The following is a 275,913-nucleotide window of genomic DNA, read 5'->3' as shown; positions in this document are numbered from 1 at the left end:
TCCAGATAAGGACTTGGCAGCAGCAAAAATGTGTATCTTTCAATCTTGCGTTCTGACTTTCTGCAATTTGGATTACAGCCCCTTGATAAATCTTACTCTCCACTCTTTACCAAAGAAAAGAATCCCTGACAAATGCATTTGGAGTTGAGGGGTGGAGGGAAGCACATATATATGTATTACTATATATATATATATATATATATACACACATATATACATTCTTTTTTTCAAAATACTGTGATTACTGAAGTCTGAAAGTATTAAAGGATAAAAATGCACAGACTATGCTTCAAAAAATAATGATATCCCTGATGCATGAATGCACACACACAGAAAAACCTACACTAAGAGGAAAGAGGCTTGTAAATCAACAAAATAATTACAGATGCAGAGAACCTTTGCTTGTCATTCATTTGCATATTGGTGGGCAGCAAATTGCTAATTAACCACTAGATTGTTGGAAACATTAAAATAGAGATTAAGGATGCACATACCACATCATTTACTTGTTTCTGCAAATGCTAGCAGCACATTTCTGTGCTGGCACAGGGAGAGGGGATTCCAGTCCTCAGACTGCAAACCTGTCCTTGCTCCCCAGAACAGGGCTGGTGGGGGGACAGGAGGCTGCTGGTTCTTGAAGAAAGATTCCTTAGCAGTTCTTGAAGGACTTTGGGTTTTTCGGGACTAGCTCTGATGGTTTAGTTTTTGCAGCTAAAGCAGGGCAGTTGAGTGTATTGTGTTTTCCCTCTTCACTGGCTGTTTCTCTGTTGAGAAGTCAGGCCAGATCCAGTGCTGCCTGGAGCAGGATCAGCCCCCACTGTGAACTGCACCCTGTGAGCGTGAGCCCATTGCCCCCTCCTGCATGGCTCTTGTTCTGCTCTGGCTACAATGCTTGGGTTGTATTGTATGCAAAACATATGCACACGTGGAATCCCTAGGTCTGTGACTTGGTCAGGCAATTAAACTAACAACAGAATAACATACAGGATAAAAATAATGCACAAGTTTATTGATGCCAGGACAGAGCCCAGGTTGTTCATTTTAACTTGCATTTAACTTAAAACCAAACCAATGTTTTAAGAGACAAACTGAGCACCAATTAAAAATGGAAACTTTGCACTTTTAAAATAACTACACTGGCACCAAACTAGAAGATGACAACATTTGAACTGATTAGAACCTCATCAATGTAATATTTTTATAGGACATGAGTCCCTGGAGCCACCTGTTACATGGCACCTAATAAGGGCTGCTGACCCACAAAACCAGAAGCTTTCTAAAGTTTGTATTGTCCAGCAAATAAGCTTTCAGCAGTTCACTGGGAAAACATTTAATATCCTTTCATTGGCTTACTTGTTTTAAAAACTGAAAGTGTGCAGGTACTCTCATAGATTCCTTAAAGATATATTCATAATTCAGAAACGTTCAAATTATTTTTACATCTTTGGCTGTAGTGGAACGATTGTGTTGATTTTTTTGTTTTGTTTTTCTTTACTTTTTAAAAATGTATTGTTTCTGTCATCCATCCTGCTAGAAGTAAGTTCCATGAGAATGGGAATTTCTGATTTTTTTTTTGAAAAGGTATTTTTTTAATGTAATATTCTTCCTATTTCTTTTTATTATTATTATTATACTTTAAGTTCTAGGGTACATGTGCACAATGTGCAGGTTTGTTACATATGTATACATGTGCCATGTTGGTGTGCTGCACCCATTAACTCGTCATTTACATGAGGTATATCTCCTAATGCTATTTCTCTCCCCTCCCCCCACCCCATGATAGGCCCTGGTGTGTGATGTTCCCCTTCCTGTGTCCAAGTGTTCTCATTGTTCAATTCCCACCTATGAGTGAGAACATGTGGTGTTTGGTTTTCTGTCCCTGCAATAGTTTGCTCAGAATGATTTCCAGCTTTATCCCTGTCCCTACAAAGGACATGAACTCATCCTTTTTATGGCTGCATAGTATTCCATGGTGTATATGTGTCACATTTTCTTAATCCAGTCTATCACTGATGAACATTTGGGTTGGTTCCAAGTCTTTGCTATTGTGAATAGTGCTGCAATAAACATACATGTGCATGTGTCTTTATAGCAGCATGATTTATAATCTTTTGGGTATATACCCAGTAATGGGATGGCTGGGTCAAATGGTATTTCTAGTTCTAGATCCTTGAGGAGTTGCCACACTGTCTTCCACAATGGCTGAACCAGTTTATAGTCCCACCAAAGGTATAAAAAGTGTTCCTATTTCTCCACATCCTCTCCAGCACCTGTTGTTTCCTGACTTTTTAATGATCGCCATTCTAACTGGCATGAGATGGTATTTAACTGTAGTTTTGATTTGCATTTCTCTGATGGCCAGTGATGATGAGCATTTTTTCATGTGTCTGTTGGCTGCATAAATGTCTTCTGTTGAGAAGTGTCTGTTCATATCCTTTGCCCACTTTTTGATGGGGTTGTTTTTTTCTTGTAAATTTGTTTGAGTTCTTTGTAGATTCTGGATATTAGCCCTTTGTAGATGAGTAGATTGCAAAACTTTTCTCCCATTCTGTAGGTTGCCTCTTCACTCTGATGGTAGTTTTTTTTTTTTTTTTTTTTTTGCTGTACAGAAGCTCTTTAGTTTAATTAGATCCCATTTATCAATTTTCGCTTTTGTTGCCATTGCTTTTGGTGTTTTAGATATGAAGTCCTTGCCCATGCCTATGTCCTGAATGGTATTGCCTAGGTTTTCTTCTAGGGTTTTTATGGTTTTAGGTCTAACATTTAAGTCTTTAATCCATCTTGAATTAATTTTTGTATAAGATGTAAGGAAGGGATCCAGTTTCAGCTTTCTACATATGGCTAGCCAGTTTTCCCAGCACCATTTATTAAATAGGCAATCCTTTTCCCATTTCTTGTTTTTGTCAGGTTGGTCAAAGATCAGATGGTTGTAGATGTGTGGTATTATTTCTGAGGGATCTATTCTGTTCCATTTGTCTATATCTCTGTTTTGGTACCAGTACCATGCTGTTTTGGTTACTATAGCCTTGCAGTATAGTTTGAAGTCAGGTAGCATGATGCTTCCAGCTTTGTTCTTTTGGCTTAGGATTGTCTTGGCAATGCGGGTTCTTTTTTGGTTCCACACGAACTTTAAAGTAGTTTTTTCCAATTCTGTGAAGAAAGTCATTGGTAGCTTGATGGGGATGGCCTTAAATCTGTAAATTACCTTGGGCAGTATGGCCATTTTCACAATATCAATTCTTCCTATCCATGAGCATGGAATGTTCTTCCATTTATTTGTGTCCTCTTTTATTTCACTGAGCAGTGGTTTGTAGTTCTTCTTGAAAAGGTCCTTCACATCCCTTGTAAGTTGGATTCCTAGGTATTTTATTCTCTTTGAAGCAATTGTGAATGGGAGTTCACTCATGATTTGGCTCTCTGTTTGTCTGTTATTGATGTATAAGAATGCCTGTGATTTTTGCACATTGATTTTGTATCCTGAGACTTTGCTGAAGTTGCTTATCAGCTTAAGGAGATTTTGGGCTGAGACAATGGGGTTTTCTAAATATACAGTCATGTCATCTGCAAACAGGGACAATTTGACTTCCTCTTTTCCTAATCGAATATCCTTTATTTCTTTCTCCTACCTGATTGTCCTGGCCAGAACTTCCAACACTATGTTGAATAGGATTGGTGAGAGAGGGCATCCCTATCTTGTGCCAGTTTTCAAAGGGAATGCTTCCAGTTTTTGCCCATTCAGTATGATACTGGCTGTGCGTTTGTCATAAGTAGCTCTTATTATTCTGATATACGTCCTATCAATACCTAATTTATTGAGAGTTTTTAGCATGAAAGGCTGTTGAATTTTGTCAAAGGCCTTGAAAAGGTATTTTTAAAATAAAACGATTGTACACAAAATGAGGATGCCATCCAATAGGTCAAAGATCTAAAACTTTGTGTTGATAATCTCATGCTTGTGCTTAAAATATAAAAATCAATGCTCCTTTAATTTTATCTTGAGTTTTAAGAAATTAAAGACCTAATGTTTTTAGAGTAGTTTTAGGTTCACAGCAAAATTGAGAGAAAAGTACAGAAATACCTCATTTCCCCCCACCCCCACACCTGCACCGCCTCCCCTATTATCAACACCCCCCACTACAGGGGTGCATTTGCTACAATTAATGAACCCACACTGACTCATCACCACCATCCAGAGTTCATAGCTTATACTAGGATTCACTCTTGGTGTTGTACATTCTACGGGTCTGAACAAATGCAAAATGACCCAAATCCATTGTTAGAGTATCATAGAGAGTATTTTCATTGCTCTAAATATCCTCTGTGCTCTGTTTATTCATCCCTTCCCACCCACCTCCTCCAGCTCTTGGCAACCACTGATCTTTATGCTGTCTATGCCATAGTTTTGCCTTTTTCAAAATGTCATGTAATTGGAACCATATAGTATGTAGTCTTTTTGAATTGGCTTCTTTCACTTAGTAACATACATTTAATATCCATGTCTATTCATGACTTGATAGCTCATATGTTTTTAACACTGAGTAATGTCCCATTGGGTGACCACAGTTTGTTTATCTGTTCATCTACTGAAAGATATCTTGGTTACGTTCAAGTTTTAAGCTAATTTTTGTGAATTGTGTAAGATCTGTGTCTAGATTCCTTTTTTAAATCTGCATACAGATGTCCAGTTTCAGCACCATTTGTTGAAAAATTGTTAGATTTACAACTATGTCTTCTTGGGTGCTAATGTAAATAGTATTGTGTTTTTAATTTCAAATTCTACTTGGTCATTATTTACTTATAGGAAATAAATTGACTTTTATGTATTAATGTTGTATTCTACACCTTTGTTATGATCATTTATTAGTTTGAAGATTTTGTTGATTCTTTTGAGTTTTCTACATAAATAATCATGTCATCTGTAAAGAAAGGTAGTTTTATTTCTTTTTTCTCAATCTGTATACATTTTATTTCCTTTCCTTGTCTTATTGCATTAGCTAGAACTTCCAGTACAATATTGAAAAGAGATGGTGAGAGAGGACATCCTTGCCTTGTTCTTGATCTTAGTGGGAAACCTTCTATTTTCTCACCATTAAATATGATGTTGGCTGTAGGTTTATTGTAGTTATTATTTATCAAGTTGAAGAAGTTTCCTTCTGCTCCTAGTTTACTGAGAGTTTGTATTATGAATGGGTGTTGGATTTTGTCAAATGCTTTTTCTACATCTATTAATATGATCATGTGATTTTAATTCTTTAGCCTGTTGATGTAATGAATTACATTAATTGACTTTTAAATGTTGAACTAGCCTTGTGTACCTGGAGCAAACCCATTATTATATTGCTTTCTTCCTTTATTATAACCTCAGCCAGTTATCTTAACTTCACCGAGGCTCAATTCCCACAACTATGACATAGGAATAACAGACATTTATTTCTTTTTCAGGGTCATTGTGAAGACTAAGATGATATATTTGGAAGTACCAGCATACTGCCTGATTTGAAGCAGCCTCCCAATACTTGCTTCTACTGAGTATCTTTGGCAGATGGGTGATTATTTGGCAATATGTTTTTTTTTTTTTTCCTGTACCCTGAAATATTTTTTCCCTACTGATATCTACCCTACCACCCAGAGTCAAGCAAGCAGAGGGCATGATAAAAGAGGGCATGATAAAAGCATTTTGTCAAATACTTTTTCTACATCTATTAATATGATCATGTGATTTTATTTCTTTAGCCTGTTGATGTAATTAATTACATTAATTGACTTTTAAATGTTGAACCAGCCTTGTGTACCTGGAGGAAACCCATTATTATACTGCCTTTTTCCTTTACTGTATCCTCACCCAGTTATCTTAACCTCACCAAGGCTCAATTCCCACAACTATGACATGGGAATAATTGACATTTATTTCTATTATAATAGAAATAAACTTTTTCTAAGTACAATATACTAAGGGCAAATGTTCCTGATATTACCCAGAGACCAGGACTGGGAAGGTGAAGCCTGAAGGGCTACAGAGTGCCGATCCATATCAGTCATGAGACTAGCAGCACACACCTGCTACTACTAATTCTTTCCCTGGCTTCAGACTTGAGCCCTAGCTCTAACTCTATACCCCAAAACTGGCTTCTGTCACTCTATTTTAGAATATGAACTATATCAATCTGTTCCTAGAGATAGTCTTAAAAATAATCATTCATTGGGCAATGTTTAGATCTTACCCTAATAATAAATGTTCATGATTAATGTCCCAGAATAGGATGGCACAAACTAGCCTTGAGGTGGAGATTTGGAGCTATGTTCACTTCTTACTACCAAGCTGGCTCCTTTGCAAGAGACACACCAATCCCCTCATGCTACCCATGAAGGCTAGAATGTCCCCTTCTTTTTTATGGCAACCAAATTTACATTTTATCTGTACTAGAAAGTGTCTGGGATTAATAATCAGACAAATCTGGATTCAAACCCTGAATTGTTACTTACTGTTACTTTGGGCAAATTAGTTAACCTCATTTATGTTTAGTTTTGTTGTCTGTAAAATAAAGCTATTAGTTTCATTAAAGTGTAGTTTAAAAGATTAAATGAGTAACTAGAGATAAAATGACCAGCCAAATGCCTAGTTTTTATGATAAAAGTAGCAATGAGAAGCTATCATCATCATCATCATCATCATCATCACCTTCTTCTTATCAAAAACATATTTGTGTAAATAACACAAAGTACCAGTGAGGTTGTGGAACACCAAAACTCTCCTATATTGTTAGAAGCCACTTTGGAAAACCATTAGGTATCATCTACTAACATTAAACATATATATATATATATTCTATGACCCAGAAATTCTACTCTCCATACGCAAACAACAGAGATGTGAGCATGTCCTCACCAAAAGATATGCACTAGGATTTTCATAGCAACATATTCATAAGAGTTAAAAACTGGAAATAACCTGAATGTCTATCAGCAATAACACGAATACATTACATTATTTTTCCTCTGTTAAATACTACATAGAAATGAAAAAGAATGAACTATTGCTACATGCAACAATGTAATAACACAAATGGATCTCATAGAAATAAGTTTCAGGTAGAAAAGTCAGACACAAAAGAATATGTACATGTGATTCCATTTATGGGAAGTTCAAGGACAAGGTGACCTATAGTGTGAGAAATCAGGAGAGTGGTAACCTAGGCAAGGAGGGACAGCTGAAGGGCATGTGAGAGGGGTTTGTAGACAGCTGGCACTATTCTGTCTTGATCTATGTCCTAGTTTCATGAATGTTATGGATTGTATTGTTTCTCCCCAAAAATTCATGCTGAAGCCCTAACCCCCAGTACCTCGGAATGTGACTTTATTTGGAAATAGGGTCTTTACAGAGATAATCAAATTGAGATGAGGTAATTAGGGTGGGACATAATCCAATATGACTGGTGTCTTTATATAAAGGAAAAATGTGGGCAGAGGCATGCATATAAGAGAGCACGACCTGTGAACATGAAGGCACAGACTGGGGCAACACATCCACAAGCCAAAGAGGGCCAGCGATCACCAGCAAACTACTAGCAGGTGGGAGAGAGGCATGAAAAGGACCCTTGTAACCCTCAGAAGAAACTAACCCTCCTGACACCTTGATCTTGGACTTCTGGCCTCCAGAACTGTGAAACAATAAATTTCTGTTACCCAAGCCATACAGTTTGTGGCACTTTGTTATGGAAGCCTTAGCAAACGGATACAATGAGTATGTCCATTTCATGGAAATTCATCAGGCTGTGAACAAATGATCAGTGCACTTTTCTGTACATAAGATCAATGCCCTCGATAACACTAAAATAACCAGTGAATGAGCAAATAATTGAATATTGAAATAGTGAATTATTTCATAAAGGTTTTTAAAAATCTATTGAAGTAATCACAAAGGGAAATACTTGATTATATAAAATATTAAACTCTGTATGTCAAAATAATGTCTAACAAATAAAATGGAAAAGTAACATATTGAGGATATAGATGCAACAAGTATGAGAAAAGATTTACATTTCTAATGAAGAACGCTTGTACATGCATAGACAAAGAATATAAACAGAGTAGAGATTGGGAGGCCGAGACAGGCGGATCACGAGGTCAGGAGATCAAGACCATCCTGGCTAACCCGGTGAAACCCTGTCTCTACTAAAATATACAAAAAAACTAGCCGGGCGAGGTGGTGGGCGCCTGTAGTCCCAGTTACTCGGGAGGCTGAGGCAGGAGATTGGCATGAACCCGGGAGGTGGAGCTTGCAGTAAGCTGAGATCCGGCCACTGCACTCCAGCCTGGGCGACACAGGGAGACTCCGTCTCAAAGAAAAAAATAAAAAAATAAAAAATAAAATAAACAGAGTACAGAGAAGAAGTAATAAAAAGATGAGTAAGTAGGGAGTGATGAGGTCGACAAGATGGTAAAACTAGGAGGTCCCCGCCCTCCATCCGCTTCCAACCGAACCACCATCCACAGATAAAAATAGCTATAGGAGAGCTCCAGAATCCAGGTGTACATGTTAAGTATGTACAGACTTTTGTATCTCAATCATACCTCAATAAAGTGGCCTTAAAAATAAAAATTAATCCAGAATCCAGCTGTACACATTAAATATGTACAGATTTTTGTATCTCAATCATATCTCAATAAAGTGGTCTTAGAAATAAAAATTAATATGAAAATAAAAAAGTTCACTAGAACAAGAAATCAAAGAAATGAAAATTAAAACAAGACAACATTCTACCTTTTAAGTCAGCACTTTATATTTTTACTATTATTAAATATATGAAAGCATATTTTAATATTAAAATTATTAAAATGATATAATTATTAAAATATTATATTATATATAATATATATGTGGTATATATTATGTTATATATCCAAGGGCAAGTCTATAGCGGTTATCCTATGATCATACTAACATTGTATTAAGTATATGTTGGAGAAGCATGTATATATCCAGTGCTGATGAATCTGCTATGAGGCTGACATTCTCTTCTGCTAGTGGCAAGAATAATAAAAACAAACATTTAAATACTCGTCATATGTCAAGAACTATACTAAATACTTGGCCTATGTATTCAAGTACATAGGTAGTCAAATATCTAATTTTTTAATTTACACAATACCATAAGTAATATTTGTCTCATTTCCAGACGAGGAAGCTATGGCTCAGGAAAATTAAGTAACTTGCCCAGGGTCACTCAATTAGTAATTTGTAAACGTAGGATTTGAGCCCAGACCTTGCTGATGACAGATACCAAGTAGTACTACCTCTGAGACTATAAACTTATTGCACCTTTTCCTTTAAAACAATTTGACAATATGCACAAACAGCCTAAAATGGTTCCGAATTTTTTTTTTTTTTTTTTTTTTTTTTTTTGAGACAGAGTCTCACTCTGGTGCCCAGGCTGGGGTGCAGCAGCATGATCTTGGCTCACTGCAGCTTCTGCCTCCCGGGTTCAAGTGATTCTCCTGCCTCAGCCTCCTGAGTAGCTGGGACTATAGGTGTGTGCCACCATGGCTGGCTAAATTTTGTATTCTTTTGAGAGATGGGATTTCACCATGTTGGTCAGGTTTGTTTAAAATTCCTGACCTCAAGTTATCTGCCCACCTCAGTCTCCCAAAGTGCTGGGATTACAGACTTGAGTCACTGTGCCTGGCTGGTTCATAAACTTTGACCTACTAAGTAAATTTCTAGAAATCTGTTCTTATGATATAATCAGAAATTTCAACAAAGATTTAAGTACAAGGGTGTTTGCTGTTGTATCATTTATACTACTGGGGAAAAAAAAAAAAAAACAGAAAGAGACTATATGTCCACAATAGAAGTAGACTTAAAGTATTTAAGGTGTATCTATCCACAATACAGAAAAAATGATAGCTATAAAAATATGTTTCTGTAAAAAATGTAGAAAGACATATACATAACACTATTCACTGAAACACTATTTGTAATGATAAAAGACTAGGAACCTCCAGAATATTCCTCCATAGGGGACTGGTTGAATAACTATATACATCTCCACAATGGTGACCATTAGCCATAGAAGAAACAATTATCTCCAAATACTACTATGGAATGAATTCAGGTTATACTGGTAGATAAAGAAAGAAATATGAAGAATAGTGTGGATAATGTGCAAATGTTTATCTTCGAATGAGGAATACATGTTTATTTGAATAGCTATTTATGTATTTAGAAAAGAAGAATAAATAAAAAACTGGAAACAAAGTTAATATACAGGAGGGAAAGGAAGAGGGCAGAAGGTGCAGAAATGAAGCCAGACTTCTCTGAATATACGTTGTTCTATAGTTTGGCTTTGAAACCTTGAAATTATTTTACAAAATTTCAAAACAAGAAATTCCTCAAAATTGCTCTTGACAAAACCTCATCAAAAACAAAATAAATCAACTGTTTTTCAGGTTGGTGGCATATGCACATAGAGACAACAATTTTAACTGAATTTAGACATAGCAATTTGACTAGAAGTCCTTAGTAAGATACTGTCTAGGGACAAAAACAAACGCAAAAATTTTAACTACTTTCAGCAATTATATTGTTGGTAGTAGTGTTTGGGTAGTTTAAAAATATATCTTCACCTTCAAAAAGTAAAACCAAATTCCCCTTTCCTTGAAACTGAGCCAGACATAGGGACTTCCTTCTAATAAAAAGTATGAAAATGATGTTTGACTTCTGAGGCTAGATTGTCAAAGGAATTGCAGTTTCCCTCTTGTTCTCCAGGATGGCTTACTCTGAGACCAGCCCTCGTGCCATGAGAACATTCCATTAACCCTCTGGAGAGGCCTATTTGGAAAGGAACTAATATCTCCCTACCAACAGCCAGTACCAACTTGTCAGCCACATAATGAGACACCTTGGAAACAGACCCCAAAGTCTTGGTCAAGCCTTACATAACTGTAGTCCTGGCCAAATCTTTTAGTGCAACTTTATGAGAGCTGCCCAGCTGAGCTGCTGTCAAATTTCTAACCTACAGAAACTGTGACAGAATAAATGTTTAGTGTTGCTTTAAACCACTAAGTTTCAGGGTAACTTTTCTCCAAGGGTAATTTGTCATGCATCAATAGATAACTAATAAAGAGTTTGCACCAGAAATAGAGTGTTTCCATAACTAAACCTAAGATTTAGTAGTGGCTTTGGAATTGGGTAGTGGGTAGGAGTTGGGAATATTAATGAAAACATAAAGGACCTTGAAAAGGCTTTTAGTGGAAGCCCAAGGTTGAGAGGAGTTTATTCTGGAGAGGTTTGTGGTTGTGTTTAATCTGAGTAGGCTACAATAAGAATCATAGGAGATCTGCAGCCATAAAAAAGAATGAGTTCATGTCCTTGCAGGGACATGGATGAAGCTGGAAACTATCCTTCTCAGCAAACTAACACAGGAACAAAAAAACCAACACCACATGTTCTCACTCATAAGTGGGAGTCGAGCAATGAGAACACATGGACACAGGGAGGGGAACATTACACACTGGGGCCTGTCAAGGGTTGGGGGGCAAGGAGAGGGAGAGCATTAGGACAAATACCTAATGCATGTGTGGTTTAAAACCTAGATGACAGGTGGATAGGTGCAGCAAACCACCATGGGACATGTATACCTATGTAACAAACCTGCACATTCTGCACGTGTATCCCAGAACTTAAAGTAAAATAAAAATAATTTTTTTAAAAGGAAAATAAAGACTTCAAAAAATTAAAATAAAAAAGAATAACAGGAGATCCATGAAGTTTTTAAGAGAAGTAAATTGGCAGAAACGTCAGGAGCTTGGACTGAAAGCTTGCATAATCCACATAAAATTGAAAGAGGCCTTTGAACCCTCAACTTTCTACTGGCAAGAAGCAAGATCAGAAAACTATTCAGCAGAGAACATAGGCTACCTTTCATGGAAAAGAATGAATGACCTAATGGGTAGAACCAAGGGCTCAGATATGGGAGCTGGGAGCTATGGAAACTCATTCTCGGGTCTTGTGTTCTAATCAAGGAACTTCCAACATTTGCCCTGATGGATTTCAGAATTGCTGTGGGTCAGGGACTCCTGTAGCCTCTGCCTCCTGGGTTCAAGTGATTCTCCTGCCTCCTGTGTCTCCTGGTCTCTCCTGTTTTGAAAGAGGTGAGTCTATAGCAGTTATCCTGTGTTTGTGCTACCATTGTATTAAGTGTATGTTGGAGAGCAGGTGGCAGATAACTTTTCTCTTTAGATCACAGGTCCTCAGATTGTGAGCAACTGTACTCAAAGAGCTGAACTCAAGGAAGTTGAGGAGTCTCTGCCATGCTTGGATCTGACTTAGATAACAAGATCCTAGACTGTGAGTTGGTGCTGTAAAGGAATAAGATTTTTGGGATCTTTGGAAGTGGTGTGTGTATATTGCATGTGGGAGAAATGTAAGTAAGTTGCAGCCAGAGGGTAGGAAGAAATAGGTCTGCAAATTCTTTAACATTCCCCTTTCAACAGGAAGAGATGAATTCCTTCCCTTTGAAAGTAAGCCAGACATAATGACTCACTTATAACAACAGAAAGTGATAGACACAAAAATGTGTGATTTCTGAAGCTAGACAATCAAAGGCACTGCCACTTACATCTTGCTCCCTAGGATCACTCACTCTGGGGGAAGCCAGACATCATGCTATAAGGACCCTTTTGCAGCTGTGTAAGAGGCCATCTGAAGGGCAGCCGAGGTCTTCTGTCAATGCCAGCATCAACTCAGCATCAACTCACCAGCCATGTGAATATGCGCCGGTGGGAGCAGATCTCCCAGCACCAGTCAAGCTTTCAAATGACTGCAGCTCTGGCCAATATTTTATCTGCAGTCTTATGAGAGACCTTGTTCCAGAGTCATGCAGCCTTATGACTTAGGGATGTATGGAAACTGTAATATAATTAGTGTTTGTCCTTGTGGCAAGTCATCAAGTTTTGGAGTAATTTGATGTGTGTGTATTGTTGATGAAGCAAATGAGTAATTACATTGGTGTCATTGAAAGAAAGAAGTTATAGGTATAAGATGCATGAAGTGAAAAATACATATATTGTAGTCTTGAATTTGAATTGCAATGATTGCAGTGATGTATTTTATGTTAAGGAGGTGGAGGAGGTGGAGCAGAGGTAAAGGAGATGGAGGAGAAGGAGAAGAGAAAGAGGGAGGGAAAGGGGAAGCAAAAAGGGAAAGAGGAGAAGGAGAAGAAGGTATGTTACTTAGTTCTGTCTACTGAAAAGACCTTTAAAAATGAGTACTGTAGGGCCAGGCATGGTGTCTCACACCTGTAATCCCAGCTCACACCTGTAATCTGGGAGGCTGAGGTGGGGTGGATCCTAGAGCTCAGGAGTTTGAGACCAGCCTGGGCAGCACGGCGAAACCCCATCTCTACCAAAAATAAAATTAAGATGGGCGTGGTGGTGTATGACTGTAGTCCCAGGTACTCAGGAGGCTGAGGTAGGAGGATCACTTGAGCCTGGAAGGTGGAGGTTGCAGTGAGTGGAGACCGTGTCATTGCACACTGCACTCATACCTGGGTGACAGAGTGAGACCCTGTCTCAAAAAAAAAAAGAACACAGATTGTGGTTTCCATGTAAATTTTCCCAACAACAAACAAACTAGTTATCTTCGAAGAAGTGGTTAGTTCTAGGTGTCTGGAGCAGAACATGTATTAGATGAGCCTGGAGCATCCCATCACCACAGAAAGTAAGGAAGCAATTTAAAAAGACAAGGAAAAAAATACTAGGGTCTTGTTAAAGACTCAGAAGTGATCATGAAGAGGTTCTTACTTGCTGAAGATGGGACAATTTTGGAGTATCATTAAAATGACAGCTGCAATGGATTAAAACACATCAAACATGTTTAAGTCCTTGCATTCATAATGATACTTAAAACCTAGCTTGCTTTGGATTATATTTGGCACTTAATTCATTCATTGTTTTGATAACTGGCAAACAAAGGGAATAAATTGAGCATTTATCCTGCCTTTCTTGTATGAACTGCACCTTAGTATAATCAAATCATCAGTGAGAAGTTTTTTCTTGCAGCAGTATTCCAGTTAATAAATGAAGAAATAATGGTCAGATGAGAATATTACTTTTTTGAGATTCCTAATGAAATAATGGTTCTGGGCAGTGACCCTCAATGGCTGCTGACCACACAGAGACAGACAACCAGGTACCGTGTCTCTCCCGGGAAGCTTATCATCCCACTTATGAAGTATGCTTGCCAAAGTACCCAATGTGAATCTGATCAAACCTTTAGATTTAGCTACCATTTTTTAGCAAGTATAGGGGACAGAGGAACATTAGCAATGACAGCATGAAAATCCAACTAGCAAAATCCAGATTGTAAGGAACCCTACGGGAAAACTGACCCACTTTTTTAACAAATAAGGAACACATTGCAAAGAGAGAGAGATGGGGAGGGAAGAGAAAGAGAAAGAAATCATGTTTACATGATCTTTATAATGTGCAAAAAAGTCCAACATATATTAAGTTAGGAAAATTAGGATATAAAATTGTATTTATAAAAAAGTTCATCTTTTTTAAAAAAGAAGTATGCTGTACAGTATGACAGAAAAAATGCAAATGTAGTAACAGTCACTGTCTTCAGGTAGCAGGATTATTGGCAATTTAAAAAAATTATTTTTAAAATCTGTTTTAAGAAGCAAATATTATTTTTGTAATCACTGTATTATATCCCTTTTGGAAAAAGGAGAAATAGATAACTCGATTTAAAAAATCAGTAAGAATCATACAATTTTAAAACACTCTTTTTTTCACATGATGGCCCCATCTATGCTTTCATCCATTGAGATTCTATTTTCTACAAGAAAATTGACTAATCCCATTGGATTGTCATGTGTCAATGGGTCCCGTCTCCCTGGTAACAGGCATGTATTTTACCAGGGGTCTTGTGGGAAAGATCTGAATCCGATGGAATGAATCAGGGCTCACCTTCCGGCTCTGAGATGGGAATGAGAAGTTCAGTTAGCCCTCATAGAACTGTTCAGGACGGTCAGCAGCTGAACTAGGAAGTCTGATTTTTGGTAGATAACAAGCAAAGGAGGCAAACAGCCTCCACACAGCCCGGCTGGGTACAGATGGTCCACGAGCAACAAGTTTATTCTGTAACGTTGCCAAGGCAACAGCAGCTGCTTCTGGCAACAAGGAAGACGGTGGGAGGGGGAAACTGTGGGAATAAAGAGGCAGATGATTCTGTAAATTTTTCCTAGGGAAATGGGAAAGAATATGATAAAACAGCAAACACTTTCAGGGTGAGCCTACTCCCCAGCGCTTGATGTGTCAACAATGAAAGGCAAATGGTGTTTTTCATATTATAATCCTCCTAGAACCCAATGGGCGCCTAGGGGCTCTTGTCATGTTGTCATTTTCCCTTCCACGTCTCCAAACAGTGGTGGACAGGCTTTCTTACAGCGTTATCCCCTTGAGTGCTAAAACACATTGATGTTTTCCTGTGACAGTTGCCGTGGCATCTATTCACATGGTTGAAAGATGCTTATTATGCTTTTACTTTGCCTGGACTTGAGAGGGAAGAAGAGAGGAAAGAAATAGCATTGGTCTTCCTCCTCCTCCTCCTCCTCCTCCTCCTTCTCCTCCTCCCCCTCCTCCTCCTCCTCCTCCTTCTCCTCCTCCCCCTCCTCCTTCTCTCCTCCCCTTGGCTCTTGCCTACAAATCTTTCTACCTGCAAAGGAAGAGGATGAAGTCAGAAGAATGCAGCAGCAAGGAGGGAGCGAGAGATTATGAGAGGGTGCTAAAGAAATTTCACCCAAAGGAGAGAGTGGCCAACAGGATCCCCTCCAGAAGGCAGCCCTGAGACGGCCACTGGGAACCTGTGAAGCTAGGTCAGGGGCTCTCTAGGCAGGGCAGAGGCCAGTTCTACCTGTAACAGGCCCTAGAGAAGGATCAGAGCTGGGCAAGAAGAGAGAGACATGGAAACAATCAGTGTGGAGAGGCTGAGCATCTAAATATTCCTACACTGGAGAAACAGAGTCCTACACAGATACTGAGGTTGCATGCAGCTTTTCATAATTAAAAGAATACCCTAATGAGAATCCTTGTATATATATTTTGCTTTCTTGTCTGTAATTTTTTAAGATAAATTTCTTAGAGTAGAATTGCTAGGTACATACACATTTTTGAAGCACTTGCTATATATTTTCAAAGTGTATTCCAGGAATATTGTTCTGAGTCTCCCTCGGAACCTCATTTAGTGTGTTCAGAACCTGAAAGAGTCTTTGAGTGGTTTTCACTCACTCACAAGTAAGAGCATTTAGAGTCCTGCTGGTGCCCAGTTGGGACTGAATATGTTTTCAAATGCCAAACCACTTTAGAGCAAGGCAGGATGGCATAGAGAACAAAACCTGAACTTGGGAATCAGGCAAGTCAAGGGAACCTGAATCTGAACCCTGGGCTCAGAGCTGTTCATAGTCACACATATGAGGCTAGAGGCAGGGAGCCCACCCTCTGGGATCTTTCCTTTTCTATAGACAGGGGAGCTGAGGCCATCCTCCTGGTTTTGGGCAGTGACTTAGGTGCGGTGTCTGGGACATTGCTAGGATTATTATTCTCACTGGAGCGGGGGAAGGAATGGAATTCACCTGTGCTTGCTTCCTGGACTTAAAAGTAAGATTAGGTGAGGTAGAAGCCCTGACCAGGAAGCTCTGATACAAATTGGCACTGGGCCTGTGTTAGGGATCTCCAGAGAAACAGAACCAGCAGATAGATGGATAGAGAGGGGTTTGTGGGGAGAAAGAGAGAGTTAAGGAATTGGCTCATGCCATTGTGGAGGCTGGCAAGTGCAAAATCTGCAGATGGGACTGGCAGGCTGGAGACCTAGGGACCAGTCAATTATGTGGTTCAAGTCCGAAGGCTGTCTGCAGGCCGAATTCCCTCTTCTTCAAGGGAGATTAGTCTTTTTCTACTACGGCCTTCAACCGACTGGATGAGTCCCATCCACATTAAAGAGGATAATCTGCTTTACTCAAAGTCTACTGATGTTAATCTCATAAAGAAAAATACTTTCACAGAAACATCTAGACTGGTGTTTGACCAAATATCTGGGTAATGGCCAGGTTGATACTTAAAAATAACCATCACAGGGCCCCATAGAGCACTGTCTAAACATCAATAATTTTCATCTCACATAAACCCTCTGTGAAGTCAGTAACCATGACCCTAATAAGTCACTCACACAATGAATAGGGTCCTATTGATGTCATTAATGGCATACAGTAGTTGGGACTAGACCTTAGATTTTCTTTATTTGTGCTTCCTTAGGAGAAAATAAAACAAAAGACAACAAAAGTTTGATACCGAGAATAATGTCAAAAAGACAAATTCTTTCACAGATTTGGGGGTTCATAGATATTTATGCCAATATCTTACATATTAAATGAAAAAGGAAAATATCTAAAGGGACCACTGGACTCGGGACCAGAGTCTCCCCCTCCACTCTGCCATTAGGCCAGCCGTAGTGAAGTAGATCATCAGACCTACGCTGAATACAGTAGCAGGAAGATTTGCTTCAGTCATCTACATAAAAGTGCATGAGTTTTGATTGTACTTGAATCTGGAAAAGGATTGAAAGCCGAGACCTTGCTGGGGTGATTTAATTTTCTTAGAAGGGTGATACTCTGTAAACTCAAGGTATTGCTTCCTTTTAAAACAGAAAAAAAGGAAAGAGAACTGAGCCCTGTATCTCTGAGGATGACACCTTGCTCTTTTCTCTCTTTGTTTCTCTGGAGCAAAATTTCACCAGCTCCTGACAGCCCATCTCAGTTATTTCCCCAGTTTATGGCTGCTTGTCCATCTTTCTTTCTTTGGTGCACATGAGAGGTGCAGAGCGCTTTCTGTAACCTGCTGTCAGAAAAGCCACATGTCCTGGTTGGAAGTCCAAGGGCAAAGATGATACCCAGCATTTTAAAAGGTGCCTCTCGTGGGTCTAGGGAAAGAGGTTCTCTTAGATTCTGTTGCTAAAAGTATAAATGAGAACAATATTCCTGGAATATACTTTGAAAATATATAGCAAGTGCTTCAAAAATGTATATGTACCTAGCAATTCTACTCTAAGAAATTTATCCTAAAAAAAAATGATGGACAAGAAAGCAAAATATATATACAAGGATACTCATCAGAGTGTTCTTTTAATTGCGAAAAGCTGCAAGCAACCTAAATGCCCAACAATATGCAGGATTGAATAAATGAATGACAATTTATCTTGAGAATAGAATATTATGTAACCATTAAAAATGACAAAATGATGATATACAAGTGTGTATCTGCTTGCAGGCAGAATTCCTGCAGACAGGAATATAATGAATGTATGTATATATACATTAAATCAAGTTTAGCCTAAATCTGCCTCCTTACATATTTTAAATTCAGCCTAAAGATTTTTCTCTACATAGTGAACTATAACCTATATGGAGTTGTAAACAGACTGCAACTTACTTTTGTGTCAATCACCAACTTTTAGCCAATCAAAAAAGGGGGTCAACTATTCAAACCATGTTCAAATAAGGCAAACACCAAGCCATAAGCAGTCTGACTGTTTCTGTACATCACTTCAATTTTCTGTCTGTCACTTTTCTTTTTCCATCCATAAATCTTCCACCATGGGGCTGCACTGGAGTCTCCCTGAGCTCACTTTGGCTCAGGAGGCTGCCCAATTCATGAATTGTTCTGTGCTCAATTAAACTTTGTTGAATTTAATTTGGCTAAGGTTTTTCTGTTAACATTTATATGCAAAGATATTTATGACATATTAAAGAGGAAATTAGGTCTTAAAATACTATATATAAAAATAATTTCATTAAAACCCACACACAAGTTTCGATTGATATACACCAAAATATTTAGAATGACTTTCTCTGGCTAGTAGAAATTTGGCTGGTTGTTTTTATCTTTTTACTTATCTGTATTTTTAATTTTTCTCCATTGAATTTATTCTTACATGTATGTTTTAAAAAATAGGGGAAAGTGCTTTTCTTTTCTTCTTTTTTTTTTTTTTTTTTTTTTTGAGACAGAGTCTCACTCTGTCACCCAGGCTAGAGTGCAGTGGCGTGATCTCGGCTCACTGCAACCTCCGCTTCCCGGGTTCAAGCGATTCTCCTGCCTCAGCCTCCTGAGTAGCTGGGACTACAGGTGCATGCCACCACACCAAGCTAATTTTTGTATTTTTAGTAGAGACGGAGTTTCACCGTGTTGGTCAGGCTGGTGTCAAACTCCTGACCTCGCGATCCGGCTACCTCGGCCTCCCAAAGTGAAAGTGCTTTTCTTAGGTATTAATTGCTTGCTGTCCTATGACCTCCTTTCTCTGGTTAGAAGGGCAGATGCTAGGTTTCCTTGAGGTCCATGAGGGCATCCAGGTAGGAAAACTGTTCTCAGCATTATCTGTTATTTTTCACCTCCCGCTGGCATTTTAGCATCAAACGTTGATGGTAACCTCTCAGATTGGTTTTCCTTGTCTTTTGTAAAAAAGAAATTGCTCACGGATACCAGCAGCTCCTTGTAAAGAGTCTGGATCACATACTATAGTGAGTGAAGGCAGCCAGTTAATTCTAGGAGAGGCCCTGCCACCATGTTGTCATAAAAACAGCATCTCTTTGAGATTTGTTAACCTAAATTCATCAAGAAGATTCTGGGGCTAATGACAAAAGAAAAAAAAAAAAGTCAGTAATATAAACAAAGGTAGTACTGAGAAACCGTGTGTGTGCGTGCGTGCGCGTGCCCACGCTGGCATGTGTGCATGTTTCAGTGAGGACAGTTGATTTCTTTTCCTCCTCTTTGCAGACCCTGAGACCTGATATTTTTAGTGTATGTAATGGCAGGGCTTGAAATGATGCTATTTCTTGATAATGCTGGGACATTTCACCTTGAGTGCTCATAGAACAGATAAGCTAGAAAAGAGCCAGCACTTTTTCAGATTGGACACTGCAGAAATGTCAGCATATAATCGCGTTACCCTGTTCCTTTCTTGGACTGCCGACTTGTAATCAGAGATTTAGTCTCCTGACTGCACAAATGTTAAGAGTACTTGAAGCAGTGTCAGACTTTTAGAAACTGAAACACAAAGCAGAGGGCCAAAAGTCACTGTTTCTTAAAGAGTGAGTTCAGGTGGGGGCAGGAGGGGGTTGAGGTGGAGGGCAACACATTGGCCGTACACCTGCAGTGTCAGATCAGCTTCAGGACCTGGTGGTCAGCATTCTCATGGGCCCCTTCCTTCTCCCATCCTCACACAACAATGGAGATGGTAGGTTTCTTCTCTCGCCACATCTCTTATCACCGTGGAGCACCTGCTAGCTTTCCCATGTAACTCTCTCAGGGCATTGACCTTATCCTGCCTTGTGCTGAAGTGATATATAAATTCTTTTAAAACTCTTACTAGATTGAAAGTTCTCTGAGGGCACCAACAATTTCTAAATTGGCTTGGCATGAATGATATACAGCACCTAGCAGATATCTAGTTACACAGAGAATCACTGCATGAATGAATGAGCATTCATTCATTCATGAGTGCTTATTTATGAGCAGAATGAGCAGGCGCTCAAAATCCACTCACTTCCATCAACAGAGAGAACAAGAAGTTGGACCTCTCTAAGAGAAACAAAAGCTAACTTTTCACGCTCCTAATGGTTTGGCAGTAGTGTGTGATTCTCCCTTGTTAAGGAAGGCGTTGCCTCTGACATCATAGCTTTGATGCTTTCTTACTCTTCCCCTCACAGCAGAAAAGGTAGACTTAGCAATGGAATCAAAAAAGCTCAGTATTCAAGGACAGGTTCTCCATCTGGGATCCTGCCTAATCAATTTCTCTTTGCACACCACTGCTAACAAGCTGCCTGGAGGTGGAGCAGGCTTAGTTTTTCCACTCACATTCCATTAAATAGATTCATAAAATCAGTTAATAGGTATTTATTATTCAATGATTATAGGCTCAACACCGAGAGGTAAAATACTAGTATTTCCAGAATTTGGGACCAGCATGAAAGTAAAGTAGTTTGTCATAGGCTACAAGGAATAGTATAGATCATTTAATTTACCCCTTTCTGCAGAAAAGACTACACCAAGTATTCCAAGGCCTCATCACCAACCTCTCCTCCTCCCTGTGCTTCTCTTCCTTCTCCTCCTCTACTTCCTTCTCTCCCTCAGTTCTTCTTGATCCTTTTCTCCTTTTCTTTCTTCTTCTCCTCCTCCTCCTCCCTCCTCCCCCTCCTTTTCTCCCCCTCCCTTTCTCCTTCAATCATCAGCCACAACCTTTGCCAGAGGCCCTGTGTACAGGGTACTATGCTAAGTATATAAAATGAATACAGAGAACTGTTAGATTAATTGATGTGTGACCTTGGAACTGTTTTACACTGTGGACTGAAATAGAGACTGTGTCTTCCATGTCTAAATGACACTCTAGTACCTTGTTGCTACTCTGAAGGTCAAGCTAACAATAGTAATAGAATGCACCACAATTTACCGGCCCCAAGCCCGTTTTCCTCTCCCAGGACCCAAAGGAACATGGCCAAAGGCCAGCTCTGAGTGTTTCTATTAAAAGTGGCCATGGCATTCCTGGTAGAGGCTCCTGGGAGAGGGACTACTCCTCTAACTATATAGTGCCTCCTCCTTGCATTCCTTCAAGAAGTGTGAGCTCTGCAAGTCCTCACATGCATCCGCCGTCCCTCTCTACTCGCCCTTGCGCCATAGTTCTTTCTCCAGTAAAGGAACTCCATCCTCCCTGCTTCAGATTTAAATGCAGCCTCACACATTGTACAAATCACTGGGCCAAACCCTCCAGGAGTCATAAGGAAAAAAAAAACGCTTCAAAAAATGAGTTATACATGGCAATGGATTCATACGCTTTATGTAGCTCCTAGTTCCCTTCCGTTATGTTAATTCTTCCAACTCAATAACCAAATTTCCTTCCCCTCCCACCACACACATTTTCTTTTTTTCCTGGTGAAGAAGCTGATTAATGCTGAAGTCAGAATCCATCTAATTTTGCCATGATCTAAGTACTCAAGGCGATTGGCCTGAAGCTGCCAGGGACTATCTTAAGCCCACGTGAAAACCACCACCATGGTTTCAGTAGACTCTATCAGGGCTCCAAGGAGGCTGGTGGTTATGTGCTAGTTCTGTATTTAGGAGTTTTCTTGTGGCTGCACATCCTGGACAAATGCCAAGGTCAGGAAATCTATAATGGGTTATCCTAATATTTCCTCTTTGATCTGTGGCAACCTGCCTTTGCCCTGCCCCACGGAGGTGCTGCCTCAGCCTGTTGGCGTCACTCTCTCACAGTGTGTCCTGATTGCATGCTTATTTATTATTCGATTATTAGAGTTATTGGATGTGCACAGGGCTTATGACCCTCCAGGTACATTTACAGGTAGGACAGGAGAAAGCCACAGCAGCTTCATCTCCACGTTTATCAAGATGTGTGCTCCTATGGTAAAACATTGTCTTTGTTTAATAAAGCTTTGATGGTGTACTTCTCAGACTTGGGTTTTCCTTTTAGGGGGCTACCTAAAATGTATATTTCAGCCCTCTCTATCCAGTAGGTTAGAAACAGGCATTACTATTCAGGGGACTGGGCTAAGAGCCAATAGCCATGGCTGTTGGGGAGAAGGCCCCGAGAGCTAAAAGCCCCACCCTGAAAAGGAATATCTGGTTCCTGATTATGCCAACATTTGTGTTTCCTTTAGTTTCTGGTCTTTCTCTCTGAAACTTGTTCTTTAATTTATGAAAAAACATGTGCGCGTGCGCGCCCACACACACACACACACACACACACACACACACACACACACACACACACACACACCCCTGCAATATTGCAGTCCTATCCACAACACAAAGAAAGCATTAAACAGTTTTCCGGGGTGAAGGGAATGTGTCTCGTGTCATCTCAGCAGATCCTCCTCCGTGAACACTTTTGGAGGACAGAATGCTCCTAATTTTCTGCATTACTTGTACCCTGATGCAAAACTAAGGCTCTGAGTATATTCAGGCCAACTGCCCCTGGGGACTGTCTTCTCCTCTACATAAAAGGTGACAAAAGATTTGTAGTTTTGACTTGGTTACCCCTGTAAGAATTTTTTTTTTTTTTTTTTTTTTTTGCTTTAAAAAGATTTGTAGAGAGCCAATAATGTTGCAGAACGCCTCCTTCCTACTTAGGAAGAGAAATACTGCAGTGAAAGGAATTTGAGAACCCAGATTTTATGACTCTGGCTAGAAATTTTCAGCGACTATGGAGAAAATAGGGGAGTGTGAGAGTGCTGCCATTTCTTCTTCCTCATTTTCTCCCATTGCTGCCCTTGTCTTACCAAAACCCACTCATACAATGAGGCCGGACTCTGGCAGCCCTGCCCTCGCTGCAGAGACCATCTGGAGCCCAGATGATCTCCTTGCCTCCTGGCAGCTCACACCAAAGGTTTTGACCCTCTCCACCAGCCGGGATTTGTCAGAATGACATGTGGTACTCTACCTCCTTCCGGTTGAGCGTGGGAACTGGGTAGCAGTTAACTCTGACCCTTCCTGGAGGGTAACACCTGGATGCTCCATCTGCTTACCTTCTCAAAGCTTGAATAGAGTGTGTCCCAAAGTACTCAGAAGCAGCCAGAGCCTCCCCTCCTCCAGCCACACCCTGAAGAAGGGTTTGAGACCAACCCAGGGCGAGGCCATCTGATATAGCCCATATGGGGCTTTGCTAGATGAGCCAGGGCCTGGAAATAGCACCCCACAGGCTCTCACCTGGCCTAGCTGGGTTCTGGAGGCTGTGTAGAAGTCATCATTTGCCGAACTTGCCCCTTCACCCCAGAAAACTGTTAATGCCTCTTTGCTTGTATTGTCCTATTGAATAGGACGTATATTCAGTTCTGAACTTGGGAGTGTCCAGGAAAGCCAGAGAGCAGCAAGGCTTTTACTCCAGGGATCCTGAAAGGCATGAGACCATCCAAGCAGGTACCTGGTCTTTCTGTTGTGGCTGGCTTGTTCTACCTTGGATCATTCTCAACCTTAAAAGCAATGCTAGGCCAGGCTCAGTGGCTCATGCCTGTAATCTCAACACTTCGGGAGGCCGAGGCAGGAGAATCTCTTGAGGCTAAGAGTTCAAGACCAGCCTGGGCAACAAATTGAGATCCCATCACTGCCAAAAAAAAAAACAAGCCAATAAGCCAAGCATGGTGGTACATGCCTATAGTCCCAACTGCTTGGAAGGTTGAGGCAGGAAGATTCTTGATCCCAGGAGGTTGAAGCTATTGTGAACCAAGATAATGCCACTGCCCTCCAGCCTGGGCAACAGAGTGAGACATCGCTTTTAAAAAAATGCTAAAGCTGAATCACTGGAGAGGAACGTTCTGAGTAATCTAGGCACTGAAGGATTGTCTATTGTTCGCCCGTTGTCTATTGACTGTTTCTATTGCCACCCTGTTATCTGGCCAGCGAGCAGCCCTTCCATCCACAAGCCGTACCTTGGACATACTTTGCCAACCACAACAGGACAGCACTGAACAAAGTGCTCTTCATGGGATGCACTCTCCCAGCTCCATTTGCATCTCAACATTCCTTGTCTTTTGGGTGCGCCTGCTACAGTTCTCACTCCTGCTGCCTCTGCAAATAGTTTCTGTTGCTTATTTCCTGATGATATACTTTGTCTCTTGGCAATACTGTTATTCCACCCCAGAAACACAGCACCTAAACCATTGCATAGGGTCTTTTTTTCTTCTTCTTCAACTGTTTGAAAAAGATGATAAGGGCATCTGAATCTGCAATACAATAACCAGCAGCCACTTATTGGATGAGCTTCCCAGGGGAAAAGCTCTGCTGTTGAAATGCAAATGCCAGATCAAAACAGGTGAATCCCTTCTGAGAATAAGGGCTGCCCATGGTACACTGGGCTTTACCAAGTATTTCAAATTGCCTTTCTGAGCTAAGCAAGGAGGAATAGTGGTATTTATCATTAGTCTAAAGCAGTGTTCTTAAATTATACTTTATAATCCATTAGTGGATTCTGAAATCAGCTTAGTAGTTTACAACTAGCATTTTAAAAGGGGAACAAATAGAATAGGATTAAAATATGAGTGTACTTCTTATAATAAAGGTACTTTACTTTGTGAAATTTTCATTTTAGTGTATCCACATACACACAGATATATGAATGTGTGTATTAGAGTAAGACATACTATGTATTTCTGTTTATTTTTTAACCTTTTTTTTTTTTTTTTGAGACAGAACCTGTTCTGTCACCCAGGCTGGAGTGCAGTGGTGCAATCTCGGCTCCCTGCAACCTCCCACTCCTGGGTTCAAGTGATTCTCATGCCTCAGCTTCCTGAGTAGCTGGGATTACAGTAGTTCACCACCACACCCAGTTAATTTTTGTATTTTTAGTAGAGACAGGGTTTCACCTTATTGGCCAGGCTGGTCTCAAACTCTTGACCTTAAGTGATTCTCCCCCCTCAGCCTCCCAAAGTGCTGGGATTACAGGCATGAGCCACTGCACCCAGCCTAACCTTCATGTTTATTGTGAAATAAACATCCAGCAGCATATATACGATTTCTCTATTTTAGAGTCTAAGGAAGCAGGAACCTGAATTCCTACTGCTATGATTGAGAACCAGAACAGAGCTGGTGCCTTAGAAGCCATCTCTGGACTCTCCTTCCCTCCCTTGCCTCCATCCCCTCAGAGGCAGCCATCATCCTAACTTTTATAATTCCCTGCTTTTCTTTATGATTTTACCACCCATGTATACATCAGGAAAAAGAGAGTTTTGTCTGGCCTTTGAGGTCTGTGTAACTTGTTCTTCTGAGATTTGCTTCCTCTGCTCATGGTAATTTGTGAGATCTATCTCTGTTGATGTGTGCAGCTGGAGTTTATTCATTTTCACTACGGTACAGCATTCCTTCCCATAATTGCACCACGATGTATGTGTCACTCCATGGGTGATGGACATGGAGCGTGCTCCAGATTGGGGGTTTACAAACAGTGCTGCTCTGAACCTTCTCCCTCATTTCCTTGGCATGCCTTTGAAGGAGTTTCTCTGGTTACACATGAGACAGATGTTGGGTTTGTGGACATAGACCATCCACACTTGTTACTCTCTGATTCATCACTGGGTTGCTTAATTTCCATGTATTTACACACATACAAAGTTCCTCCTGTTATTGATTTCTAGTTTTATTCTAGTATGGTCAGAAAAGATACTTGATATGATTTTTAGTTTTTTAAATTTATTAAGACTTGGTTTGTGGCCTCACCTGTTACCTATTCTGGAGACTGTTCTGTGCGCTGTTGAGAAGAATGTGTATTCTGAAGCTATTGGATGGAATGTTCTGTCAACAAGGACAACAGACGACAAGTACTTATATCAGAAGAGAGAAATGTTTTGAGTCCTTATTTTTATGTATCTAACTTCTCTGAAAGATCTAAGGTGGCTACATGTAGCCAAGGTACTATTTCCCTTCATTGAAAACAAAATCCAAGATGGAGTGGAAGCCAGTTGTTATAAAGTTTCAGTGCCACAAAAGAAATAGCACTTGAATATAAGATTTTCTTTTTAATTCTCAGCAAGGTAAGTTACTTCTATAGAAGGGTGAGATGGAGCAATGGTGAGCGCACACCTGGACAAGGGAGGGAAAGGGGTTCTTATCCCTGACGCACGTGGGTCCTGCTGCTGTGTCCTTCCCCTACTGGCTAGGGTAAGACCGCACAGGCTAAACTAATTCCGATTGGCTAATTTAAAGAGAGTGACGGCGTGAGTGGTTTGGCGGGAAAGAAATGGTTCTGCAGGGTGGAGAATGAGTCAGGGTGGAGCAAGTAGCAGGTAATAGGAATGAGTCAGGATGGGGCAGGTGATCAGAATGAGTCAGGATGGAGCAGGTGACCGGAATGAATCAGGGTGGAGCAGGTGATTGAAATGAGTCAGGGTGGAGCAGGTAATCGAAAAAGGTTGCTTTATGAAGAAGTTTAAAAGTAGAAGGCAAAGAATTGAACATACTGACACTGATTCTTTGAAAAGAAATTTAGAACTCATATCTAACACAGTGAAATAACATTCATTTATTCATTAGTCAAACATTTAATGGTCACCTAACCTAATTCTAATTTTTTGAGTTCTTATTTCAATGTGTCTAACACAGAAAGAGGTTTCCTTTGGTGTGAGACATTCTCCCGGTCATGAAAAGAACAGTCATGGGGAAGATGTTTCTTTACCAAGGTATCCTTAAAATGGTCTTAGAGTGTTCTACAAGCTTTAGCAGTTCATGCAATAATTAATATATTCAGACAGATTAGTCACTTGCCAACATAACACTTGATTTCTTTAGCCCTGTTAGAGGCAAAAAATCCTCAGTGTTCAACAGACTTAATTAGTAGCCCGGAGTCACAGTTGAGATCGTTTATAAGGCCAATGGACAAGATCAAGTGGCAAGGAGCACTGACTACCAAAGCCTGAGAAAATGTGTTATCTAGTGAAATAAAATGAGTTTCCATTTTACCAAAAGGGGTTCACGTTCAAAAGGCCAGTCCCTATTGAATAAAATGTATATTCAGTGAGCTACTCTCACTGACATTCCCACCACTTTTCTCTTCAACCTGGCTCCGCTCACAGAGCATGCCCTGACTCCCCAGCTGTGGTGCCCGCAGCCTCCGGGGAGCACTACCTGCAGAGCCCCAGGCAAGAGGCCAGAAGAGAGGTGTGCATGGCGCTGCCCTCTCTGGCTCTGTAACCTCTGAGAGTCACCAAGTCATTTTGACATGCTGAACCTGTTTCCTCAACTGAAAATAAGGGGTAATACATTTCCCCTTCTTCCCTCACAGGGTTCTTCAAAGAGAAACTAAGATAACTGCCAAGTGTATCAGTCCAGGTTCTCTAGAGAAAATCCAGCTATATATGTTCAAGTATACAACTAATATGATATAGATATTCTATTAGATATATACCATATGTATTTAAAATATACCTATAAAACATATATCACATATAAAATATACATATGATAGACATAAAGAGATTTGATTTAAAGAGTGAGGTTCTGGCTGGGTATGGTGGCTCACGCTTGTAATCCCTGCACTTTGGGAGGCCGAGGCAGGTGGATCACGAGGTCAGAAGTTTGAGACCAGCCTGGCCAACATGGGGTAACCCTGTCTTTACTAGAAATACAAAAATTAGCTGGGTGTGGTGGTGGGTGCTTGTGATCCTAGCTCTTCGGGAGGCTGAAGCAGGAGAATTGCTTAAACCTGAGAGGCTGAGGTTATGGTGAGCCAAGATCGTGCCACTGCACTCTAGCCCGGGTGACAGAGCAAGACTCCACCTCAAAAACCAAACAAACAAAAACAGTGAGGTTCACATGATAGCGGAGGCTGGCAAGTCTAAACTTTGTGTAAGACAGGCTGGGAACTCAGGCAGGATTTCCATGTTTCAGTCCGGAGGCAGAATTCCTTCCTTAGGAAACCTGCTTTTGCTCTTAAGGCCTTCAGTTTATTGGATGAGGCTTCTATGGACTGAAATGTGTCTTCCCAAAATTCGTGTGTTAAAGCCCTCATCCCCGAAATGACTACATTTAGAGACAGGGCTTTTTTTTTTTCCTTTTTTTTGAGACAGAGTCTTGCTCTGTCGCCGAGGCTGGAGCGCAGTGTCGTAATCTCGGCTCACTGCAACCTCCACTTCCTGGATTCAAGAGATTCTCCTATCTCAGCCTTCCAAGTAGCTAGGACTACAGGTGTGCACCACCACACCCGGCTAATTTTTGTATTTTAAGTAGAGACGGGGTTTCACCATATTGGCCAGGCTGGTCTCAAACTCCTGATCTCGTGATCCGCCTGCCTTGGCCTCCCAAAGTGCTGGGATTACAGGCATGAGCCACTGTGCCAGGCCTAGACAGGGCTTTTAAAGAGGTGAAGAAGGTTAAATGAGGTGAGAGGGTGGGGTAATGGGAAGAGACACCAGAAAACAGGCCATGTGAAGACGCAGGGAGAAGGCAGCCATCTGCAAGCCGAGAAGAGGCCTCAGGAGAAACCAACCCTGCCACCATCTTGATTTGGACTTCCAGCTTCCAAAACTGTGAGAAAGGCATTTCTGTTGTTTAAGCCACCCAGTCTGTATTACTTGGTTATGGCAGCCCTAGCAAACCAATACAGGAGTCCACCCGCAAAGTTAATGATTATCTCCTTTACTTAAAGTCAACTGATTGTAGATGTCAATCACACCTTCAAAATACCTTCACAACTTCTAAACTAGTATTTGTTGAAATCCTAGGCACCACAGCCTAACTCCCCATTAGCAAACGCATGAACACTTCAACAGCAAAATGTGTCTTCACACTAAGTAAGATAAAGCCTATCATTAGCCTTCCTGACTTTGGGTCAGGTTTGGCACCAAATGAGTTACAAAATAATCATTGGTCTTTGGAGCTTGGAAGATGAGAATTAGATTAATTAAGTAAAAGATTAATTTTACTTACTTCATAGTTTTGACTCTAGTCAGACCTGCCTGCCCAAGTATACTGAAAGAGCAAAGTACTTTTATCCATTTCTAATAGTGATATAATGGCTGCCATTCATAAATATGTAATACTCTGCTACATATTAAATAATCTTTTTCTCAGATATCTTTCAGAATAATCCTGTGAGGTGCATGTTATGATGCCATTTTGTAGAAGAGGAACCTAAGCACAGAGAGGGAAAGTAGTTTGCCCTAAATTACACAGCTATAAAAAGGCAGAGCGGGGTAGTGCATATGACCAGCTCACTGTGCTGCCTCCTCCCATGAGAGGATGTGTACGGAAAGAAAGTCTTGCTGTTCAGAAAACATCACCACGTGTTCTCTGGTGTCTCTTCCTAGTGCCCCACTCTTGTCTGACACTCTCTTAAAGCCCTTGCATTTTAGTTTGTCCTCAGATAGCTGTGGGAAGAGACTCCCTAAAGATCTGGTGTGGACGCTGCCTTCCTCACAGCTCCTCAGCGGCTCCCCGTTAATTATTCCACACAGGCAGTAAGCCTCATCGTAGCACTCAAAGCCCCTAGGACTTGGCCTTAACTGTTTGTTTGGTTTAGCAGCACCATATTTTATTGCTGCTTTCCAACTTTCATGTGTTCCACTGAACTGGAAAAACCTCCTCTCCCAAGAGCTGCTGCGGCTTTTCCTCTGAGGTTGCTGAATGAAGCTTGTGGTATGGCAGAAGCAGGGAGGGTTCCAGAGTCCTGTCCTACTGGCCCCCTGTTTCACCATCTGCATTAACTTCAGGAGTTATTTGCTCATTCTGAGCCGTTTTGCACTTGGAGGAGATGGGCAGAGTTGTATCTACTGCACAGGGTTGATGTGAGGACTCAGAAGGATACGGAACATAAAGCACCAATGGTCCTGTGTTAATATAAGAAGGTTGAGAAATACTGTTCTTTCTCCCTGACAGGGAGCCTGTGAGCCAGGCAGGAACAGGCTCATCCATGTCATGTAGGGTCAGTGTTTAGTGCCTCTGTCTTTGGCCGATGAGTGGCTTCACACCTCTGGCACATGGCCTCATTCACTCCCAGAATAGAAGAAGCCACCTGGTGGTTGCTGGCGCTGGTCCTCACGCCTTGAATCAGAGCTCCCCTGGAAAGGTCTTCCTTCTTTCGGCTCCTTTCAGTTACATGACTGACATGCTTTTCTCTGGCAGTAAAGCTGGGAATGAAATTCCACAGGCTTGAAAAACATTGAACAGTGTCTTGCTGAAATTGCTTTTTTTTTTCCTTTTTTAATTTGAAGAAAACAAAAGCCCAAACCTTGCAGTGGAAAAGTCATTAAATAATTTACTGCATTTGCCATTTTAAGTGGTAATTTATTACAAACATCCTTGAAGCCTCCTTTATGACAAAAATTTTGAGATAGAAACAAAAAATGGCAGAGTAGCTATACTTATATCAGATAAAATAGATTTTAAGCCAAAATCTATAAAAAGAAACAAGGGCATCCTATAGTAACAAAGAGGTCAATACAGCAAGAGGATATAACAATTGAAAAAAATAATAGCTATATTCAACATTGAAGCACCTAAGCATGTAAAGCAGTGAACAGATCGAAAGAGGGAGATAGACTGCAATACACTTGTAGTCGGGTATTTTAACACCCCGTTTTCAGCAATGGACAGATCATCCAGACAGAAAATCAACAAAGAAACATCAGAATTAAACTGGACTCTAGACCAAATGAACCTATCAGATATTTACAGAAAATTCCATCCAACAGTTTCAGAATACACATTCTTCTCAACAGCACACAGAACATTCTCCAGGATAGATTATAAGTTAGGCCACAAAACAAATCTTATCAAATTTTTAAAAATCATAATCAGAATTACATCAGGTATGTTTTCTGACCACACTGGAATAAAACTAGAAATCAATAACAGGAGAAACTTTAGAGAGTGTATAATTACATGGAAATTAAACAACATGCTCCTAAACAACCAATGGGTCAACAAAAAAATTTTAAAGGAAATTAAAAAAATTATCGAGACAAATGAAAATGGAAACACAGCATACCAAAACCTATACAACAAAAGCAGTTCTAGGAGGGAAGTTCACAGCGATAGACACTTACATCAAAGGAGAAAGATCTCAAACAACCTAATGTTGCTCCTCAAGGAACTAGAAAAACAAGAACAAATTAAACCCAAGATTAGTATAAGGAAAGAAATAATTAAGATCAGAGCAGAAATGAGCAAAGTAGAGACTAAGTAAACATTATAAAAGATAGATAAAATGAAGAATTGGTGTTTTGAAAAGATAAACAGAATAGACAAACTGTAAGCTAGACTAACAAAGAAAAAAGACGACTCAAAATCAGAGATGAAAAAGGAGACATTACAACTGATACCACAGAAATACAAAGGATCATAAAAGACTAGTATGAACAACTATATGCTAACAAATTGGAAAGCCTGGAAGAAATTAATAAATTCCTGGACACATACAACCTACCAAGATTGAATCATGAAGAAACAGAAAGCCTGAACAGACCAACAACAAGTAATGAGGTTGAATCAGTAACATTTAAAAAGTTTCCTATCAAAGAGAAGGCCGGGACCTAGTGCCTCCCTAGGGCCCATTCCATAAATGAGAAGTAGCCTTCCTCTAGGAGGAGGCCATGTTTTCTGGAATCAGGAATCTGGGTAGTATGAGAAGCCAGAAGCTCTCACATATTTTCTGGCAAAACGCAGTTGTCTAATGACTTTGCAATTCATGCAGTTGCCTAATGACTTTGCAATTCCATGGAGATTAATTTACCTTCAGGGGTAAAATATGGAGACATTTAGAGAGAAAACCAAATGCTGATGTTTTAAAGGTAGCCTGAAGCTTTATCGGTGTTGTGTATGCATAAGATCCTGGTTCAAGGAGATTTGAAAAGACATTTGTGATTTGTGGGATTTGATGATTTTTCATTCTCTCCCTGGCTTTTCAAAATGTACAGCAACTTTTTTCTTTGCAGAGCTCCAGTGAAGCATGTCGCTGTTGTTATTAATGAAAAACCTAAATGGATTTATTTCTTAGTTTAATGCATTAATTTCATTCTACATTATTATTATTCCATCTGGTACAAAATCCTCAAGAAACCACTTGTGATCCTTTTTAAAAAAATTGCAGTAAATACATATAACATGAAATGTACCATCTTAACCATTTTTAAGTATACAGTTCACTGGCATTAAGTACATTCATATTGTGGTATTTGTTACAATTTTGCCCTTCCTCCTACCCCCACCCTTATCAGTCTGGACTCACATAATGGTCACAGAAGACTTTGTTGACTAATTGCTATTTCTACTCGTCCCATTCTAACTCTATTGGAGGATATCACACCTTTGTCCTGTGAGGGTCTCTCCTCCATTTGAACAGTAATACTACCAAACGCTTTAATTTCAGCCAACCTCCCACAGAACTATGGTGAATAACATGGTTATCTCTAATTTGTAATCATTCTTCTTTACACAAAGACTACATAAGAAAAGTTATAAGAGGGGAAGGAGCCAGTGTTTATTGGATAGCACTGTGTTCCTTTTGTGCTAAGTCATTTACAGATCTCATCTATTTACTGTTTTCAAGTATCCTTTACCATAAGTGGTATCTCCTTTTAACAGATGAGAAAATCGAGACCCAGAAAGGTTAGGTAACAAGGTCACACAACTGGGATTGAGCTCCATGTTCAAATGAATCCAAAATCCAACATGGTACACGGGCTAAGAGAAAAAGCACTCAGAAAGACAGGAAGATTCTGGGAGAGAGATGGGAACAGTGAATGAGTGAGGAAGTGAGTAAAAGAAAGAGAATGCTGGTCTCCCTTTCTAAAATCGGCATCATTAACTCTGCTCTTGACAGCACTAACAGGGTCTTTAGCTGACTGGACTGCTTTCTTAAGAAGAGTCCTCCCACAAAGGGCTTTGGGCCCTCCTCTCCCCCACTGGGAATCTGATTACAGACATCACAGGTTACTTTGATCACTGACATTCTTCTGCTCAAAGGATCACTCAGAGATGCAGGGAGAGTTTCTGACTCTGCCCCAAATTAGAACACCAACTATTTGTCAAGATAGACTTTTCTTAACCAACGATCTCCAAGTATTGGAATGTCTCTGTCTAGTTGAAAATGCCCCCCCAGAGAGTTACCATGGCAACCCCTGTCTGCAGAATAGCAGGATCAAATCCTTAAAAGAGACTTCCAAATTGGTGTGGCCACTTGCAGCCAGAGGCCCACACTGGGTTTTGCTATGGGTATCTATCTGATGATCCTAGCCTAAGGCATGAAAATCCAGGAGTCAAACTCAAAGTTACTGAAGACATATGAAGCATCTCCCCCAGCCTCAGGGTCTTTATCAGGCTGTGCTTATTTTCCTCTGTCTTTGCCCCATCTTCCAAATTCAAAGTCAAACACTTAAAAGATTTATCTGTTATAGAAATGAACTGACATGCAAACCAGTGAAGAGGTAGCTTGCTCAATGAAGGTAGATAAAAGAAGATAAAAACATTTGAAGATTTGAAAATTGGAATTTGTTTTTGATAAAGGATTAAAATAATTTTCAAGAGATCTCAATAATTGTGCCTGTGGCTTTAAAAAATGGAATAGAAATGTAAAAAGCAAAGAGGTTTGGAATGCATAGTTTGACACAGGCAAGTTTCAAAATTATACACCCTCCAGCAAGTCAGTCTTGTGCCAGGTTTTGATAAGTGCTGTGAGCCACCTAAAGAGGACAAACAACATACTTTAGCATTTAAAAGATGCACAAGGTCAGTGAGTGTACGGTTTGTAGATATGTGTAGAAAGATCTGTAAGTGTTACAGAAGCGTTAGGCTTTCCAATCCTCTCTTTGTAATATCTTGTTTCATTGTTATTTTCCTTGGCTCTAACCACCCAGGAAGATTCCAGAAAAATCCATTCATCTCTTTCTTCCATCCCCTCTGCCTGATCTCTCTGGCCATCATAGTCTGACGCCACAGCAGGAACAATGTAGACCCCTGCTATAAGGGACTCGGGAGCCCCAGACTCTTGGAAAATTCAGAATAATGAAATACTTTTGTCATAGGATGGTGTATTCGTTTCCCAGGGTGGCTTAAAAAAAAAAACCAAGAATATATTCTTTCATAGTTCTTGAAGCCAGAAGTCCAAAATCCAGATGTCGGCAGGATTGGCTCCTTCCAGAGGTTTGAGGGACATTCCTTCCTGTACGTCTCTCCTAGCTTCCAGTGGCATCTGGCACTCATTGGTGTTCTTTGTCTTGCGAATGGGTCATCCCAATCTCTGCCTCCATCTTCATATAGTGTTCTCCCCGTGTGTGTCTGTTTCTCTTCTCTTCTTCTTACATGGACTCCGGTCATATTGGATTAGGGTCTCCCCTAATCCAGGATGATCTCATCTTAACTTGATTGGTTACAGTTGCAAAGATCTTATTTCCAAATAAGGTAACGTGCACAAGTAGGGGGTGAGCTTAGGATTCCTACCTATCTTTCTGTGAGGCACAATTCAAACCACAGCAGTTGGATTCCTCCTAAAATGGACCCTGAGACAAATATTTGAATGCAAATAGCTTACTGGTGAGGAGGTCTCAGAAAGCACTGGGAAGTAAGTGGGGAAATGAGAAAGGGAAGAGGAGGAATTCAACCAGTACAGAGTGCAACAACAAGCATCTGAGCACACAGCAAGACACCCAGCACCTGAGCACAGGGGCAGAGTCACAGGAGTCCTGTCGGCAGTAGACAGTCATCATGCCTGGGGGTAGTGAGGGCCGTGGACTACCAAGAACGTCCACTCCAACTTCAGGTGTTCAGAAGAGAAATCTTTTTTGTTGAGAATAAGGAGTTTTTATTGTAAATCACCTCAATTCCTTTTTAAATGTTGGCAGGGAACCATTGTTTAATAAATTACAAGATATTTTTCTCCAAAATCGTTTTCTTTGAATATTGCCCAGCTATAGAGCATCACAAATAATTTAAAATTAATAATTGCGTTATCTGCGGTTTTAAATATCCCTATGTCATATCTTTCCATCCTCCCTGAGTTTGATTTTCAGTCCTACGCCTTCCTCTCCCCAGTCCATGCCCATCCAGGTAAATTTCTATTCTGTCTTCAAGACCAAATTGTATGTCACCACTGACCATGAGCTCCACTCAGTCATCCATACTACAGAGCCTTGCACATGGTAATTACTCTATAAGTGTTTGATGAATGAATGAATAAGTGAATCAATGTGGGATCACTGACTGCTTCAAACTCTCCATCCCACACAACTTTAGAGTGGCACTCTAACGATATAACTGTGCAATTCATTATACTTCAAAATGTGTCATAAACTAGGACATACTTTATATTCACATGAATACCTTGAAAATACTTACTAACAATTTGTTCAGGTGTCACTGAAAGGCCATTGCATGACTGATTTTTCTTCCTACAATGTGATTTGCTTGATATGCCACCGCGTGGCTCTTTCCTCAGGGTCTGTCAGTATTCTGTTCATAGCTTCTTCTCTTCGACTCGAGGTCTGCTTGCTGCCTTTCCTCCAAAGAGCCAGGCTGTCACCCATCATCTCTCAGTAGGCTGGAATCTTGGTGGTTCCAGAGCCCCAGTGTGCAGCAGCCCTGCTCTGTGCGCTGCAGTTCTAATGCTGTCTTACGCAGGAGTGGGGATGATGTGAAGCTCTTTTCCAATATCATAATTCTTATTTGGATTCTAATCCACACAAGATTAGCCTTTTCTGGATTTCTGTAGGAGCTGAGAACATCTAAAACACAGGCTATTTGTCTTTAAATTATCCAATTTTATGATCATAAATTCACCTATGATTCTATGAATTGCAACGTTACTACCAGAACCAGTTCTAGAATAAACATCATTCCTGGTTTCAGCACCAATAACAATTTGTCAAGCACCAAAACAGTGTGAGCTGTTTTCCTTGGAGCTAGAGGAGAAGAGGCAACATCACCTTTTAAACTCGGAGCTTAAAATCTATTGCATTGGCATTTTTTACAGACATATTTTGAACATCCACCCAACTATTTAATAAATAGTGATTGCAGGCCTACTGCCCTGAGAATACAATAGTGAACAAGACCCAGGTCCCCAAGAATGTCTATAATGACAGTATTCATCATAGCCAAAAGCTGGAAACAATCCAAGTGACCATCAGCAAATGAATCAATAAACAAAGCACACACACACACAATGGAATATTACTCAGATATAAAAAAGGATGATGTCCTGATATACATTACAACATGAATGAAGCTAGAAAACATATGCTAAATGAAAGAAGTCAATCACAAGGTCACTATATTAGTCTGTTTTGTGTTGCTATAATAGAATACTTGAGACTGGGTAATTTACAAAGAAAAGAGGTTTAGGCTGGGCACCTGTAATCCCAGCACATAGTGTGGATCACTTGAGGCCAGGAGTTTGAGACCAACCTAGCCTACATGGCAAAACCCCACTGCTACTAACAAATACAAAAATTAGCCAGGCATGGTGGCATGCGCCTGCAGTCTCAGCTACTTGGGAGGCTGAGGCAGGAGAATCACTTGAACCCAGGAGGAGGAGATTGCCATGAGCTGAGATTACGCCACTGCACTCCAGCCTGGGTGACGGAGTGAGACTCTCTCAAAACAAAAAAAAAAAAAAACAGAAAGGAGGTTTTATTTAGCTCACAGTTCTGCAAACTGGGAAGTTCCCAGGCATGATGCTGGCATCTGCCGAGGGCTTCTGTGCTGTCATAACATGGTGGAGAAGGTTAAAAGGAAGCAGACACATGCAAAGAGGGACAAGATGGGAGGAGGAATCTCACTTTATAACAACCCACTCTTACAGGACGAATTCATTCCCAGAGAACAAATCCAGTCCCGTGAGAATGAGAACTAAGTACTCGAGAATGGCACCAAGCCATTCCTAAGGGATCTACCCGCATGACCCAAACACCTCCTACTAGGCCCTACTTCCCAACACTGTCACATTGGGGATCCAATTTCAATATGCGTTTTGGTGGAAACAAACCATATCCAAACCAAAGCAGTTACATATTAAAGACTCCCCTTATATCCAAAATAGGTAAATCTGTAGAGACAGAACAAAGGGGCTGGGAGGAGGGCAGTACAGATAATGACTGCTTAATAGGTACGGAATTTCTTTTTGGGGTGATGAAATTGGAGCTGGCTAGCAGTGGTCGTTGCACAGCAATATGAATGTACTAAGTGCCACTGAATTGTGCAATTTAAAATGGTTAATTTTATGTTGTGTGAATTTCACCAAAATAAACATAATTTTTTTAAGATCTAATTTTTATTCCTCACAGTGCATTATTTTCAGTTTTATGTCTGGAGTTGTATGGGCATCCAAAGAATCTATGATGTAATGGAGGAGACAGACAACAATCTAGAAATGGAGGCAATAATTTCAATATCATTGAGAGCTTTAAAGCAGAAAAGTACATGAAAACTATTCATGGATAAAAGCTGGAAGAGGAATAATAGAGAATTTAGGTACTATGGTGTTCATGCCTCATGCCTTAGCCCTTAATTAACAGAGAGTTTTCTTTGTTTGTTTGTTTGTTTGTTTGTTTTTTTTTTTTTTTTTTTGGCACTTTGGGTTTTTTGGCATCCACCAACCAAGTTGATGGAGGAAGAGAGAAATAAAATGATGACTGAGGCACAGATTCTGCCTGCCCTCAATCCCACCTGCTGTCCACTGACATTCTAATAAGGGAAAGAGACCTGCCCACAGGCAACTGGAAAATCAGGTAGAATAGTCAATGCTCTGGGAGGAAGGAGATATCAAGCTCGGTGCAAGCCCAGGAGGAGGAAGGGAAGTCATCTCCATCCAAAAGAAGGAATCACTGTCTACTCATGCAGGGCTGATGGTACATGCCAGGGCTCCGTGCCCCCAATCTGTTCTGAAAAGAAATTCATCCCATCAGTAAAGGAGGCCAGTTACACGTGTGGCAAATGATTTTCTAGTTAGATCAGCAGCCTGCTGAGAATTTAGGACATGCTCAAAGTGCCGGCTTATTCTGGTCTCCTTCTTAGTTTTCTCTCCCCAAGAGTTGCCCATCTGGCTTCCCATATTCTTTGGGGTTGTATGTTGAAGGTGGGAAGCATCAAGGACAAGGAAACCCTATTTCTGGGTTTTGCTCTCTGCCAGGACAGGTGCTCAGTGCTTCACTTACAGTATCTCTCACAGTCATCCTTTGAAATAGGGATTATGACCATGCCTGTTTTGCAGATGAGGCCCAGAAAAGTTCAGTGATTTGCTCAGATTCCACAGTCAAAAAGTAATGAAATCAGGGTTGGAATGAAGGCCTGTCTGATGGTCCAAGCTCTGCTCTGTGTACCTCACCCTACAGCCTCCCAGTTTGGCTAAGAATCAACACTATTGGGCATACATCTTAATTAGGACAAGCTTTCCAGTTGAAAACATGAAAGGAAAAATTAGTGTGAAGCTGGAAATGTTAAAGACCAGTAGTTTAAAACATCATGCACAGCACAGACACCGTCCCCACCTGGTTGACTGAGGCTGACTCCCTTGAGACCTTGGCTCTCCTTCCCATGATAGGGTCCAACTTGACATTAGGGTCAGGTTGCAGTAGATCAGAAGCCAGGAGCCTGGGGGAGGGGAGGGAGAGCTAGATCATGTCTGACCTCTTAGTGTTTTTATTTTGTTTTTTTGTTCTGTTTTGTTTCGGTTTTTTTGAGACAATGTTTCACGCCCATTGCCTAGGCTGGAGTGCAGCGGCTCAGATCATGGCTCACTGCAGCCTAGACTTCCTGGGCTCAGATGATTCTTCCACCTCAGCCTCCTGAGTAGCTGGGACTACAGGAGCATGCCACCACACCTGGCTAACTTTTTGTATTTTTAGTAGAGACGGGGTTTCGCCATGTTGCTCAGGTCGGTCTCGAACTCCTGGGCTCAAGGAATTAGCCTGCCTTGGCCTCCGTGCTGGGATTACAGGCATGAGTCATTGCATCTAGCCTTATTTTTTTCTTCAGAAGTTTTTTTTAGCATTGTTGAACTTGAACTCAGTGTTTACAATTCAGGAGATTTTACATAAAATGCCGATTTCTACCTCCTTTTGACAAGCCACACTGGACCTATGCTCCTAAGCATTCCCCAGGAGTTGGGCAGCAGTGCTCCAGGTGGGTGTGCTCCCTTCCCCGCGGAACCTGCCTAGCTCCCTGTGCATCTGTGACCTTGGTTGCCACCTGAACTCATGCCCTCAGCCCAGAGCTGAGGCCTCAGGGGAGGAGTGTGATGAAGAAGCAGCAAATTGTATGCAGACCTGAGTTCACTCTTCTGTAAAGGCCAGAATTGACATTTTTAAAATTCAGTATCGTCTAATAATAAAACTCTGTATTTACTGAGAGCTGTGCTTGTGAGAGCACCAGGCTTTGTACAAACATCACTCTGGAATGACAACAGAGGCTCAGGGAAGTGAGAAGGTGACTTGGACTAGGACCTCCATAGTTAAAAGAAACAGGCATAAAGGAAAAGTGGCCTGCTCCAGGCAGGATATAGAGAGGCCAAAGCATCATGACATGAATTCAAAGAACAAATCTTTGCTGAGCACAGACAAGTAACAGGAACTGCAGCAGGCAACAAACAAGACAGTCTCTGCCCTGCTGTGCCTCTGTCTCCCAGGTTTTGCGCTCAGTTCTGTATTCCTTGACCACAGAAGAGATGGGGGAGGAAGGCCGTCTCTGTCCCTTCCCACAGGTCCACACTCCTCTCATGTTCACCCTCTTGGTCTCAGGCTCTTGCATCTGTGATCCTTGGTGCACCCTAGTCCTCCTGCAACTTGTCCAGCAACTGGGGCCCTGCTCAACCCCTGGCCTTAGTCCAGAGACTACCTGCTCTGTAAAGCAATGACTGTATTGTTTTATATAAGTATTTCTCTCTCTTCCCACTGGGCTGTTCCCTTCATGGGAGAAGGGAGCATATTTGATAGGGAGGCATCTCTATTTTCCTGGCCATGTTTCCAGGTGGAAGGGCTTCCACCAGAACATTCCTGCCTCCCCCCGCTCAATATTAATTCCTTCTTTGCAGAAGAGTAACTGGCATATCTAGCTGATGAGCTGAAATGCCTGGTACACTGGGCTCTGCCTCTTCTCTCTGTCTCTAATCTGGCTGCCCGTGGAGGAGCCAGCACATGCCCATCAGCCCTCAGCCTCACAGCAAGCTCCCTGGACGCACTCAGCCCTTCTGGGGAGGACACTCAAGTGGCCTGGCTCTGCAGTAACGGATTGGACAAGCTTGTGAAGTAATAGGAGGTGGAACATCTAAGCCGCATCCTTCAATCCATTTTTTACCAGTAATAAAGCTGGTATTTCAATCTCCCTCCTTCAGACTCCTGAATATCTCTCCATTGGTTTCAAACTCAGAGGACGAAGACAGGAATGTGATTTCTTTCTCCCTTAGAACCCTACTAGGTTCTCCTTATCACTTCTATCCTCATGACCAGCGCAGGGCCTGGTACATAATATATGTGCTCGCAATCTGTTGCATAATAAATTACTCAAAGATTCTGGGATGGGAGGCCCCTACTTTCCTTCCCCACTGTAGGACAAGTGCAAAGCACACCCACTGTCATGCAACACTGGGTACGTGGGATTTCCAGGCAGGGGTAGGGCAAGGGTGGGGGAGGAGACACCTCCAAGTTTGATTGGCTGAGGCTGAAGTATGAGGGTCTTCTAGCTTTGTTAAGATTATCTATGAAATGGAATTGTTCCAGCCCAGGGCAAAGACCAGTAAGGAACTTTCTGTTGGAACAATAAAATTTACGTGAATTTGATTACGTTTAATTCTTTTTTAATTTTTTTATTTTTTTTGAGACAGGGTCTCGCTCTGTTGCCCAGGCTGGGGTGCAGTGGTGCGATCTCGGCTCACTGCAAGCTCCCTGTCCTGGGTTCATGCCATTCTCCAGCCTCAGCCTCCCCCCCGAGTAGCTGGGACTACAGGCGCCCGCTACCATGCCCGGCTAATTTTTTGTATTTTTAGTAGAGACAGGGTTTCACCGTGTTAGCCAAGATGGTCTCGATCTCCTGACCTTGAGATCCGCCCGCCTCGGCCTCTCAAAGTGCTGGGGGATTACAGGCCTGAGCCACCGTGCCCTGCCGAAGTTTAATTCTTTTGAGGGAAATGGAAATAAAAGTTCAAGTTTTTCTTTAAAAAACGCTCATCTGTCTAACTCAAAAGCAGCAAATGTTGAACACAGGATGCGGCCAGACTTCAAAAGATAACTCTCCTCACCTTTGTCTTCCTCCATCAACAGAGTCAGAACAAGAGAAGCCCTGGCTGTAAGGAGATGAGAAACTTCATGTGAGATGCCAGTGGCCAGAAGTCAGGTGTGAATTTCAATGTGGCCCCGGGAGAGGAGATCACTGAAAGTAGGAGAGTTTACATAACCCATTTTTTACTTTTGTAAAAAGTAAAAAAATGTTTGCTTGTTTGTTTGTTTAAACCATGAAAATAACAAGGGAACATAATAGAGATCTGAAGACCTCCACCCACAGCACAGAGGGGCAGAATGTGGAATTTTCGCCAAGAAAGTAAACAGAAAATAATGTGAAATTAAAAATGAATTGACAAAATAAGTAGCCCATAATCATCATATATTTCTGTCGTCTTGGTGTTAGAGCGGCATTGACTCCTAGATCTAAATCTTCTGTGGGGCAGGGGCTGCCAAGGTTAGGGAGCGGGAGGTGGCAGGGCTGCTGGATGGAAAACAGGCCACGCAGACAGGGACCCACTGATGAAACTCAGGTCTCTTCCAGATACGTTCCTATGGCTTTCTGCTCTTTTGGTTGTGGCAACTTTGTGTGGTAAGAGGTGGGGTTGCTGCTGATTCATGCCCAGTTCTAAATATTGGCTTTGCCACTCACCCAGTTGTGATGTTAGGCAAGTCCCTCAGTTTCCCCACTTGTAAAATGAGGATAATTGCATCTATTATCTCAGAAATTGTCATGCAAATTATGTAACCTAAACTAATACTACGTGCCACAACCTAAGAACATTTTGTCACCTTGTGGATCCAGAAGTTCCATCTTGTCAAAAAAAGATTCCCTCTTGTCAAAGACTTGTAGGTCTCTTAGGAAGGGTCAATTCAGGAAGTCCTAATCATCAGCAGTTCAGATTGCTTCCTCTCTGTCGCTCTGTCTACCTTGTGGCTATTTTCAGTTTTTATTTCCCGGCTATCTTAGTCCATTCAGGAAGCAAGACCTTTCAGGGATTGGCCACAGCATAGCCCTAAAGTGAAGTACGATAACGTGATAGTAATGCTTTCATTAATTGAGCTGTTCATCTGTTTCAGGCAGGAGTTAACCCTCTCAACAATGAGAGAGACACTGTTATTATTCTCCTTTTGCACATGAGGAAACTGAGGTCCAGAGAGGTTTTGTAGCTTGCTTCAGGTCCCACAGCTAGCAAGTTCTGTCAAGTCCAGCCCTGCTGGGCGTATGCCTTGCCTTCATCTCCCTGTGCCCTCCTCCCCCTCTCCCTCAACTGCATTCCTAGCTGGGACTGGGAGGAGAGTATAAAAGATACAAAGAGAAGCCAGTGGAAAGACCCAGGAACTCTGGGGTGGCCTCCCTGGGTCTCATCCTCCCACCACAAATGTGATCTTTGGCACATTACCTAACTACTCTCTGCTTCGTGGTCCCCTCTGCAAAACAGAGATATGGGCCTCCTAGGACTGTCATGAGAATTAAATGAGGTAATTACAGAATGTGCTTGCCAGGGTGCGTGGCATGTATTCAGCATTCAATAGATGTTGCCTCTTATGATCATTATTGCCTTTGTCCTCTCAACCAGAGCAGGCCTAAAGGGAGAAAGAGAGAAAGAAGCAACAGGAGGAAGGAGGAGGGGAATAGGAGGAAAAGGGAGTAGGGGAGGGAGGAGGGAGGAGGCACAGGAGGGCACTAGGCTACCCTTGATCGTTAGCACCCTGTAATCAGATCTTAGCAGACTCTTCTCTCAGAGATACATGAGGGTGATTGCTTGAAACTGCTAAAAGAAATAACTAGTGCTTGCGGTCACCAGATTAAACAGCTAATCATGGCTCTCCATCTGTGATTATAAAGGAGCGAGAGCTGCTCAGAATGGAAGGCTTGTTAAGTAAGAATTGAATGAGAATTAGTCACTTCTAGAGGCAAAACTTGCAATGAACATCAGAAGCTGTTGTGTCTTGGGCATGAATCAAGCAATGTCTTACGAGGTTTTATTCTTTTTGAGTATCCAAGGCCAAACCTCAAATGTCTTAAAAATGAGGACCCAGGATAGAAAATGAATCTAAAATATAGCTGGTTATTATTCAGTTCAAAAGACTAGCCTCTGGCTTCAGCTACTAATTAATTTAAAATACTTTTTTCCTCTCTCTTTCTCTCCCTTGTGTATGTTTTTAGTTTTTATTTCACAACTGTCTTAGTCAGTTCAGGCAGCTATAATAAAATACCTTAGACTGGGTAATTTATAAACAATGAAATTTACTTCTCATAGTTCCAAAGGCTGGGAAGTTCAAGATCAAGGTACCAGTGGATTCAATGTCTAGTGAGGGCCTACTCCTCGTAGATGGCACCTTCGATGTGTCCTCACATGGTGGAAGGGTCAAAAAGACTTCCTCAAGCCTCTTTTATAAGGTCACTAATCCCATCCACAAGGGCTGCACTCTCATGACCTAGTCCACCTCCCAAAGGCCTCATCTCTTACTACGAACTCACTGGGGATTAGATTTCAGCATATGAATTTGGGGACCACACCAATAGCAGATTATAGCACCAGTAACTCTGAGCTCACCTGTAGTAATTTCATTTCTCCCCAGGTCTCATCTGCAGTGTGTCAGAGCTTTGACATCTGAGGAAATGAGCTGCCATATCTTCTGATCACCAGGTTTCTCTTGCTGCTCCGACTAGGGAGCAGAGTGACTTTCTTCCTCATCCTTCCCTAGTTGCAAGGTCATGGCGGAGGGAGGCATTGATACTATTGGACATGTCTGCTGTGGTGCCTGCCTGACCAAGCTCCCACTGCTCACACCCATGGTGCACACCTGCCCCTGCTTCCTGGTCTCTGCTAACTGATTCAAAGGAAGGCACCTGTCCCAGGGGCTGAGATCATCCGGCTTACAGAGATGGGCAGGACCCATCCCAATTTTTTTTTTTTTTTTGCTCAAAAATTCAAACCAAGAAAGATACAGTGCATTTGCCCACTGGTTGCAGGAATTACAGCCCAAAGGTCATGCAGCAGAGTCAGACCTTATTTAGGTGAAGAGCCCTGCTGGTGGCTCCACAGAGGAAAAACAGATGTGAAGTGTGTGGCTGCGTCCCGTCAAGATGGAACACCAGAATAAAATTTCAGCCCTGTGGCAGAGTCCTGTGGACCTAGAAAGATACTAAGGCATGGCTTGGGCAACAGTGAATTTATGTGAGCCAAATTTGAGTGACCACAGCCCGGGAAACATTTCCAAGTTACTTTGGGAAGTGCTCCTGAGAACAAAAACGAAGTTCAAACTTTTACAGAAGAAAAGTCAAACAAGAAGACAGGGCAATTACAAGAGTTGTTTTTCAAATATTACAATTGGTGTGCTTGTATCTAAAGCAGGCTTGGAGTCAAGGGGTTGGTTGTAACAGTCTAAAAGGGCACCCACCTGTGGTCAGGAACCGCCCAGCTCAGCAGGAAATAATGAAGGTAACAGCAGGTGTTTCGGCAGTTGCTCAACCAGGGGCTGTGATCTCCAGGGTCTAGTGTTCTCTACTTAAGATGTGCCTGAGGCGCAAGCTAAAATTGCCTCCTGGCTTCATTTTAGGTCCTTGACTAAACTTTTGCCCTCTTCCGCCCTCTTCCGCCCTCTTCCGCCCTCTTCCGCCCTCTTCCGCCCTCTTCCGCGCCCTCTTCCGCCCTCTCTTCCTCTGTCAGTCCCCAGATCCGGGTGAGTCCTCCAGTGGCTTGGCCTGATTGGATGGCACTACTCCTGTGGCTAGGATACTCCTCCGGAGATGGGGAGGATTTCGTTCTGATGCCACTCTTCTCTTGTCTGGCCGAATCACTTCTACAAGACGTCATGGAATGCAGATCCCTGGCCTCGGAGGAAATCAGCCTGGCGTGGCCCTGGGTGTGGAGCAGGCTGATCAGTGGGAGCATGAGGCCATGGGGCAGACTCATGTGATCACCCGTCTACTGTGGGGTGGGGTGTGCGAGTAGCTGCAACAGTGGAAACAGCCTCTAAAACAATCACTTTAGCCCCACTTACAGATAAATGGCAAATGTTTCTTATTTCTGAACTTTCTTATTGGTGCCAGCATACAGATAGCGAACAGGTACTTTCTGAGTCCTTTGATGTTCGAGTCACTGGGCTAGGTGGTAAGTGGGATTCAAAGATAAAATATTCAGGCAACTACTGCTCTAGACTTATAATTTGGAAAACAAAGGGCGTGTATTGCAGACATCAAGACAGAACGTGTTAATTGTCATAAGAAGAACAAATAAAACGCAATAGGCATTCACAGTGGGGCCCAACTACTTCCTTCTGAAAGGATTAAGGGAAATATGGGGGCTGACCTGACACTTCGGCTGGCTTCGACCATGGAGTAGGATTTGAAGGCTGCTGCAGGAGACATAAACAGGAAGCACTTCATGTTTAGCTGGAGAGTAAAAAGCAAGAGAAGGAAAGAACTTCATCAAGTGGTAGGGGCAGATTGAGGGAAAATCCTAGGTGATGAAAAATACCGCAGTGTGGAATTTGGGCTTTATTCTGAAGATAAATTTTGTCATGGAAGGTTTTTGAACAGAACAATGGAGGGCAGAGCCAGCCCTTAGAAAAATACCAAAAGTTGTAGGAAGGAGAGAGGCTCCAGCTGAGCATGAGGAATTTTCCACGTCTCACTTAGTTGAGGGGAGGGTTGGCGCACTTCCCCACCCTCGGGTGCCTCCATTTCTCTTCCCCATGCTGGGGTCTAAGTCACCTGACCACGTGTGCTTTTCCTCCATGACAAATGCCTTTTTTCTTCCTGATGGACCCCTGCCTGGCCTCCCTCCACTGTAAAACATTGCCAAATGGATTTAATTCCAATTCTGGGTAATAAAAACTTAAAGTAAGGCAAAATAAATGGGAATGTTTTAAGTAACATGCTCTGGCATCTCATAAAAGCCTCTTAAATTGATTACAAAGAGAGCATGGTGTAGACTACAGAAAAAGGAGGGTTTTATGGGAACTCTGGCAGAGCCCCAAAGTGGAGCTGCGCTGTGGTTGCTGCAATCATAATTCTTCCTCATATCAGGTTTTGTGCTTGAAATGCAGGGCTCTGCACAATGAGTTTTCCTTCCATAACCAGGGCATACATTTAAAAACAAAATCCCACAGTGGTTAGCGATTCCAGACAGCTCTGACCAGGCACATATCGGGCATCTAGGCTGCTGAAATCTTGAGGTCTGTTTTCCAATGATTGGGAAAACCAGGAGTGTAAAAGCATTATCCCACTAGTTGGGAAAGATCTGTTTTTGCACCAGTCTGGCAGCCCTGGTGGGGCTGATTTTGCATGGTGCTTAGCCTTAAGCCTGGTATTCAGTACAGAGCAAAATGATGGCACTATGCCTGCCACTGGAAAGCTCCTCCAGAGATTGAAAAGACCCCCACTCTGGAATCTTCTCTTGTCTGCCCGATCCTATTCTACAAGATGCCAGTCCTGAGCAGACCCTTGACATCAGAGTAAATCAGCCCGGCCATGGCTCTGGGCTTGGGGCAGGACTGACAAATGGAGCCATGAGGAGGATCCCTGTGTTCTGCGGTGACATAAGGACCACCTGATGGCCACACGATTGCTCTGGGAGTGGGGATACTTGGTGAGGCTTCTACTTACAGAAGCGGAAACTGGGTGTCAGACTACCAGAGAAGGTGATGTACTGCAGGTCAAACTGAAGAGGCCGATTGAGGTGTTTTCCATGGATGGTTCAGATTGGTGCTTACACAATAACTAGAAGAAGAGGAACAACTCCCATGGCTGGACTGTGCCCACACATTCAGCAGATACCAGTACACTTTTCTAAGTGTATCTATCTTCTGGTTTCTGTCTTCTTGGGAGATAGATCTGGTCCTTATAGCTAAACCAGGGGACACCTTTTCACAAAACTCCCTGTATTAATTTGCAGTATTTTTCCCCCAAAGGGTAAGATTCTTCCAATAAGTCTAGAACTCCTCTGCTTTCTCTCTCTTTCTCTTTCTCTCTCTCTTTCTCATTTGCTCTCACTCTCTCTTGCTTCCTTCCTCTTTCCTTCCTTCCTCCTTCCTTTTTCTCTTTTTCTCCCTCCCTCCTCTTTCCCTCCCTCCCTCCTTCCCTTTCCTTCCTTCCTTCCTTCCTTTTTCTCTTTCTTTCTGCTTTCCACATCACCTGGGAGTCTACTAAGTGCCACTCTTTTAAGGGCAGGAGGAACAAAAATGAGCAAGGTCCAGTCCTGGCCTGCACAGAGTTCCCAGTTCTGTGTAATGATTCTCAACCAGATGTGCACCTGGTCAGAGTCACCTGCTACACTTAAGAAAAAAAAAAAAGAAAAGAAAAGATTCCTGAGCTCTACCCCAGTCCTACTACATTGGAATCTTTAAGATTGCCGCCTAAGAACAGGTATTTCGAAAAAGTCTTCCTGTGTGTCTTTGTTATGTAACCAAGGAAAGAACTACTAGCCTGTCATAGAAAAGTAGTTACAACATTATATGGTAAGTGCTGGAATAGAGGTATGAACACAGAGATGTGTCAGCAAGGAGAGGACTATTAATTCAGTTAGGAGAGGAATGTGGTCAGGGAAAACTTCAGAGGTAATACTACAACTGGGTCTTGCAGGATGAATAGGAGTTTGCTAAGGGGTTATAGGGGCAGAGAAGGGAGAGTTCTTTAGATGCACACACGAAGGGAAAACTGATTCATTGCAGGGGCTCCATGCAGTGCTGTGTGGCTGCAGTGGAATGAGCAAATGGGGAAGGCTTTGGGGCATAGCCAGATGGGTGACTTGGGGCCAACTCATGCTAGTTTTAGAGGTCTTGCCAACTCATGTGTATTTTCCCCTTATAAACCATAGAACAACTTTGAAGAGTTTTACAGAGGGCATAATTGAATCACATTTACATTTGGAAAGGATAAACTAGGGGCAGTGTGATGAGGCTGAAGTAGGCAAGATCAACTAGGAAATTCTTTTTTTTTTTTTTTTTGAGGCAGAGTCTCTCTCTGTTGCCCAGGCTGGAGTGCAGTGGCGCAACCTCGGCTCACTGCAAGCTCCGCCTCCCAGGCTCTCGCCATTCTCCTGCCTCAACTTCGCGAGTAGCTGGGACTACAGGCGCCCGCCACCACATCTGGCTAAATTTTTTTGTATTTTTAGTAGAGATGGAGTTTCACCATGTTAGCCAGGATGGTCTCGATCTCCTGACCTTGTGATCCGCCTGCCTCGGCCTCCTGGAAATTCTTAACATGAATCCAAAAGACAAATTCAGCATCTCATATGACCCAAACCCATAAGGACAAGATGAATTCATCAGAACCTTTACAAATGTGTCCAGGTTCTTCAGTTTTCACTTATTCTCATGAAAATTTAATTAACAGTCAATTTTGTATCTCTCCATTACTCCATCAACTACACACACTTGGTGAGAGAAAAGAGTTTACAAGCCTCAACCAATACACTCACTGCTCTTCCAGTCCTAGGTCCTCAAGATTGCAGCAAAGATGATGCCACTGTTCCTGAGCCAGTCAGCCACTCTACTTCCTGCTCAATATTCACCGAGTGTTTGTCGATCAACTATGGCAGGTAATAGCCATAGAAATAATCAATGCCTTCGTTTCGTGCAAAAGATGTTTTCAAGAAAGTACAAGCTTTCATTTCATGGTTAAATCAAGAACAGCTTGTTACATTTATTGTCTTGTGAACACATCCCCTATTTTATGTTTTTTCTTTTTTTTTTTTTTTTACCCAAAATGTACAGAATTGATAAAGAAAATGCCAGTGAATGAAAAACTCAGAGGAATTCCCATAGAGCACACAATATTCATAAGAAGTTATTAAACAGCTCAAAGATCACTTTTAAATCAAATGCTTATCTAGATCCAAGAAGTTTGCTTGAATGTGCTTCAAAAAGCTGTATGACCTAAAATTAAAGCAAATATAAAAAGAACAAGTTAAAAACTTCAAATGAATGAGGTTAAAACCATCTCCAAGAAGAAAATTTTAAATGGAAGAGCAGATTTGTTTATGGGCCAACTACTGAATAAAACAACTAAAAATCTAAGGATTACACGTTGTGACTGAATGTTACAAAAGAATGCTTTAGAGATGGCAATAGATACAGTGATGTTGATAATATATGCCAGGTTTGTTAATTGGGGTCTGTTATTTTGTACCCAGGTTGCTTATTAAATGGCTTTTTCTATGGTGAAGAACATGAAAAAGCAGCAAAAATGGATTGAAAATTGCCTGGAGACTTAAATTAGACTCATCAGCCTGAATTGTGATTTTTATATGCCTAAACAATGACGAGATCATCAGAGGTCAAAGCAAGCTGCAAAGCCCTAGAGAAGCTATTAACAATTTAGCGTTTTCAGATCATGTAGAAATTTTAATTCCGTTTACCAAAGATACGTGCAGAAATGGTTTTCATGATGATTAAGACCTGTAACTGTAAAAAATGTGAAATTTATAGCATCATAAAATGGTTTGTATAAAATGCAAATATCCCAGCTGGGTGGGTTGGCCATGGAGGTCACAGTTGGGTTCCTGCCTGAGCTCATTACCATTCCAAGTTCAGCATGGGGATTGTTTGTTTTTTATTTTTAAAAAGGGCATGTTATTCTTAAGTAGCTTCTTTGATTATCTTTTCAGCATTGTGATGACCTCTTCAAATGGTGAACAGCTGTGCAAAGCAAACACATAAGCAAAAAGTATGTTAATTCAGGGAGTAAATTAGGGCATTTTCATATATTCTTGTGATTATAAAGTAGTATGTTCAAGTTTTAGTAAATTAGTATTATGTTATCTGGTATGCAAGAGGAGTGAGAACCACTAAGGTCACATGTTTGTGGACATAAAAGTTGATGGGGGCATAGAAAAATGCAAAATGAGGGAAAGTGGAAATAGAGAAAATGAAAGATAGGGTTAAGGTTGAGATTCAAAGGGAAAGAGAAGGGAAAATAGATGACTTGGAGTTATTGGTTCCAAAAGTGTGGCAAGAGACAGCACAGAAACAGGGCCTCCTGAGCAAACATGACTATCATTGTTGTAGGACCATCTCCTTAGTTCAGCTAAAAACGGGGTCCTTGTCACACAACCATGAGAGATTATGCTTGCAGACACTTTGAAGGGTGAGAAAAATGGGATTTTTTAGGCAAAAAGGGCAAAAAGGGAAACAGGAACTCTCAACAAAGCAAAAGTCCTGCTAGCTAGCTGGCTTCCCACCTCACAGATTGAATCCCAGGTGCTGCACTGAAACAAGAGAGGCCAGCCTCCCCCAACCCCCTTCTACAAACCTCGTAAATTTCAACAGGCGCCAGTGAGCACTCCTCCCAGTGTGCAGGCTGGCTGGAGGTTCTCCAGTAACCCCTTTATACTTGACAGTCTCATTATCCCTTAGCTTCCATTAGCCCCATCCTTCAGTCAGTCAACAATTAATACATATTTATAGACACTTACCAAAAGCTAGATGTCCAGGAGCAAGGAGGGAAAAAATTGGTTAATTACCTGGGATTAACTGCCTGGTCACAGACCCCTCTCTGGGAATAATCCCTCTCTGAGGTCCTGTGGAAGGGGCAGGAATTGGCAGCCTTCCAGTCATGGCTCAGTGGACCAGGGTCCAATTTAGTGGTTGCAGGATCATCAGTCAGTTTCTCTCTGGAAAATATGAACCAAAGACACTGAAACTCTGTTGGAAGTGGATGCTGTACCCATCTTATCACAGAGTTGGGGTCATTTGGAAAGGCATTGAGGTAGTTCATTTTGTTACAATGAACAAGTGAGGAGATGTCACTGACATTCATTGGGGGATGCAAAATATACACCAGCACATCAGACAATCAACTCAACAAAGAATTGTCCCACCAGAGCTACCAATGGCACTTCCATTGGAAAAACACAAAGTCAAGGAAAGATGGGGTTTTTTTTTGTTTTGTTTTTTGTTTTTTGTTTTTTTGTGGGGAGCACAGGCCTGGAGAGAAAGTGGGCTCCGAGAAAAGAGACAGTGAAACAAAGATGAGGGAGACCTCAAGGCTCTGAAGGGTGGTGAGACAGCTCTGTTCCAGGCACTGTTCCTGTTGTCTGCAGGTCGGCTACTCCTCATGCTCTCCATTCTGTGGTGGTATGAGATGTTACTATTACCTTCCGATAAGACATTAAAAAAAAATTGGCCTAATTTGAATTGAATTAGTTTTTTGCAACTAAATGAGTCTAGACTTAGAAAAAAGATATGCCACAATCCCTTCCCCAACAAGCTTAGAATTCAGTGGAGAGATAGGACAGCGTAGGTGAACATCACATACCCTTACACAGCACCTCCAGTAATGACGCTGGTGCGTCCCAGTGACAGAATTCGTTGTCAGTCTTTGCTTTACTGAAGGTAGCATAATAACGGTGTCTCTCCCTCGATATATGGTTCAATACTCATGAAAAAAATATCAAATATTTCCCCACTCCTGCAAAAAAAAAAAAAGATAAATAGAATAATATGTATATATATTTGGGTTGTGTGACAGAAAGGAGGAAAAGTAGATTTTGGGGAGGGAGTCGTTTGTTTTGTTGTTTTGGTTTGGTTTTCGTTTTGAGAAAGAGGTCCAAGCCCTGTTAGGTCAAGAAGCAGAGGGGAGAAGACCCAGCCAAACCCAAACTCTGAAACTCTGCAGGGTCCTGCTTCCCACCACCCCAACCCCCAACCCCCAAGTTCTTGCACTTGCTGTTTCCTCTGCTTGGCACTGGGATAGGCAACACTGTCTGCATACAAGCCAATTCTGGAAGAATAAGTATGTTTGCATTTCCCTCTTTCCAATGAAAATAGCGATACCGTGCACCATAAAAACAAAAATACAAATGTACAACCTAGATGATCTCACTTTATGTCATAAAGGTATGTCAGGGGAAAACTTGCACTATTTTGCTACACACATTTTTAAATCTGAGTTTGTATCAGAAGAACTAACACAGAAGCAACTTTCAGATCCATCCTCCAGGAACTGGACTGTAGACTAACAGAACTCAATGGGTCCCGTAAGTAACGGCATAGTTGCTTGAAATGGTCCCCATTTGTACCTGTTGTAGAACTATTAATAATTCCTCACCACCACCCACCCCAGCAATCTCAAAGTGTGTCCCAATCCAGATAATATAGTCACACTAGCCATGGGGCCTGCAAGACTCAGACCAAGGAGACATGCCAAAAACCCAGGGAAGGAAGGGTCTTTGGGCTCTGGAAGCAGCCAGGCATATCTTCATCTGAGTTGTTGCTGTTGTTGTTTTTTAGATGGAGACTCACTCTGTTGCCCAGGCTGGAGTGCAGTGACACGATCTTGGCTCACTGCAACCTCCGCTTCCTGGATTCAAGAGATTCTCCTGCTTCAGCCTCCTGAGTAGCTGGGATTACAGGTGCATGCCACCATGCCCGGCTAATTTTCATAGTTTTAGTAGAGATGGGGTTTCACCATGTTGGCCAGGCTGGTCTCAAACTCCTGACCTCAAGTGATCTGCCTGCCTCAGTCTCCTAAAGTGCTGGGATTACAGGTGTGAGCCATCGCGCCCAGCTCCATCTGATTATTAAGAAAGATTTTTTTTCCTCACTTAGAAAGCCTCTGACTGTGCTGGGGGCTGGAGAAACATCAGAAGTATCTGGCCCTTGAAGAGCTCCAATCTGTAATTCTTGGGATGTATCAGTGAGCAAAATGGACAGAGACCCCTCTTCCTGTGGGCCTAAATTCTAGCAGGGGGAGACAGAGTGAACCACATGTACAATAACTATGTAGTATATAATATGTGAGAAGGTGATAAATATCATAAAAAAAACATAGAGCAGAGAAAGGAGATTATAAGGGTGGTGAGCTGGGGAGATTCAGGTTGCAGGAGCAAATCAAGTAGTCAGGGTAGGTAAGCCCTTTTGAGATTTTATATCATTCAGCAATTAGCTCATTTGACGGTCCTATATTGCCCACAGGATGATCATGGTTAACACGGTGCTTCTCAAATTGTAATGGCCATGCAAATCTTCTGGGGATGTGGCTAAACTGGAGACTCTGATTTAGTAGGTCAGAGAGCCTGCATTTCTAACAAGCTCCCAAGGGATGCTGAGGCGGCCGGCTGTGAGACCACACGTGGGGCCACGAGGAGCTACAGGGCAGGACCACGCCTTCCATCTCTGTTGTGTTTTTCTAAGCACCCCGTCCCCTGCGTGGTTGGAACGGGTGCTCCGTAAATACGTATTGACTAAACGAACTGAGAAGAGTGACGTAGCATCAATGTCAAGTAGTAGTAATGAATAGCAAAACTACGATGATTGACTCTGTTAATGGATTCCTTTTCAGAAGCAAGACCTCATCACAATTATGTTCGTTTGCACTTCACTATAATAACGTTTAAACCATACAGAATTAATTTAGTTTTAAATGGGGATGTCATTAGTGCTCCTAAAAGATTTCTTGTCCTGGAATTTTAAATGAATTCATCATGAATTTAAATGTGTTCTCTCTACAGCCTGAGGGCTGGCCCTGTGTTTAGAAAATGACCCATCTAGTATAATTTGATGAGTGGTGGAATAGGCTATCTGCTCAAAAATACTTCCTCGTCTGACTCCAGAAAACTCAACATTCTAGTTTCACTTAATAAATCACAAATAATTTGATTGATAATCAGGTCAGTAAATATTTACACAATACTTACAACTTGCCAAGAACCATGGGTTGTAGAAAGACGAATAAGACCGTTCCTGCCTGCAAGGATTTCTCAGCCTGATGTGAAGAAAAGAAATAGCTATTTAAAGATGTGTGCGTGATACAAAGCTATTTGTTAGAACTTATGCAAAGGGGTAACTTTCTAGTTCCCTAGGCGTGGCAATCAATCACCAGGAAGTTTCTTGGAGAAGGAGATAGAGGGATGATACAGTCTGCCCCTGTGGGGGTTTTGGAGTTAGCTATGGGTGCTAACTATGTGCAAATTGGGTACATTCCAGGGAACTATTTCCCTCTCTAAGCCTGTTTCCTCATCTGCAAAAGAGTAATAATAACCTTCGCCTCCCTGTGTTATCTGAGACTTATTGCAATAGCATATTCAAAGCACTTAGGATACTACACTTTGTATAATGCCTGAGTAGACAGAAGACAAATGTTGGTTCCTTCCCCTCATCATTTCCTTGAATGGAATAAGCTGTGCACATCACTCCTTCCTTCATCAAAACTCACCAAGAATTTCCTGAGTCCCAGGTATCGGGTCAGATGTTAAGGTTAAGATGACAGATAGAAGCATGGCCCCATCTTCACACCCTCCTATGGGGTATCCAGAGAAGTAAAGGCACAGGGCGCAGCCTGCTCAATGCCAGGACAAACATCAGGGAACGATCCTCCGGACAGGCTGGAGCTGAGTGAGAGAGTCAGAGAGGCCTCCCTGGGAAGGGACACTGGAGCTGAGTCTGGAGGATGACCAGGAATTGGCCCAGAGAAGATAGTGGGAAGATTTTAAGAGCAGGAAACAGCATAGCCAAAGACCCCCAAGCCAGGGAAAGCAAGCACAATGGGGGTGGAGGCAGCGGGTACAGTTGGAGGCAGAGGTCAAAGGGCAGGGACTTTGGTCATCCCTTGGAGACATTAGGATCTGAGGCTAACAGTGGGAGTGAGAATAAGAAGAAAAAGATGGGCACAGGAGACACCCAAAGAAGAGTAGACAGGATCCTTGAGGAAGGCGTCAAAGATGACTCTGTTTTGCAGCTCTGCACCTGCAGATGAAAGCCTTTAACAGAAGAGGACTTGGGAGGGCAGCTGGCTTGGGCAGCGGCGATGGCCCCAGCTTCAGACACTCTTCCCTCCCAGACCAGCCTCTCCTGGTTGCTGAGCTGACTTTGTGAGAACCCCTTGAAGTCAGGGCCATTCTCGTGAATGACTGCCATCCTTTTGAGTCTTCAGTTTCACCCTCTCTGTTGCATTCTCCTTTGCCAAAAAGGATGGTCTATAGCATCCTGTCTTAAAAAATAAACCCAAGTTGAACTGGGCGTGGTGGTGCAAGCCTGTAATCCCAGCACTTTTGGAGGTCAAGGCTGGGGAGGATTTGACATCAAGAGTTGGAGACCAGGCTGGGCAACATAGCAAGACCCCATCTCTAAAAAAATAAAATAAAATAATCCAAAGCCAAGTCTTCGCAAACCAGCTACCCCTTGAGTTACTGCTTTCTTTCTGCTTGCCACTTCACTGCAGGACTTTTTACAAGACAATCTTCATGCCTTGCTTCTACCTTCACCACAGGTAGAAGTTGCTTTTCATTTTAAAAGCAACTTTTTCTGTTTCCCTGTTTATAGGCATGACTCATAACTACTACAGAAATTTGGAAAATACAGAAAAATATAAAGGAGCAAGTAAAAGTCACTCATAAGCCACAGTACAGACATAACCACTGACTACTAATGTACAGGTTTCCTCTTCAGTCTTTTTCTCTATAGAGCTAGAGAAATAGATGGTAGGTGGATAGATTGACAGACAGACTTTTTGCCTATTTTTTATTTTACAGATTTCTGAATATAGTGTTTTATACCCTGAAGTTTGGTTTAACATAATATTGTAATCCTAGGTGATTAAATATTTATAATAATGGTAACAGTTAACTGATATTTCATCTTTGATATTCAAGTTGGATACTTGGGCAGTTTTCATTTTCTCACAGTTATAGTGTTGAGGTAACTAACCTGATGTCTCCATCTTTGTCTATATTCTAGGCCCAGAAATAAAATTTTGAGCCAAAGGATATGAGTTTTTTTATGTTTGTTTTGTTTTGTTTGACAAGGTCTTGCTCTGTCACCCAGGCTGGAGTGCAGTGGTCCCATCTCAGCTCACTGTAGCCTTGACCTCCTGGGCTCAAGCAATCCTCCCACCTCCTCCTCCCAAGTAGCTGGGACTACAGGAGTGTGCCACCACACCCACGTCTGGCTAATTTTGTTCTTTTTTTTTTTTCTTTTGTATAGACAAGGTCTTACTGTGTTACCCAGGCTGGTCTCAAACTCCTGGACTTGGTATCCCGAAGTGCTGGGATTACAGACACGAACCACCATGTTCTCCTGTGGACATGTGCATTTTTGCAGGTCTCAATTACATTGGCACATCAATGAATACTCTGTGAGCTCTCTGAAGGGGCATCTTACCGGCACAGGTAACCATCCTGCACTCACTTGTTAACTCTTCCATCTAGCTTTTCCCTTTGTGATGGTGACAAAATTGCCACCTCTCCAAGTTCTCTGCTGATTTTCTAATTCTTGAATCCCGAAACCTCTTTTGGTGCCTTCTCCCTCTCTCGATCTCTCTTGCTCTGTCTCTGTAGGACTCCACAGCCTTATCTTCCCCTTGAAGTCCTCTCCTCCCTCAGCACCCATGACTCTCCACTGCTCTGCATCCCCAACCATCTCTCTGGTTGCTTCTCTCTGTCCTTGCCTCCTAGGCTACAGCTCCTCATGGGTGTCCCCAGCCTCTACCCCCCCGCCTTTTTTTTTTTTTGAGATGGAGTCTCGCTTCGTTGCCCAGGCTGGAGTGCAGTGGCGCAATCTCAGCTCACTGCAACCTCCTCTGCCTCCCGGATTCAAGCCATTCTCCTGTCTCAGCACCTCAGCTGGGACTACAGGTGCCTGCCACCACACCCAGCTAATTTTTGTATTTTTAGTGGAGATGGGGTTTCACCTTGTTGATCAGGCTGGTCTTGAACTCCTGACCTTAGTTGATCTACCCGTCTCGGCCTCCCAACATTTGTTTCATTAAATACATGAACAGGCCGTGAAGAAGCAGATGCTGCCCTCAAAGAAGTCAGGCCCGTCATAAATACACATGAGGTCAGTGGGGTCACAGGGGGTTCAGCGACCTAAGTCAGGTGGAGAGAGTCTTTCACAGGAGCTGGCCGAGGGGAGGAAGGAGTATGGCTTGGTGAGGAGGAGGAGGAGGAGGAAGAAGTAGAGGAGGAGGAAGAGGGAAGTGACACAGCACACTGAGAAAGGAGATGTGACTTTCCCCGCTAGTCCCCCAGGGCTATCCCCAACCCAGCAGTCACCTGGGCAGGACCACCAACAGGCCACACCCTGGATGACTCCCTCTGGGCTGGGTCACTTGCTCTGCTTCTTCCCTCCCAATCCCACCGCCACTGCAGGGAACGTGGACAGCTTAGCCTGCCCAGGGACAAGCGGCTCAGCCTTAGCAGAACCACAGCAACTAAGAGAGAGGCCAGGACAGAACCCTGTGAGGATGGCAAGGGGAGGCAGAGGGGAGCACTAAGCCACAAGCAGAAATCCCCAGGTCCTGAGCAAGTTGTGTGGCTTATGGCGGTCTCACCTCCCTGCCCCCCAGTTAGCTGTAGTTCAGGCTCAGGACAAAGTCTCACCATGCTCTGTTCAGTGTTCAATCAGAAATAAAAATAGTAAAACCACATCTGCCATTCCTGGCAATTCTGCCACGATCCATGATGAGTCCTGTTAAAACATCAGGAGCAGAAACAGCACCATCGATTGAATACAGAGATGGGGTGAGAGGCCACGTCCCTCTCTCTCCTCCCTTCCTTCCCATTACCTACAGCATTTTTACGCCAAAAGAGACCATTACTTAGAAAACCGTTTCTGTCATCCTTAGAACAGCCAAAAGGCTTCAACATCTTAATGGAAAGAAAATTATCGGTGTGATCATAATCAAAGACCTCAGCTCCCTGGGGGAACGTTAACCCTTCCGTATCCAGCCCAGCCTGCAGAGACAGCAGAGGTCTGGGATTCGCAGAGTTAACATTGAGCTTTAGACTCATTGCAAGGACTGAGGAGCTGCTGTCAGTCACTTAGCGAGCATCTCAGAGTGGATTTGTCTGTCTTTTAAAAACTGGCTGTTCATTTTTATGGGAAAGATTTTATGCTTGCGAGAATTGTGAAGGTCTCAGTGTATCTCTCTTGCAAACATTAAAGCTGTGTATACATTTTAGTAAGGCATTCATATTTCATTCATTTCTGTAAAACTACTCTAGTGCTTACAGCCTGCCAGGCACAGTTCCAGAGGCTGGGGGTGGGTCCCAAGTAGGGCAGATAAGGTACCAGTTCCCCCAACTGACATCTATGTGAGGATACAGAGAAAAAACAAGGAGATAAATGAGTAAGAAAATTTTAGACTGTAACGCACAGAAAACAAAACAAGGCTAGCGAGTGATTGAGGGTGGAAGGACTACATTAGACAGGGTAACCAGGGTCTCTGAGGAGGTGGCATTTGGATTGAGGCCTGGGCAGATAAGAAGCCAGCCAAAGATGTGTGGCATCTTCACCTCTCTGAGCTCCCATCTTCTCATTCTGTAAAGTGAGGGCATTGGGTGCCAGGTCCTCGGAGGGTCCCCTGCAGTGCCATCTTTCCACCTATAGAGGTGAGGAGGTTAGTTAAGCCTCTTCTGACCCTGACTTTGAGCTGTAAGTCCCTTGGCAAAGGCCTGCCTTAAGTCTTTTTTGGAAGATACTGGTGAAGTTTTCAGGAGATCCTTGTTTCTTGTGAACAATTCCTAGGTGAGTGATCAGATTCAATGTCTGTGGGAAACAATATGTCAACTCCTCAAAAAAAGAAAAAATAATAACCATAGAATTACCCTATGCTCCAGCAATTCCGCTTCTCGGTATATGCCCAAGATAACTGAAAGCAGGGACCACACCTTGCACCTCAAGGATCATATCAGCATTTTTCACAATAGCACACACGTGGAAACAATGGAAGTGTCCGCCAGCTGGTCAGTCTGTGAATGAAATGTGGTGTGCCTGTCTACAGTGGAATATTCATCACCCTTCAAATGAATGAAACTATGACACGTGCTACAATGTGCAAGAACCTTGAAGACGTGCTAAGTGAAATTAAGTCTGACACAAAAAGATAAATATTTTATGATTCCATTTATATGAGGAACCTAGAATAGAGGTAACTAGGGGCTGAGGGGTGGGAAGAATAGAGCATTATTGTTTAATGGGTAATGAGTTTCTACTTGGGGCACAGAAAAATTTTGGAGATGGATGGTGGTGATGGTTGCACAGCAATATGAATGTGCTGAATACCACTGAGTTGTGCACTTAAAAAAATCACTAGAATGGGTGAAATGATGAGTTTTGTGTTATATGTATTTTATCATTGGGGAAAAAAAAAAAGCCAGTAGGAGATAGATCAAGCAGAAACACTGACAAGCTCACTCTTAGATGTTAACTAAGATGTTAGATGTTTAAAATAGACTGGGTGGTATGTGGAGGCCAAGGATCGTGACAGGTTTCTGAGGCACCTGCAGGCCCTCTAATTCCACATGCCTGGCAGTCACCTCCTGGGCAGACCTAGCAGGCACTGTCAGAGGAGGAAATGGCTGGAACCTCTGAGTTGGGCAGGGCTGGGAGGAAGATGAAATCCGCACCGAGTCCCTGCTGCTCCAGCACACCAGCCACACAGGCTGGGAAAAGAAACACTTCTGGGGACTGGTGTGGCTCTCAGGGAGAGGAGGTCAGCCAGGCCAGTGAGCCTAGAAAGTATGGTGAGGGTGGCAGAATCCCTGGCTGCAGAAGCAGATCCTCCAAGGTGAGGTAGATGTGCAGATCGATGTAAGGTAGGTGTGGCCCTCTGGGAATGTGTTAAAAATGCCAATTCTCAAGTCCCATCCCAGATTTTCTCTAGTCATTTCACTTGTAAAATGGAGACACTCTACTCAGTTTGGTAGTTCTGTGTTTTTAGCTAAACTGTAGTCTGCCTTTGCCAGTCTTGCTCAGATGTCAACCCTCTGTTTGGGCTGATTTGCTTATGCTGGGCAGAATCACATAAACCCTGCCCCACTTTGTCTTCAAAGGATTTAGTGCAGCTTTTAAATTTATTCTTTCAACAGTACCAAGAGCTCTGGTAGCAGGCACGGTGCTGGGCTCTGCAGATATTATGGTGAATAAGAAACGCATATTTCCTACCCTCATGGAGCTAATGGCTTGGCAAATGAGTCAGACTCTAAGCAAGTCATCACACAAACAATATATTAATGAGCATGGTAATAACTGCTGAAAAGGAGTTATTCCAGGGATATGAGGTTCTGTAATAGGAATCCTAACCACTTGGATTTTCTTTTTTTGCTTTTCTCCAAATTCCAAAGCTGTCCATCTTTTCTGTGAGTTCTCCAGACAGTTATTACTGCTATCATTACCATTATTCCAGACACATAGACATTCTCATTCACTCTATCAACTGCCCTCCCCAGAGGGCCAGTGTGTACCATCTTCAAGCTATACTTCCAGTACTAGCCACGTGTATAGATCATGTGAAATATAGCTGGTTCAACTGAGGATCTGATGTTTTAATACAACTTAATTTAGCATAAATTTAAAAACGGAGGCAGTAGAACATATTTTTCCATTAAACACACTTTATTATTTTGTTAGGGCCACATTTCACTTTATCTGTTGAAAATTTAGTGTCCACCTGCACTAGGACGTTTTTGCAGCACCATTCATAGCAGCAAAGACATGGAATCAACCCAGATACCCAAAAACAGTGGATTGTATAGAGAAAATGTGGTACATGTACATCATAGAATACGATGCAGCCATAAAAAAGAACAAAATTATGTCCTTTGCAGCAACGTAGATGCAGCTGGAGGCTATTATCCTAAGCAAACTAACGCAGGAACAGAAAACCAAATACCACATGTTCTTACTTATAAGTTGGAGCTTAAACATCGGGTATACATGGGCTGGGCGCAGTGGCTCACGCATGCAATCCCAGCACTTTGGGAGGCTGAGGCGGGCGGATCACGAGGTCAAGAGATCGAGACCATCCTGGCTAACACAGTGAAACCCCGTCTCTACTAAAAACACAAAAAAATTAGCCAGGCACGGTGGCGGGCGCCTGTAGTCCCAGCTATTAGGGAGGCTGAGGCAGGAGAATGGCGTGAACCCGAGAGGCGGAGCTTGCAGTGAGCTGAGATCCGGCCACTGCACTCCAGCCTGGGCGACAGAGCGAGACTCCGTCTCAAAAAAATAAAATAAAATAAAATAAAATTGGGTATACACGGACACAAAGATGGGAACAATAAACACTGGGGATTCCAAGAGGTGGGAGCAGAGGAGGGGAAGGGTTGAAAAACTACCTACGGGGTACTGTGTTCACTATTTGGGCTATGGAATCATTAGAAGCCCAAACGTCAGCATCACGCAATATACCCACGTAACAAATCCGCACATGGGTATCCTAAAAATACTAAAATTAAAAATAGAAATTAAAAAATACTAATGGTAATTCTAATGAGTAAAACCAGAAAAATGACAACGAGCATCTTTAATATATTTATTTGCCATCCGTGTATCTTCTTTGATGTCTATTAAAATATTTTGTCCATTTCTTAATTGGGCTGTTTAGTTTCTCACTATTGATTGTAACAGTTCTCTGCATATTTGGTCACAAGTAGTTTATCAACTGGGTGTTTTAAAAACATTTTCTTCCAGTCTGTAGTTTATCTTTTCATTATTTTATTTTACTTTTGGATAGAGACTGCTCTGTCACCCAAGCTGGAGTGCAGTGGTGTAATCTCGGCTAACTGCAACCTCCACCTCCTGGGAGCGATTCTCGTGCCTCAGCCTCCTGAGTAGCTGGGATTACAGGCATGTGCCACCATGCCTGGCTAATTTTTGAATTTTTAATAGAGACAGAGTTTCACCATGTTGCCCAGGCTCGTCTCGAACACCTGGCCCTCCAGGTGATCCTCCCACTTTGGCCTCCAAAGTGCTGGGATTACAGGTACAAGCCACTATACCCGGCCTCTTTTCATTATTTTAACATTGTATTTCACAGAGCAGATAATTCTCTCTTTTTTTGTATTAATTTTTAATTTTTATTAAATGTCTTTGTATATTCACAGATATTTATAACAGTTTTGTGAGGCAGGCATTAATATTCCAGTTTTACAGATGAAGAAACCCAAATCACATATAGAATATGTGGTAGAACTGAAATTAGAACACAGGTTATAACATCTAGTCTAGTGCTGCTTCCATTAGACCTCAGCTGTTTCTAGAGATATCACACATTCATTTAGAAGAGCAAGATCATCATCTCAGGGTAAAATAACACAATACAAATTTATATATGAGAGAAATACATGAGCAAATTATAAGAAGATATTGGTATCACCATCATCATTCTGTTAAAATGAAAAAGGAGTTAAAAACCAAATTTACCCATTTGAATTTAAGTCACAATCCCTGACTTAATTGACTTGTAGTTTGAATGTAAATAAGAAGTACTAGCAATGACAGTGTGAGGAGATGGCTGTAGAAAAGGTAGGAAGAAAAATAGAAGTCATATTTGAATGCCTACTTAATACATATTACATAGATGATATATATATTTAAATACATTTTTATTACAGTCATCATTGTAAGAGGACATAATTTAATCTAACTGGTTTTAAAATCTAGATTGTGGTGCTCACGACTAAATCTGACAATAAGTGAAGAAAGGACATGCACATATGTAATAAGTATGGCAAAATTTCACTCCATCTCTCTTTTAAAACTGTTCTTATTCCTTTTATTTCTAGGCACTTGGGATCCAAACTTAGCAATTGCTCCTATGTCTAATTCTTACTTACTATCTGCTTTTTAAATCGTTTGTAAGGCCATCCTAACGGGCATTTTTGATAGGAAATTTTTTTTTCTTTTTTTAAGCAAAACTATACTGACTATATCCTCTATTTAAGTTTCACTGGTAGTTGTAGAGGGTTTATAAAAAGATACACAAGTGCCCTCAAGTATGTAGTTTTTTTTCTTTTTTAATTGAGATGGGAGGTTAAATTTTTGTATGTGGAATATATAGTACATAAAACAAACATGCATAGCATCATATCATGTATAGTTTATTATATAAGATATAGAACAGGAAAATGAGTGCTTTATAGATTCAAATCAGGTATTGATGGCAGTGGCGGCCTGTCTGGGATGGCCACTACCATGACACCAGCTGTAGTAGGGGAGGTGCTGCTGGGACTGTCACTGCACAGAGCCTATGGGGGCCAGGAGCAGGCAGGAGTCCCACCTTCCTGGCACAGCTGCAGCCGCCCAAGTTGGTATTGCAGACCCGGGCCTCCCTGTGCTCTTGGGGGCTGGAAGCAGGCAGGAGCCCTGCTCTTCCGGGTGTAGCTGTAGGCTTAGAAATGTCTGTTCCCACTGCCTGGCCTCTCCCTGCTCCCTGTACCCACTCTGATCTTGGAGCGAGGTTGGGGCCAAGCCCAGGTGCTGTTGGAGCCCAGCTGGATGTGTGCACACCATGGCAGCACTGACACCCCAGCCCCCTGCCACCTTGACTCCCTCACAGAGCAGATAATTCTAATTTTAATGAAGTCTAGCTTACGAAATAAAGACAGGAAAGAAAATTTAGTGTGCAGACTGAGATGTGCCGCAATGCAAAGTCACACTGGATTTCAAAGACTTACTGTGAAAAAACTGTAAAATATCTTATTAATCATTTTTATATTGATTATATGCTGATGTGATAATATTTTTAATATGTTGGATTACATCTATTTTTAAAATAATTTGTTTCTGCCCCTTTTAATTCCATTTATGGCTCCAGTAGTATTTCAATTATATGTTGGACAGGAGACAAGAAAATCTCTTAAACAACATATGATGCCAGGGTACTGTGACTTTGTGCTTGCGGTGTGGTAGGAATGGCGTGGGGGGATCTTCAGCCTCCAAGTCACTGTAGAAAGGTCAGGTGTTTATTTCCCTCCTTCCTCTTCTTCCTGTTCACAGTCCTGTGTGATGGTGTTGAGCTCTTGCCAGGTGGAAGGTTTGAAACCACCCGTCCTGAAGAGCATCCACTCCCTCCATTGCCATGTGGCTGCAAGTTCTCTTCCCAGAATAAAGAAAGGGGTTTCCTCGCTGCCACCGCGAGTAGCCTGAGGCTGGCCTCCCAGGTCCAGGCATAAGAAAGAGCCTCTCTGTCTCCCTATCCTTCCTACAAAGGGTGTTGGTGACACCACTTGAGATCTCAAATCAGATTCAGGCTAGGATATCCTGACAGCTGAGGTGATCCCTTTAATACATTAAGCTACTTTAGTCCCATCTTGATCTGAAACCTGCAGACAGATTGTGTCAGTAGATATAGCCAGACTTAAGAACCTCATGAAATCCTAGTGTGCTGGGGAGGGAGGTAGCTATGGCTCATGGGCCTGGATTTTGTAATGTGAGCTGGCTCTGAGATAAAAACAAGAGAACCATAACTGAAGGAAGACACCAGGGTCTGGGCAGATCAGGCTTTGGGGGACTCAAAACTTAAACAATTTGAAGGATCTGCTTTAAGAAAATAATACACAAGTGTCTTTTATATATATATAAAATATAATATATATTATATATATTACATATAAAATATATAATAGATTATATAGATAACATATAGATATAGATAATATATAGATAGATAATATATATTATATGTATTTTTTATATATATATATTATCTTGCTCTGTAGCCCAGGCTAGAGTGCACTGGCACCATCATAGCTCACCGTAACCTCAAACTCCTGGGCTCAAGTGATCCTCCTGCCTCAGCCTCCCCAGTAGCTAGGACTAGAGGTTCCCACCACCACGCCTAGCTAATTTTTTGTTTTTGTAGAGACAAGGCCTCGCTATGTTGCCCAGGCTGATCTTGAACTCCTGGCCTCAAACAATCCACTGTGCTTGGCCTCCCAAAGCACTGGGTTACCATGCTCTGTCTATATTTTTTAATTTTACAAAAATATCTGATCAAATGAACACATTTTTAGCTTCCCTTCAGTGCTGTGGAAGGAGCCTGTGCAAGGAGGGGCTGATTAGCTTCACCACAGCAGCAGCAGCAGCAGCTGAGCTTGTTAGAAATGCCAGTTGTTAGGCCTCACTCTCCAGACCTATTTAATCAGAAACTCCAGAAGCCCAGAAATCTGAGTTTTCACAAGCCTTCCAGGTTGCTTCAATATCACTCAAGTTTGTGAACCAGTGACATAGTGGTTAAATGTGTGGACTCTGAAATAAGGCTACCTGAGCTGGAAGCCTCATTTTGCTTTTTATTATATGGGAGACCTTGGCAAGTTAATCAACTGCTGTAAACCTCAGTTTCACCATCAGTAGAATGGGGCAATAATAGCATTGATCTTCAAAGGTGGTTATATGGATTAAGTAAGATACTGTATGTAGTGCTAAGCCTAGTGCTTGCCATGTTGCATGTGCTTAATAAATTATATACAAATTGAGTATTCCCTTATCTGAAAAGCGTGGAACCAGAAGTGTTTTAGATTTCAGGTTTTTTAAGATTTTGCAATATTTACATATATATGATGAGATGTCTTAGGGATGGGACCGAAGTCTAAACATGAAATTTGGTCAGCCGCTGTGGCTCAAGCCTGTAAATCCAGCACTTTGGGAGGCCAAGGTGGGCCAATCACTTGAGGTCAGGATTTTGAGACCAGCTTGGCCAACACGGTGTATTTCTTTACCAAAAAATACAAAAATTAACTGGGCATGGTGGTGCATGCCTGTAGTAATCCCAGCTACTCGAGAGGCTGAGGCAGAGGAATCTCTTGAACCTGGGAGATGGAGGCTGCAGTGAGCTGAGACTGCACCTCTGTACTCCAGTCTGGGCGACAGAGCGAGACTCCATCTAAAAAAATAAGTAAATAAACATGAAATTCATGTATATTTCATATGCACCTCATACGTGTAGCCTAGAGGTAATTTTACACAATATTTAAAATAATTTTGTGCTTGAAACAGTTTGTACACATTGAGCCATCAGAAAGCAAATGTGTCACTATCTCAGTCACCCATGTAGACAATCTGGTTGTTTGGCATCACCATCATTCCTGACTCTGAATTTATTGTTACCAATAAGCAATCATTTTCTTACACTTATTCACACATAGGCACTTAACAGTGAAAAGAATGACACACCATTAACACAGTGAATGCACAATGTGTTCGGGGTAACTCAGCCGCACAGTAGCATTACCAGAACACCTGCATCAACTGTTACACCACAGCAACAGCAAGTAGCTGGCTTTCGGTCTCCACCTATGATGCTGTATTTTGATTAAAAGGCAATTGCAAACTGTATGTTTTTTTTCAGGTGAGAAGAAACATCAGAAGCAGCTGAGGGACCAGGAAGTGGGTCCTCTAGGAAAGACAAGGCATTCTGCTGGACGGCTTCTTTAAATGTTGCCTCCAGAGCCATCAGCCTCATTAACAATGATTTTTGTCTTAAAAGTGTCTCTTTGATTTTATAAACTGATGTGATTTTCTGTTCTGTTACAAATGCACGCTGCTCTAGTCCTGCAATAAACTCACCGCACATGGTCACCCTGTTGTCTGTCGGCACTTTTCCTGCAGTATTAACGACTTCATCATCACTACTGTCATGATCTCCTTGATTCAGAACCGTTTAGACTATTTCACCATTGGTGAATGAATGAACAACTGGACCCCGATGATCGAGATTAAAAACTTCTTCAATATTCACTTCCTCCGGCTAACTGACAGGTTCTAAAGGAAGCTTTTTCGCGTATATAAGGAAGGCAGACATCGTTTTTCTCTCACATGACATATGGAATCCTTCAAAGTCGCCACCTTATTCATCACCATCACTGAACACAGTCGCAGATCTGAGACTGTACCAGGTATGCACGACCGTGTCTTTAGTCACTGTGTTCCAAGCACTGGCAACAGGATATAGGCATCTTTCATGCTAAACTCCTTTTGAAAAAGCTTCCACACCCATACCTCTGTTCACTGCTGCTAGTGTGCTGCTCAAGAAAGAGTTCTTACATTTACTCTTCATAGATCTAAGGTTACCCTGGTCACATGGCTGAATAAATGAAGTCACATTTAGTGGAAAGTACATGGCATCAACATTATTTTTGATGAGAATTTTCAGCTGGAGAATGAGCAGAACAGTTGTCAAGGAATAACACAATCTTGCCATTGCCATCTAATCTAGCTTCCCTGTAGTTGAGCATGAGCCATTGGTACAAAATGTTTGTGAAATTAACCAGAAAAGATGTCCCTGGTGATGCAGGTCTTTTTTATTGCGTTATATTGGACTGGCAAGAAATTCAGTCCGTGAAAACAGTGAGGATGCAAACTCGCCTACCACAGCAAGATGACACTTAATGTGTGCCTGCTGCATTAGCACATCCCAGCTCAGAATACTGTCCTTGGCATCTGAATTCCTATAAGGACTGTCTCATCAGCTGTAGTCAGTGTCTTTATGGGGCTATATATGCCAAAACAGTGATATTTCATCAGCAGTGTTGTGATGTGATAGAGTTGTGCTGGCATCAGGTTTTCATCAGCGATGACCTTGGCAACCTTGTCAATGAATTTCTCCACTGCTTTGTGATCAGTAGATGCTTTAGCACTATGACTCCTTAAAAACTTAATGCTGTATCTTTTCTCAAATTTCTGCAACCAGCCTGTTAAATACTCACAGTTCCCTTCAACTTTTAATTTACTGTGATAGATCTTTACTTGCTTCACGATCGGTGTACCATCATGTTATGTGTGTTCACTGCAACACTGATGAATGCATTCCTTTGATACATAATCAAGTTCTCCATTTTCAGCTTTATGCATTATTTTTCTGTTTTAATTAACATCTGTTTGTCACTTTCAGCATAGAACTTCGTTTATCCTTCTGTTTCATGATGGTCATTCCAACACTGTAATCTTCTGTAAGATATTTTACACTTACACTGCTGTCCAATTTCTCCAACAGCTTGACTTTCTGTGCTATGGATAAACATAGATGCGTCCTTTTTTTCTTATCTGTGTTCCCCATAGGGATATATGCAGGCCTTTTTAGCATTTTCAACAATATCTTTATTCCACAGAGCAGAGAATAAGCAAAACAGCACAGTGTGCAATGCACGTAGGTCTTTGCCCTATGTAGGGCATCATGGGCTGCATGCTATCGTTGCATCTGGCCTGCACACATGCCATTTTATTACACTTGGCGGGTGAGCTTGCATGGGGAATCTGGGCATGCGTGGAAAAGATACATCCAGACTAAAGGGAGCTGGGGGGTCTTTTTCCCCTTGGGGATGCTGAATAAACTGTTGGTTGTACACCTGTGTTTTGACTGTGACCTGTCACATGAGGTCAGGTGTGGACTTTCCCACTTGCGGCATCGTGTTGGTGTTCAAAAAGTTTCAGATTTTGGAGCATTTAGGGTTTCAGATATTCAGATTAGAGATGCTCATCCTGTATTATTATCCTGCAGAGAGTGTATACGTAGTGTTGGAGGGAGGATAAAGGAGGGCAGATGTGGAAGTAAGAGGGGATCTTTGGGCATGATCAAAAAGTCGCTCAAATGTGATCAAGGTCTGCTGTGAAGCCCTCCAAACTCCCTCTTTTTTATGGTCCTGGGCCAACCTTCTAAATTGACAACATTAGTACAGCTAATTTGATGAAACTTACACAGTGGGGACTCAGGGACCCGCTTGAAAATGCAGTGAAAATTAGGGACGCCCCTCTAGAGGAGTACGTGCATATAACACACACACTAAATGACAGGCCACATCGTGGAAGCACTGCAGCCCCAGTCTGGAGCCCTTGGTTAAGAAGTTTGAGGTAAGCTGGGCACGGTGGCTCAAGCCTGTAATCCCAGCACTTTGGGAGGCCGAGGTGGGTGGATCGCGAGGTCAGGAGATTGAGGTCATCCTGGCTAACACGATGAAACTCCATCTCTACTAAAAATACAAAAAACTAGCCGGGCATGGTGGCGGGTACCTGTAGTCCCAGCTACTGGGGAGGCTGAGGCAGGAGAATGGCGTGAACCCAGGAGGCGGAGCTTGCAGCGAGCCAAGATGGTGTCACTGCACTCCAGCCTGGGGACAGAGGCAGACTCTGTCTCAAAAAAAAAAAAAAAAAAAAAGCAAAAAAACCACAAATAAAAAGAAGTCTGAGGTAGTACGTGGTGGTCCCTTATAGTATTGAAGAAGGAAGAAAGGGAAAGATAGACGGAGGGAGAGTTGTTTGCTAACTGTTCAACCTGCTGCCTCTTGAGGGTAAATGTATCTGACATTAGCAGATGCCTTCTGAACTCCCAGATAAGGGCCTTTGATTGGGGGAATGTCAAGCATGGTGGCAAGGAAGAAGATTTGGGACAGGGGTGCATTTTAGCATCTTTCAAATCACCTCCCAAAGCATTTTCCAACTCTTCTTATCTGTAAGGGAAACTATGTGCAGAAATGTTCATTTTAAAGACATTCAAAATCCCAAGAAGACCATTTAGTGGCTGGAGATTATCAGTGCTGATAGAAGCATAAATGTGGTTAAATCAGACAGACAGACAAGCCAAGGATGTGTGTATGACATATTAATTTTCAGCCTGTTTCTGTCACTCTCCCTGAGCTTATGAGGTCTGCGACACGCTTGTGTTGTATTTAGCTGTCACCCAGCTGCAATTTGCACCGTTCCTTGGGGTCACACTCTGGGTTGACTGGTTCAGAAAGAAATTCACCGTGACAGCTTTTGTGGCTGTGGGCATTTCAAGTCCCTCTGATGATGTTACTTGGTTTGAAATCAGATTGGAAAGAAAACAGGAGCAAGTAAACAACACCTTTCCCTGAACAGAAAGAGAGATAATTAGAACATACTGGATAGCAGGTATCTGTGAACACAGGAACTTTCAAAGGGCTTTCTCCAATATTCTGAACGTTATCCCCTCCGAGGATACCGAGCAAAAGAGGTGGTAGGGGAGCGTGCCCAGGAACAGGGCAGCCCAGCCTGTCTGACCTCCAGCGTGTTGTGCACCAGGGCTGCCCTCAGGCTAGTTCATGGGAGGAAAGCTCAAATGTCAGGTGGTCACTGGTCTAGGCAATGAAAAAACAGGGAGAAAGGAGACAAATGGAGATGAGAACCATCACCTCCCTGCCCCTTACACACGCTGGGCAGGCTTCCACGTCCTAATGATGAACCTGAAATAGTCACTCCAGCCTTCCTGACCCCGCAGCTGCCACTCTCCCTGACCCTTCATCTTTCCTGACACTGACTGTGAGCCTCAGCCCCACTGCCCTTGCTCCTGTGTGCACTAAGTGCTCTCAGGTTAGCCCTGCATCTGTTCCTTCAGCACTTTGTGGGCAGACCCACCCCAGACCACACAGCACCAACACTTTGGGAGGCTGGGGCAGGAGGATCCTTTGAGGCCAGGAGTTTGAGACCAACCTGGACAGCACAGTGAGACTCCATCTCTACCAAAAAATTTTTTAAAAAACTTAGCCGGGCATGGTGGCATGCACCTGTAGTCCTAGGTACTCATGAGTTTGAGGCAGGAAGAGTCACTTAAGCCCAGGAGTCCAAGGTTACAGTGAGCTATGAACACATCACTGCGCTCCAGTCTAGACAACAGCCAGAGACCCTGGCTCTAAAAATAAAAATAAGTAAAAATGATTTTTAAAAGGTAATGGCCAGGCATAGTGGCTCACACCTGTAATCTCAATACTTTGGGAGGCCAAGACAGGAAGATTTTTTGAGCTTTCTTCATATTCTCCCAGGCGGTGGGAATGCAGCCACTCAGCTGCCAGTGGGCAGTTTGTGAGTGGGCCATGGGGTGAGAGTCAGGGCAGCCCACAGCCCCCGCATGCAGACACAAGCCTGAGGGGTCCCTGGCCACCACCCCCCCTGCCTGTCTGCCCACTTTTCCCTCCACTTGTTTTGCTGCTCCCTCTTCATCCTTCCGCATTTTTCAGTGAGGAGCGGGGAGCAATGTATTACTTACTGCATTCTATGGATTGTGCTCTGTGAGTTTCATTAACTAATTTAGTCTCAGTAAAATCACCATTTTATAGATGATGAAAAGGGAGCGGAGTTTCAGTAACTTGCTCCAAGCCCCAGGGATAGCAGGGGTGGGACCAGGCTTTACACTCTGGCAGGCTGACTCCAAATTCTCTGCTGTTAAACTTACTATTCTATCATTCAGAAGTTCTCAGAGTGTGGTCCCGGGACCAACAGTATCAGGATGACCTAGGAAATTTTTTGAAATGCAGATTCCTGGGCCCCTCCACCAGACTTACAGAAACTGAAGCTCTGGGATGTGACCCAGTCATCAGTGTGTCCCCAGGCCCTCCAGAGGATTCTGAGCACACTGAAGTTTGAGAACCTCTCTCCACTGTGTCTCCCAGCAAGCCCAGTGTCCCGTTGTTTTCTAAGTTGAAAAACTTAAAAAATGAAATTGGCTACGAATGATAACATCTTGTTTTTAAGGGTATTGGTGGCAAATTGATGGAAAATATTGATGTGGAGGTAAAGAGTGAGGCTGGCTGGGAAAATACAGGACTGTCTCCAGGTCCTTGTTGAGAAGGGAAAAGAACCACAGGCGCCAGGGAGAAACCTGGGTCTCAAATGAGTCTCTTTCCTATTCCATACCTTTGACCTGCTCATGCAAATGTTTTCTTAAACCCTCTATTAGATTGCTGTCTCCCAGGCAAGGCCTTGATCATTAATAATGCAGTTCAGCACAAAAAGCCTGGCGATGCTCATTTTATTTTATGTTTATTCTGCTTCTTTCATTCCTCTTGACACAAAAGCTCACGCATATATATATATATATACACTTATTACCCTTGATTCAACCTTATATTTACAAAATCCATTTCTAAAAATTTTTGAGCATTGGTGTTTCTCAGAGCTGTCATGTATGGATGCACAGGCTGTGCACTGCACAACTAGGAGGAGCCATTTACAGATGCAACCATGCACCTGGTCCCTGGAGTTGTGTGATGCTGTGGCTCTGCTGCTAGTGCTGTTGCCTCTCACCACTCTGACAGCTGACTTTCACTGGCAGTCTTCTCCCTTCCTGGTTGGCCTCACCTTCTCGTCTAGGCCTTGGCCTTCTTTTTCTCTTCCAAGATTCTCCTGCTTCAAATTCCGGTCTCAGGACTGAGGGCTACCCGCACCCCAAACCCACTGTCCCCAGGGACCTCTCAGTCTATACAACGTTGAACTTGTCTGCTCAGGGCTCCACAGGCTCTGGATTTCCAAGACACAGCAAAGTCTCCTGTGGGCTCTCCGGTCTTCACCATTCTCAACTCCCCAGGGCAAGTAGGAAAAGCGAGACTGTCCCAGATGAAGCCACCAGGAGGTGATGTCTGGCTGCTACTAAATATTGTTAGTAAATGACAAGTTCTATTTATTTATTTAGAGCCTGGAGTGCAGTGGCGTGATTATGGCTCACTCTACCCTCAACCTCCTGTGTTCAAGCGATCCTCCCACCTCAGCCTCCAAAGTATCTGGGACCACAGGCATGCACCACCATGCCTGGCTTATTTTCTTATTTTTTGTAGAGATGGGGTCTCACTATGTTGCCCTGGTTGGTTTTGAACTCCTGGGCTCAAGCCATCCTCCTGTCTTGGCCTTCCAAAGTGTTGGGATTACAGGTGTGGGTCACCACACCTGGTCAGAGTTCTTATGAGAAGCAAAAGCCTCCATGTGTCTGTGCTATAAACATGAATGGACACGTGAGCAGCCCATGAGAAGCATGTTTGGTCCTAGACAGTGTGAGGAAATGACATTCGTGCCTGCAGTGCCTTTGCTAATCCCATTCTGTGTGTGTGGTGAGGGGCTGGGCAGGAGAGGGGAGATGATCTTACATGAGAACAGCCGCGCCTTGGAAGTTTGCTTCCCTGGCTTCACCTGGGAGCTCACGGCTCCCTTATGCGTCTGTTTCACGTTTATTTCTTGCGTATCTAGGAATTGTCCGAGTGTTTGCTTTTGGAATTAGAAGAGAGAAAGTAAATAAAATATCAACTCTGGATATTATAGATCCTTTTGATTGGCATTTAAAACCCTTCAGCCATGTGCTCAGGGCTGATTCCCTCTATCCAGAGGCTGAGAAGTGCTGGCCATTCACCATGTTTTAAAAAGCAGGAAACAGCCAGGCAGAGTGTCTCATGCCTGTAATCCCAGCACTTTGGGAGGCGAGAGGATCACTTGAGGCCAGGAGTTTGAGACCAGCCTGGGCAACATAACTAGACTGCAACCCTACAAAAAAATAATTTAAAATTAGCCAGATGTGGTGGTGTGCACCTGTAATAGCAGCTACTCAGGAGGCTAAAGATGAGGAATCTTTTGAGCCGGGGAAGTGGAGCCATGAGCCATGATTGTACCACTGCGTTCCAACCTGGGTAACAGAGACCTGTTTCTAAAAATAGTAATAATGGTAAATAAATAAAGTAAAGTGAAAAGCAGAGACTTGCTTCTGTTATTTTCTCTGAGACAAGGTCACTGGTTCTAAAAGGCATTCTCAAAGAACCACTCTCTGGGGCCCACCCCTCCCTATGTTTCTGTCTCTTCAATATAAATTCTTCCATGGACAGAAAAGCATTTGGCTTTCAGTTTGGCTCACTGACCAGTTCTGCATCCTTAAGAAAACATTTCGAGTCTCTGAACCACTTGGTTTCATCCATTTATTTTCTACTTATAACATGGAAATAATGAAAACAATTGCGTTTGCCTCATGGGGTTGTTTAGAGGAAGCCAGCAGAGGAAGCCAGCAGACTTTCTCTGCCAGGTGCCAGATAGTAAATATTCTAAGCTTTGCAGGCCATAATAGTCTTTGTAGCAACTACTCAACTGTGCCATATTAGGGAAAGCTGCCATAGACAATACGTCAAAGAACAGAGTCGGTTGTGTTCCAATAACAAAAACAGGCAGCGAGCAGAAATTGGTCCACTGGTGGTAGCTAAATCAAGCAGATGATGCAAGGAATGTATATGAAAGTAAACTGTAAAGTGCCATCTAAATGTGAGGGTGATGAGGTAAAGAGGCCATGCAACAGGCTCAGTGATATGGACTTAGTACAGACTGGACCTGTTAGCAGAAGGCTTGGCCTTTGTGCAGACCTGGCTCTCCTGAGAGCCTGGGAGAGGTGCGCTTGGGCCCAGGGGAGCTGGACATGCTGGCCGGCAGGGGGACCTTCTTGTCCAGTGGTTTCCTTGTTTATGGAATAAGCATAAGAATGAACTTGAAGCTCAGGGCAAAAAGTGTCTAAATGAAGGTACCAAATGATCTATCTGAGCTTTGGCACCAGCTGCTTACAGCCATGGTTAGGAAAGGCAGTGCCCACATCTGGAGACCTTGGGGGAGGGTGGATCGGTCCATCATGCTGTGGAAAGAGGAGCTGCTAGTACCAGCCAGGGGAGGCAACCAGGGAGGAGTCCTCAGGCCCTTTCCAGACAATCCTGCTAATTTCCACAGAAGATGACAGGACAATTTCATCACCCCAGGCAGCATGAAGTCATGGAAAGATCAGGAGCTGTGGGGTGAGGTGGGCTCAGATCCCAGCCCCATTCCCAATTACCGTATCATAAAGGTACAATCTTCAATGGCATGTAACCACTGAGTAGAGCAGATTGCTTTTATGATAGGAATGGGCCTAGTCTGATCCGTTGAAGGCCTAAAGAGACCAAAAGGTGGAGAAAGAGAATTTGCTGTCTCTGCTTGAGTGTCTTTGAGCTGGGACATCAATCTTCTCCTGCCTTTAGACTTGAACTCAGACTAAGACTTATATACCACTGGCTCTCCTGCTTCTCAGGCCTTCGGGCTTGGACTGGAACTTACACCACTGGATCTCCTGGGCCTTCATCTTGTTGACTGCAGATCCTGGGACTTGCAAGCCTCCAAAGCCATGCAAACCAATGCCTTATGATAAATCCCTTTGTATAAAGGCTCCATCGCCTGTTTCTGTTTCTCTGGAGAACCCAGACTGATATAAGCAGCTAATGTTCCTTGAGCTCTGATTTGCCAGATGCTGTGTTAAGTGCTTTCCAAGCAATTCTCAGATAACCCCTACCTCCACCAGATGAGAGAAGCACCATTATTATTCTTCCCTCAGAGATGGTAATGACCTTTCCTAAAATCACCAAGGTAGTGACTAGTAGGACTGGAATTCAACACTAAATCTGCCTGACTCCAAAGTACATTATTCCATACCACTCTGGGCTCTCCATTTTACCAAAGCCCAAGGCGCTGATCTGTCTTGAAACTGTCAACAACCTCTACCCAGCTGCTGGCCTACAGTCCCACCTGCCCTTACAGCTCTCTGTAATTCATTGACTCACCAAGTGTTGAGCATGGACTAGTGTGCTCCACCACGTGCAGGGCCCTGAGTGTATAGTAATGAGCAGTTGCATGTAGCTCCTGCTCTCTCAGAGCCCACAGGAAGGAGTCCTTCCTTCCAGGGAAGAAAATGAGAGTTGCACAGGCAATTACAGCCCATATGATAAGGGATGGAGTGATGTGTAAATACAGAGCATAGGAAGCACAGAGCTATTTGGAGGAAGAGCAGCTGCAGCTGAAACCTGAAGAAGGAGAAGGTAGTTAAGAGTCAAAGAATAGACTATTTGGAGTCAAGAGTTGTATGAATGTGTTCAAGTGATGGCTTGTAATTCTATTAGATACAACGTGCCCTTCTCTGTGATATATATATATATATATATTTGTAGTTGATGCTGCTATGTAAAAATATTTTGTTAAGGCTCCTTCTCAGTAGTATAATTTACCTATATATATAATTTTAAAAAACCAGTATAAAGTCCCAATTGCAATATAAAGGGGAAACAAAAGGAAAGTAGTTTCAATAAAATGATCTGCATCTCCATATGCAATCGCTCAAGCACAACCACACTAGTACAGTGAAGTAGGCAGAAGTTAGCACCTCTCAGTGGAATTATAGTGAATGTGATGGTCACGTGTTATGTTGGCAACTCAAATACCATAAGCAGCATTGCCAACATTGCTGTGAATTTCATAATCATTAACAACCTTGGTGATGATCCAAGTAAAACAAACTATAAATCTTGCTTTGATTTACATAGTTGTTGCATCCCTGGAAATCTTAGCTTGTGCAAAAAGCACAAAAACCAAAAAACTTTGTGTTTGTATGTCCAATGGAGTTTGCACCCCTGTTTTACAGCCACCTGGGGCCCAGACAGGGACTGTGAGATTCAGATTATTATAACCAATTTTTCACCTATCTAATGTCCCATGGGACATTCAAAATGATGCAGGTCATGGGATATGCTTTGCTTTGACCAATGTGGGACATCCACATTCTTCATGCCCAATGCACTGTATGTGGTAGCACCTCCTCCAATCAATGTGACAAAGAGTCCCTCAGATTTTCCAGAGGGTCTTTTAGGAGTGGTAACTGCCCCTCTTTGAGATACACCAAGCTAAAGAAACTCTGAAGCAAAGTTGTCTAAAAAAGAAATAGAATAAAATAAATGAAACCATTGAAATTAACTTTTATAACATAATTTATGTAACCCAATATATCCAAAATTCTTTCATTTCATCAGCATAATCAATGTAAAACATTATTAAAGATATTTTACATTTGCTGTACTGTCTTTGAAATCTAGTGTCTATTTTTTGGAGGGGAAGGGGTCAGGGTCTCTCTCTGTTGCCCAGGCTGGAGTGCATTCATAGTTCACTGTAGCCTCAACCTCCTGGGCTCAAGAGATCCTCCCACCTCAGCCTCCTGAGTAGCTGGGACTACAGGCACCTGCCATACTATACTGGCTAATTTTTTATTTTTTGTAGAAACAGAGTCTTGTTATATAGTCCAGGCTGGCCTCAAACTCCTGGCCTCATGCAATTCTCCCACCTTGGCCTCCCAAAGTGCTGGAATTACAGGTGCGAGCCATCGCAACTGGCTTCAATATGTGTGGCTGGACATGTGTGTCACATCTCAGAGGAACCTGTTTCAGACACTCAGCAGCCGCAGGTGCTGGAGGCTGCCACATTGGATAGTGCCACTCTAGAAAGTGTCTGACCCCTTTCTTCAGCACAGGGCTTCTTTTTGAACACTGAGTTTCTCAGAACTTTTACACTTAGGAAAATACAAACTCAGGTTTTCTAGACAGGTACTTGGAAACCAGCCCACAGACTGTGATCCCAAAATGCAGCAGACACACTTTTCAGAGCCAGCCACAAAGCCTGCAAATGCAGGGCTACATCAGACTGCCAGCTCCCTGCTCCCAGTCACAGAGCTGTGCCGAGTCACAGTTAACTGCTGATAACCACACACGGCTGAGTGCTGGCTGCAAATTGAAGGCCCCCTTGAAAATGCTGGAAACAGATGTTCTGTAGACTCTGACCTCTCATCATTAATTTTAGAATTTAAGTGCCTGTTAATTTCCCCCCTTTTATTACTGAGCTCCACACAGCGGCATGCTCAATGTCAATGGGAGCATCCGTTGGGGACATTCCGTCTATCAAATCTGAAGGTCACTGGAAATCTGGGCGCTGAGAGGAGGAAAGAAGGACCAGGAGCAAGGGGAGGAGGCGCTTGGGCACACAGGGTGAGGCTGAGAAGAGCCGCCTCTAGCTGCAGCTGAAGCCTGAGCAGAGGTGATGAGCACCCACTTACCTGCCCTTGTCCAGGGCATAGAGAAAAGAAGGGGTTTGGGGAGGAAACATAGGTGAGTGTGAGAAAAATCAAAAGCAGTGATCTGAGGGGGTCTCACTCACTCCCCACATCTGACACCTTCCTTTTCCCATCTGATGACCTAAAGTGGCTTATCAGGAGCTAGTACCCAGCGAGAGACAACACGCAGACTTTGGAGTCAGAAAGACCAGGTTCAAGTTCTATTCCTCTTACCTTCTAGCTGAGAGACGTTGGGCACGCACATTCACTGAGCCTCTGGCGGCTTGGGTCAGGAATGGGGATAAGGTCTCTCATTTGGCTTTATAGAAGGTCACAGTACGATAGTTATATTGCCTAGCAACAGTGCTTGGTACACAGCAGGGACTTAATAAATACCCATTCATTCTCCCTTTATCACCTATTGTCAATGCCGCAGTTGATGAGGATGATGGAATTTACAGTAGCTGGTGATGATGACTTTAAGGGTTTCCCAGAACCATCCTCCAGGAAGTGGAAGATGTTTTGAGCCCAAAACTTTTAGGGGAAGAATTAAAGCAACCTCCTAATTAGACCGGAGACTCCAGCACTCCATCACCAGGCCCAGCCTGCTGGCCAGCTCAGGAACCTTTCATGCCAGCCCCTGCTAGGTGGCCCTAAGGGAGATGAGTTCTTGATCATTCAGTTCCTCCAAGCCCCCGAGTCACGAGCTCACCCCTTCCCACAATGAAATCACTTCTCATTTCAGGCCTCCAGGGCTTTCTTTTCTTTAAATGGTTTGCTAAAGTGCCCTAGATTGGGGTTGAGATTTCAGCCAATTTTTGTGAAGAAACGTGATTACACTTTGTCAGTAATTGGGAGAAAACAGTTTCCTTCACAAAAGGAGGACCTCTAGGGCTTTTAACTTTCCTTCTATAAGAAAGAAAAAAAAGCCCTCAGCAGCCTATGGAGTCTCAGGCAAAGCTCCAGAGAGCACCTCAACTTTTACATTGTCATTTTTACCCTTGGAATTTGACCCACTTCCTGGGGAGGACAATCACTGCGTCAGAGAGAGTCCACCGAATCCCAGTCAGCCCTGAGAGTCCACCGAATCCCAGTCAGCCCTGCTCCCCAGCCCGGGTGAGCTGGGGAGGGCCTGCCAGTGCTGCTGGCAAGAGGACCTGACTGCATGGACCTTCGGTCACCTTTCCTGCCTTCTCCATTATTGATGAGGTCACTTTCCTCTACAGAACTGAAGCCAGAGTAATAGCAGTTGTTAGAACCCATGCCCTACACCCTTGCCCTGCAACTGTGGTCCTGCTTTTAGTATTTGCACCCCTGTTTATAGCCACCTTGGGCCCAGACAGGGACATGAGGCCAGCACCTCCAGGATTTGTAGGAAATGATCTGCCTTCCTCCACTACCAATTACTAAGTCTCCTCACATTCCTTACTGGCCAGGAGGCTGATAGACAGATGGATAGGAACCCAGTCTTTTTCCTCTGTTTGCTGAGATCTGTTTTAAGATTGACAACCCATTCAAAAATATCTCATCACTACTCTGTGTCCTGATTAGTACTCTGTATACACATGTGCAAATTCACTCCCACACACGTGCACACACACACACTCATACATGCATTCCCACACGCATGAACACATATGCACATGCATATGCACATGTGTACATACATATTAAAACCAGTAAAAGTCAAATAAGAGCTATAGTTTAATCATTAGTATTGTACCAACGTCAATTTCTTGGTTTTGAAAGAGTTGGGTGAAGGGTACATGGAAACCCTTTACACTTTTCAGCAACTTCTCAAATGATTTCAGAATAAAAAGTCTCTCCCAGAAGTTCCCTCAGGTCCTTACAAAAATTAAGCAACTTAGCCTAGGGTCCTGTTCCAACAGCTAGAGTTCCCTCTATGGAGCTGCATGTCCCTTTTGAGCATTTACTAAGAGGCATTTTCCTCCCTGGGCACCAGAAGATGTCCATATTCATTGTGACTTTGGTTCTCGGCTTTGTGCCCTGTTTCTTTACGTATTTGGGGAAATGTTCATTACAAAATTGTTTTATAACGGCTTCTCTTTTTTTCACCCTTGACAAGGAAGCATTGGGGGAAATAGGATCCCCAATGCACTTTGCCACAGCTACTTGGTTTCCCTGAGTTTCACATACAAGCTTGTGACAGCAAATTATCCCCTCCCCACACCATCCTGAGATCACTGAGCTTCTTCCCTTTGCTCTCCCTATGGCTGTAGCCTCTGCCTGGCACAGGACAGGCACTCAAGAAATGCTTTTTGAAAGATGAGTCCTAAACAGAATCAGGTAAGAACCAGAGATGCTGGGGAAATAACTTAAATCAGTTTCCTCCTCCTTTTGACTGTTCAATGACAATTGTGCCCTACATGTGATTTATGAACTTCAGGGGAGAGGTTTGTTTTTTTTGTGGGGGATGGCTAAGTTCAGTGTGAGCCCAGGGATTCTGAAGGCAGCCCTCCTGCCACTGGAAAGAGGCTACTCGCAGAACGAAGACAGAGAAAAGCAAGACCACAGATAGCCAGGGCTGGGGTGAAAAGATGGCGACAGAGAGAGAGAGAGAGAGAGAACTCTGAGGGCACAGCCCGAGCTGCTGGATTCAACTGTGCTGAACTTTCCAAGTCATATAAGCAGAGCTGCCACCTCTTCCTCTAGCAGATGCACCCAGAGCAGCTCCTGCTTCCAGGACAGCCTGCGCAGCGCTGCCACTCTACAAGCTCCCTCTTCGAACTGATCAGAATGTGTATCATCACCCAGCACACCGGCTCTCCATGCTGCATTGCTCATCCTCACACATCGAAACTAAACATGTCGAAAATGTCACAGATGCTCCAACAGCAAAGGAAATTGGCATCTAAAAAATCAAGCAGGGGAAGTGATCCACAGAAAGCTTCGTGGATATGCTACATTTTAAAGACGAAGCATCGGGGAAGCGGTGCCAGGAAGTACACAGAGCCGTGAGAGAGGCAGAGCGAGGCATGTGGGGGATAAGCAGAGGAAGGGCTGGAGGAAAGGCATATTGAGGAGTGTAAGGAGGACGAGGGCCAGAACTTGAGGGCTGAGGATGTGAAGTCCTGAGAGTTGCAGGGAGCTGCCGGGGAGTGTTAGGCAGGACGTCATGTCATCAGAATTGAGTGTGGAAAGCGTTATTCTGGCAGCCGGGTGGGGGTTGTTGGGGAACATTGTAGACAAGGACATCACCATGCAATTCTGGGAAAACAGAGATGATGCCTGTGGCAGATGCTGGTAGGGAGAGCTTTCCTAGAGCTCCTGCTTTCTCAATAAAATGGGAGACAAGCTTATCAGCTGAGTGTAAGATGTAGGAGGTGTGGAAGGTTTGAGGAGAGAGGAGGCAGGGTAATTGAACCATGCCAGACTCCTGAGAAGGCATGAAGGGATGGAATTCAAGTCACAGGCAGGAGACTGCAAGCAGATGGCTGAAGGGCCTCCTGTCCTGGCACAGAAGGGTGCAGGAGGGCAGGTGCAAAGGGAGGCTCGTGTGTGTAGAAGGAGTGGGAGACACTTCTTCTTTGGGGTCTTGGGTCCTGTCCTCACTAGTGTCTTGAGTTTGCACAATGTCAAGGCACTCCCTTGGTGGGGCAATGCTGATGGCCACAGAGCATGGCCTGCCCTGCTTGGTTTTATGCCGGAGGGTTTTTCCCAACTTCCAGTATCAGGAAGAAGAGGCTAGAGATTCTGTTCCTGGGCTCCCAGGAGGCCCTGGGTTTTCCTCTGCAGGTTCCCCGTCAACCCCAGCCCAGAGGTCTGCGTACCAAGGAAGGCCATCTCTACTACACCAATAGAAAACAAAACAGGCCGGGCACGGTGGCTCAAGCCTGTAATCCCAGCACTTTGGGAGGCCGAGACGGGCGGATCACGAGTTCAGGAGATCGAGACCATCCTGGCTAACCCGGTGAAACCCCATCTCTACTAAAAAATACAAAAAACTAGCCGGGCAAGGTGGCGGGCGCCTGTAGTCCCAGCTACTCGGGAGGCTGAGGCAGAAGAATGGCGTGAACCCGGGAGGCGGAGCTTGCAGTGAGCTGAGATCCGGCCAGCCTGGGTGGCAGAGCGAGACTCCATCTCAAAAAAAAAAGAAAAGAAAAAAGAAAACAAAACAATGACAATGACAGTGAAAACCCCCTTTAGGCTTATGAAGGGAAGCAACTAAGGTGATTCATCAAACAGGGTAACCTGCTATCTCCACCTCCAGATATAAAGAGGTTGGTTTGACTGCATATTCCACCCCAGCAGGCTCTCAGCTGAGACTTCGGCAGAAGCTTGGGTTGAAGGGCCTCTCCTGGCACTGACCTAGATGGTGGAGTCTGGATTCCAGCGTCCCTTGCACAGAGTTTCTATTGTGTTTTAATATAGTAAATGACAATTTTTTGGCTTATTTTGTACCCTAAAATGGAATTCAATGGCCTTGCTGATTTGAATCCATCAGTTTGCCTTGCTTTCCAAAGCCCCATTCTCCCCCATCTCTCCCCATCCCACAGGTAGTGTGTCTCCTCCTTCCTAGCGCCCTTCACTGTTGGCTCTTTGTTCCTTTCCCTTCATTTCCTGTCCAGTCTGTTCAGCTTCCTCCTCTCTTCCCAGTTCCCCAACTCCCAACCAAGGCCCCCTGCTCACCCCATTTTCTTCTCTCATTTTTTTGCTTGAAAAAGACTGAGGTCCAAGCACACAAGATTTTCACGATGTATTTTGTGTACAGATACAAATACAATTGAAATGAAAGGCCAGCTCACCTGTGTCTTAGTCAGCTCGTGCTGCTGCAGGGAAATACCATAGACTGGGTGGCTTGGACAACAAGTGTTTACTTCTCACGGTTCTGGAAGCTGGAAGTCTGAGATCAGGGTGCCAGTATGGTTGGGCTCTGGTAGTAATGTGAGGCCGTGTAAGGCCATAACCTCTCCCTGGCCTTCTTCGGTGCGTGCACACAGAAAGGCCTCTGTCTCCTCACTTTATATGGGCATTAACCCCATCACGAGGCTCTGCCCTTGAATGCAACCTAATTACCTCCCAAAGACCCCATCTCCAAATAGCATCACATTGGAGATTAGGGTTTCAACATCTGAATTTTGGGGAGACACAAGCATTCTGCCCATAGCATCTTGATTCTGGAGGTGTTGTCTGGAGGCAGTGGGGCTGGGAGAAGGGCTGGTCCTGGAAAGTTGAAAAAGACATTTTCCCAGGTCTGCAGCCCAGACCCACCAACCCATGACTGCCACAGTCAGGGGCAGGGTTTTTGTTTTGATGACACTGACGGTGTTCAGAAATCCCCGAAATATCAGTCAGGCCCTGGCATGAGAATTGATAAATGATTCCATAAAGGATTAGGCAAAAGCTGGAGGTGAGAGAAAACGCCAAAATCACATTTCTCGGCCTCTCTGGAGGTGAAGGAGCTGGAGTCTCATTTGGGGGAAGTGCGAGGCTGACGGGTGTTGTGTCCACAGGTTCATTCCATTCATGAAGGGGAGGGGGGATCCCTTGCTGAGGCCTCTTCATGTCAGAAGCTTCAGTTGACAAGCAAAGAAAACACACACAGGATGTCTCTGTAACCTGTAAATGTGCGTATAAAACACAGGGCAATGGCTGTTTGAAGAGGGAGCAGAAAATCCAGTGTGGCTCTTTGGAAAACTGAAGAAACAAGTGTGCAAAAATTTCTTTCCCCAAAACCAGGACCATTCCCAGAAATGTGAGGCTCACATATGGGCTACAGCAGGTATGTGAATTTATTTATGAAAGTATATAAAAAAGGCAATTGACACAATCTCTCTGCAACCCACGTGCCAAGTCAGTGTTCTGCTTGTTTGAAAGGCTAGTCTCAGGGAGAACTTTAAAAAGGTTATTTGGAGAAACAAAGAGAAATGTGGTGGTGGGAGGGGCTGCCGACATCCATCAGAGTTTAAGCAATTTCTCTCCTTTTCCGGCATTGCCCTCGGAAAAGCCAACACTGGACATCAGGCTACTTTGTGCAGAATCTCTGAGGCTATGTTGAGCTGTCAGTGACTGCTAATCAGATCCTAGGATGTGCTTTCTCTTTTCTATGCAAGGTAAACCCTACATGCCAGCAACACAACTTGAGATTATTCTTGCTCTGAATTATAGAAATGCATGCTTAGGGTACATCCAGCAGAGTGCTTTGATTAGAAATTTAGATAACTGGTAAGAAATCACCAGAGGGAGACAGAATCTAGCCAACAAATTTCTCCTGGATGTTGAGTCACTCCTTATGCTAACAAGGTATCTTCATTAGTTAATGGGTCTGTCCAAAGAACTGATAAAGCTGGTTAAATATTGATCATTTGATCAGTCTTATTTAAAGAACTCAAGGGACTGGGCTAATTGAGATGTCTTTTCTGAATGTGGAGAAGGACAGTTAAAAGTAGCAATGCCAAAAAAAAAAAAAAAGTATAGTAAAAACAAGGACCATAAAAAAACAGGGAGGTTTGCCATTTTTCTTCAGATTGTAACTAGACGCTTTTTGAAATTGCTTCTAGTCACAAAATCATTTTATAAAGTTATTGAAATGTGAGTCACTAAGGCTGATTTTTATTTATCTGTGGCTCCTAAAACTTCAGACTTAATTTTTTTCTCTCTACAGAAAAATAAATACGATTGCAAAACAATCTGTTGTTATAGCTGACTTCATTAGAAAATAGGAGTTCTTTAGAAACATTACCTAACCCAAGCCTCTCAATGATCTTGTTTGATATTTGTATCTTTTTACAGCTGAGGCATGAAAGGGTTAGTTTGCCCCACACATAGCTCTAATCCAAAAAGCAAGGATGTAACCCCAGTCTCTCAAGCTTGCCCAGGCAAAATGTTATTTCTAAAAGTATACACTGACCAGAGCCTGGCAACCAAGTCCCTTTTAAAGGAAGGAACGTTAAGACTAATATCAGACTTTTGAATGGCAATGTTTTATGCCAGAAGTTTAGGGGTAGCAAATTTAAAACACCCGAGGAAAGAAAATGTGGGCCAAAGACTATGAATGTAGACAAACTGATCTTCAAGTATAAAGGCCACAGACAAATTGTTATGAACATGTTAGAATTCAGGGAATATTGTACCCCCTGATCCCTTCCTAAGGAATTGACTTGAGAACACACTTGGACCAACCAAAATGACTGGTGAGACTTACTTGCCTACAGAGCTAATATTAAATGGGAGAATGTGGGAGACGGTGTAGTAATAATTGCACACTCTGATTATGTTTCTGCAGCCTAACCATTAAACCGTGGAGAGAGAAGGTGGAGAGTGCCTGTATATGGAAAGAAGAAAAGCTAACTTCATGGCTTTCTGGTATTAACTGTAAGTAAGTAAAACAATATTATAGTACTTCAAATTAGATGCTAGAGAACAGGGAAGAGAGGGGAAAGAAAAGATGACTTGCTATGATCAGATTACTCAAAGGAGGGAATTGATAAGATCCAAAAAGAGGGACTGAGAGTGTTACATAAAATCAGTCATATAGGCTGGGTGCGATGGCTCATGCTTGTAATCCCAGCACTTTGGGAGGCCGAGGCGGGTGGATCACCGGAGGTCAGCAGTTCGAGCTTAGCCTGGCCAACATGGTGAAACCCCATTTCTACTAAAACTACAGTAGAAACTCCATTTCTACCAACTAGCTGGATGTGGTGATGGGCACCTATAATCCCAGCTACTCCTGAGGCTGAGGCAGGGAGAATTGCTTGAACCTGAGAGGCAGAGGTTGCAGTGAGCCAGGATGGTGCCATTGCAGCAACCTGGGCGATAGAGCAAGCAAGACTCCATCTCAGGAAAAAAAAAAAAAAAAAAAAAGGCAGTCATATGAAGGTCAATTTTGGACTAAAACACAAACCCTCCTGTTGTCCCTACCTAAATCTCATGTTGAAATGTAATCCCTGATGTTGGAGGTGGGGCCTGATGGGAGGTGGTTGGATGATAGGGAGCAGATTTCTCATGAATGGTTTAGCTCCGTCCTCTTGGTGCCATCCTCATGCCGGTGAATGAGTTCTTGTGATATCCGGTCGTTTAAACGTGTGTGGCACCTCCCCCTCCCCCTCACCCTTCTCTTTCTTGCCCTTGCTTTCACCATGTGATGTGTCTGCTTCCCCTTCACATTCTGCCATGTAAGCTTCCTGAGGCTTCCCCAGAAGCCAAACTGATGTCAGCACCAGGCTTCCTGTACAACATGCAGAACCATGAGCCAATTCAAACTCCTTTTTTCTAAATAGCCCACTCTCAGGTATTTCTTCATAGCAACACAAGAGTGGACTAATACATTCCCTAAGCATGAAAGATGTATGAGAAAGAATAAATAAAACAGGAGGCCACATAATACAAAATAGAAGTGAACTATATTAATCATATCAGTGCAAGTAAAGAGACTTCACTATGAAAACAGTTTCAGATTGGCTAACAAAGCCAAATAGAAAATTATGCTGTATTTAAGAAGATCATCTGAAACAAAGAGATTCACATAGGTTAAGAAATAAATGGCTGACTGCTAAAAAAAAAATCAAATCATTTTTAGTAATCATATTGTTGGCAGCAGTGTGTGTTGCTATCACGATTCTGAGGTTGTTATGTGAGTTGCTGCGAGGTAAAGGAAACGAGCAGTTACAGTGATGCTGCTGGGAAGCAGAATTTTTTTTTTTGAGATGGAGTCTCACTCTATTGCCCAGGCTGGAGTGGAGTGGCACAATCTCGACTCACTGAAACCTCTGCCTCCTGGGTTCAGGTGATTCTTGTGCCTCAGCCTCCCAAGTAGCTGGGATAACAGGCATGTGCCACCACATCTGGCTAATTTTTGTATTTTTAGTAGAGATTGGGTTTCACCATGTTGGTCAGACCGGTCTCGAACTCCTGATCTCAAGTGATTCTCCTGCCTCGGTCTCCCAAAGTGCTGAGATTACAGGCATCAGCCACCGCGCCTGGCTGGAAGCAGAATTTTTAATGTGAAAGAAGGAAGGTACTGGTGTAAGATAGAAGATTTGAAGTAAAAACCTTATAGCTCTGAATTACATTATACCAGCTGTATGGGTATGAGCGAAGACTCTCTTCTAACCAAGGCTTTAGTCAGGCTCCGAGTTCTTTCTGACTAGGCCTGACCTTGGGTTTCCCTCTCTGTCCTTGTAGAAACTGATTTAAGCAAGAATCCTGCTGAGTCTGTGTACAAAAATCCCCCACCCTTCGTATCTGACCACCCTCGATATCTAATCATCCTGTCTCTTATGGAGACAGTTGGGCCAGAAGCCCCTTGTCCATGATGTTTGCTCTTAGTTATTTTCCATCCACTGAGCCCCGCTCTGCTCCTTGGTTAAATCCCACTTGTTCATGTTGGAGTCGGAGTTGAGTCCAATCTGAAGACTCTGTTGCAGTGGTCCTTCTACTTATCACCATGGCCACCTGGAATAAAGTCTTTATCCATCTTTAGCAAGCATCAGGAATGAATTTTTTCTTTAGCAGAATTCATAGTGTATTTTATTTATCCAGAGAAGTATTATGTATTTTGTAGTTCAGTTCATTGAATAGGCCCACAAATATGACCGTAGTCTCTAAAAAAGAAACAAGGATCTTTGCAGAAATGACTAATTCCACATCTTAGGCAAGAAATGTGCAAAACGATTCTGAAACATCTTCTAATAATAGGAAATAGGGAAGCTATTTTTTTTTAAAGCTGGATTGTGTCAATATGTTTAAGAGTCCATTTGAAAAGGTTCTTATTGGCCAGAGATGATATAACTGGAGCATCTGTACGAATAATAATGGCAGTGGATTGAAGTAAATCAAAAGTGTGTAAATCTGCGAGTTTTTAATTACATATATTTTAAAAACTCAACTAACTTCAGGGGTGACTGGTAAGTAGAGGTATGAACTGTGACTGGTAAGTTCCGGTATGAACTGTGTCACAACAACCAAGCTACTGATGAGAAAAGTTTCTGTTTTTAGGAGGCTTCCAGTTTATAAATGGAGAAAGAATGATGGAATCAGACTATTATCATTTTGCAACAGCTAATAAAATAATGGGTGCAGACAGTAATAGTCAATGGCTACTGACATCACAAAGAGACAATCACATTATAGGCTCCCTTTTGGAATATATAACACCAGCATGAAATATTTCTGCCAAATAATCCAACCTCATTGTATTCAAGTCTCTGCTCCTTACAGAAGCTCTCTCTTTATCAGAAGCTCTCTCTTTATCTAAATTGGGAGGCAGCTGGGAATTTGGATTGAAGAGGAGGACTGGGAGGGCCAGTTAGGGGTAAGAGAGGAAACAAGACTAACTTCAGAATTTGAAGGACAATTTCACAAAATAAATCCTTTAAAAATCTGGATTTCTCTTTGCAACACTGGTTTTGCTTTGATGAGAACATATTGATGCATGAAGACTTCATGTCATCTTGGTTGAAAGCACGCTTTAAAGTTCAATAGTCACAGCCGTTTGACCTTGAGCAAATCACGTTATTGTTGTGAACTCCTGTTTCTTCGTGAGAAAATGAAGGCTGATAATATCTTCCTTACAGGTTTATGAGAAGCTGATGAGATACAGAATGGGAAAGTGCTGGCACATAGTCACTCAACCAACAGCTCCTGTGCTCATTTCTCAAGTGGCTGAGGGTAGTATCCCTTGACAATGTTGCCACATTCAATTTGCAGAGTGCTTCAGAGTGAAAGTGCCATTAGTAAACTTGAATTTTGTTGTGGATATTTGTCCTTTTTTCAGTTAAGCATCTTTGAACATCCTTCCTATGCTTCAGGGGATTCTCCACCTAATGGATCTGTGCTTCCCAGAGTTTCTTCCCAGGAAGAAACTCACGTTCCCAACCTCCCTCTGTAGCTGGGGCCATGTGATCAGGCTCCACCAATCAGAGCTGCTACAAGGGACTTTGAATCCAGCAGCCAGAGAAGGAAGAGGCAGCTGCCACAGTCTCCATTCTGCTGAGGGAGGGAGCAGTACCAGGGCTCCTCATGGGAAAATCTGGGCTCTGTATATAAAGGGTGAGATGCAGAACCTTTGCCCAGAGGCATAGTGGTGCCCACCACATGGGACCAATCCTGCAGTGGGGTTTGGGCCCTACTCCTGGCTGCATAAATTCAAGCCTGGTTCTCCAGCCCTCTAATGTCCTTTCATAATTTTTTTTCAGCTTAAACCAGAAAGAGTAGTAGTTTTGCTGACCCTTATTTATTTATTTATATATAGCCCCTCTTTATTAGCCAGGATAGGTGTACTGTTGTAGCAACCCCACATCTCAGGGATTTAACACACCAACCAGGTGACTCTCCTCTGAGCGTGTGATTTGAGGTTCAATCCCTTCCACCTTGTGAAGCCACTGCTCTGGAAAGTCTTGGGGTTTTCTGCTGCATTCTTGGTTGGGTCTAGACAGTTTATAAACAGAGAGAAAAAGTGTAAAGGCTTTCATGGGAGTCAGTAGGTGCTGGACCTGGAAAATTGCATCCATCTTTTCACAAGGCAAGTGGGTGAAAGGCGTAGGCTAGCTGTGTGCCCGAGAAGAAGAAATGGCCAGGCCCATCACTGTGGCCTTGGCTAAGTCCATCCAAGCACTCCTTTCCTTGTATCAGGAAGGATCTCCCTCATGGTTCACTCCAGTTCATAATAAGGACTAAAATCTGATAATGTGGGCACAAGAGCTTTGTGAAATGTAAAGAGCTACACTGATATAAGAGATTATCACGCAAACGTGGATATCACTTGCAGACATGCTTCATCTTACAGCAATTGTTGGTCAAAGTCTCTGGATAATCATCACCTGAATTATATTTTTAAATCCTAAACCATGTCAATTAAAGCAAATCCAGGCCTAAGTAAGGGGAGACTTTTTTTTTTTTTCAAAAAGAAGGGGATTTTTGCTATGAGGGAAGGAACTATTGCAATAGGAAGAACACTCTGACCATATGACTTGAAGCATCAAAAGTCAAGCAAAAGAGGGCTTTTCTTTCACAAGAAAGAGCAAACAAAGCAAGAGAGGAGAGATGTGGGAACTTAGAATGGATGGTGTGATGGGACAGTTGGTTAGGAAGTATCTTGTCTTGTAATCAGCTGATTCTCAGGAGGGGAAGCCAAGGAGGGGTTGTTCCTTGTTCTTTAGGCTCATGGGTGGGTCAAGATCCAGGAGCTTGTGGGGAGTGATTAAATTTTTCCTGACTTGATTAAATTTTTATCACATCAAGTCAATGGGTATTTAATCCATATTGGTCAGTGGGGACAAACAGTTCAGCAAATCATTTGTGAGAAAATAGAGCATTCCATGGTTTGTGTCCCCCAAAGTTCATGTGTTGGAAACTTAATCTTCAATGCAACAGTGTTGAGAGGTAGGACCTGTAAGAAGTGATTAAATCATAAGGGCTTAGTCCTTGTAAACAGATTAATCCTGTTACTGAAGAATAGGTCATTGAAGGAGTGAATTCTTGAAGAAAAAATAAAAGGATGACTTGAGTCCTTTTCTTCTCTTGCTCACTCTTATGCTCTCTTGCCCTTCCACCTTCTGCCATGGGATGGCACAGCATGAAGACCCTTGCTAGATGCTGGAGGCATGCTCCTGGACTTCCCAGCTTCCAGAACTCGGAGTCAAATACATTTCCGTTCATTATAAATTACCCAGTCTGTATTAACTTTGTTATAGCAACATAAAGTGGACTAAGACAAAATGGGAATTTGGAGGATCGACGTCTGGCCTTATCACAGGTAAATGAAGTCGTAAGTCTGTATATCTTATCTAAGTCATATAGGGAAGGGTGGTTCTTTGCAGTAAGCCACTTTTGCAACACAAAAGTGTGAGACTCAGGGAAAGTTCAACATCATTAGCTGAATACTGATAATTATATAATGACTATAATAATAGGAATGTAAGACAGAATGATATCCCTAGCTAACCAACTGATACCAGTACTTAATTTTCATTTATCCAATCTATTTTAATATACCATAGTGCTAAGTATTAGACAGGGTATGCCTCTAAGACAAACTGCAACATGTGTAGGACAATAATATCTGAGCTATGAAATAAGCTAATGAATTACATTTCAGTATTATTTAAAAAGCCCTGGGCATTTGGGATTTTCATTCAAATAAAATATTTCAGCCTACTTATGGATAAGATTAGGTTGAAGTCTTTTTGATTCAATAGAGATGTTTTTAATTCACAATTTTCAATGTTTAAAACTGTGTCCCATACACACGTATGCTTATTGCAGCACTATTCATAATAGCAAAGACTTGGAACCAACCCAAATGTCCATCAATGACAGACTGGATTAAGAAAATGTGGCACTTATACACCATGGAGTACTACGCAGCCATAAAAAAGGATGAGTTCATGTCCTTTGTAGGGATACGGATGAAGCTGGAAACCATCATTCTGAGCAAACTATCGCAAGGACAGAAAACCAAACACCACATGTTCTCAGTCATAGGTGGGAATTGAACAATGAGAACACTTGGACACAGGGTGAGGAACATCACACACCAGAGCCTGTCGTGGGGTGGTGGGAAGGGGGTGGGATAGCATTAGGAGATATACCTAATGTAAATGATGAGTTAATAGGTGCAGCACACCAACATAGCACATGTATACATATGTAACAAACCTGCACGTTGTGCACATGTACCCTAGAACTTAAAGTATAATTTAAAAAAAGTAAAAAATAAAACTGTCCAACTGAATAAGTCTTAAAGCAGCTCATCTACCATGTAAATATGTATGTACTTAGATTTCAGAGAGTTCATTATTTAAACTTATCTTTTAATGTGTTTTATGAACCTGTTGTTAAAGTCATTAAAGTCAGTTATTACTTACACTCAGCAGGTTCATTTCAATTCTTAGTATTTAAGCTGTTCTCACAGTTAAAATACCAAAAAGACTTACTCAACATTATGCATCAACAGCAGGAAAAAACGTTTTCATAAATGAAAAAACTTTCAATTTATGCATACAAAACACTTTCAAGATCAAGAAAATGCTTCCTACTCATCCAATGTATCATAAACAAAGGAATTTTTTCTTCCCACACAGAGAGATAAAGCGGAAAGAAGTAAATTTCCACACAGTTTTTGGAGTGGGGATCGGAGAGACAGAATAATGGTATCCATGGCCCGTAGTTATCAGTCACTCTGAAAACAGACATCTCTGCCTAACCTGGGCCTAAGTAATGGAAGGAAGCCCAGACTCAGTTTGTCAAAGAGCAGAAAAATCCACTCTTCCTTTTCACCAAGTGAATTGAATCATACAGTTTCCTTCCTTGCGTGTACCCCCACCCAAGCAACAGAGTCCCTTTATGTTTTTGTAAATATTTGGTCTGTCTGATATTTCATGGGGAGAGGAAGATGGTAAAGAGGCCCAGGGACACACGCTAGGGATCAGTTACCAGTATCCACGCAATGCCAGTGCAAGCCATAATCAACTGAGGTCTGGGTTATGCTCTCTCCCTGAATGTCACATGATAGGCCACTGCAAAGTAAACAGAACTTCCCTAACTTTAAACACACACATGCAACTCCCCCCTCCGACATGATCTTCCTCTAGTTTAATTACATTGCATTTTGGATGAATGTATTTACTTATTTTAGAGACAAAGTCTTGTTCTGTCACTTAGGCTGGAGTGCAGTGGCACCATCATAACTCATTGTAGCCTGGAATTCCTGGGCTCAAGTGATCCTCCCGCCCCAGCCTTCCAAATAGCTGGGACTACAGGCATGCACAACCATGCCCAGCCTGTATATGTAATGTTTTTTAACATAATGGATTCTTGACAGAATGATGATGCTATTGGCATCTGCTATTTCCCATCCCCTCCAAAGTCTGCCTGTGAAAGATAAGTGCCACAAGTTTAATTTATGCTGCACCCTGAGGAGTCTTGATCGAAAATAAAAGTCGGTATCTATTTAAGAAATGTAATATAAAATTCTTTCCCAAAGGAACTGGCAAAGAGTTTCAGGAGATATGGTAATAATATGTCACATGTGGCCACTAGAAATGTCATGAAGTTATTTTGAAATTATCAGCTACCCTTTTAAACTTCAAAATGACTAAAAGAGCTTCTTGGTTGGATGGTTCATTTTAATAGGAAGCCTGTCTATATTTGCCCTTTAGGGAATTCACATTCTTTGTGAACAATCAAATTCAGGGATGAACCCATTTAACATCCTCATTAGCACAATACACAGATTAATTAAGCAATCATCTCTCTAACACAGCTTATCAGTGGTTAACAGGTTTGCCAGTTAACTTTCTGAATCTCAGCCTGTGTTTGTGAATGTCCCAGGCAGCTGGTTAACCATAGTAAGCATTTTGACAAAGCTGATTGCTGTCTTCAATTGGCCTTGATTTGTAACGGTTGTAATAAATTCATAAATATTGTGCTGGAGACAGCAGTGCACAGGAAAGCAATTGGTGTATATCTGTGGAGGATATGAAACAGAGCAAGAAAGCAGCTAACAGTTGAGCTGTGATCACAGCCACATATGTAAAAACTATATTATAGTTTTAATTTAAAAATAATTTTTTTGTTTTTAATTATTTTATTCTTTTTCTCCCCATCACTACAGATGAAACTTAATTGTCAAGGAAAATGATGCAGAGAACTGAAGTCTAGGAATAAGAAAGTAAAAATTAATGAGGCCTAAGAAACTTTTAATAGCTATATTTACATCTTAATATGAAAAAATAGCTATCCTGAAAGAATGAAAGCTTGAAGTGGATTCAGCTAGAACCTGATCAATTTTAATAATTCCATCACAAACTTCCTCTGCCCTTAGTTAAAGGAATAAATCCAAAGAAAAAAATATGCCGTAAATTTTATGACATAGTAGACAAATTTTCCTTCATTCACAACTTGATTTAGGGAACATTTGAGCGTTCCCCATTTTCAAGTGAAAAAGCTGTTCACTGGAACAGCGTAGGAGAGGGGACTAAAAGGATCAGTTAGAAATGGCCCCTGAATTCAAGTGGATTATCCTGTTCAAATAACTACATGGGAGGCTGTTAGATTAAGGTGGCTCCAGTGCCCTGGGTTCCTAAGTGAGCAAACTGAAACCTAACAGATTTTTTTTTTTTTGAGACAGAGTTTTGCTCTGTCTTCCAGGCTGGAGTGCCGTGGCACAGTCTCGGCTCACTACAACCCACCCCTCCTGGGTTCAAGCAATTCTCCGGCCTCAGCCTCTCAAGTAGCTGGGATTACAGGCACCTGCCGCCATGCCCAACTAATTTTATGTATTTTTAGTAGAGACGGGGGTTTAGCTATGTTGGCCAGGCTGGTCTCGAACTCTTGACCTCAGGTGATCCACCTGCCTTGGTCTCCCAAAGTGCTGGGATTACAGGCATAAGCCACCACGCCCAGCCTCTAATTCAGAATTTAAAAGGAGATGAAATATAGGTTCCGCCAATCACAGACAGCTAACTGGCATTTAGTTACATTGTCTTGAACTTCCCACTGGGATAGTTCCAACAAGGTGATTGCTCAAACTTAACCAATCAAAATGTGTCTTTGCTCAGCGTCTGGCCCTCTAGAAGCTTTCATTGCAACCACCTCAGGTGGTGCCCCAACCACTTCTGGTTTGGAACTGCCTGATTCAGGAATCACTGTTTGCTCAAATAAACTCTAAATTTTAATATGCCAATGCTTATCTTTTACCAATAATATGGAAAATGAGCTGACACCTATACAACCAACTGAAGTCCTAATTTAGGAGATGTGATGTCATAGAGACTGTAATAGTTCGATGTACTGTAGGGGCATGTTATAACAGACAAAAACAAAGTGTGGAGAGAACAGTTAATTTGGAATGGGAAGAGAAAGGTTTCATTGAAAAAGTGCCAAGAATGTATCTTGAGAGGAGTGACAGAGAAAGTCATGGAAACTTAAGATACAACCCAACCACCTTACTTTATAAATTGGGAAAGTGACACTCACAGACGTTGATTGCCTTAAGTGTATATAACTTGATAGTGGCAGGGCCGCAGCCAGAAACCAGGTTGATCCTATCTGTATTTTCGGATAATTTACAGATATTATTCTAGGTGCAGGGTAGAAAACAAATTAGGAAGAAGGGGCTGAAATTGTCCAAGTAGTAAGCAACAGCTAAGAGGCTGCTGAATGGTCCAAATGAAGAAATGACGAGCTCTATCTATCTGTCTATCTGTCTATCTATCTATCTATCTATCTATCTATCTATCTATCTATCTTTATCTATCTATCTACAATCATCTATCTATCCATCTATCAATCATCATCTATTCTTCCATATCTTTAGTATTAACTGATTTTTTTTATCATTTTGATGCCTTTTATTAGTTTCCAAACTCAATTTACTTTACAATTAGAATTATTATTCATATTCGCTTCATACAATTCTGAGGCTTTTTATCACACTTTAGGGATCAGAAATAAGGTGTAATTCCCTGCTTCCTGCCTGCATGTGCTAAGGAGGTATCCTGTAAAAATGGAAGGGCGTTTTGCCCTAACTCTTTTGTCATGCTAGAATGAACTAGTGCTGGGTTAAATTAATTGTAGATAGATTGTGGTCATATAGTTAAAGGCAACTGAATGCAATTTATAATGCTTAATGAAAATCTCATTTTGGGAATGTTTAAAAGAAAATGATGCAAACCTATACTTGAACTGTGGCTGTGGGAATATACAAATTGGTGAAGTGACAGCACTGGAAGCTGACTGGATTAGTTTGCTAGAGCTTCCCTAACAAGATACCACAGACCAAGTGGCTTAAACAACAGACATTTATTTTCTCACAGTTCTGGAGGCTGGAAGTCCAAGATCAAGGTCTCAGCAGGGTTGGTTTCTTCTGAGGACTCTCTTCTTGATTTGCAGGTAGCAGCCATCTTGCTGCTGCTTCTTCATGTGCTCATCCCTTGGTGCACAGCGTGCCCCTCGTATCTCTTCCTTTTCTTATTAGGACACCAGTCACATTCATTAGGGTCCACCCTAATGGACTCATTTTAACTTAGTCACTTCTTCAAAGACTTTGTCTCCAAATACAGTTAACTTCTGAGATAAGGGTTAGGACGTTAACAAATGAATTTGGGGGGCACAATTCAGCCCATACTACTTCTCTACAAAGAACTGGTAAGATGGAAATGATGGCCACAGATATCTTGCATTATATAGTACTTCACAGTTTACACAGCAATTTTCATGTTTATGTCATTTAATTTGAGTAGATTTTTGTTATTTGACTCAGTTTTCTTGGATATAGAATTCTGCTGCCAGTTAGAGTTTATATAGGGTGATCGAGGGATGCATAATGGGAGATGCTCAAGTTATAGTACAGGAGACTTCAGGTCCCAGCTATCCTTCAGATTCAGCTTATTTTAAAGTATCTACATAAACAGACAAATGTAAAAAAAAGTGTGATTTAAATGTCATATCCAGGCCGGGTGCAGTGGCTCACACCTGTAATCCCAGCACTTTGGGAGGCCAAAGCGGGCGTATCACCTGAGGTCAGGAGTTCAAGACCAGTCTGGCCAACATGGTGAAACCCCATCTCTACTAAAAATACAAAAATTAGCTGGGCATGGTGGTGGGCACCTGTAGTCCCAGCTACTTGGGAGGCTGAGATGGGAGAATCACTTGAACCCAGGAGGCGGAGGTTGCAGTGAGCCAAGATAGTGTCACTGCACTCCAGCCTGGAACAGAGTGAGATTCAGCCTCAAAAAAAAAAAAAAAAAAAAAATTCCTTATCTTTTCCGATAAAGGAACAAATCCAGTTTAAAAACAAAACAAAACAAAACAAAAACCGAAACTAAGCTAAAGAAGGCCTAACTGGGGCTGGAGGATCCAAGATAGCCAATTCACACGACTGTTGGCAGGAGGCCTTGGGCCTCTCACTACATGGACTCCTCAGGGTGGCTTGAAATGTTTTCATGACCTAGCATCTGGGCATTCCCCAGAATGAATATTCCAAGAAACAAGCCACCACCTAGGCTCTCAAGCCACATGCTTTCACCGCTACCATTTCTACTTGTTAGAAGTTGGTCAAGTTCAATCCACATTCAAGGAGAGGGGCCCATAATTTTATGTACACACACATAGGCTCTACATTAGTATCAGGAGAAAATCCTGACCCAGAAATCCTACCCTGCATTAAAATCTGTCTGTGATGCAGAAGGGTTTGAGAAGCAATTAGAGGATTTCCTTAGTCAAAATACTGCCCTATTCCTCTTGCTATTAAACAATGAGACCTTTTCCTCCCTGTACTCTAAATGGTGCTCTCAGCTCCTGACAAGGAAACGAACACATCTTTGGCATGTCTCTGAGCTACTGTATGTCAGCTTTCTGTTTAAATCCTAGGATTCTCTACCACCTGCTTACTTGATAGATGAGGAAGCCAAAGTACAATGGCTTGACAGAGTCGTTCTGCCAGTTTGTGGCAGAGTTAGAATCAGAACTCGTTCTGGATTCTGGACTACTATTTAGCTTTATGAAGTTGGCATCAACAGGCCTTAACTGGTACCGTTGTTTCTCCTTACTTACGTTTCTCCTGAAGTTATAGAAGACACTATCTGTTGGTTGGCAAAGCTAACACCTATAACCCAACTCTCATCCCTTCTGGTCATTTCTAATAAGGGGGCTAGAAAAGTGAAATGCTCAATTTGCCAGCTTCCTTCACTTTTAGAGGTAGCCATGTGATAGTTATTGTAAAGGAAATGTGACTAAAGAGAGAATATGATTTGTAAAGGAAATGTGACTAAAGAGAGAATATGATTCCTACCTACCAGGATAACATCATATAACCTTTATTTCGTAAACACATTTATGTGTTTGGCTTATATTGATACCATAATCCCAAGTATTAACCCATTATAGGTGTTCATCTAAGAATGCATCCTGATGGAACTATCCAACCTGAGGATTAAAGTGACCTTTGGATTGAATTTTAACTTGGAAAGAACTTTAGTAGGAACATGCTGCATACATCCGTTTTTCTTCTATAAATTGCATAAAAGCAACAAAAAGACTGTATAAATCTCCATAAAGTTTATTTCCAGTGAATCTGGGAGATAAGATACAGTCGGCAGATGTCAAAATAGACATAAGGGCTGCCAAAACAGCTGAGATTTAGCAGAAGTAGTATGAGGAGACAGTGAAAGGAGAAGTGCAGTAAGAGTTGAGAGGGACCAGGTAGTAGCAAATCTCAGCAAAAAATACTGCTTTTGAATGTGAGGGTTCCCCTTGAAAGACAAAAGCTATGTCCCTTGTTTGGAACAATCAATTAGGAGCAGAGAAGAGCAAGATTGGCTGTGGAGGTCCTCCCGGACCTGGTTTGGTTCAGGGAGGAGAGGAAAAAGGGCCACCTACACAAGCAATCACAAGGAACTCTATTTACAAGAGCCAGCATGCTTCTATGACATCAGCAGAAAAGATGAAGCATGTGTGTGACGTCTGGAAGGCTACCATGGCTGATTTCCTGCAAACAAAGGTATATTACAAGTCATTCAGTATTAAGTAAGAAAAAGGAACTGCCGTAAGACTGATACAAAGATACTCTATTAAAAAACTAAGACAAATGAGCAAAAATTAACAGATAAACAATATTCACCATCTGAAAAATTTCATAGAAGAGATGAGTATTGTTCTGTGACATTTCACCATGAATAGGCTGGGCATGGTGGCTCACACCTGTAATCCTAACATTTTGGGAGGATGAGTCAAGGATTGCTTGAGGTCAGGAGTTTCAGACCAGCCTGGGCAACATAGGGAGACCCTGTCTGCACAAAAATGTTAAAACAAAAAATTAGCTGGGTGTTGTGGCGTGTGCCTGTGTTCCCAGCTACCTGGAAGGCTGAAGTGGGAAGATTCCTGAGCCTGGAAGGTGGAGGCTGTAGTCAGCCATGATCATGCCACTACACTCCAGCCTAGGGAACAGAGATGCTGTCTCAAAAAAAAAAAAAAAAAAAAAGATTCAACATGAATATTAAAATCTAGTGATTCAATTGCCTCATGAAGAAAGTCCACAAAACAAGAAGCAAGAAGGAAGAGATAATGAAATCACAGAATGAAAAAATATGAGCTCAGGAAAGGAGTTATATATAGAAAAAGAAAAATACACACTGTGGGAAACCAAATGAGGTACAGGTAATAAAATGGAGAAATACTAAAGCAATGAAATGGAAGTAAAGAAAAAAATTAAACTGTTCTGGTAATGGGAGACTAGATAATTCAGAACAACTTCACGCTAAGAACTGGAGAAGCTGGACAAAACACTTATTTAAAAAATTCTGCTTGAACACAGACAAGTCAGTAAGATGATGAAAAATTCTTGGGCCAAAATTCAGGAGATAGATACCCAGGGGTGAACCTGACATTTGGGGTCAATTTTGCCCAGGTGCCATTTAAAAATCTGAAAAAGAGACTGAGGAACTGTTCGTAAGTTATGATGTCCTCTTGGGGAAGGCAGAAAACATTGGCACATGGGATCCACCAAGAATGGAGGCTCTTATGAACCCTTGTACTTTGGATCTAGACCCCAAAGGCTGAACCCTGGGAATGACAGTGAGCTACAAGTGCCCATGCATAAACTGCAGCCAAGATGCGGTCATCTTGGGGACTCAGATCGTCTTAGTTCCTAAAACTGGATTAAGATGTTTTCAGTCTGACAGTGATCCCAGAAGCAAACAAAACTTGCATCTGGACAATAGCATCTTAGACCTCAACTTTTTTTCTACAAACAATTTTGCAAACACTATTTTGGCATATAGTGAAAGACAACCAGGCGTAAGAGTAGAGAAGAAAACGTGAAAAAGAGCCAAGAGAAAAAACACACAATAGAAACAGATTCTGAATTGGCATTAAATATTGGAATTGTCATACATACACACATAAGTTAATTAACAAGTCTAAAACTTGGACATTTTGAGCAATAATGAGTTATAACCCATGAAATAAAATAGGAATCCATGAATTTATACTGACATAAATAAGTGAATAAAGTAGAAAAAAATGGGTAAGGGAATTCCAGTAAGTGTAGAAAAACAGTGGAATTAGAAGACCAGCATTTGGCAAGCACTACAGCAATACATATGAAATACATAGGGATAATTGATTAACATTAACATCGTTTTCTCTTGATGTTTACATGGTGTGTCTTTTTTCCATGCTTTTACTCTTAAAAGCTCACTATGTTTTAGGTCAATCTCATAAGCAACATGTAGTTGTTTTTCTGCAGTTTGATAATCTTTGTGTTTTAATTGGATACTGAATCTGTTTTCATTTAACATAATTTGTGAATACATTTGGGCTTACATCCATGTGTTTTCTATTTGTCTCACCTGTTCTAAATTGCTTCTTTCTCTTCTGCTTGCCTGTTTTGAGGCTATTGAATGCCTTTTATCCTTTCATTATTCCTTATTACTTTTGCTTTCAAATGAAATTCCAACTTCATACATTGCCTGCATATTCTAAACTTCAATTATCTGAGCACCAGTAATTTCTGTCCTATTTCCACACTACCTGACTACTTAATTTGTTTCGTTATTAACATTTATTCTAAAAGGAAATGTTACATTGCCACAGTAAACTAAAGCAATCAGTACCACTTGCCATGGAAAGTAACTAGAACGTACAGAAGAATTTGTTTTATACTCTACTTTGTGAACCACTTCCATATTCCACAAGGCTTTGCCAAGATATATACCTACACCACCCCAAATGGTAGCCACTAGCCACATATAGGTATTTAAAAGTAATGACAAAATTTTAAAACTCAGTTTCTCAGTCACACTGGCTACATTTCAAGTGTGTAATACAAGCCACATGAAGCTTGTATTGGCCATTTTTTGGGGGCAGCACACTTACAGAGTATTTCCATCATTGTAGAACATTCTGTTGAACAGCACTGTTCTAGACCTTCTCTCTAGCAACCTCCACCCCCTCCACCCAATGCTAAGCCACACTAGTATTTTCATCTTGGAATTCACCAAAACTCTTTTCCTAGGCCTTTGCATACTCCCATCGCTCTGCCTGAAATACTCCTCCCCCTTTTGCTCTTTGCCAGCTTCTTTCCATTTTTTAGGACTCATCTCATACGTAAGACCTTCTTGATAATCTGAAGTAGTACCCAACTCCCAATCGCTACACTTATTTCTCATCTCAGCCATTTGTTTTTTTCTTTAATTGCAATCACTGCAATTTACATTTTATTCATGTCTGTTTACTTCCCGTTTTTACCTAAGCTACTCCAATTGTACTTCTATCACAGTATAACCAGGTGGTGGCTATTGGCTGTAATCCGAACACTCTGGGAGACTTTGTCTGGGCCAGAAGTTCAAGATCATCTGGGCAACAAAGCAAGACTACCGCTCCCCCCCCACAACCCCCCGCTATTTTTTGTAACTTGAGACAGGGTATCATTCTGTTGTCTAGGCTAGAATAGAGTGGCGCCATCACAGCTCGCTGCAGCCTCAACCTCTTGGGCTCAAGCAATTCTCCTGCCTTAGCCTCGCGGAGTAGCTAAGACTACAGGCACGCGCCACCAAACTTGGCTAATTTTTGTATTTTTTGCACAGATGGTGTCCCACTTTGTTGCCCAGGCTGGTTTTGAACTCCTGGGCTCAGGTAATCCTCCCGGCCTTGGCCTACCAAAGTGTTTTTTTTGTTTGTTTTTAAATTTTCTTTTTTTTTAAATTAGCCAGTTATGATGATGCACACCTGTAGTCCCAGCTACTCGGGAGGCTGAGGTGGGAGGATCCCTTGAGCCCTGCAGTTGGAGGCTGCAGTGAGTTATGATCCCACCACTGCACTCCAGCCTGGGGGTCAGAGAAAGACCCTGCCTCTGAAAAAAAAAAAAAAAAGGGCTGGGCATGGTGGTTCATGCCTGTAATCCCAGCACTTTGGGAGGCCACAGAGGGAGGATGGCTTTGAGGCCAGGAGTTTGAGACCAGCCTAGGTGAGACCCCATCACTATAAAAATAATTTAGAAAAGAAAAAATCTGAAAGAAACAGCTCAATAAAGTTGAGAAACTATGTTTACAGATACATGTAGAAAGTTATTTAATAAAAATATTTCACCATTTAAACTTGGATTCTCCAGAGTATCATTCAAAATACTCAAATGGAAAGATCAACAAAATTAACGAATAAACAAAGTTTATTGGAGATTATTAAAGAAAAATGATAAAATAAGGCAAGTCCTAGATCAGATTTAAATACAATATTTAGAAAGATGGCTATATAATTTTAGCTAGGAAAATCAGTAAAAGGGAATATCCTTAAAAGTGGGAGGGGTTCATATAACCTTTTAAAACAGCAAGTTGAGGTGTAAAAGCATCATCAACAAAGTATGTATCTTAATCTTTACACAATTGGACAGTGAGGAGTAAAGTGGGGTACTCTACCAATGTCACAGATTTTCAAGTTAGTAAGTCGTAAACTCCTAATGTAGTCATGGGTTAGGATGGTGAAGACAATCTGCAATTACTGGTCAGAGTGAAGTGAAGTGACAGGTCAGATTTTTCAGCATATCAAGTTACTACTTAGGTATGCTTACAAAACTTTGTTAAATAAAGTTGGGTATTGTTAGTAGACCCTTTACTAAATCGTGAGGATAGCTGCCAAAAAAATCAAACAGCTAATTATGTGTTAACTCTCATTTATTTTGGATTGCAGACATACTCTTGCCCTTTATCTATCTAGACAATTCCTTATTACCAGCAGCTGGAATCCAATTGTGCAATTATGGCAACTGGACAGACTTGAGTCATCAGTTATGAGATAGATGACCTTTTAACTGTACTAGCAAACAATTTATAGACTGGGAGATTGTTTTTCGGGAATACTAGTTTAACTGAGACTTTAATTATGGTCCAAGAACTTTTATGAGAAATTCAATTAAAAATTTTGCTTTATAAAAATTTTATAGATATATGTTACTAATACTGAGAATGGCTGAATTAAAAGAAAATGAGACTGAACAGTACATTTCCACTGGAAACATAAAGCTCTGAATGCTGTGACTGAATGAACAAAGGAATAGTTCTAAATTTTCTTTTGCAATATAACAAAAAGATTTCAAACTGAAAGACAACATGTTTAACTGAATGACAGATTTAACTACATAGTTTTCATTCTATAAATAAATAACTTGTGAAATATCCCTGAAGTCAGTGGACAAATGGGGAAACCATTATTTTTGTCATATTCTACAATTCTGAGAACTAGGATTAGAAATTCTAGGACTTTAAATCTTTGTGCTACAGAGAACAGTACTATCCACTAAAATCAGGAAGTGGCTTCCTAAATAGTATTCATTCTCTGAGGTCATACTTTTTTTTAAAATTCAAAACACTTAGTAAAGGAAAAGGACACAAGGAAATTCTGATTAAAGTTTTCTCCTGCTCTGTGTGCAATTATACATGCTTTCAAAGTCATTTGCGAGTAAGACCATTTCCTTTGGCGGCTATCTTGTATAAATTAACTTTACAACATATGTTTCTTGAACAGAAACTTTGCACCACCGTCATTATGTTACCTATAGAGACAAAACTACTAACACAAGTAATATAGGCTTACAATTATAACAAAAACCTGTGAGAGGGCATGATAAAATTAAATTTTGATTGCCTTGTTTTATTATTATCACTGCTACTGTCTGCTCACAAATTCTGTGGCCAGAGTCCATTTCAAATCCTTCTAAGAGTCCACTTCATGAGTTAAACCTATACATACAGAACAAAGCAGGTAGTATACTGTAATTTTGAAAAGTAAATCTGTTTTACATAGTACAGCTGGAGGCAGTTTAATATAATCAAAAGTTATAGCTCTAAAAAATATGACAGTAGAATATTAAACCTCAGGTTATGTTAGGTTTGTTAACTCTTGGTTTGCTTTGAGTAATTTTTTTCTTCAAAAGCCACATTCCAAGAAGATGCCTTAAGTATCAACAAGCTACATTTGCAGTACATCAATTCTGTTTAAAGCTATCCAACAATAAGGACACAAGCAGTAAAATATCTGAAGCATGAAACATGTAATGTTGATAACTAATGTTTTAGAACATCAGGAATAAGATTAATGAAGAGCAAAGTAAATCTAAAACAAGGAAAGCGAAGTTACATTTATTAAAAATAAAAATAGTACACAATCTCTGATAACAAAAAAAGCATTTAGAGTCAAATGACATCCAACATACATTGTAACAATGCACATGTATTAATTAAAAAAAAGACCCACGAAATAATTTTTAAAAAACTTTCAAAAGGAAAAAAATATTTTGGCTTCCTTCTGCTAGAGATTCGCCTACAAACCTACCATGTTAGCTAGACCAGTATTCCCTTTCACATGGTCTGTACAACATAGTACTGCACAACGTGAGCAATTACTTTGATGAACATATTGTTTTTGAATACAACTGTTGGTTCTGTATGGATGATCCAGACATAAATCCATGGTTCCATTTCACAAAAATATTCATAGGCTGGAAGAGCAGTGACAACCATTTCCCAAAATCTTCAGTTTTAACAAAAGGCGCAGCATAAACTACTAAATCTAGATGTTTTCACATTATTTTGGATGAGTATCAAGGACTATGTAAAAATTAATGTAAAATCTTAAGTTAGCCAAAACGAGTGTCTCTAAAGATCAAAATTCTTTGCTCTTTTAGCATGGCTGATAAATCTTTTCTGCCTTTGTCACTAATGCTTGTCAAACCAAAGAACTTTGCAAAAGAATATGCACTGCTGAAGGAAGACAGTACCAAAAATACCATACTGAACTTCGGTCCTAAGACACGCACAGTTCCTGTTGGATACTGGACTGTGAAAGTTTATTATCTTCAGTCTTTTCATGTCCTGGGGCATGGCAAGTAGTCTTCCGCTTAAATAACCGAAGACTCAATCGAAGTAATTCATTGTCTACCATTGGGGCATTCGTGTAAGCTTGTTTTATGGTGCCCTATTTGAAGAAAACAAAAACAAACTTTAAAAAAGATGTACATAATTAGTTGACAATAGGAAAGATTAACCTCTACCCAAGATATCAAAGTTATAAGAATATTTCATTTTGGATATTAAATTAAATCAGCTTTATTGGATTTCAAAGCAAAATTAGAAAATGGGTTTGGGCTCAATGAATCTTTGAAAAGAAACTTTTAGAGGGCACCCAGTTTAACCTCTTGCTTAAAGGAGGAATCCTCTCAACAATTTCTGACAGGTAACCAGTTTTTACTTCATCATTTCCAATGACAAAACAAACAAAAAACACACTGCACATTCTGTTGTTGAATGGCACTATTTCTTCCATGTGATGAAATGAAAGCTCTTCTATGGTGCTACACTGTAATTCAATCTTACCTCTACTTGACAATCCTTCGGTTCTACGAAGATAAGTGCCATGAGTTCCCTCCTCACATAGTTTTTCCTTCTGTAAGCCCAACATTCTATTCTATACTCCTTACCAATCTTTCAATGTCCCATAAAAAGTGAGCTCGAGAACTGAATAAATCCTTTAGAAGACAGCTAATCATGCAGTATGCTGAAGAACTTCTACCTCCCTTATACTAAAATGTGTATCTATATTATTGTGACTTAAAGTCACATTAGCATTTTTTGGAAAGTTATTGTCACAGAGAAGGGACCAGGGAATGTTACAAAATACAAAACAAAGAAAAGTGCACACTGAAATCAGGGGGCAAAGGAGAATGACTGTAGTGATTCTGTCAAAGTAATCTTGAACCAGACCTTTAAGTGAGGAAAACTTGATTATCTAGTCAAGACGTGTTTTAAAAAGCGCCTATTCCTCATATTTGTTTCCATTTTAATCTTTGGAGATAAACTCATTCTTCCGTTTTTTAAAAATTGAATCCCGCTTACCCATTGCCCTAAATCTGAGTATTTTTCTTTAATGAAACTTCTCTTTAGGAATGTTACGTAGTCAAAGATAATTCTGTTTTCCTAACTGCCCCTAAGTAAAAAGCTAGAGAAGTTAACCATTTTATCATTACTCTAAACTTTCTAAGCAAAGAATCACACCAACTCTCTTTTTGTCATCCAGGTTGAGTATTCCTCAACTTAAATGCTTTGGACCAGAAATGTTTCAGATTTTGAAATTTTTTTGAATTCTGGAATATTTGTATTACATTTATGTGCCCAGTTGAGCATCCCCATCTAAGAATCCAAAATCTGAAATGCTCCAAAGAGCATTTCCTTTGAGGGTCATGTCGATCCTCAGAAAGTTTCAGATTAGGGATACTCAGTCTGTATCACCTATGCCCACTCACCCACCACCCCAAATACAAATCCCAGTTTCTTTTGTTTTTTTTTTTTTTGAGACGGAGTCTCGCTCTGTTGCCAGGCTGAAGTGCAGTGGCGCGATCTCGGCTCACTGCAAGCTCCGCCTTCCCGGTTCACGTCATTCTCCTGCCTCAGCCTCCCAAGTAGCTGCGACTACAGGCGCTGGCCACCACACCCGGCTAATTTTTTGTATTTTTAGTGGAGACAGGGTTTCACCGTGTTAGCCAGGATGGTCTCAATCTCCTGATCTCGTGATCTGCCTGCCTTGGCCTCCCAAAGTGCTGGGATTACAGGCGTGAGTCACTGCGCCTGGCCAAAAATCCGTTTCTTAACTTCAAAGAGTCTAAAATGTTTTCATCTTGGGTTTACCAGATTTCATTAACAGATCTCTTCCAAATCTAATTTCTATTTCTTTTACTTCTCAATCTCTTTATTCCTCGCAAATGCTTATATAGGGTCACTTTACTTCCCTTTCTTCCAACTTTGTACATTCTCATAAATAACTACTCTCATAAATATCCTCACCACTCTAAGAAATTTTTTTCCTTGAGTTTCAATTTAAATAAATTTTTGTAATATGTTTGCTTGTTGAAAACTTTTCACAAAAATCATTTAACAGAAATAGAATATCTTAAACTTTCTTTATTAAAACAAATATTCATTAATACTATTGAAGTAAAATAAAGCCTATTATACTTTTTAATGGCATGCTTCCTTTTACATGTGTAAAAGATTAGGAAACCAAACTCATAAAAACATAGGATTGCAATCTCAATTTAAAACAACCAAATGAAAAATAAAACAACCAAATGAAAAATTCACACTATTCACTTTGTATTTTTTCCAAGGAAATAACAGTACCTTCTCATTTTTAACAAGCTGCTTTCGAATTGCAGAATCTCGTCTGAAGCATAACGCCTTACAACATGGCCCAAGATTACTAAGAAGACTTGCTCTTTCTTCTTTTCGTAGTAATGCGGCCATATTGAGAGCCCCCAATTCATGTTCAAAGAGATTGTCTGCGTCTTTCAAAAAAAAAATAAACATGCATTAAGTTTTACTAAAATAGAAAAGGGTTACCTACTTCTTAACTGAATATTCTACAAATTCTATACTTTATTAAAGTTAGCAACACTGGTGAAAATTATTTCATATTAAAGGCAATATATTCTCTGTGAAGCATCTTCAATATGTAGTTATGTTGGTAGTCTCAAACAAGAATAAATATTCTGATAGCCACTTTAAATTTACTTAAAATATAAGAAAAGCAGACTGTATGTAGATCTCGAGGTAGAGCCCAGGGAATTTTTTTTTTTAATTTTTAAAAATTTATTTATTTATTTATTTTTTGAGACAAAGTCTCTCTCTGTTGCCCAGGCTGGAGTGCAATGGCACAATCTCAGCTCACTGAAACCTCCGCCTCCTGGGTTCAGGCAATTCTTCTGCCTCAGCTTCCCGAGTAGCTGGGATTACAGGCATACACCACCATGCCTGGCTAATTTTTTTTTTTTGTATTTTTAGTGAGATGGGGTTTTACCATGTTGGCCAGGCTGGTCTTGAACTCCTGACCTCAAGTGATCTGCCTGCCTTGGCCTCCCAAAGTGCTGGGATTACAGGCATGAATCACTGCCCCCAGCACCAGGGAATTTATTTAAAGAATGTTTTTAAAGGATGTTTTAAAGAAACGCTCAAGTTAAGAATCATTGAACTCTAATTCAGTATACTGCTTACCATCAACTAGTATCAAGATTCAAATGTTATAACAATATTCAAGTCTGTGACCTCTAAAAAAAATAGTTAAGAAAGTGATTAAGTGTCAGACAACCTGCAAATTTTGTCCTAGATTTGGTTACCATAAAAACCTAGGACAACATATTAAATTAAAATCACTTAGTTTTAAGTCACAACATGCAAGGTAGGGGAGAAAACACTGAACATACAAAAAAAAAAAAAAAAAAAAAAAAAAAAAAAAAAACCCAGAAGAAGGAAAGATATAATAAAATATAAAGAAGTTGGGTTAAAAATAGACACAAAGGAAATCAAAATAACAGAACAGGACCAGTCAGTAATCCAAATAAAGAAGAGTCGGCCAAGAGTATGAAAGACAGCAGGTATTGCCTCTATTCATACAACACGATCAAGCAGGTTACTTTTAGAACCCACAAAGAAAAGCAGTAGACACTTGGGTAAAAACAAAAGACACATTTTACTGAGAACAAAATGGAGCTGCATTACATAGCTGATTTCAATTTTCTGGGCTGCAAAGTGTAAGTATTGAGATTAGATAATTAACAAGAAACCAGTCTTATGTAATATACCTAGTCAATAGGTATGTAACATAAGAAAGGTGTAAATAAATAGAAAAGCTCAAAACTAGTTCTCAAACACTGGAGTCTATCAGGATCAGCTGAGGAGGTGTTTTAAAAACATTCCCTAGGCTCTACCACCAGATTTGCAGAATGAGAATCACCATAGTTGGACTAGAATACCTTAAGGAAAAAAAGGGGCAGTTTTTCAGATGATTCAGATATACCAATGTTTGTACCAACCAATGATATAGTCATATATGCACATGACTAAAAACAAAAACGAAAACATTAACTACCATTCCACTACAGATATAATATAAAAGAAATGCACTGAGCCTACACCCTTCCTTGAAAATTGTTCATTAGCACACATTTCTGTTTATTGGGATCCTTATTTTTGGCTTTCAAAATAGTAGATTACAAAACACACACCTGCAAACCTCCTCAGGGAGTATATAACATGGCTAAATTTCTAGTCTCTTCATAGTTGTGAACTGAGCAGCACCAAATTACTCAAGAAATAGACTAAATGCATTCTTAACAGTTTAGCTCAAAAGAACTTAACCAACAGAGAGTAGAAGGTTAATAGAGGCTGGGAAGGGTAGTAGGGGTGGGAAGTTGGGGGGATGGTTAATGGGTCAAAAAAAAAAAAAAGAATGAATAAGACTTAGTAGTTGATAATACAACAGGGTGACTATAACACCCTGTTGTAAAAACTGTTATTGTCAATAGCAATTTAATTGTACATTTAAAAATAACTAAAAGAGTAACTGGATTGTTTGTAACACAAAGGATAAATGCTTGACGGAACAAATACTCAGTTTTCCATGACATGATTATTAACACACTGCATGTCTGTATCAAAGTATCTCATGTACCCCACAAAGATATACACCTACTACGTACCCATAAAAATTAAAAATTAAAAAAAGAACTTAACCTTAATGCAATTAGAAAACTTAGACAAAAGCAATTTCAATTTCAGAACACTTGTAAGTTTTCTGCTTTAAGCTTTAGTTGTTTCTTTTAAAAATTATATGTTAAGTATGATTATGTTTTCTTTCATGTTGGTACACTTGAATAGACCAAATGGAATAGAAAAATCATTATCAGTTATTTCATAAATATTTACTGAATACCCACTATGTATGTCAGGCACTTTTCTGGGCAATAGCAGAAAATATAGATAGATAATTAGACCCTGGATACGGCAGCAAACAAGACAAAGTCTTTAATCAAGATTCAGTTCTCTAATATAACCACCATAGCAGCAAAAAATAGAAGAGGTCTGATTGTCAAGCCACATCACCCCACCCTTTACAGTGTATATTTTCATTGTTTAGGTTAAGTCATCATTAAGCAAGGGCCGAACTGTATTTCATGGGTAGCAAAATCAAACCAGATTTTAACTTGAAATGCCACTAGCAAAAGTCACAGAAACAAATATCTTTAGAGGTGGGTAAGATTTTAGGGGTTTTATTCCATCACTTTACAAATTAAATTGAGGCTCACAGGAGTTACTTGCTTAAGGTCACAGAACCAACCAAACAAGACAAACAGAGTAGGGCAAGAACTAAGTCTTGGGTCATTTTTCGGTTAATACATGTTCACAATTACAATTTTTATGTATTCTGTACATGTACACTCTAGGTTTACTGGGCTATATTAAAATAAAAACATTTACTGCTTATGCTAATAGATGAAAGGAAGGGCATGAATTCATAAAACTCGTAACACAATTTTTTTCGATAAAATTTAATACTAACTAAACTTTCACGCTCAGGGACATGACATAAAATTGTTAATGTTGTTGCTTTTACCTTTTACCCTTTTTCCTTCTTTTTACCATCTACTCGTCCCTCCCCATTAATAAACTATTAGTAAGTAGCAAAATAAACTAAGGTAGGTACTAGATGAGACAGAGACAGTGAAAACCAAAACCAAACAACCCCCACCACCAGATTCCATAAGCTAGATAATCTGGAATAACTGAAAATTGTTGCAGTAAGGTCAAAAATCAGTATGATATTTTCAAAGTAGCAGTTAATATTTATTGGGTATTACTATATGCCAGGAACTGTTCTAAGTGTTTTGCCTGTAATAACTGATTTGCTCCTAATGACCATAGGAAGTTGGTCGTATGATTATTCCTGACTTACAGATGATGACACTAACACACAGATTAATAGCTAGTAGGTGGTGCGCCTACCGAAACCCAGATCATCCAGCCTTACAGACCAAGCTCTTAACCACTTTGTGAAAGACTCAACCTACACACCTGCATTTGGGTAGGTGTCTGGGGAAAGGGCTGCCAAAATACCCAATTTCTTTAGACATGAAAAATATGTAGTCTTTTTTCCTGGCTCTATTTCATTTAGCCAAGGGCAAACCACTGAGCACTTTGATATTATAACTTATTGGTTATTTATTTTATTTTATTATTTTTTTGAGACAGGGTCTTGCTCTGTCACTTAGGTTGGAGTGTGGTGGCTCAATCACGGCTCACTGCAGCCTCAATTTCCTGGGCCAGAGCATTCCTGCTGCCTCAACCTCCCTGAGCAGCTGTGACTACAGACATGCTACACCACGCCTGGCCTGTTAATAAGTAATTTTAACACAAAAAGTTCATTGTACTCTTTTTCCAACTTTTCTGTGGGATAACTCTTCTTCTCAAAATAAATTTTAAAGAGAAACTTTGACCATGAGGGTTAAATAATGACTATAAATGATTTCTCAAAAAATAGTTTCTATACAGTGTTAAGCACTACATTAGAACAGATCACAATCCTCTTTAGATGGCATCCTAAATGGTTAACAGACAGTATATAGTTAAAGTAAAATGAAACTACCTTTCGGTTTTTCTAGAAGTCTCTGACATGTTTCTTTGACTTTGGCAAAGAGTTCAGAACCTGCCAACTTTTTAGAAATCCCAACTCTTAGCATAACAGCTCCAGGTGTGAATTTTAAGAGTGCAGCCCCAGGCTCTCGTGGTTCTTTTGGATGCTTTGGCATAAGACCAGACCAATCCACATCTATCACATCTAAGGGATCTGTAAAAAGTTAAAAAGTAAGATTTGTTTTACACCAAGAAATAGCAGTCTTGTTATCTACATAGAAATTTATATAAATCAAGGAAAACACAGAAAACATTAAATGAAAAGTACTTTAAACCAAAAATGTCCTGTTCTTAAAATAAAAGCCTTCCCATATAATATTCAGAATCTAAGGACTCTGACAAATAAAAAACCTTCCCACCAAAAGAAAACAGGTAACCCAATCCACCCAAACGAATAACTCATTTTAACTCTATGGGAGATCCCCAATGAAAGAACTCTATTGACTTCACTCAGATTAGGTCTAATCTTTTGAAACTTGGTACCAGAATCCTTTTAAGGGTTAAATCTAGGAGTACATCTGTTTGCAGTGTGTGTACACATACATTTTAATTTTTAAAAACAACTATTTCATTATGAAATCTCTTTAAGAGTCAGAGAGTGACTATTATTAACACTGAGAGCAAATAATCCATCCACTGAGAAGGAACAGTTGAAGAAATAATGTTCTACTTAGAAATACCTAATACCAGAAAATAACAAAGATAACAATCATACATACCTTCTACATCAGTAGAAAAAATTGCAAAACATAAGAGCAAATTAAAATAAAAATTTCACATTTTATATAATCAAAGAAAAGATCCTCACTGTGATTTAAAAACACTGTTAGTAACGATCAGAAGCTAATTGGAATGATTCAAGAGGAATGTTAAGGGATGTTGCTTCATGGCCTAATCATTAGAGTGAGTTCTGGTAACACGCAAAGTACTGTAAGTCAAAATAATTACCAAATTTAGAAAATTGATAGAGGTATATAGTGTTCAAATATAATTTCAACTACTGTAAATTTTTGACAGGTTGTTTAAAAAGTTGGCTTATGTCACCACAGTTGCGAAGCTTTGTACCATATGCCTACCATGTAGAAAGAACATTGCTAGACAATCAGTATTTGTTTAGATTCCAAGTCATATAATATGATTCTTAAATTCTGGAAAATAAACTTTAGAATTTTGCTATTTTAAATGAGGGCCTTTCTAATTCACAGACAATGCCTACTTAAAAATGAGCAGGCATACAGGCTATAATTTTCATTTTATTGCCCTTTCAACCTTAAGTAAAATATAAAGGGAAAAATTATAAGTGCCTTAGGTCAATTTTTACAGAGTAGAAGGTAAGAATACTCTCATACCACGTAACAGGTAACTTTCATGTTTAACCACCTCTGCAAATGGTTACCTGGCATCTTCTCCTCATCCTGTTGGTCCTCCCTCTTTTCTGCATCACCTGCCAGAATTTCATCTAGTTCGTCATCACTGATTGGCTCATATCCTTCTCCAGCACCAGAGCCTAATGAATGTGTATCATCTAACTTGGACTCGTCATCTCCTGCTAAATAGACAAATTAATTTCAGATCAAAGGCAATGTTAAAGGGAGAGGATGACTAAGTCAAACCAAAAGGTAGAGGGTACACACATTATAACAATGTGAAAAACATCTTTTTCACCAGAAAACTACATCTCTTAATTATTCAAATACTTGACAGTATCAAAAGAAAACAAAAATAAAATTTAATTAGGTAAATTAAATTTTAACAGCAAGAATACAATCTGTACAGCAATTATCAGAACAGGTTATAAGATCAAATTATGACAAATAAAAGCTACTACTAACATACTAATGTTGATTGTGTGTTGTGTTAATTTTTGATAATTTAAAACTTTAAAACTCAGACAAATCTAACTTCAAAAGATTTTGAAGTTACATTTTCAAATTTTCACAATTTATCTAAAGTAATTTAAAAACTTGCAAACTTATTTAAAAAATTTACTTGAAGCTTAAATCTTAGTTCATATTATTTAGCTCATTATATAAACTTTACAGCAGTGAGGTAAAAATACAAGAAGTGCCATTAATTCTCTCTCTACATCTCAATTCCTCCTCCCTATCTCAATGATCTTTTTTCACTGATGAACACAATTTTTAGAAGAATGCTTTAATACAATTAAAAATAACTTTGTGAGTACCACTAGTGTATGTTCTATTTTTTTATTTTGCCAACTTTTTTCAACCACCTATGCTAAACTTTGTCTCTTGGTGAGTTAGTTGTGAACTTAATCCTAAAATTACAGAATACACTTAACGTTTATAATCACTAGCTAACCATACATTTCACTGAATCTACAATACTAAGTTTCAAAATGTAACCGTATGCTTTATGGGTATGAATTTGCAGCAAATAAAATATAAGAAGTTATGAGGCATTTCTAGTCATTCTAGTGATTTTCCATGTTATTAAATTCTATAGCAATCTCCCCATATCCTCACTAAGTCACTTGTAAGGTAACCAATTTTAGTAACTTTGTCATATAAACATACATCTAAACATAAATGCACACAACAGGATTTCTCATTTTTCAAGGTGATCCAACTCATTTTCCTACTTTGAGTAAAAACTTTAAATCACATAGCAAGTGATTCAGCTATACATTTCTATGCTATATTGTCTGTGATCATAACTAGCAAATTATATATTTTAGAGATGAGGGATACTGACTTTAATCACAGAGAGCTATTATAATGATTAATTCAATTATATCCCAGGGTTGTACCTCCATCAGAACCACGCTTCATGATTTGATGCTATTTATACTCAAAATTGAGATGAAAATGTAATATGAAGAGATGAATTTGAAACAGTAAGTGCCTCGAGCAGAGAAGGCTTCATCGAGAAAATAATGTATAAATTGGGACTTGAAGTTTGAGTAAGAAAGATGAGATAAAAGAAAAAGGTCTATCAGGCAATGGTATGAGTGGTACAAAGAAGGGCAGAGAATGGAAAGGCACGAGTCAGCTTGTCTAGTAAATGGGGACTGAAGGGTAAAGAGTAGAAGCATGGAGAGTGAGGTTTCACACAGCTGGGGCTGGCTCTGAGTGGGCCAAAAGGTTGATATGGACTTAGCGTTCCTATTCTAAGACTGGGGAGTACCAGTGGGATTCTAGTCAATCCGACATTAAACACAGTTTCAGGTAGTGTTATTGTTTCATATATTTGTTCTAAACTGCCCTAGAAAATAGGGATTCAGTAATAATTATCTGAATCCCTCTCTGAACTAAGAAGTCATTTCAATTTTTGTAATCTTATTTTTTTAACATCTAAGAAAAGGATGTGATGGTTATTCTTCAACATCTATATGCATTGCATCTAAACAATCTTTTATTTCATTTAGGTTTATGTGAACCAAATCTGCCTTAATGGTACTACTGAGGGGACCACATTAAAAAAAATACATATATATATGTCTCTATCTTACAGGCCTTTTCCTTCTGATATCTACTTCCCCTATAAAAGAATGGAGAATGGAGTCAATTTGCCTATTAGTGGATGCCCTTTCAAAAGAAAATAGTTGTTTCCCATGAAATCTGAAAAGAAAGAAAGCAGTATCACCGAAAAAGAGGTAGCACTCACCTTCCAGACTCTCAGTTCTCTCGGATTTATTTATATCTTCAAATCCCTGCACAGATCCCAGATCTTTATCCATTCTCTCTTTATCCAAGGCTACAGAGTCTCGGGAAGTGCTTTCTAGATCCCTTTCATGTTCACCTTCCAGTTTTGCTTCACAGCGTTTCACAGACTCTATTTGAGAAGTCTCAAAAGTTCTGTCTCTGTCTCTGTCCCTGTCCCTTTCAACAGAATCAGAAATTAGTCTCTCTCTTTCCCTATCCAAGTCTCTCCTTTTGTCTCTTTCTCTCTCTCGTTCTCGTTCTCGCAATCTATCTCGATCCCTGTTGCGTGGCCAATCTTTATCAGCATCTCGGTCCCATTCTCTCTGCCTCGTATCTCTCCTCTCTCTCTCGCGCTCTCTATCGTGTTCATATCGATCTCGCTCTTGAAGCCTGTCTCTGCTATCAAATGACCCAGATCTTGAATGGACCTGTCGATCTGACTCTGGAGAACTTCTTCTTGAACTATGGCTTCTTGAATCCTGGCGATCTAAAATAAATATACCATATACAAAGAGTTATTAGCACACGATAAAATAGAAACAAAATGTTTCATTTCAGGATCCTTTAAAACATAATTTACGTTTTTCCATATTCTATGTAATTTTCTACATTCCATATTCTCTATATGTTCTATATATTTCTATATTCTACATATATATTTCTCTCTATAAATATCCAAATATATGTCATTTTAAGAAAAATTCCTCTCTCAAAGTTCTAATAAATTAAAAAAAGTTTCCTTGTCTATTTCCACTATAACCATAAAATATCTTCCAAGAAGTACATAAAATGATTAGGCATTAATAGAACTAATCACTCCATTATTTGATCTCTTCCTACTCCCCTATCTTATTTTCTGTGGTCAAAAGAGGCAGCCTTGACTACATGAAGAACAGCAGGAAGGTTAAAATCATAAGCATTGATAAGGGACTTGAACACATAAACCCTTCTACCAAGACATACTACTAAAATCCTGATACTAAACTGATTAACACTATTGTATGTATTTCTATTATAATGTTGGTCTTAATGTGATAACAGGTAACATTTTGATGGGGCAGCTAAGCTTTTCTTTAAAAAGTTCCATAAAATTTAAGGCAACATGTAAAGTAACCAATTTAGCATTACTTTAGAATTAAAATATGTATAAAATATACTAACCTATGAAACAGTGACTAGATCATAATTCAATTTTATTACCTGAAGAAGTACTTCGACTGGGTTCTCCACGCTTTAACTGATCAATCCTAGATTTTCTCTCTCCTGTGATTTCCAGGCTTTTTGTTTTTTCTCTATCTCTTGAGCCACTGTGCAGTACTCTCTTTCGACCACTTTGGTCATCTCCACTTCGATGGGCAGAATCATTGGATGGGGAGCGAAGACGACCAGACGTATGACTACGGTTACTTCGATTGCTCCCAAGGCTGCTGCTCCTCTTTTGATCCACAGGTTTGCGATGTGGTGCATCTTCTATAGTCACATGAGGTGTCTCTACTTTTTCCATTCGTGTTCTGTGGCATTTTCTGTGTGAGTCTTCATTGGCAAAAGTATTATTGGTGGTACTGGTGGGGGCGGCAGAGGTGGAAATGGTGATGGCAGATGTGCTGAAAGAGGTGGCGGCAGCAGCTGTAGTGGAAGCAAGAGTTGCAGGCGCAGTTGTAGCAGTGGCAGTAGCCACAGGCGGTGGAGGAGGAAGAAGAGAAGATAGAGGAGAAGGGGTACTACCAGGAGTAGCGGCGGTGGCACTATGCTCTGCTTCTGTCACCTCTGTACGGTCAGGCACATCCTCATCAGACCAGTCACTGAATGCTGTATCTTCTTTTTTCTGGGTGTCCTCTAGAATACCATTCTTACCATTGCACATTTCAACCAATTCCTCTTTAGTTGTTATAGGGGGAGTCCGTGGGCCTCTTTTCTTCTTACTTTGCTGGGCTACTTCTTCATCAGAAATATCAGAATCACCTTTGGATTTTTTACGTTTTTTTTCAATGCTTTTCTTTTTCTGTCCTTTTTTTGGTGAAAATACTTGACCATCTTCAGACGTTGTCTCTATGTTACCCCTCTCTATTCCAATATCATCATCTTTCTTTTTCTTAATTGGTTTCTTTTGGATTTTTGCTTTCTTCTTGTTTTCATCATGAGCTCGATCAGATGTCTCTCGATCTTCGGACTGGTGGTGTCCTATAATGTCCTGTGCACGCATTCTTGAGCTTTCCAGGATTTCTGTCTGTTCTCTCTGTTTATCTACAGAAGAAACTTTCTCCTTGAGTTCCTGTTCTTCATAGCGCCTTGAACTTTCTTTCCTTTCTGGTTTACGGTCCTCCTCTTTCCATCTGCCCTGTCTGTCTTCTGTGAGGTGCGAAGGACTAAGAGAACGAGATTCTTGAGGTCGCACAACTTGGCTCAAGAGTCTGTGTTTTTCATCTATATAAAAGATAAAAGCAATCACACTCTCACCAGGTTAATAACCACTGCATGGCACATATAAATTATAATAAGCCAATCTCTCCTCACACCTATAATCCCAGGACTTTGGGAGAGTGAGGCAGGTGGATCACGAGGTCAAGAGATCAAGATCATTTTAAAACTTTTAAAATGACAATAATTTTAGTCAAAATAAAAATATGGCTTTACTATAAATAGTAGAAAATGACAGTACTCTAACACATACTTTAGTCACAAAAGGAGATATTTAGAGACAGCAAAGCAAGACAACTTTTTAAAAATCTTAATTCATCAGTTCCTACTAGTATGAAAGGATGGTTTCATGGTTACAAATGAATATGAATATAGAGAGACAGAAAACAGAGTCTGCTTACTTTTATCATCTCCACTGTTGTAGGCATCACTGTCCGGAGAATGTTCACGCCGGCGCTTTGGAGACTGTCTAGGGCTGGGACTACCTTCATTTCTATAGCGCTTCCTAAATTGGGCAAGCAAACACAATTTATAAAATTCTAGGGGGCAAAAAGAGATTTCTTTGTTTTTACTAGTATCTCTTTACTATAACTGGAATATATAATTGTAGAAAAGCAATATTGCCAGAGGTATATCATACAAAGGATATTCAGTGTCTTTAATAAAAATTCTTTACTTCATTTGCTAAGAATTGTGAACTTAAAATACACAACATTTCTTCTTCTTCTTCATTATACATGTAGAATACTCAAGTGAAAATTGCCAGATTTAAATACCGCAAGGTGGTAACATGCAGCACAGAAATCAATATATTAATGTACCCTCTAATATAAACATTCAGCAATTTTGCATTCTTATGATATAAAAATGCCTTACGCTGCAGAGCTGAATGAGAAAACCTAACATTGGCTTTGAAGTAAAAAAGCTATGAGTTCAACTTACAACTACATTAGTTATTATGCAGCCTTTGGAAAGTTCCTCGAAGTCACTGAACCTTAGTTTCCTCATCTGAAAATGGGGGGGTGGGACTGGGTGGGTGGGAAATGAGAGTCCATCTCATAAAACTGCAGTGAGGAATAAATTAGTTATGTCATAAACCCAGAGCCAGATATGTTGTGGGTATACTGTAAAATCAGTTCCTTTTCCTTTCTTGGAAATCACTTTCTTGTTGACAAATTAATAAAATAATTCATATGTTCATTATACTTTTGTTCCTTAGTTGAGCTTTAAATGAGTAGCATTTTATATCTCTTGGGTACTTATTCTAGTGTTTTCCCCATTTTCATCAAAATTTGACTACCTGTTTTTCATTAACATTGTTTGTTTATAAATACTATGGTCGAAAATTAAGAAACATACTGTATATACGGACCAATGGAACAGAATAGAAAACCCAGAAATAAAGCCAAACGATCTTCAACAAACCATACAAGACATGATGGGGAAAGGACATCCTATTCACTAAATGGTGGTAGGAAAACTGGCAAGTCACATGTAAAAGAATGAAACTGGATCTCTCTCACCTCAAACAAAAATCAGCTCAAGATGGATCAAAGACTTAAATCTAAGACCTGAAACCATTAAAATTCTAGAAATTAACACTGGGAAAACTCTTTTGGACAATGGCCTAGGCAAAGACTTCATGACCAAGATTCTAAAAGCAAATGCAACGAAACCAAAAAGAAATAAATGGAACCTAATTAAACTAAAAAGCTTCTGCACAGCAAAATAAATAACAAAGAAAACCCATAGAATGGGAGAAAATACTTGCAAACTATGCATCCAACAAGGGACTAGTATCCAGAATCTATCAGAAAGTCAAACAAATCAGCAAGAAAAACATAAACAATCAATCAAAAAGTGGACAAAGGACATAAATAGACATTTCTCAAAAGAAGACATACAAACAGCCAACAAACATATGAAAAAAATGCTCAAAATCACTCATCATCAGGGAAATACAAATTAAAACCACAATGAGATGCCACCTTACTTCTACAAAAATGGCCATTAAAAAGTAAAAAAAAACAGTAAATGTTAGCATAGACATGATGAAAAGGGAATGCTTATTCACTGCTGGTGGGAATGTAAATAAGTGCAACCTCTATGAAAAACAGTATAGAGATTCCTTAGAGAACTAAAAGGAGATGTTTGATCCAGCAATCCCACTACTGGGTATCTACCCAAAGGACAAGAAGTCATCCTATGAAAAAAACACATGCACATGTATGTTTATAGCAGCAAAATTCACAACTGCAAAGATATAGAACCAACGTAAGTGCCCACTGGCCAATGAGTGGATAGAGAAAATGTGGTATATATACACCATGAAACCATGGAATATTACTTAGCCATAAAAAGCCATAAAAAAAGTATTTTTTAATGGAGTATTACTTAGCCATTTTGTTTTCTTAAAAACAAAACAAAACAAAATAATGTCTTTTGCAGCAACTTGCTCTCACTTGTAAGTGAGAGCTAAGCTATGAGTATGCAAAGGCATACAGAGTGATATAATGGGTTTTGGAGGCTCAGAACGGGGAGGGTGGGAGAAGAGTGAGGGACAAAAACGTACATGTTTGGTACAATGTACACTACTCAGGTGACAGGTGCACTAAAATCTCAGAATTCATCCAGGTAACCAAAAACCTCTTGTACCCCAAAAGCTATTGAAATAAAAATAAAACAAAAACATTGCAACACATGTATATCCTAGACGGCTCCTTTATATAGATGAGCAATCATGTGGAGAAGGCCCCAGGTGTAATATGACAATTCACAGGCCCAAGCTTGTGTACTACTTTATCCAAGGCTCCTCTCCCATCAATAACTGGCCTATTTCCCCATTTTTCATATCTAATGACATGCTATGACAAGAGAAGGGGGTGAAAGTGACACTGTGCAAATGTGAAGACGATTCAGGAGGCCTTGCCGCTTCAGCTTCTGCCCTCTTGCTATGTTTATACCATCACATGTAAAGCAGAGTTTAGACTACTGAAGTTCAGGGGGTCAAGTGAAGGAGAAACAAGATGTCCTGTTTGCCAGACACATGAGTGAGACAATCCTGGGCCTCCAGGCCCAGCTGCATTGTCAGATGGAATGTTGATATATGAGTTACTCCAAGTGAGACCAGTAGAACAACCACTCTATTGAGCCCAAGAAAAACTGCCAATCCACAGAATCATGAGCAAATAAATGGTTGTTGTTTTAAGCTACTAACTTATGTGGTGATGTGTTACATGAGAAAAAGTTATTTCTAGGAAATACCTAAATAAACACAATTAGAGTAAAATAAAATACGGCAATTTGGCAAACCTTCTACATAACAGCAGTTAAAAAAAGTGCTGGATAAACTGAACTACTGAGATGACAATACAGTTAATGAAAGATTAAGATATTAATCTCACGTAGTTTCTGTTAGAGAGTTATTCAACTTCTAAATTTCTGGGGTCACTGTCAACTCTTAGATTGTCTAACCATGAAAAACCAGAAAAACTTTTGCTATTATAAGCAGATATCAGAAGCATGAAAAAAATACAGTTTGAGTATCCCTTATCCATGAAATGCTTTGGGTTTTGAATATTTGCATTGTACTTACTGGTTGTGCATCCTTTATCTGAAAATCTGAAATGTTCCAATGAGCTTTTCCCCTGAGTGTCATGTCAGCGCTTAAAAAGCATTAGATTTTAGAGCATTTCAAATTCTGAAATTTTGGATTTGGGATGCTCAATCTGTATTAATGAAAACATAGGACTGAATAAAAGATAAATAACAAAGATTTCAGAATTTTAATCTTAGAAAATAAAGAGGTCAGAAAAGTAGGGGGTAGGGAGGGCGGGAATATGTACCTGTGCCTCCATGTGTTAAAAAAGGTATCTCTGAAGTTTATGTTCAGGTAAGATTGTTCAAAATGTAAGGAGAGGAAAGCAGGAAAGTAATCCAGGGGGTGTACTACAGAAAACCATGGCTGCAGATTAAAGAGAAGCCAAGACCTAAGGGAAGAAGGTTCTACTTCTGTGCTGTGTTGTTTGGCCCTAACCATAACCCACAATAGGGAGGATGAAAAAAGCCTAAAGTAGGGAGCCTGTATTCACCCTGTGGCAAACGAGCTGGAGGTAGGAGCAAGAAAACTGAAGATACATAAATTATTTTCTCAGTATGTTTTGGCAAGGTAAACCAGTGTTTATCCCAGTTGGAGGCAAAAAAGCAGTTAACTCTAATAAAAGTTTTGTTTTGTACCCATAGAACTTCAAAATTGACCAATTGGAGTCTAGAATTCTCACGAACACTGGGATCAGCTTAGTCAATTACAGTCTCCCCATCAACTAATGACAGCCCCAACACAGAGAGGACTGCCAAGATGACAGGGACAACTCTGGAGCCATCTTAGCCATCATCTGGAGAAAACCTTTCTGAGACTGAAATTAATTCAGAGGGAAACTGGAGAGACGGAAACTGCTAATGCTTTGTTTGAGAATCTGGATATAGCCACATCAGAACAAGCAAAAGCTAATCTCCAACTTCCTAGATATTTGAGCAAGTAAGCGCTTTTTTGGTTAAAAGGGGGTGAGCGGGGTGGGGGGGGATGCCCTCGATATATGAGACACCAAGAACACATCTTTTGACCCCAAAGAACTACTCCACAGCACAAGAGAAGACACTTCCTTTTCTCTCATCTTTGAACCATGCAGTGATTACAAGGATTCCCTCAGTTCTAACACATTGTGAATGCTTCCTGCAGCCTAGGGGTAGTGACTCCATAATTACAAGCACATAAAACTCATGAAGGATCATCAGAATGGCACAGGTGATATCCCTTGGTGACTAGTCTAAGGGATGTGATGGGATACAAGTTCACTGATTCCTGTCTTAATTTAAAAATTATTTTTTCTAGACAACTGAAAAAACTTTTTTTTTTTTTTTTTTTTTTGGAGACAAGGTCTCCACCCAGGCTGGAGTGCAACAACATAACCTTGGCTGACTGCAACCTCTGCCTCTCAGGCTCAAACAATCCTCCCATCTCAGCCTCCCAAGTAGCTAGGACTACAGGCATGTACCACTATGTCCAGCTAATTTTTGTATTTTCTGTAGAGATGGAGTTTGCCATGTTGCCCACTCCTGGCCTCAAGGAATCTGCCCGCCTCGGCCTCCCAAAGTGCTGGGTAAAAAAACTTTAAACACCAGATACATATAATAACTGACTGATAATTATTCTTACTTTGATTTTCTTTCATCATGTCCATCTCTTGGATTCCTATCTTCTCGGATCTCTTCTCGCTTTTCTCTGCGGTCATCTCGTCCTTTGTCTTTGTCTTCCCAATCCCTCTGGCGTTCTCGTTCTTTATCCCTTTCTCTCGCTCTTTCTCGTTCCCGTTCTCGCTCTCGCTCTCTCTCCCGTTCTCGCTCTCTTTCCCTCTCTCTTTCTTCTCTTTCTCGTTCCCGTTCTTTTTCCCTGTCTCGCTCCCTCTCTCTTTCCCGCTCTCGATCGTGGTCTCGGTCTCTATCCCTTTCACGATCTCTCTCTTTTTCTCTTTCTCTCTCCCGTTCCCTAGCACGTTCTCTTTCTAGTTCTCTCTCTTTTTCTCTTTCCCGATCCCGTTCACGTTCCCTCTCTCTCTCCCGCTCCCTGTCTCGTTCTCGTTCCCGATCTCTCTCTCTAGCCCTTTCATCTCTTCTATCATCCACTCTGTCTACTCTTCGTTCCTCTCTTCTTTCATCACGCTCAAGCTCGTCATTCCTTCCCTGATGTCGAATTGGTGAGCTTGGTCTTTGATCTACAATGAAAATCAAGTTTTGTCAGTGATTAATTTGACAGATAACCTATTGGTAAGACAGCATGGTAAATCTTAAATTTTATCTGTGTATAGGGTCACACTGGCAACAAATTACAAACCGAGTAGCATATTTAATTTTAACTTAATATCCAAGTAACAATCACCCCTAGACCTTAAATTTTTTAAAGATAATTTTTATTTGCCCTCTAACTACCATGTTTCCTGCTCCCCGTCAACCCCCTTCCCCACTCCCACTGATCCACCTTTGATCTTTCTCTGCATGCTCCCTACCCTACCTCCAGCCCACTGCTCCAACCCCACTTTCTGCCATCTCTACCCTTCACCTCTGATCTTCTCTGTCCCCCCAGCAGGACCTGAGAACACTGGTGGCAAAGGATAGGGGCAGCAGGAGGTGTAGAACATAGGAGCTGAAGGAAAAAAAAAATTTCCCTCGTAAGTCACACCTCTAATTTCAGGCCAAAATATATACAAATCAAAGTGCAGCTATTATGTGAGGAAAATATAGTGAACAAAACATATGTCAGAATTTGTTGCTGCAATATCAATCTCTTATCATGAACTGTAATATTAAGGGTACTGATGTCTAGCAATCTTGAAATAAATGTAAAAAGTGTTTCATATTAGTGATATATATTTGTAATTAATAACCAATTACTAATAAATTAGAAGCTTTACTTAATTATATAAATGACTACTCAGATGAAGAGTTGTTTTCTTAAAATGTTAACTGATAACCTCATCACATTCTATTTAAATTTTTTCCATGTACACACAAATCACATAAACAGAGTAAATGAATGCATGCTGCCCAAATACCCCGTTGAGCAGAAAATTAGTCTGGGATAAAAAAACGTATAAGAGGATGGCATGAACTTTTTCAAAGAGATAGTCATTTTTCAAAGCAACTACTGTAGTCTGATCTAGGCTACTGTGATGTTTCCATTTACATACTATATATCTACTGGTTGTTTGATAAATATCATAATAATAAGGCCAACAGGTTGGTAAGTGGAACATCTAACATCAACTCATTAAGCAGAATAATTTTAGGATGTTTCTAGGAAGGGTTCAATATGGTACTTTGGATTTCCCTTCCTAATCACTGATTAAAAAGACAAGATCTATCTATCTTTACTATTTTAGAGGTTATAGACCCAGATACAAATGATCATAGCATTTTAAAGTGAAATCAAAATGAAATCCTACACAGTCGCTTCTCCCCCCTTCTATTTAAAAACAGAAATTATGCTCCAGAGTTGTCTTCCCAATGTCACAGAGATGACAGATGCATTAGAAGTCAGTTTTCTTAAATGCTTTTACTTTTGATGAAACCAACTTCAAGTGGCTCTTCTGTATCATACTTTGGATTCCTAGAATGCTATCTACCCATCTTTTGTATTGTCTGAATTCCTAGTTTGAAGGAGTCATACCAACATCATAATCATTACAAGATAACCTGAAACAAACTCAATACCATAACTTATAGCAAATCATACTTTAAATTTCTAATTACAGCAATATCAGCAAATAGACTATTCAGACATGCTTTAATGGGAGATATATTTTATTTTCCCAACCAAAATATCAATGCTTTCTTCAAAGGAAAATGCAAAGAATATAAGAACATCACTTTAGTATGTCTAAACTATCTTCCCCTATCTTTCCCCCAAAATGTGTTATTCAAAGATGTGCTTCTACTTACACATTTCCTTATTTTAATAAACGACATACCAATTCATTAAAGCTGATAATCTCTGAGTTGTGTAAGTCTCATCATATCCAAGTACCATCAACTTCACTTCTAAAATATTTCTTTGTTCCTTTCTCTGTCCCCACAGATATAGTTATTAACTCAGACCTTGATCAGGTCTTCTTAGATGCCTATGTCATCAACAGTCTAATTGGTATCCTTGTTTTCAATCTTTCCCAACATCCTTAATATGTTTTTGATGAAAATTATTTCTTCCAACGGCTTAAAAGCAGTTATCTTGTAGGCAGTGAAAGGCAATTAAAATCAAATTTTTAGCCTGACTAGGCTAAAGTTGGGTCATTTACTACCTGGCCTATCGTCTTTCATCAGTCCTTTTCTCTGGCTTCTTTTCTACCTTGCCAATTATAGCATACTCTGACTTCAATATTGTAACATAATTCCTTACTACTCCGAAGCACATGTTTCTTTCAGTCCTGGTGTCTATACATGCTGCACCCTCTCCCTGTAAAGTGCTCCTTCTATAGTTTCCTTTTATCCTTCAGGCCCTAATTCAGATGTCACTTCTTTAGACAGCTTTCTTGGAATTGCTCAGAATTGAGTTTGCTCCTTTGTCTTCTCACAGAACTTTTATATAGAGTAGTAGCATTCATCCTACTTTGCTTTTTTGGATGGGGAGTTCTTCCCTCTCCCCATTAAATTCTACAAGGATAAGAATTATTGTACCTCAAGTGCCTAGCAAAGTGCCTAACATGGGTACTCAACAAATATTTGTAAAATATTCATTAGCCTCCAAAATATATTTTTATTTCAATCATACATCTGATAATTATCGAAGTAGTTACAGTAAAATTAAAATAGAGAACTGAATTCAGAAGACCTGAGTTTGAATTCCAGATCTGGAACCTACTTCTCTATAATATTGTAATCTTACTACTCTTAGATCTAATCCCCAAAACTCTGAAAACATGAATTGTTTTATCATACCTACACTTACAAGGATATTGTAAAGATTAAGTCAGAATATATGTAAAGCAATTATCAGAGTTCTTGGCACCTAGCAGAAGATCAATGTGGCTGAACTAACCATAAGATTGAAACCAAATGGTACTACTGAATTCAGGCATGAGATGAGAAAAATCTGAGCAAGGATATGAAAATAGAAAAAAAGGAAAAAAGAGATTTTAAAAAAAGTATCATCAGTTCTAAAAGTCCTAGGGAAGAAATAATTTCAGATATCAAAACAGAACATAGAAACTCCAGCCCTATCTGTAACTAAGGAAATTCTACATATCTTTTAACCAAAATGCATTAGGCTTACCATACAAACTCAACCCAATCAATTCTCCTACTTCTGATCCTATCTATGCTCCCAAAAGTAGACGATGCCTTAGAAACTTTATTCTTCTTCTACTACTAACCAATCAAGATATAATATTACCTCTTTGATTCAGCCCATAATAAAGTATCAATATTCAATTCTCTGGGCCATCAAGTTTCATGCTATATTAATCTAGGCATTATAGTGAACCTTACTTCAGCCAAGGTTAGTAAGACCTTCATAAAATTTTTAATGTTTAAAGGCCCGAATAAGTACAGAAACAAAAGCTTGCCAAATTGGCAAAGAAAGTATTTACAACGCTTCTTAAAAGTGCTTCCTAATCTTGCTTCAAAATTGATTTAAGAGATCATCTGATAGATGAACAGAAAAAGTTTTAGCTTAAGACATATAAGAATGCAAAATTAGCTAAAGCAAATACTATATCTTCTCAGGATAGAATACAAATAAAATATTTCTCTAAACAATCCCTAGCCCTATCATTTTTTTTTTAATTTTTTAATTTTTATTTTTTTATTGCTCCTCTCTGAAAGTCCTTATAAAATTCTATTGATCACAGCGAATGAGTGAGTAGCCAGGATACTCAGATGTGAAGTTTAGGTATTTCTTGAATCAGAATTGCCTGGAATGGAACCCAACCATCTACATTCTTTAAAGGTTTGCAAGCTATTTGGTTAAGATGAGAGACACACAGCAGGGCACCCAAGTTTTTGCACTTTGTTGCCAGTAGGTACTGGTCACTAGATATTGACATAATCCCTCCCAAACCATGTGAACAAAGATTATATGAGTATATATAATAGTTTCAAGTGTGTCATCAAGCACAAGCCTTAAAATATATTTTATATTAAAAAGTAAATTGGTAACTTTTAAAAAACAATTCACCCAATTGATATTGTTCACTATTTAATAAAATTCTGTTTGACAAACCTCTCTCTCTGTTGTCGCGACGGTCTCGCTCTCCATGTCTTCTCTCAAAGGAAGAATCCCTTGCTTGATCTCTGCTGTCTCTTTCAGGATATCGGTCTCTTTCAGGATAGCTACTTCGAGTTTCCCAGCTGTCATGATAGTTGCTATTACTACTGTGACTATCAATTTGAGAACCTCTTGAGCCTCGACTTCCTAAACAAAGGACAGTCACACAAATGTTTACCACATACACTTTATTCAACAAATTTCATCAGTCACATCTTTCCTCCTAAAAACCACTAATATATATATTTAATATTCCAAAGTGTGGTAATCACTCCTGAAAAGAGTATCAAGCAATGAATCAGAACAACCAAGGTGTCCAATGACTGACCTGAGTAGACAAAGTCTCAGTTTTCTCTATCTATATAAAAGTCATACGATAAAATCATAAAACTATAAGATTCATTAAAGTTAACCTGTCCCCCCCGCCAAAAAAACACTATTTCTTCATATCTAATTCACAGATATATAAAAATAATGAAAAAAATGGGTATGTATTATTGCTTAAATACAGTTTACAGTGAAAACATTCCAACATAGAACACCAAGGTTAATGACATTAAATTGTATGTGAAAATTTTCATTAACATATGTGGGAAACAAACGTTCACAGTGGTTTTGTTCGTAACAGCCAAAACCTGCAAAGTACACTAATGTCTTTCAATGGGTGAACAATTAAACTGTGGCACGTGCACGCCATGGAATATTATTCGGCAATAAAAATAAATGACTGATACATGCAACAACTTGGATGAACCCCAAGAAAAAATTATGCTGAGTGAAAAAGCCAATCTCAACAGGACACATACAGCATTATTCCATTTATGAGACAATTACAGGATAAAGGACACATAAGAGACTGCCAGGGGTTGGGGCCGGGGGCCAGGCGAGAATTGTGGCTATAAGGGGATAATAAAAGGCAATCTTAGGATATTACAGATGAGTATCTTGACTATGGAAATGGGCTACACATATGATAAAACTGCATAAAGCTACATACAGACACACACCCAAGTGCATGTATACTGGTGAAATCTGAATAAATTCTATGGATTGTACCAATGTCAGTTGTTTGGTTTTGATACTATACTACAGGTAGGATGTGAGATGTTAACACTGGAGAAGTTGGGAGAAGGATAAACAAAGTTTCCCTGTACATTTATTTGCAATCTCCTGTGAATTCCTAATTACTTCAAAACAAAATGAAATTAAAAAAAAAAAAAAAAAAACCTTTTTTGAGCAGGGAGGGTTAGAAGTAGAGAAAGAAGCAGTCCTGGGGCTGTGATAATTTAGGAATATCTGGCAAAAACAGACGGAAACTCTGAGGGCCCTGCCCTTAACCTCATAGAATTACCACAAATCAATCTTGATAATCAAGATGAGTTCACTCCAAACATAAAAGAACATATGACAAACTAACCCACCCAAAGTCAGAATCAACAAGCACTTCCCCAAGATTTAAAAAACAAACAAAAACACAAAGAATATAAATGTAACAGGCTTTTGAGACCTAAAAGATTTACAGCATGATTCTATGGGTATTTTAATAATCAAAATAGATATGAAAAATATTTTAATAATTAAAGACCAGGAAGAAAAAATGTAAAACATTTTTAAAGACTACAAAAAGGCTACATATAACATCTAGGAATGAATGGGTTAACCATCAAATCAGATGCAGCTAAGAAAGAACTGGTAAACTAGAAGTTAAGTCTGAGAATATGACCTAGAGGCAAAACAGATAAAGAGATGAAAAATTTAAAAGTTAAGAATGAAAGAAGATACAATGAGGAGATTTACTGTGTCTAAAATTATATGTTGTTTAGAGTTACATTAAAAAAAAAAAAAAAAGCCTGAAAGGATAGAAAAAGATATATCAAACAAATACTAACCAAAAGACAGCTGCCAGCAAAACAATCTTCAAGAAAAATGCAGGCTGAATGCCCTTTATCTGAAATGCTTGGGACCACAGGTGTTTTGGATTTTGGAATATTTGCATTATATTGATTCAGCATCCCTAATCTGAAACATTGGAAATCCAAAATACTCCAATAAGCATTTCCTCTGAGTGTTACGTCAGCTCTCAAAATGGCTAGATTTTATCAGAGTTGCTAGTGGCTATAGTTGAAAAAAAAAAGAAAGAAAGAAAATACATTAAAAAGTTTGAGATTTTGGAGAATTTCAGATTAGGGATGCTCAACCTGAACCTGGCATAAACAGTCATTCTATAATGAATAAAGAAATAAACAACTCATCTTATGTGTACCTAAGAGCAAAGCCTAAAAGTAGTCAAACAAAAAAATGATCAAACTATAAGAAGAAATGAACAAATGTACAAATTCCACAATGATAGTGGAAGACTTAACTCACCTCTCTGTAATGACAGAACAAGCAGACTAAGAAAAATTACATGTAGATTTGAAAGTGTAGTTAAACAAACTTTATCTTAGAGAAACACTCTGCATTCAACCATTACAAATGCAACTCCCTTGAAAGCATATGTAGAACACTTACAAAAACAGACCACTGAGCCACAAAATAAGAGTTAACAAATACATTTCCCAAAGAACTGACTTTCAACAGAGTATTTTCTGACAACTGAAATGGGGCGAGAGAACTTAATCCTTAACGCAATAAAAAGCATCTGCAAAAAATCCACGAACACCATACTTAGTAATAAAATGCCAGCAACAATCCTTTAAAATCTGAAACAAAGCAAAGCCCACTCTACTTATATTTAACACTGTATTGATAAAAATGCTCAGCAGGTTACTGACAGAAAATTAATAATCAGAAAAGAGCCAAATCAGTCTGTTCCTAGGAACATTTGTTAAGACAATCTAATTAGATCAAGAAAATACAGCAACATCATTTAAATGTAAGATTAATATACAAATGCCAATTACCATTTCCATGTACCAACAAAGCATTAGAAAATGCAATGTTTTAAAAGACACCATTTAGTGACATACGTACACAGTTATTCACTAAAGCATTGTTTGAAAGAGATAAAGATTGGAAAACCAAAATACCCAGTAATGCAGCACTTGCTGACTTTATGGTATATTCTACAATAGACAACATGTGCCAAAAGAAGAAAATAGCTGTTTACCACAAAGAAAGACATGAAAGATATTTTTACTGGTTGAAAACAGTAGGATATAAAACAGTACATAGTTTTTTCCAGTGTTTTTAAAAATTATTTTTGTAAATCCAGAGGGGAAATCAAATGAATATTTATTTGCTTGCGTAAAATGTTTTTTGGGAAGAATATATACAAAGCTGGCAAAAGAGTGGTCAGGGTACAAGGGAGGCTTTTCACTATATATCCTTTTATACATTCAAAATTTTGAACCATGTAAATGCATAATTAAGAATTTTTTTTATCTTACAAAATGTAAAAGCACTATTTACAATGGCAACAAAAATAGAGGATACCCAGGAAAAAAAAATGTAAAAAATATTGGAAATATTATAAATTAAGTTGATGCATTTGAAATAAAAATCCAACAATTTTTTATGAAATTAAAAACTGTTTTCTAAAATTGACATGAAAAAGTAAAGGGTCAAGAAAACACAAGGCAGCTCAAAGAAGCTAAAGGACCCTCAACACAAATATGAAGCTGTAATACTGACCAAGGATTGACTAACAGACCAATGGAAAGAATAAAAGTGATCAAAGTTCTGCAGCAGTGTTTGGGGAGAGGGGAGAAAAGCAGGTGGAGGTAAAGAGAGGACATGATAATTAAGTCTCAGCAGTTTGGAAATAGTTACAATATATTTAAGTCATTTGGGTGATGGCAAATACTTTTTATGAAAAGAAAAATGGCTCAAGATAATGACATGTGGCAGTTTGACAGGGTCTGAAGCAAGTACAAATACTGAAGAATACACAAATCAGTCATTTCTGATGCGAACAATTTTGAAAACCCACCACTTTAATTCTACTTTAATTTAATGAACATTTTATCATATTTATAACTATTTAAAAGAAAGTAACTTCCTTGTGATTCTACTTTTTTGTCTGATAGTGATTTTCTTAGTGTTCTACATTAATCAAGATGACGGGCATGACTGGATATAATTGGGGGGGTCTAGCTCAAGCTCCATTTACCTTCTGCTATTTTAACTAGTAATTCCAATTAGGAATTTATAAGGAAGACTATAAGTTCAATTAATTAAAAATTACTGTGACAAAATGATAACGAATGTAAGAAACAACATATTAGAAATCTTAGGAGATGTTATACTTTCTATATAAGACATAGTTCATTGACAAGTCAAAAACCTTACCCTTTTCAGGTAACTCAGGAACTCTCCCCCTACTTCTGCCCATTCGGTCATTTCTAATTTCACTTCGAGACTCATTTCTGGACTCATTCCTTATTTCAGTACGAGAACTTTCTTCTCTCAAATGGTTTCGGCCATAACTCCGGGATTCTTCTGGATATGCATCCTCCTTTCGATGAGTATCTCGACCTTCACGGTCCCTGTAGTCATGGGCATCACGAGTGGACCGAGAATCTCTGGGATCACGGCTCTCTTTGGTATCTCTGCTATAATCCCTCATCTCTCTTGAGTCCCGAATGTCTCTGGAGTCTCTTAGTTCCCTTCGGTCCCTAGTATCTCTGGCATCTCTCCGATCCCGACCATCTCGAGGTTCTCTGTCATCTCTGTGGTCTCTAGAAGAGCTCTGATCCTGTTCATACTCTCGTTCTTCTCTTGAGTCCTTTTCTCTGTCTCGTTTGCCCCTAGTATCTATAATGCAATTTTGGAAATCGACTGTAATTGCCTTTACAAAGTTTCAGAAAACCAGACAACATATTTAATACAGAACTTTAAAAATTTTATTACAATGACAATTCATGTTCTTTGCAAAAAATAAGAAGCTAAAATCCCAAAGATAATTAACACTTGATAACAATGTTCTTCATTAAACTCTGAACATGAATTTCCTCTGCCCCGACTTACCTATACTTACAGATCCTAAACAACTGAAACAAATAAGTTGATCTCCTATCATTGATGGCCTACTTTTTAGAAACCACTTTTATATATAAAGACACTTCAGTTACTTTAATCTTTTCTGTCAACTATTAAGCCAGGCTAAACTAGACCGTATGTGACCTCCTCAAAAGTACTTAAGTACTTGAGGGTAGCCTATGGTGAGTAAGCTAGCTGGTTAAGTGATATTGTTATTCACTCTCTTTTCCTGCACTTTTTAATGGTATAACACTCATGTGTGCAAGTCTTTAAAGCTTTCTTAGAGCACTTTCTAGCTGGGTGTGGTGGCATGTACCTACAGTGCCAGCTACTTGGAAGGCTGAGGTAGGAGGATCGCTTGAATCCAGGAATTCGAGTTCAGCCTAAGCAACATAGTAAGATGAGACTTTTTCTCTTTAAAACGAACAAACAAAAAAGCATTTCATAGAAAAAAAAATACTTTCACTTTTTAACAGCTGGACTGAATCACACTGACTATCTGAAAAAACCATGTCATTTTATAATAAAGAAATAGAGACCCAAAACTTAAATGGCTTAGTCAATCCCATAATTTGGAAAGATTAGAAACCACTCTTTACATATATTTAGAAAGGGCATAAACTGATTATAACAAATCGGATATGAAGCCAAAGAATTAACAAAAGAACCTCAAAGAATAAATTCTGCCCTTTTTATCAGATTCTTCTGCAAGTATACTCTGGATATACTCTGGAATTGCCCTAGTCTGAGGCTATTTTGGCAACTCTAGCAGCCTCATGCCCAAAACATTATAAGTTTACCTCCTTTTCTCTTTGTCTAGTGGCTAGGCCCACAGACTTTCTCATGGACCTAAACATCTTGTAACCACAAGGCCCTCAGACCCTCATCAATAACCTATCTCCCCCACCAATTCCTTTGTCCATATATCCATATCCACAAATCCCGTTTAAGGACAAAGGCAAGAGGCAAAGATCTGACATATCTCCATCCCTTTCTGTAAATATCTTTCACTTCTACTCCTCCCCCAATACCAGCTGTGCCTGGAAATGTGTTCACTTAGTGCCAGATCTTTTTCTCATGATGCGCCCATCTGTCTTTACAAATACATCTAGATACTGTATTTTGTTCTTTACCTACCTCCCTATCCTTCCACCGAAATTATCCTTATTTCAGAAAATGACATCTAAATAGAGAGGAACAATTTTTTAAGTACTTACAAAGAAGTTAAAACAATTATGGTTTGTTACGAGAAGAATCCCTTAATACAAGCATTCCTGTGAGACTCAATTGCTTACTATTTTCCCTTCATTAGTATGTTTAATAATGTTAATGGAGTTTTCATTCAATAAGAAGTCATTAAATATGTACTATATTCCTGATCAATTCTAGTTGTTAAATATCTTATTAAAATTTAGAGAAAGGTACAACATAAGAGAATTTTCCCATCTTACCAATGTTCCATAAATACTGCTGTGCTGACCTAGTCCCAAAATCATACACACACACAAAAAATTCTATCAAATAGGTGCTTTCCCCAGTCCCTGCCTATTTTCTTGAATATCATTCTCAACTGCCATTTTCTTGAACAAAAGAACCCAATTAATTATTGCTTGCACTGTTGATAGGAAGAGAATACTAAATTCAACATGTTTCATAGGAGACTGCTGTACTCCACTCACACAGAGGCGCTTAAAAGGCAAATTAAATATAAATGTTGTTGCAAGTAAGCATTTCCTGAGTACTTACTATGTTAAAAAATGAACACAGGAGAAGTTAGAAAACAGACTTAGTTAAATCTACAAAGACCAGAAGCTTAGACAAGAAGTAAAGAAAGAGATGAGAGCTATTAAACAGGCTTTATTGCCAGGTAACAATAAAATCTCAGCCTGAATAGGGAGTAGCAAATCCAAAGTTAACTTAATTCTCTCTCAGGGATACAGAAAGGAAAACCGCTTTGCTTACTTCTTTATTATGACCTAGAAATTTGACGAGTTGGTTTGCAATGACCTTCTGCAATTCCCCCCAGCCTTCACTCCTTTATCAAAACACTTCTGACGCTTTCAAACTATGCTCCCTGATTTGTTGCTTTTCTTCCCTTAACCTCGTTTTCAAAAGACATTAACTCAGCAATTAAAAAGGATGCTCTAAGGATCAGATGGCCAAAAATTTCTAGAACTTGAGAGTACTTACTCAGCAGAACATCTTTTATTATTATTATTATTATTTTTGAGATGGAATCTTGCACTGTTGCCCAGGCTGGAGTACGATGGTGTAATCTCGGCTCAATGCAACCTCCGCCTCCCGGGTTCAAGCAAGTCTCCTGCCTCAGCCTCCCGAGTAGCTGGGACTACAGGCGCATGCCACCATGCCCAGCTAATTTTTTGCATTTTCGTAGGTACGGGGTCTCACTCTATTAGCCAGGATGGTCTCGATCTCCTGACCTCGTGATCTACCCACCTTGGCCTCCCAAACTGTTGGGATTACAGGCATGAGGCACCGTGCCCGGCTAGAACATCTTAACTAAAGAAAGCACCAGCTTAGCATACCTGTAAATACCAACTTGTATATACTAATAGCTTACATTCCCATGTTGTTAAGCATCTCCGATTGCCCTCAAGAATTCTAGTCTGTGTGTTACAGAAGACTTAACAGAGGAAAGTCCTCCTCCATTTCTTATTACAACAATGAAGCTGGATATCCAATTTTTCAATTAAAAAAATCAAAGTAAAGTACACACCTTCCCTCCTTTCATGACGTCGATCATGAGACTGTGAAGTTCGTTCATGATCATGTCTTCCTTTCTCTCGCATTGGAGAGCGATGCCTTGGAGGACTCTGCTTTCTCTGAGGAGACGACAAAGAATGTGAAGGATAAGGAGAGGCAGAGCGTCGTAAAGGTGGAGTTAGTGTCCGCTGATAAGATGGTGAAGGAGTTCTTTTTCGACGAGGAGAAGGAGAATGTCTTTGAATAGATGATCCCGATTGTGAGGAAGATGAGTGATGTCTAGAAGATATAGGAGAATGATGCTGTCCTGCTGGGGAAGTAGACCTACAAGGAAAAACAGTAACAATAAAACATGTATTCCAGAACTTCGTTTCTAGCCAAAGGAAAATCTTTAAAAACAAACAAGTGAATGTAAAAGTATAGATAATAACTCCAGGATAAATTTTAATTCACAATGCTGTAAAATTATAAGTAAGTCACTTTTTAAAGATGTGACTTAACTTTAAGTCAACTAGAAGCAACAGTTCAAGCACAGATACGCGGTGCTTTTCTCCCAGGCTTTAGTGCCAAAGTACACTGCATTTTCCAACATACACCATCTACCCTAACTTAAAGTATAGAATTCACTCTGATAATCTGACAGTGTGAACAAGTACTTGGAGGGAGAAAACCCACAAACTACGGCAAAACATACTACTGAGATCCAGATAGAAAGTGGCTGTGAGAATGCCTGTAAATTCATGGCTATGGGAAAAGGAGAGCTAGCATCAGCTAAGACAAACAAAAAGTCCACGTTGCTTGGGTTGACATTTAGGACGATGAAAGAATCCTAGAGTTAAGGAAAGGATAACAAAATATATACTGTCTTTAACTTAAGCAATCTGCCTTCACTGTGGGCAGCACAAACTGAGAGTTAGTTCATAGTTCGTGGTTCAACTAACGCCTCCTCTATTCCCTGCAAATCATTTTCTTTCACTGCTACCAGAGAAACAACACATAACCTCATGAAACAGACGTGATCATTGAGTACATCTGAATCACTCCTAGAGTCTATTATGCCTGGGTCTTGTCCACACTTTTGTGCAATAACTAAGAAGCAGCAGCAAATAATGTTCAAAAAATAACATTCTAGACATGCCTAGAGAAATATCATACTCCTCAAAGCAATCATCTCAAGAGCTAGAAGCTTATTCAAAAAAATTCTGATTTTTTTAGTCAAAATATTTCTGTAATTATCTTCAGTGTCTATGATAAATATTTTTTAGTATGTACAATGATGGCACAAATCATTACTAATTCTAAAGCAGTTTCTCAACCCTAGCACTACTGACATTTTGTACTGGGTAACTCTTTGGAGGAAGGGGAGTGTCTTGCACAAGACATATAGGATGTTTAACAGCATCCCTGGCCTCAACTCACTAGATGCCAGTAGCAGCTCTCCCATTCCAAGGTATGACAATAAAAAATTACTCCAGACATTGACAAATGTCCTCTACCAGGCAAAATCACCTCCAGTTGAGAACCACTACCTTAAACTATGTTGTTTATAAATGATGCCTTAGTAAACCTTCCATCAAATAAAGGTTTCAATCTATAAACTACTTATAGTTTATAGTTATTTATATCCTACTACTCAAGGTCATGGCCAAGGTCTGATTTTTCACAAAAAAATATACAACTTTTGGCATAAATGGGTTAACGAGGTCATGGAATGCCCAGATATCTGGCTAAACATTATTTCTGGGCACATCTGTGAGGGATTCCTAAAAGAGTCTGGCATTTGAATCAGTAAACTGAGTAAGTCAGGAAACCGATCTAATATATTAGGAAGAATTTGCAGAAAAGAATTTAGGCAAATAAAAATACCTTTGGGTAACAGTTGACTGAAATAAAAAGTCTGCTAACTAGAACACTACACTCACCTAAACATCAAGTTTTCTGTGACTTGATTAAAGCTTTACGCTTTAATAAAATAGTGATTTCTTTCTAACATAAAAAGGTAAGCCATAAGCCACTAAAATTTAATTGACTCTAAATAGAAATTTATTAACTTAACAGATAACATGCGTGGAAGTACTCAACGGGTCTTCGCCAAATTTGGAAAACCATTTATGATTAACGCCCATTTAAATGCATCCTACTGAACAGAAAAATCACTGCAAGAGTAAAAATTAGAGTCAGTATTGTCTGGTGCTTTTCAATTTCAATTTCAACTTCATTAGGTTCTAGTAAATTTTTTTATTTTTTATTTTTTGGGGGACAAGGTCTCGCTTTGTCGCCCAGGCTAGAGTATAGTGGCATGATCATGGCCAAGCACTCTTGGCTTCCTGGGCTCAAGTGATCCTCCTGCCTCAGCCTCCTGAGCAGCTGGGACTACAGGCATATGCCACCACACTCAGCTAACTTGTTTTATTTTTATAGAGATGAGGTCTCACTATGCTGCCCTGGTTGGTCTTGAACTCCTGGGCTCAAGCAATCATCCTGCCTCAGCCTCCTAAAGTGCTGGGATTACAGGCATGAGCCACCATGCTTGACAGTTCTCGTCAATTTAAAAAACTAAAGAATGGTTCTCCACTGAACTGATATTTTGGTTACTTGAGTTTATTTCTGGGGTATACTTAAAATTGTTTCAAGAATGTCTACAATAGCCTTATTAGTTCATAAAACTTAAAAAGATAAAACAGTTCATATATACTATCTTTAAAAAACACATTAGGATCCAATCATGTTTCTATTTAACTTGATGTCTATAGCATGGAAGAAAAAACTTTAAACTTAGGATAATCAAGCTATTATATTAAGGTCAGAACACTAATGTGTTGTCAAATAATGGCTTCAACTTTTTAACTATATTTTCTTCTTACTCAACCTTCACCTATGTCCATTCTGCACATACAAAAGGTATGATTCTAAGTAATGAAACTGTCTTGAAATCTGGTGAAAATTAACAGTACTTTGGCTATAGACTATTACAGAGCTATAATAAAGTACATTTCCACTTAGAATAGAAGTAACTTCAGATTAATTAGTCGTATGATCTATAATTGGCTGGTTTCTTATCTGAGGAAAAAAAATAAGTGAAATTTGAAATTCAAATAAAGAAAAAAGGAAAGTTTATTTAATGAAGAGAAGCTTAATACTTTAAAACAAAAATCTGTATAATGTAAGCAAGAGCACTGTGATTTATTGTATACAGGGAAAGTTGATCTTTAGTCTGACTAGATTCCAATAAAACACTTTTTAGTGCTGCTATAATTAGGACATGATGTGGTGTGGAATGAGAATATTCAGGGTATATTTCATTGTGGGAAAAAATGTGAAAATTAAGAAATTTAAAAATAAAAACTCCTCTCATTCAAGACGCAAGTAATTTCACCTGCAAACTAATAGGCTTACCCCAGACTTACTTAAAAATATTAACACCAATTTTTCTCTCAAAAAATGGTTTCTATTTCTCAAATATGAAAATATGCTTATATAATGCAACTAACATTCCTATTTTAACCTTTAAAATCATGTAAAATGTATACATTTTCAAAAACCAAAGGTAATATGGGCACTACCAAAATCAACTCTGTTTTCAGTGATAAAATATAATACAACATAATACGCATTTTACAAGTAGAAACATTTAGGTTCTATTACTTTACATATGAAGTTTATACTTATTAAATCACTTTAATTCACTCAACAAATATTAAGTGAGCACATACTAACCTCTAAGTATTATTTTTGGCAATGAGGATATAGAAATGAAGAGAACAAAACCACTAACATGATAATAGTAATGACATTAATAATAGCAAGTAACATATATTGCTACTACATGCATGACACTATTTTAAGTGCTTGTCATATATTAACTCACTTAATCTTTATGACAATCTAATAAGGTAATTGAATGTGATGATTAATTTTACGTGTCAATCCATTTATGCCTAGTGTTCCATTATTGGAACACTAAGCTTGTGGGAGTTATTTATATCCTACTGCTCAAGGTCATGGCCAAGGTCTGATTTTTGACCAAAAAATTCGCAACTTCTGGCATAAATGGGTTAACTGGGTCATGGAATGCCCAGCTATCTGGCTAAACGTGATTTCTGGGCACATCTGTGAGGGCTTCCCAAAACAGTCTAGCATTTGAATCAGTACACTGAGTAAAGCAGATGGCCCTGACCAATGTGTGTATCATCCCATCTACTGAGGGCCTGAACAGAACAAAAAGGTGAAGGAAGGTTACATTTTCTGTTTGCCTGACTGCCTGAGCTGAATGTTGATCTGCCCTTGCTTATCAGGTCTTATACGCTGACTGGAGTCAGCTTTCTACCTCTTCACACTTCTGAATTACACCACCAGTTTTTCTGGGTCTCCAGCTTGTAGTCAGATCATAGGGCTTTACAGCCTCTATAATTGCATGAGCCAATTCCTTAAGTAAATCTCATTCTAGACATATCTTCTATTGGTTCAGTTTCTCTGGAAAACCTTGACTAATACCTCGAGGGAGGACTGGAAACCAGTCTCTCTAGTAACAGAGTCTATGGTCTAGGGAGCAAACCAACAATGACAAAGCAAGACAATTTCTGCTAATTAATGTAACGAAGTTTATAAAAAAGGACAACAAACAGAACTGTTAGGTCCAAAACAACCACAAAAAGTATGTGCTTTTTATTCTTGGAGCTTAAAAACAATCTACATGTGTGTGGCAGGAATACCAGCTATTTGTCTTTTTCTAACCCTTGATCACAAAACACAAAAAGTACATCAGGGTGACTACTTTAGGTTGCTTGGTAAGGAAAGGACCTTTACTGGAGGATATATTTGAGCCAAGTGCTGAAGATCTGAGGGAAGAGCTTTAGGATCAACAAGCACAAAGGAGGCAGGAGGGATCTTGATGTATAAGAATAGAAAGAAGCCAAGTGGAACCACAATTTATGAGAGAATAGAGTCTCATGAGAGAATCAGAAAGCAGGCAGAGCCAGATATGGGCCACAGGTCATGGTAAAAGTCTGGATTTTATTCTAAGCATGAGAGAAAGCACTGGAGAGTGTTAGGCAGGTAAGTGCCATTTAAAATATAACAAGATCTTACTTGTCTAAATAAATTTGTAAGGTGAAAAAAGAAAATGCTTCTGTGTGATTTATTTTACACCTAGTAGCCTGCTACTCTTTTGCAGCAGGGTAAATACTCCCTGGAAAGGGAATCATTTCTAACTGAACAATCTTACAGAACTAGGAAGACCCTTGTCTGTGGGAATCTTTCAAAAGATCACTCCTCCATAAATACATAATGATACTTGTAAAACAGATTAGATTAAAAAAAAAAAACAAAAACCTCATACAAGTTCTAGATAATACAAGAAAATCTTCACTAAAGTACTAATAATTTTGTTCAGATTTCATTTTTGCATGCACAAATGCAGTACGGTTGGCTCCTGAACAACACAGGGTCACACTAATGTGAGTTTTCTTCTGCCTCTGCCAGCCTTGAGACAGCAAGAACAACCCCTCCTTCTTGCACTTCTCCTAGCCTCCTCAAAGGGATGATCTTTATAATGATCCACTTCCATGTAATGAATAGTAAATATATTTTCTCTTCCTTATGATTTTCTTAACATTTTCTTTTCTCTAGCTTACTTTGTAATAAGAATACAGTATATAATACAAATAACATACAAAATATGTGTTAATCAAATGTTTATGTTATCAGTAAAGTTTCCAGTTAACAGTGGGCTACTAGTAGTTAAGATTGGGGGGAGTCAAAAGTTATACAAGGATTTTCAACCGTACAGGGGGTTGATCTCCCAACCCCTTCATTGTTCAAGGGTCAACTGTAATTTCAAAAGTTTCAATTAAAGAATAAAAAATGTTAAAGACAACCCTTAAATTAACCCATCCTTTAATGCTATTCAAATCCAGAATAATTTAACAACTAATACTTTTATGAAACATGGTTCAAGATAAGAGCCTTACATAGACTTATTCAACAACATGGCTTGAACTAAAAACTGTACCTACCAATGTGATCAAGGGTTAGAAAAAGACAAATAGCTGGTATTCCTACCACACACATGTGGATGGTTTTAAGCTCCCAGAGTAAGAGAATCAATATTTAAAATACAATAAAACCCAAATACAACACACACTGGCATAAGACAACTGGCTCCTTCCGCTTGGTGGAACCAGTTAAAGTTACTACTTTCTGCTGGGGATAGGGTAGGGTGGCAAGAATATGAAACAGAGGACCAAACCAGGCCAAAAAACAGCAGGTAATCCAGTTTTGGAAGAGGAAGGTGCAGAAGTCCCCGATCTGCATTTCCCAAACATAATACCTTCCCATATCAGGCCACTGGGTGCGAAAGAAGGGAGATTTCTGAAATTACTGTCAATGGCCTGGAAGTCCCATCTAGTCACAGGAGCCAAAATTCTTCCCATGGTCATTTAACTATCAATGAAAAAGAAAAAAAAAATGCCACAACCTGGCACCAAACCATAGCCAGATTAGGATGGATTTTGACAGTGCAGGTGGGGGCTATTTTATTAATGTCATTATAACACAGCCCTACATTCTTTACAGAATTGACTCCATGTTATGCATTTCTGACTGAATCAACTATTGGAATAGGACTAAACTTCCAACCACCAGCTGCTACTAAAAAACTCTCTGAAAATACTTGAGAAGAGCCTCCCTCAAGTCTCCGATTTCGCAAAGCATGTTGGACAAAAGCTAAAAGTACAATTATTTAGGGTCATATCTTTCTAGATATGATTTTCTCTCCCGAAATCAACAAATTTTCCCAACATCATACCTACTGAAGAGAGTCCAAGCCTTGGTTAATTTCACTAAATGTGAAAGGCTTCTTTTTTATCCATTGTGAATGAATTGTTTTGATGTTTATAAAATGATTTCATTCTTAACATAAGCCTTTCATAAGCTTAGTGTGCAATATAATCATGTTTGGCTATATTACAAACCCCACATATTTGGAAACACTATTTCACACACATACACCCACACCCCACCACATTATTCTACTTGTACTAGCAGAGCTTTTGGAAATATTTTTGCTTACTGCTGCAATACCAGCTTTAGAACAGGTACTCAAGTAACTGTTGAATGAATAAATGAATTAGCACTTTTACTTCAGCACACCTCCTCCTAGTAAGCTTTCTGAGGCCTCACCAGAAGCAGATGCTGGAGCCATGTATGTACAGCCTGCAGAACCATGAGCCAATTCAACTTCTTTTCTTTATAAGTTACCTTGTCCCAGGTATTTCTTTATAGCAATACAAGAACAACCTGATACAACTACTATCAAGTAAAAAGCAGATTTCTACATTCAGGTAATTGTGTTGGTATGATTGTTTTTTAATTAGCTATGCTCTGAGTACTATTTTCTCATTTGGCCACAAAGTCCTACAACCTAGCATTATGATTAAAATATATCCCTGTCAGTAAAATCATATTGAAACCAAAATATCTGGCAGAATGAGCTACATGTAATTGCCAGATGGTTTTTCTGATTATTATCCAAGAAGATTTTGTGTTTAAACCCTTGTTCCTAAAATACTACTAATGTATTACTTTCCTGATTTGGCATGGGAAAGTATACAGAATATATACTAATATAAGTGAGTACACTTATAAAAGCAAGTATTACAGATCTACCAAAAGATCATCATAAATATTCAATTTAGGATTATCTAGACATAATAGGTTAGGAATATTAACACAGAGTATTCCCTTCAAAAATTATCTTTCTGACTAAATACCTAAAATAAACTTAATTTCCCTTTGATTTACATCTCTTCTAAACAATTTACAGGAAAAAAAAAATTAGTTTAGTTTGTTGGGTTCCCACCATAGTAGGCCCCGCTTACCTTTTCTTTTGCTTTCCCTGGTCAACCACAGGCCAAATATTCTAATGGCAACTTCCAGAAAAAAACAATTTATATGTTTTAAATTGCACACACTTCTAAGTGGCACAGTGAAATCTCCTGTCGTTCCACTCTATCCTAACCTGGACATGAATCATCCCTTTGTCCGGTAACCATACGCTGTATGCACTTGCTCACTGATCACTTTGTAGCCATCTCAGTTATCAGATTTGACTTGCAGTTTGGCAACAACAGTAATTATGCAGTTCGAGTAACCTTATTTTACTTAATAATGGCCCCAAGTGCAAAGAGGAGTGATGCTGGCAATTTGAATATGCCAAAAAAAAAAAAAAAAAAAAAGCCATAAAGTACTTCCTTTGAGTTCTCAGGAAGAAAAACTGTATGCTGAGGTTGCAAAAATCTACAATAAGGAATATTCTATACATGAAATTATGAATAAAGAAAAAGAAATTCATGCATCGTATATACAAGGTTCAGCACTATTTGCCATTTCTGGCATCTACTGAGGGTCTTGGAATGTATTCCCTGAGAACAAGGGGGGTAGAAATAGTATTTTACTATTCTCTGTAAAGAGTAGGTCATGGAAAGTTTATTTTAAAAAAATATTATGGGAAATTGCTATATTTTCTGAAAGCAGAGTAATAAATCCATAAGACTTTTTCTCTGCATAAATGACTAGTACTCAGGTTTTGATCAACATTGCATAAATAAATCAAAGCTGAGTAAAGTTGGAAGACACTGATAACATTCATTTAAGAGCTGAAGTCTCCAAATTATTCAATTAAAAATTAATCACATGATAGAATTTTGTATTAAACTTACAAATACTCTGGGAAGAGCACATTTTTAACAAACTTGACATGCCAATGACAGTTTGGGAGGAAAGTACTCAAATCCTTGACATCAGGTTAGTGTCCTAGGCTTCAAGAATGATTCATGATTCTAACATTTTTTTGGAGACTGGAAAAATCATGAACTTTTCTAGAAGGGTATGGGCACTCTCCCTCACCAAAACACATACACAGGCAAAGTTTTATACATAACTCAAGAAGCTTGTAGACCCCTAAAATCCACCAATGGACTTCGGGTTAGAAGCACCTGATATAGAAGGCCGGACAACTGAGACACAATTATCTATTATGAATCATGGATAATTCAGTAAGCATTAACTGTTACAACTTATTTTTGAATTTGGACAACTGAGTCACAGAGAAAAGCTAGAAGGATTTAAAGTCAGAGGATCGTGTAGCATTGTTGCATCTCCTATGCCATGTGTATGCACACCTATGCCACGTAAATGGGTAACTCAATAGAAAGCCATCCTTTAAGAAATGTAAGCAACCGCTTATATCCAGTAAGCCTAGTGGGTCATACTTGAAGGGGGACAAAAAAAAAACCAAAGCCAAAACCCACATATTTGGAAACACTATTTTACAAACACACACAGACACACACACACACATACCCCATCACTATATTACTTCTACTTGTACTGTCGGATGAATGAATTCGCGATTTTACTTAAGCACAACACCTCCTAGTAAACAAAACACCACTAATACGCCCATTATAACATTCAAAGTGTTTTTAAGGGGCATTTTTTTTCCAAAAGGAATTTAGACACTAAAATTTAATTACATTCCTTATCAATCTGAAGACAATGACAAAGACACTGTTTAGTTTTAAAACTAATACAGGTACACCTCAGAAACATAGGTTTGGTTCCCATAATAAAGCAAATATCACAGTAAAGTGAGCCACAGAAATGTTTTGGTTTCCTAGTGCACACACAATTATGTTTACACTATACTGCAGTCTTTGAAGTGTACAATAGATTTATATCGAAAAAAGTACAGGCCAGGCGCAGCGGCTCACACCTGTTAGCACTTTGGGAGTCCGAGATGGGTGCATCACGAGATCAGGAAATCAAGATCATCTTGGCTAACACGGTGAAACCCCATCTCTACTAAAAATACAAAAAAAATTAGCCGGGCGTGGTGGCAGGTGCCTGTAGTCCCAGCTATTCAGGAGGCTGAGGCAGGAGAATGGCATGAATCCGGGAGACGGAGCTTGCAGTGAGCCAAGATCACGCCACTGCACTCCAGCCTGGGTGAGAGAAAGAAACTCCATCTCAAAAAAAAAAAAAAAAAAAAAAAAAAAAAGAAAGTATATAACTTAATTTTTAAAATACTTTATTGTTTAAAAAAATGCTAACAATCATCTAAGACTTCAGAGAGTTGTTACCATTTTGTGGGTAAGGGTACTATCTTGATGCTGATGGCTGTTGACTGATGAGGGTGAAGGCTGCAAAAGGCTGAGAAGGCTGTGGCAATTTCTTAAAATAAGACGATGATGAAGTTTGTCACACCAATTGACTCCTCCTTTCAGAAAAGATTTATCTGTAGCGTGTCATGCTGTTTACTAGCATTTTACCCACAGTAGAATTTTCAAAACTGGAGTCAGCTGGGGATGGTGGCTCAAGCCTATAACTACAACGTTTTGGGAGGCTGAGGCAGGAGGATTACTTGAGCCCAGGAGTTCTAGATCAGTCTGAACAACATAGTGAGACCTCATCTCTACAAAAAAATTTTAAAAATTAGCTGAGTGTGGTGATGCATGCCTGTAAGCCCAGCTACTTGGGAGGTTGAGGTGGGAGGATCACTTGACCACTTGATGGGAGGCAGAGGCTATAGTGAGCTGAGATGGCGCCAGTGAACTTAAGCCTGGGTAATAGCGAAACACAGCGAGCTGAGATTGAGCCAGTGCACTTAAGCCTGGGTAACAGCGAGAACAAAAACAAAAAACAGCACACATATACACAAAAAACAAACTTGGTGCTCTCAAACCCTGCTGCTGCTTTGTCAACAAAGTTTGTGACACTCTAAATTATTTGGTGTCACTGTCATTTAAAACATGTTTCTAGCATCTTCACCAGGAGTAGATTCCATCTCAAGAAACCACTTTCTTTGTTCATCCATATGAAGCAACTCCTCATCCGTTCAAGTCTGATTTGAGATTGCAGCAATTCAGTTACATCTTCAGGATCTACTTTTAATTCTAGTTTTCTTGCTATTTCCAACACATCTGCAGTTACTTCTTTCAATAAAGTCTTGAACCTCTCAAAGTCATCCATGAAAGTTGTAATTGACTTCTAACTCCTGTAAATATTAATATTTTGACCTCCTCCCGTGAATGACAAATGTTCTTAATGGCATCTTGAATAGTAAATCCTTTCCATAAAGTTTTCAATTTACTTTGCCCAGATCTATCAGGGGAATCACTATCCATGGCAGCTGTGGCCTTATAAAATGTATTTTTAAAATAAGACTCAAAAGTAAAAATTAGTCTTTGATCCATGGGCTGTAGGGTGCCTTTTGTCTTAGCAGGCATGAAACTATTACTCTCTCCTTACATCTTCGTCAGGGCTCCTGCGTAAACAGGCACATCATAAACAAGCAGTAGTATTCTGAAAAGAATCTTTCTTTCTGAGCAACAGGTCTCAATAGTGGGCTCAAAATATTTAGTAAACCATGCTGTATACAGATGTGCTGTCACCCACGCTTGTTGTTCCACTTAAGAGCACAGGCAGAGTAGATTTAGCATAATTCTTTAAAATCCTAGGATTTTCAGGATGGTAAATGAGCACTGGCTTCACCTTAAAACCCCCAGCTGCACTAGCCCCGAATGAGAGAGTCAGCCTGTCCTTTGGAGCTTTGAAGCCAAGCACTGACTTCTCCTCTCTGGCTGTGAACATCTTGGATGGCATCTTCTTCCAATAAGGCTGTATCAACTACAATGAAAATTTGTTTAGTGTGGTCAACACCAATTATCTTATCTAGATCTTCTGGATAACTTGCCACTGCTTCTTCATCAGTATGTGCTGCTTCATCTTGCACTTTTGAGCTATGGAGATGGCTTCATTTGTTAAATGTCATGAAGTAACCTCTGCTAACTTCAAACTTTTTTCCTGCAGCTTCCTTACCTCTTTCAGCCTCGAAAGAATTAAACAGAGTTAGGACCTTGCTCTGGATTAGACTCTGGCTTAAAGGAATGTTGTGGCGATTTCAATTGTGGCTGCTTTGATCTTTTATCCAGCCCACTCAAACTTCCTCCGCATCAGCAATACGGCTGTTTTGCTTTCTTCTCATTCATATGTTCATTGGAGTGGCACTTTAAATTTCCTTCAAGAACTTTACCTTTGCATTCACAACTTAGCTGACTGGCACAAGAGGTCTAGCTTGCCACCTAAGTTTTCAATATGCCTTCCTCACTAAGCTTAATAACTTCTAGCTCTTGATTTAAAGTAAGAGACTCTTCCTTTTTACTTGAACACTTAGAGGCTACTACATGTAGGGTTATTAGTTGCCTAATTTCAATAACATCTCAGGGAACTGAGAGGGAATCGTTGTGTGTCAGGGAATAGAGAGGCCCAAGGAGATGGTGAGAGACAGGTGACTAGCCAGTCAGTAGGGCAGTCAGAACACACACATTTGCAGATAAAGTTCACTGTTTTATATGGGTGCAGTTCATGATGCCTCAAAACAATTACAATGGTAATGTTGACAATTACTGATCACAGTCCACCATAACAGATATAATAATGATGAAAAGCCTTGAACTATTTCAAGAATTACAGAGATACAAAGTGAACACGTTATTAGAAAAGTGGCACTGATAGGCTTGTTTAATTCAGGGATGCCACAAACCTTCCATTTGTAAAAATACACAACATCTGCGAGGTTCAATAAAATTGGTGCACCTGTAATTTCTTTAGTCAGCGTAATAGAGACAAATGAAAATAACGGCCCCACCTAAGAACCTTGGTAATTAAATTAACTCTTCCTAAACCAAAACGTCTTTTTCCAACCTTGTCACATATGGCTGTAGAACTCCAGTGTGTGCAAATCAGCTATTTATATAATCTTCCAGTATTCCTAGCTCTGTTGTTTCATGTCTTTAGATGAAAACAAAACAAAACAAAACAAAAAACCAAGTTCAGATTTGTCTACATACTAAGTAACAGGTGAGTCCTATGCATACCATTTAGGGATAACCCAGGAAGAAAAACTGGAAAATGAAGGATCAGCCTGTGTAATATTCAAGTCCTCATAATACAAATGTTTTTGCCATTTAAATGATAAACTAAGAATAGGTGTTAAGAACCATCTCTCAGAGACTTCTTAGTCAAAATACCAAAATAAAAGTACAAAGAACCATTAGGGAAAACTAAAGGCTTTACTGATAGAATGTCAATCACCAAAAACATTTACGTGTACTTTTCACAAACACACCTGCTGGACTGAGTAAAATATAGAGTATAGTTTAAAAAAACATACTTAAGAATTGTGAAGGCTCTAGTTAACTGTTCTCTTGCATGCCAAGAAAAACAATTAACAGAGTGGAAGAAAAAAGCAACATATGGAATAGGAAAAAATATTTTAAAATCTTATCTCTGATAAGGGTTTAATATCCAGAATATATAACGAACTCCTAGAACTTAACAGAAAAAAACCCAAATAACCCAATTAAAAAATGGGCAAAGAACTGGAAAGACATTTCTCCAAAGATGATATACAAATGGCCGACAAGCACATGAAAGGATGTTCAACATGACTAATTATCAGAGAAATACCAATCAAAACCTCAACGGGATAACACCTCACCTCAATGAGCTAAACACACCTATTTGAATAGTGACTATAAAACAAACAAAAGCAGAAAATAAGTGTTAGTGAAGGTACGGATAAACTGGAACACTTGTGTACTGTTGGGAATGTACAACAGTGCAACTGCCATGGAAAATAGTATGGAGGTTTCTCAAACAATTAAAAATAGAATTATCATATGATTCAGCAACTCTACTTCTGGGTATATAGACAAAAGAACTGAAAGCAGGGTCTCAAAGGGATTATTTACACATTCATTCTCATGGCAGCACTATCAGTAATAGCCAGGAGGTCAAAGAACCCAAACATCCATCAAATGGATGAATGGATAAATAAAATGTGGCATATACATACAATGAAATATTATTCAGCCTTAAAAAGGATGGAAATCCTGTCACATGCCACAGCAAGAAGGAACCCCGAGGACATTCTGCTAAGTGAAATAAGCCTATCAAAAAAGACAAACACTATGATTTCACTTATATGAGGTATCTGAAGCAGTCAAATTCACAGAAACAAAATAGGATGTTAGTTACCAGGAGCTGGGAAAAGGTGGAAAGGGGGAGTTATTTTTTGATAGATACAGAGTTTCAGATTTGCAAAATAAAAAAGTTCTGGAGAATTGTTTCACAATGTAAAAATACTTAACACTACTAAACTATAAACTTTAAAATGATGAAGATGGTACATTTTATGATTTTTTACCACAATAAAAAAATTCAAATATAAATTGTAAAAGTTAATGCTTACTGAATTATCCATGACTTATAATAGATATTATGGGAATTATTAAAATAAATATACACACTATTGTAAACAAAACTAAAATATCCAATATGCTAATGCCCAAAAGCTTCTGAAAAGTAAATATTCTATATTCTACAAAAGTTAATATTGTTAAAAACATACAATCCTACTTACCTTGGCTTGTCTCTCTTTTCTCTTTGTCTTTCAAAATCTCGTCCTCTGTCCTTTCCATCTCTTGTTTTTTCTTCTATCCTGTCTTTTACTTTGTATTTTTCTTTGTATTTTTTCCCCAGAGCAATATCTTCTGGTATAGGAGGGGGTGGACTAGGAGTACGTGGTCCTTTCTTTTTACTTTGGTTGCTTTTTGAATTTCTGAAGGTAACACAAAGCTATATCATTAGAGGTTCAAATATGCCAAAAGGATATTTTTTAAAGCCTTCTTAAAAACAGCAGTGTTCCTTTATATTACTTGCCCTTTATTATTTTGTACACTACTAACCAATATCCAGAAGACAAAAAACAGAAATGGGTGAAGAATTAATTTACTTAATACTTATTTTGTTAACACTGCTTATTATTATATAACTTTAAAGGGGCAGGTTTCTGAGAAAAGACAGAGGTTAAATAGGAAGACACTTTCAGAAAAGATAATAATACAATGACCGTTTACATTTTTTTTTAAGACATGGAAAAGTAGACAAAGAAAGCAAAAATTACCTATAATTCTACTACTCAAGGAGAACTATTTTCAACATCTTGAATATTTACATACTTTTGCCATATATCTTTCTTTCTCTATCTACTCATTTAAAACTGGGTATTCAAATGCAAAAGAATGAAGCTAGACCTTTATATTGTACCAGATCAAAAATTAACTCAAAATAAAGACCTAAACATAAAAGCAAAAACTATAAAAATCCTAAAAGAAAATATAGAAGAAAAGCTTCATGACCTTGGACTTGGCAACGACACCAAAGGCACAGGTAACAACAAAGCAAAAATAGACAAATGAGACTACATCAAATTTTAAAACTTTTGCATGTCAAAGGACACAATCAACAAAGTGAAAAGGCAACTTATAGAATGGGAGAAAATATGTGCAAATCATATACATATATATATATATAGTCACAACTATCTTCTCTCATCGTTGGAAATGGGTAACTCTATGTGTGTGTGTGTGTGTGTGTGTGTGTGTGTGTTACACACATTCATGGAATATCCTATTACAATATTATGTAAAATTTTAAAATACTGAACATAGACATAGTGCGAGCATCTTTCTGTAACATAAAGTAGCTTCAGATGGCTCATGCCTATAATCCCATCACTTTGGGAGGCCGGCGGGGGAGGGTTGGGGGGGTGGATGACTTGAGGTCAGGAGTTCGAGACCAGCCTGGCCAACATGGTGAAACCCTATCTCTACTAAAAATACAAAAATTAGCCAGGCATGGTGGTGGGTGCCTGTAATCCCACCTACTCAGGAGGCTGAGGCAGAAGAATCACTTGGACCCAGAAGACAGAGGTTGCAGTGAGCCAAGACTGTGCCACCGCACTCTATTCTGGGTGACAGAGTGAGACTCCATCTCAAAATAAAACTTTTTTTAAAAAGCAGATTTAGGTAATCATTTTCATTGACTGTATAGAATTTCCTTGAAAAAATGCTCCAAAACTTTTTAAAACAATTTCATAGTTCTTCAAGTGGCTTCCAGTTTTCATCATTATTTAAAAAACACAATTACATCATCTACAAATGAAATACCAACCATTGTCAGTATATATTCATCATAAATCTTTGAATCTTGTTTAAGAAATTTTTACCAAGTCTGAGGTCACAAAGATGGTCTCCTAAAATTTTGTAGTTTTGCCTTTCACATTTGTCTTTTATCTACTTGTAATCGATTTTGGGTACAGACTTTGTTCTTTAAGTGCCTCTTTTTGGCAATTTAAGTAATTTTAAGTAAGTGTCCCATACACATTCAAAACTGGCTGTCTTTGCCTCTTAACAAGTTTTATTGGATATAGCATTTTCATGTCAAAATCCTTTTACCTCAGAGCTCTAGTTAAAATATTTTGTAACATTTAACGTTGCAGGTAAGAAGTCCAAAGAAAATCAAATTTTTTACTATTCAGGTAAACTGGTTTTTCTGTTGGCATGCTTATGAACATTATACCTTGAAAATTACTCACTGGAAAAAGATTTTCACTAAGTCCAGGTATTTTTAAAAAATCTTTTCCAGCACTAAATGGACTGTTTCAATCTGAAACTTCAAACTTTTTACTCAATTTCTTCTATTTTTGTTTCGTAACTTTTCCTCATGACCCAAGTCTCTGCAGTTCTCTTTATTATACAGTTACTGTATCTCTTGGATCTCTCCTCCATGTTAGATTTCTCTGTCATTTCCATTTTTCCTGCTTTTCCAGGATCTTAAATCTGTCTTTATATTCAGTAATTTTTAAAGTAAATTGCTAATTCTAAATTTGGCAATTTCATTGTTCCGCTATTTTTTGATTTCTTCTTTTTTTTGGAGACGGTGTCTCGCTCTGTTGCCCAGGCTGGAGTGCAGTGGCACGATCATGGCTCACTGCAGCCTCGACCTCCAGGGCTCAAGTGATCCTCATGCCTCAGCCCCCTGAGTAGCTAGGGGTACAGTTGCATGCCACCACACCTGGCTAATTTTTGTATTTTTGTAGAGAGAGGGTTTCACCATGTTGTCCAGGCTGGTCTCAAATTCTTGGGCTCAAGTGATCTGCCCACCTCAGACCACTGCACCTGTCCTATTCTGTTATTTTCCATTTGAACTCTTTTCTCTTTTAAAATATTGTTGTTCAGGCTGGGCGTGTTGGCTCATGCCTGTAATCCCAGCACTTTGAAAGGCCAAGGCAGGCGGATTGTGAGGAGGGCAGGAGTTCGAGACCAGCCTGACCAACATGGTGAAACTTGCCTCTACTAAAAATACAAAAATTAGCCAGGTGTGGTGGCACAAGCCTGTAATTCCAGCCACTCAGGAGGCTGAGGCAGGAGAACCACTTGAACCCGAGAGGCAGATGTTGCAGTGAGCCAACTGCACACCAGCCTGGTGACAGAGTGAGACTCTGTCTCAAAAAAAAAATAAAAAAAATAAAAAAAGTTGTTGTTCAACCTGGCACCAACCAGATCCATAAACTGGCTCATCTGATCTGGTAGCCCCCACCGAAGAACTGACTCAGCACAAGAAGACAGCTTTGACTCCCTATGATTTCATCTCCGACTTGACCAATCAGCACTCCCAGTTCACTGGCTTCCCCCAGTCTCCCTGCCACCCCGCCACCAAGTTGTCCTTTAAAACTCTGATCCCCGAATGCTCAGGGAGACTAATTTAATAATGAAACTCCAGTCTTCTGTAAAAATATAAAATAAAATAAAAACACAGTGTTCAGTTTTTTTCCCCATGATCAACTGCTTTTGTCCTCTAAATACAATATCCTCACAAACTGCACTAAACTTATAATTTATAATTTAAGTTTGTTCCTGTTTACTGTATTAACGTTTCCGTGTAAGCCATCTGCTCAGAGTGTTCAGTCTGGTACTAGGTTTGTAACTAGCCCTTTTCATACATATGGTAAGTTTTCACTATCTACTAATTTCACTATCTACTGATATTTATAAATGAGGACCTAAGCCTAAATCCTAGAACTTATTTCCTATCATGCTGAATTCTCAGGTCCCAAGAGTTCTTAGCTATATATATATATATATATATATATATACACACACACACACAATAGTACCTACCTCAAAATTGCTGGCAATATTTTAAAAGCACTTGACTCATAGTGAGCAGTCAGAAAATGTAGCTTTCTTAGTCCTCATCCCTATGTCTTTTTTTTTTTTTTTTTTTTTTTTTTTGAGACGGAGTCTCGCTCTGTCGCCCAGGCTGGAGTGCAGTGGCCGGATCTCAGCTCACTGCAAGCTCCGCCTCCCGGGTTTACGCCATTCTCCTGCCTCAGCCTCCCGAGTAGCTGGGACTACAGGCGCCCGCCATCTCGCCCGGCTAGTTTTTTTTTTTTTTTTTTTTTTGTATTTTTTTAGTAGAGACGGGGTTTCACCGTGTTAGTCAGGATGGTCTCGATCTCCTGACCTCGTGATCCGCCCGTCTTGGCCTCCCAAAGTGCTGGGATTACAGGCTTGAGCCACCGCGCCCGGCCCCTATGTCTTATTATCACTGATAGAGTTAACCATGTAAACAAGTAGGAAATTACCAAAATATGATGACTAAATCTATTTTTCATCCTTGTCTTCTGCCAACCACCATATTAGTCACATATCTCATTGCATATTCATGAGATGACTCAATCTTCTTATGCACCCTAACAGATATGTGATAAATATCTGTATTTCTGGATATTTTTCTAATTTAAAGGTAAAAACGAATCAATAATTGGCATCTGTATCAAAATTATCTTTTAAAATTTCATGATTAAACAACAAAGGAATTCATGACACAAACTATTTTTGCATTATCACCTATACTAGCAGAGTGTTTACCAAACTTTTCTTCTGAGCACAGTGGTAAACCATACTATCTGCACTTTGTTGAAATTAAGCATGGCCAAGTGACCAAGATCTGGCCAAAGGAATGTGAGTGGAAATGATGTATACCACCACTTTCAGGCCCAAATCTCAAAGGACTCTGATATGCCAGGCAATTGCAAACTATAGAGCTAAATAACTGTAATACTCAGTTTCCATTTTTCTTTGTACATTCCACTCTTTGGTTTCCTTGAAAACCCAAGAAAGTGGAATCATGCTCAGAAGGAGCCGGGGTTACTCAATCTCCATGTATAGGACAGCCACCTGTCAATCAGAAACACTCATTTTGACTTTATGTGAGAAATAACGTTCTGTTGTGTTAAACCACTGACATTTTGGGACTTAGCTATAATCACAACCCGGATTGTTCTAATATACTTACTAAAGTACAGAATTTCTTCACATTACTATCAAAATTATATGTGGTTAGAAAACACAATTACGTTATAGTGCTTTCCGACTGAAGAGGCCAAAACTGGTTTTGTGTATTCTGAAATCAACAAGATCTTCAACATTTAAAAAGTCAACTCATTGTTGTTCCAGTGCCACAGAGCCTACTTCCGACTTGTGGCAAAGAGCCCATCGGTCTACTTTTATCAGTTTTTAATCCTTTCTCTCTTCAAAACTATTGTTTTATATTAGCTTTTGACACACTTAATATTCTCTGTACAAAGAGCTATAAAGAAAAATTCACCTAATAAAAACTAAGATTACAATGCAGATGGACAGAATAGGTAATATATTTATGATTTTAGATTATACCATATCTCACATATCAGGACAAATCTTCCTATCAGACTATATCTCAAAAAAATGTCAAACAAAGAAAAGTGCCAGCTTTCAGGGAAAAGTGTAAGTTTTAATTTGTCAGTAATTATATCTTTCCATTCGATATGATAATCTAGTAAGACCAAGAAGTTTGTTTACCTGATTGTCACACCTCAGTTGGCTGACATTGGTTGAAATACTCCACTGAGTTTTAACTGAAATTCTAATCCTTACATGTGCTTAGTATGTTCCTAGTTGATAGCATGATCGAGCAATAAAATTAAAAGATGATTACTTGACACACTCTAGGCAATGTAAACTGCATAGCTAAAGAAATGGTATACTCAAAAAAAAAATGCTATACTCAATTCAATATTTTCTTTGTATTTTTAATATACTGTTTCCAGGTCCTTTTGCTTTTATTATTAAATTAATGGTGCATCTTAAAGTCAACAACATAGTAGAATATAAGAAATATAGTAATTAAACCAGTGTGAGTGATTATTTATGACAAATAATTATAATAGGATGAGTTACTAATAAAGCAGTAAAAGAGACTGTACATAAAAGATGAAACTAACCCTTTGTCTAGTTATCAAAACTTTCTATGAAAATATTAAGTTTCAAATATTCTATAAACAGAACAGATAAGAAAAGGAAGAAAGGGTATTTCTAGTCTGCAGTTTATCGGGGAAATGAATAGAATTGAGGGAAAGTTACATAAATGGTTAGCCAAGAGGATAAGAGCAAGTGGAGTGGATGCTATCACTCTCTGTTCATTCAACTTCTTCAATATCCCTTTGCAATATTTACTCAATTGCATGAACAAAGGAGAGGATCAACTCAACTTTACTGAGTGCCTTATTACAACACAAAGTTCTATGCCAAGTAGGCACTATGAGAAGACAGAACTATGAACAATCAAGATCCCAATCTTCAAGGGGCTTAAATTTAATAAAGGTTGTACAACGTAAGTCACAGCTGAAATATAATGCAACAGGCAATTAATATCAACAGGGAGGTACAAGCAAAATCTGACGGGTACATAAAGGGAACAGAACTTATGTTCCATAAAGAGAAATGGGAAAACTTAGAATTTGAGCTAGAGATTGAAGAATTGAGGGTAGAAGGGGTTAGGTAGGAGGAAGCTGGACAAAAACTATTGACAAGAAAGAAAAGACCAAAGTGTAAATGTCATTCTATGGAATCTGAATTTCACTGTATAGAATGAAAAACCACTGAGTTTTTCAATGGTATAATAAATTAACTGGAATTGTCCTTTTAAGATTTCTCTGACAGCATCTATAAAATAAATGGGTTGAGGCAGCTGAATGAAAATGTTTATGTGTGTGGGGGGGGTAGAAACTAAATAAAGTCAATATAGTTAATAGGATGATATAATAATCTAGGCAAAAAGTTAAGTAGAGTCTGAAATAGGGTTAGTCTCTAGAAACTACAAGGAGGGAGATAAATACGAGTTTCATTACAGGTTCAAATAGGGCTTGTTAACTGATGAAATATTAGGTAGAAGATATTTTTAGTTCTTTTTTTATAAGATAAAACTAGGGTATGGACTTTAATTAAGATAAAATACAAATAGTTCAGAGTGACATTAAATGAAAATGTATCTTCTCCTTATTCTTAGTCCCTGAATATAATCGTTTCTATTTTTACTTCTTCAACTGGCTTCTACAGTAATTCTAATTTATAAAGAATTCAATCTCTTGATAACACATAGAGACAAAAATTTTTTGTGTATAATTGATAGCAGTTTAAAAATCGGAAACAACATAAATATTCAACAGAAAAGTAGACAAATTTATAGTATAAATACTCAGATGAACGAACTAAGGTTACATGTATCAATATAGATAAATATAAAAAATGTTAAGTGAAAAGGCAATGTGCAGAAGGTTATGATATATCCGTATTACAATTAAATATATGAAAGCAATACTATACACTGCAAAACACATATTAAAGTATAAACACATGCACAAGTATCACAAACACCAGATTTAAGAGAGGAACAGGAAATGTATCTTTCATTTTTATTTCTTAAAAAATAAAAAGCTCTGAAACATATGAGGATGTTACACAGATACTTGTTTTATTGTTCTCTATAACTGTCTTTTTAATTGAAACATTTCAAACTTCTTTTTAGAACAAAAAAGCTTACATTAAATATAAAATGTATTAAAACTATCCTTCTATAACCTACTAATTCTTTTTAGTATCACTTCAGAAAAAGCTATTTTCCTCTGACACTGTTTATCACCCTACTGACCTCTGCTGGTCCAACAGGGGAGAAGATACTGCAGATGTCTTCCTATCTTTCTTGCTAGCTGAAGACGATTTTGGGCTTGATTTTCGCTTCGGAGATTTGCTAGACTTTCTTAGAGAAGGTGATGGGGACAATTTTGATCTAACCACTTCTGGTGAAACCTTTAAAAAAAATTCAGTAAGTCAATTCAGAAATTCCTCCACTAATGGTACAACAAAGCTTACAGTATTTTAGAATCACACCAAACTTCAGATTAAAATTAAATATTATTGTTGGGTACAGTGGTTCATACCTATAATCCCAGTTTTTCGGGAGGCTGAGGTGAAAGGATTGCTTGAGGTGAGGAGTTCGAGATCAGCCTGGGTAACATAAAAAAAACCCTATCTCTTCTACAAAAAAAAAAAAAAAAAAAAAAGACATGGAACGTGCCTATGGACATAGCTATTAGGGAGGCTGAGATGGGAGGATCCCTCGAGCCCAGGAGTTCAAGGCTGCAGTGAGTGCCACTGCACTCCAGCCTGGGTAAAGAGAAAGATCTCATCCCTACAAAAAAAGTTTGAAATGAAAATAAATTATAATAGCCACTATCTGTTGATATTAGTCTGACTCCTGAATCCATGATTTTAAGCAATATAACTGTTCTAACATATACCAGTTTCAATTAAGTAAATTAAAATCATAAAATTTCAAAATCTCCTCAGAAAAAAATCATAAATTATATTTAAAATAACTGTATCTTCACTTTTTAGAAAAGAAACAAGGTATTCTAGAAACAGCATGGGCCTGAAACAGACATATGTAGATTCAAACCCCATGTTACATTAGCTGGTGACTCTAGGTAACAAACTCTCAGCTTTGCTCACCTATTCAATAACATAAATATTTGATACTTATCTAATAGAATAATGTGAAGATTAAATGAATATATATGGAGTAGTACATATACAGTGGGTTGATCAATATATCAGTATGCTAGTATAATTTAAGATGTAGCAAGAAGTTGCATTATCCGATCAATACAGATGCTGCTATTAAGTACTAACATATTTATTGCAATAAATAGCATACCTCCTTTTTAATGATAATTTCTTCTCTCTTCTCCATGTTTTCTTGCTCCAGCTTCATTAATTCCCTCTGTATCTTCTGACGCTTCATTTCCAATGACAATTCATGAACATAATCATAATTAATATCTCCATTGTCAGAATCTTTAAAATAAAATTGCATTACTGTTATAAACTAGTAATAATTATCTATGCCAAAAATCATACAGACTTTTTTCAACTAATTTCTTACGCAAATCTAAACGGCAGAGTCTTTCATCAGAATGACATACTTCTAAAAGATAAAAGAAATAGATATCATTTCTATAAAGGATTAAAATCACCATGGTTGATTTCTTCAAGAAAAGCCAAATACTTTTAAAGTTTTTGGGTTTTCTGGAAATAATTTTGGGTTGTTGGAAGCTGGGTTTTTTGTTAGGAGATGGAATATTAAAAGACAAAAGGCGCTCAGCTGCATTTCTAAGCCTTAAAGATACCACAGCCTTCAATATTTCATGCTGTATATGATGTGACTCATTATCTCCTTGATTTTCCTAAAGACACACTACTAAAATACATTATACAACGTGAGGTTATATTACATGTGCAACATTGCTTAATAGGCTTGTCAGTTTTAAAATTTGTGAGACAACTGAATAACATCAAAAACTAAAGTAATATTAGTACTAATGTGTACATAAAATAATTTTTAAAGGATTTATAACATTTTCTTCACAAGTGATTTGTACTATTTCCTTAGATCACAAACGTCCATCTCAATGGATCTGATGCCATATTTCTATTTCCATTTAATATTTTCTGATAAAAAGCTATGAAGATTGGTTAAAAAATCAAAAAGGAAGAGTGGTGTGCAGATCTATTTCATTAAAATATGTAGAAGTTACTGGCACTAGCACCCAACCCCATCACCCTCATCTGCCAGAAATGCCCAGGAGCCTAGAGGTGGGAATTTCATTGACCACGGTGGACTTGACTGATCACAAACTGAGATGCCTTCTCAAGCTATACTTCTAGCACTTTAGATCATGTCTTAACCTTGGGTAAAGAAATAAAATGAAGAACTAAAAAGCAACAAACATAAGAAGTCCTACTTGACTGCTTAAAACCCATGAAAATGAACATCGCTGTTATATATTGCTCAAATACATTAGAATGACAACTATTCATTCATGCTTGGGGACTGAGAGGGTAACCATATATATTCACTACCTGTGTGACTAAGCTTGATATACTCATCTTATGTTGGAGTACGATGACAATTTCTCAGTAAATATATGAAATAGGCTAAATCATGTTTTTCAGTCAGAAAGCAATTACTAAATAATTAACGGCAAGTACTTTTCACTAGATAAAATGAAGATACTGAATTTAATTAAGTGAATACTAGCTATCTCCAGTTATTTTGTACTCTATTGAGATACTTTACATCGGTGAATAATAGGAGTCAATGACCTAGTTTTATTATGTTCTTAAATTCAATAAAATTCCATAACCAAAGGCTCAGGTAAAACAAAGGAAAGAGTAGTTAATTGAGAATGATTAACAGTGTTTCTGAAGCTACTGTGTTATCAATAATGCACTGCCAATCTAAAAATTCGCAACTGGAAATATCACCAATATAGAACACATAAAAACCAGCTTTCAGTTCTCAGTCTTCAACTATCCAACCAAGGGGGAGAGGCCTGAGCAGTTAAAATATATTTCTAAGTCAGTCGGGCGCAGTAGCTCATGCCTGTAATCTCAGCACTTTGGGAGGCCGAGGAGGACGGATCATCAGGTTAAGAGATCGAGACCATCCTGGCCAACACAGTGAAACCCTGTCTCTACTATAAATACAAAAATTAGCTGGGCGTGGTGGCGTGCGCCTGTAGTCCCAGCTTCTCAGGAGTCAGAGGCAGGAGAATCGCTTGAACCCGGGAGGCGGAGGTTGCAGTGAGCTGACATTGCGCCACTGCACTCCAGCCTGGCAACACAGCAAGACTCCATCTCAAAAAAAAAAAAGTCTAGTCACTGTAGTAAACATAACTAATATAGTTTGCTCAAAAGAAAAGCTCTCAGGTCCTTATTCTGAAGATGCTTATTTTATGCATATAATAAAAACTCAGATGTTTTCCTAACCTGTAAGAGATGGACTACAAGACAGGCACATTGCAACTGACAGTATTTTGACAACAAAAGAAAAAACAGGAAATACAAAATCCAGGATGGAACTCAAAAACAAGAGTGTGGAACAAGTTAATAAATTTAGAAAATGTCTCTCATGTGGCTTCAGGTTATCATTACAATTTTGCCTTATAAAAACTGATTCACATAAATGATTCTAAGTCATCAGAAAAATATTAAGTATAATTAGAATGGTATATTTAACAAGGTAGATATTTTTAAGAATATACAACAGAAAAATATATGTAACACAAAAGAAAAGGTTCAGATTCTTTCTATATATTCTTACTAATTAACAGAACAGGCAAAGGATATTACAAGGCAATTCACAAAGAGAAAGAAATGAAGAAAGTATATACATATTTTTTCATGTATTCAGGAGCCATTTTTTCTAATTATAAAATTAATTGTTGGTAAAGGTACAAATAAAGGACATACTCATTCTCTGGTGGTAGCAATGTAAACTAGTACATCTATCTTGTAAAATCATTCGTCAATATGGGTAAAAGCCTTAAGAATATCAATACCCTTTAATACAGCAACTTCTAGTAATTTATTGCATAAAAATAATCATAGATATATAACAGGTTTATGTATAAGGATTTAAAACTATAAATATTTGTGAATTGCCTTGTTATACCATTCGAATTACATTTAACATTTTCCCAATGAGTTAGAATCATTTATGTGTATCAGTTTTTAAAAGGCAATTGTAGCAATAACCTCAAGCTGTCTGAGACATTTTCTAAATTTATTAACAGATTTCAGACACTTGTTTTTGAATTCCATTCTATATTTTGTACTTTCTGTCTTTATGATACATTCTCATTGCTAAAGTCTTAAATAATTCTGAATACGCAGAGTAAAATATGAAATTTCCCTTATATTCCTCCTACAGCCATCCTTATGCCAGTGATAGCACTACTAATAGTTTAGTGTCATATGCATGAAAATAACGTTTTACATTTTTCCCTTTAACATTCAACACTGCCTTATAAACAAGATCTTTCCAAGTCATAGAGTTCAACTATCTTCATTTTAACACCTGCAAAGCACTTCATTCATATGATCATACATTATCATAGCTTACTTAAAGGGTTTCCTTCTTAAAGACAGATGAACTGTTTTCAATATTTTGATGTTAAAAACAAGACTTATATGAACATTTTGATATATACTTTGGTTCTACTTTGGTTCAAGTACAAGTATTTTTCTACGACATTATTTCTCAGACTGCACTGCTGGACTGAAAATAAGTATAATTTCTATTTCTAGTATCACCAAACTGTACCCCAAAACTGCTTTACCAATGTAAACCCCTACTTAAAAACAGTAATATTCTTCATTTCTGCCAAACTGATGGGTGAATAATCCTAGCTCTTTATTTTCATCAATATTTCCCTGCAGTAAGATTGAGCATTTATTGGCCATTTCTATTTCTCCTGTGAGTTACCTATCCGATACATATATATTTTTACTTATTTTTTAACTAGGCTGTCTTTTTCTTATGTATTTGTAGAAACTCATTATGTCTATATAGTGTCTTTATTAATGCTTACACGTTACACGTGTCAAGTATTTTAGCCTTTCATCTGTTTTTAACTTCTGCATTTTGTTACACAGAAACTCCCAGTTTTATGTAATCAAATGTTTGTGACTTCTGGGTTTTATGCCCTATTTAAGGAGGATGTACTAACCTCCAAGATTACCAAAATATTTTCACACATTCTACTGCAATGATACTTCTGCTTTTTATGTTACTTCACTGGTCCTTAAGAACACATGCTGAGCAAATACAAGAAGTTTAAGGAACCAAACAAAAACCACAGACTTTGGAGTGGGGACTGGAAATATAGAGAGCAACCAGATAATCAAAAGTTTTATAGTCATAGTTAGAATTTGTACTTGCTCCTTAAGGCAATGGGAAATTAGGGAATTTGAAACAGGAAAATAAAATGAACATTCAATTTATTCTTTTAAAAGACTGTTCTGCAATTCATAGAGTGGCAGGAAATACTCACAATATATTTATATATCTAATAAAAATCTCATATCCAGAAAACATAAAGATTCCTCTAATTAACAACAACAACAACAACAACAACAACAAAAACAGGTAACACAATAGAAGAATGGCAAACATTTGGAATAGACACTTCACAAAATAGCATGCACGATGGTCAGTGAACATGTGAAAAAGTTTTCAACTTCATTAGGGAAATGCAAACTAAAACCCCAGTAAGATATCACTACAAAATTTTAGAATAGCTACGATGAAAAAGGCAAAAATACCATATGGGTAACTGGTACAAACATTTTTGATTTGAAACTATCTACTAAAGAGGAACTCAATGGCCCAGAAATTCCACTTCAAACCATAAACTCAAGAGGAATGGGTATGTGTCTGTACATGTTTACCAAAAAACATGTTTAAGAATAGTAACAGCATCTTGTTATGCATAATAGCACCAAACTGGGAATTACTTAAATGTTCACCAACAGTAGACTGAATTATGGCATGTTCATACAATAAAACACTATATAGCAATAAGAATGAATGATTTGTGAAATAAAGTACAATCTCAGATAATACTGTTAACAAAAGAAGCAAGGCACAAAAAGAGTACATGCTGTCAATTCCATTTATATGGAGCTCAAACAGACAAAACTAATCAATGGTGCTAGAAATCAGGACAGAACCTTTGGGAGGTGAGAGTAAGGAGCAGTGACTAGAAGAAAACACAAGGGGACTATGGGAAAATAGTAATTTACTACTTACTGATCTGAGTGATGGTTTTACAAACGTGTTCAGTTTGTAAAAATCCAATGGGTTGGACACATGTATTGTGCATTCCTCTGAACGTATAGTATACTTCAGTAAAAAAACTTTTTAAGAAAGATTATTCTTGCTTTAAAGTGGAGAATAAATTAGGAGACAAGACTATAAACAAGGGATGGGATTAGGAGGTTATTTTGGTAAAATATATTTATAGGCAATAAACAAATACCTTAAGAACTAGAATGTTAGTAGTAAATCAAGAGAAACAGATGGTTTTCAATGGTATTTGGTACATAAAAATATCTGGTAAATGCCTGGGTGGAGGGAAAGAAGGAGTGCCAGTGATGACACTGAGGACTGTTGGTATCTGGTAGGAAAAGTGATGCCCTTAAGATGGAGATGCCCAGTTGGTCAATGCTAAATTGAGAGCTCCAGATTTGGAGTCACTACACATACAATGTTAATGAAGCACTAGGAGCATGATTTCATCTAGAAGAAAAAATTAAACGTGAGAAAAGAAGATGGGTAGGCAATAGGAAAACAACCAAGTTTGAAAAGCTGTTCTTATAGACAAGTGATTCTCAGAGAGTGGTCTGAGGACACTGGGGAGGTCCCTGAGACAATTTCAGGAGTTCTACAAAATCAAACTATTTCTATAACACTATATTGTTTGCCTGTTGTACTCATTCTCCCATGAGTAGATAGTGGAGTTTTCCAGAATATGTGATGTGGTTAACAGGTGGAATGTAGAAGCAGGTAAGAAAATCTACCTATCAACTATAAAGTCAGATATTAAAACAATTTGCAAAATGATGCAAAACACTGCCACCTCCTCACAATTATTATTTTTTACTTTGCAAAATAGTTATTTTTCATAATAGCGCATATTGGATTTTTATACGTCATTGTTAAATTAATGAATAAATATTTTAAAATGTTCTCAGGTTCATAATATGACAGTTATGGAAACATAAAATACACAAAGACAAAAGTTATTTGGGGGTTCTGAAAAAGCATATAAAAGTGGCCTAAAAAACAGAAAATTTATAAATATACCAATTTCTTCTGAACCCAGCTAAAACTGTTACTCCAGTTAGAATGACAATGCAGAAGGTAAGTCTATGAAACCAGTTTAGTCTCACTATCCAGGGACTGGGGCACCTAACTCAATGCTTTCCAATATTCCCTCAACAGATACTTTCAAATCACAGAGATACACAGTGGTCAAAACCTGTGCGTTTCAATCAAGGGAAAGCATAAGAAATTCCTATTAAAGACATTTACACTCACCTTTTAAAAGAATTTCCTACATAAAAGGCTCTTGAAGTAAAATCACTGTTAAGTGCAAATCCTTGGGAATCGACATTTAAGGGGCAGAGAGAATACAAGGAGCCTCTATGTAAGACTGAAGGGCTTGAACAGGAAGATATAAAACTGAAGAGTGATAAATAGAAGCCAAAAGAGTCTTTTTCAAGAGAACAGGAGCTCTTGATGTGTCAAATGCTGTAGAATGGTTGTTTAAGATAGAAACAAGTACATCTTCATTTATTCAGCAAAGAGCAGGTCATTAGTGACTTTCAAAAGCAGTTTTAGTGGAGAGCTGGGTCAGAAAACTGAATAATAAGTATCAGGTGAAACAGTATCAAGTAGAAACAGTAAGGTACAGAACTGTTTTAAGAATTTAGTTGTTAAGTGGGGATAAGCAGGATAGCAACTAACAGTAATATAGGAAGGAGTGTATCATAAATGAACAAGATTGCTGAGGTGGGAGGAAATTAGATCTACAATACAAAGGAATTATTCATCAACCTTATACAGCAGGAAGGAGGCCGTTTACACAGCATAAGAGGGAAGTAAAAAAGTTTAGGCAAGAATAAAAAATTAATTTGAAGGTGTGGTAGGAGGAAGTTGAGGGAATTCCTAAAGATTTCCATCATTTCTGCTCAGTAGATAGCAAAAAAGAGAAATGAAAGCATAGATTTATGGAGGTTTGACATACCTACTATGAAGAAAAATAACAGACTTGGGCTTTTCTGAACCTTTTATATTTTCAACAATTATTAATTATTGTAACAACAACAGAAAAAAATTTAAAGATAAGAAGTATCAAATACATTTTAAAATGTTTTTTATGCAAAAAAAGTAAAATGAAAAGAAAGGATGCTTGGCTGTGTTAAGAGGTAATCCCTTAGTATTTAGGAAAAGTTAGCTCTCCAAACTTGAACAGTTATAGTTTATAATATTTTATTTAAATATACTAATTAGTCAACAAAAATGGGAGAGTATAGCTGCCTTTATTGCTACTTTGTAGAAGTGGTATTAGGTTGGATTATGACATCCTGAGTAACCATAAACAAGTTTCCTATTTGTTCTTAGAAGCATTTTTTTAACAGCACTGTCCAAAGATGGAACAGGTTTCCTTTAAGTACTGATGTAACAATTACCAGAAAAATGTATTTATAATACTTTACAAGTGTTAGTCTACTAAGTCTTTAGAGCTAATTCTGAAATATAGTAGTTAATATTTTAGTCTTGTAGCTTCTCAGTTCTCTGTCATAACGACTCGACTTGGCCCCGGTAACTCAAAAGCAGCCACAGACAGTATGTAACCAAACGGAGGGACATGGCTGTGTTCCAATAAAACTTTATTTGCAAAAACCAGTGACTGGCCCACATACTCTAGTTTTCTAATACCTGGTCTAAGTTTTCACTGAAAAAGTCGCTAAATTCTTAAGATCTTTAGTTTTGTCATCTGTAAGTAGAGTAACAAAGCTATTGACATAATAAGACAATTATATAAATTACATTAAATTGTCCACCCCCATTCAATGCATTTAATAAATACAGGTTTTCTTTCTCTGTGTTTGGTAATATGACGTTATGGTGCCCATCTTTCAGAACATCAAAGAGGTGGAGAAAACATTCAAGGAGTAGAAAATAAATGCTTATTTGTTAAGATGATGACTCAAAAATGACTTTGCTCCCACCTCAGCTTCCCAAGTAGCTGGGATCACAGGCATGCACCACCGTGTCAGGCTAATTTTTTTGTGTGTTTTTTTTTTAGAGATGGGGTCTTTGTTGCCCACACTGGTCTCAAACTCCTGGGCTAAAGTGGTACTCCAGCCTTAGCCTCCCAAAGCGCTGAGATAATAGGCAGGAGGACTGCTTGACTCCAAGAGGCTAAGCTGCAGTGAGCCATGATCATACCACCGTTCTCCAGCCTGGGTGACAGAGTGAGACCATGCCTCAAGAAAAAAAAATTTTTGGTAATTTTTTATTAATAAATCAGGTCTCCATCTGATTTTGATTTCTTCTGAAAGATACAAATCAAACATTTCTTGGAAATAACTTTCCTAAGTCCTTAAGGTTTAAAAATCTCATTTATAATATTTTATGTAAAACAAATTTAGATTTCCTTTTAAGCTTAGTGTTAGGAATTTTTTAATTTACATATGCAATAGAATCCTGAAGGGCTGTAATGCTGTACAATAAAGTTCTAGAGGAAAAACTAGGAAGGGAAAATTAAAATATGCAATGCAAACCACTTTCCCTGCCTTTGTACAGCTACTATATGCCAGTTTTTGCCTTATAATTCAGTAAGATAAAAACATGTCAATAAGATGACTCTGAAACAAGAGGGAAATCACAGTTGTAAGGTGTTCTGAAGCCCACAAAAACTGTACAAAGTAAATAAGCAAGAATTCGTCATTTAAACCAAGATTCTGAAACTCACCATCTCTATTAGTTTCCCATTCTACATTTTCTTCTTCACTTTCCGGAGTTCTCTCCTTAGTGATTTTTATGTCTTCCTTTTCCCTATGTCTCCCTCTTGAAGATTCTTTCTAAAAAAGTATACACATACATTCAGATTACTATATTTTTAAAAATTATATGAGGTAGTTTATTGTAATAGAGAACATTTTAATTTCATTTATCTCTGTTTCATCAAAGAATCAGTTTTGTAAATAGTCACTTATCCACTAAGTAGAGAAAGTGACAAGTTCTAGTTGAGTACCACAATGAAAAGACTATGCTCCATCTATTTTACTAAAGAACAAAAACTTTGCTAAAGAACAAAAACTAAAAGATATAGACTACACAATATCTATTTTACTAAAGAACAAAAACTTTAAATATTAAAGAGTAGTTAAGATGTGACAATATGCAATGCAAATCTAATACTTTAACAAGCTTGTGACATTCAGCTACATACTAAGTTTCTATGTGAAAATCACTAGGGAGAAGACAGTTTAAAATGAATAAAATGCAATGGAAGGATTTGTAAGTGATTATATTTTAAAATGACAAAAAAGGGATAAACCATTCACCACAGACTTCTAAAAATAACTGATCTAGGACTTGTCATATATTCAAGTAATTGCCATTTTCCTAGACACCTAGGGATAAATACAAACTCATTTAATAGTATTACAAAGGTTTACAAAAAGATATTTTACCAATTTTGATGAAACCAAATGGTACCTAAAATAGTCAGTAAATTAGTCCTCACTACTGCTGCTAAAAAACAGGTTTTACATTTTATTCCAGGTATAAAAGCAGCTCACAAAAAAGGACAAAATTAATTCAGATTATAAAAGTCAATTAAACGTCCTATTACATAAGAACTCCAAATCATATTTTACTAAGTGGTGAGAAAATAAAAGTAACCAGTGTTATGCAACTGTTATCTTCCAACACAGTAAAAGTCTCACTTTCACTAACATTGTAAATACTACGAAAGACACATATACACAAGGATATTAAGTGCTCAAATTTCTTTCTGAGCATTACTAATCATAAAATTTGGCTGCTTAAAACACAAATTAATTTCTCTTTGTAGTTTTCTTTTTAAAGAACTCTAGTATAAATAACTGCCTCCAAATTCTACATATTTAGGCATGAAGTCATATTGTAAATATTACTGACAAAATTTGTATTTGATTGCTGGTAAGACAACAGAGGTTGACGAAAATAATTTGTAAGTTATATGAGAGTAAAGCCTGCCATGAAAAAAATGGTAAAGAGTCAAGAAAATAGAAATGGGCCTCTACTTGCACAGAAGACAAAAGGAAGAAATATAATTTATTTTTACTCTTAAAACATATTCTGTGGAACATCAATGAAGAACTATTATACATCCCAATTTTTGAATGTTCTATGGATTAAACCCACTATAAATAGACATTACTGAATAACTATGCCAAAAATATTTAATAGGAGGTTATCTCCAAATTATTAAATAACATATTCTGTGCTTTCTGTCCACTTAAAAGTATGTGAAATCCAACTGCAAGTCTAGCTAAAAAGGGTGTCACAGCAGTAGTGCTAGTGCTGCAAAATAAATCTACAAATTTGTAACATTACTTTTTATCAGATTTAGAGCCAGAAATGTTGTATCAATAAATGTCATTAATGATGATGTGTGTAAATATTTCGTATTTACCCTAAATATTAAAATTAAAATTTTTGAATTGTCCATGGTTTTCAATATGGACTAGCATCAAGTTTTCTGATGTTACTCCCAGAGGTCACATATAACTTCTATTATTAGGTACCAGAGACTGAATGCACACTTAAACAGGTGATGGAATTTCAAGTTCTTACTTCAAATCATAATACAGGAAATTACTTTGGTAACATCTATTAAGAAGGTCTAGCTCATTTAAAAAACATCTTATTTCCTAACTTTCTCCACTTCAACAATGTGTATACTTGTTTAGGTATGTTATTCCTTTTATCAAATAAAGTTATTTCCCCTTTTCTCTTATATTCAAATAAATAGGGTATGGTATTACTTGTCCAACGTAGTATAGCACGGTCTCCTATTCCACCTTGCTGTATTTCTTGAACAGAATGGCTTCTCATCTTCTCTTAAATCCAAACATATTAATTAAAAGTATAACCTATTGATTAATATGTGTTCTAAATTAGTCATCCTGGAACATCGAAGTGTTGATATACTTGAAGAACGACAGTATTTCAGCCAAAACCCTTGGGACCAGATATTCTAGAGTTTAGATCTTTTTTGTGTGTGTGTGTGCATTTCAAAGAATATTAAGTAGTACTACTGTTCCAGTGGAGTCTGGAACAGTAGCCTGTGACCAAACATACTAACATTTTTGCAGCAAAACACAGAAATTCACCACTTTTATAAAAACCGTAATTAAATTTATTTCAATTAAGACCAGGTCTTGCTCCCAAATGTCTGTGCCTTAGGAAAAATGTTTGGTTTTAAGTTTCTTGAATTTCAGAAATGTAACACATGATTTTAGATGTTTATATTACTTTCATTTCCACTCTTACATGCACGTTTATTTCTTGAACATTATATGTGTGGGCAGATTATGTTCATCATCAATTTTAGATAAAAAGCAGGCATTACAAAGAATATGAAATAAAAAGGAAGTGTCAAGACTAAGAGAGTTCAGAACCTTTATTAGTAACTAAGTTTAAAAATGGTTAGGAGCCTGTGTAAGTAATATAATCCAACCTCTTACTCTACGCAGAACAATTTTCCATAATACTTGTATAGCTATAGAAGCCCTCTATTAGAAGGCTCTTGGGCGCAAAAATCTTGGCTTTCTACTCCTGCACCCTTTTGTCCCATTTCCAGACAGTTCTAATTATTAGAAAATTATTTCTTATGCCCATCGCATCTTTCTTAACCTCTCTAGAGGTTATACCTCTCTAGAATTTCTACTGATTGGGACTAGTTCTAACCTCTGGAATCATGCAAAACAAATCTAATGCTTCTTTCATGTGCTAGACCTTTCCTCATCACTCTTTCATCTTCTCTGGGCATACTAATCTGCCAGTGTGCTTCAATGAAATATGATACCCCAAATTAATCTAGTCTTGTCAGAAGAGCATAAAGCATACATCTTCCAACTCCCCTTAGAATTGAAATTATACTTGTATTAATCAAGTCTAACTTGTTTTTGCAAAGAAGAATGGAGCTTCAACTAAGAAACTATAATCTCCTAAACTATACAAATTTGAACTATTGTTTCACATAAAATGAAGCCTATAAATAGGGTAAAATTCAGGCCTAAGTGACTTAGTAACAGTGAAATCATCAAAGACCAAATATTCACTCTAGTTTTCATTTCTCACAGCTCTGCTATTCCTAATGTTGACTTCACATTAAGGCTTATTTCTTACCACAAGCAGCAGCAATCTGGGTCTCCTCAATGTATCTCTCCCACAAGTACAAATAAGAATTATTTCCTTCAGAGCAACCAGGCCAACTTCAGTCACATGGCCACCTCTGTATGAATAACTGCTATCAAGGTAATAGCCATGGGATAAACAGCTTAGGCCTGCTTCCTGAATCAACTGAACTAGCAAGGGGAATGGAATTATTACAACTGGATTTGACTAATCAAGGCCCAGCCATGAAAGTGGGATCAATTCCCCAAATCACAATGCTGATACAAAATGAAAAAATGGTGGAATGGGTTCTGGGGAATCCAAAGTGATATGCATGACACTTCATACTGCACTTCACTTCCTCATGGTACAATGCCACACTTTTGATAACTTCAATGGCCATAACAAGACAGAATTTCCAATTTAATAAAAATTTCTCCTTTACTATTCACGTTTCCGACCATTCTTCTAGGGTCTTTTTCCATCTTCGTGATGTATATACTTTTAAACATTCTCTATTTTGTGAAGATCTGTTGGTAGTAAACAATCTCAATTTTACTTGAAAAAGGTCTTTATTTTATTCTCATTATTGAAAGCCAGACTCTGGTACATACTTTCAGTTCACAGGTTTATCTCAGTACTTTGAAAATAATATTTCACTGCCTTTTAGCTTCCATTATTTGTTACTGATGCCATCCTGCTGCTTTTTTGCATGGGGATTTGTCTTTCTATATCTAGAGGTTTCTAGTATTTTCTCTATATCTCTGATGTTTTACAGTTTCATTATAATATTCTATCTCTGATATACTGCACATCTTGTATCTGTAGTTTATGGTTCATCAATTATGGAAAATTCTCAGCTACTATTTCTTAAAATGTTGCTTCTCCAACATTCTTTTCTTTTTTCTTCTGGGTTTCCAATTAGATGCATATTGAATTTTCTAAGTATTTCCCCCATGTTTTTAAACCTTGTCAATACTTTCCATAACTTCTCTTTATGTGACGAATTCTGGAGAAATTCTTCAGCTGGCAACTATTGTCAGGTCAAGTCACTCTATTCCATACCAGTGCAATTAACTTTCTATGCCTAAAATCAACTCTACGTTTATCCCTAACAGTTTCTGAGCTTCCTATATAACCACACCTCCTATATTGGATTTACTTACGTCTTTCCACAATTACTTGGAGAAATTTCCTTTGAAGTTAACATATAAAAATTATCTCAGAACATTTAGTCAAAGAACGACTCAATTATTTGTATGTCAATAACATTCTCACCTGCCACTAATATTCACTTATAAACATCTATACAAATCTATCCATTACTAAAGTTATCATTCAAGGAATAATTCCATATTTATTATATTGACATCAGAGGATTTTAAACATTCAATGTTTTACACAAACCTCTGTTTTCTTCTCCTATCATCCATCTATCTACCTACCTTATTGATCTTATCAATCTATCCTATCTATCCATCTATCTACTTGAGGCAGGGTCTTGTTCTATGACCCAGGCTGAAGCAGTGGCGCAATCATAGCTCACTGCAGTCTTGACCTTTTGGGCTCAAGCAATCCTCCCGCCTCAGCCTTCCATAGCTGGAACTACTGGTACACACCATTATGCCCAGCTAATTAAAAAAAAATTTTTATTTGTAGAGACAGGGTCTCTCTATGTTGCCCAAGCTGGTCTTGAACTCCTGGGCTCAACCAATCCTCCTACCTCAGTTGCCCAAAGTACTGGGATTACAGGTGTGATCCACGATACTAGGTCTAACCTCTTCTTTTATTTTAAAAGAATAATGCTATTCCAAATCCTACTGCTCTAAAAATAAACTTAGTTTCATAGAACACTAACATTATCAATGAATTTCTGGATTTTCTTTGAGCAGCTCTAGAATTCATGTTAATACCAATTTTTCTTTTCTGTCATTTAGTGCCATGTGGTATCTCAAAATTATTAACAAGTGAAGCAACTATTAATTTTAAAAAGATTAGGGTTTCCACCTTAATGTTTTCAAACCTTTATAACTGGACACATCTGATTAAAGCTAAAAAAAAAAACACTTTATTAATCTAGTAAAATGGTCCATTGTTGTGCTTTGGCCTGAACGTTAGTCCAACAGCCTGCTCAGTCTATACATAGCTTTAGAATATATACACCTAATATTTTGAAATTTTGTAATTATTCACATATCTGCAGTTCCAGTTCCTTTCAATATTATAGAAACAAAGACAGTATTTTAGTCCTATACTTAATGAAGCTGTAGTTTATTTTGTTTATACTAAAGAAAAATACCCAAATAGGATTATCAGAGATTCTTTTTATGAAGTGCTCATATAAATTAAATTAGCTCATCTCAGAAAAACCAAGTAAGAAATATACAGATAACCAAAATAACACCACTTCTAAAAAGTATGAAAAGAATTAAAGTGAAAAAGAAATAGTTATTAATACTTCTGTATCTATGTACCTAATAATACAGTAGTGAAGAGCAGAAACTATAGGAGATGGAGTAAAAGAGACAGAAACCTACTAATAAGATACTTTAACATAATGTTCTCAAACCAAAATAGATCGAATAGAGAAGGATCTTAAAAATATAGGATGCCCAAAGAATAGATGTTTTATATATATTTATAGAACCTAAAAACCAAGAACTAGAAAATATACCTTTTTTTTAAAGCATGGGTGGAAAACTGAGAAAAAGTGACTGTCTTAGGCTACAAAGAAAATCTCATCAAATTCAAAAATATGAAAAATAACATGAAAGTTACTTTTTAAAAATCAAAAGAAGGCCGGGCGCGGTGGCTCAAGCCTGTAATCCCAGCACTTTGGGAGGCCGAGACAGGCGGATCACGAGGTCAGGAGATCGAGACCATCCTGGCTAATACGGTGAAACCCCGTCTCTACTAAAAAAATACAAAAAACTAGCCGGGCGACGAGGCGGGCGCCTGTAGTCCCAGCTACTCGGGAGGCTGAGGCAGGAGAATGGCGTGAACCCGGGAGGCGGAGCTTGCAGTGAGCTGAGAGCTGGCCACTGCACTCCAGCCTGGGCGGCAGAGCAAGACTCCGTCTCAAAAAAAAAAAAAAAAAAAAAAAAAAAAAAAAAAAAAATCAAAAGAAAACACACATAAACACATAAAAAACAAAAGACCCTTCAACGTGAAAATTTTAAAACATTCCATTAAACAATTCTTAGATAATGGCTGAAATCCAAATCTAGAGAGGAGAATTTCCTGAAAATAACTGTCAAAGTTTGACATATGAGATCCATGAGATTCAGCTAAAGCAGTTATCTGATGAGAACTTACAGCATTAAAGAACATAAATAAAAATGAAAACAAATGTTCAACAAATTCAACAACAACAAAAAAATAAGCAACCATAGAAGGAATTTAAAAACCCAGAAATAAATGTTAGAAAGCACAAAGAAGGAACTAATATACAAATGTAAAAGCTGATTCTCTGAAAACAATTAAAACATAGATATTCTCAGAGTGGATGAAGAAACAAGACCCAATGGTATGTCGTCTACAAGAAACCCACATATAAACACATATATTAATAGATCAAAAGTAAAGGAATGAAGAAAGGTATACTATGCTAACACTAATCAAAAAAGAGTAGGAGTAGGTATATTAATTTCAGACAGTGTAGACTCTAGAGCCAGGTAAGTTATCAGAGACAAAGGGGAGCACTGTATAATGATACAGAGGTCCATTCTCCAAAAACACATAACAATTCTTACGTGTATGACCCTACCATCAAAGCATCAAAATACCTGAGGCAAAAACTGATAAAACTGCAAAGAGAAATTCACTATTATGGTTGAGGATTTAACACCCTTCAATCATAAATGGAAAGATTCAACAGGAAGTCAGTAAAAACATAGTTGAACTCAAGCACCATCAACAAACTTGATATAATTGATTATAGATGGTTTTATCTAACAACAGCAAAATACACATTCTTCTCAAGCTCATACAGATCATTCACCAAGACAGATCACATTCTGGGCCATAAAACACACTTAACAAATTTAAAAGAAATCATACAATGTCTGTTTTCAGCCACAATGAAATTAAACTAGAAATCCATAACAGAAAGATTAGGACAATCCCCAAATGTTTCAACAACACAATTTTAATAAACACATTGGTCAAAGCAGAAATTGTAAAAAAATTTTAAAGTATTTTAAGCTAAATGAAAATAAAAATATAACTTATGACAATTTATTGGATGCAGTGAACACTGTACCCAAAGAGATAGATGTTTATAGCATTGAATGCATATATTAGAAAAGACAACCAAAAATCATTAAGCTTCCACTTCAGAAAACAAGAAAAAGAACAAATTAAACCCAAAGTAAGCAGAAGAAAATAAACTTAAAAATTATAATGAAAAAAGTCAATGAAATCAAAAATAGAAATTCAATAGAGAAAAATTAGCAAAACCAAATGCTGTTTTCTTTGAAAAGATCAATAAAATTAATCAGCCTTCTGACCAAGTTAATTAAGAAAAAAAGAAAGACATAAATTACCAATAAGAGAAACAAAGGAAGGGATCTCACTACAAATCCCATGAACATGAAAAACATGATAAAGGAATACTATGAATAATGCATGACTACAAACTTGACAACCTAGATGAAATGCGCCAGTTCTTGAAAAATACAAGGTGCCAAAACTCACACAAGAGAAGCAAGCAATTTCAGTAGGTATATATCTATTTTAAAAATTGAATCAATAATTAATAACCTTTCAAAATAGAAAGCACCAGATAGTTTATAGGTAAAGTCTACCAAATATTTCTGGAAGAAATTATATCAATCCTCTATAATCTCTTCAGAGACAGAAGAGATGGACTACTTCTTAACTCATTCTAAGAGGTCAACATTATCCTAATTCTGAAACCAGAAAAAGACATTATAAAAAAACTAAAGACCAGTATCTCTCATGAATAACAGCAAAAATCCTTATCAAAAATATTAGCAAATCGGGGGCGGAGCAAGATGGCTGAATAGGAACAGCTCCAGTCTCCAACTCCCAGCGCGAGCGACACAGAAGACCAGTGATTTCTGCATTTTCAACTGAGGAACTGGGGTCATCTCACTAGGGAGTGCCGGACAATTGGTGCTGGTCAGTTGCTGCAGCCCGACCAGCGAGAGCTGAAGCAGGGCGAGGCATCACCTCACCTGGGAAGCGCAAGGCGCAAGGGAATCCCTTTTCCTAGCCAGGGGAACTGAGACACACAACACCTGGAAAATCGGGTAACCCCCACTCCAATACTGCGCTTTAAGCAAACGTGTACACCAGGAGAATATATCCCACACCTGGCCGGGAGGGTCCCACGCCCACGGAGCCTCCCTCATTGCTAACACAGCAGTCTGCAATCTAACCGCAAGGCAGCAGCGAGGCTGGGGGAGGGGCGCCCGCCATTGCTGAGGCTTAAGTAGGTAAACAAAGCCACTGGGAAGCTCGAACTGGGTAGAGCTCACAGCAGCTCAAGGAAACCTGCCTGTCTCTGTAGACTCCACCTCTGGGGACAGGGCACAGTTAACAACAACAACAACAAAAGTAGCAGAAACCTCTGCAGACGCAAACGACTCTGTCTGACAGCTTTGAAGAGAGCAGTGGATCTCCCAACACGGAGGTTGAGATCTGAGAAGGGACAGACTGCCTGCTCAAGTGGGTCCCTGACCCCTGAGTAGCCTAACTGGGAGACATCCCCCACTAGGGGCCGTCTGACACCCCACACCTCACAGGGTGGAGTACACCCCAGAGAGGAAGCTTCCAAAGTAAGAATCAGACAGGTACACTCGCTGTTCAGCAATATTCTATCTTCTGCAACCTCTGCTGCTGATACCCAGGCAAACAGGATCTGGAGTGGACCTCAACCAATATCCAACAGACCTATAGGTGAGGGTCCTGACTGTCAGAAGGAAAACTATCAAACAGGAAAGACACCTATACCAAAACCCCATCAGTACGTCACCATCATCAAAGACCAGAGGCAGATAAAACCACAAAGATGGGGAAGAAGCAGGGCAGAAAAGCTGGAAATTCAAAAAATAAGAGCGCATCTCCCCCTGCAAAGGAGCGCAGCTCATCGCCAGCAACGGATCAAAGCTGGTCAGAGAATGACTTTGACGAGATGAGAAAAGAAGGCTTCAGTCCATCAAACTTCTCAGAGCTAAAGGAGGAATTACGTACCCAGCGCAAAGAAACTAAAAATCTTGAAAAAAGAGTGGAAGAATTGACAGCTAGAATAATTAATGCAGAGAAGGTCATAAACGAAATGACAGAGATGAAAACCATGACACGAGAAATACGTGACAGATGCACAAGCTTCAGTAACTGACTCGATCAACTGGAAGAAAGAGTATCAGCGATTGAGGATCAAATGAATGAAATGAAGCGAGAAGAGAAACCAAAAGAAAAAAGAAGAAAAAGAAATGAACAAAGCCTGCAAGAAGTATGGGATTATGTAAAAAGACCAAATCTACGTCTGATTGGGGTGCCTGACAGTGAGGGGGAAAATGGAACCAAGTTGGAAAACACTCTTGAGGATATCATCCAGGAGAACTTCCCCAACCTAGTAGGGCAGGCCAACATTCAAATTCAGGAAATACAGAGAACACCACAAAGATATTCCTCCAGAAGAGCAACTCCAAGACACATAATTGCCAGATTCACCAAAGTTGAAATGAAGGAAAGAATCTTAAGGGCAGCCAGAGAGAAAGGTCGGGTTACCCACAAAGGGAAGCCCATCAGACTAACAGCAGATCTCTCAGCAGGAACTCTACAAGCCAGAAGAGAGTGGGGGCCAATATTCAACATTCTTAAAGAAAAGAATTTTAAACCCAGAATTTCATATCCAGCCAAACTAAGTTTCATCAGTGAAGGAGAAATAAAATCCTTTACAGATAAGCAAATGCTTAGAGATTTTGTCACCACCAGGCCTGCCTTACAAGAGACCCTGAAGGAAGCCCTAAATATGGAAAGGAACAACTGGTACCAGCCATTGCAAAAACATGCCAAAATGTAAAGACCATCGAGGCTAGGAAGAAACTGCATAAATTAACGAGCAAAACAACCAGTTAATATCATAATGGCTGGATCAAGGTCACACATAACAATATTAACCTTAAATGTAAATGGACTAAATGCTCCAATTAAAAGACACAGACTGGCAAACTGGATAAAGAGTCAAGACCCATCAGTCTGCTGTATTCAGGAGACCCATCTCACATGCAGAGACATACATAGGCTCAAAATAAAGGGATGGAGGAAGATCTACCAAGCAAATGGAGAACAAAAAAAAGCAGGGGTTGCAATCCTAGTCTCTGATAAAACAGACTTTAAACCATCAAAGATCAAAAGAGACAAAGAAGGCCATTACATAATGGTAAAGGGATCAATTCAACAGGAAGAGCTAATTCTCCTAAATATATATGCACCCAATACAGGAGCACCCAGATTCATAAAGTAAGTCCTTAGAGACTTACAAAGAGACTTAGACTCCCATACAATAATAATGGGAAACTTCAACACTCCACTGTCAACATTAGACAGATCAACGAGACAGAAAGTTAACAAGGATGTCCAGGAATTGAACTCATCTCTGCACCAAGCAGACCTAATAGACATCTATAGAACTCTCCACCCCAAATCAACAGAATATACATTCTTCTCAGCACCACATCGCACTTATTCCAAAATTGACCACATAATTGGAAGTAAAGCACTCCTCAGCAAATGTAAAAGAACAGAAATTATAACAAACTGTCTCTCAGACGACAGTGCAATCAAACTAGAACTCAGGACTAAGAAACTCAATCAAAACCGCTCAACTACATGGAAACTGAACAACCTGCTCCTGAATGACTACTGAGTACATAACGAAATGAAGGCAGAAATAAAGATGTTCTTTGAAACCAATGAGAACAAAGACACAACATACCAGAATCTCTGGGACACATTTAAAGCAGTGTGTAGAGGGAAATTTATAGCACTAAATGCCCACAAGAGAAAGCAGGAAAGATCTAAAATTGACACACTAACATCACAATTAAAAGAACTAGAGAGACAAGAGCAAACACATTCAAAAGCTAGCAGAAGGCAAGAAATAACTAAGATCAGAGCAGAACTGAAGGAGATAGAGACACAAAAACCCTCCAAAAATCAATGAATCCAGGACTTGGTTTTTTGAAAAGATCTACAAAATTGACAGACCGCTAGCAAGAGTAATAAAGAAGAAAAGAGAGAGGAATCAAATAGACGCAATAAAAAATGATAAAGGGGATATCACCACCGACCTCACAGAAATACAAACTACTATCAGAGAATACTATAAACACCTCTACGCAAATCAACTAGAAAATCTAGAAGAAATGGATAATTTCCTGGACACTTACACTCTCCCAAGACTAAACCAGGAAGAAGTTGAATACCTGAATAGACCAATAGCAGGCTCTGAAATTGAGGCAATAATTAATAGCCTGCCAACCAAAAAAAGTCCAGGACCAGATGGATTCACAGCTGAATTCTACCAGAGGTACAAGGAGGAGCTGGTACCATTCCTTCTGAAACTATTCCAATCAATAGAAAAAGAGGGAATCCTCCCTAACTCATTTTATGAGGCCAACATCATCCTGATACCAAAGCCTGGCAGAGACACAACAAAAAAAGAGAATTTTAGACCAATATCCCTGATGAACATCGATGCAAAAACCCTCAATAAAATACTGGCAAACCAGATTCAGCAGCACATCAAAAAGCTTATCCACCATGATCAAGTGGGCTTCATCCCCGGGATACAAGGCTGGTTCAACATTCGCAAATCAATAAACGTAATCCAGCATATAAACAGAACCAAAGACAAGAACCACATGATTATCTCAATAGATGCAGAAAAGGCTTTTGACAAAATTCAACAGCCCTTCATGCTAAAAACGCTCAATAAATTCGGTATTGAGGGAACATACCTCAAAATAATAAGAGCTATTTATGACAAACCCACAGCCAATATTATACTGAATGGGCAAAAACTGGAAAAATTCCCTTTGAAAACTGGCACAAGACAGGGATGCCCTCTCTCACCACTCCTATTCAACATAGTGTTGGAAGTTCTGGCTAGGGCAATCAGGCAAGAGAAAGAAATCAAGGGTATTCAGTCAGGAAAAGAAGAAGTCAAATTGTCCCTGTTTGCAGATGACATGATTGTATATTTAGAAAACCCCATTGTCTCAGCCCAAAAATAAGCAACTTCAGCAAAGTCTGAGGATACAAAATCAAAGTGCAAAAATCACAAGCATTCTTATACACCAGTAACAGACAAACAGAGAGCCAAATCATGAATGAACTTCCATTCACAATTGCTTCAAAGAGAATAAAATACCTAGGAATCCAACTTACAAGGGATGTCAAGGACCTCTTCAAGGACAACTACAAACCACTGCTCAGTGAAATCAAAGAGGACACAAACAAATGGAAGAACATACCATGCTCATGGATAGGAAGAATCAATATCGTGAAAATGGCCATACTGCCCAAGGTTATTTATAGATTCAATGCCATCCCCATCAAGCTACCAATGAGTTTCTTCACAGAATTGGAAAAAACAGCTTTAAAGTTCATATGGAACCAAAAAAGAGCCCGCATTGCCAAGACAATCCTAAGTCAAAAGGACAAAGCTGGAGGCGTCACGCTACCTGACTTCAAACTATACTACAAGGCTACAGTAACCAAAACAGCATGGTACTGGTACCAAAACATAGATATAGAACAATGGAACAGAACAGAGTCCTCAGAAATAATACCACACATCTACAGCCATCTGATCTTTGACAAACCTGAGAGAAACAAGAAATGGGGAAAAGATTCCCTATTTAATAAATAGTGCTGGGAAAATTGGCTAGCCGTAAGTAGAAAGCTGAAACTGGATCCTTTCCTTACTCCTTATATGAAGATTAATTCAAGATGGATTAGAGACTTAAATGTCAGACCTAATACCATAAAAACCCTAGAAGAAAACCTAGGTAGTACCATTCAGGACATAGGCATGGGCAAGGACTTCATGTCTAAAACACCAAAAGCAACGGCAGCAAAAGCCAAAATCGACAAATGGGATCTAATTAAACTAAAGAGCTTCTGCACAGCAAAAGAAACTACCATCAGAGCGAACAGGCAACCTACAGAATGGGAGAAAATTTTTGCAATCTACTCATCTGACAAAGGGCTAATATCCAGAATCTACAAAGAACTCAAACAAATATACAAGAAAAAAACAAACAACCCCATCAAAAAGTGGGCAAAGGATATGAACAGACATTTCTCAAAAGAAGACATTCATACAGCCAACAGACACACGAAAAAATGCTCATCATCACTCACCATCAGAGAAATGCAAATCAAAACCACAATGAGATACCATCTCACACCAGTTAGAATGGCAATCATTAAGAAGTCAGGAAACAACAGGTGTTGGAGAGGATGTGGAGAAATAGGAACACTTTTACACTGTTGGTGGGATTGTAAACTAGTTCAACCATTATGGAAAACAGTATGGCAATTCCTCAAGGATCTAGAACTACATGTACCATATGACCCAGCCATCCCACTACTGGGTATATACCCAAAGGATTATAAATCATGCTGCTATAAAGACACATGCACACGTATGTTTATTGTGACACTATTCACAATAGCAAAGACTTGGAATCAACCCAAATGTCCATCTGTGACAGACTGGATTAAGAAAATGTGGCACATAATACACCATGGAATACTATGCAGCCATAAAAAAGGATGAGTTTGCATCCTTTGTAGGGACATGGATGCAGCTGGAAACCATCATTTTTAGCAAACTATCACAAGAACAGAAAACCAAACACCGCATATTTTCACTCATAGGTGGGAACTGAACAATGAGATCACTTGGACTCGGGAAGGGGAACATCGCACACCGGGGCCTATCATTGGGAGGGGGGAGGGGGGAGGGATTGCATTGGGAGTTATACCTGATATAAATGATGAATTGATGGGTGCTGACGAGTTGATGGGTACAGCACACCAACATGGCGCAAGTATACATATGTAACAAACCTGCACGTTATGCACATGTACCCTAGAACTTAAAGTATAAAAAAAAAAAAAAATTAGCAAATCAAAAAATAACTATATAAAATGATGGATATGGAAATCTGCTTGACTGAAGGAATCATTTCACTATGTATATTTGTATCATAACATGTTATGCAAATTAGATATAATTTTAAAAGTCAAACTTAATAAAAAGTTAGCAAATCAAATCCCACAATGTAGGTACCACAACCAAGAAGAATTTATCCTTGCTATGCAAGACTGGTTCAACATTCAAAAATCAATTAATGTAACCCACCACATCAAGAGACTAACAAAGAAAACTCCCATGACTATGCGAACAGCTAGAGGAAAAGCATTTGATAAAGTCCAACACTCAGACATAATAAAAACTCTTGGTAAATTAGAAACAGAGGCAAATTTCCTCAACTTGATCATCTACAAAAAACCCTACGGCTAACATCACACCTAATGGTGAAAAATTAGAAGTTTTCCTGCTAACATGAGAAACAAGGCAAGGATGTACCCTCTCATTATTCCTTTTCATCAAACTGAAATTTCTCAAGCTCATACAGATCATTCACCAAGACAGATCACATTCTGGGCCATAAAACACACTTAACAAATTTAAAAGAAATCATACAACGTCTGCTTTCATCTAATGCAGGAAGACAAGAAAAGGAAATAAAAATAATACAGATTATTAAGAATGAAGACCAAAAGTGTCTGCAGAAGACATGATTGTCTATGTTGAAATTCTGAAAGAACTAACAAAAGAACTTCAGGAATTAATTCTTTTTTCAAGATCTTCCTATAAAGTTCAAGAACTTTAAGACTTCCTATAAAGCAATAGCAATCAAGACAGTGTGGGACAGGCAAAAGAACTGACAAATAGATTAGTTCAGGTTGCAGAATACAAGGCTGATATACATAAAACCCAAAGTTTTGTTTTAAACCCAAAGTTCTGATTTAAACCCAATCACTTTCCTATATACAACAGTAAGTGGAATTTAAAATTAGAACACAATACCATTTTCATCAGTATACAAAAAAATGAAATACTTAAGGATGAATCTAGCAAAATATGCATAAGACATACATGAGGAAAACTACAAAATTGATTAAAGAAATCAAATAACCAAATAAATGAAGAGTTATTCCATGCTCTTGGACAGAAGACTACATATCTGTCAAGATGTCAGTTCATCCCAAATTAATAGATTAAATGTAATCCTCATTAAAAAATCCCAGCAAGTTATTTTGTAGATACTGACATACTGATTCTATATGGAGACCCAGAATAGCCAACACAATACTGAAGAACAAAGTCATGAGACTGACACTACCTGACTTCAAGACTTCCTATAAAGCTATAGCAATCAAGACAGTGTGAGATACGCAAAGAACTAACAAAACAGATCAGTGGAAAATAATAAGAGCCCAGAAATAGGCTCCCACAAATATAATCAACTGATATTTAACAAAGAAGACAAACCAATTCAATGAAAAAAGGATAGTCTTTTCAACAGTGCTGAAACAATTGAACAACCAAATGCAAAAAGAATCTAGGCATAGACCTTACAGCCTTCACAAAAATTAACTTAAAATGGATCCTAGATCTTAACGTAAGACAAAAATCAAGAAAGCTCCTAGAAAGTGATATAAGAGAATATCTAGATGACCTTGGGTATGGCAATGACATCTTAGACACATCATCAAACTATAATCCATGAAAGAAATAACTGATAACTGGACTTCATTAAAATTAAAAGCTTCTACTCTATTTAAAAAAAAAAACACACCATCAAAAGAATAAGACTAACCATAGGCTGGGAAAAATAAGCTCAGAGGTTTTGGGAACAAGCCCCCCAAAATCTGGCCATCAACTGGCCCTGAAACTGGTCATAAACAAAATCTCTGCAGCACTATAACATGTTCATGGTGGCTAAAATGCCCACGCTGGAAGGTTGTAGGTTTAGGGGAATGAGGGCAAGGAACACCTGGTCAGCCCAGGGCAGAAAACCGCTTAAAGGCATTCTTAAGCCACAAACAATAGCATCAGCGATCTGTACCTTAAGGACATGCTCCTGCTGCAGTTAACTACCCAACCTATTCCTTTAATTCAGCCCATCCCTTCGTTTCCCATAAGGGATATTTTTACTTAATTTAATATGTACAGAAACAATGCTAATGACAGGCTTGCTGTTAATAAATATGTGGGTCAATATCTGTTCAGGGCTCTCAGCTCTGAAGGCTGTGAGACCCCTGATTTCCCACTTCACACCTCTATATTTTTATGTGTGTCTTTAATTCCTCTATGCTGCTGGGTTAGGGTCTCCCCAACAGAGGTGGTCTCAGCACAGAAGACTTATTCAATAAGGACTGTTATCAAAAACATACAAAGAACTCTTAAAACTGAATAATAAGAAAACAATCTGATTTTTTTAAATGGGCAAAAGACCTGAACAATCTTACCGAAGATATACAGATGGCAAATAAGTATATAAAAAGATGCTCAACAGCTTATCTAACAAGGAAATACAAAGTAAAACCACAAAGAGATACCACTACATACCTATCTGAACAGTCAAAATTCAATTCACTGACAACAATAAATGCTGGCAGGATGTGGAGCAACAGGAACTCTCATTCATTGCTGGTGGAAATACAAAATGATACAGCCACTTCAGAAGATAGTTGGCAGTTTTTTACAAAACTAAACATACTCTTATACAATCCATTAATTACACTCCTATTTACCCAAAGAAGTTGAAAACATATGTCCACACAAAAATATACACACAGATATTTATAGCAGCTGTATTCATAATTGCCAAAACTTGGAAACAACCAATATGTCCTTTGGTAGGTCAATGGACAAATAAACAGAATAGCTACACTTTACACTATGGACTATGAGTAATAACAATGTGTCCACGTAAGGTCACTGATCGTAACAATGCACCACTGGTGTGAGACACTGATAGTGGTGTAAGTTCTGCATATGCTAGGGGAGAAAGAGTTACGGGAAATCTCTGTATTTACCATTAACTTTTGCTATGATCCTAAAACTGTTATAAAACATATTTAAAAAAAAAAAAAAAAAAAAAAAAACAGAAAAGTGGCAAATAAAATTACCTGTACTTGGTATCTTAAGTAAAAGGTTTTCCCTAAAATACAGAATTTTTAAAACAGAGAAGAAAAAAAAAAGAGAGAGAGAGAAAATGGGCAGGGGATACAGTAAATTACCTGTAAATACATGAAGATGCCCAACCTCACTCATAAGAGAAACATAATTAAAACTATAATAACATTTTTTTCTATGAAATTGACAAAAAGACAAGTTTGAAAACACTAACAAAGCAAAGATGAAGTCAGTTGGCTCTGTGTGCTGTTGGCAACAATGCAAATGTCATTATGTAGTAAGATTATATAGTCATTTACCCTTTGATACAGCAATCCCATTTCTGGAGATTTATATTTCCTTAAGACACAGACACAAAAATACAAAATAACAATTGCATATATTCCCTGTAGCTCTACTTTTAGTGGCAAGACTGAAATAACCTAAAATCTCCACTAATAGAAGACTGGCTGAATAATGTACCATACAATCACACAATGAAATACTATGTAACTATGAAAAAGCTTAAGATATAGCTTTACATACTGCTATAGAATGATCTCTGGTACAGTGTTAAAAAAGCAAGGTGAAGAAAAATGTATATAGTAATGCTACCTTTTATCTAAGAAACAGAAAAAAGATGATTATATATACTAATTTGTGTGTGTGCATATATATATGTACATATTAAATACATATATATTATATGTGTGTTTTAAAACAGCAGGATTATCCAAAAACTCATAAATGTGGTTACCTATAGGGAAAAGGGTACAGTAATCATGGGACAGAAGTTAGACTTTTCTGAATTCAAAACTGTTTTGTAAATTTAGCTTTGAAATCATGTAAACGTTTTATATAAATAAAAAATGAAAGAAAAAAGAAATCTAAAAACTTCAAAATTACTTTTAATTATATGATTACTTCAGTTAACCCAACTAAGTATCAATTTGGCGGTTTAACCACATAGAGAAGACCTGTTTCAAGTAACTTAAAATATACTAATTTGACCATATATTCCTAATAGACATATTTAACAACATTATCCTAATAGGATATATCTTAAGAACTACATAGAAACCTTAAGTTGAGCTCAGTAATAACACTATTAACAACCATATAGTTGTTATTCTGAAACTACTAAATGTAATGTAAGGTCAAGCAAATGAATAATGTCAACAGGGACCAAAATTTTCAGCAGAAGAGAAAAAACACACAACTAATAAAATCAAAGTTAAGTAAAAGTCCTACAGTCTAAATATGAATTATTTGAATTCATGTTTGTTTGTTTTTAAAGAGAAAATCCATATGAATTTCCTAGGTATACCTAATGAAAAGCCCCAAAGACAATGACTAATCTAGTGGTAAAACCTTTCAAGTACTCTCAGTAAAAGGAACCAAGTTTTTTGAGGAAAATGGCTGATTCCACATATACAGTATGAAATACACAGTGTGCTGGGAATACATGATCTTCATAGAAACAAAGAAACTACAGAGGATTACTAAAGTGGTGGCAAAACAACATAGGATATAACTGGACTTCATTCAAGTTGAAAGACATTTTGAAAGACACCACAAAGAAAATAAAAAGGCGGGCTGCACACTGGGGAAATGTATTTGCAATACATATATCTCACAAAGGATTGGTATACAGAATATTACAAATTGGTAATAAGACTAAGGGCCTAATTTATAAGCAAAAGATGTTAATAAATAAATACTTAGCCAATACAAGACATACATAAGATAAAAAATAGCCAATAAACATACGAAAAGATGTTCAACGTCACTAACCATCAAGAAATGAAAATTAAAACTACTATATACCCACTAGAATGGCTAACATGAAAAAGACCAACAATGCCAAGTGTTGGTAAGAATACAGAGAAAAACTTATTCAGTGTAAGTGGAGATGCAAAATGGAACAACCACTTCAGAAAACTGTTCAGCAGTTTCTTATACAGTTAAAAATACATATAAGACACAGTTCTACCCCTAGATATTTACCAAAAGAAAACTTGTCCGCACAAAAACATATATACACATGTTGACAGCAGCTTTATTCATAATAGCTGAAGCAGCTTTATTCATAATAGCTGAAAACTAGAAACAACCCAAATGTCTATCCACTGGTGAATGGCTAAACAAATTTTGATATATCCATCTAATAGAACATGAATCAGCAATAAAAGGAATGAACTACTGACATACGCAACAATATGGCTGAACCTGAGAAGTACTATGCTGAAAGAATCAAGACATAAGAACATATATGATTTCATTACAGTGACAGATCAGAGGTTATCAGGAGTGAGTTTGGGAGGGGAATGACTACAAAAAGGCATGAAGATATGTTTTGGGTTGACAGGTATGTTCTGTATCTTGATTGTGGTGGTAGTTACACAAGTGGCACATCTGTCAAGACTCAAACTGTATACTTCAAATGTGTGCATTTCAATGTTTGAAAATTATATTTCAATAAAGCAAATTTTTAAAAAAGGCTCCGGATCCAATACAAAGATCACCACAAGCTAAGGAAGGGGCATCTGGGCATAAAAATACTAATAGTGGAAACGGATTACAGTTAGAGAAATCAGTAACAACTCATGGTTAGCTTAATACAGATACAGATGGTCACTAGAAATATTTATACATACCAGTTAGTACACACGCATATATTTATTTGCTCTGCTAGCTGAGAGGTTCTAAAAGAAACAATACTCCAGTAGCACAAACACAGCTAATGCCCAGGTTTGGTTACTAATACCATTCTACAATAAAAGAAACCAGGGCACAAGCACATGCTCATTCCCTTGCTGTGTGTGGCAGTGTGCATGTGTCTCAGAATACTCATCCTTGGAATTCAGTCATCAGGCCATGAGGAAGCCCAAGTGAAAAGACCACATAGAGACAAACAGAGGCCTCTAGCTGACAGCCAGCATCAACTGCCAGACAGGTGAGTGAATAAACCTTCAAGTGATTCCAGCCTACGTGCTTCCAGTATGTTAGCTGAGATCAAGAGAAAAGACAGCCCTGCTGTGCCCTTTCTGAATTCCTGACAGAATTTGAGCACATAATAAATGGTTGTTTTATGTCAAGGAACAGCAACTGGAACAACTCTTAAAGCTATCAAAGAATACATCTGCAGATCATACTAGGCTAAACCTTAAAAGATTTTTCCATATAAAATGAAAATATATAGCTATGTTGGAAAATCACCATAATTATCTCCGTACTACATATCGATTACCAAATTTCTACCAGGTGGTAGATATACTATATCTCTATTTATACTCTTATCCTTCTAAGCCTTTTCTTTTGAAATAAACAAACAACACTCATTTGATCTATTTACCCCTACAGTGATCAGCTTCCTAAATTTTTACTTTGGTGACTTTCTACTATTTCTATTCTGCATTTAAACTATGTTCTATTATTTCCAAAGAATTTCATATGTACTTCTTCACTTCGTTCTCACCATAACTTGTGATAAACTGGGGCATCTATCTTATAAGTTACATCTATCTTACAAGTTAAAGGTACATCTATCTTACAAGTTAAAAGACAAAGTCAAGAAACTTACTCAAGATATAGTTAGTAACAATGTTAAGGCCTTCTAACTTAAAAGTCCTCCACTGCAGGAGTCCTGCTAATTATAACAGCTACAGTACTATCCCTTCCCCTACAGTCAGTGCCATTTTTTTTTCTCATCTAGCCAGAAATATCAAGATGTAGAAAAAGAACAAGATAAGGCCAAGTGCAGTGGCTCACGACTGTAATCCCAACATTTTTGGAGGCTGAGGAAGGATGATTGTTTGAGCCTGGGAGGTGGAGGCTTCAGTGAATCATGTTTGCATCACTGCACTTTAGCTCAGGAAGGAGGGCAAGACCCCGTGTCAAAAAAAAAAAAAAAAAAAAAAAAGAACAAGGTAGGGGATATTGGGGGGCAGTAAGAGAACTGAGGAGGCAACTGTGAAACAAAACTAATAATTGCATGGACATTCTAGAAGGCACAGTTTCAAGAGACAGTAAACTTCATACTAGAAAATTACATTTTCAATTCAGTATAAGACACCTGGAATAGGTTTAAAGTTGGATAATCGACTTGAGATCCACCTATAGACTGAGATCTAAAAAAATAATTTGAGTGTAGTCATCTTAAATAAATTCAGGATAAGTATCAAGTCTAAATCTTCTGTTTGAAGGTAAGCAATTAGGTTGGGGTGGGGTAGGAAACGTAAACAAATGACAGAAATGGTCCTTTGAAAAAATAGTGGACAAGGGAAAGAGAACAACATTGTGAAGTCTCAAAAGAAAAACCGCGAGGTGAAAAAGGAAAAAAACAAAACCTCTAAAAACGGCTTTTTCAGGAACCAGAAAGTTATTAAAATAGCAGGTTAAGAAAAAGTATTTAACCAGTTGAAATAATTAACATTTAGAAAATTAACACCAGTTAAAATATTATTCCAATTGTCATTTTTGTTTTGTTTTGTTTTTTTTGAAACAGAGTCTTACTCTGTCATCCAGGCTAGTGTGATTCTCAGCTCACTGCAACCTCCGCCTCCCAGGCTCAAGTAATTCTCCTGCCTCAGCCTCCTGAGTACCTGGGATTATAGGCATGCGCCACCACACCTGGCTAATTTTTGCATTTTTAGTAGAGACGGGGTTTCGCCATGTTGGCTGGTCTGGTCTCAAACTCCTGGCCTTAAGTGATCTGCCCGCCTCAGCCTCCCAAAGTGCTAGGATTACAGGTGTGAGCCACCGCACCCACCTATCCCAATTGTTTTAATATTGTATATGAGGACGAACCAACAACAACAAAAAACTTAACGCTTTAAAAACAAAGATCATGAAAAAGTTCTGGAAATGAATGGTGGTATCATTTGCATAACAGTGTAAATGCACTTAATGTCAATAAACTGTGCATCAAAAAATTGTTAAAATACTAAATTTTATGTGTATTTTACCACATTAAAAAAATGAAAATAAAAACAGAGATCAATAAAGAAAAATAAACTCAGACCACTGCTCTTGCCCACTTGCTCTGACGTAAGACTTAGGTAAGCAATACTCATAGGGCATCTCTAACTCCTAAACTAGGTATCTTCCCACAATGGCGAATTATCTAATTCTTCCTTGAATGCAGTCACAAAGCTTCTGTTAAGAGATAAGGACGCTCTACAACACCTTTATGTCTCCATCATCAATAAATGCTTGAATATTCTTCCTGACTATATTTAGGGGTCTAATTTTGCTTTCAAAGCTAATTTATCTTTTGCTCTCAAATTCCATAAAATAACAAGTCTCTGTCATACAAAATGAAAATACAATTCCATTTTAATCTGAAAATCTCTACTGATTAAATGCAACTATTTGCTACTGACTACCTCAAATAAGCCTCTCACTTTTCAGTTCCACTGCATTAAGTCTGATTTATATCACCTAGACCAGCCCTTTCCAATAGAAACATAATGCAAGCACTTAAGTAATTTTACAATTCTTTGTTGTAACATTAAAAAGAAAAAAGATAAAGGTAAAATTAAAATATTGATAACATTATTTAACCCAGCATATCCAAAATTATTGTACTCCCAACATAAAATCAACATTTTAAAATTTGAGATATTTTACTTTTTTTTCATACTAAGTCTCTGAAATTCACTATGTATTTTATATTTATAGCACACTTCAATTCAGACTACCCACATTTGACAGCACAGACCTTAGATCAGCGGGGGTTCTCAATCACGGCTGCATATCAGAACCACTTTCCATTAATTCAGTAAGTGAACTTACTAGTTCCAGGGTCTGGAGGTAAACTGGTGAGCAAAACAGATCTCAGCATGTAAGTCTCTTTTCTCTATTGCTAAACTGTGAGTTTGGCACACAAGACCCCTGATAATCTGGTCCTAATCTACTTCAGCCTTCATCTCACATCCACATGTTATCATTTTTATAACCTAGGCACACAGCTTCACAAGTTTCTCAAACACATTAGTCCTTTAAAACTCCTTAAATTTCTTGTGTTGGTTTTCTCTTCTTCCCTCCCCTCTGACACCCCATCTATTCCTTCAACACCAGTCCAAGTGTCATTTTCCCTGAAGCATTCCCTGGTTCTCCAGGTAATTATTTACTCTCTCCATTGTGCATTTTGCTCATATCTTTCTGACATACTATCACATGCTACAGAATTACAAGTTATCCATTTATGAATCTGTCTCACCACAAGATCAGGAGTTATCAACCTCATAATTCAGACACATTGGAGTTGACATCAGTGACAGAGAAGAGGAGGAATTACAGCTAATTTGCTGAAAATCACACCCATTCTATCTTGGCTATGCCTATGTAATCTATTCCACAGTTGCCCTTACCTAACATAGTCCTGATCTTCCTACAGAAATTCATTACATGAAGATCAACAGTCATGTGTTGCAGCAGGAATGCAATAAAAATGATCAGTATCTGTTACCTGTCATATATAACACTAAAAATAATACCAGCTGGGTGTGGTGGCTCATGCCTGTAATCCCAGCACTTTGGGAGGCCAAGGCGGGTAGATCACAAGGTCAGGAGTTCGAGAGCAGACTAGCCAACATGGTGAAACCCCGTCTCTACTAAAGATACAAAAAATTAGCTAGGCATGGTGGCGCACACCTGTAATCTCAGCTACTCGGGAGGGTGAGGCAGGAGAATCACTTGAACCCAGGAGGCAGAGGTTGCAGTGAGCAGAGATCACGCCATTGCACTCCAGTCTGGGAGACAGGGTAAGACTCTGTCTCAAAGAATAATAATAAATAATAATTAATACCCTGGTGTCCTAGCTTATTAACAGTTCTGTTTGAGTTTAGATAGTTTATTACCTAAAACCTGATCACTGTTGAAGCTTACAACTCTATCCCTTCAGTATACACGATGCTCAGTGCCTTTGAGGGCTTTCTCATCTAGGGAAAGCAAGAATCAGGCTTTAAATTTCTTAACAAAATGCCAACTTTACTGTACTAACTTTATTTGATGAACATAAAAACCTTTATGATAAACACCACACTTACATTCAGTTATCTGTCAACAACCTACATCTCCAAGGCTGATGTTCATCTTCTGTACGAGCCTAAAGACAATTTATATTAGAAAATGCTAAGCGCCATTTCAATACCAGTATATACCATTTATTATGCACATGTCCTCATGGAATAGCAAATCATTGACATGTATTTTCTTCACAGCAACACTGACAGCCAGCATTTCCATTTTACAGATAAGGAGACAAGAAGAGTTTAACAATTTCTAAAGTAATATGCTCTAAATATGGATTCCAGATGTTTGCTCCTTATGCTAATAACAATTCATCTAGCAGTATGCTAGAGTCAGTCTGTACTGACTCATAAGAGCTGATTTAAATTTTTAGGAATTCTGGAAGTCACTGTTAAACACCGCCATGATTAAACAAATAAACTGTATTAAAAACAAAGGTAATAATTACTCAGAACTCATAGTAAATTCACTCCTGAGGTTATTTACACTTTGTGTGTTTATAATATACATAATGGGAACACTGTATATAATGTCACTTAGCATGTCTTCCCAACTATGCATTTGTCAGTGATGTCTTTGAAAACTTGAAACTCACCATGGTGGGAGTATTTACATAAAAGAACTGGCAAACCCGAGAAACCATGGCTTTCTTTTTTTCAGAGTAGCTGTACGTTTACCAGAAGACCAATGAGGCATCTCTTATTCTGAATCAATAGGTTATTTCAAAATGTCATACACATGCTTAGTCCCCAACCCAGAAATTCTGATTCAGTAGATTAGGAGTGGAATATTGGCATATGTATTTTGAAAAAGATCTTCCCTGAAAAAGGAATTTTGATAAAAACCTCCAGCTGAGAACTACTTAAGATTTTTAAGATTGTATCTCTGTATCACATTAGACATTAGAAAACTAAATACTTAAAACTATATTATAAGAAATAAGTTTCACAAATTATAATACTGTCAGGGCTTTTTTATCATGGGTCAAAAACAGCCGCAGAAAGCTTCTACATACCTTAAGTGATCAAGGAAGTTGTTGCTTATACAATTCAGTAACTTTCATAAAAAGATAGAGGACAACTAGATATCCACATGCAAAAGAATAAGGCTGAACCTTTACTACGTCATAAATAAAAATTAGCTCAAAATGTATCAAAGACTTAAATATAAGAGCTAAAACCATAATATGCTTCTAAGAAAACATAGATGTAAATCTTTGTGACCCTGGACTAAAAAATAGTTTCTTAGATGACATCAAAAGCACAAACAAGCAACAATAACAATAAAAACAAAAACAGGTAAGTCAGATTTCATCAAATTAAAAATGTACATGTCTTAAAGGACACCATCAAGAATGTGATGCCAACACACAGAATGGGAGAAAAGATCTGCAAGTTATATATACGATAAGGGACTTGTATCCAAAATAAAGAGAGCACTTATAACTCTATAATAAAAAGACAACCCAATTTTTAAAATGGGAAAAGGATCTCCAAAGAAAATATACAAAGAGCCAATAAGTACACAAAAAGATGCTCAACATAATTAGAATCCAAAATGCAAATAAAAACCACAATTAGATTATCATTTCACACCCACCAAGATTGCTATAATCAAAAAGTTAGATAACAAAAGTGTTGATGATGATGTGCAGAAACTAGAACTTTCATATGCTGTCAAAAATGTGAAATGATACAGCCACTTAGTCTGGCAGTTCCTTAAAAGGTTAAACATAGAGTTACTGTAAAACTCGGCAATTTCACTCTTCAATATAAACCCAATAGAAATAAAAACATAGCCATAGAAAAACTTGTACATAAATGTTCACAGCAGCATTATACACAAGAGTCAAAAAGTAGAAAAAGCCCAAATATCCATCACTGACGAGTGGATAAACAAAATGTGATATTATCAATACAATGTAATATTATCTGACAAAAATCAGGAACAAAATACTGATGCATCCCATACTGTTTCATGAACCTTGAAAAACTATGCTAAGTGAAAAAAGCTAGTCACAAAAGATCACATTTTATTATTCCATTTATATGAAATATATAGGTAAATCTCTAGAAAGAGAAAGAGGATTTAGTGGTTGCCTAGGGCTGGTGGCTAGGAGGGCGTCTGCTGAAAAGTTTGGCATTTCTTTATGGAGCAATGAAAATATTCTAAAATTGACTGTGGTGATGGTTTCACAACTCTAATAATATACTAAAAACCACTGAGGAGTACACTTTTAATGAGTGAACTATATGGTATGTGAAATATGGTATGATAAATTTCTAGAAAACAATTAGCTCTGGGAAAGATTTCCGTTCCTGACAAACAATTGTTTTCTTTTATTCAATGAACTACATTATAAATTTTATTTATCTTGGCTTCACTGCCAACAAATTCACAGCTAAAATTTGTGGTCATATTTGCTTTCTTTTATCTCAACTTTCTAGTTCCGTTTGTTAACCCCATGTGTTTTGCTTTCATTGTTTTAATTTGTGTAAGCGTTCTACTGCAAGCCACTTCAATCTTTCTTGGAGCAGATGTGATGGCTGGCTGAATTCTGAAAACTTAAAGATACTCATGACCCTCATCAAGGTACAAAATCCCTACTAAGTTCAGCTTGAGTTCTGCCAAACAATCCCTTTTATCTTAACTACCATAAAGAACTGAACCAATCACAGTTTTCCCAGGGGACTCTTCCCCTCTAAATTACATTATCCATATAGAACATTATAATGCCATATTACACATTTACCATATACTTAGCATACAAATAATATTTAAAATGAAACTTAAATTAACAAATTACTACTGAAGTTTAACTTTGTTTTGGGAAATTCAATCCTACCCTAACAGGTGAGGATGACTCCTCTGTATTTCGTTTCTGGGGCTCAGTGTCCACGTCTTGGCGCTTGTTCTTCATTCTTTCTCTAAGATCCCCTGTAGGTCTTTCTGGTGACCTTTGAACCAAAACACAGAAACAAAACAAAAAACAAAACAAAACAACAAAAATCTATATTTATATATTAATAACATTTTATAAGAATGTATTTATAGAAATAACCTCACAAATCTCAATACACTTTTTCTAACTGACCTTGACTCCTAAATTTCTGAAAAATAATTTCACCTTAAATATTAATATGCAAAACATGACCAACACTTACAGTTTTTCTCCCAATAACATTAAAATTTATATGTTAAATTCCATGAAGTGGCAGGTACTGGTGATGTGAATAAGAAATTATATGTGAACTGATAAAAAGGAACTAATAGGTTGACTTGTTTACCTGTTAATCATATAAGTATATTAGTTACATGTAGGAGCAAAATACAGTAGTAACACAATGTTTTAAACTACAAAGTTGCAAAATTAATCTAGAGGTAGCAGCGTTAACATCTATACATGAAAGACATAATAAGTATTATAAGAAATAAGTTTCTTGTATATACATGCATGTGGTTGGATGTAACATCAACAACTGAGAAAATATTTTATGTGCTTTAAGTAAGATTCAAAGCAAATATAGGAGCTTTATAATTTTTCTTAAATTTTAAATTATTTCAGAATAAAGGATTCAAAGCAATTTTACAACAGTGATTTTCATATTCTGCTGTAAATTTTTTAACTAAAGGAAAAATACATATTTATACTCAACAGTGGTAAGGCTTTATTATTTATACTATAAATTTGACAGTATATGGCTATGCAATTATTTTTACTATCAGTGGCGAAAAAACAAAGGAGAGATGGAAAACACACTGCCTTGAATGACTATTTCTAGAACACCTTTAAAAGAGGGCAAAAGAAGTTAAGGAATGCTCTGTTCCTCTTTGACTACCAAAAAGTACTATATATAAAAAAGATATAAACAAATCACATAAATATTCACATCTATTTCAAGCAGTCACTGAGCAATCAAATCAATTCCTTGATTATATGAATACAAATCATAAGGTTAGTAAAGAAATAATTTGAGCTAATTCACTTTAAAGGATCTCATTGATGTTTACATGCATATTTAATAGATTTATATTAAATGTTTTAACAGTTAAAGCTAAACTAGAAACTGGAATCTCTTATTAAGAACCAGTACTTAAGTGGTCTAAATTATAGTTATGATGTACATGTAAATCCTATGTGCCCCGGTTTCCTTTATATAATGAAACAGTTTAGTATGAACTTGTTTCTATCCTAAACAGCACCCATCAGAGTGAATGTTCTACACACAGCGAATTCTCACTGAATTACTTAAAAGTCTTGTAATATAAACATATAAATAAGCATTTTGCAAAATACACTGCTTTTCTTCTCATCTTTGACTCACATTATGAACTATGTTTTTCCTCCCGACAAAAAAAAGCACAAATACGAAAGAAATTATCAGATGGAAAAACACACACAAAATAGCAAAATTATAATAAATATCCTTTATTCTAAGTCTAGTAATGACATTACTTTTTCCCATTTTAGACAAATTTCTCTGACCATTTTTCTCAAAATGATTGCTTAAATAAAAATTCTGAGTCAGCTAATAAAATTCAAAGATACATTTTAAAATGTATTAAAAGTACAGTATTAATGAAAGCAAAACATTAAAAGTATTGAAATAGTTTCACCAGGTATGTATCTACATGTATATATACAATTAATCACACATATACTACAAACACTAATTTTCCCACATTAACAGAAGTGACAAATGACAATCTAAATACAAATAAAACAGTATTCAGAATCACAAATAAACTAAAATGTAGAATGTTTACATGAAAAGGAAGTTGGCTAATGTTGAGGGTTTGAATTTTAAATTCTCCTAAACAAAATCTACCCATACACTACCCCAAAAAAATCACCCAACTAAAAAAAAAAAAAAAATTTCCAATTGCTAATGTTCAGTTTTTATAGTGTTGCTATGCTATAGCCAAAACAATCAGCATAACCAATTTTGGAACTAGGTAAATTATTTGTTTACCAATCAAGTTAAAACTGTTTCTGTGACAAACTCTATGTATATACATCTTTAAACACCGTAAAATCATCATCATGAGGGAACCAAAAGAAAAATAAAAGGTCTTTATTAAGCAAGTTTAATCTAGCCAAGCCTTTATTAAAGGCAAAACGATGTTTGAAATACGGAGTACATTTATCCACATATAAATACATATTTTCATTAACATACAGTGATAAGGGATTTGGCAAATGCATTTTAACCTACAGAATGTGTGCAAAATTTGAATTCAGAACATCTTAAACAGCTAAAATTATACCCTATTTGAATTTTACTATTTTAAGAGTTAAAAATAGCCTCACTAAAAAGAAATTCAGATACCATGGAATTCTGCTGTCTTAAGCAGCAATTTAATACATAATTTGGGGGAAAAAAGTAAGCCATACACATTTTACAAAAAGATCTACTGTCAAAACAAATAAATAATGAACAAGTAAGTTAATTTTAAAGCAAACATTTTATTAATCTTGAAAATAGTAACAAAAAGATCTTGTCAATCTTCGATCACTGGTAAGACTACCACCAATATAGAAAATCTGACCAAATATATGGTTGTATTTCAGATTTTTACACTAGATAAGTTACAAAAGTCATCTTCTAAGAGTACATGAACAATTCAAAGTTCTCAGTTTACCTTCTATAATTGCTGCTATAACCTTTACCACGAGGTGAAGGGCCATGTACGAATCTACATGTGTTTCCATAGAGGCAGTTGCCAGTCTTCAGCCAGTTACGGCACTGTGTCTAAGAGACAGATATTACTATGTAAATTTCATATTGATTTCTGGAAAAAAAGTGCTAGCGGGACAAAATTAAAACAAATGTTACCAAAATTCCAGCTACCCTGTGATATATTACTCCCCAAATAATAAAAACTTCAGGAAAAATATATGAAAAACCCATAACCTTATCACCTTTTTCACTCTTTTTTATAAAACACACTTTAAAAAATTTACTGAACCAACATTCCTACAATAAAACAACCTGTTCACCTTTATGATACAAATGAGCATTTCAATAATAGAATTCTAAGAGAACCCCTGTGACTATACTAGTGACAACTCACCTCTGCTGTACTGCCAGTGCTGGGTCCAAGCCTCTCAAATACACTGGGTCTTCGGGATGTGCTATCAGATATGGTCTTGGTATTTTCCACTGTGACCTTCCTTCTAATTTTTGACATTTTGTACTACTTTAACCAAAAAAGAAAGAGGCAAAACTGTAAAATTCTTCAGTTTTAAATAACTGAGCCCACAGCTTACAAGTTGATAAAACTATAGGTAACAGTGTAAAATTACAGGAGATTTTCCTTGGGAGATTAAAAAAAAAAAAAAAAAAGGCATAGGAGAGGTCACAGGTAAACAGAGATAATATCTTCTAAAACATGCCTTACTGGTGAATTTATAACAGCTGTGAGATTTGTTGGCTACAATTGCACCTCTTCTGTGGAGTGAATGAATATGATCTCACACAGTGAAGTTTTCATAGTACAATCAACCTCAGAAGATATAGTACAAAACATTTACTTTATAAAAGCTACTTACAAAAATTGCTTCAAAATTTAGTAACTCTATCCTTTAAGAAAAAGTTGTTAACCATCAACCAGTTAACTGAAAAACAGTTATGCTATAGAAAATGGAAAAAAAAATTGGGTGAAACTTTTGACAGCAGAAATTATTTTTCATAAAGTGACAACAGTAGTTATGTTCCAAAAATCAAGTTGAGAAAAATGAACGATATTTTAGTATTTTCTTTGACTTACAGAAGTCAAAGCAATCTGATCAAGCATATTTATTTTCCAGTAACACAAAACCAAACCAAAACAAAACTCAATGTTGATAAAAACAACTTTCAAAACAGGACAGATTGTAGAACTAGAAAAAGTCAAGATATTTCTATAATCTATACTATACTGACATAAAATTCAAAGGTGTTAAAAGTAATTAATAGACTATTTTACCACTATTAGTAATAAGAAAAAAGACAAATTGTAAAAATATTTTTATTTTATTTTATGTTTAAGCTCTGTTAGATTTGATGTAAACATAAAAATATTTTTTAAGGTCCAGGCACAGTGGCTCATGCCTGTAATCCCAGCACTTTGGGAGGTCAAGGTGGGAGGATCATGAGGTCAGGAGATTGAGACCATTGTGGCTAACATGGTGAAACTCCGTCTCTACTAAAAATACAAAAAAAAAAAAAAAAAAGAAGAAAAGAAAATTAGCTGGGCATGGTGGTGGTGGGCGCCTGTTGGGAGGCTGAGGCAGGAGAATGCCATGAACCCAGGAGGCAGAGCTTGCAGTGAGCCAAGATCACACCTCTGCATTCCAACCTGGGTGACAGAGCAAGACTCCGTCTCAAGAAAAATATATATATGTGTGTGTGTATATATGTGTATATATATTTTTATATATGTGTATATATGTATACATATTTTTATATATGTATATATGTATGCATACATATGTATATATTTTATATATGTATATATACATATGTATATATTTTTATATATGTATATATACACATGTATATATTTTTATATATGTATATATACACATGTATATATTTTTATATATGTATATATACATGTGTATATATTTTATATATGTATATATACACATGTATATGTATTTCATATATGTATATATATTTATATATGTGTATATATAAATATGTATGTAAATAACACATTCAAAAACTGAAACTATAGTAAAAATCTAATCCAATGACATAATTGGGTAATTCAACTAGCGATGCAAGTATCAGATAATGATAGTATGATATTATGACATTAGAAAACAATATTAAATTCTAGACCAAGATACAATCCAGAGCATACACTACTGTGGGAAGAGGGTAGAAACTGCCTCGCAAGGGAAAGGAAAAAAAAACCATACTATATCCCACTTTATACAAACTAAATATTAGTTGAAATCATATCAATCATCAAAAGTTACTAGAATGAACCATAGCAGCTAAAAAAGTTTCATTTAGTCTCTATAAAGATCACAAATGTTCTTTAATGTGGTTTCAAAGTAAACACATATTACTTTAAAGGAAATTAAATCGTGGTAGTACCTAATTGAAACAGCAATAAAAAATTATAAACAATGTTTGGTTCAATGAGGTACTGCAGCTCAATTTTTAAAAGAATCCAAAGAATAAGAACAACATTTGATAAATAAAAGGTGGTGCATCAAGGAAGGAAAATATGAAATAATATATGGTGATTTTAAACTAGAAAATCTATATTCTTCTTAATATAAAATGTAATAATTCTTTTGATATAATAGCAATTAATTTTTAATGATTTTAAAAAGAGAATTATGTCACAGTAATTATAAATTTAAGAATCAGTGGAGAGCATCACATAAACAATAATTGGCTGCAACACAAAATCACTTACATATTAATTGTTCTCCAAGTAAGGAACTACACACCATTCCTACACACTGGTGTTAACATTATAAGACAATCTTTGATTTAATTTTTCTTAGACTCATTCTCAGTCGAAATGTGAACATACAGAGAAGCTGGTAAAATTTCCTATTATCTACTTGATTTACTGAGCATAAAAAAACTGAAAGCTAAGAGAAGTGGAGCTAAGAAAGATCTAGAAAATGTAGAGCTTTCATTAACTGAGAAAAACACTTTTTTAACAACATATATCCAAGCATGATTCAGTAAAAAGTAAACGTATCACACAACGTATAAGAAGTTTCAGAAAAACATAAAGTTTCATTATATATTGCTATATTAATATACAAATATACAGTGTAATCCTCTACCATTAATTCAATTTTTAAAACATTTCTTAATAAACAAAATTGAATAGGTTCCAAAATTTCCTTAAATTTCAAAACAGGCACACCATCCCACCACACTGCCTCAAGTGCATTAACATTAATTTTTTATTTTTCCCTCCACTGTCACTGGAAATGAGTTAGTTCTGCCCCTAACATCTCTACTACCCCCAACATGCCTCCATTCCCAGCACAGTCTTCCTCAAAAATTTCAATGGTAATGGTTTCCAGTTAGGACAACAGGCTATTTATTACTGTACTTATTATACTTAAAACATTGGTCATCTATCATCTCCTTTCTTTTTATTTTTTGAGGGTTCCAAGTATTAACTCTACAGTTTCTTTTCCTGCTCTGTCCTCTGTTGCTTGATTCAGCACTACTCTCCTCCCTTGACCTACTGCTTTACTGGTCTGAGAGCTGCTCTCCAATCCTAGACTCCCTAACACAAACTCTGAAGAATTCAAGGGTTTGGACTTGCTATGAAAGACTTGAGAGAAGACTAATGATCCACCTCCTCACCTCCGTCACCCTACCCCCATATTCTTTGCACAGAGACAAAATTGCTTTTACCAGTGACATCAAGAACTATTCAAGATTCATCTACATAGTAATTATCCCAGGAATTTCACTTCCAGCTACTACTGTACTGAGTCTTCCAATTTAGGGAAGAAATGAAATTAAGTAAAAATGTGGCAAAAAAAAAAAAAAAAAAAAACCACACAAAAAAACAAAATGTGGCCGAGCGCGGCGTCTCACGCCTGTAATCCCAGCACTTTGGGAGGTCAAGGTGGGCGGATCACGAGGTCATGAGATTGAGACCATTCCTGGCCAACATATCGAGACCATCCTGGCCACCATGGTGAAACCCCGTCTCTAAAAAATACAAAAATTAGCTGGGTGTGGCGGAACACACCTGTAATCCCAGTTATTCGGGAAGCTGAGGCAGGAGAATCACTTGAATCCAGGAGGTGGAGGTTGCAGAGAGCTGAGATCACACCCTTGTACTCTGGCCTGGCCACAGTGTGAGACTGTCTCAAATAAATAAATAAATAAATAAATAAATAAATAAATAAGATGTTCTCTCCTTTTTCTCAGAGTCCAAGAGTACCAGACTTTGCCCTGAAGTAGCACTGCATCGGAGTACAAGGTCTGGTTTACAGCAAGGTCCTGGACAGAACATTTAAAACAAGAATAATAACAACAATAATACACAAACACACACACATATATTCTTAATAAAATGTTCTTTAGTGTGATATATGTGTGTGTGCATAAAACATCTGGTGAAAAAAGTAGAAACTGAAGATTTCTAACTGAAAGAATTCTTCTGATCATCCATGTAAAAACTTCCACAAGTAGTCAACAATAAAAAGTCACTTAAATATTACTAATGAGACATTCATGAGGTTGAATAAACAAAATGCTTCATGCTTGCAAAGAACACAATATATAACGTTAAAAATCCCATTTGTCTAAAAATATATACATTATCTACAACAGAAAAACATTTCCTTTTACATATATTAAAACTAAACGTTACCAACTAATGTGACAATTAGAATTTTCAATCCTATTTAAAACTTTGGGCCCATAAAGGAAAATGAACACCACAACAGTTAAAATGTAGATTTTAAGCGGGGGAAAACTTTTTCAAATTATGTCTGAACAGGCCTGAACATGAGAAGTAAATGCTTCAAAGTATATGAGAAAAATTAGAAACAATAAGATAAAAATGTAAACACTAAAGTCTTTCCTATCATAGAGAACAGAAATTGAGGTCATACAAATAACTTACGAATTTACTCTTCTATGAAGGTTTTCCTCCATTTTTGTTTTCAAATTATTGTTTGGTTTAAGTTGCCATCACACTTGCGCCCACACCATCAAGTCTTTCCCAAACAAGAGCATTATCAAAGACAGTGGCACTAGTGAAAGTCTATTCCATTATTTTCCTATTTCTCCTCTCCATTTGCAGAGTAAATGAATATCTGAAGTATTTATAATCTCTTTTCAATTAAAAAAGAAAATAGAAAAAGAAAAAGAAAATCCGGGACACAAAGTTTGAGTCTATTAATAAAGACACAACAAAAGAGGGTCTTAAATGGGAACTGCTCCCTTGCCCCGGAAAACTTAGAATAACACTGTACTCAGAGGTTCACATTATAATTATGGCTGAGAAAGGAGAAGCATACAAAAGGGTCTCTTCTTGAATAATGCCTCCAGGAGCTCAATTACTAAAATCTTGTCAATAAACACATATCCATTCTAGTATCTTCACTTCAATCCATAATTAATTATCTTTTTCATGTCTCATCTACTGGAAGCATAAGTGAAAGCATAACACTTTAATCTGGATGAGTAGTGGCATAATATTAGGAAATGTTCAAATGATTAGGCAATTAAAATCACACGAATGTACTAACTAGTAGGATAAATCCCTATATTCTGAATTTATAAGATTAAAAAGGTGATACTAAAAATAAGGTACCTTCACATTTATACTTCTTACTTTTAGAAAGAAAAAATTAAGTTTATTTGATGCGCAGTTTGAGAGAACTTTTTAAAAAGGACTTTCTAAAACGAACTTTCGGATTGCTTCCGTAAATTTAATACTAAAACAATTCCAAACGAAATTCCAAACACAACTGACAGAACTAAGCTGACTACATAGGAATTAGCAAAGCAACACTGTAGCACTATGCAGAAAAAACAATTTGTTAAAAAGACTGTGCACAGAGGACATCCCGTGCTGGTAGCTACTCTAAAGTGAACTAAAAAGAACTGCAAACATACAAAAATACAAAAAAAAAAAAAAAGAAAAAAGAAAGACTGTATATCAACAGCAGTGAATGTTTCAACTACTACTAACAGCTGAAGAAATAGCTCCACCTCTATATGAGATGGAGTTGGGAGAGATGAGGAGATGGGGAGACTAACATCCACTGAAAATCAACTCTCTAAGTAAACGTAAGTTAAACAATGTGTTTCCTCTATGTAAATGCCAATGCATATTATAAATAAACACTGATGACATTACAATTTTAATAATTTGTATAGATGTTAAGATACATCCACTTGCTGGATTTTAGTATGTTGAATTCATATTACAAATATGAAAATCATATAAGCTTGCAAATCTCAAAATATGCAATGTTCATTTAGAATGACCAGTAATCAGGAAGCCAGTAAGAGGCATACATTTGATAAAACTGAATCCTACCAGATGCACACAGTGAAAGCCTTAGTTTCACAGTGTAACTATTTTTAAAGCCACAAATTGTTACAAGCTTGCATCAACTTTGCTAGTCTCTAGTTGAAACTGTCATCTGTTACAATCCAAATAGTTCATTAAGAAATTAGAAATTATTTGAAAATCTATAGATTGTATTCACAAAACGCTCCAATATATTGTACTAAAGCCAGCAATTTCAAATGTTACAAGAACTAGACCCCGCTAACTGGCACCATATACCCATAGACTGAACTGCATTAAATATTCTCCAACGGTATCGCGGACTTTGAAACCCTGAGGTGTAAACATATTTTCCAAACTTTTTAAACTACTTTAAAAATCCAAAAATCTTAAGAGACCTCATACTCCCAAAGTAGTTCGAATTACCTGAAAGCCCCATAGTATAACCAAATACCTTAAGACTACCCTTCACTAACAAGATCTTACCACTATAATTCAAGTATTACCAACTCTGTATAATTTTCAAACCACATAAATTGCGTTAGCCTATTATAGAGAGATAATGCCGCCAGACTCTCTCCTTTCATTGCACTTTCCCCCGTTTCTGACAGTTGCCAAAACTAACTACCTAAAGCATATGAAGATAAAGTAGCACTCAATTCCCAGGACCTAAATCGTTATCACTGCTGAGGAAGGAAAAAAAAAGACCAATCACAAGTAAGACGTTTTGCTCTAACAGATCTGGAATGCGTATAGAGGAAGATCTAAATTCAAGCGCAAATTGCTGCACTCTTCCATCGCACACACATACGAATACCACACAAGGGTTCCCGTGCTTACATCAAATGGTAACGAAGGGCACAGCCTATTGTGCCAGATCATAAACAGAATCATAAACAGAGCGAGAAATTATATCTGAGCACCCGGGGCTATTGCAGAGTTAAGGGTGGGATGCTCAAGGAAAGCTCAAAATCCCAGTGACTCAAGCGAAGATGGGGGATAACTGGGCCTCCACATTCCGGGTCTGCCCAATGCCTTTCCCCAGATACCCACACCAATTCACAGAACGCTTACTTCCTCCCCAAGCTCCCTTCGCAAGTGCAGTCCGGAGGCACCACCGCCGCCGCCGCTCCGAGGAGCCGGGGAGGAGACTCTCTGTCCCCGCGCCTGGACCCAGGAGGACGACGACGAGGAGAAAGCGGTGCGCGCGCGGCTCCCGGGAACCGGCCCTCGGCTAGCGAGTGGCTCCCGGGATGGCTGAGAAGCAGAACCCGCCCGCTGCCTCGCCAGGGTCAAGCGAAACTCGGTCGTAGGAAGAAAAATAACGAAGAGATTGTAGATTAAGAAAAGGCAACAAAAACACTACCAGGCCGCTAGGAGGACCGCCTCAAAACGCCACCGGAAGTCAGAGGTTTGCCCTGTTCCTCTACAGACCCAGGCAGCTTCCGGCCGTCAGATTAGTCGTCAGTGCGCAGACACCGCCCTCCGTGGACACGCCCTCTAGGCGTAATGTCCCATGCGAGGAGTGAGAGTGCTGCGGCACGTGGAAATAGAGTCCGTACTCTGTGAGAGATGCTGGGAGAGGAAACTGGGAGCCCGGGAGAACTAAAATTCCCAATTAAAGTGAATTTAAGTGAGTTTTCTCTTTTTATTACGTAATTCCTTGCCATAAACTGCTGTTGTAAATGCGCAAAATGCGGCGTTTGTTGTTGACAGTACCTAGAGCCATTCATTCATTCGTTCAACAGTGTTTATTGAGCAGCTGATCTAGAATAAGAGGCTATGTTTGTCGTTTTTGACACCCCTCCCCTTCCCGGGTCATCGCCTAATTACCGTGGAGCAAACGGAATGCATGGTTGTATTTCTGAAGGCACAAGCAGAAATTTATTGAAAATTTGGAGCAGAAATCTTTAATGTACTTCTGACCACCCTTCCTTTTATTGAGTAGGATCCAATGATCAGCATGAAACTTGTTATTAAACTTGCTTGAGATGGCCAGTCAAACGTCGGAAATCAAAGAAAAAGTAGGTAGCTAGACTTTTAGAATTTTTTTTGAAAGGTAAAAAGACATGAACCCTTGTCTGCCTTAATGTCAAAGTAGCACTTATTAGGTTCTCTGACAAAACCAAGGTATGGGAAAATGTTTTATCGAAACTACGGATAAAACTTAAAAATAATCTGATACAATGATTTGGTCTTGCTGGAATCAGTAAATTAAAATACGAAAGCAGAATGATAAAATCAAGGGCATTAAACATTCCTAATGACATGCCAAGCTATTTTAGAGACAGCGGCAAAAGCGTCTTTACAAGTGGGTTTGATGTAACGCTCCGGCAGCAAGAATCCGTATTTGCCCGTATCTCGAAGTTCAATTGTAAACGAATATTTGATGCCCAAATCATAGATCCAATCGTCCGCACCTCCAGGAGCTAGGTCTAAAAGAAGAAGAAAGAAATTGTTGAAATATAGATTTTTCAAATTAATTAACAAACTAGGAATTGTTTCATTTAAATGTTTGTTTGGATACCTTTAGATTTTTTTTCAGTTTTTAATTAATATAAACAATTTTACAATGAGTACTCTTGTTTATACATAATTGCTTCTTTGTCTCTTTAGAATATTTTTCCCTAGAATAGATTTGCTAGTCTAAGGCTTTGCACTTTTTGCAATTATGACATGTTCCCAAATGGACATCAAAAGAACTGAATTAATTTACCTCCACAAGCAGGGTATGAATTTGCCCGCTTCCCCTTCCCATACCATCAATAGGAATTATGAATTCTGATAATTTTATGGGTGAAAAATAATATCCAACTGTCTTAATTTATGTTTTTTTGATTATCAGTTAGTTGCACATTTTGTTTGGCATATTTATTGGTTTTTATATTTCCTATCAATTGTCCTTACTCATTTGTCTACTTGGTTCATTTTATCAATTGCTTATAAAAACAACATTAGGCCGGGCGCGGTGGCTCAAGCCTGTAATCCCAGCACTTTGGGAGGCCGAGACGGGCGGATCACAAGGTCAGGAGATCGAGACCACCCTGGCTAATGCGGTGAAACCCCGTCTCTACTAAAGAATACAAAAAACTAGCCGGGCGACGAGGTGGGCGCCTGTAGTCCCAGCTACTTGGGAGGCTGAGGCAGGAGAATGGCGTAAACCCGGGAGGCGGAGCTTGCAGTGAGCTGAGATCCGGCCACCGCACTCCAGCCTGGGCGACAGAGCCAGACTCCGTCTCAAAAAAAAACAAAAAAAAAACATTAATGTTATCAGTTTTGTTTGGCATGTAGACCTTTTTTTCTTCTTTCATTCATTTCTCCTTTCATAAGGAATTTTTTCTCCTTACTGAGCTTTCAACTTAGTTTATGCAGGGTTTTCACAGGAAAATATATGCTGTACCTGGAATTTACTTTGGTGAAAGGCATATTAATAATCCAATTAATTGTTTTTCTAGGTAACTTGTTAGGTTTTCCAACCCCATTAATTGAATAATCTGACATTCTTTTTTTTTTTTTTTTTTTTTGAGTGCTAAATTGAGTCCAGGATTATGGCAAAGTCTGACCCAAAATTTTAATTTATAATTTTAGCATCTAGATTATCTAGTACAGTTTGGGGAGCATCACACGAAAGCTACAATTTCCAGAAGACTTGTTGCAGTTTAATGCATGTTAACTAAAATGTGTACACATTTAGTGTTCATGCTAAATTCAGTTTTAACCTTTTTTGAGATGGAGTCTCGCTCTGTCACCCAGGCTGGAGTGCAGTGGCGCAATCTCGGCTCATTGCCACCTCCGCCTCCCAGGTTCAAGTGATTCTTATGCATTAGCCAACTGAGTAGCTGGCATTACAGGCGCCCGCCACCATGCCCAGATAATTTTTGTATTTTTAGTGGAGATGGGGTTTCACCATATTGGCCAGGCTGGTCTCGAACTCCTGACCTTAGGCGATCCTCCCACCTGGGCCTCCGCAAGTGCTAGTATTACAGGCGTGAGCCACCACACTTTGCCTCTTTTTGTTTTTTTTCTGATCATTAAAAAAAAAAAAAAGGAAAAACCTGGATTTGGCCTTCAGGCTGTCATTTTCTGATGCCTGGTTACAGATTTATTTTTCTGATCCTCTTTTCCCATCTCCCTTCAAACTTCAAAAGGGCAAAATCAGTGTGTCCTCCCACTGTGTGTAGATAGGAGTTACTCACTAAATATCTTTCAGCAAAAATTAATCAAAACTTTTTGTTAAGAGAGTCACAAGCTCTTGTATGTGTAATATATGTTAAAGACAATCAACTGTAATGTGTTATGAGCTAATACTCTTGGGGGCAGGCTAACGCTAAAAAACACTTGATGCAAATGGTATGCACTAGATTAGTGTAGGGTACAACCTGCACAACCTTCCATGGTGGCCCTGGGGATCATACAAAAGTTTTATGAACTAGTTTCTGCTTCACTCAACTATTATGATGCCAATTCTGTAATTCCTACTCTATTGCAATAAATATAATTACTTAAATAGCATTTTGGCTTCTTTTTAGGAACTCATTTATTAATATAGCTTTGTTTAGCATTGTCATCGCTATTATGCTTCTGTTTCTAATTATTACAATTCAGTTGTATTACATGTGACCCTATTTAATTCGGAAAAATTAAATACACAAAGAAAAACAGATCACACAGATTTCTTTAGTAGCTCAAAGTTCTCTAAGATCATAAGAAGAAATACTTACATAAGGTTTCTGAGCCATGGCCATGTGTATACCTGATATTTTTACTGGTTTTCTGAATAGCACGAACTGCTTCACTGGCTACTCGAGACTGAAAGCAATAACATATGGAATTTCAGTTAATGTGCAGCTTTGAAACATGACAAGTAGAAGTTTCCAAAAAACAATCATACATTAATTTAATCAAAATGTACATGTAGAAAATCTAGATTCATCTAAAAGGCAAATAAATAAGATAAACAAATTAAAAATGTGCACTTTATGGTAATCACAATTGGGTGGCTTTAAACATAAACTATTTCAATATATTGAAATTTTAATTTGCAGAAAAAAATCGCATGCCTTTTTGGGAATTCATTTATTATGGAAAATGAAGTATAACTGTATTTCAAAGGCTTAGAGGTACTCCATTTCTGAACAAAATTATCACCAAACTTTAAATCCAACCTCTCTAAACACATACATACACCTAATGCATGCATGATTCACTTCTTATCCTTCTCACAACTTCTATTTTCTTCTTGTGTAAAATGTCTAATGACTTCCACAGATTCATCAAATCAAAAAAGATTATGCCTCTGGTATGGAGCAGGATAATAACTAGACCCCCATTTGACTTCATTTTGTTCTAGCTTATAAAAATCTATTCTGAAGTTCTCACTTATCTGGAACTTTTCTGAAATTGGAACTAGCATCATGGTATATACACTGTCACCTTCTTGAAAAACTCAGATTTATCAGTGGATATTATTTTATGCCATCTCTTTGTTCAAAACATAAGTTTTAATGGAACCCCATTGTCTACAGAATGAAATACAAGTTTATCTGACAGTCACACCCCTTCAGAAGCCAACCTAATCTTCTTTCTGATGGTATCACCCTCCACTTTTGCATCCTCTTATGGGGAACACCAACTTCTCTGCTTGGAAGGTCCTCCCTTCCCTGTCTGCCTATAGAAATCCTCTTTCAATGCCTGTCTAAAATGTAGCTGATCTTTGACATCAACAGCACTTTATTATTCATAGTTTTTTTTTCCCCCTTAATAGACTGTAAATTTCTCAAGGACAGTAACTACTTTATCTCCTCGCTTATCTCAGCATTTCCCTCTGAATGCATTAATGAAGTCCCTTGATATTCTAGTTAGAAGTGAGTTGTACTGTCTGTGCCACTTATTTAGTAGTTACTCTGTGTCACCTTAGAGTACAGCTATTTGTAACATTTGCTAGTGGTTGAGCTCCCTAACCATAACACATTCTCTTAAAAGGCAGGATTTTACCTAATGCTTCTTTAAACATCCATTGACAAGGTATTTTACACGTAATGGCTCTCATCAAATATGTGTGCTGACAGTAATGCAAAAAAAAAAAAAAAAAAAAAAAAAAAAGCATAATTAGACTAATTATATTTCCCAAATCATGATAAATTTCCTTTTATTTCTTCAAAGATAATATTTTAAAAGGTGCTTTCCTTAAGAGTTTTCCCTTGAGAAGAAAAAAGCTCAAGTATCAAGTACGTTTATGTTCTAAATGGGCTACTTTCAGAAAATGCAAACAATCTTATATTTGTCATCAGCAATTGCTAGCTCCTGTAATGTGACTATATTTTATTCTGTTAAGAGAGCCAGAAAAAAAAAAATGTGTCACTAAGAAACAAGCTACTACCTAAAAATTAGTCCCTTCCCAAGAATGGGGCTGTTGATGTAACACTTCCACTGTCTGAAGAGCATCTGCAATGAGGATTTGTCGAAGCCTAGCTACAATCCTTCAAGAATCCTTGCATCTTTTGCCATCAACCCAAACATACAGTATCTTGGGCTAAAAAGTGCTCAGGGAGTATCAAATTGTGTGAGTCCTCTTTGAACTTCCTTTATTGTCCGTTATGTTCCTAAAACAGACTCTTGCTTCAGTGCTAAAATTGGGGGTACTTTAATGGGACCAAAACCCTGAGGGTTCAGGAAGTCAGGGCATGAACAATTCCTACTGCTAATCCCAAAACAACGAGTGTTGTGTTGAGACTGAATCTGTGGTTCGCTGTTGCAGGAAGCTAGTGACCACAAAGCTGTCGCATGATTCCATACTCATCCTTGCTTATACGGCTTCACATACAGATCAGGTCAAGTGGAATAGTTCCTTCCTAACCTTCAAGGAATTTGTCTGACATTTTCTTAGGAAGCCCATGTGATAGAATAAAGTGCATGTTGTTAGGGTAAGGCATGTTCTTTACATTCCCTTAATGAACACTGACCCAGGGTGACTCTCAACAGGATCACACCATGATTTAAAACATCTATCATTTGCCTTCTAGAGGACAAAAATTTTCGCAGTTTTTGATTCTTCAACTAAGTGTTATTTTATTTCCAAAATGCTAATGAGAAAAATAATTAAGTAGCACTTACCAATTCCTCGTGGTCTTTGCTTTTGCTTCGAGTATAGGAATATGGAAACACTATATGCTGGGAGTATGAATGCATGCTGATGTATGCTTTCATGTGGTTGATATTTCTTCTCAAGAAATTTGCCACCGCCTTCACTTCTGGTTCTGACTCAGGATAAAGTCCACAGTAGGTTTCCGAGCATGAGAAACTGGATGCACCTTCCTCTGCAGTGAAATTGATAAGGTGAAATTATGAGGGGATGCACATAGTTCTGTAATTTGTGGTTTCCCAGACAACGTATTCTCCTATCTATGTTGCAACATTTTTAGATGAATGGATTAGGTAGGACTCTGCAAAGAACATATTTCCACTAAGTGTTGTTTATGTTTCTTTTGAAGTCAGATACTTATCTGCTCACACAGCTGACCTTCTAACAGTCATTCCCAGCACCTGTCTCCCTTGCGACCTTGAGAGTGGCTAAGAGAGTCTCAGAGATACCAGCCCTGTCTCCAGACTTCTGGTTATGTGAGAAAAAATAAACCCCATTTTCCTTAATCCACTGTAAATTTAGTTTTTCTGATATTTGTAGTTTTAAAGCTACCATTAATATAGCCCATAAAAGAAAAGCCTCACTTCACAACTCAGAATATGTAAGTCTGCCTTCAGTGCTACTTTTAACTTGCTAAAGTGGTTTAGTAAATAAAATGGGATGATGGTATTTGTTGCCAGACCAACGTTCATTCGTTCCTTTAATAGATTATAATTTGCATCACTTCAGATGGTACCCTGCCTTCCAATACTTCTCCCCATGTCCCTAATTCACAAGGGTGAAGCTCCAGCATGCCACATCTGACACAAGAGATTATCCCTTCCTGCAAACAGTTGGGGGCTCAGGATTGGGTCTGACCCTTGTGCTTTGCCAATCTGAATCCCTTCAAAGATAACTTGAAATCAATACTAAGAGTCTTATCTCAGTCTAGCTGCTCTCTTGAACAGACAGTAAAAATAGTAATACTACCAGCTGACGCCTGTGGAGCACATGCTGTACGTCAGGAACTCTGCTAGGATTTTTGCCACATCTCATTTAATTCTTACAGCAGTCCGATGAAGTAAATACTGTTATTTTATGAGATGCAATCTGGATATTCTTGGTGGTAACCATTCTTCAAAATAAGAGGCTATACAGCATATTGTTAAGCACCCAATTACTGGATTCTAAATCTTGACTTTACCATTTATTAGCTATATGGCCTTGGGTAAATATTTAAAAATCTATCTGTATCTCCACTTCCTTATCTGCAAAATGGAAAAATTATACATTAAATGCTGATTGAATGAGGATTAAATGAGTTAGTTCATACAAAGTGCTTTGCACAGTGCCTGGCATGTAGTATGCATTTCATAACTGTTGCTGTTTATCATCATCATTATCACCATCATGTGGACTGAGACCTGAAGGAAGCCAGTGTGCATCACAGAGATGAAAAGGGGAGAGAAAGGATTCACTGAGCCTCTCTAGGGCTCCAGGCCCAGTTCCCTTCTATTTCTGAGTCCAGCTGCATCCCTGCCTCAGGGTTCTATGGGCTACTTGCTATCCTTACAGAGCCTGCTTTTCTTATTTAAGTTCATTCTGCTTTCTTCCTGTTATTATATAAGCACAATGTTAATGTTTGTAAAAAAATTGTTTCCCTGAGAGGAAATGTGCTGAACATCTTAGGTCTTCCGAAGTATTTCATTTTTAACCAATAAGGTGATTGGATAAACCATTTTCCATAGTTTGGTCACCTTTGAATATTCCTGCCCTTTTATGTGGTATATAATTCTAGAGAATAGAGATTATATATTGGGTATGGAGGTCGGGGAAGACATAACCATTGAATAGAGAGGTGGTGCCCTAATATGAATCCTCAGACCAGGGTTGTTTAATAGAAATATAATGCAAGTCACATATTTACTTTAAATTTTCCACTTACTACTTTAAGAAAAATAAAAAGAAGGCCAGGCACAGTGGCTTATGCCTATAATCCCAGCACTTTGGGAGGCTGAGGTGGGCAGATCACTTGAGATCAGGAGTTTGAAAACAGCCTGGCCAACATAGTGAAGCCCTGTCTCCACCAAAAATACAAAAAAAAAAAAAAAAAATAGCCAGGCATGGTGGTGCACACCTGTAATCCCAGCTACTTGGGAGGCTGAGGCATAAAAATCACTTGAACCTGGGAGGCAGATGTTGCAGTGAGCTGAGATCGTGCCACTGCACTTCAGCCTGGACGACAGAATGAGACCCTGCCACACACACACAAAAAGAAATATGTGAGATTAATTCAATATTATAATTTATTTAACCAAATATGTACAAAGTATCATTTCAAATGTAACCAATGTAAAAATTATTCTTGAAATATTTTATGTTACTTTTTTCAGTCCCCTCTTAGGCATGGTGCTATATTGTTAAGTATCACAAGAGTGAAAAACAGAAACAGAAGCAACAAGCATATGGGTTTTTAATTTTTAAAAACCCAAAAATAAAAAATAATTGTAAGGACCTCCTTTTATTACCAACTGTTCCAGTATGTATTCTGTATTATGTAAGCAAGACAGTGAGAAAAAAGAATTTAATCTTTAAACATTTTTAATTTTATCAAAACCCCAGAATACCTATTAAAACCTCACAACATTCAGCCCGGTGAAGCTGATTGCCAAAACAAAAGAAAACCAAACCTCACAACAAAGTACTTACCGTATTTCCTTATTTTTTGATAAGATTAAAAATGTTTAAAATCATGAAATTTTACATTTTTTAAAGGAAATAGGCAAAATTATGTGCATAGGATGGTATAGGGTCCAGGTCTGGAAGGAAAAGGATGTTTCTGTGGGTACAGTAGCTTCTCTGTCTTATGGGCTCCATGGAGCCCAAAAATACAGATGTTACATACTCCTTGTTAGGTTAGTTTACTTTCGTAGCTGTTTCTGAAATGTCATACTATGAAAAATAATGTTGAGTGGGTGGGAAGAATGAACTAACACCTACCCCCCTAAAAGCAAACTTCTTTGTTTTCAGGTTCAGGGAGTACATGTGCAGGTTTGTTCCATGGATATATTGTGTGATGCTGAGGTTTGGGATTATATTGAACCCATCACCAAATGGTGAACACAGTACCACGTAGGTACTTTTTCAACCCTTTCCCCTCTCTCCTTCTCTGGTCCTTTTTTGAGTCTCCAGTGTCTATTGTTCCCATCTTTATGTGTGTGTATACCCAGTGTTTAGCTTTTACTTATAAGTGAGACGATACGGTATTTGATTTTCTGTTTCTGTGTTAATTTACTTAGGACAATGGCTTCCAGCTGCATCCATGTTGCTGTAAAGGACATAATTTTGTTCTTTTTTATGACTGTGTAGTATTCCATGGTATGTATGTACCACATTTTCTTTATCCAATCCGCCATTGACAGACACCTAGATTGATTCCATGTCTTCGGTATTGTGAATAGTGCTGCAATGAACATCCGATTGCATGTGTCTTTCGGGTAGATCGATTCATTTTCCTTTGAGTATATACTCAGTGATGAGATTGCGGAGTCGAACAGTAATTCTACTTTTAGTTCTTTGAAAAATCTTCAAACTTCTGAAAGCAGACTGTTCTTAAATGCATAATTCAACATCACCTAATGCCTTAACTCAAATTAAGAAATAATAAATTCCCACTGTGCTTTTTATACTATTTTTAATATTATTATTTTTATATTTTCTTTATATTATTTATTAAAGAAATTAAGAAAGTGAATAGTGAAAAAAATGTCTTCAAACACTATAGAAGTAAACATTTACTTGTGCAATTAAAAAATGAGGGGTCCAGGCCAGGCACAGTGACTCACTCCTGTGAGCCACTTTGGGAGGCCGAGGTGGGCGGATCACTTAAGGCCAGGAGTTTGAGACCAGCCTGGCCAACATGGTGAAATCCCATCTGTACTAAAAAAAAATACAAAAATTAGCCAGTTATGGTGGCATATGCCTGTAGTCCCAGCTACTCGGGAGGCTGAGGCAGGAGAATCCTTGAAACTAGGAGGCGGAGGCTGCAGTAAGCTAAGATTGTGCCACTGCACTCCAGCCTGGTCAACAGAACAAGACTGTCTCAAAAAAAAAGAAAAAAGAGAGGTCCTCCCCCCATCTCAGGTCTTTGATATTCTAATGATGAATGTTTTTGTTTATTAAAATAGGATCTTTAACTGTCACTTCTTTATTATTCCAGGATAATAGATTTTAGAATTTTGAAGCTAGAAGGAATCTTAAAGAACTGATGCAACTTTCTTATTTTAAAGATAGGAAAACAGGAGAGAGGAGAGGCCAGTGATTTTCTGACTCTGGCCAACATTCGTAGCATTACATTTACCTAAGCGTTTATCATTTAAATTATTCCCTGATTCAGATAGGCTAGCTCTGTATTTAATTTGAATTCATGGGCCTTTCTCTGTGACAATCACCCTTTCAGTGAAGAGATATTGCAAGAAATAAAGCCAACAACCTACCACACCAGTGTTTGGATGCAAAGTTCCTATTCAGGTCTGTTCCGATGCAACGATTGTTCGCATAGAAAGAACGGTTCTTTCTCCACATTCGATTCTACATAAACAAAATACAGACAACCTGGGTGGCCACATTCAGGGCCCAAGGAAAAACACACATGTGAAAGTCCATGAAACCAGAGTTGCCTTTCTCTCCTTCAACCCCATACCTTGCATGGCTTCATCACATTGCTGTCGTTGTAATATTCCTTTGCACGGCCCCTATTGCTATCCGGGTTTCAATCACATCCACTCAGACTATTTTAGTTGAACCAAACAAAATGGTAATATTTGATCAATTTTGACTGATAAAAATAAAGATTTCATTTCATTCCACTAGGCTGCTTATTAGCCTTCTTGTTTAGTCTTGTTTCCTTTACATTAATTTTATGCACAGGGTCATTTTGAGCTTCGAAGAAAAGCAAAATAACTTTGTCTCAACTCAACACTGAGTCATAAGTTAAAATGCTCCCTTTAGGTTGAATTCACCACTCCTCTTTCAAAGCTAGAAAAGGTGGAGATGTGAAGACACCTCTAATCTGATGACTTCTTCGACTGTACTGATTTGACTCTGGTTTTTAAATATAAAGCAAATTCCCTAATGGGTTATTGGGGCAAACCAGGAAAGTTTGGTCATGTAAAGAGTTGCACAGACTTTGTTTAAGTTCTGAGTTTGGGATGATGTAGCACCCTTTTCTCCTACTCTCACCAACCCTCTGCCAAGCCTTCCAGCCTGTTGCCACTCCCAAGCCTGTGGTTCAGTGGCAACAGTAGACTCTGGGGATATCAAGTTCTCGAACTGTGGGAATTAATAATAGGGTAATGATACAAAGAACAGTTGGGAAGTTGGAAATCTAAAGGGTGACTGAATTCCACTGTGATTCAGGTTAAGGTGTAAATATACTTTATTATCAGTTCACAGATATGACCATTTATTGGACACCAAATTTGTGTTAGGCATTATGCTAGGTAATTCTCAATTACTTAGTTTGGCATTTGCCCACCTCCACCTACAAAATTTTCAGTTACAATATTCCTCTCACCAGAGATGACTTTTTCCTCAGCCTCCTGTGCCATGTCTATCTCTTCTGCATAAATTACCTCCTACATGAAATAATTCATGTGTAATTCCATATGTTTCCAATCACGCCAACTAATCTTCTTCCTCTTAGTATTTACATGTGCTACTCAAATAGGTTTTTATAAATTTATATATACCTAGTTATGTTTCTATGTGCCCCTCTTTAAATTAGAAAGCATAGTATTTCATATTGCTTGAGTAATTTTACATGAATCACTATGTTGATTAACCAGAAAATACAGACTGAACAGTATGTTAAACTACAAGATGGTAATGCAATTAGCAAATCCTGATAAGGGGAAACTCTTTTCTTTGACAAAAAAATTGCAAGGAAAAAAAAAAAAAACAGAGAGAAAGAGCAAAAGATGGAATGGGAGTCCGTGGATTAAAATAGAATTAAAAGACCTATAAACCAATCATAATGTAAGAGCCTTATTTGGATCCGGAATCAAAGAAACATACTTTTTAAAAAGTTATGAGGCCGAGCGAGGTGGCTCACGCCTGTAATCCCAGCACTTTGGGAGGCCAAGGCAGGCGGATCACAAGGTCAGGAGTTTGAGGCCAGCCTGGCCAATATGGTGAAACCCCGTCTCTACTAAAAATACAAAAAAATAGCCGGGTGTGGTGGCAGGCACCTTAGTCCCAGCTACTTGGGAGGCTGAGGCAGAAAAATCTCTTGAACACAGGAAGTGAAGGTTGCAGTGAGCCGAGATCGTGCCACTGCACTCCAGCCTGGGCAACAGAGCGAGACGCCATCTCAAAAAGAAAAAATAGTTATGATACAATTGAAAATACTGGCAATATTTTATGGTATTCAGAAATGGTTAGTTTTTAAGGTATAATCATACTGTAATTATTTTTTTTCAGAGTTCTTTTTTTTAGAAATGCATACTGAAATATTTATTGATGAAGTCATATGGTCCCTAGGATTTACTTCAAAATAAAATGAGTAAGGTAGAAGTGGTTAGAGGGAATTCAGATGAAACAAGACTGGCCATGAGTTAATTATTGTTGAAGCTCTGTGATGGGTAGATAGAAGTTCACTACACAATTATGTGCACTTATATATATTTGACATTTTCCACAATAAAAGTTAAAAAATGTAATAATAAAGTCATTGTGCTTAGATCCAGACTTCTATGAATAATTCAACCTATGTATCCTATATCTCCAAGGAGAGCATGATTTGTCTTCTTTGCCTTTTCTCCTACCTTTTTCCATGAGTAGTCATAACCATCCACATTAACCACTGGCATAACATAGAAATCCACATGCCTCAGAAGATTGGTATATTCCCCTATTATCCCATAGTATTCAGTTATCTGCAAATTAAATGAAGAATATTTAATTAGATCTGTTTTAAGTTCTTCTAAACTTAGTGTGTGTGTGTGTGTGTGTGTGTGTGTGTGTGTGTTTTGTCATTTGGCATGTTTAGATTTGCAGATTTAACTTTCAGAAAGAGTGCTAATTCCTCAAAAGAACTGAACTTAAGGTACTCTGCTACAAAGTGGTAATAAATGCCTTACACATGGTACAGTCTTCCTAATTAATGAAGGCAGAAAATCGAACCATAAACTTCCTAAATTTTCCTTAAGAAATAATATTAACTCTTTATTGAAGCCATAGAGCCCACTACAAAGATTTAAGGAAACAAAAACGTAGATTTAGTGTAGCTCCTTTTTCTGTAATTCATGTTCATCAGAGCTTAAACTAGCTACCATATTTTATCCCTAGATGTGATTACCTGATATTTGCTACATTGTCCTTAGAACTTGTGGAACACAAGTTTTGCTAGAATTGAGTGTGTTTCCCAAGCATTTGATCATCTAGCTTTAGAATTGGGGTAGCTTCTCCTAGGTACTGGCTATGAATTCCTGACAGACGTCATCTCAAACTTGTTCCTCTCTACTTCAGAGTCATCCAGCTTAGCGGCACATATTACAATGTGATCCAATGGCATCCAAATTTGGTGGCTGAGAAATTTACCCCAAAATGCCAAAATGTACAGGCAGGAGAACTATAAAGACAAATTTTAGCTGGTCAAATCATTTTACCTAGGACAAAGCTTTTGGTTTAAAATCTTAATTTGTGGCAACATTGCTGTATTTTAATTTAATTCACAATTAATTGCATTAAATATTTAATTTGGCTTACAATTCAATAAATATTTAAGTTGCCTTAAAGTATACTCATGGCATTGTTAAGAAATGTCTTTTTTATTATTGACAAAATAAAAACAAGCCTTTTATAAACTTTACTATTTTCCCTTTAAATGTTTAAAATATTATATTCATATTTCCCTAGAACAATCACAAGAGTCACATTAAAGTTCTTTGCCATGAAGAAATACTTATGAAATCAGAGAGAAAGGAAAGAAAAATGTTATTTTAAAATCTACTGTAGGTCAGAAATAAAAAGTTAATGAAAAGGAAGCAAAATTTGTAGAATGAAGGAAGCCATGTTTTGTTTTGTTTGTTTGTTTGTTTGTTTATTATACTTTAAGCTCTGGGATACATGTGCAGAACGTGCAGGTTTGTTACACAGGTATACATGTGCCATGGTAGTTTGCTGCACCCATCAACTTGTCATCTACATTAGGTATTTCTCCTAATGTAGCCCCCCACCCCTAACCCCCCAGCCCCCGACCCCCGACAGGCCCCGGTGTATGATGTTCCCCTCCCTGTGTCCATGTGTTCTCATTGTCCAGCTCCCACTTATGAGTGAGAACATGCGGTGTTTGGTTTTCTGCTCTTGTGTTAATTTGCTGAGAATGATGGTTGAGCAACCAGTTAAATATGTTTTTATGCTACAAATTTATAAATTTATGTTAGCATCACTTTTCAGTAATCATGTAACATTCATTATTAGAAAAATATTAGGAGAGCCTGTTCCTTTCAAAATAATAAAGCATTTCTCATTTTCATTTCTACAACATGGCCTAAACTTTTAATAGATGCAGCATGATGAATTTCTTTTTATGCTTCACTTTTTAAATTTCCTTCCTACCTTTACCTCTGTCTGGTTGGATGGGAATCTTTCCACAAAAAGTTATGCTCTGAGAGATGACCAATGATAGGCCCAGAACAATGTTACCTATTTCTTTATCTAATAGGTAGGACTCCAGACAGAAGGAGTGAGTGAGGGCTGAGATACAATCTGTGCTGTGTGCCAAGCCACACCTTCACGTGTGGCTATAGCTACAATCCTGGAGGAAGGGGTGCCCATTTTTTCTTTAACCGCTTATTGAGATATAATTTACATTCCAGAAATTCACCATTTTACAGTGTGAAATTCAGTGGTTTTTGGTGTATTCATACAGTTGTGCAACCATCACTAGTATCTGATTTTTGGAACATTTCATCATTAAAAAATCCCCATACCTATGCCCATTATAACTCACTCCCCTTTCCCTCCTGCCACTTCCCCATGCCTCTGACAATCACTAACGAACTTTCTGTCTCTGTGGATTTGCCCATTCTGGACATTTCATAGAAATGGAATAATATATGTGGCATTTTGTGTCTGGTTTCTTTTACTTAGCATAGTGTTTTCAAGATTCATCTATGTTGCAGCATGAATCAGTACTTCATTCCTTTTTATTGCTGATTGACATTTCATTGCATGAATATGCTGCATTTTGTTTTTCTGCTCATAAGTTGATGAAATTTGAGTTGTTTCCACTTTTTGACTATTATGAATAATATTGCTATAATCATTTGTAAACATATAGGTGTTCAGTTGTCTTGGGTATACACCTAGGAGTGGAACTGCTGAGTCATATGGTAACTCTATACTTAATCTTTCGAGGAACTTCCACATTGTTTTTCAAAGTGGCTGAAGAAATTTTGCCTGACAATAAATAAATATTTGTTGAAGGTACGATTTACCAACATGGCAAGTAACATAATTGAAATCCTGTCCTACTAGAGATGGTCTGCAATATACAATGATTTCACTCATGATTTTTTGACTTTACAATAGCACAAAAGCAATGCATATTTGGTAGAAACCATACTTTGAGTACCCATGCCACCATTCCATTTTTCAGTTTTAGTGCAGTATTTAATACATGATATGGGATATTCATTTATATCCCATATCCCAAATTTATTATAAATTAGGTTTTGTGTTAGATGATTTTGCCCTACTGTAGGCTAACGTAAGTGTTCTGACCACATTTAAGGAAGGTTAGGCTATGATATTCGGTATTCGGTAGATTAAGTATATTAAATGCATTTTTTACTTAAAACATTTTCAGTTGTGATTGTTTATTGGGTTTATTGAGACATAACCCCACCATAAATTGAGAAGCCTCTGTATAAAAGAAAAACAAGATGAGAATAGAGGAGAATGGAGAAGAGTGTAAGACTGTGTGAGTGATGAGGGGGTGGGATTGATTCCCATCAGCTGGCCTGTGGTCAATGGTTACTCAACTCTTCCTCTCACTTTGCCTGGGGTGCACTCAAGCTTTGCCTTTAATGTGGCCCTAAACAACAACAACAACGACAAATCCTACCTAGAAATTAACCAATGACCATTTGACAGATAATAAATTAGTACATAAAGACACATAGGTCTGTTAATGGGGTTGCTAAAAAATATATATATATAAGACACACGAAGGGAAAATTTTAAAACAAAATGTTACCATTACAAATATATCAGAGAGCTATCTGTCTCAGTTTTTACTCCAATCTCTATATATGTATGTATAGTTTGAACCATAGCCAATGACAATAAAGTATTTATCCCAACAGTAGGTACTGTTTAGATACTCTCTGGAACCCAACATTGTATGTCAGCCTAAACCTGCAACATTAATTTAAATTTCAAATTCCACAAGGGGATACTGAGCACCAATTATGTTGACCAAACAATATACCAGGTTATGGGGAACAAAAAAATTACTTTAGAGCTGGTCTCTGCCTTCAAAACCCTAGTAGAAGTGATAAGTTGGAAAGGGAAAAGCAGCAATTCAATGCTATTGATATAAGTATGATAATAAACAATGGCAAGATGTAGAAGGTGGCTCAGAAAAAGGATGGTTAATTCTGTGGAGTGTTTGGGGTTGGAACTCCTGAAGAGCTGCTGGTCAGGGGGCAAGAAATTGAGGGTCGGGGTCAATTTGTGATGGGACCAATTAGTTAGTGAAGAAAGTATTCCTGGAAAGGGACTGATAAATTAAAAGGATGTAGATCTATGTAGGAACTACAAATCTACTAAAGTTGGGGAAAAAAAAAAGCAGTCATAGTAGGGGTGAGAAATGAGAGAAGACAGGACATTAAGAAGTTATATTGCTAGATGGCTTCTTCTAACCTTCCTTGTTGCTGTCCATGGCCATATTCTGGGTCTAAGGAACAGCAAAACATTACTTCTGAGATCCAGAGGATGGCTACAGGAGAAATTTGCTAAAGAGGAGTTGAGATGAGGTTTAGTGGAAGAGAGAACAAGGAACTGTGAAGATACGTTGTTAGGTGACTCTCACATATGGACTTTGAATTCACTCAGAATGATGGCAAGAGTTGGAGGAGAAAAAAGAATCATGAACCAGGTACCAGGAAATTATCTGAAGGTCAGTGCATGATAGCAATAAAATAAGAGTGCAACCAGATTATGTAAGTTTCTGAGAAGAGAAGAATCATTGGTAGTGTCAAGACAGGAGAATGCTGATCCACTCCACCAGGCCTCTCAGCACATGGTGATGTGAAAGAAAGAGCAGCCCCTCTACTTGAAGGAGCCACCAGGGAGCAGTGTCATTAGGTTATGTGTCACCTGTGGTGAGGAGGGACAGAGAGAATTCTGTGAAGGCCCTGAGGTTGAAGAGCTCTAACTTTGTGTGCAATTAGACGAGAGTGTTCTAGGGCAGAGGTTTGGCAGGAGGTCAGCAGTGAGAAAAGCCATTTGGCAGAAAAAGTACTTTCTGGCAAGTTGTGATGGTTAACATATATTCACTAGGTCCTACGATATGCCAGCCCCGTGCTGGATTTTGGCTTGGTGATGCAGCCATGCAGAAATTGGTCTCAGCTCTGCCTTTGCAAAAAGAGAAGGATCTATATTTGTCTCCTGAAAGTATGTGAATGAGAAGCTTAGAAAGAAATGACTGGCCTCAAGCTTCTCAAAGGGTAGTGTAGTGGATTTCTGCTGAAACTAGACTATAAGATTTTTGAAATCCTTACTGAGTTGCAGAAAAGAGTGAGAGACTTAAAAGCTAAGATTTTAATTTGCCTTTGGATGCTTTAGGTTTTGAATATAAAACCTACCTTCACAATTGTTGAAAGATAAATATTTTATGTTACTTTCCCTCGTCCATTGCTTTGAAGTACTAAGAGAGTCAGATGATCTGAATTAGTTTTAGGCAGGTGAGAATGGAGTTTAAATGTCCATTTTGAAAGACCTTATTGATTATGTTTCTTTGGGCTACACAAATCAGGTTCACATTGTTGGAGCAAAATACTCAGCTATAAGATCCTTGGGCTATATTTTGTTCATCCTTGTATTTCCAGATCTGAAACATCATAGGCAATTTATAAATATTTGTGGGTTAAATAATTTAATCTTACAAAGATTCAGCAAGTGGCTTGGGTAGAGGGTAGGATATCTAATAGGAGGGCAGAGGTGTCAGGATGACAAGGGCAGTAATTAGGGACAACCTCACCAATATAAATTAGAGCCAATATGAATGGAGGTTTCTTCTTGGCCCTTCTCATGTTCAGTGATGGAATGGAAAATAAATGTTCTTACTCTCCTACTTTGTACCCTTCTCTCTTTGTTAACTGCTGTTCACTTCACTACCTAAAATAACCAAACCACTCAACTTGGGGAAGGTTCCAGATCATGATGTGACTGGGATATGTTAAGGGTCTGATCAGTTGGAATCATCCTCTTTTGGCCAAGATAGTACCAATGGTGTTTGGGAATTTCCAGTAGACTCAGGGAGGTTGCAGCTCCCATCCATGGGTGATGGAGGATGGAAGATTCACAGTGAATGAAGGCAAATAGAGATGTTGCATTTGTCAAGGTCCAGCAAAGGCAGAAACAGTTTTATCTTGATATACTTAATAAGTGCCAATATCTTAATTTCCTAATTCATCTATTCTGTTACTGTGTATCTGTGAATGCAAAGACTACAAAAATCATTATCAGAAAGACACATATTTTGAGTTATTTTTCCAGTGGCAATGATTCTTTGTAGAAATCAGTGTAGAGAACATATATGCCCATTTTATAGGATTTGAAGCATAATTTTTAGTGTTTTCATTTATCAGGGAGGTTAATAGTCATTATATCTTTTACCTTTCCAACATACGATTTGTCTTATATATGGCTTTTTTGATGCAAAACCCTTCTTCAGGGACAAAATTCCCTATTATGACATATGAGAAAACATACTCTGTTTCACCTCTGTAATGTTGTGCTTATGTTCAATTTCCAAGGGTAAAAGTGGCAAAAGATGTCTGGATAATTAAAACCAAAAGAGAAATAAATTAATTGGGCCCCAACTTAGATAATTCCTTCAGTCCTTTCCTCTACTTAGTTAACATATTATAATCAATATACTATTTCTTAATCATTTTTCACTGTTTAGCTCCAGGCAGAAATGTAAAAAGACCAACAATATTTTGGGTGATTTAAATGCTTGAAGTCATGTTCTTCAACTCATTAATGCATAAAAGTCGCTTGGGAAACTTGTGAAAATTGTAGATTCCCAAGCTTCATGATGTGACCTAGGAAAATGCATTTTAATAAACAGCCCAGTTGAGTCTGACACAGGTGATCTTGGGCACCATATTGAGAAATATGGTTAAGAGAATGTGAATACTTACATGGCCTATGAACCACAAGCAGAAAGCAGGAGAGATCCATTCTCTGGCATGGATTCCACAGTCAATCCACATGGCATTTTTGGCTGTTTGTTCTTTTCCAGAAACCTGCTCAAAGAAACCCCAAAAGTAGCAAAAACAATAACAATAAGCTTCAGGATAATAACTTTCATTTATATAGTTCTTATATTTAATAGTTTCAGCAAATCTCTGAGATATGAATTGTTCTGCATTTCTTTGAAAATTCTCAAGGGAAATTTAAACACTGGTGAGATTAAGTGACACTAGTTAAGGTAGCAAAGCTGGTGTGAATTGAAACTGAAGTTTGAAGCCAGGACTCTGATTTAAAACTTTTTATCCTCCCACAATTATGCAGTCATGTCAGAGCTGCATGTGGAAGTTTAGAAGAGGAGACCAGAGAACTAATGATTTGGACTGTATCTTCATGCTTCATTTAGAGGTAAATGGGTGTGAGTTGGATGGCAATCTTCCCTGGGAAGTGTAGAGACACACCAGGAGCAGAAACTCCCTCAAGATTTTCCTCTGAGTGCATTTTTTTTTTTTTTTTTGGTGTGGATTATTTCTTCATTTCATACAAAAAGAAGCATACATCTAACTTCTCATGAACTGATTACCAGCAAACAAATCTAGGGACAGAGGCTTTGTTCCCAGTATGATGGACTAATACAAGCTGCCAACTCTGGAATAAGAATTGTCAACCTTTTCTCAATGATAGCCTTTGATGTCTTTAGAAGAATTATCAAGAACACCTCCAAAATTAATCATACTGTATTTGCCTTTAAAAGTGAGCTACAACACAATTTAGGGTATAGAGCAGTTGTCCCCAACCTTTTTGGCACCAGGGACCAGTTTCATGGAAGACAGTTTTTCCATGGATGGGGCAGAGGTAGGGTGGAATCAGGGGTTGGGATGGGTTGGCGATAAAACTGTTCCACCTCAGATCATCAGGCCTTAGATTCTCATAAGGAGCGTGCAACCTCGATCCTTTGCATGCACCGTTCACAACAGGGTTTGTGCTCCTATGAGAATCTAATGCTGCTGCTGATCTGACAGGAGGCATTGCTCAGGCAGTAATGCTTGCTCACTGGCTATTCATCTCCAGTTGTGTGGCCTCATTCCTAACAGGCCATGGACTGGTACCTGTCTGCAGTCCAGGGGTTGAGGACCACTGGTATAGAGGGAAGGGAGAAGAGTGTTGTAAAATCAAACAAATATGTAGACTTGCAATTCCAAAACAAGAAAAAGAAAGAGTTAGATATTTAGATTGTCATTTGAACCACTCCAGGAGGCTTTTTCCTAACTTGGAGCTAGCAATATTTAACAAGATAGTAAATAAGAAAGCCCAATGGCATTGGCCACTAATCGTCAAATTGTATAGTCAAAGAGAACTACCTAGCTTATTCTACTCAATGTAAAGAAAATCTTAAGTTGTCTACTTGACCTTTCTAAGTCCTGGGCCAATTTTCTTGGCACTGGTTCTGGCACCGAAAAGTTGGCAAAATCCCAGAGACTCACATTATATGCACATCCTTGATCAAGTAAGAGTAGGACCAAACCATCCAGAATGCATGATTTTTCAACGTGTACAGGTTCCAGATAAGCATGTTCCAAGGACTACACGCAGCATGGCTGAAAGCAAATGTCGTGGGTGCAAATGTCAGATGGATCCAATCTGATTGACCAACTCAGTGACCAAGGGGATCCAACATTTCGTATGTCTGCCTTGAGTCTGCATTGCAAGTACTTGTAAACGACAGATTAAAACTGAGAAGTCCTAACCCAAAGTCTTATCTTTGAATAACTGGAAGCTCACCTATCACAATTTAGATAATGTTGGGATACTGTGCATAAATTATATGTTACTAAATTAAATGTACATTTTTAGTGACTACATTATTTTCCAGAGCTTTTTAAAAAGAACTTTAAGAGAAAGAGGTAGAAAACAGAACCATAGAGTTGCTTCCTAGTTCTGAAAACAATTGGCTGTGGCTATGTTCACTGACCTTTACTAAGGTCAATTTATTCAAGAGAGATGACATCCAATCCAAGATAGGTTAATCAACTTCTCTTCCATAACATTTGCAACTGAAAATATATAACCAAATGGGTGGCAATTGGAGTAGAAACCATCATAATAACCCTACTGCAAAGGACTTCAGCCTTTTCCTGCTGTTCGTCCCTTGCTGGGATTTGTTGTCCTGGTCTTACTTTAGTTTCAAAAGTTGTACTAGGAAGTACTAACCAGAGCAAACAGGTAAGAGAAAGAAATAAAAGGCATCTAAATGGGAAGGGAAAAATCAAATTATCCTTGGTTGTAGATGACACAATCTTATATTTAGAAAAACCTAGCCTCCACCAAAATACTAAATTGTAGGTTATAAAATCAACACACAAAATCAGTAGCATTTATATACAACAATAGCAGACAACCTAAAAGAAAAATCAAGAAAGAAATACCATTTACAATGACCAAAAAAAAAAAAAAAAAAAGACCTGTAATAAATCTAACCAAAGAAGTGAAAGACTCACGATTAAGATCATAGAACACTGATGAAAGAAACTGAAGAGAATACACAAAAAAATGAAAAGATACCTCATGCTCACAGGCTTAAGAATTAATATTGTTAAAACGTCCATACTACCCAATGGAGCCTACAGATTCAATGCAATCCCTGTCGACACCAATACACTCTTCATAGAAAGAGAAAAAAAAAATCTAAAATTCATATGGAGCCACAAGATATCTTGAAAATCTAAAGTAATGCTAAACAGAAAGAGCAAAGCTGGAGTACTGAAACAGCATGGTACTGGCATAAAAACAGACACATGGACCGATGGATTACAATAGAGAACCCAGAAATAAATCCACAGATTTACAGTCAACTTGTTTTCAACAAAGCCACCAAGAACATACATTGGGAAAAGGACGGTATTGTCAATAAATGGTATTGGGAAAAATTTTATTCATAAAATTCAAACTAAATCCCTGTCTCTCACTATATATATAAAATCAACTAAAAACAGATTGGACGTAAATGTAAGAGCTGAAACTATAAAACTACTAGAAGAAAACATTGGGAAAACAATTCAGGACTTTGGTCTCAGCAAAGATTTTTTTGGGGTAAGATCTCAAAAGCACAGTCAACAGAAGCAAAAATAGATAAAGGGGATTACATCAAACTGAAAACTTGCTTCTGCACAGCAAAAGAAATAACAGAGTGAAAAGAAAAAAATGGGAGAAAATATGTGCAAGCTATTTAATAACCAGAATATATAAGGAACTCAAATAATTCAAAAGGAAAACACAAATAATCTAATTTTTAAAATGAGAAAGGAATCTGAACAGACATTTCTCAAAAGAAGACACACAAATGGCCAACAGGTATATGAAAAAGTCCTCAACATCACTAATCATCAGAGAAATGTGAATTAAAACCACAATCCAATATCATCTCATCCCAGTTAAAATGGCTTTAATCCAAAAGACAGACAATTACAAATGCTGGAGAGGATGTGGAGAAAGGGGAACTCTTGTACACTGTTGGTGGGAATGTAAATTAGTACAGCCACTATGAAAAACAGTGTGGAGGTTCCTCAAAAAACTAAAAATGGAACTACCATGTAAGCCAGCAGTCCTACTATTGGGTATGTATCCAAAAGAAAGGAAATCAGTATATCGAAAAGATACCTGCACTCCCATGTTTATTACAGCACCATTCACAATAGTCAAGATATAGAATCAACCTAAGTGTTCTTCAACATATGAATGGATAAAGAAAATGTGGTACATATACACAAATGGAATATTATTCAGGCTTTAAAAAGAATAAAATCCTATCATTTGCAGCAACATGGATGGAACTGGAGGTCATTATGTTAAGTGAAATAAACTATGCAGGGAAAGACAAATACCATGTTCTCACTGATATGGGGACTGGAAAAAGTTGATCTCATAGAGGTAGAGAGTAGAATGATGACTACCAGAGGCTGAGAAAAGAGGATACAGAGAGGTTGATTAATGGGGACAAAATAGATAGAAGGAATAAGTTCTAGTGTGTAGTAGCACAGTATGGTGACTAGAATCAACAATAATTTATTGTATATTTCAAAATAGGTAGAAGACAAACTTAAAATGTTCCCAACACAAAGAAATGATAAATGTTTGAGATGATGGATATCTCAAATACCCTGATTTACACATTGTATGCATGTATCAAAACATCACATGTGGGGAGAGAGGGAGAACAAAAATCACATGTACCCCAAAAACATGTACAATTATTATGTATCAATTTTTAAAAATTAGCATCAAAAAGCTGCACCACTTTTTTAATTTTTAATTTTATTTTTTTCAAGTCCTGGTTTTATTTTCTGTTAGTGTTTGTCCACTAACAGAAATAGTGTTTGTCGCCGGGTGCGGTGGCTCAAGCCTGTAATCCCAGCACTTTGGGAGGCCGAGACGGGCGGATCACGAGGTCAGGAGATCGAGACCATCCTGGCTAACATGGTGAAACCCCGTCTCTACTAAAAAATACAAAAAACTAGCTGGGTGAGGTGGTGGGCGCCTGTAGTCCCAGCTACTCGGGAGGCTGAGGCAGGAGAATGGCGTAAACCCGGGAGGCGGAGCTTGCAGTGAGCCAAGATCCAGCCACTGCACTCCAGCCTGGGTGACAGAGCTAGCCTCCGTCTCAAAAAAAAAGAAAAAAAAAAAATAGTGTTTGTCCAGTAACAGAAAATAAAACAAGGACTTGAAAACAATAAACACCACTTTCTTCATTTTATGGAAATGTTATAATGGCTTATCTAATGTCACATAAACAGAAACAGAGTTAATTCTAGAACTGGGGTTCATCTAGAACTGAACCCTTAACCCCCAAGAGACTGTATTTGGAGATAGGGCCTTTAAAGAGGTGATTAACATGAGGCCCTTAGGGTGGGTACTAATCCAGACTGACTGGTGTCCTTGTGGGAAGAGATTAGGACATACAGACCAGGACAAGACTGTATTATTAATGGGAAAAATAGCCAACCCCTAAATAGCCAGGTATTAAAGTTGAGGAAGACCTGTAATGCAAATATTTTCAGAACTCAAAGAAAAGAAACTCAAGTTTTAACAAACACCACTGGAGAATTAATCCTTCCCCTCACATTGAAAGATCAACAACTTTCCCCACAACATACCTTTAAAACATAAAGTGGGTGCTTCTCATATGAGGATCCAATGTGGATTTTTGTAAGCATATCAGGATACTTCTCAGTTATAAGTTCTATCCAAGAATAGATCTAGCAAAATGGAAACCAGAGGTTAGTCACGAAGCAAGTTCAAAGCATTTCCCTGACCAAAGGAAGCAGCTAACTTCTTCAGAGAAAGGAAAACCTCTGTATGTGGAATGCATGAGGACCTAAAGCACTCATGGCAGGGTGTTTCTTCTGATGTTTAGGGAAATTAATAAAATTAAAGTTTTGATAAGTGTCAAGGTTTTGGGAAAGAGTGAAAAAGTGCTAAGATACTTATAACGAGGTAGGAAAAGTTAGTCTTTAAACTATGGCCCCTGAAAGTTATTTTTAAAGTCATCACATTGAGTCACTGCCCCTGTGTATGAAATTCTTATCATTCATTCAAAAGTTCACTTTTATATGGGACTTAAAAATGCACTTTTCAGAATGAAGGGAGCCCTGAGCACCATCTTTACACAGGATAAAGGGAAGCATCGCTGTTTCCCACTAAAGACCTGTGCAAGCGCAGTGAGATTGGCAGAATGATGAGAGGCAAAGGTGGGGACAATCTGGAGAAAAAACAAATAAACAAACTCAGTTATCCCAGATTCTGGACCTCTCTCTTGGGTGAAAGTCCAGTTGTTTTTGAGGTTCTGTCAAGATAATAGGGGAAGGAAAAAGAAAAAAAAAATCTGACTTTAGGCTGGCACCCACTTCAAAGCAAGCATTGCATTATTGTCTGCTTTGAGATTGCTGGGATTGAACTGGGTTATGTGTTAACGTGGACCAACTTTCGAGGGTCCATTCTTAAACTCTGATGCCTTCTGAGACGGAAACAATCAAATCCTGGCTTTGTCTCTGGGAACTTTTCTAGAGGTGATTTCAAATAGCAATCCTAGCTGGTAAAAACTGGAGCACCATTTATCCCTGGGTTCTCTGAGATCACATAACCAGCATGAGTGGTAGGTGTGAGTGGTTGTCCCCATGCCAAGAATTAAGGGCTCCTGCCCACCTGCCACCAAGTGCTGATCCTGTCAGTGTTTGGGGTGTCAGAAATGTAACCATCAGCAATTTCCTAGTTGAAACTCCATTTCCCGTGTTACTCCTCTAGGCATAAATACACCTGAGAAAGCTGCCACAAAAAAATTAATTTATTCATTGATACTTCAGTGGATTTCCTCTAACACGAGAGGCTGTGTAATCTGAAGGCAGTTTAACCGACAGACTTTATTCATTTCTCAAACTAAGCTCAGGTAGTAATGCAACATTCTTTGAAGAACTCTTTTCTCTCGCCATTCTAAGAAGTAATTTTTGGCCATTTGTTTCTTTCTCCCTACACTGGATGATCTAAGATCTCCTGGTGTGAGTCAATGACAAAATAACCTGTGTTGCCCACCAGGCCATCTCGTAGGGAGGGCTGATCAAGAGACCACTGATCAAAGGGAAAGAAGTACTTAGAGGAATTTTCTGGGAGCAAAATTCTTATGGTTCCTATGAACCTCTTAGAAAATAATAGGGGCGGGAGTGGAAAGAGAAGTACAAGATATTTTCTAGAGTGTCATAGTTAAGGACTAAATGTTACACCCCTTTCTCCAATTCATATGTTGAATCCCTAACTCCCAGTAGGTTAGAAAGTGACTGTATTTGGAGATAGGGCCTTTAAAGAGATGATCAAGTCAACATGAGGCCCCTAGAGTGGGCACGAATCCAATCTGGCTGGTGTCCTTATATGAAGAGGAGATTAAGATATACAGAGAGAGACACCAGGGATGCATGTGCACAAACAAAAGGCCATAAGAGGCTGGGCATGGTGGCTCACGCCTGTAATCCTAGAACTTTGGGAGGCCAAGGCGGGCAGATCACTCGAGTTCAAGAGTTCGAGACCAGCCTGGCCAAGGTGGTGAAATCCCATCTCTACTAAAAATACAAAAAATTAGCTGGGCGTGCTGGTGTGCGCCTCTAGTCCCAGCTACTCTGGAGGCTGAGGCAGGAGAATCGCTTGAACCCGAGAGGCGGAGGTTGCAGTGAGCCAAAATTGCACCATTGCACTCCAGCCTGGGCGACAGAGAGAGACTCTGTCTCAAAAAAAAAAAAGGAAAGAAAAGGCCATATGAGGAAGAACAATGTGAGATCACAACTACCTGCAAGCTGAGGAAGGAGGCCTCAGTAGAAACCAAACCTACTGACACCTTGATCTTCTAGCCTCTAGAATCAGGAGAAAACAAATTTCTGTAATTTCAGCTACACAGTCTGTGGTATTTTATTACTGCAGCCCTAACAAACTAATAGAGCCGTGTGCTTATTTTTTCCTCCTGTGTCATTCCAACTCTTTCCTGAAGATATGGTAAGAAAACATAACTTTTGTGAACAAAATAATTAAAATATGTTTTGACAAATATTTAAAAATACGTCTGTGTATGGCATTCCCCTCTCCCCACCAAACTTATCACAACAGTGACAGTTTCACCTTCTGTATTTTGCAAATCCCACCTATGAAACCTCTCTGCATCAAGTTTGCTCATGCAGTCCTGCTGATGGATACTGGAGAGAGGTGGTCTAAGTTGGATAGATGTAGGAGAGATTTAAAAAAAAAAGGGGGGGGTGCAATTTTAAGACCCCGTCAATCAACCAGGCACACATTCTAGAAGCATACTGACTTCTTGCTTAATTAACTGGGAAGGAGCAGATGCTTTTAAAGATTATACACATAAAATTGATTCTCATTACCTAAGTCTTAGATGTCTTAAAAATATGGATATGGTCCCTAATAGTTTCTGGGCACCTAGTCAAAGATGACAAAAATAGTTATATTAGGCAATATAGGGGCATACTGTTATAAAAAGGCATCAAGGTATTTTTTACTACTTGGAGAATACCATATAAAAAAGAAAGTCCTCATGCGAATTTATTCTTTCAACTAACAAATATAGGGAAATGGCTTTTAGTGGATTATGTGAAAGCTTGCTGAGGTCTCACCTACACATCAACACCTTACTGAAATTCCCTCTAAAAGGAGTGGAACCTGTAAGTACTGATATAAAAAAATCCAATTTCAGGCCGGGCTCGGTGGCTCAAGCCTGTAATCCCACCACTTTGGGAGGCCGAGACGGGCGGATCATGAGGTCAGGAGATCGAGACCATCCTGGCTAACCCGGTGAAACCCCGTCTCTACTAAAAAATACAAAAAACTAGCTGGGCGAGGTGGCGGGCACCTGTAGTCCCAGCTACTCGGGAGGCTGAGGCAGGAGAATGGCATAAACCCGGGAGGCGGAGCTTGCAGTGAGCCGAGATCCTACCACTGCACTCCAGCCTGGGCAACAGAGCGAGACTCTGTCTCAAAAAAAAAAAAAAAAATCCAGTTTCTTAAAGATTAGAACAAAGGCATTATTATTATTATTAGTTTAAATAGCTTCCTTCTAATGAATAAAATGCAATTAGTTATAGTGTATTAAATATAAATGAATATATTCCTTTAATTCAGTGAGCTAATCTGGTAATTAGTAAAATTAGGGTGATGGTCCAAAGAGACATGATTAATTGGACTGGTGATTTTTTGGTGGCAGTTTTAATTAAAGCCCCTATTGTTTAATTTCTGTTGTTCCATAGCATAAAGTGTTACTCCCAGCAGTTAGAGATATTCTTAGCTGTAGACAAACGTCCTGCAGTTTACCAAATATGATGCAATCTTCTCAGGGAAGATGACAACCATGTAATTAACCTGTGTGTGTGTGTGTGTGTGTGTGTGTGTGTGTGTGTGTGTGTGTGTGTGTGTTTTACCATCTTCTACCAGTTATGATTCTTGGATATTCCCCTGACTGAAATGGCAATGCTGGTTAAATGAAAATAGTAGCTTTGAAGAGCTGTGTGATGGCTTACTTCATTTAGTGAGTGATACTGTTCATAGTACGATGTGGAGGCTCGGGGGCTGACTGTGTCGTTGGAAATCTGCTGTTGAATAAGATCTTCCACATCTGCCAGCAAGACACTAGGTGATGAAACAGAGAGTAAGCTAGTTTCCAAGCAGAGGGTAGATCTTCCCACATGGCGCATTGCAGGCACAGCAGGTGAGCATGAAGAAAAAAATCACTAAGAAACCTAATAAGCATTTCATCAAGGTAAAAGCACGACATCTCACATTGTGATAAACTGATCGACAAACCCTTTCAGTAGAGCCTACGTGGGCACTAGAGAAAAAGTAGCTCCTATTAGGTATATTTTCAGAACCTCCATAAAAACCACCCTTTCCCACCATTACCAACATTATTCAATGGTGATTCTTCAGTGACTTTTATATGAACATATGGATCAATGTACCTTTCTTCAATCCAGAATATCACTGTATTATGCTGTTTTCAGTTAAAGAGGAAGAAGAAGCAGAAAAGCCTTTTCTTTTTTTTTTTTCTTATTTTTTCCCCATTGACCTGCACCAGATGTTCTGCAGAGCCAAAGAAATAGAACAGGAAAAGGGAAGTACAGGAAAGGCATCTCATTCAAGTTCTCTTCAGAGCACCTCTTTTGTTAACCAGGCAAATATTTTAACTGAATTCAGGCATTCTATCACCTAAGATGAACAAGTTGAAAGTTAGCTGTCATACTAATAAAGGGTTCTTTACTCTTATTTGGGCCAAAAAATAAAAGCCGCAGCATTGACGTCAGAAAGGTCTAAGTTTGACTCCTAACTCTGCCATGTTCTTTCTGATTTACCCTGAAAAATTCCTTTATAAGTAAGGATATTTTTTCATCTATATAATGGGGATTGTATCTACTATTTGGGGTTAAGTAAAGATTAATAGACACAATGTCAATTAATAGGAAGGTTCAGCACACAGTTCCTGGAAAACAGTACACACCTATAATATATTACTAATAATTAACATAGCATATTATCCAGGGGGCACCCATTGATACACAGAAGACAGCATGGTCTCAAGGAAGGGGCCAGGCCACCAGGAAGGTACTGGCAGTTGGGCAGTGGATATGGAGAGGAAATATTAGACAGGAGACTCCATAGGAAGAAGGCTAGACTCTAAGCAGAAATTGCACCTGATACACTTTTTAAGAAAAGGAAATCATTTCTAATCCACATGGTAGGTGCTGTTTTTACCCTTAATATAGAAAACTTGGGAACAGAGAGGTGAATAACTCCCCCAAGGTCATGTAGGTGGTAAGCGGCAGTGCCAGACTAACCCGAGATCTCTGCAGAGTCCAACCACCTGTTACACTTTTTAAAGCCAGACATTCAGAAATGGTCACTGTCTTTGTGAAGAAGAGTTAGCAGAAGCTAAATCCCCTCCCACAGCTGCTTTTTCAGGAGATATCACAAAGCCTACCAAGGCAAATGACAATTTTGCTCCCTGAGTGGGTACAGAGTTGTCAGAGAAAAGCAAACTATGAGAGGCTTTACCAGTCATTGAGTCTAACCTGCATTTTAGATAAGGGACCAAGGACATGAGGGGTTGAACCACTTATCCAAGATCACAGAGCTGGACCTTAGGCTTTATCACCAGTCCATTCGGTCCAGTCAGAGACTTCTATGCTGCCATGGTTAATACATTTTATTGTTCCAGGAAGCAATTATACCATACCCTAGTCAAGTGCGTAGTAGGTGTTTATAATAGCTACTCAGTATGCATTGAATAGTGCCTACCTGCATAGAATTCCGCTCACATTTAAATGGGCTTTCACATTGTCGACATCAGATGAATTTACAAAAAAATGGACTTGTTTTTTCTTCGCAATAAGGTCAGCTGTTACCGGCTGCCAGAGAACAATCTACAGTTTAAGGGGCAAAATTGATAAAATTTAAAAAGCGTTGTTCACATCATTCTCTCTGTAGCTAGAGCCATGACAGTTTTATCTATAAGGAGCATGAAAAGGACACTACCTGACGCTGGTCCCCATCCACACACATGGTAATATAAACATTTATTTTGCAGTGAGCTTTAAAAAATTCCTTCCTATAACTCTAGTGGCAAGAAAAAAAAAAAAAGGCCTGGAACGTATAAGATAATCCATACATATTTGATGAGACAATGAAGAATGAATGACTACATTCATGACTTAACTGTAAAATTGCATATGTACATCAGATATTTGAAAGGAAACAAAATTTTGTCTAGAAAGAAAGTTGATTAAACATTGATTTTATTTAATAAAAATTTCATGTTCTTGTAATTATGTCATTGTTCCTTTTTAAGAAAATGTGGCACATATACACCATGGAATACTATGCAGCCATAAAAAAGGATGAGTTCGTGTCCTTTGTAGGGACATGGATGCAGCTGGAAACCATCATTCTCAGCAAACTATAGCAAGAACAGAAAACCAAATACTGCAAGTTATCACTCATAGGTGGGAGTTGAACAATGAGATCACTTGGACACAGGAAGGGGAACATCACACACCAGGTCCTATTGTGGGGAGGGGGGTGGGGGGAGGGATAGCATTAGGAGATATACCCAATGTAAATGACGAGTTAATGGGTGCAGCACACCAACATGGCACATATATACATATGTAACAAACCTGCACGTTATGCACATGTACCCTAGAACTTGATGTATAATTTAAAAATATATATTATATATATATATCTAATTATGGACTTTATTTTTTCTCTCTTAATGTATTTTTTTTTTTTTTTTTTTTTTTTTTTTTTTTTTTTTTTTTTTTTTTTTTTTTTTTGAAACGGAGTCTTACTGTCTCCCAGGCTGGAGTGCAGTGGCACGATCTCGGCTCATTGCAAGCTCCGCCTCCCAGGTTCACGCGATTCTCCTGCCATAGCCTCCCGAGTAGCTGGGACGAGAGGTGCCCGCCACCACACCCGGCTAATTTTTTGTATTTTTAGTAGAGACGGGGTTTCACCGTGTTAGCCAGATGGGCTGGATCTCCTGACTTCGCGATCCACCCGCCTGGGCCTCCCGAAGTGCTGGGATTGCAGGCGTGAGCCCCCCCGGCCTTAATGTACTTTTTCAAGGCACTTTCATACTCATTTCCTTTGATAATTATAACATTTTAATATAGGCTAGGCAGGTGTTATTATTTGCATTGTTCAGGTGAAGAAATTAAGGTTCATACCTAACATCTAAAATCAGCTAGAAGTGACAGAACAAGAACTAGAATTCTAAATCTCTGATGCTTCCTCTTGTAGTATTTCCTCTTTACCATGATGTGGTGGTCATGAATATGCACCACTCAGCTCTTCGGTTGAGAGAAGCACAGTTGGCTGGTGTTTTCAGTGGCTGCCCTGGTGACCCACTAGAAGCTGAGGCCATGTGGTTTCAGGGCTGCAGCCAGCCAATAACTGAGACCCGTGGAAGTGTTAATGCAGGCCCATTCTTGCCAGATATGGGGTTCCCATAACAGGTGACTGGCTGAAGGACTCACCACTGAGACTGACCTAGCCCAGCCTTCCTTGGAACTGCCCGTCTGAGATTCTCCACACAAAATCCTCCTTTCTGCAGAGGTGTCAGAGCTACAACATGGTCTGATGATACTCCCTGCCTTCTCCAGCTCGCGCCTCTATCCTCCAACAGCATTCCCCTCATCACTTGCTCCTCCAGTCTGGTCTTGACCTCTGCTTCTTGGAAAACACTAACAAACAAGGAGCTATCAATTTTCTACCATGGTATTTTTACAGGATCCCTGGGGTCGCTTTACCAGCAGAAACCTCTGTGGTCAGTGGCGCCTTTGCCTAAGTTTTGCTCGGGCCCACTAAGCCCACTCGGCCTTGCAGGCCGCGCTCATCTCGTGCTGCTGGCTTGGGTCCCATTCCTGCCAAGGACGAGCTGAGCAGTGAGGGGTGTGTGAGCCAGCAGGTGTGGGGTCCAGCTACTGCACACAGCGAGGCATGCTGGCTGCAGCAGGGTGGGCATCTTCTGGCTCCCTGCAAGGCTGTGGCTGGACCAGTTGTCCCGCAAGCAGCTTCCATGGCTGGCACCGGGGAAGGTGGTGGCACCCAGAAGTTTGGAGACGTCAGGAACCACAGAGCCCTAAAGAGGGTGTCATAATCCTGCCTCGGGGACCTCTTAGGTCTGAGCTCCCCAAAAGGCTGCAGCTCTTCTCTCCTTCTTGTCACCCACAATGTGGCAAACAAGGGGCGTGTTTTAGACCTGTTTGTGTTAGAGCTCTTTCAGCTCCACCATTTGGTAGGTTCCAAGTTCTTGTCCAGTGCCCAGGAACAATGAGGTACGTGGACAAGCGGAGGGTGAGCAAAGTGAAGAGGAGCTTTACTGAGTGATAGAACAGCTCAGAGGAGACTCGCAGTGGGTAGCTCCTCTCTGCAGCCAGGGTGTCCTGAGGAGTGTTAGCTCTCAGCAGAGAGGAGACCCTGGAGTGGGTGGCTCTTCTCTACAGCTGGTCCTCCCGATGTCTCTCCAGAGACTCTGGCTGAGTCCGGGGATTTTTGTGGGCTTCAGATGGGACGAAGTGTGTGCTGATTGGTTCATGGATGGCCATGGGCAGGTGTGGAAAAGCACCATCAGCTCCCACTGTGGTTCACAGGACTGGCAAGCTTCCTGGGCTTGAAGGTGGGGCTTCACCAGGGACCCGCCCTTTTCTGCCTAGGAGCCTATCTGCTTCCTACAGCTATTTATGGCACCCAGACTTTTCCAGCTGAGGGGGCCTGCAGGCCAGTGCTGAGATGCCCTCAGCAACCCCCTTGGCTTCCCTCCTGTGCTCATCAGTACCCAGGGGGCTAGCATGTCAGTGCTGCCCTGAGATGCACACAGCCCCCCAGGTTATGACAGCACCTAGGTTCAGCCTCAATTTTGCTCCAAGATTGGAGTGAGCACCAGGAACTCGGAAAGGCCAGACAGTGGGAGCAGGCACTTCTGAGCCTGTAGGAGAATGGGGGGTCTTCTCAGAACAGTGAGAGGGCAGAAATGCCTGGGTCCGCAACCCCAGCTGGGCAGCTGCAGCTGCGCCCAGGAGGGCAGGGCTCCTGCCTGCTCCTGGCCCCCAAGAGCACAGGGACGTCCAGGTCTGTAGCTGCAGCTGGGCAGCTGCAGCTGCGCCTGGAGAGCATGAGGCTCCCGCCCTGCTATCACAACAGGGGGCGGGACTTTCACCTCTTCCTGGCTTCTGCTGGCTCTGTGGAACACACAGCCCCAGTCCTGCCTCCCCCACTGCAACTGGCCATGCCTCCCCCAGTGGCCACCACTGCCATTAATATTCTGTAATTCTTGTCAATTTTCTACGTCTTAGACATTATGTCGAGATGGGTCCCTGGGTGAGAATTTTAATAAATGTACTCTGTGTTTTTGGTACATCCTTGGTTAAGAACCATTGTTTTATGAGTAAGCTTTTATTTATAAATATTTTAATTTCTGTTATTGTAGCATCTTTGTAAGTGCACACTTTAAATCCCAAGGTACTATTATGAAATTGGCTGGAAAGCCAATAGCACAAGTGAAGAAGTTTTGATCTGGGGAACCAACAAAGTCATGTGATTATGAGAAGGGAGAGAAGGCTATGAGAAGAAGAGTTCATACCAGATACATATAAGCCAGACAACATACAGGAGGGAACTCAACACCCAGTGCTTATACAAAATGAAACCAATATAAACATAAATTAGGGAGAAATTACCTCATATGTTGTAGTAAGATTCTGTAGCACTTGAACTTGCCTAGAGGTTCTAGGAAGAGCAGCTAGAACCTGGCCACTAGAGAAAAAAATAAAAGAGGATTTTGATATTAAATAAAGAGTAAAGATGGAATACATTATACTGTGAGGAGTTTTTAGGTAATTGCAAAAGGGAAACAAAATTTAAAATGTTATTAGGACAGAGGATCTCACTATAGACTCAGTGTAAAAAGAGAACATATACTCTTAGTCTTTATGCTCCTAGGCAATTGCAAAATCAACAGCTCTCTTGACTGGGGGTCAGTTTACAGAGTACTTACTTCTTTTTTCTTGTGCGTGCATGTGTGTTTTAATTTTAAAAATTAAATATTTGATGCATAAGGTAATATTTATGCTGATCCTGGTTTATTATATAATAAAATGAATACCTGTGAACCCATCACCCCACTTAAAAAGTCCAACTTCCTTGACATCCTGGAGATCCTTGTGTGCTCCTCTCTGCCCCACCTCCTTGCCACATCGTCAAAGGTATCTTGTACCTCAAATTTTGACTTTTGCTCATTCCCTTGTTTTTCTTTATAGCATGGATTTTTAAACACATGTATGCATGAATTCTGAAACAATACCCTTAGATTTGCCTGGTTCAACTTTATAAAAATGATATACTATATGTATTCTTCTGAATCTTGTTTTTTTTTCTCTCAGTATTGTATTCTCAAGATTATCATCTATGTGGAAGTAGCTAGCCATAGTTCACACGTGAAAGCATTTTCCTACAAGTGGAATTGCCATTTCATGGGATATGCACAGTTTTAATTTCATAGGATAGTGTCATATCAGTCCCCAAGTTTTTTGTATCAGTTTATATTGTCAGTAGCAGTGGAAAAGATTTCCTATTGTTCTTCCTCTTTGCCAATACCTGATGCTCTCTGACTTTTCAACTTTTCCAATCAAATTTTTATGAAATGAAATCTTCTCGTGATTTTGATCTTGATTTTCTGTCTTACTAATGAAGTAGAGTTGTTTATATTTGATTATTGGGCCATTCATATTTTTGCTTGTGTGTTATGTTTATTCAGACCACCTGCCCATTTTTTTCTAATTTACTTGTATTTTTGTAATAGTTAATTTGTATAATTTATTTATATATTCTAAATACTAATTTCTTGTCAGTTATATGTATTGCAAATACATATTTTTTTATCATTTTTTTTATCATTTCCTTCCAGGTTTGTGTCATTTGTCTTTCTAGATACCTGATTTGATTGGAAATCAAAAAAATTTGATTGGAAAAGTCGAAAAGTCAGAGATGTAAAGATATTCTCTTATATTTCTTCTGTCCTTCCTATTTAAATTTTAAATTCAATTGAAAATTATTTGGTTGTGTGCAGTGTAAAGAAGAAATAGACTTTTTTTTTCTTCTTAGCATCGTTTATTATTATGAGTTTTTACATCATCGATATTTTCCCCAGGGATCCACTATGTCAATTTGGTCATATATCAAGTTTCCATGCTGTTTGGCAGAGAAAATGCTGGCACATCAACACCACTGCCTCTTCCTGCACACAGAAAAACTTCATTACCCAGCCTTCCATGTGGTCGTGTTGAGACCTGGTGCCTGAGCTTCTGCCAATGGGAATGTGTGGGAGTGTTATAGGCGCCTGAGAGTAGGTGTGTCTTCATGTGCATGTGCTCCCTCTCATCCTGCGGCCAGAAGCAAAGAGCCCCAAATGTGGAGCTGCATTCATGGAAGCAGCCAAGGTCTCCAAGTTGAAGGAGAACACCAGGGAGAGTTCTATGACCTTCATCAATTAGTATTATGAGTGAGAAATTGCTCTGATCTGAATGTTTGTTTCTCCCCATAATTCATATGTTGAAATCCTAACCTCCAAGGTATTAGGAGGTGAGGGTTTTGGGAGACAATTAGGTCATAAGGGGAGAGGCTTCATGAATGGGATTAGTAACCTTAAAAAAGAGACCCCCTCCCCCTTCCACCATGTGAATATATAGCAGGAAGGTGCTGTCTGTGCGGAAGACGGGCCCCTCCGCAAACACAAGAATTAGCTGGTGCTTTATCCTGAACTTCCCAGCCTCCAGAACTGTGAGCAATAAATTTCTGTTGTTTATAAGCTACACCATTTAAGGCATTTTTTGTTATAACTGCCCAAACGGACTAAGACAGAAATAACCCTTTATTGTGTTAAGTAAAGCTATTTCAGGTTTTATTAGTGATTGTAGCATAATCAAGGATTACCCTTGATTATGCAAGGGTTGCCCTTGCTAATATAATGTGCTCTATTTCTTAGTTCTCTATTATGTTCTCTATTATGTTGATATATTTGTCTACCCTTGAGCCAATATTACTCATCTTAGCGATAGTAGCTTCATATTACATCATAATACCTTAGAGAACAAACTCTTGCTTCCCCTCTGCCCTGCCCAATTCTTTTTTCACAAGCCTCTTGCCTTGATCCTTTGCTTTTTCACATAATTTTTAAAAATCAGCTGGTTATGTTTCATAAAAAAATGGAATTTTCATTAGAATTATATTGGATCAATAGATCAATAATTTGGAGAGAACAGATACACTTATGATACTGAGTGTCATTTATCAGCAAATACAGTGAATTTGTTTATTTGTCTATTCTTTTTTTTTTTTTTTTTGAGATGGAGTCTTGCTCTGTCGCCCAGGCTGTAGTGCAATGGTGCGATCTTGGCTCACTGCAACCTCTGCCTCCCAGGTTCAAGTGATTCTCCTGACTCAGCCTCCTGAGTAGCTGCGATTACAGGTGCACACCACCATGCCTGGCTGATTTTTGTATTTTTTAGTAGAGATGGGGTTTCACCATGTTGGTCAGGCCAGTCTCAAACTCCTGACCTTGTGATCCACCCACCTCTGCCTCCCAAAGTACTGGGATTATAGGCATGAGTCACTGCACCTGGCCTATCTGTCTATTCTTTAATGCCTTTCCAAAAGTTTTATAATTTTATATATAGATATTGGCTTTTTTTTTTTTTTTTTTTTTTTTTTTTTTTTTTTTTTTAACAGAGTCTTGCTCTGTCGCCCAGGCTGGAGTGCAGCGGTGCATTCTCAGCTCACTGCAACCTCCACCTCCCTGGTTTAAGCAATTCTCCTGACTCAGCCTCCTGAGTAGCTGGGATTACAGGTGCATGCCACCAAGCCCAGCTAATTTTTTGTATTTTTAGTAGAGATGGGGTTTCACCATGTGGGTCAGGCTGGTCTTGATCTCCTTACCTCGTGATCCACCCACCTCGGTCTCCCAAAGTGCTGGGATTACAGGCATGAACCACCGTGCCCGGCTGCACATTTTTAAATTATATTTTTTTCTAACAAATTTGCTTTTTCATTAGTAAATGATAACTTTTAATATGCCACCTCTAAGCTCTTTTTTGCTGAGATATAGAAATAAAATTGATTTTTGGTGTTGATTTTCTATTCAGCTCCCTTGATAGTTTTGATAATTTTAGTGTAGATATTTGGGGCGATTTTTCTCTTTGCAATTAATCATTACATCTACACATACTATTAGGTTGGTGCAAAAGTAAGTGCGCTGTTTGCCATTACTTTTAATGTACTTAATGTACTTCTAATACATTCTGCTTCTTTAATTTCAATGTTTATAGAGCCCCTTTTCCCCTTCCTTTTTGTCTTGCTGTGTTGCCTGGGACTCTAGTACAACATTGAATAGAAATGGAGATAAAATGCATGATTCATAATTTTTAAGAAAAACCTTATAATATTTTACCATTAGAATGCCTGTTTTAGATTTTTGGTAGATGCCTTTTATCAGTTTAAAAAAAACTCCTCACTCTTTGTTATGAGTTTTTATGATGAATAGGTGTGGATTTTAAATGCTTTCTATAAGATGTGCATATGGGTGTTCTGGCTTAATCTCTTAATGTGGTGAATTGTATCAATAGATTGTTTAAAAAGCAGACACGTGGTTTGTTTTCTCACCTTTGCTTTGTTGTATTTCTATTTTGCAACTCTTGCTAAGGTTGTGAGAATTCTTAGTGATTCTTACACAGCCAAGGCAATAGATTAATGTGACTCAACATTAATTTACCTTCTTTTCACATACCACTTAGGAAATAATTTCTTAGTAAATGTCCTCATCTCTGCAGCTCTCCATCCAGTTTCATAGGTAAGTGATAAGGAGAGAAAGGAAGCAGTGAGGTGAGGGATTGTGGACTCTGTTAATGGCAATGGCATTCTTAGGTTTCCAGTATACCGTTGAGTAACCTCACAAGAACTATTTTATTTAAATTAAAATTAAGCTGTGTTGGTGGCATTTGCCAGCTGGGAGCCCCCCTTTTTTTTTAACTGAACAAGATTTTTCTTTTATTTTCAAACAAATATTGCCCTTGAAATATGACGATAAATATATTTTAAATTAGAAAAAAAATGCTTTCCTCTTGCTTTATTTAAAGCTAATCTTAGACTTTGCTTCCAGTTATACCCTCCTTTATGAAATAACTAAAAACCTGGATAAAATGTATGGAACAACAGCACTCAAGACATTACACAACAGCAATATGATGACTAAATGCAACATGTGTTCTGGATTGGATCTCGGAACAGAAAAAGGGCATTAGTGGGAAAACTGGTGAAATTCAAAAAAGTCTGGAGTTTAGTTAATAGTAATATAACAATGTTGATTTCTCAGTTTTTACAAATATATCATGATAATATAAAATATTAACATTAGGGTATACTGGGTGAGGGGTATACAGTTATATTACAATTGGCAACTTTTCTGTAAATCCAAAAATATTCCAAATAAATCATCTTATTTAAGAAAACCATGTACCAAGAGCTCTGGAAGCACAGAAGAGGTTATGATAACTTTTCTGTTTGTCTTTATTAGCAAAGCCTTCATAGAAGGGATGTCTGGGTGCATAGGTGCATAAGAATGTCTAAAAGTGGGTAAAGGCACAATAGCAAGAGATAAAGGGCATTGTTGGGAAAATGGCTCTTGTTCATTGTTGCCAAGTATAGGATACAGGTGTTTAAAGCCAGAGAAGAATGGGAGCTAAACAGAAATGAGTGTGGGAAGTTATGTTCGTCCTCCCCTAGAGAAGGTCTTGAATGCATTCTGAGAAATTTGGACTTTATTTTGTAGGCAATTAGAAGTTAGAAGGGTAACATTTGAGCTGTGATTTATAAGGATAACTTTATTTGTTTTTTTGTTGTTGTTGTTTGTTTGTTTTTGAGATGGAGTCTCGCTCCATCACCCAGGCTGGAGTGCAATGGCGCGATCTCGGCTCACTGCAACCTCCACCTCCTGGGTTCAAGCGATTCTCCTGCCTTAGCCTCCCGAGTAGCTGGGATTACAGGCATGCATCACCATGCCGGGCTAATTTTGATATTTTTAGTTGAGATGGGGTTTCACCCTGTTGGCCAGGCTGGTCATGAACTCCTGACCTCAGGTGATCCATCCACCTCAGCCTCCCAAAGTGCTGGGATTACAAGTGTGAGCCACCACGCCCACCAAGGATAACTTTAACAAGGGTGGAGGGTGGCTTTATTTTGGAAATCCTTAGTAAAATATTCTGAATTCTGGAAATAAGCCTGTGGAGACTTGATCATCAGAAGAGGGGAAAAGTAGCTAGACTGAGAAATTTTATGTCAATCTCTGGTACAAGTTTAGCATAAACTGTTAAACCAGTGATTAAAGAAATATGTTCAAGGATATGTATTACGGCATTATTCATAGTAACAAGGATATGTATTACAGCATTATTCATAGTAACAAGGATATGTATTACGGCATTATTTATAGTAATAAAACCTAAAAACCATGTGAATGCTTAGCAGTAACAGAACTGTCGAATGTTGGTAGTGTCTCTGCATTCTAGAATGCTTTTCAGTCATTATAAAATATGAGTTTGATTTATAAAAGTTAACTTGGGGCTTTAAATGACATATTAAGGGAGAGAAGCAAGATGTGGAAAACTTTATGAACTATGATCCTATTTTTGGAAAAATAAGTTAGAAAGATAAAGAAAAATTGTATGTGTTAAAAGCAGGAGAAAATTATACACAAATAAACAACACATTGTTAGCTTTGATTTAGAGGGTGAGAAATGGCAATTGAAGGCTTTGGTAAGTGGCAGGGGAAGAACAAATGAGATTCTTTTTAAAAGAAAGGTTCCTGTAGTACCAATAGGAGATATAACATTCAACGAATGTACAATTATACACAGGGATGTATAACTGCATAGAGAAATGTATGAAAGGATGATCACAAAAATGTTCATATTTTCCTAGGATGGTGAAATTTCATGATTTCTATATTTCTATAATGCTGATTTTATGATTTTCTATATTATTTACTTTTTAAACCCAAGAGAACTCTTATTCTTGTATTTATTCAAGAAAATTAAATTTAAAGAAAAATCTCCTTTGACTGTGAAAAAGCCACTAACAAGCTTCTCAGCGATGCTGGTAACCCTCTCATCTTATCAGCACATTCCTTATTGTTTTCATAAACAGAATGTTCTCTGGGCCCTTAGAGGAGCATCGTCACCCAGTGGGTTTTCTAGCCTTACATAGCATTTTTATTCTAGTGTGCTCCATCTCTGTTTTCACCATCTGCCACATTCGCTCTGACATTTCTAGTTCAGATGGTGCGGGCCATGCTTTCTCCAAGCTTCCAAAAACCATCCTAGCTGCATGTTTGTGCCACCTCTTAAGGAACTAACTAGAATGTTAAATTCTGTAGCATGGGTGAGTGCACCTCCTTTGGGGTATAGTCCCTTTCCTTTGTTAATATGCCCAGCACTTCCACAGCCAGTGTATGTTGTGACTACCCTAAGTTACTGGCTTGGAGGCCAGGAGGGGAGATGGGAATAGATCCTGAGGGCTAACTATAGGACATGCCATTACAGAACTGAGCTCTTTGATAGCAATGGCGATGTTAAGATCCCTATATAGAGAAGCCAGGCAGGAGGGCTTAACCACCAGTAACAAGTTGGGCACAGTTATTACAATGAGCAGTAAGGTCAGAGTGGCAGCCAGAGGACCATGACCCTCAGAAAATTGTCGAGTTGGTTAGGAGAACACAGAGTTCTTAGGCGCAAGATAGAGGAGCAGGCAACAAAAGGATTGCTCAGTCTTTACAATAAAAATAAATCAAGGCTGGATAATGAGAGAGGCTGAGGACAGCTATCCTAATCAAAGGTCATAATCCATTGCCTTTTCCAGATCTGAGCTGTTCTTAGACCCAGAATTTCTTGCCTGAAGGAGGAGTCAGGTCCCCACAAGAAAAGACCCTGCAACTGTATAAAAAAAGAATCTGAAAAGATCGTGACTCCTTTAGTCCTTTCCCAAAGAGACCTGTGGAAATTTCCTCAGGTAAGTCTGCACACTGGGGAAAGGGTAATACTCAAATATTTTCAGGTCAGTTGGATGCACGGTCAATATCCAAGTTGATTTTGAAACCTGGGTATCTGGAGTCCTAGCCTAAGTCTAGCTCGTAGGGGGTGCACCATGTCAATGGATTCCCCCATGATTATTTCCCTGGTCACCAAATGTATAATCGACACGAACATACTAGGCAGCTGGCAGAACCTCCACATTGTTTCCTTGACTGTAAGACAAGAGCTATCATAGTGGGAAAAGCCAAAAGGAAACCTCTGAAATTGCCCAACTTCCCAGCCAGATATCAAAATTAAAAAAAAAATTCATCCTTGGGGGGAAATGACAAATATCAGTACCACCCTTAAAGACCTAAAAGATGCAGGGTTGGTAGATCCTATCAAATCCACATTTAATTTGCCGTCTGGATCCCACAAAAACCAGATGGATCCTGGAAAACGACAGCAAACAATCAAACTCAACCAAACAGGATTCCCGGTTGCAATTGCTAATACCACATTTTCCACTGGCTGCTTGCAGCTAATAACTGAGTATGGTGGGGATACTAAGGGAGGCTCTTTCTACAAAAAGAGTTTCCAGTTTCTACAAAACTGGAAACTCTTCTGATGAGTTACTTTGGCTATAGGACCTTTTCTTTTTTTTTTTTTTTTTTTTTTTTTTTTGAGACAGAGTTTTGTTCTTGTCACCCAGGCTGGAGTACAATGGAGTGATCCAGGCTCACTACAACATCCGCCTCGTGGGTTCAAGCGATTCTCCTGCCTCAGCCTCTTGAGTAACTGGGATTACAGGCATGCATCATCATGCCCGGCTAATTTTTGTATTTTTAGTAAAAACGGGGATTCACCATATTGGTCAGGCTGGTCTCGAACTCCTGACCTCAGGTAATCCACCCACCTCAGCCTCTCAAAGTGCTGGGATTACAGGCGTGAGCCACTGTGCCTGGCCAGGACTCTTTGTTGGTTTTGCCAAAACTTTCTTAGAACTGCACTATGACCTGAAATGTTCCCTACCCGCTTCCTTCCTTTCCTCTCTCCTCCACAGGGGTTAAGCTTGCATTGCAGTCTCATGGCTCTCCCAGCCTCCTTCAGCCCTCTCCCTGTTTCTTGCATCTAAGCATTTTCCCCAACACACCTCTTGCACAGCTAATCCCATCTTGGTGTCTGCTTCTCAGAGGATCATAACTGACACAAGTAGGAAGAGGAAGTCTGATACATGGACAGTCAAGTTGATAGTGCATGGGTGCAGGTAAAAAATGAAGTGGACTGGGCACAGTGGCTCACGCTTGTAATCCCAGCACTTTGGAAGGCTGAGGCGAGTGGATCACCTGAGGTCAGGAGTTCAACACCAGCCTGGCGAACATGGTGAAATCCCATCTCTATTAAAAATACAAAAAATTAGCTGGGCGTGGTGGCGGGCACCTGTAATGCCAGCTACTTGGGAGGCTGAGGCAGGAGAATTGCTTGAACCTGGGAGGCAGAGGTTGCAGTGAGCTGATACCACACCACTGCACTCTAGCCTGGGTGACAGAGGGAGACTCCATCTCATAACAGAAAAGAAAAATGTAAGGGGTTCTGCATTATGGACTCACTCGGGTGACCGAAAGAGAGCAGAGAGGGCAATCGTCCCAAATAGGCAGAGCTTCAGTGTTGCATCTCATCATACACCTTGTGTGGAAAAGGTGTCTCCAGTGTTAGAAAATGCAGGAATTCATGGATAGTGGCAAGTGACATGACCGGAAAACCCCTCAAGAACCTGGAAGAAGAAATATTGACAGATTGGAGATAAAGAGATTGGAAAAAGGGGGATGTGAATGGAACTATGGGAGTAGGCAGAAAGTGTGAAGGTCTTTGTATCACTTATTAATGCCTAACCAGGAGCACCCACAACAGAATAGACATTAAACAACTGCATAAACAAAATGACTCAGCCAGTTGATGTCAGTCAGCCTGTGTCAACAGCCACCCTAATGCTGGCACAAAGGGCACTTGAACAGAATAGCCTGATGGCAGAGATGAAGTGTGCATGGCTCCAGCAGCATGGACTTCTCTCATTAAGGCTGATCTAGCTACTGTTGCTGCCCCATGTCTAACTTGCCAGCAACAGAGACCAAAGTGGAGCCCCAGAATCAGCACCATTTCTCAAAGAGACCAGCTAGTCACTTGGTGGTAAGTTGACTACATCTGTCGTCTTCTACTCTGGGTATGTGTTTGTCTTTCCTGCCCGCAGGGCCTCAGGCAAGCATCACCATACAAGGGCTTGCAGAGAGTTTGACCCACTGATACAAGAGTTCACATAACATCCTATCAGATCACGGGCTGCACTTTACAACAAGGAAATTACAGAAATGGGTCCATTACCATGGAATCCACTTAGCCTCTCACCTACCACAATACCAACTTGCTGCTAGTCTGATACTGCAATACAAATGGTTTGTTGAAGGATCAATTGAGGTGCTAACTTGGAAGGCAACATCTTCCAGTACACACTTTAAATCAATACCCATATGGTGCTGTGTCCCTACGAGGTAGTATACATGGTTCCAGGAACCAAGTTGGAGTGTTTCCGTTTACCATCACTCCAGGTAACCCACTTGGAGAATTAGTTCTTTAAATCTACAAATATGGACTCTGTACTTTTAAAAGTTCTGGTTTCCAGAGAGCATAGGAAGAGTTCCTTTAAACTGAAAGCTGTTGTTCCTGTCCAGTCATTTCAGTTTCCTCATGTTGATCGATTATCAGGAAGGAGAGGAGTTACCAGGGGTTTTCTAGCCATGCAGGAAGGGTATTTGACTCCAATAATCAGAAGGACATCGAGGGCTGCACTTACATACTGAATGTGGCATCCAGCTTAGGCATTCTGTAATATTTCCTCATCCACATTTGATGTATACAGATAATTGCAGCAGCCATGGCCCAAGAGGGCCCAGTGACTATGACTCAGATCCTGAGGGCTGAGGCTCTGGGTTGTCTCACCAGGTAAACCACCTAGAGTAGAAGAGGTGCTAGCAAAGGGTGAGGGGGAAACAGAATGGGCAGGGGAGAAGAGGAATGACAAGTATTGGTTACGGCCTCAAGACTAGCTGTAACTGTGAAGGTTGTAGTTTATTTCACTAACTTTCCTCTTGTATGTTTCCTTTAGGAAGAGAGACCAAGCAGAATCCCAGAAGAGTTGATCTCAAAGCTTATTTTATGAAGAAAATTGACCTGAGTGACACAAAGTGTTGGATTGTAGTAGATGTCATGTTTTGCTGCCTAGATCTGCATCCAGGGATGCACCCTCGTTTCCTCAGCTTCTTCATTTCCTCAGCTTCTGGGAGGGTTGGCAGCTGCCATTCCCACCTGAGTCCTTTTCTAGGACTTGCCCTTGCCTGAAGAGAGCTGTGTTGCCCAACATGATGCCTCCTCCAAGGTACAATCCACACCCAGTGATTAATAAACAGGGGTTACAAGCCCCAGTTTGGGACAACTTTACCAAGCCAACCCAGCCTCAAGGCTCTCTGCAGGAACAAGTGAAGCCATAGTTGTGACTACATCACAGTTCAATTTCTCCTCTGCCCAAGCCTCCTTCCTTCATTCCTCCACAGATGTTGATCCTGAGACTCCTTTCCAGTAAACTTCCTCCATGCAATCTTCATCTCAGAGTCTGTTTCCTGGGTAAACTAACCTGCAACTGATACAAATGCCTGTTCTGTGAGATAAAACACTAAAAGTGCAATGCGAGTGGTATAAATATTCTGCTACAGGAATACAAAGTCAAATATCATTTTTGGCTTAGGTAGTCAGAGAATGGAGATATTCTGAGTTGGACTTCTGAGATAGTGGGATTTGATAGGTGAAGTGGAGATGAGATGGCATAAGACTAACATAGGCAGAATTTTGCTAAATGAATTGGAGATGAAACATCATAAGTGCAGGTGCACAAGTAGAAAAGTAAAATCAGAGCTCAAGGAAGGGGAAGTGATCCAGCTGGGCAGAAACATGGGGCCTATATAGAGATATACCAGGAAATAAAGCTAGGACAAATGGCAGGGTAGGACCTGATTGTTGAGGGTCTTAAATGCTGGGGTCAAGATTATGGCCTTTACTTGCAAGTTGGTTGGGCATGATTCTGGGAGTTTTAACAAAAGATGTGGCAAACTCAAAGCTTCCTTTTCATGTAAAGTATAGAGAAGTGGAGGTTCATATCATTAAATCACTGTAATTTCAGTGTGAACTTCCTAACATTTTGAGCTAACCATGAGATAGGACAACTTATCAAGCAATGAGCTCTCCATTATCTAAACAGAAGCTAAATTTCAAGTCCATGTAGAGGAAATCTTGTGTTGACTAGAATATAAGGTGTTTGGAGGGACTTTTCTTCTTTTTTACTGATATTTACTAACTTGGATATTTTGCTAAGTGCTTTACAGGTATTCTTATTTAATCCTCACAAGGCAGTATGGTAGATAATCCATTATATCGAAAATAATGGGCCCAGCATGGTGGCTCACGTCTGTAATCCCAGCACTTTGGGAGGCCGAGGCGGGTGGATCACCTGAGATCGGGAGTTCAAGACCAGCCTGACCAACATGGTGAAACCCTGTGTTTACTAAAAATACAAAAATAAGCTTGGTGTAGTAGCTCACACCTGTAGTCCCAGGTATTTGGGAGGCTAAAGCATGAGAATCACTTGAAGCGGAAGTTACAGTGAGCCAAAATCATACCACTGGACTCCAGCCTGGGCAATAGAATATGACTAGAAGAAGAAAGAAAGAAAGAAAGAAAGAAAGAAAGAAAGAAAGAAAGAAAGAAAGAAAGAAAGAAAGAAAGAAAGAAAGAAAGAAAGAAAGAAAGAAAGAAAGAAAGGAAGAAAGAAAGGAAGAAAGAAAGGAAGAAAGAAAGAAGAGAAAGAGAGAAAGAGAGAAAGAGAGAAAGAGAGAAAGAAAGAAAGAAAGAAAGAAAGAAAGAAAGAAAGAAAGAAAGAAAGAAAGAAAGAGAGAAAGAGAGAGAAAGAGAGAGAGAGGAAGGAAGGAAGGAAGGAAGGAAGGAAGGAAGGAAGGAAAACATGCTGAGTAGACAGTATTAAACTAAAAAAAAAAAAAAAATCCTAATGTATTAAAGAAGGAGAAAAGTCCAAAAAGTAGTCAACAAGCAGAGAAAGAAAGAAAATATAAAGGTAAAAATGTGTATTATCCAAATGAGGCCTCTTTCTTAAGAAGAAAAAATTAAGGAAATTCAAAAAATAAGTTAGGAAATAGTGAGTAAAATTATGAAGTTAAAAATTCACCAAAAATGTATTGATATGTCCAAGTTCAGCTTGTAGTGAACAGACTCTTCTTATGCAGAATTTGAGCAAAGTGCTAACACAACAGAGTTAGGTAATGGGATGAGGGTCAGATCACTCTATTTTTGGAAACTGGTTTCATGACTGCTTCCTCTTACTTAGTCATAGACAGGCTATATAAAAAGCTGTTAGAGTGGAAAGAGGGAGAGGATTTGTGATTTTTTTTTTTTTTTTTTTTTAGCAAGTTGTTATGGTTCTGTAATAAACCACCCTCCCAAAGGGATGAAGTTTCGGGGTGTACTCCCTTCACCTCAGCCTAGTAGGGAGACTTCCAGGAGATAATGAGAGAGTTTAATGTTTCCTCAAATTTACAGATGCAAAAACTGGTGCCTGACTTCTCCTGATAAAGCTAAACCTGCATGTGGCTGGTCTCTAGTTGGCTAGATAGTAGTAGTTAAAATGGAAAGAAACACTTAAAGTTAGATGCCGTCGGATAGGACCACCTAAAGGGATGGAAGGTTCTCAGCAGCAAGAGCCCAGAGGTAGAAACGAGACTTGTAGGGGTGAAGGATGGAGTCACAAGTAAACACCTGGACAAAGAAGCATCTGTCCTGGTCCAGAGGCTTCCCCAATAAAGATGTCTCACACAACTCTAAGAATTTAGAACTTGAGAAAAAGACTAACAAGAAAAAGAGTAAGGTGTGTGTGTGTGGAAGAGGTGAGGCAGTTATTTTCCTATAAATAATGTTAAATTAAACTAAATTTGGTCTGAGGATGCCTCGTAACTTGAGTCTCTACGTAACAAACTGCAACCTAACTTAGGAGTATTTTTTTTTTTTTGTACTAACGAGGTGAGCCTCAGCCAATCACAGCAGCCAAGCTACAGCCGCCACGCTACAGCCAATCCCATGTGGCCAACTGATCAGCCCTTGCCCAGTAAGACAACTGCTCACCTGTAACTACTCAAGCTGCTTCTGGACCTCATTTCCATTTGCTGTTTGTAAACGCTGCCTGCCCACCTAGCTGAGCAGAACTCTCTGAACTTCTTGCGTTTTTGAGTGTTACTTGATTAGAAAATTGTTCTTTGTTCAATTAAACTTTGCTAAATATAATTCGTTTAAAGATTTTCTTTTAACAACAAAGATGGAACTGACATTCTAATTTCTAAATTGAGGCTATTTGTATTTTTAGCAGGACCCAAGGACTGTCGCTTAAGAGCAGGCTAAAAAGCCTTGAAATTTTCTAACTTTCCATGCAAGAGCAGTGATAGATAACCCCACTAAGCAAAATGTCATAGGGCTAAGGGAGAAAAAAATACAGCTGTGTTTCGATTGCGTCTCTGAATGATACAATTACAGCACTTACACAATAACCACTTGAGAAAAAAGAACAGCCTTACACCAAAAATAGAATGAGAAGTACAAGCACAATGAAGTAACAGGTCACTTTACACAAAAAGTAAAGTGAGGCTCAAAGGGGACGAGCAAATTGCCCAAGGCTGCACTGGTGATAAGTAGCAGATCTGGGGCTTGAATCTAGATCCTGAGCTTTTAATACCTATGCGACACTTCCTCTGTTCCATCCCTTCTGAGAATGCGATTATGTTCATTGGGGTGTATTCCCTACTATGGATTACAGGGGAGGGTTCACACTTTCATGTTCTGAAAGATTATTTTGAATTTTAAAAGCTGGCAAGATGTCTCTGAACAATGGAACATAGCCCAAGGCTGCAATTTTGTTGTACACATTACAGTGTTTTAAGGCCACTGGTGGCCTGTTCTTTGAGATGAAAACAATACATCAGTAGGAGTTAAGTGAAAGAGAGTAAGCTGGTCTCCAGGTACCCATATAGTATGTGAAGTCAACAGAAGGAAAACTTCCTGTGGTCTATTAATAATTCAGAAGCCCTTTATCCTCAACCCTCTTCCTTCTCTAATTCCTAAGTCTTCTTTTCTTCCTAGTTTCTCTTACTTTCTCTTTCCAATAGCCTGGGCTGGCAGGCTGCATTTAGGTAATCACTGCACAATACAATTACTGACTCTGTTTACAAGATTCTTGCTAGTATTTTATTTTTACCCTTTATAGTGTTTGGCTTTTAAAAGCAAATTAATAGGGAGTCATGATTTTTTTGGCTGCCTTTGTCTTTGGCATATGACATTTATGCCTTTAAAACCTGTTGTTGTTGTTGTTCCAGGGCATTTCACTGATGAAATTGATCAAAATGAACCTACAAATCAGCCACTAAGAGACTACATGAATAAAAACTGTTATTAGGAAAATGATCATGGAAAAAAATTATAACAAAGAACAGGTTTAAGAAAAAGCCAGAGTGTTAGCTTTTTTTTTTAGAAGGGTTTACATTCTCAACCCCAGCAATAATTTGTCAAAGTCTGTTGCTCTGAGTGAAATTAGATTTCCTTTTTAGCTTCAGGAATAAGCCATTCCTGGAAAAGTGGAGCTCAGAAACATTTGCTACAAAAATTTATTTTTACTCACAGAAAGAATAATTTGCAATGTTATTTCTAGTGAAGGGATGGGAACCAGGATTCAGATATTCATCTGTCTACAATACTGAGGTCCTCCTACCTCCCCTGCCCTACAAAGGGGCCCTCGCAGTATACAAAAGTATTAAATATTTTTAGTGTGATATTCTTTGGTTAAAATATAGTCACATTCTTGTTCCTTCTTCAAGCATAAGTATCAGTCAGATTTCAGAGTATAAGCTGAAGCAACAAATACTAAGAAAACCCATGCATGAAGATATTTTCTCACTCTTTTTTTACTATTTTATTTTTGGCTACTTCTTTTATTTGCATTATATTTAGTGTCACTAAGCTGCTATACACGTACTCATTTGAAGAGATGTGCTAAAGCTTTTGGTGTGTTTTGCTATTGATTATCCGATCTAAGAGTCTGGGTTAATCTATGATCAAGATGGCGGTCTGCGGTGAATCCACCTGCCCGCCAACCTCTGCAACAGCCAGCTGAGGATACTTGCACTGGGCTGACGCTGAGGCCATGATTAGATCTGCTAGGGGGTGAGGACCATGAAACTGGACCTCCAATCCTGAACCTCTCTTCCAAGCTACATTCCAAACCAACTGTTGTCTCCAACTCCCTTTGACTAAATCTGACCTCCCTTCAAACTGGCTCTCTTCCTACTTTCCAGATTTTATAGAGGCACTGCTGTGCAGTGCACAGAGTTGAAATGAGGCTCGAGTGGGTTTGAATCCAAGCTCTACACTTACTGTTTGATCTTGGGCCAACGATTTATTCTTCCTGAGGCTCAGTTTCCTCCTTTGTAAAATGTCAGTAAAGATTCCTAGCATGTAGGATTTTGTGCATTTAAAGAGATAACATTTCTAAGTGACTAGCTGAGTGCCTGGCACAAACACAGGCACTAAATAAGCAGAGGTTTCCTCCCTTTCCCCTCACTGTCAATGGTACTGCCAGTGTGTACAATAGCCAAGTTGGACATGTTGATACCAATTTTTCTCTTCTCCCCCTTTCCCTTAATTGAAGCCAATCATCAAGTTATAGAATATTAGAACTAACAAGAACCTTAGAAATCCTGACCATATGATTCACCAATAAAATACAGAGAAAGACATTTCTGATCAATGCAGCAATCTTGACCCCCATGTCGATTAAATAACAACCATTATTTTATGATAGAATTTGTTGCTCAACATTTGACAATCATATTGAACAAAAGAAGATCAATCAACTATAATCAGTTCAGGGATCATGTACAAACACAGCTTCAGGCTCACAAGTCAAGATCTATTTTCCAAAACTGTTGTCCTATGGTTATTTATGACTACAAACTTTTTTTTGGTGGTAGAAAAAGTATCCCTGGTACATTCCTTTGCCCTATGTCTCTTCTTTCTTTGTCATTTACTAACATGAGGAGAGGGATCTGTCTCAAAGATAATTGAAGGAGAAAGCGATCATGGAACCAAAACAAAGGGGAAAAATAAGACAATTCCAAAGGAAACAATATCAATGTTTTAAAGCCTAAAAATTGACTACTTAATAAATTACCTTACATGTACCCTTGGAACTATTTGCTCCATGCATTGCATGAGCTCATTTGTGTTCTTCTAGATAGCTTATCCTGAGGGAGTCTACTAAGCAAAATAAGAATTAGATGATAGTTCTTTATCACACAACTCTTCTTCCTTTCATAGTCCATGCTAAATAATCATGCATGATCCAAACTTCCTATTTAACCCTTCACCCTCTTCTTCCTCCTATGTTCCATGTACAAGGGGAAAATAAATGATCCATAGTTAACTTTTTTTTATGTGAAGACAGGAGGAATACGAATCATACATCAAGTTAGAATATAAATAATTATGTTTATAAAAGATTGAATTTCTTGAATCTTCATACTCACTGGATATGCATATCATCCAATGTTCTCCCAATAATAAAACCAGAGCCAGGAAAGAAAAAAGACCCTGTCTTTAGTGATAGCCCATTGTGCTAAAGTCTACTTATTTGCCAGGGCAACTTGGAAAGTTCTGAAAGACCTGGCCTTCAGATTTTACCATTTTGCCCACCAGCTCAATGCACTGACTTAACACGATATGTGGCAAACAAGTGAGGAGAGTGGCCCACCACAGTCTAGGATTCTATTGGGTTACCTCTGAAACGCGAAGACATGCTGCTCACAGAAGAGAACAATGGGTACAAGGACTGCAAGACTGCAAAGCTTCATCCCAACAGCAATTTTCTGTACAACAAATTTCTCTGAAGAGAAAGACCCAGATCATTGATTGCATAACAGCCTTCTTTACACACTGGTTAAAATATAATGGCATGTTCCCTCTTGTTCCTGTGGGTCAATCAACTTAGCTTCCATTTCCACTCCCAAAAAGAGAAATACTTTTGGCTTAGTTAGACTGTTGCTTGATAATTAAACACTCAAAAAGAGTATGATGAGGGTTGCTCTTAATTTAGACTATCTAGAATATGTGTAACTCCTTGGGGAAGATAGGGCCAAGAATAGAAGGATGGTAATACTGTAGGATCTTGTCTGGTTTGTTGCAGAACAATAGCTATAGAATACTGACTAATGGATATGTAGCCCATGTTGAGGGAGGTCTACTGTGAAGTAGTATAAATGTCTTCCCTTGCCTCTGACTTTTTCAACATTTTAAATTTATGAAGACATAAAAAGTGAGTTCCTCAAATGTGGCTAATCCAATCCAATGTTGAAGTGCAGTTTGTAAGGATGATTACAGGATCTCTGTTCAAAAAGATGTTTCCTTGATCGTATGGAATGATGGGTCCACCCCCGATAAGAATACTATTTCATGAAAGCTGGTTCAAGCAATGTAAGACATCAGGTCACTTTGAATCTCATTTATGTAAAGGTCACCATAATAGCCATCAACTAAATCCAGGCCCATCCCCTATAATCTTGAAAGTAGCATCAAATAACATTTTGTCTAGTATGAGGCCGTATCCTACCCTCTGTAAGTGGGTGGAGCCCTCTTTTTCTACATTCCCATTGGTTAATGCATTTGAATGTTCTTGAAGTCAGGATTGGCAAATTTGCAAAATAAATCAGCCTGCCCACAATTAACTTCTAAAAAAGAAAATAATTTTTTTTTTTTTTTTTTTTTTTGAGACAGAGTCTCACTCTATAGCCCAAGCTGGAGTGCAGAGGTGCGATCCTGGCTCACTGCAGTCTTCATCTCTGGGACTCAAGCAATTCTCCTGCCTCAGCCTCCCAAGTAGCTGAGACTAGAGGTGTGCCCCACCACACCTGGTTAATTTTTTTTGTATTTTTAGTAGAGACAGTGTTACACCATGTTGCCGTGGATGGTCTCAAACTCCTGAGCTCAGGAGATCCACCCGCCTCTGCCTTCCAAAGTGCTGGAATTACAGGTGTGAGCCACTGCACCCGGACAGAAGAAAATAATTGAGATTTCAAACTTTTCCTTTTGAGATTCAAAGCTCTTGAATGATATTTAATGAATTCAGGTGACCTCCACTGTAACCACTTTTTGTATAAGAAAGAAGAAATAAGAAAATACATGTGTGTCCGCTTATTTGTGGAGAAAGAAACACAGGAAAGATAGACTAGAAATCAATGAGATTGGTTATCCAAAGGGGGTGAGTGGAAACAGAGTGGAAAACACAGAGTAGAAGAGACAGGGAGGGCCGCTTCTTTGGGTGAAGCTTTTTGAATAGTTCTGAACTTTAGAACTACTCTGAATTTTAGAACCATGTTGTTTTCACATATGTACTTAAAACAAGCAAACAAATTTTTGAAAAGAATACAAACAAAAGCAAATGAACCTGTGTTTCAAATGAATAACATAATCACACTGAAGGAGAGAGAGAAAAACCCAAGGAACTTTTACCTTATCTTTTTAACATAAAAGGTAACTCTAAAATAAACAGTCAAAATAGTCAAATTAAACTATGCTAGTAAATTCTATCAATTTTTGTGCTAATTATTTTGTACCTGTGTTTCTTCTTTATTTTATCCTGTTTCCTCTCTGGGGAAACAGAAACACAGGATACAAAAGAAACGGACTGCACAAAAAGTAATAAATTTTAAATTACATTTCTTATTGCTGAAGCAATCTCTTAAAAGTTCCTATAGCAAAAGTCTACAGGTGATAAAATCTTTTACGCTCTGTGTCTTTAACGATAGCTTTCTTTTGCCCTCACTTTCAAGTACTAGTTTAGCTGAATGTAATATTCAAGTGTGACGGATGCGCCATTGCTGTTTGGCGTTTCCTGTTACATGGTAGGAATCTACTGCCCAGGTAAGTAATTGTTGTTCCCTTGCAGTTTAGCTGTCCTTTCTCCTTGGTGACTTTTAAGGGATTATCTTTATCCTTGGTGCTTCTCAGATCCATTACTCTGGTCTAGATATGAATTTATTTTTTATTATCTTGCTCAGTACACAGAATGTACTTTTGATCTGAGGATTCAGACATTTCTTCAGTCTTGGAAAATCATTTTATTATTTCTTCACCTATTGTATCTCTGCTAGTGCCCTGTAGGGGCTCCTGTTGGAGCTTCTTGGTCTGTCTTTCATGTCTTGTAACTGTCCTTTCATGTTTTAAAAACTCATCATCTTTGTCTCTGTATGCTGTATTCTGGGTGAGTTTCTCAGCACTATCTTCAAATCCACTAAATCATTCTTTGAGTCTAATTTAGACTACATAGTCAATTGAGGTGTTTTAAATAATTATCTCGATGACTATATAAATCATTTACAGCTGGTTCTTTTGCATGTTTACTGATTTTGTTTTTATACCAGTATTTTAAAATATCATTTAAGATTTTTTTCAATTTTTTAGTGGGTATGATTCCTTTAGATCTCTCATTGAGAATCCTCAGAATACTTATTTTAAAGTCGGTGTTGCACTACTTTACGAGGTTAATTATATTTGGGTAAATTTATGTTCTGAGTATTGATTTTGTTAGCTGCCTTTATTGGTATTTGAATTCTTCTGTGATTTGGAACTCTGCAAGCCCATTTTGAGTAGCCAGTCTTCCTTCAAGTAGGAGGTCTTTCATTTCCTTCTCTCTTCCTCTATGCTTACTTCTCTCTGCTTGGCACATGCCTCCAAGAAGTCCCTGTGCTTCCAGTCCAGAGCCCAGTCTTATACTGGTTTTGGAGCAGATTTCAAAGATTCAGTCACCAAACAGCAATGACTTGACTTAATTACTGGCTTGGTTACTCCTGGTGTAGTTACCTCTCTGTCTCATACTTACTAGCAGCTACTTATAAACCAGTCCTAGGGAAAAGTGAGCAGCATTTTTTTCCTTTGTATTAAGGTCTTTTGACCATTTTGGAAAATTTAGTTTTTTGTCATTTTACTATTAACTTGTGAGTTATTTGTATATTCAGGATACAATTCCTCTGTCAGACGTATACATTGTCAGTATTTTCTGACACTTTGTGGCTCTCCCATTTTTTATTGATGTCTTTTGCAGAGCAGAAGTTTTTAATTTTGCTGAGTTCAATTTATCAATTTTTCTTTAATGGTTAATGCTTTCTTGGTCTTGTCTAAGGAGCTCTGTCTAACTCAATATCATGCAAATATTCTTGAAGCTTTATAGCTTTGACTTTTAGGTTTATGATCCATCTCAAATTAATTTTTGTGTATATTATAAGGGAGGGATTGAGGTTCTTTAATTTTCCGTATAGATATTCAATTGTTTTAGCATCGTTTCCTGAAAACAGCTTTCTTTCTCCCATGGGATTGCTTTGCCATCTTTGGGGAAAAATCCGTTGGCTCTGTACATGTGAGTCGACATCTATAAGTTTGCAGTGATTTTTTTCCTCACAACAATAATAACTGGAGTGCTTTTGTTTTATTTCTTACGTCTTCTTTCTCCTTATGCTCCAATTTGGATATTTTCTATCGATCTGGCTTCAAGTTCACTTATTTTACCAGCAGTTCCAGTTTGCTGATAAGTCCATTGAAAGAAGTCTTTATTTCTGAGATATTTTTCATTTCTGACACTTCTATTTGAATTTTATTTTTTTAGAGTTTACTTTTCACTGCTGCATTTCCCATTTGTTCACACATGTATGAACAAAGATTGTCTTTGAGCAATCTCTGCAGCCGGTTCTTTTGACCATTTTCTCTTTTGAAGATGGGTCACTTTTTATGCTTTTTCATATACTTGTAATTTTTTATTGAATCACAGATGTTATGTACAAAAGGATTGTATAGACTAAAGTAACTAGCAGATAAGCCCAGAATAGGTCATATATCTTCTTCTCTCATGCCACCAGTGTGAAGGACTGGAGCCAATCTAGGCCGCAGTTGAGCTGGGTTCAGGCTTTGCTGTTATTTTCGTTAAATTTTATTTGTTATATTATTATAGCAAGATCATATTATTTCCTCTAGTCGGGATTGAGATCTGAGTGCCTGGAGGGTTTGTCTTAGTTCTCCTGGCTTGCCTGCACCCATCGTCAGGCCCAGCGCTCCTGCGCCATAGGAGGGGTCTCAGCTCTCCTGCTCTCCTCTTCCCCGCCAGTAACCACAGGCAGCTGCTGCCTCCTATGCAGCATAAGGCTGGGTTCATTGTGGGTTTTCTCTCTGTTTTCCTGCCCTAACCTCAAAGATCAGCAGGCTCTGAGCTTCAAAGAGGTCATCTCTCTCCAATCTCTTGACTCTTCCCCAGTACAGATGACCACTGTCTTGTTCTCAGTCTGGGGCTCACAGTGCTTTGGGATTTGCGATGGTTAATTGTATGCATGAATTTGACTGGGCCATGGGGTGCCCAGATATTCGTTAAGCATTATTTCTGAATGTGTCTGTGAGAGTGTTTCTAGATGATATTAGCATTTGAATCAGTTGATTATAAAACAGGCACAAAGAAGGTAGACTTCATCTAATCCATTGAAAGCCTGAATAGGAAAATGGGCTGAGTAAGAAAGATTTCTTCTCTCTGCCTGGCTGACTTGGAGCTGGGATATCAGTCTTATGCCTTCAGACTTATACTCAAACTGGAACTTAGACCATCTGCTTTTCTGGGTCTCCAACTTGTCGCCTGCTGTTTCTGGGCATTCTCAGCTTCATAACCATGTGAGCCAACTTCTTATAATGAATCTCTTTATGTACATGTATACATACACACACACACATATGTTTATACATACATGTGTCTCCTATTGGTTCTCTTTCTCTGGATAACCTAGACTAATACAGAGTTGCTTCCAATTTCCCTGCTCTGCTGTCAGACTTTGGCAGACCAGCATGTCTGTGCCTCAGATAGGGCGTTTTCTGCTCTCCTGTCCTTCCCTCAATTTTGGTTCATTAGTTTCCTTTGCAGCATCAGCTCTCTGATGAGCTGCAAAAATTATGATTTTGGAGGTTGTCCAGCTTGTTCTTACTAAGGTAGGAACAACATTTGTCTGCAACTTTCTCTATCCTAAATGGAAACAAAAGTCTGGCACAACTTTTACTGCTTTTTTTTTTTTTTTTTTTGAGATGGAGTTTCGCTCTTGTTGCCCAGGCTGGAGTACAATGGCATGATCTCAGCTCACCGTGACCTCCGCCTCCCGGGTTCAAGCAATTCTCCTGCCTCAGCCTCCCGAATAGTTGGGATTACAAGCATGTGCCACCATGCCTGGCTAATTTTGTATTTTTAGTAGAGATGGGATTTCTCTATGTTGGTCAGGCTGGTCTCGAACTCCCGACCTCAGGTGATCTGCCCACCTCAGCCTCCCAAAGTGCTGGGATTACAGGCATGAGCCACTGCGCCCAGCCTATTGCTCTTTTATTCCACAGGCTGGGAAGAATGTACTTGGTCCCTGGCTTTGGGCAGTCAGCTTGCCCATAGCACCCTAGTATGTCTCCATGACATACAGTGGCCACCACTGCCTGTCTCATGCCATCAATACCTGCCACCACTCTGCATTTACTTTCCATTTCTTATATCTGAGATTGTCTCTCATTTGCTCTCTTTGGGGTTTTGTCCTTTTATATCTTTTCCTCCAATTTTGTGTGATTGGGGAGAGGTGGGGAAAGTATCATTAAACCTCAAATCTCCGAGTCGTCTTGACTTGGAAATCTGCCTCCCTCCATTTGTCTATGGATCTCTTCATTAGAGTAAATAGGATAGTTCTTTTCTCCTATATTTTTATTTGTATTCCTGTAGTTTGTTTTTCTCTGTGTCCATCTTCAATTGCTTTTACTTTCTGGTGCTTTACTTTGTATTTCTCTCTCTTTTCCTAGTTTATTTCTACCTTCACATTTTTATATTCATCTTAATATAAAATAATATTAAATCTTAATATTTAACACATTAAATTAATCTTTTATATTAAGATATAAAATAAATTTGTTCAATTATAGTTTGGAGGAAATGAAATCATTTTGGTGGTGAGTGGAAGAAGTGGGGCTAGCATTTGAGCTCCTTCTGCAAAATGTCCCTCCAGAGAACAAGACAAAGAGATGGCATTGCTGTAAATCTGACAAGATTTCCAATCCACTTCCCAAGTCATTCACCTGTCTAAGTGACCTTAATTACTCGCCTTCATTTTAGGTCTGAGTTTTGCTCTCTCCTTGCTTTTGCTATCCTCTATCTGTCTCTCCTCTCTCTTGCTCTGCTCTTTCTAGTGATTGTTTCTTGGCTCCAAGCCTCGCCTCTGGTGCTTCACTTTCCAAAGAGAAAGACTAGACACGATACGTAAGACAAGAATATGTACAAGGAAAAATAATTTGAACCCTTCTACTAAAAGTCAAACTCTCAAATAACTTTTTAATCCACTCTGTGCTTTTTATGACTTATACTAAAATAAAATGATCCACAGAAGTTAAGAATAGTAGATATGTAGAAGAAGATATCAATGAAACAGAAACAAATGCTGGGGTAAAGAAATAAAAAGAAATGAGCTATCAAGCCAGGGAAAGACCTGGAGGAAACTTAAATGCACATTGCTAAGTGAAAGAAGCCCATCTGAAAAGGCTCCATATAGTATGATTTTAATTATATGACATTCTCAAAAAGGGATTCAGGTGGGAGGGAGGGAGGACTCAGTAGGTGGCGCACAGAGGATTTTTAAAGCAGTGAAACTACACTGTATGACACAGTAATGATGAACACATGTCATTCTACATTTGTCAAAACCCGAAGAATGTGCAACGCAAAGAGTGAATCCTGGCCAGGCATGGTAGTGTGTGCCTGTAGTCCCAGATACTTGCGAGACTGAGATGGGAGGATCTCTGGAGCCCTGGAATTGGCGGCCAGCCTGCGCAACATAGTGAGACCCCATCTCAAAAAGAAACCAAAAAAACAGTGAATCCTAGTCAAACTATGGACTTTGGTTAATCATTATGTATCAATATTGGTTTAGCAAGTATTATAAATGTATCACACTAATACAAGATGTGAATAATAGGAGAAACCATATGTGTGCTGGGGGTGGGTGAGTGTAGGGGAGTAAGGGGATATGTGAGAATTCTATCTTCCAATCAATTTTTCTGTAAATCCAAGGCTACTGTAGAAAAAAAAATAGTCTATTAATGAAACAGCACGAACAAAAACATGGCACTGTTAAAATCAGACAAAGCAAAATTAAGGTATGCAATGCAAAAAGTGTGACAAAGATCAATTGGAGTTGACAACAGATATAATTAATACCCAACAGTCATTAAACTTTATGAGTTGCAAAGTACCTCAGCACCATAAGACAGAGTGAAAAAAAAGAAAAAAAAAATACCATTATAATATAAAGCAACACATGATAGAAATATCAATAAATAAAAACATAGGAGAAGACTGCAGCACTCTCCCATTTGTTTAGGACGGCTTAGACAGACAAAATGAGACAATGGGACTATATAGCCCATATCTCAATGGGAAATAGATGCCTCTTTCTGCAGAAACATTTGACCTTCACTTATCTTCCTTACTCTGTTCCTCTAAGAACTTGATAAAGGGAAAATGTCAACTACGTCTCTAGGCAACATTACTTTTAGTAGAATAACTCCTATTGGATAAATTGCATCTGGACTCAGGATAACCATAAATGATTGGGACAATTATTTGGGACATCATATCTGATTGGGACATCAGAGCTTTTGGTTCCCCTGAGTGTGGTGATTCCTGTAACTCCATATGCCTCCATAGGGACCCTGAAAGTTGTGTCTATGAAGTTATTACAAGATGTTGGCCACTGTGGTACATGGAGCTGCTAGGCCAGGGTGATTCTTACACTGGCCTGATGTGGATCTTGTTGCTTCACACCTGAAACATCATTTGAGAAGACTGGCAAGCAGTGTGGCTACTGCATGGCTGCTCCAAGAACTACTCCCATGGGAGAGGAGCTCCCAACAGTGCCGTGCCATCAAGCTTTGATTTCTACCTTACATACCTCCGAATAAACTGTTGCCAAATGAGGCTGTTGGAAGTCTTGTGAGTTTGAATGCCAGGTTGAACCTAAGAAGATTCCCTGGTGAGCATTGCAACATGACATATTCAATTTTATTAATTTGTGGGGAGTTTAATAAAAGTATTGTTTATATTGATGTGGGAAGGGTATAGGGAAATTACAAGGTATAGTGCAGTGTCCCAAGAATAGTAACATGGGGCACTGAAAAGATAGGGAAAGGAAAAGAACGAGTGACCAGAACCTGGTGACAGACAGAGCCACAGGGGAGGGCTGCCTGGCTGGAGCTGTGACTTACCATCGAAGGACTCAGGCAGTTATTTTTTTTCTTTAGACAAGGTCTTGCTCCATCATGTAGGCTGCCATGCAGTGGTGTGATCATGACTCACAGCACCCTCACCACACACCACCATACCTGGCTAATTTTTGTATTTTTATAGACAGGTTCTCACCAGGTTGCCCAGTCTGATCTCAAATTCCTGGCAATCCTCCTGCCTGGCCTCCCAAAGTGCTGGGATTATAGGCATGAGCCACTGCACCCAGCCGTCAGGCAGTTTGTATTAATATTGCAGGAAGGGAGCTGGGAGGATAAAAATCCTGACCTCATTTTCTTCCCTTCCTTTGTTCTCTTGCTTGAGCTTACCATGGATGAACTCAAAGAATTCAGAAATTGAATGATATAAATAACAAAGTTAAATTAATAGACATGTATTGAACTTAGTTTTTAGAGTGTGTATAATTTTTCCAATTTTCTGTGAAATTATTGCAAAATTTGATCACAAACTATAAGGCTACAATTTAAAACTACAATAAATTCCTAACTGTAAAAATTTTCTAGGTTAAATTCTTTGATCAAAAAGCAGGCAAGAAATGATTGGTGGAACAAACTAGAATACTAGATCCATGAATGAAAAGACATAGTTGGACATGAGAGTAATTAAGAAGGAGTTAGCAGTGATGGGACTTTGTGATTGACTGGATATAGGCAATGAGGAATATAGTGAAGGAAAGATGATTTCCTGATTTCTGGCATGGGCAGCTGAGTAGATGGTTATGCTATAAACTGAGAAAGGAGAGAAGGATAGCAAGAGATGGGCCTGGAAGAGTATGGAGTTTGAGATGAGAAGAGAAAAGGGAAACTCTGAGGAGCACAGAAAGTTAAGGCACAAGTGAAGAAAGATGAGCTTGCAAGGAAGACCGGGTGATGACAAGTGGTGTAGGAGAGAATCCAGGTACTCTGTTTTGCTGAAATGAGAAAGACGGACATACAGATGCATATAAAGGCATATAGAGGCAGATACATTTATAGTTGAGGAAGTCGTGACATTGAGTAAGTTAGTGCTGATAACTTCTAGTTTCTTAGTTAAGGAAGAGATGAGGTTATCTATATGGAGTAAGGAGGAGCGTGGTGGTGCCGTTGCTACTACAGGGTAATACATCATCACTACTACTACTATTAATTATGGTGCAATACCTAAAACGTAGTGGCTTGAAATAACAATAATTATCTTTTATCTCTCACGGTTTCTCTGGGTCAGAAATTTGAGGATAAGGTGGTGAATGATTCTGATTCAAGGTCTCCCATATGGTTGTGATCAGTGGCTGCAGCCAGAACCGCAGAGGGCTTAGAGAATCTAGGGACTGGTCAGACGTCGCTTTTGTTTTATCTGGTTTTGAGACTTCTCCATGTGAGCTAATTTAGGCTTCCTCATAGCATGGTAACCTCAGGGTATGTGAACTGTTTAGGGGTTGATGCTCCCAAGAACAAGTATTGTAGCAAGCAAGGTTCATCTTTTATGCTCTAGGCATGGAAATTACATAGCGTCACTCTCCCTAAAATGAGAAAGGATGTAACATGTTTGGACACTACGAACCAGCATCATCTAACTGACATTAATAGACCATCCCATCCAGCAAAGGCAGAATATACACTTTTTCAAGTGTAGATGGAACATTCACCAAGGCGGATCATATTCTGGGCCATGTACAAAAACACTGAGAAATGTAAAAGGATTAAAATTACAGAAAGCATGCTTTCTAACCACAGTGGAATTAAGCTAGAAATAGAAAACAAAAAATTATACAGAAAATCCTCAAATATTTGGAAATTTTTATTTTCTATTTTTAAAAATTGTATTTTTTAATCGATGAAAAATAATTGTATATATTTGTGGAGTACATAGTGTTGTTTCAATACATATAATGTATAATGATCAGATCATGGTAATTAGCATATCAGTCATCCCAGACATTTATCATTTTTTGTGTAGGGAATCTTCAATATTATCTTCTAGCTATTTGAAACTACATAATATATTATGGTTAATTACAGTTTTTCTATAGAGGTATAGAAATTAGCATATTCTTTTAAAGCCCATGGGACACAAAGAAAAATAATTAGAAAAATTAGAACATACTTTGAACTGATTGAAAATTAAAACACAACATATCAAAATTTGTGAGATGCAGCTAAAGCAGTGCCTACTGAAAAATATATGGGATTAGATACTTAAAAAGTAGATGTTAAACCAATGTCCTAAGCTTCTGCCTCAAGAAGCTTAAAAAAAAATACAAGCAAAGTAAATCCAAAACAAGTAAAGGAACAATAAAGAGAAGATTAGAAATCAATATAGTAGAAAAAAGGGAATTATAGATACAACCAATGAAACAAAAAAACTGGTTATTTGAAAATAGCAAAAATATTGATATAGGCCTCTGGTCAGACTCATCAAGAACAAAAGAAATAATATACACACTACCAATATCAGGAATGAATTTGTAGGTACATCCCTACAAATCCTATGGACACTAAAATACAATAAGAAAATATTATAAACAATTTATGCTTATAAATTTGATTACCTAGGTGAAAAGTACAAATTCTTTGAATGATTCTAACTGTCAAAGGTCACTCAAAATGAAATAGATAACCTGAATAGCCCTGTATCTATTAGAGTAATTGAATGCATAGTTTAAGATCTCCTTTCAAATAAATTCCAGACTAGATGGCTTCTCTGGTGAATTTTACCAGACATTTAGGAAAGAAACAATGTGGCCAGCCCTGGTGGCTCACACCTGCAATCCCAGCACTTTGGGAGGCCAAGGCGGACAGATCACCTGAGGTCAGGAATTTGAGACCAGCCTGGCCAACATGATGAAACCCTATTTCTACTAAAATACAAAAATTAGTCTGGTGTGGTGGCAGGCTCCTGTAATCCCAGCTACTCAGGAGGCTGAGGCAGAATTGCTTAAACCCGGGAGGTGGAGGTTGCAATGAGCCGATATCATGCCACTGCACTCCAGCCTGGGTGACAGAACAAGACTCTGTCAAAGAAAGAAGGAAGGCAGGAAGGCAGGAAGGCAGGAAGGCAGGCAGGAAGGCAGGAAGGCAGGAAGGCAGGAAGGCAGGAAGGCAGGAAGGCAGGAAGGCAGGTAGGAAGGAAGGAAGGAAGGAAGGAAGGAAGGAAGGAAGGAAGGAAGGAAGGAAGGAAGAAAGAGAGAGAGGGAAGGAAGGAAGGAAGGAAGGAAGGAAGGAAGGAAGGAAGGAAGGAAGGAAGGCAAGCTAATTCCACACAAAATCTTCTCAAAAAATGAAAGAAGAGGAAACATTTCTCAACTCATTTGATGAGGTCTACATTACCCTGGCACGACACCAAAGTTTAATAAAGACATTTAAAGAAGAAAACTATAAACTAATGTCCCTCATATATTAAGGCATATGTTAAGCAAAAATGCTTAACAACATTTTAACAAATTTAATTTAGTAATATAGCAAAAGAATAATACATTATGGTCAAGTAGGATTTTTCACAAGAATGCAGTGTTTGTTTAATATTCAAAAATCAATTAATGCAATTCACCATGTTAGCAGATTAAATTTAAAAGCCCATCTGAATTAAAAGCATTTAACAAAATTCAATATTCATTTACAATAAAATCCCTCAGCAAGTCAGAAATAATAGGGAAATTCCTCAATCTGAAAGGAAGCATCTATGAAAAGCTTACAGCCATCATCAAACTTAATGGTGAGAGGCTAAATGCTTTTTCTAAAAGGTCACTAACAAAGCAAATGTGCCCACTCTCACTACTTCTATTTAACATTAAATTGAAGATCTTAGCCAGTGCACAATGGCAAGAAAAAAAAAAAGGCATCTAGACTGGAGAGAAATAAGTAAACCTGTCTTTTAATCACAAATGACAGTATCACTTACATAGAAAATCTCAAGGAATATCCCAAAAAAGTTAGTAGGGCAGAATTAATGAGTTTAGCAAATTTGCAGGAGATAAGAGCAATATGCAAAAATCAGTTGATTGGTTGTATTGTCATATAGTAACAATAATCAAAGGAAAGTAAAGATTAAAATGCCATCAAAAGTGTGAACTTTTTAGGGGAAATATTTTCAAAAGTATAAGAGAAAAACTGGCTGAGAGAAATTAAGATCTAAGTAAAAGGAGAAATATACCATTTTCATCGATCAGAAGACAATTTTGTTAGGATGACAATTCTCCCCACATTGATCTATAGACTCAACGTAGTCCTAATCAAAAATCAAATGAGCATTTTTATAGAAATTTGAAAGCTTATTCTAAATTTTTGTTGGGAAACTGTCCTCCATGTGTCTCTTATACTGCTTGCTACACAGCTTACTTAGAAGGCTCAGAAGCCAGGCCCTGACCATTTCTTATCATGTTTGTTTCTTACAGTTGTGTTTGCAGAGAGCAACTTTGAGGTATGAGACAATGTTTCACTCTGGGACAAAGAACAGGCTTTCTTACAGCTTGATATAAAAGAGATGAATTCCTTTTATCACTTCCAATGTTCCTCTCCTGCAATGCAACCAATTGCATGTACAGGCATCCATTTGGGCCCATGTCACATTACCCCATGGGTCCTGGGGATGGGGAGCAAGGGAAACTGATGTGGATAATGCTCATAATGCTTACCATGTCTTGGGTAATAGAGTTCTTTGCCATAGACCTAGGATTCTTGAGGTTTTTGTTTTGTTTGGTTTGGTTTTTTGGCAGCATCCATGAAACAGTAGTAGTAGACTAACTTGTTAGCTTCCAAGTAGAGTAAAATCAAGTCCCTGACACAACGGTTAATTCAAAGTTCCTAAAGTAGCTGAAATTTTTTTTAAGTTGAAGCACTTGAATATTCTGGTTATGAAGCTATGATAATTAAGACAATATGGCATTGATATGAGAATAGAGTCCAGAAATAGCAATCAATGAGACAAAATAGAGAGTCCAGAAATAGACCCATACATATAAAATGAACTGATTTTCAACAATGTTATCAAGATAATTCAATGGGGGAAAGGATATTTTTAGCAAATGGTACTGAAAACATATGATATCCATGTGCAAAAGAAATCATCTGGAGCCAGACTTTAAACCTTATAAATAATTCAAGATGGATCTCAGACCTAATGATAAGAGCTAAAACAATAAAATTTCTAGAAGAAAACAGAAAATTTTTGTGACCTTGAGTAAGGCAAAAATTTTTAGGTAAGACACAAAAAGCACAAATCACAGGTGAAAAATTGAAAAATTGGAATTTACCCTTAAAAGCATCTTGTTCTTTAAAAGACACTGTTAAGTAAATGAGTATATGAACCATGGGATGGGAGAAAATAATTGCAAAATACCTACCAGTTAAGGGACTTGTATCCAAAATATATAAAGAACACCTATAAACTAAGAATAAGAAGACAAATAAGATTATACAGCTATTTTACCAAATAATCAAATGGCCAGTAAGCACATGTTCAACATCATAAGCTATTAGGGAAAATGCAAATTAAAACCACAATTTGCTACTACACATTCCTGGAATAACTAAAATGAAAAAGTCTGAGAATACAAAGTGGTGGTGAGAATGTGGAGCAACTCGAATGCTCATATATTGCTTGTGGGGTTGCAAAATGGTACAAACACTTTGAAAAACAGTCTGTCAATTTCTCATGAAGTTAAACATGCACTTACCATATATCCCAGTAATTCTATTTCTAGATATTTACCTAATATAACAACATTTGTCTACAGAAAGACCTGAGTGCCATAGCAGCTGAATGCTCAATAAGCTGAATGTTTACAACAACTTTATTCATAACAATAAAAAAAGCTTGAAACAATCCAAATGACCATCAATTGGGGAGTGGATGAACAAATTGTGGTGCATTCGTACAATGACATGCTACTCAAGAGTGAAAAGGACAAGACCACGGATACATGCAACAAGGTGGAAAAAATCTCAAGGTGAAGAAACCTCAAAAGCATGATGCCAATAAAACTAGCTGGTGCTAAAAGATTTATATTGTATGATTCCATCTACATGACACCCTACAAAAGGCAAAACAACAGAGACAGAAAATAGGTTGGTTTTTGCCAGAGGGTAGAGCTGGTGAAAGAGGATTAACCTCTGAAAAGGTAAAGTAGAATTGATTTGGAGTGGTGGAACTATTCTATATTTTGATTGTGGTGGTAGTTACACAACTGTTAAAATTACTTAGCAGTTACAAAACTACTAAAATTCCTCAAATTTAACACTTAAAGGTTGAATTTTATTGTATGTAAAGATAAAGAATGGAAGAACAAAAGAATGAGGGAACGAAGGAAGAAAGGGCGGGAGGGAGGAAGAAAGGAAGGGAAGGAAAGACAAAGTTCTCATTCTTTATCCCTCTTTGAGATGCCTCTCTGTGGATCCTGGCACCTCTACTAGGTAGCGAAAAGAACACAGAAGTTGGAGCCGAGGGATCCCACACCTAGCTGTGTAATCAGGCAAATCTCTTCGCCTCTGGAACTGCAGCTTCTTCTGTAACCTACCTCAGAGAGCTGTTGTGAGGACTGAATGGGGTAACATTTAAACTAACTGGCAAAAGCAGGTGCTCGATATATGAAAATTCACATGAAAGAGACGAACCAGGAAGGGAGTTGGCAGAGACGACTGTGTTCTCTGCAGGAGGCTTATCTAGTTCATCAGGACCTTGGGAACAGTTAATCTTCCTCTGCTGCATTCTGAGAGTTAGGTGATGAGTCACCTCCTCAAGAGGCCGTCTAGTTCTGACAGATCTATCTGATTGAATTGTGGACCCTGGGACTCAGCTAACTTGTTCTCCAGCCAATTTAGAAGGATGAGTAGCAAAAATAACATGGCAAGTATTTCTTGAAGAGCCCTAACCCTCTGTCCTTATTAGTCTACCCTGTGAGGAGTGGCCCGTCTTGACTTTCTGTCAAACTGGAGCAGCCTGAGACTAAGGGCAAATGCCATCTTGGCCTTGGCCGGCCACAACTTGGATAGGCAGGTCAAGCTTATTGTTAGGGAAGCTGTGAGAGTCAATTAGTTTAATGCCTTTTTATTACGAGTTCAGGTGCAGTTCCATTTACAAGTTTTTCTTTCAAAATCATTCAGCCATTAAAGCTGCATAATCTTGGAAGGTTTTGAAGACACATAATTGGTAAATGTTTTTCCCCTTCACACATTATCTCTCATGTTTATTCATGAAAAGTGAACCAGTCTTAGAATTTAAACAGTGTCTTGGGGTATCTGGCCTCCTGTATTTCTAAGGGGCGGGAAAGATGAGGCTATCCCAGAAGCCATTTAAAAAGGGGATTTGAGGCCTGAATGCAGAGAACTCAGTCCCAGGTACTAATAACCTTGTTTTGGCTAGCAAGACTAAGCCTGAGACCTGTGGCACTAAGAGGGTTACCCGGTACCCAAACGGACAAATGCCTGTTGATTGGATGGTTAAATTGTGAAGAAAGCAAAGCTTACCTGTGCAACGTGTCCATGCCTTGATTCCTACTTCCTGAATCAACAGTGCCTTTTATTGTTCTGCCCAACTGTTAAGATGTTCCACCTGTGCCTGCTCTTTGGAGTGGTACTTCAGGCTATAGACCAACATTTCTCAAACCTGGCCGCACATTAGAGTCATCTGGGGATCTTTTAAAAATCCGGCTGCCTTGGCTGCACATCTGATCAATTATATCAGACTCTGGTAGGGAGGAGTATAGGCATCAGCCTTGATTGAAGCTCCTGAGATCATTCCAATGTGCAATCAGGATTGAGAACAGCTGGTCTACACCAGTTCCTCTTGAAGTATGGTCTGTAAATCACAGCTGCAGAGTCTCATCAGATGTTTACGGAAAACGTAGATTGCTGGGTTCACCAGCCCTATAGGCCCTGAGTCTCAAGGTGGGATCTGGACAACGTGTTTTAATAAGCTCCCCAGGTGATTCCTAAGGTTTTTGCTTGTCCCCCTGCTTCTTATGATATGGCCATTCTTGCTTCCCATCAGTTATCCTAGTCTTTCAGTTCCTCAGAGATATCAAGTTTCATTCATCCTCAGGAGCATTGCATATGATAGTCGCTCTACTTGCAAGACATTTTCCTCTTTCTCCTTGTTATTAGGCATTTGGCAGAGTCAGCAATGATGATATTGTAACCCCAGAAAGTCATTGTAACGTGCATGTTTTGGGAGTTAAGAGTAGACACTGGAGGGCCTTGGAATAGTAATGGTTTACTATTTAATAAGTTCCCTAACTGTCACTGGAAGTCATAGAGAGATTGCTCCAGGGATGGTGAGAGAAAAACCAGTTTCACATAGGCAAATGTGAGAGATAAGAGGGAAGACTTGAGTGACATGGCACAAACTGGGTCAGATCCATTAAAAAGCCAGCCCTGGGCAGCTGGCAAGAGATCATGTCAAGAGACACCGTGCTGGTGCAGGCAGGGCCAAAAGATCAGATTCTTAGAGCAAGGGCCACCTGGAAGAGGGAAACCAAGGGAAGGGGCACAGCAAAGGGCAAAGCTGGGTGGTGGAAGATGCACTCAGAGGGAAGAGCCACTCTGGCCACCTCAAGTGAATACTGATGATGGGGAAACGTTCGTGGAAAGTTATTTCACTCTCTGGAGTCCAGTGTGAGTGTGAAAGTGTAATTTAATCTAAAGGAGTCTAATTTAGCCTTCCATCAACTGTAGATCTTTTAACGAGACCTCTATTCTTCTAGGACCGTGTTTCTCAAGCTTTAATGTGTGTAGGAATCTTATTAAAATGCAGATTCTGATTCAGTACGTCTGGGCTAAGGGCTGAGATTCAGCACTTCTGACTGGCTCCTAGACGCCCCGGTCTGAGCACTACACTTAGAGCAAGAAGGTTTGAACAATGGGACTTATACCAGTGGAGCCATGATGTAGACAAGTCCAGAAATGATGGCTGAATCATCAGCTTTTGCATTAGCTTCCACATACCTTTAGAATTAAGTGTTTGTGTGCATTCTAATTCTCTAAATGATGTGTAATAGAGTTCCACTAACCAAAATATATGTTTAAATAGAATTCTCCAATTCCAACTTGCCAAATAACATAAAAAATTCCTGTCATTTTACTGACCTGTCTCTGAGTTGCTAATGGTGACCTGCTGGGCATTGACTAGGTTACCTGTTTTTGTCCCTGACCTAAGGTGGGTTATTAAATGTGTGTAGATGTTAGGAACATGAGAAAACGTTTACCCAGTTTTCTTTTTGTCACCCATTCACAGGCCCAGTTGGTAAACTCTGTCTTTCAGAAATAGGGAGAAAGCATACTGAGTAAGAGCCCTCTTTGACAGCTTAAAATTTAATTACAGGAATTTTATTAGGAAACTGTCAAAGTGACTAGATTTCATAAGAGGATCGGTCAATGCCTCTAACTTGTTCTGAGCATCAGCTCTGCTTTCTGGATCGTGAAATTGGCATGAACGTACTGAGCAAAACAATGCCGAGTTCACCAAGACAGCACTGCTGGCGTTTACTGCAAGCCCATCTGCACGCTGGGTGGGACAAAGAACAGAGGTCAGTGACAATAGGTATAGTAAATGTAAGGAAGGTGGGCCCAGGGATCATCCCAAGGACTGAGAGCACATGGAAATGTCTCGTGCATTAAGCCTCAGTCTGAAATAGGCTGGTCTAAGGCAGGCTGAGAGTTTACCCAGTCTTTACAATGGAGATCACAACTGTGCTCCCAGGGACAGACTAGGGCTGTGTGTGTGTGTGTGTGTGTGTGTGTGTGTGTGTGTGAATGTGAGTCTAGGTGAACAAAATCACTAAGTTGACTGAGATTTTAAAAGGTCATTTAATCCAATGCATTGCATCAGACCAGCCCTAATGTCGTAATTTCCAGACAGACAGGAATCCATTCTGTTCTAAATACTCTGCAGATAAGTCTGTTTCACAACTTATCTCATAATTACCTCTTTCTATTCAGCATTTCCTACATTCAGGAAACGTTTGTTTATGATGACTATAAATCAATTTTTTTAAATATATGAAGCTCTTATTAAAAATCTAGAAATGTGCCTGGCTCTCTAGGAAACATGTGCATGAGTAAGGCCCTGTCCCTGCCCACTTCTCATTCATCACAGCTGAGTTCTTCCAAAAACTTTTGTTGATCCTTCACTCGAATTAATTTTTTCCCTGAGCTCCTGTGATATTTAATTTAGAAATTTATTGCATTGATCACATTCTGCTTTTTATTATGGTTTATGTGTGAATGCATGCTAGTTAACATGCTTCTTTAGACACAAAACAGAGAAGTTGGGATTGGTTAGAGCATCTGTCTCAGCTTACGGTTTTTAATAAAATAATTTGAGGAAACTTAAGAGGATCCATGTCTGACTACCCAATGTGCAATATTTTTGCTAGAGCAGGAACTTGATAAGTATCTGTTGAATTACAATTAACAGAATGTGCTCAAGAAGTGGGTATAATATTATTCATTGTGGCCTTATTTTGGGGACAAAAGATTAAAACGACTTAAATATCTATTTAGAGGCCACTGGTTCAATGGAGTTTGGTATGCCTATATAGTAGAAGACCATGTACTTGTTGGAAAGATTGAAGCAGGTCTGTATGTACCAATATGAAACAACCTTCAAGACATGGCATTAAGTTAAAAAAATGGAATACAGAGTGATGTTTATGGTATGCTAATATTTTTTATAAAACAGATGTGTGGGTGTGATATATGCACAGAATATTTCTAGGATACAAAAGAACTTGGTAACAGTGATTGCTGATTAGGATGGAAATTTCAGTGCAGTCTAGTACAAATAGAAAGAAACAATATCTATAACCTCTTGATGTGTTGGGAAGACAGTGACCTCCTAAGTATAGAAGGTGCAGGAGTGTTTGGGCCAGGAAGGAGCTACCTCCAAGAAGAAGTTGCGGCAAAACCCGGACACAGAGCTTAGGCACAAAAGCCCAGCTTCCTAGCTGCTGTGTGGGTGGGTGGCTCCTCTGCAGGTCAAAGTGTGACCACGCCAAATCGATAGCCAGCTTCTCTGTCATAGCAGCCCAACCGAGGAAGTTGGCTGCAGCAGAACTCCTCTGCCTCCCCCCCCTCAACACCGTGCATCCCCACTTCTTCCCAAGTAAGGCCCCACCAAGCTGGAAAGGAGTC

The 275,913-nt window shown here is 38.8% G+C and overlaps 2 protein-coding genes and 1 long non-coding RNA gene across 12 annotated transcripts; 1 reads left to right on the top strand and 2 right to left on the bottom strand.

Annotated features, from left to right (window-relative positions):
- Nucleotides 1–102,238: 102,238 nt before the first annotated feature.
- Nucleotides 102,239–205,005, bottom strand: ZC3H13 (zinc finger CCCH-type containing 13). Of its 9 annotated transcripts, none has more exons than XM_030922096.1 (19): nt 204,923–205,005; nt 197,623–197,748; nt 197,191–197,300; nt 194,393–194,504; nt 166,867–166,975; nt 158,196–158,335; nt 157,131–157,288; nt 149,677–149,874; nt 135,208–135,518; nt 131,781–132,245; nt 127,446–127,637; nt 122,892–123,447; nt 118,078–118,181; nt 116,459–117,682; nt 115,221–115,745; nt 112,990–113,142; nt 111,547–111,747; nt 107,250–107,413; nt 102,239–105,051 (listed from the first exon to the last, which is right to left on the bottom strand). In XM_030922096.1, the coding sequence occupies exons 2-19, from the start codon at nt 197,737–197,739 to the stop codon at nt 104,881–104,883; spliced, it is 5,010 nt and encodes a 1,669-aa protein (XP_030777956.1). In that variant the 5' UTR covers nt 197,740–197,748; nt 204,923–205,005; the 3' UTR covers nt 102,239–104,880. The 9 variants fall into 9 exon arrangements, with proteins under 9 accessions (XP_030777956.1, XP_030777961.1, XP_030777955.1 ...); XM_030922101.1 differs by having other exon boundaries at nt 112,990–113,139; XM_030922095.1 differs by having other exon boundaries at nt 204,631–204,984.
- A 57-nt stretch (nt 205,006–205,062) lies between these two features.
- LOC104658151 lies at nt 205,063–251,072 on the top strand. Its single transcript, XR_747391.2, has 4 exons — nt 205,063–205,189; nt 246,161–246,310; nt 248,209–248,499; nt 249,473–251,072. It is a non-coding gene; the product is annotated as an uncharacterized LOC104658151 (long non-coding RNA).
- Nucleotides 205,413–256,386, bottom strand: CPB2 (carboxypeptidase B2). Of its 2 annotated transcripts, XM_010358087.1 has the most exons (11): nt 256,246–256,386; nt 238,936–239,011; nt 234,995–235,119; nt 233,224–233,332; nt 229,312–229,413; nt 224,113–224,217; nt 217,501–217,611; nt 215,173–215,266; nt 210,670–210,872; nt 208,278–208,365; nt 205,413–205,991 (listed from the first exon to the last, which is right to left on the bottom strand). In XM_010358087.1, exons 1-11 carry the CDS (start codon nt 256,317–256,319, stop codon nt 205,807–205,809), a joined length of 1,272 nt encoding a protein of 423 aa, XP_010356389.1. In that variant the 5' UTR covers nt 256,320–256,386; the 3' UTR covers nt 205,413–205,806. The 2 variants fall into 2 exon arrangements, with proteins under 2 accessions (XP_010356389.1, XP_010356390.1); XM_010358088.2 differs by lacking the exons at nt 233,224–233,332; nt 234,995–235,119 and having other exon boundaries at nt 256,246–256,329.
- Nucleotides 256,387–275,913: the final 19,527 nt, after the last annotated feature.

This window comes from Rhinopithecus roxellana, chromosome 18 (genome assembly GCF_007565055.1).
Source record: "Rhinopithecus roxellana isolate Shanxi Qingling chromosome 18, ASM756505v1, whole genome shotgun sequence".
NCBI classification, from domain to species: Eukaryota; Metazoa; Chordata; class Mammalia; order Primates; family Cercopithecidae; genus Rhinopithecus; species Rhinopithecus roxellana.
This window is presented reverse-complemented; position numbering and strand designations above follow the sequence as displayed.

Bases quoted from the DNA above. Each gene is read 5' to 3' on its own strand.
- ZC3H13 (XM_030922096.1), bottom strand. From the start codon at position 197,739: ATGTCAAAAATTAGAAGGAAGGTCACAGTGGAAAATACCAAGACCATA. The intron at 197,301-197,622 runs GTGAGTTGTCAC...TCTGTCTCTTAG, and splicing joins GCACTGGCAGTACAGCAGAG to ACACAGTGCCGTAACTGGCT. The intron at 166,976-194,392 runs GTAGGATTGAAT...ATACTTTTTTAG, and splicing joins AGTCATCCTCACCTGTTAGG to AAAGAATCTTCAAGAGGGAG.
- CPB2 (XM_010358087.1), bottom strand. From the start codon at position 256,319: ATGAAGCTTTGCAGTCTTGCAGTCCTTGTACCCATTGTTCTCTTCTGT. The intron at 239,012-256,245 runs GTAACCCAATAG...TTTTTTCTCTAG, and splicing joins CATGTCTTCGCGTTTCAGAG to TGGCCAGGTTCTAGCTGCTC. The intron at 215,267-217,500 runs GTAGGAGAAAAG...TTGTTTATGTAG, and splicing joins ATGACTACTCATGGAAAAAG to AATCGAATGTGGAGAAAGAA.